This window comes from Abramis brama (assembly GCF_963993115.1).
Source record: "Abramis brama genome assembly, chromosome: 14".
NCBI classification, from domain to species: domain Eukaryota; kingdom Metazoa; phylum Chordata; class Actinopteri; order Cypriniformes; family Leuciscidae; genus Abramis; species Abramis brama.
In genome coordinates this window covers 13,757,532-14,000,533 of record NC_139976.1, presented here as the reverse complement: position 1 = coordinate 14,000,533, position 243,002 = coordinate 13,757,532, and the positions used below count along the sequence as shown (strand labels likewise).

The window sequence follows — 243,002 nt, the reverse complement described above, 5'->3', positions numbered from 1 at the left end:
GTCAAAATTAAATTGTTTGTGGTAAACTATCCCTTCAAATCAAATAGTATTAGCCTATTTACAGGGTTTCCATGGAAAGGAAACATCAGTAGGCTAGACTTTAAAATAATGCTTAGCTTTCCTGATATGGCAAATTAACATTTCAATAGTGAAAGGCTCAAAACTATTTAGTTGTCCTACAATTACAGTTTGTGAGCACAACATCTAAAATATAATATAGATTTATATTTTTTTAAATGTCAAAATATTTTATAACAGAATACATATTCAAAGTTTTAATGTAATTTTTTTTTACACAAAATGAGCATGCCACAAGTCTGAAACACAAATACATTTTACATTATTTTGCAATCTGTACATTGCAAGAAACTGCATCAGAAGACAAACTTCAAACTTAAAAAAAAAAAAAAAAAAAGAACATTGAAAAGTAGAGCCCGACCAATAAAGGATTTTTAAGGCCGATACCGATACAAATATTTGGTGATTTAAAAATCCGATATTCCGATATATCGGCCGATATATATATTTTTTAAAATCCAGAAACGCGTAACAAAACATGAACAGATTTCCCTAACATTAGTTATTTGTAGTTATTTAAGAGTCCTCAGCCTTACTAAAATAATATGATAATTAAACTTATTTTTTTTTTAAATTAACTTTATTGTCACAACAGAACAGAATATATTAAAGTTCTGATAAATATAATGTATATTAAAAATACAAACTTAAGATATGAAACTTAAAGTCCTTTGAACAAAAAAAAATCAACTATTATTATTAATATTGACAGTAATAATTTAAAAAAAATCAATGATGATGATATTATTATTATTATCATCATCATCATCATTTGTATTATTATTAAACAAGACAAAGGTCACTCCTAATTCTATCCATCTATTCCATCAAGCTACAACAAACCATTTTCAATCATCATTTGCTGCCTGCCTTCTAAAATCTACTAGCCTACTTAGTGATGCACTAAATACATTATGTGACTCGTTAATGCTGCGGCTAAACGAAGTCAGCAACGCACACTTGGATTTCACACACGTGTAAAAGAAAAGCTAACTTTTATGCACAGGCTATGTTTGATACTTTTTCTCTATGTCTAAATGTTCACTCCTCGCGTGCCTAACTTACGTTTTACAATGCAGGGACTGGAACTACAGATATGCTAGTTATAAATACAGTAATCATTACTTTATTTAGGCAGAATAAGTTTGTTGTGATTTCCAAGCTCATTGATGTTAGCAGTCTTCCTTGTAGAGTGCCCTCTGGTGGACAAACTATGCAGCGCCAACACTTTTTCATAACATGGTTGCAGGGTGTTTCGTCCGCTTTTATTTTATTTTTTAAATATTCATTTATCGGCCATTATAAATGCCGATACCGATAGTTTGGAAAATGCCTAATATCGGCCGATAATATTTATATATAATTGGATAAACACAACCACCAGGTGTGGAAGCACACATGTGCTAATTTGAAAACGCAGCACTCAGGTGTGCTATAAAAGGCAGCAGGTGAGTTCACCTGTCTTCAACAAAAATGGAAGGAGCTAGAAGAAAAAGAAGAAGAGTGAGAATGAGAGGGGGAGCTCAAAGAGGAGATGAAGGAGGTAGAGGAAGAGGAGAAGGAGGAGATAGAGGAAGAGGAGAAGAAGGAGATAGAGGAAGAGGCCTAGGTAGAGGAAGAGGAGAAGGAGGTAGAGGAAGAGGCCCAGGTAGAGGAAGAGGAGAAGAAGGAGATAGAGGAAGAGGCCTAGGTAGAGGAAGAGGAGAAGGAGGTAGAGGAAGAGGCCCAGGTAGAGGAAGAGGAGAAGAAGGAGATAGAGGAAGAGGCCTAGGTAGAGGAAGAGGAGAAGGAGGTAGAGGAAGAGGCCCAGGTAGAGGAAGAGGAGAAGAAGGAGATAGAGGAAGAGGCCTAGGTAGAGGAAGAGGAGAAGGAGGTAGAGGAAGAGGCCCAGGTAGAGGAAGAGGAGAAGAAGGAGATAGAGGAAGAGGAGACGAAGGAGATAGAGGAAGAGGCCTAGGTAGAGGAAGAGGAGAAGGAGGTAGAGGAAGAGGCCTAGGTAGAGGAAGAGGTAGGGAAGGACTTATGCCATTGAAGACAGCCTGTGATGTGGATGAAATCTTATGGCCTGATCCAGCCAGACGGAGAGATGATGAATAGTTACAGTATTCTTGTTGCTTTTACAGTAGTTTTTCTTCAGAGTCAAAGTGTATGTACTTCATGCAGTAATTTTTATTTGTCTACAGATTTTATTTGTTTCATTGATTTCATTGTTGGTTGATTACTGTAACTGATTATGGTAAGAAATACTGTGTAAGTATTGAAATAAATACTTGAAATATTCAGTCTGCAGCATCAGTGTTGTGCAGTGCTTTGTAAGTTTATAGTAGGCCTATTTGTGTACATTCTCCCTATATCTCAAACTAATCATGAAGAATGTTGTGGGTATGTCACTATTTTTTTTTTGTCATCTAAATGATCCCTTACATAACAATGTCTGGCCAAAAATCTAGCACATGCTATTTCCTAAAATTAGTTTTTTTTACAAATGTGTTTTATATTTATCACAGCTGTGTGTAACTGGCTGCAATAGTGTCTGATCATTGAGGACTGTGTTGGTTAAATGAAAACTAATAGCATTTTCACAAATATGTGTATATGTTTTGACTGAAGTGTGTCATTTTGCAAACAATCTAGGAATTATGCAAATTGAGTGTGGTGTTTGGATAATTGTGATTCTGTTTTGAAAAAAAGAACCCGGTTTTCAAAATTGCGTGTAAACAATTGAAAAAAACTGTAAAGCATGCAGGTGTTGTAGACTAACTATGGCAGAAAAAAGTTAAACACGGACCTTGTTTTTAACTTTTATCTGAAAATGTTATGACAGAGGACTGCACTTTTGGCCGGCTCAAAAACATTGATTGAAAGTAAAAAAAATCAAATAAGGGGGTGTTGCAAAAGTATATTTTGCCTCAGCAAGCAAGTTTTTCAAGTTTGATTTTAGTGATTTCAACAAAACAAACAAAATAGGGCCAGCTTTTCTACTTCTTAAGTGTTATTAATACCATCTGTCAACTGTCCATGCACCAATTCACCTTTACAATATGACCAGCATATAACATTACATACTCAACACATTGCATGCTTCCAAGTTGCCATTCCAAAACGTCAACCTCCTGGTTTTTCAGAATAGTATAAATATTTTCACAAAGAAAATATATTTTTATCTATATATCTTTTTGTGTGATCTTAAACAACATGTGGTACAAGACCTGGAGAATGGCAGATTTCTTTAAAGAATCAAGACAAAGAAGTCTAAAAGCCTCAAGTGCTGTAAAGCATCAGCAGTCAATGTGACATTCATATCAGTTTCCTGAACCGTCTTAAATAAAACTTGAGACTGCACATGACATTTTCTAATGCCTGACATGGGGTCCGATTCTAAAAATAGAACAAAATCTAAAAACAAAATGCTCACAGTGAGACCATTATAATGTATAGGTGCAAAATTAAAAGTGCATTGGGGCAGAAATGAAAAAGCTAAATATAGATGAACCACTGAAACAAGAACAATAACAAACTCAGGGGAAATGGGTACATTCAGTATCTGAGTCAAGGATGTAGCAAATTAGCTGTATGAAATATTAATAATCAATAATAACTGGTTTTCCTTTTTTTTTGTTTTTTTGATTGTGTTAATGTTTTCCCCCCATGTTTCCTAAATGATGGTAATCAAGTCACTGTTGTCTGGGTTTTTCCACCTGATCCGGGGGGCTTTGGGCTTTCAGCACCAGAAGAGCAGGGAAACACATTCTTGTATATTCTATATCACCAACACACAACAAAAAAATCTTATTGAACAAAGATCCATTTAAAACATTTTCCATACAAACAGAACAGAATTTTTAACATAGAGAAAAACAAAATATTAGGTGGAGCTACAAAAGTGAGTTCTATTATGAACTTGTCAAACTCCTCTTTGTTTACTTTTCAAGTTCAAGTGGACCAGAGGGGGAAGGGTTATTGGTCACATCCACCTTAGACATTTTTCAGTTTGTTTAATCTGTAGCCTAACTTAATATTAACCAATTGAACATTTGTCCAAAACCTACAACAAATCTGGATTAAGTCGTTTTTTGTTCTTCTCGTAATCTTTCAAGTCAGTGAATTGGTTTCTTTCTTCTGTTGAACGCAAAGGAAGACATTTTTAATAAGGTTGGTATGGTAAGCAGACAGTGACTTCCATAGTATTGTTTTTTCCTAGTATAAGTCAATGGTACCCAGTCAACTGTCTGTCAACACATTCTTTAAAATATACTGTATATTTTTTTGTGTTCAACAGAAGAAAGTACCTCATACAGGTTTGGAACAACCTGAGGGTGAGTATGTCTAGTAATGACAAACTTTTCATATAAAAAGACATTCATGTGGTGCGACCTGGTGTAACGATGTAATTTAGGGGTCACTGAACGAACAGATCAAAAGATTCGACTCGCTGGGATGAATTGAAATGCCCACCACTTGTATATTAGTTCACATTCTCCTCCTTTGTCTGGTGTTATTATGGCAATTACAATTACAGAATTGTAATGCAATTACAGAGCTCTCCAATTTATTTTTTACTAGTAAAAAAACAAATTAAAGATATGTATAATTACCCTACAGTGATAAAAACCCACTCACTCCTTTTTTTTTAATCCCCATAAATCATAAGCAGTCTCTCCAAACGACCTGTTTTCAGAATGTGGCTTTAGTGACATCACTAAAGCCACAGGCCCCGCCCACGAGTGTTGACCATAGACTGTAAGGTGTTGACTGACACTGCCGTTATACTTAGACCCGCCCTGATCAAGTTCACTGCGAGTTTACACATCAGCCATTGCTGCAGCAATGCACTCACGAGAAGCGTCGAAGCATCTCCCAAGCGTTGAAGGTGTTGTAGCTGGATGCATTCATTCACATAGCTCTCTCTATTTACTCTTGAAATCTGCCAGCCACTGAAGACGAGGTGGATTCATTTTGTTTTCAAAGAAAATGCTCCCTCAACTCTACAGAAATTTATGTAAGTTACTTATGCACTTCTTATACTGTTTACTCAGCTCTAACAGTGATTTTCTAAAGAAAAACTGATGCTCCATCTTTTGTGTGACATACAGTAAACTTTATTAAACTCATCAGTATATTTTGTGTCATCATTCAGACAATTCAGATCGTCAGACAGAGTCCTACAGCAGGCTTGCATTAATAGTGTATACAAGCAATGCCAAATAGGTTATAATCGTAATTAAACTAAACTATACCTGTTCCAACTCCATACAGCATATATTCTCTGACTCTGTAGGCATTTTTATGGTCAAAATGAACACCATTACTGTGACTGTCTGTTTTATTATCATCTTCCCTGTTCTGGCTCTGATCGCGGCTGCAGCTCATAGCATTAAAGGAGAAGCACTAAAACAGTGCGTTTTTCACAGACCCAAAAAATGATGATTTAAACGTGCTGTAAATAAAATTCTGTTGGGTATTTTGAGCTAAAACTTCACATACACACTCTGGGGACATCAGAGACTTATTTTACATCTTGTGAAAAAGGGCATAATAGGTCCCCTTTAATCTTTGCAAATTGCTTGCACGCTTCACGATGAATGTGGCTAAGGTTCACACTCAGGGTACACTACGGCATGTTTTCTATGTATGACGTTCTCAATATAATTCATAATCCCCTGTTTATAATGAACAACGTGTTATGGTTATTGTGTCATTACTGTCACGATACCACACACAGGAAACAGGGGATCCAATTGCAGTATTATTTTATTGGATAATCCGTATTCATAATCCAGTCCAGGCAAGGGTCAAAATCCATACAGGCAATCCAAAAACAAGAACAAAACAAGAAACAAGCAATAACAGACCTCAGAAAGTGGTGTGACATTAAACAAGGACTCCGTAACAAACACTGAAACAGACAGGGTATAAATAGACAGAAACTAACAAGGTGACGGGAAACAGCTGTGTGCAATGATCAATGAGTGACAGAACAGGATGATGGGAAATGTAGTATGAGTGAAAGACACCGTGGGGGAAGAGGACCTCTAGTGGTTACCCAGGGAAACACAAACCAGACAATGTGACAATTACAAACTGTGTACGCAGCTGTTAAAGTTAACATGGTAACACTACACTAAGCTTACTTTAATTGACGAACTTCTTCGTGGCCGTCATCTTGTTCTGGGTCCGACTCCGGTTCAAATTGATACGGTTGGTTGCACCAGAGCCCGTCTGGTTGCACAGATGTGTCCTCAGAGACTCCCGCTGCCATTCTTTCTCCAAAATATACCCTCAACTGTTGTCAAGGCAACACTTCACGTGTGTTGTGACAAAACGCCCCACAGAACAGAGGGGCGGGGTGAGCAAAGCTCATTATCATTTAAAGACACATGCACTTAAATGGCGTGCTGAAAACAGAGCTGTTTTTAACCAGGTAAAATGAGTGTTTTCTTACAATACTAATGATAATTTTTAATTTAAGTATATTACAAACTTTTCATTTAGACCCTAAAGAATCATATTAACTTGTACAAAAAATCCCTTAAAAAAGCCCTAAAGTAAGCTTCTCGAAAACAATTGAAATTGAAATTACCTGAAATTGGCCACATCACCAGGATTACACGAGTCAATCACAAAATTTCATCCTGTTCTTCAAGCCCGATACGAATGGGAAAAGGCACATTGCCATGCTCAAACACGGTGAAAATTCAAACCTTGAAAAGCTAAACAACAAACAAACCTTTTAGCGCATTTTCAGGCATCCACACCAGTGCCGTGTCTCTGTGCTGCTGTGGAGACTGTCATCAGCGGTAGGAAGGAGGAGATGCTATGTGGAAGCAGTAATAGCTGCTGCAGCCTGCAGCACGATGACGTAGCTGGATCAGATCCAACACATACTGGACGCTGGGTGTGTTTTGGTGAAGTCATATATGCATGCGCACTAGTAGACTGTGATTGCTGTTGTCAACTGGAGTGCATTCAATCGTAAAGTCATACGATAAAGTCATCTTTTCTCGAGATATGAAGCCAAAAATTTTCCTTAATTTTGTATTCATTGTCAACGCAGTGCAGCAGCTAGCAGACCTAGAGCAAGCTATCTACCGCACTCGTTGGCTGTCCTGCGGCAACTGCAGCAGCCTACCACTGAGCCCTGCGTGACGTCGCGTCACAGCCCGCCAGAATGGGGGTGGCTTAGCGTATAAAAGGAAGGGCTCGGGGGCTGCTTACCTGGTTTTCATCGACTGAAGCGAGATCAGCTCGTGGCGCGAGCACGGCAGGTTACGCAATACTCGTTCCCTCTTCTAGAGAGAACTGAGGTTACATTAGGTAACCGAGTACGTTCTCTTATGAGAGGTTCTCTCATATTGTGTAAGTTGCTTACACTACGGGAACCCCTTGTCAACGGCGTGCGCACCAAGCATCCACCACATAAGTCCCAGGGAAACGCCCGGGGGACACCGATAAGTGGGAATGAGGCGGCCAACAGAGTTGGCCAGCACATGTAAATAAGCACACAGTAGGGGATACAGAGCGGCGCAGCCGGTCCGTACTGAAAAATGATTAACCCTTATAGTGCAGCTCGACCAGGAGAGCTAAATCACGATTTAGGCTGACAGGAGTCTATCCTGCAAGGCGGGAACTTCCAGGTTATAGAACCTAACAAATGTAGAGGGGGAGGCCCAGCCTGCCGCCATACAAATGTCATGAATAGAAATCCCGCTGGACCAAGCCCACGATGAGGCCATGCCTCTGGTGGAATGAGCCCTGACGCCCAGAGGGCACTGCAGGTCTTTAGACGCATAAGCTGCCGCAATAGTGTCCACTATCCATCTGGACAGACTGTGTTTCGAGGCGGCGAGACCCTTGGTGCGCCCACCAAACGAAACAAAGAGCTGCTCCAAGCGCCTGAAGGCGGCGGAGCGCGTGATATAAACTCTCAGTGCCCTGACAGGGCAGAGGAGGGTACCGTCGACCTCACTACCGGATGCCGGTAAAGCCGAGAGAGAAATTACCTGCGCTCTGAAGGAAGTGCCAATCACCTTGGGGACATAACTCGAGACAAGCGGTTAACAGATAACGCGTGGTGTAAGTCACCCACGCATTTGACTGATGACAGGGCTATCAGAAAAACGGTTTTGAGCGTAAGGTATTTCAGATCCACGGTCTTTAAAGGTTCAAAGGGATGTGCTTTCAGGGCCTCCAGGACCAAAGAAAGATCCCAAACAGGAACCGATGGGGGCTGCGGGGGATTCATCCTCCTGGCTCCTCTAAGGAAGCGGATGATGAGCTCGTTCCTTCCTATTGACTGGCCGCGCGTCGACTCCACGAACGCTGCAATAGCCGCAACATACACTTTGAACGTGGAGGGGGACCTGCCCATATCCAGCAGCTCTTGAAGGAAGCAAAGCAGCCACGAGACCCCACAAGTTTGGGGGTCTAGACCTTTGTCGGCGCACCATTTGGTGAACACAGACCATTTAGACGCGTAGAGCCTTCTCGTGGAGGGAGCTCTAGACTGCGTGATCATGTTCACAACCCCTTCTGGCAAGGCAATGGGTATCTGTTGATTATCCCTGCATGCAGAGACCAGCGCTCTGATGAGATCTCTTCTCACCGGAATCGGCCATGGGGCTAAGTCTAACAGCCGCATCAGCTCTGGGAACCATATTTGGTTCTCCCATCGCGGGGCTATGAGGAGCACCAAGTGGCGTGCTTCCCTGATTCTCCTGATTACCTGTGGTAACAGTGAGATCCAAGGGAAAGCATACAGCGGGCAGCTGGGCCAAGCTTGGGCCAGCGCGTCCTCGCTCTTTGAAAAGAACCTTGGGCAATGATCAATGTCTTTTGACGCAAAAAGGTCGACTTTCACTTTGCCGAAAAGGCGCCACAGCAACTGGACTGTCTGAGGATGCAGGGACCATTCTCCCAGGGGAACGTTGTCCCTGGACAGTCTGTCTGGGGCCTTCGTTCAGGTGGCCAGGCACATGCGCGGCTCTCAGCGAACGCAGCGAGTGCTGAGCCCAGACGAGGAGGTGTTCCGCCAGATCGGTTCACGTATGACACCACAGACATGTTGTCCGTGCGGACCAGTACGTGGTGGCCCCGCAAATGTGGGAGGAAGCGCTTCAGTGCATTCTCGACCGCTATCATCTCCAGACAGTTTATGTGAAGGCGTTTCTCCCGGTCTGCCCTCGAAGAGATCGCCCCAACCTAGGTTGGAGGCGTCTGTCGAGATAACCTTTCGGTACGAGACAGCTCCCATTGTCACTCCCAGCTGGTACCATTCAGCCGCTATCTGAAACGCAGCCCTGAGTCGCTCTGATTCGCATGCCGCCGGAAGCCCAGGCTCGGTGAGGCACTCGAGCATTCAGCCAGCGTTGCAGCGGGCGCATACGCAGTAAGCCCAGCTGAAGCACTGCTGCAGCTGAAGCCATACAGCCCAACATTCTCTGAAATGTTTTCAGAGGAACAACGCTGCGCTTCTGGAAAGACGATGCCAGTTGTCGAACACGGCGCGCGCGCTGTGTTGACAAGCGGGTCGTCATAGCCACCGAGTCCAGCTCTATTCCCATAAAAGAGACTGTCTGACTGGGCAGTGATGAGCTCTTGGTCCAATTGACCGTGAGACCCAGGTTTTCCAGATGGCTGAGAAGCACTGTTCTGTGAGATATAAGTTCTATCTCCAACTGTGCCAGTATCAGCCAATCGTCCAAATAGTTCAAAATTTGCATTGTCAGTTCTTCACAATGGACGCAGCCTCCCGAAGACAGAGCGAGGGCTGCGTGGTCTCGACCCAGGCAGAGAGCGCAAATCACATGGCGGTCTCCGTCGCTGAGCGGGGCTCTGCAAGAGTCACAGGAACTGTGAGGCATTTTGCAACAAACGCCTCGCCCTCTTTTAGACAGAGAGTGTGTGTCGCAGCGGTGAACACACACAGCAGAAACATATAGTATCTGACATAAGGATCCTGTCGCCGGATAGCGCAGCAGGCACGGATGACTGAAGGCGGCGAAGACGACCGGCTTCCTCAGACGCTGTCCTTTTCTTGCTAGTCGCTTGCTTCAACGGCGGCGGCTTCTCTCAGGATCCAGCGATGCGAAGAGCTTCGCTGAAGAGATGAAAATCAGGTAAGCAGCCCCCGAGCCCTTCCTTTTATACGCTAAGCCACCCCCATTCTGGCGGGCTGTGACGCGTGACGCTCATTGGGCGCGACGTCACGCAGGGCTCAGTGGTAGGCTGCTGCAGTTGCCGCAGGGCAGCCAACGAGCGCGCTAGATAGCTTGCTCTAGGTCTGCTAGCTGCTGCACTGCGTTGAAAATAAATACAAAATTAAGGATAATTTTTGGCTTCATATCTCGAGGAAAGATGACTTTACCCGTAGCGTAAGCAACTTACGCAATACGAGAGAACCTCTCGTAAGAGAACAGCTTATTCTTACCCAAACCACACTTGAATATGTTACGTTAAATATGTTAATTGCATTTAATGTCAATTTAGATAACCTGAATTAAAGAACAGCCATCGAGTCAAGATAATTAAAGAAAAAAAAGTCTGAGGAACTTTCTTCAATGGAATACAAAAGATGTTGGAAAGAAAGTCTGTCACTATAAGCGAGGGGTGACTGAGACTGTCATTCTGCCCAACTTCTCCTTTTGTGTTCCATGGAAGAAACAAGACATATTTGGTCAAAATTTAATTGTTTGGGGTAAACTATCACTTCAAATCAAATAGTATTAGCCTATTTACAGGGTTTCCATGGAAATGAAACATCAGTTTTTAAAATAATGCTTTCCTGATATGGCAAATTAACATTTCAATAGAGAAAGGCTCAAAAATATTTAGTTGTCCTAAAATTACGGTTTGTGAGCACAACATCTAAAATATAATATAAATGTATATAATATAGATTTATATTTTTCTATATGTCAAAATATATTTTTAAACAGAATACATATTCAAAGTTTTAATGTAAAAAATGTACACAAAATGAGCATGCCACAAGTCTGAAACACAAACACATTTTATGATAAAAATTATCATTATCATTTTGCAATCTGTACATTGCAAGAAACTGCATCAGAAGACAAACTTCAAAAATGAAAAAAAAAAAAAAAGAACATTAAAAAGGACAGTCTGATCAAGACTATTCATTTCCAGAACACTTAGCTCCACAATCTCCATAGCTTAGTGACATATTTGACACTTTACATCAATACTATTGACAATGCAATACACCCAAAACATCTGATGAAAGAGCAGGTTTTCAGCACGTTTAAATGTGTGTGTACTGTATATTAAAGCATGCAGGTGTTGTAGACTAACTATCATGGCAGGGGGAAAAAAAAACCTCTTCAGTTAAACACGGATCTTGTTTTTAACTTTTATCTGAAAATGTTATGACAGAGGACTGCACTTTTTGCCGGCTTGAAAACATTGATTGAAAGTAAAAAAAATTAAATCAAATACGGGGGTGTTGCAAAAGTATATTTTGCCTCAGTAAGCAAGTTTTTCAAGTTTGATTTTAGTGATTTCAACAAAACAAACAAAATAGGGCCAGATTTTCCCCTTTTTAAGTGTTATTAAAGGGATAGTTCACCCAAAAATGAAAATTCTGTCATCATTTACTCACCCTCAAGTTGTTCCAAACCTGTATGAGTTTCTTTGTTCTGCTGAACACAAAGGAAGATATTTGGAAGAATGTTTGTAATCAAACAGATCTCGGTCCCCATTGACTACCATAGTATACATGTATATTTTTTCCTACTATGGAAGTCAATGGGGACCGAGATCTGTTTGATTACAAACATTCTTCCAAATATCTTCCTTTGTGTTCAGCAGAACAAATAAACTCATACAGGTTTGGAACAACTTGAGGGTGAGTAAACGATGATAGAATTTTCATTTTTGGGTGAACTATCCCTTTAATACCATCTGTCAACTGTCCATGCACCAATTCACCTTTACAATATGACAACATCCCAGCATATAACATTACATACTCAACACATTGCATGCTTCCAAGTTGCCATTCCAAAACGTCAACCTCCTGGTTTTTCAGAATGGCATAAATATTTTCACAAAGAAAATATCTTTTTATCTATATATCTTTTTGTTTGATCTTAAACAACATGTGGTACAAGACCTAAAAGAGAATGGCAGATTTCTTTAAGGAAACAAGACAAAGAAGTCTCAAAGTCTCAAGTGCTGTAAAGCATCAGCAGTCAATGTGACATTCATATCAGTTTCCTGAACCGTCTTAAATAAAACTTGAGACTGCACATGACATGGGGTCCGATTCTAAAAATAGAACAAAATCTAAAAACAAAATCCACACAGTGAGAACATTATAATGTAGGTAGGTGCAAAATTAAAAGTGCATTGGGGCAGAAATGAAAAAGCTAAATATAGATGAACCACTGAAACAAGAACAATAACAAACTCAGGGGAAACGGGTACATTCAGTATCTGAGTCAAGGAACAGAACTGACTTAGTCAAAACAAACATGAAATTTAAAGAATCTGCATTTTAAGAAGAGTAATCTAGGAGTGAAAAACACATAGGGCACGACAGGTCAAAGGCACAACACTAGACAAACAAGTGGGTCTTAAGTTAGAGAGACTTAAACAGTGCCCCCTAGATTTGAATCCAGGACTCTGCTTTGAAACCAGACCTGAAACCTATTTGAACAATGGGAATGTACAATAGGATCCTGTGAGAGAGCCGAGGTCCCGGTAATAATTGAGGCTGAACAAATAAACTCTCCTCAGGAGGGGGAAAACATTAACACAACCAAAAAAAAAAAAAAAACAGAAAACCAACAACCACAGAAACAAAGTATACTGTAGCTCACAAACTCAAGTACTATGCCTTCTTGATATGATAAACAAAAGGACATGAGTGTAAACTGTGATAAAGAGGTAAAATCCTTGATGCCATTTAGAGGAAGAGACAACACTTTAAAACACTGCAGACCATAAAAACGTCACCTAAAGTCCACGCACATGATGCCATCTTACACCAATTCCTAGATTCAATAGTTTATCAAAAGATATGAATAACCAAAAGTCAGTTTGGATACCGTTCAAATACTGATAATTTGTGATGTAGTCACAGTAGATTCAGAAAAACCACTACGCATTTATTAAAAAATAAAATAAAACAGGAGATCAAGATCTGACAAAGAGGGCAACTGGTTTCAAACACTGGGCTTCAATGTTAAAATGATTTACCTCAAGTGTGGGATTACAAATTTAAGAATCTGTTTAAGATCTGCTGATCTTATGTCCTTACATAACATAACATGAAAAACTAAGGTAGAGTACAATGAATTTAGCATTTAAGGACAGGTTATGATGATTATAATATCAGCTGTTAAGCAAAGTTTCCAGCAAGAGATTTGCAAGAGTCAGATTACTGAGAGACTCACCCTTTGTCTTTAATGGCTCTTGGAGCCCCTGTCCCAGTCTTTGAATAGTTATGCTGATTGGATTAGGATTGGTAAAACTCTAGAGTCTTGGGCAGGTTCCTAAAGCTGTATACTTCATTTGCATGCTTTGTTTAAGGTCATCACCCAGGTGCTTTGTCTCCATATCTAAGCATCGCCAAATCTATATAAACTACAGTGTACACTGCCTTAGTTAGACTTGATGACTGCAGCTACCGACAGCTTGTGTTCTCAATAAAGAATCCTGCTGAAGATGCAACAAAGTCTCCTGGTCTTTACTTCTGAGTTTCCTACAAAAGTTATAAACTAGATTTGCCCTTTACATTCAAAAACATTCCACTGACGTGATCAGACTTTGTTTGAACAAAAATGAGTTAAACAGTTAAATAGCCAAAATGTTATGGGGTCTGAATCTAAAATGTCATAAAAGTGTAAAAAATAAAATAAAATCAAAATGCAACAAAGAGCCACTAATGCAGTTTTGCCCTGACTCAAAACTTGTGGGCAATTTGTCTAACAACAGTCTCCTGAACCACCTGGACTATGTAGGCCTGATACCTCTATACAAGAAATCTCCTGTTTTTTTTTTTTTCCAGTCATTGACAAAAAGTTTGAAGGAACCTCACAACAAATTCACATCTCGGCGACCAGGTTTAAAAACAAAACAAAAAAAACATTAGGGGTCAATACAGAACCTCCCCCAATAAAATAGAGAAACTTATCTTGATAAACACCCACAAAAAACCCTGACCACTATGGTACAGATATTAACAATGACTTGCATTCTGCCTTTTCATAATACATATGTTTGTAATATACATAAGCCTCACATGCCCTACAACCACATATTTCTTTGTTTTGTTATTTATTTCCTGTTTTGATGCTTTGAAATATCCAGCGACAAGGCATAAAATAAAATAAAATCCAGGATGACAAAAATCAACCAGAGCGAACTGGAAATGTGAGACATCTTCACAGCGGTGCACACGCGATTTTGGGCATCTGACCGGACAATTTGGCAGTATGAGTTCTTCCTTCTCCTCTAGTCCTTTCCAGATGGGTAAATGGATGGTTAACGAAAGAAACATGCCACTCTTTAGAAGTTCAAAAGCCGCTGTCTTCTCTTTATCCATTGCGCCATCTGCTGTGCTCTTGGTCTGACCAGGCAATGGGAAGTGAATGCTGAAATGATGCGGATTTGGCTGATAATGATTAGATAATGCGCTTGTTAATAGAAGCTGTATTGACGGTAGATGGAGTCTATCTTGCACGCCGTTTGGAAGTCCTGAGGAGATTATGGTCAAGTGAATGCAGCCGAGCCAACAGGGGCAACTGAGCCCCCTTTAAACATTTAAAGCCAGCAGCTGTAAAGATTATGATGATAATGACTGGGATATGAGGAGGATGATGATGAAGTCAGCATAAATAAGCATTAGGATGAATGATGAATCCTTCCCTGTAATCCTCTCTCTGAGCAGTCTTGCATCAAATGTGAGGATACATTTTTCGATTAGTCGATAATAGCAGTGATAGTTAGTGGTGGTGCTGATTGGTTAATGTTGCAGCACTGCAGGGAGGAGGGGGACTGAAACCCCCACAGTGGAAAGGCACAAGGGAGGAGGGGCACGGTGAGGTGAGGGGTGGTGGGCTAATGAACTTGAAGTCAGCTGTATGGTGGAGGAGGATCTGGAGAAAGGAAGCGAGGGATGGGAGATCTGTCTGGGCTCCTCACATCCTGGACCCCCTCTCCTGAAGGATCTGTTGGGGAAACACGAGGACAACGATGAGCTCTACAATTTTGAAATAAAACAAATTCTCCTCAATCTGATATGGCAGTTAAGGACCATTAATAAACACTAAATAATACCACTTTTATTTATTTTTTAAACTTTATTGTATTATTTTATTTATTTGATTAATTACTTCTGTTATTATTACTAATAATAATAATAATAATAATAATAAGTATTATATTTTACTTTATTTAATAATTTAATAAAAAAAATGTAACAAAAAATAAGAATAAAAATAATAATAGGGCTGCACGATTTAGGGAAAAAAAATTGCTAAGATGTTTCTGATAAAAAAATTGCATTTGCGATTTAAAAAAATTCCACGTTTGCTGTGCTTTTTGAAGGGCTGCGCATTTATATTATTATTTCTTAATAATGTAACTTCATCTTACCTTATTCAGTTTAATAATTTATTTGAAATATTATATTTTGTTACAAAAAACGAGTTTTCAAAAAAGTATATTAAACTAAATAAGGTAATAAAAAAAGAGTAAAAAAAAAAATAAAAATAAAAAAAGAGTTAATCATACCTTAGCCTTCTCAGTGGGCTCGATAACAATTCCGTTAGTGGAGTTGTTGAGCTCCCGGGAAACGACGCACAGGAATTCGGCCTGGTCCTCGTTGCCATAGTTATAGGAGGAGCCGATGCTTATGAGCTTGAGATGGACAAGTTGAGTCAAGTTTTTACCATAGCAAACAGATAAGCAACAAAACAGCAAATTACATAAGTCCCAAAGAAAGGTGTAGACATAGCCTATCTCTAAAAAAACAATGTACAGCATCCACAATCTGTTGTTTGGAGGGACATGACTTATAAGAAACAACCTGATAAGACATCAAGGAGCTATCAAGAGATCTGCAGTATGTCTTCAAATACATAGTTCCTACATGACGTCACAACATACGGGCATTTGCCGACCCGGCGCCATTTCTGTGGGCAGAACATTAGAAGAAGAAGCTGAAACGAGTTAATTTCGTGATGAAAAGTGAAAATGTTCATCTCCTGCTGAGTCAATGGATGTTCAAATCGTGCCGGAGGTTCAGTTAAATTTGGATTTTACAGTATACCCGTCATTAGACTTCATGAATGTGAGAAGTCAGAACAACGACGGAGGTTATGGCTGGCGAGGATAAACAGGAAAGAAACTTGAATGATGTCACGTATTCAAAATGACGAGGTATTAAAAACATACAAAAACAACATTGTTTCCGCTGTTCGATCGCGCCCGCGCCTCTCTCTCTCTAACTCACACGCGCACACACACTCACACACACATTCCAGCATTGCAATCTCAGATTGTCCCTAAAGAACCCGCGTAAAAAGTAGTTCCGCATTACATTAATTAATTTGCACGCGTGCTTCCTTCGTTAACGCATAAATCCACACCATTTATGACTGAAATTTTCGCATTGTACCTCTCTCTGTCTTGTGTTAATAGTCTCTTTATAATCTTTGTCTCTTCATGATTTTCGTAACATTATAAACAGAAAGAAATATTAGAAATTTGCTTGTAAAACTTTGTAAACACAGCAGCTTATGCCATCAAAGATGGCGTCTCCGGTGAGGTCACGTGACATTAATTGGCCTGTGGGAACTATGTATATGCTACAGTACAATACTGCTACCTATACCAGTCAATAGCATCACATTATATGACGGGGTTGTGAAGAGAAAACAAAACCTACCTGTTCAAACTTCCATCCGTCTGACATGGTGGAAACCATTTGAGTGAGCTCCTCTTCTTGACATTGTAATACACGATACACATGCTTCACAGGGCCCTGTAAAAACAATCATATTCCATAATGAATTCACACAGAATTAATTCTGTGAAGATGCACAGGTTTTTAGAAACCCATTTTAGGATAGTTCACCCAAAAATGAAATTATTTACTCACCCTCATGTTGTTTCAAACCTGTGAGTTTAATTCTTCCATTGAACCACAAGTTATTAGAAAGAGCGTACTCTTTTTCCATACAATGGAAGCACAAAGTTCATTGTATGGAAAAGTGCAGCGTGAACATTATTCAAACCATCTTCTTTTGCATTTCACAGAAGAAAGAAAGAAATACAAGTTTGAAACGACATGAGGGTGAGTAAATGATCATGAGAGACTTTTCATTTCAGGGTAAACTATTCCTTAAAGCTAATTCTCTAATTATGTCAATGCTTGTCTATTTTATTATAGCTTTTTCAGATCCTAAATAGTTTCGAATGAGGAATTCACATTCCACAGACTGCTTAAAGTCGAAGAATGAAATACCTCCTTTAAGTAATGCCAGTGAACTAGCAAATTTGCTGATTGATTGTATTAAAAGAACCACAATGTCCTGTTCCTCCGGCTGTTGTTTTCCCACATACCTGAGACGTTCTGTTCTCATTGTCTCGTATTCTCTCCTTCACCAGCCTCACAAGTGACGCAATGTTGTAAAACTCAGCTTCCTCTAGAACACCTGCAGTAGCCAGAGAATCAGTAAAAATCTATCATGTGGTTACTGCTTTGTTATCAGAAATAAATATCTGGAAAAATATAGTCTTAAAAGAATGGTTCACACCAAAATGAAAATTCTGTCATTTACTCACCCTCATGTCCTACCAAACCTGTATAACTTTCTTTCTGCTGCGGTACGCAAAAGAAGATGTTTCAACTATTTTGTCCATACAATCAAAGTCAATGGGGTCCAAAATATCATTGGACTCCACTGACTTTCATTGTACGGACTTACTTTGTGTATAACAGAACAAAGAAGATTATACAGGTTTGGAACAACATGAGGGTGAGTGAAAGAAGTCAGAATTAAAAATTTTGGGTGAACTATCCCTTTAATGCTACATCCATGCCAATAAAAGAAGAAGATTAGAAATGATGCACTACAAGTAGACCAAATTGGTACCAAATCAAAAACATCATGCAATAACTGCCATTGTCACAATTTGGAGCAATGACTCACAAAAAAAAGACAATTATTGGACACATAGACTGTAAGCCTTTCAATATCTCACCAGTCCTGCAGGAAATTATCTCTTACGTGAGTACACTGTGGTCCCTTTCCACAAAAAAAAATTATGTTTCTAAACGAAACTAGGTCATTACTGTTCCATTAAGAAGTTTTTGAGGGCAGCATGCCCAGATCATCTCACCCTCCTCAGCGAGGTTCTTGTTGATGATCAACTTTCCATGCCTCAAGTAGTTCAAGATGGGTCCGAAATATGTGGGATCCCTGTCAATCAAATATGCTCCTGTCTCATCCTGTGAGAAAAGACAACTAACAGTGTGAATAGTGCTATTTGCAATTGCAATTCATAGTTTTCGATTTCCTGTACCATCACTGTTTTAGTCGCTGCAGTTAAAAGTGTTAAGTCATTTGTGAAAACCCCCCTTGACAAACCACTGAAACCATTAACGTCTGTTAACATCATTCAAGCAGCAGGTAAAGTAGCGACTGATTACCAAGTGATTGAAAATTTCTAGAACCCAGTTTGCGAGACCTTTCATTCTCCAGTATTAGGGCAAATTAGAGTAGCAACAACAGCTTTTTTCAAATGAGAATCTTCAGTGATTATTAAACTGCAAACTGTGATGGCTATTTTTACATGAATTGGCACCTTGGAGAGGAAATCCTCTGCTGCACTGTGAAACAATTGTACACCCTACTTTAAACAGTTCAAGTTAGTAGAAAACTTAACATGGTAGCTAGCTAGATGGTCTAAGATGGTGGAGCAAGCTAGTAAACTTTCTTGGACCAGCAAGAAATTCATGAAATGCTACCAGCTTAAAGTCACTATGATATCAAAATTGACAATTCTTATTTATGGAATATTGCAGTATTTAATTTATTAGTGTACAACAATTGTTTTTTTTAAATTCATGTTCCCTCATAATCTTTAATCAAAATAAGTTCCCCTCCCTCTTGCAATGACATTGACATCTCTTCTCTGATGATGTTTACCGGCTTGAGGACGGGACAACCTGTCACTCGCATGAGATCACAGCAATGGCAAACCACAAAGAACCAATGATACAACCAATTTCCGATGGAAAAAAAAGTCCCACCCTACATTTTTTTCTTTTACGAGAAACCGATTCACTCGGATATACTTCACAATAGGGAAGAAAAGGTGGCCATGCTGGTTCTTGAACATGTTAACCTGTTTCTAGCTGGTCTAAAATAGTCATTGCCAGGTCCAAACTGGTAGACCATCTTGGAACAACAACAAACCAGTTAGCAGGTGGTCATCTTAAGGTGGTCAAGTTGGTTTATGGAACATGGTGGTGAAAGTGAAACAGATAATGACCAACTTAGACCATGTAGAAACCAGTTGTATTATGTTTTTTTTATTAATTAACCTAAAATGAAAATTCTGTCATAATTTAATAACCCTCATTAACCACCACTTTATTTCTTCAATGGAACATAAAACAAGATGTTTTGAGAAATGTATTTTGTGGTCCACAGAATGGAAACCAATACTGTTTGGTTACCAACCGTCTTCAAAATATCGTCTTTTGTGTTCCACAGAGGAAAGTAAGTCATACAGGTTTGGAACGACATGAGTAAATGACAGAATTTTATTAATTTAAGCTGGATTTTACCAGCTGAGCTTCATGTATAAGTATGCATGTATAAGTACAAAATCAAATGCACACATACAACCCTTTATGTCCACAGTGTATTCATTCTCAATGTTAACGTAGCATTCAGATTTAAAATCACATGTAATGACGGGTTTTAATGATGTAAACAGTGCCTTACCTTATCCGAATCCAGATCTGGATCGTCCTGACATAATCGATACAAAAACGATTTAGGATCCCTGCACAGGGTCTGTTTCGTTGTAACAAAGTATGTTCCCCCGACATTCAATCGAACCCACCGAGATCCTGGCTTCTCTGTGGCTTCTGGTGATGGGGAAGTGGGGTTGCTCTTCATAGGAAACCCAAACACAGCTCTGGAGCTGGAGACCCCTGGACTGGACAAGCCAGTCCGGGGCGGAATCACCAGAGTAGGGGAGGGGAGTCTCACGTTCACTGAGCCTCTGATTTCACAATGCTCGGTCTGCTCGATGATGCCAGTCGCGTTGGGTTCAACGTGCAACTCTGCCATGTTTTCGCAGCACAAACAGTCAGTTCCGTCTTGATAAGACACTAAATGCCTTTATTTAGCGCTCCGCACGGCGCTGTTACGCTAAACGGGCCGGGTTTACACGCGCTGATAACGACGACGGCAAAATTGCTGCGGTGTGTTAGTAACGCTCACGCGAGGCGACATAGCTTACAATGCCGTAAAACGCTATACAGATCCGTTTTGTTTATCCAAACGACCCATGCAAGCTACAAATATTATGGGTGAGACTTAACATATCACTTCCCGGTCAAGTAAATCCATATGTGACAAAATAAAAGTCTGGAGAATGGTATTTTTGGCATTTCTTTATTTCAGACATAATGTTCGGGAAATTGTTGTTATAAAATTAGAAATGTTGCCTTTGGAACTAACCGAAATAAAAAAGTTTAAGTTAAAAAAAATATTAAAACTGAAATAAAAAATAATTAATGCTATATAGTAATTAATGATTAAAAATAATTAATGCTATATTAGTTTATATATATATATATATATAAACTAATAAAAATGACTAATTGACGAAGCTAATTTAAAATATCAATAAGTAGTATAATAATATACATACTAAAATAACACTTCTGTGGATGGATTAATTCAACAATCCCGCTGAAAAGAAAACAAGTTTAAAAGTTTAAAATGTATTTATTCTGCATGGAAATCAGAATGAGAGATTTTAATTTCATTCATGTACATACTGGTGATCATTTTAAATGAAACAAATATCATAGTAGTGTTATATTTTATTATATATTAAACCCCCCCCCCCCCAAAACAAATTTATTTTTGCAATTGTTTTTTAAAGAATACAATAGCTAGTCACAAACACAAGCCATCTCAATTGTTTGTGAATGTTCAGATGTTCAGTTGTTGTTCTATATGCTTTACATTGCACTGCAAGTGGAGTTTAAATAGAAAGGAACCAAAGAAAGTTTTCAAATGAAATTCATGCACCAAATTTAAGATTAAGACTGAGAGGTAGATTAAGTACAGAATCCCATTTCATTTAGAACACTTTCAGTGTCTCTCAGTAGGTTGCGCAGAGGCTCCAGCACTGGGGTGACGTGTTGGTCCATCCACTCCTGAACTGTAGAGACTGAGTACAGAAGACACATCTCTCCCCTCACCTCTTGCACCTGAATCTCCACATCATCAAGAATCCTGTTGGAGCAGACGAGAAGAAAAATAGGGATATATATTATCATATAAGGGACTTGTTTAAAATGCACATGCACTTGAATAAGAAACATGGTAAGAAAGAATGTTGTGAAAAAAGCTAACTATACATACACTACTGTATTCATAATAAAAGACTTACATTTTTGCTTGTGTTTTAATCTGTTGAGCAATAAGTGGGTTAACGGTCTTCCTTTGAATGTGATATGGCGTGAACCAGCCCCTCACAAACCTATTATGCAAAAATGAATACAACTGTTAGTGAGAACTTTGCAATAACTTCAAAGCATCTTTTAAAAGTGAAACCCTAATGGCCCTGAACTCACATATTGTTCTGAAATTGTCTCAGTTCTGCAGACTCCAGCAAAGACGTCAGCTTCACTATGAGTTCAGCTAGTTTCGCCCCAACAAAGGAGGAAGGCATCTTGGAAGACGATCTGGGACACAGAGGCCAAAGAATATGCTGTAAATGAGTCTATTTCAAAGTAACCCTTGAGGTTTCTTAGTGTTACACACTCACATGCTTTTTTCTTTCAGGACACGTGTATGAATTAAAGGTACCTCTCTAAGTCTCCTACTTCCACAGTGCCAAGTGTCTTAACCACCTTCTTTTGAACCTCTTCAGTAAAGCAACCTGAATCACAGTGAGCAGCTATAGTGAGTCTAGCATTCATAATATGCATTTACTCCAACCAATTTGCCACGCAAGCACTAAAGAAAAAGAAACTTAAAGGAGTAAAAATAAAAGAGACTGACCGTGCAGAAGAGTTTGCAAACAAGACGCCAGAGAGGGCAAACTCACGGGCATCAGTTCACACAAAACAGACAGGTGGTCATATCTTAAGGGAAAAAAAGAAACATATATGTCGTTGCCTTGGCCAATAAGAAGACTGATTCTAGTGATAGTGAGGATGTCATCTAACCTTTGCCATCCAGTTAGTGCAATTCCCTGTAGCTCAATGCCAGCTGACAGGCTGGATACCACTTTGAGCCATTGCAAATGGTTGTCCACATGCCTCTGAGTGCTGGTCACGCAGGTGTGCACGGTGGTCGAGCCTTTAAAAGAGCTGGCGACCCACTGCTGTGACATACCCGCAGACTTATATAGCTCCATTAGCTCAACTGGAGAGAGTGCATGTAAAATGATCAAGCATTATTATGAACAAATAATTCAAAGCATTTAACAGTAACTTAAACGTAATGTAAAATACTGAGCAACGTACCAGTGGTTTTGACATCCAGAGCAGGGCTGTAATCCCACAACATTGGTTGCACTAATCCAACAAGACCGCTCTCTAGAATAATATCACAAATTGGATAGGAATTACTGCTAAGTTTGATTTTGTCATATTATATTATTTATTTAATTTCTTTTATTTCACTTTGTGTAAGTGTGGAGCATTTAAGTACGATATTTGAACAGCAAGATGTGTCACATCAGTCAAAGACCAACAATTAAAAAAGTGCATCCTCCTCAGTGAACAGCCCTTTAGACCTTGTTTGAAGGTCCAAACCCCCTCCAAAAAAACTTTCTATTGTCTTTTTATGTATAATTGTATGATTTTTGCCAATTGGCTCACACAAAAATAAAAATTATGTCATTTAGAGGTTACATAAAAATTTAGGTTTGGAACAACATGAGGGTGAGAAAATTAAGACATTTTTCACATATGGCACTATTTATTGAATATATCCTTTCCTCTTGTACACAGCAAAATCATAATAATGAAATGCTCACCTTTAATGGTCTCAGGGGTCATGGACCTGAGCATATCATCCCACATGATCAACTTAAGGTTGGGCACACTTTTCTGAATTCCCTTCGCCACTTTAATGACATGACTGAGGAACAGCTTGTGAACGCTCCGACCTGGAGCACTTAACCACTGTTTGGACTCATCTCCGAGACCAAGCATGTACACCTATGAAAATTAAACAAATGTTATTTGATCAACAGACCAATATTAAACTAGCAACCTATGTCAGACATCTATTTTTTCAAGATCTGAACAGTTTTTCTTGCAGGAATCAGACATGTGACTCTTTTTATTGACAGAAGGTTGGGCTTGACCTCATCGGCTCCGATGTGCAGGTTGGTACTCTTAGGGTGGAGCTTCATGACTTGTTTTAGCATCTCTTGCACCAGCCTAACTCCTCGATCATGGTGTGGGTTCAGAGTTCCCAGACAGTAGTCCACCTCCCGCAGATCTCTAAACACCTTGTGCTTCAGGACAAACTGATTGAGAAAATTTTAAATATTAATGTTTGAATATGCATGATTTGATTTTGTTTATTTTGTTGATACAATTCTTTTAATGCGTAGTGTTTTGATATTAAACTTGCAAATCTTTGGCTCTTTCTTACTCTATGTAAATTACAAAAATCAGTTTCATAGTTACTTCCAAATGTCCAAACATCTGCACCAGGGGAATGATCTCCAGCCCTCTTTTACTGGCAGCATCCTGGATAGATGCAATCTCCTCACGGCTGTTTGAATATTAGACATTTTTCATCAGATAAATTATCCAAAAAATAAATAAATAAAATAAAATAAATTCTACATTTAAAATATATACCCTCACCTGTATGGAGGCTGAGTCGTAGACTGCAGAACTTTCAGCTCTCCTTCATATGGAAACATATCCTCATATTCAATGAGCAAGCCATTGGCACCAAGCTCAGCAAATAACTGGATCAACTGAGGAAACATAATCATGGTTAATTCCTTAATTCGTTTGTTTTATTTAGACAGTTAATATTAGAGTAAAAGGAGAGGTACCTGAATTAGGTAGTCAATTCTAGGAGGTGCCCCTTTCAGGTCCAAATGAACTAACTTTTTGCAACTGCGCAATGACAGGTCCATAGCAGGTGCTGCACAATAAAAAAGCTAACAGCGCCTTAAAAAGATTGTAACTCTTACACCATATTTGAAATACGAGACGGTATAATGTGCACAGATTCCCCTTTCATGTGTTTCTTATTCAGCTTTGTTCCTCTATCAAAAAATACGCAATTTCATTCAACCCAACGATGCTTAGCATGAGAAAGAACGGCTGTTTATTTATTTTTTTACTGTACACTCCTACAACCCTGTTAAAGCACGACGGGAATTGTAGTTTTTTTGTGCATTCTTAAACCCGCAGCAATACAGACGTAGGACTACAAGCGCTTTTTACGTCCGCTCAGAACCGGAAGACTTGAACTGGTTCTCTGCAGGGATGTTATTTTAGAATAAGAGTATATTAACACACACACACACACACACACACACACACACACACACACACACACAAATAAATAAATAAAAATAATTCCGATAATGCAAATTCTATGCAAAAGCCTAAAAAATATAGCCTACAATAATGCCATAAACAGGGCTGAGGCTGGGATTTAGTGAGTTTGAAATGAAAGTATTTGATGAGCGTATACTATGTGCGGAGAGCATTCACTCAATATTATTATCTCAGTTTTGACAGAGGTGGCTTTTAGAGGCTTTTGCATCGGGGGTTTTCATTTACACTTTGAAAGCATATTAATTTAAGATACTGGAATGTGTAGCAACAGAATTTGAGCATCTCATGTCGAACATGTCACACTCCCACACTCTAGTGGACAGTGGTTCAATGTACATTATTAGTGATATTGACATTAATAGTTCAATCAAATAAAATACAATGTAATTGGTGACAGCTAAATTGTTAAAATGGTTCTACTCCCGGAAGGTGATTCATGAACTGTGGCCAATTACTGTTACTAAATGTCACAATGTGTGTGGTAATAATTGCTTGTTGAATGAAACAGGAGAAATAAATAATAGTTGTCTCTGTACAAATGATCACATTTGCTTTTGAAAATAAAAATAGTTATGCAAAAAAAAAAGAAGCTTACCTAATAACACTGATTTTCAATTTGAATTTTCTTATAAAAAATTAGAAGACTATTGCAATGAACCCCTAAATAAATAATAAAAAGAAAAGAAATATGCTTGTTTCTATTAATGGTTTATATAAACACAAATCTTATAAAAGTCCCTGCAATCTGGGCAAATTTCACACAAAAATATAGAATACTAGAATGTAGAACAGGATAGAGAATAATAGAAAATAAACATTTTTTTAAAATGAATAATATATATAATAAAATATATAATGACAAATGCAAAAAAAAAAATGCAATAGAATAAATATAATAAAATAAACGTTCGTATTCTCGTGTGTAGCCTACAAAAAAAGTGTTGTGCATGCAGAACTACGCAAACGCTTCTGCGTACTTTCCATTGAACAGAAGGGGGATCAATGGGAGCCTTGCAGCACCACGAGGGGGCCTGATGCAGTAACACAGGAGCATCAGCAGTCCAAAAGAGCTTCACAGGACAGGCGGGAGTGCGCAGCGACGCGAACGCGAACGCGCATGCACTCACCCACAGAGAACTACTGCGATTGGAAGCGCGAGGCGGTCAGATCGTGTGTTTTGTGTTGCTGCCGCGCAGTATCTTTTCACGCAAGTGCCAAGGACCGCAAGGGAAAAGTTTATTTCAAAGACCCACCAACTAACGGGCATGACCGCTCCCAGATCCCCCTGAACGCCAGGTCAGTATGAGCAGATTTCTGCGTTCATTCCTATGCTTCAAAGGCGCATTGTTGCAAATATAAAGAGTTGCATTGTTGGGACCGCTGGGGACTGATTGTTGCGTAGCGGTTTGCTACCTTGCGGCCAACCACGACAGCCGCTTTAGTAATCCGTGGTTTGGGGAACCTGCTATCGTGCTGCGGCAAAATGCTCCCATCGGGTTTTTAAATTACAGCCATGTGTTTCCCTCGCATTTGACACCCCAGCTCATTTTTATTATCTAGTTATGAGGTGATTTAGAGGGTTTACTCAGACCTGTGTTTATAATATGTGGTTTGTTTTGATTGCCACTTGGCTTGCAAGTAATAAGCTGTCATCAGTCAAAAGGGCGCAAACCGTTCATCAAAGTTATGATGAGTATCCTAGTCGAGAATTAGTGTTGGCAGTTGGCATGTTTATTCTTGCTATTGGAAAAAATGTGTCATTATTGTGATGGCACATCATTTGTTTCAACGAGCTGTTATTTATAACAGTAAACATTTCTTGGGCAGAACTGTTGGTTTGTACTTCTGTATTTTGTTTCAAAGTGTATGGGCCGAACCGACCCTTCCCCCTTTCTCCCGCGGCCTCGCTGTCGCCTTCGTCCGGGGAGGGACTGCACTGGCGACCGTGATGAGTGACCAGCCGCTACACAAACAAAGGCGGGTTACCAGGGGAAACGGGGCTCTCTACTTACGGACTGGCTCGCTGGAGGAATAGTGACGGCTCACGTTTGGGCTCATCTGCATGCGTCTTGAATGAACCGCTGCAACAAAGACAAATAGTGTTTGACGTGTGAGAACCTGACGGCTGAAAATCACTTCACAAAGTGCTGTCGATAATGCGTGTCCCGCCTGCAAGGTCACTTTGTGTTCACGGCTGCTAAGTGGCTCAGTAGATTAGACAAACAAACCGGTTTTTTGCTGGCTGGGGTTGTCCAGCCTTAGTGTTTGTTTGTCGAAGGGAGACAAGAGTTTAATCGGTTTAAGACTCAGTTTGAAGTCAGTAAGATGAATGACAAAGAACCATTTCTGATTTTATTGAGTCAAATTAATTGCTTTTTAAATACTCATTTTAATGCCTATTCCTTGGAGCCTTTCTACAGGCAGGAAGACAAGTAAATACATTGAAAAAAATGTAATAGGCTAGCAAAATTGTAGCGCTGGCTGCATTTGTCAAGCTTAGCCATTCAACTCTTTTAACTATGTTTTTGAAAAGAAAAATTCACAGTGAAACATTTTTCCTTTTCAAGGTTTTGGTTTTCGATTAAATTTTTATTCGGCACTTCCTTTCACTGACTGTTGAAAAAGAAAACTCAATTTTTAGAGTTTCAGGGCCTTTTTTTAACTGAAAGTCACAAATTAATTTCAAACAGGCATTAATCTGTCAAAGGTCTTGTCACAATAGGCTACAGGGTGATTCTATCAATTCTGTGTTGATCACATGACTTGTTATATTTTCAAAAAATGTAGGCTACAGTCTTTTAGTTCAAATGTGGGTGAAAGTCATGAATGAGAGACTAAAGACTTATGTCTGATCTATTAGTGATGGACACTGTGGCATTCATGTTCTGGTAGTGATGTGGATTAATGGCCGGTTTCACAGACAAGGCTTAAGCCTAGTCCCAGACTAAAATACATGTTTAAGCTGTTTTAACTGAAAGCAACTTGCACTGACATATCTTAAAATATGTCAGTGCCATTGTTTTGTTTCAAGATGCACATCAGTAATGTTCTTTTCTAAGAAACGTTTATAAAAGCTAATTGTCCTAATTTAACTATAGGCCTACTCCTTGCTTAATCTAAGCCCTGTCTGTAAAACCACGCCTAAATGTATTGTTTCTACTGGGATCAAATACTACTTGTGTTATTAAGCAGAGAAGTAGTAGAGAGCTTCATCCATCTTGTTTACTCATCACTTCCGTTCTCCACACATTACATCGTTACACAAAATTTTATAAAAATTAGTTGTCAACACAATACAAGTCAATAATGAACAAAACACTACTTTTTCATTCACTTTCTCTTAAATAGCATGTAATAGTTTGCAAAACTTTTAAAGACTTTTTCTTCTTGTCTTTTGCTTATAAATCACTTGCAAACTAGGCTAATCAAACCAAAACACTTAATTTTGCGCAAAATAAAAACATTTTTGAAAGAAGATGACAGTGTTTGTGAGTGTAATCCTGGCTAATCTTTGGATCCTCCTTGCTCAGACTGTGGGATTCAAAATGTTTTCTGTTATCTGTCAGCCATATATAAACACTGCTTTAAAACTCAGGATTTTCCCAGGTTTCAAATTTAGACATACAGGTAGAAAGAAAGAAATCATATTGTGAACCTCTCGTCATGATGTTTGCCTTTAAATTTACAACGGGCTGATTTGATAGTAGGTTCATGTTGGCTTTTAGTGCTGCTAAATGTTATGTAATGTTGAAGACCACTGTGTAGTAATGCTTAATTTGATCATGCCCAGAGTGTAAATGTCACACTACAAGCCTTGTTTCCGTTTGGGGAAAGTGAGATTTAACAGAGACATGTATTTTCTCAAGTTCAAGGCATTTGTGTCTGTGACTCAACAATTGCCATGGCTTTCAAATTTGCTTTGATTTGTGTGGCTCATCCATATACACCCATCCTTCTCTGGGTTGAATCTGGTGGTTGTTATTTTTTTTTTTTTTCTTCGAGCAATAGCCTAGTATTGAAACCTAAAGCTGAAGAAAAATGAGTAGGGTTATATTGTTACATACATAGAGAACTGCTGTCAATTTATTTCTCCTTTCTGTAGTACGTTAGCATTTGAAATGGAGACATTTAGGGCTTGACATTAACTTTTTTGCTCATGTGGCTAGTGGTTTTTCAAAGTTACTAGCCTACTGAGTTACTAGCCCCTCAGCATTTTCACTGGCCATATAGATATTTTTAATATTATCTCATAATTTGTCAGCAGGTATATTAGGATCCATTATACTGTTACACATACGTTTTCTTTCTCAACTGTTTACGTTCACTTAACTGACTGTGTTTACGTGAATACTCAGCAAGACCAGCTTTTTGAGTATTTTGTGTGTTATTTAACGCAATAAGCAGCAAAAAAGAACTAAATTTTGTATTGAAAGGCAGCTTTATGTGTGCGCACATTGGGTGTGAGCACAAAACCTGCGAGAATGTGTAAAATTATGCGAAATACGTGCACTCCCACTCCGAAATTTAAGCCCTGTAACACCAACAATATTCATCCAGAGGAAAAGAAACGAGTGAGTGAGCGGAGGCTGGTTTGTGTGTCAACTCGCTGTCGGAGAGATGAGAGAAAGTGCATCTGGTATCGTGTATCTATTCTGCGGAAAATGAGAATTGGAAGCATTTCAGATACTTCAGTATCGATAAAAATCAATATTTGACAACACTACATTGCACTATTGACACCTTTTTAAAAGACTACTGTTGAAAAATGGATTAAATCAAATTCAACCTGCCAAAGTGGGTTGCATTTGGTGGGTGTTAATGTCAATCCCTGGATACAATGCTGCATATATATTGTATTTTACCTGTTTCTGAATGATTATTCACATTTGTAATGGGTGCTAATGTCTTGATAGTAAAGCTCTTTGGGACTGCTCTGGGTTTTACTGTAAGTTTGAAGCCCAGAAAGTGAAACTCAAAAAAAATAATCTTTTTCCCAGTATATAGAGGCACTATGTGAAATTCAGTCAAATTGAATAGTAATAACAAGATCCACCTGCAATGATGTGGGATTTCTGCTGGAGTGACAGTCTCACTTTTGCTGCAAAGTTGGTAGTAACTTCTTAACGCTTTGCGTTGGCCACATTGACACTTCACTCACACCCAGAGGAGACCTTCCATCTGCTCCTTGTTTATAGAAGCTCCACTTTGGTTAGCAGTCAAGTCCCCAAATGGGAGACACATGGTAGATTTGAAATTCTTGTGTGCTACTTTTTCGATTGAATTAGTCTATTTGCTCACTTTAATGAAAATCTGCTTTACTCTTTAACAAGTGTTGATAAGATTTGCCTCAAGCTGTTTTAATGTTGGTGGAAAACTGCCATCAGAGCTTTCACCTGTTTTTCTCCCCTCTGTGGTGTGTTAATAATGTTTCTTTTTAAATGTTGCCATGTCCCTTACTTATCAGAAATCACTGAAGGGCTTTATTCCTCAGACTTCCTTCAAGTGATAACAGTGTAACACAAGCTTTCAAACATGCTTGACTCCTGGGGATCCTGTGTGTAAATGTGGATGTTATTGGCAGAGGGAGAAGATGGACTATGTTTAGCTCAAGTTATGGTTCATGGTGTCAAGGGAGGATGGGGCGTTTTAGTGGACAGGCTTGTTATAAACTTTAGGTTGGGTTAGTATTAGAGAAAACAAAAATGGTCTGACAGTGACAGTAAAGACATTTGTAATATTACAAAAGATTACTATTTCAACTATTTCTGTTATTCTATTGAACTACTATTTCACTTTTTATTTATCAAAGAATCCTGAAAAAAATGCTTCACTTTTATTTTTGATCAAATAAATGCAACGTACCGACCCCAAATATTTGTATGCCTCAGTAGAGACTCAATTAAGAAGGCCAATCACTTGTCATTTATATAGTTTATTAATACAGAACCCATCTCTCTGTTCTCTCACAGAATAAGTTGTTCAGTGCTGGATGTTCTGAGTTCTCTTTGGCATGTGTCCCTACGGTATTAGTTCACACTAAGGGGCCATTGCATTTAAATACATGATGCAGGGCAGTGGAATAAAAAGAAAGGTCTAAAGATGTGTTCTTCTAAAAGTTCTTTAAACGTGAGCGCCACGTTTTTAGAACATTGTGTCATTGTGAAACTGCATGCAAAAGATGCGAGGCTCGAACGCAATGGTCAAACGTGTCTGTCTAGTGCATGTTTACATTTAAAAACTATTGAAAAGCAGTGCACTGAAATGCAAAAACAGATTCTGTGTGAACAGCCTCTTAAATTAAGGTGCAGTCGGCAGTGTTTGGCAGCTCTCCTTTACCAGTCATGCTCTTCATTAGTCTTTTGTTCTTTTTGTATATTATTTGGTGTTTTCTTTGAATCAGATTCTCTTGTCTTGTTGTTTGTACCTCCATATATTGGAGTGCCTGCGGTAGGGCTTGATGAAGTATGCAGGAAATGAAAGAATGTGAGAGATTGAAGTTGCTGCCAAGACTGGCACGAGTCTTTACTGCAAAATGTGAACACAGAGGGAGAGTAGATAGCCTTCAGCTCTATGCTGGTTAAATCAATGCTGGGTCAACCTTCTTGTATAGTGGAAGAGATGTGTGGTTGTTGAGAAGCTCATGTGAGAAATCGTTTTTGTTTCAGCAACAGGCTTCAGTTTTATGTGTCTTTCTCATGAGGTTCAGGACTCTAATGATGTTTTAGTACATATGTGTCGAATGGTTTATCATCATGACAAAGTCCCTTTGACTGTCTCAGTGTTAATGTTTAAAGGGATAGATCACCTAAAAAGGAAAATTCTGTCAATTAACTCACCCTCATTTCATTCCAAACCTGTAAGACATTCGTTCATCTTCGAAACACAAATGAAGATCTTTTTAATGAAATCTGAGAGCTTTCTGTCCCTCTATTGACAGCCTACGCAACTACTATTTTCAAGCCCCAGAAAGGTAAGACATCATTATAGTAATCCATGTGACTCCAGTGGTGTAACCTACATTTTCTGAAGCCACGCAAGTGTTTTCTTTGTGCAAAAAAAACATAATTTACCACTTTATTTACAAAATATTAATCTCCAACGCACGTTCACGCAACAACGTCTGCTCTCGCGTCAACACAACACGCATGTGTCATGGTGCTCTCGTGAACGCATTGGCTTGAAAGTGGTAGTTGCGTAGGCTGTCAATGGAGGGACAATGAAAGCTCTCAGATTTCATTCAAAAGATCTTCATTTGTGTTCCGAAGATGAACTAAAGTCTTACAGGTTTGGAACGACATGAGGGTGAGTATTAATTACAGAATTTTTGGGTGAACTATCACTTTAAAAGCTCGTTGAGTAACAGATGGAAAAAGAGGGGGGGAGCTGACCTCTTCGAAGATGAAAGTTCATCAATTTAAAGCTTGGTTGAAAATCAAAAGTTTTGTGAAGCTTTTGGATGAAAGGCTGCTGTGTCCTGCTGTATATGATCAGGAAGGTAGTAGCGATATTTTAGAAAAGACAGGCAAAACAATATAAAATATATTGTAATATAGCCAAGTTTGACTTTCAAGGAAAATACATTGGTTGAATATAATATAGCTAAGTTTGATTTTAAAGATAATTACTTTAGGTCAGTGTAATGGTCAGGTAAATCATATTGGTTCAATGCGATTGTGATAATTCCAATAGAAACAGTTTGGTTACATCCAACAAACATGATACAGCTTTATTAATGTAATTATTTGATGTGGAAATGTGCCACATGATTAAAATACATTCAACTGATTAGGTATTATTTTATGCGTAGTGAATTGTTTGTATGTGGCTCTGTGCTTGATTTAACAGTGCAAGGTTTTCTCAGTGGAGGGATCGGTGTAGTCTGTGTCTGGTTACAGTATTCAGTTTCATTCAGTCTTAGTAACCTCTATCAGTCCCTTTCCTCCATGGCTATTTTGAGAAGGTGCCTTATGTCACATCAAATCCACATCTTAAATTTGACAGCGCCGCATGGCTTCACACACACTGAGCAGGTTGTATAATATTTGTTGCTATTTTGAAATGTTTAGTAAACCCATCAGCTTCCATGACTGACCCTTTAAGGACAGATCATGTGGATTAACTATAAGTAGGGAAGGTTTCATGGCTTAGTTAAGAGAGTGCGTCTTTAAAATGTTAGTTTCCCTTAACCAAACTTTGCATTATTGGGATAAAGTCTAGCTCATAACTGTTTTCTTTTTGTTATGGACGATATTTAAAGTCTACTATTTTGACTAAATAAATTAAACATAAAACACTAATATCAAAATCAATTGTTTGAAATGCTCTACTGTTCAAAAGTTTGGGGTAAGTGCGTTTTTTATTATTATTATTTTTTATTAATAAGTCTCTTCTATGCTCCCTAAAGCCTCATTTTATTTGATAAAAAATACTCTAAAGGCCCTTTCACATTGGACGCGATTTTGACGCACGAATAATTCGCGCGATGGGTTTATTTTTTGATCAGCTGTTTGTGTAATGAGCGCTTCCACACCGAACGCGAATGTGCTGCGGCGAAAAAACGACTTTTATTTTTTTCGCTTCGATGTCGATTTTTTTTTTACTTTTGCGGCGACAGAATAGGCTTCAGCCAATCACACACTACAAGGACAACAATTTGAAAGACAATGTGTGGCGTAGCATTGCCAACCAACTCGGTTATCTTGACTGTGAGTATGTTGTGTGATAGTTTTAGTCGTTGTATAGTCCTGTGCTGTGTAGGCTAGCAGGCCAAACTACATTTGGGATAGAAAGCGAACACTATTATCGTCAAAGATAGAGACAGAGACCGTGTTTACTTTGAACACGTAACAAAATGTAGTGAGACTATTTAGGGCTGCTTTTAGTATACTATACATTCTTTCTGTGATATCTACAGTTTCTAGTCGAATGATTTTTAACTTACTTCGTGTGTTACATGTAATGTGTAGTGACATTACAAAACGCACTGTGTTTAGTTGAAGACGCAAAAAAACCTGTGCACATTAGCATACTCCCCTTAAGACTCTCTGTTCTGTAAGATTGGGTGCACCCAAAACCTTCTTTTCTGTCTTTTAAATAAAATGAAAAGCTCGTCTTCACTGGATGCTATGACTATGACTGGATGATGATGATGATGATGATGAAGTGTCCATGTTTTCTCAGCTGTCGGCGCGATTCGCGCGAAAGTTTTGGAATGTTGAAGCTCTCTGAACGTCACAGACGTCGCAAATTCGCGTCGCGGCTGATGTGAATGGTTTTGATGCGAACTATTCGCACACGAACTATTCGCTTTTTCGTTTCGCTTTTTCGTTACGCATCCGGTGTGAAAGGGCCTTAAGACAGTAATATTTTTTAATATTATAACAATTTAAAATCAACTTTTTCTATTTTAATACACTGTAAATAAGGCTGTGCGATAAAATGATAATTATTGCGATATTATTCTAATATGCTGATTTAGTGCTCAGTAGACATTTCTTAATATTATCAATGCTGAAAACACTTGTGCTGCTTAATATTTGTTTGGAAACTGTGATAATTTTTTTTTTCAGGATTCATAGTTTTTTTTTTTTAAACAATGTAAGTCTTTCCTGTCACGTTTAATTTAATGCATTCTTGTTCAATAAATTTATTTCTTAAAAAAAAATCGTACTAACCCCAAATTTCCGAACAGTAGTGTATTTAGTAGATTAAACGGCATGTTTCAAAGATCAGATCTATCAGAGGTTGCTTAAAAAGCCAGCCAATCAGATTAGAGCTGGCCAGATCAGAAAGTGCTTGCAGTTTTTGTGCCTAGTATGCATCAGAAAGTTACACCAAAAGAACAAAGGAGTCCGAGAAATAAAAGGAAGAGTGAATCCAGCCGCTCTTTATATCCGGCCCAAGGCTGTCACAATCCATCATCTGTAAGCACCATATGTGAAACATGACAGTGTATATTTAACCTCAGAATGCTTAAGGGGGATTGTGTACATGTGAGAGTGGGATATGGGGGCAAACAGATGCATGTTGACGGTAGAAAGGGATCTGCAGGCAATGCTCTGGAAAATATCACTCGGTTCACTCAGTGATCGGTGTGTGAGTGAGCACGGTTATGTTCCTTGAGACCTGTCATTGTAATTTGATCTTTGGATTACTGATATGTTAGTTGCCATGGCGTCCTCACGCATGATTAGGTTACCATGCGTCTGTCCTTGATACTGGAAAGTACAGTAGCATATATTTTGTGTAATGTGTGATCAGATCAAGTCTGTCACAATTGCTATTGATTAGCGGTACCACAGTTTTCAACATGTGTGTGTGTGTGTTTTCAATCCCTGTGTGCTAACAATCTCTCTTTTTCTCTCTTCTTGCAGCCGTGCGGACACAGCACGAGAGAGAGATGTGGATCCACTCACAGTCTGCCTTCTGAATAACGCACGGACAGATTGAGCCATGACGGAACGGGATGGCCGTTGTGATTTGTCCATCGCCCCGGGGCAGGTATATATCGAGGTGGAGTTTGATTATGAGTACAAGGCGAAAGACAAACTCATCTCCATACGGCAGGGCGAATGCTACCAGTTGGTTCGTAAAACCAACGAGGACTGGTGGCAAGTTCGGCGGGAGGAGGGCACCAAGGCTTTTTATGTCCCCGCTCAGTACGTCCGAGAGGTACGACGTGCCCTCATGCCACCGCCCAAACCTCGCGCAAAGCCCCCCAACGTCCTTGAAATCAGCCAGTGCCGATCGTCGAACGAAAATCTCAACCAACGCGCTCCTACGGAAAGGTCCAGCTTTGGCAGGCCACCTCCTTCAACGACGCCTTCCCCATTGCCAGGGCAACTGACCCCGCCTTTGTTGTTGCGGGACACCAATCAGAACCCAGGGATGAAGAGCGTTGTTGCCGAGCTGACTCTGCTCAACAACAACAACCATCATAACTATCACCATGGCAACCCCGCACTTCCACGAGGGCGGGCGGAATCCCCTCCACGAGAGCATGGTTGCCAGGGGAAACTCCCAGGTGTGTTGACGGTGGAGATGGAAGGGAGCATGTCACACGGAAATGGGTTGGAGAAAATTAGAAATGACTCTGAATCTGGAGATGAGCTCAGCAGCAGCTCTACCGAACACATGCAGGTAAGAACGAGTGACATTCGCCCTCCTCCTTCCTCTCCCACGCATTTGTTCTCTCTCCCTCCCAAACTTACTCATGTTCTGCCTTTATCTCTTTCAATGTCGTCTTTGGCTTTCATTCTCTACATTTCAAGCACTTATCTTTGCCAGAAATGCTCCTTTTCATCATTTGACTGTCATTATCTGCCGTTCCAACAATTACTACTAGACTAATCTAACATTTGCTCCTCACTTCTTCCCCTTTATCCCTCCTTCGGTTTTACCTCTGACATTTATGGTTGCACGTCTTCTTTTCTGTCAGATTAAATTGGTTTCAGCAGTGTTTTTCTCTCCTCTTCCTGCGTTCCTTCCTTTCCGCTGTTTTGAGACTTGTTCAGCAGGAGATGCAGTCTGTCCTCTGCTATGGTGATGGAAATTAATAATAGAGACTTAATTGAGATCACAAAATGCAACACTTGTTGGGCTTTTTACAGAGTCGTTTCTGAATTTAAAAAGTTGCTTGTATTAGTCTACAATCTCTAAATGCACGGTGCATTATGTGTGTATCATATTAGGCTATATATAATATGTGTGGGTGTGTATTTATGTAATATTTTATATTAAAATATGTGTATATGTAATATATATACAGTGAGGAAAATAAGTATTTGAACACCCTGCTATTTTGCAAGTTCTCCCACTTAGAAATCATGGAGGGGTCTGAAATTGTCATCGTAGGTGCATGTCCACTGTGAGAGACATAATCTAAAAAAAAAAAATCCAGAAATCACAATATATGATTTTTACCTATTTATTTGTATGATACAGCTGCAAATAAGTATTTGAACACCTGTCTATCAGCTAGAATTCTGACCCTCAAAGACCTGTTAGTCTGCCTTTAAAATGTCCACCTCCACTTCATTTATTATCCTAAATTAGATGCACCTGTTTGAGGTCGTTAGCTGCATAAAGACACCTGTCCACCCCATACAATCAGTAAGAATCCAACTACTAACATGGCCAAGACCAAAGAGCTGTCCAAAGACACTAGAGACAAAATTGTACACCTCCACAAGGCTGGAAAGGGCTACGGGGAAATTGCCAAGCAGCTTGGTGAAAAAAGGTCCACTGTTGGAGCAATCATTAGAAAATGGAAGAAGCTAAACATGACTGTCAATCTCCCTCGGACTGGGGCTCCATGCAAGATCTCACCTCGTGGGGTCTCAATGATCCTAAGAAAGGTGAGAAATCAGCCCAGAACTACACGGGAGGAGCTGGTCAATGACCTGAAAAGAGCTGGGACCACCGTTTCCAAGGTTACTGTTGGTAATACACTAAGACGTCATGGTTTGAAATCATGCATGGCACGGAAGGTTCCCCTGCTTAAACCAGCACATGTCAAGGCCCGTCTTAAGTTTGCCAATGACCATTTGGATGATCCAGAGGAGTCATGGGAGAAAGTCATGTGGTCAGATGAGACCAAAATAGAACTTTTTGGTCATAATTCCACTAAACGTGTTTGGAGGAAGAAGAATGATGAGTACCATCCCAAGAACACCATCCCTACTGTGAAGCATGGGGGTGGTAGCATCATGCTTTGGGGGTGTTTTTCTGCACATGGGACAGGGCGACTGCACTGTATTAAGGAGAGGATGACCGGGGCCATGTATTGCGAGATTTTGGGGAACAACCTCCTTCCCTCAGTTAGAGCATTGAAGATGGGTCGAGGCTGGGTCTTCCAACATGACAATGACCCGAAGCACACCGCCAGGATAACCAAGGAGTGGCTCTGTAAGAAGCATATCAAGGTTCTGGCGTGGCCTAGCCAGTCTCCAGACCTAAACCCAATAGAGAATCTTTGGAGGGAGCTCAAACTCCGTGTTTCTCAGCGACAGCCCAGAAACCTGACTGATCTAGAGAAGATCTATGTGAGGAGTGGGCCAAAATCCCTCCTGCAGTGTGTGCAAACCTGGTGAAAAACTACAGGAAACGTTTGACCTCTGTAATTGCAAACAAAGGCTACTGTACCAAATATTAACATTGATTTTCTCAGGTGTTCAAATACTTATTTGCAGCTGTGTCATACAAATAAATCGTTAAAAAATCATACATTGTGATTTCTGGATTTTATTTTTTCAAATGTGAAATTAGTGAATGAATAATTTAAAAAATATATTTATTTAAGTGTAATTGTAATAATAAATACTAATAATAATATAAAACAATTGTTCTATATTAACAATCATAAATATATTAAATATTTTTATATTGTGTTTTAGTATTTTACTTGTATTTATTAATAGTGAAGCATAGATTAAAAATAAAATATGACAAAGTTACAAGTAAAGTAAGGTCTAACTGTAGTATTCAGGTACAGAAATGAAATAATTTGGCCTAAATGTAAAATAATACTGTAGTGTTCACTATATAAATGAAATATAGATTAATATTTGTTAAAGCTATATATTAATTTTTGTTAAAGCTGTGCTTTGTTGTTTGATTATTAACATTAATGACACCGAGAGCAGCTGCTGTCACTTTAAGACCTGATGCACAGATACAATATAATGATACACATCCGATTCCGTTTACGTTCACTTAAGACATAATAACTGTGTTTACGAGAATACTTGCCAAGACGGGTATTTTGACACAATTTTGTGTGTATATGTTCGTTCAGGTACAAGGAGATGCGAAAGAGAATTGAATTCAGTGTTCAAGCGCTATCTGAAACGTGCCTCTCTGTGTGTGCACGCTTTCACTCCACGATATTAAAAATGAAAGCTATATTTTTTTAATGTAATGCACAAATAAGGAGATTTTGAAGACTTATTTTGAGCATATTGAAACATGAAACACATGCATTATGTTTAATCCACTACTTAGGTGTCAAGGGGCTCTGCAGTTTGGGGAGTCTACAGTAATATGTACTAAGTAGTTTCTGAGTGATTTAGCTTTTTGAGTGTCCCAGGGTGCATCATGTGGAGTTGGGTGTTTAGTCTTTGTTACTATCCTCCTCCCCCATTTCTTTCTCTCTCTCTATCTCTCTCTCTGAAACAGGGTGCTGCTGGGGGAACAAAGGGGATTGTGGGAGAATAGAAAGTAGGTCATATCTGACTAGATCATGCTGTTGCCCCCGTTTTGTATGTGTGAGTGAGATGGAAAGATGCGCATTGAGATTTTGGTATCCATAAGGATCATCATTGTGAACAATAAGGACAATAAGCATGAGTCTGTAAACCTGTAGCTTGTCATGTATATTGAGCTGATCTTCTGGGATGCCACGTTGAGTGGATCTATTATTACTGATCTTGGTTGACAACATCAAGAAGATTTCTAGCCACCATCCTCTTGCTGTCAAATAATGAGAACAATCATGATGCTCCTCAAAGTCAGGTTCTAGACAGTGGCTTAACCATGCGCACACATATATGGGCTTAAAAGAACATACAGTACTCTGGGCTTTTGAGGGATTTGCCCATGTCAGGCTTTGTCCATTAGGGTCAGCTGCTAATACTAAACCATGTGATTACTTAATCAGCCCTTTAACAACTATCCCTTACAAAGAATATTTGGCCTCCAAATTTCATTAATCTTCTGCTATGTATGATGTTTGGTTTAAAGAAGGAGTTCACTATCAATTACTGAGCCTCATGGTTCCAAACCCTTAAAAACACAAAATATCATAAGTATTGTGAAGCCATTACATAGCATTGTATTTTATTGTAAGGCATTGTTTTTTTCAGGTAATAACCAAGAAAATAATTATTTTGTAAACACAAAATAGCCTTTAAGACTAAAATGTTTGGATATTTTTTAATGGATTTTATAGACTTAACAATTAACAGCACTATGTGACTTAACTGAATGAGAAAGAGAAGTGTGAACAGTCTTATGTTCTTTGGAGTAAAATGTAGTTTAGCATTTATAAATATTTTGAATAAGCTTTTATTTTTATTCAGTTTTCATTTTAAGTTGATTTCTTTTAGTAATTATAGTTAGTATTTTTATATTTTTAGTTAGCTTTAATGCATTTTTATTTCAGTTTTAGTAATTTTAGTATTTCAACTTGAACTTATTTTATTTCAGTTAGTTGCTAAGCAACATTTCTGTTTTTCATTTCATATTTTATTTCAGGTTTATTTCAATATTCTATTCTATTCTGTTTTGTTCTTTTCTATTCTATATTTCTACTCTACTCTACTTTTAATAGTTTTAGTTACCAATAACAACGCTGGAATAAAGAATGCCATATATACGATCTTAGAAGGCTGAGTAAATAGCCGCTTTCTGACCGGAGGAACCTTTTCACAGTTCCTAGAACTATTGGCTAAAGTACCCGGATGTCAGCGTTTTCGCACCACAGGAACTAGGAACGATTTTAGTTCTAGGAACTCCATTTGGAGGAACTAATTTAGGTCCTACTTCAGAGTAGGGTCTAAACCAGGGCTGCGTTCAGCCCCGACAAAACGTTGCACAACATTTTTTAAACAGAAACGGTGATGCGTTGAACACACTGTTCTGATGACGCAAGAGTTGCAACTATGGCAGCTGAGAAGGCCATTCTTTGTGTTCTTTGTGAAGAATTTTCGGAGCCTGATGAAGTCGGTATAAATATGTGTTTAATACTACAAAATATGCCTGATGTTACAGTTACTGCACTTGCCGCCCAGAACAAAAGAGAACATCCCAATCGAGTGAAGGGATTGCTGAAACTGAAATGGAAGCACACATCTTACCTAATTCAGACTAAAACACATCTATTTAGCCTCACATACTGACTTTATTTGTAGTTCATACTGTTTTAATACCCTGTATTTTCTTTCTCATTTTTAGGAAAGCACTTAATTACCATTGTTTATTTCTATACCAAATGTCATACACTTGCAATGAAGCAAAAAATCTACATCATTATGTTGATATCCTATATTTTTACAATAAAACTTACGACAAACATGTCTTCTAATATCCTCAGTTGTTGCATATACCGAGCTGCATCGAACACATTTGTAAATTACTTTCCTTGAACCCATTGTGCGAGTTCACTTTAATACCGCGTGCTTTATATACATGTTGCTGCTGATTGGACTGCAGTTCTGACACACCCACCAAACAAGAGAAAACGTATCTCAAACCCCGTTGCACCCAGGTGCATGCCGTTTCCAGGAAACATGACGTTCAACCCGGAAACTGTAGCAAAACGTTGTGCACCGTTTTGAACTTGAACGTGCCCCAGCACTATAGGAACTACCCGTGACGTTAGTGTACGCTGATTGACCGAACGCACGCGGAACACCAGCACCCGCCATTTTTAAAACAGCTATAATGTAAACACACAGATTATAGCCTATATATTTACTCCAGAAACTAACTATACAAACATGGGAAACAGTGATAGATGGGTCTCTAAACCTTTATGCTGAAGAGAAAATCCAACGCAACTTTGAGGGGACCAAGTCAAACATCATGATTATGTTTATCTGCCCAGCTAGCAACACTGGACATCAACCACACGGCATAGGCTAATAACCTTTTTTTCATATACTGTCTACTTTCTATAACAGTTCTATCTAATAACATATTAAACAGTACTGTTAGACAGATCGCTAACTAATAAACACAGAGAATGCGAGCATTGTTTGCTCTGGCGTTGTCAGCGCCGTCAAAATAAAGGTCCGTCGCGCCGTCAAAATAAAAGTCACCGTGATTGCGTCACTCCCTTACCCCTCCTACCCGTTCCTATGGCCACTTGGCCAGTGTGAACGCAAACAGCAAAACCGAGTTTGGGGGAGAGTAGGCCCTAGTTCATAGAACTGTTTAGAAGTGGACAGTTCCTATAACTAAGTTCCTGTAACTACTTGGTCGGAAAGCGGCTTATGATGCATTTTCAGTTTGGAGGAACTATTTGTATAATTACTTTTAGCCCAAAGTCACATACTCTGCCCGCATCCCTCTTGACGTCGATCCCTCCCCTCCGCTTATGAACGGGCAGCTTCTGCGCTCTGAAAGAATTGAGGTCCAAATCTGTTTCCCTCAACACTCCACCAGACTGGCCCACAGAGGACGCATTTAGAACCCCAATTCTTCGCCTTTTTTCTATGCCTCGACTTTTTCACCCCCTGAAGCAGATTTGCAGGTGCACACACACACACTTTCCGGCTCTCATTCTTCACCTCCCCCACTCTTTCACTTTTATGGACTTTATATGTTAGAGTGTTTCCTTATTCTAAATTTTTTTTTAATCCTTTTTATGACAGACTCAAATAACTTGAAATAATAATAAGCCATCAGAAGACACACACAAACGCTTGACCAGGGGATTAGTAGCATGTCACCTCTCTAATAAAAGATTACGAATAGCTTTTGTAACAGAGAAAGGGCTTTTCTAATGGGCAGCTGCATGAAATTAAATTCAGCCTCCTCAGCTGGGTGTTTTCCTTTGTGTGAATGTGAACAGTTATTGTACTTCAGCTTCTTTAATGTTTTGGTCTATTTCTGCTGATTTTCCTTTGATTTGGCGTGTATGTACATTCATTGATATTTTCACAAGTATTGAATCATTGACGCTTTTGTTAAGCTCACATGTTACAGGCCCAAAAGAGTCTTAGAAGTGTGTGTGGGTTCGGCTTCAGTCCGAGTCCTGTAGCTCCTTCCCTGCATTGACAGTAAAGGAGGCCCAAGCATTCCTGTCATTCCTGTCCCAGCACACACACACCGACTTCAGTTGGATAACCCAATAAAGGCCCATCGATCCTAGTGGGCGGAAAACAGTACAGCTCACCCTAATCTAATATTTACTCATGTATCAAAGATCTCTCGCTCTCTTTCCTGTCTGTTGTTGTCTGTCTCTATTTTTGACTAAACATGGACTTTAGGCTGAGAGATGGCAGTGGATATCAAATGGATGTGTGTTTGGGGTGGTGTGGGGGTGGTTTGGTACCCTCATGCTGTCAGAGCATCTCTCTGTCTCGAACTCATTCTGTCTGTCTGCTGTCGATGAGCACAGCTGACATGTTGTCGGGGCAGAATGTGTCCAGAGGGTGAGGTAAGTTTAGCTTCACACTCTATTTAATCTAAATAGAGACGTACTATAGACTTCTGTTGGTTTTTTGCCTAAACCTAAAAGAAAACATTTTGCATTTTAATAAGTCCAAAAAAAAAAAAAAAGGTTTATTTAGGAATCAATTTTTCAATTGAGGGTGTCTTTAAGATCCAAAAGGGAGGTTTTGAAAAATCACTTCTGGGGACAATTTTGTACCCAAACCATAACATGTGCGGACACACACTCATAGAGGATATACACTACTGTTCAAAAGTTTGGGGTTAGTTTTTTTAAAAAAAATTATGTTTTTGAAAGTAGTCTCTTCTGCTCACCAAGGCTGCATTTATTTAATCAAACAGTATATTGTGACTTTTGTCTTTCTTTCTTTTTTTTTTCAGGATTCTTTAATGAATAGAAAGTTCAAAAGAACGGCATTTATTTAAAATACAATTTTTTAACATGATAAATATTGTTACTGTCACTTTTGATTAATTTAATGCACTACTGATAAATAAAAGTATTAATTAATAAAAAAATCATACATACCCTAAACTTTTGAATGGTATGTTCTCTGAAATAAAAAATTGTTATTTAGCATTTTATGTGTTATTTAGCATTTTAATCCAACGTCTTATTTAATTGGAATGGCAATTAGAGTCAAGTCAAAAATAGACAAAACATTGTGGTTGATATTGCTTTGTTTATTTGTTAGATGGGATTGGAAAGTCAGGTAGAGTGCATGCAGTGCAGTGCAAAGTGTAGTACTCTATTTTACTATTGTTATCTAAAAAGTGGATTGGAATGTATGTCTAGACTGCTGACCAAGTAATAAAGGCACTATCTTTCTATCTACAGCCTTGGCATAAAGCTTATTGTTTGCTTACAGCCATGTTTCTAGATTATTGTGTAGAGTGATCAGATGCATTTTAAATAATTACAAATAGACCTTATCACAAAAACCCACATTTTTGGCCCTGGCACAAAATGACCAGCTAACATAATTTTCACTAATCATATCATCAGCACATGGGAAAGTGTGAACAAGTTCTCACCAGGTGAAATCACTCAATCATTCTGATTGGATTATAAGAGCAGACTGATTGCTGTAAAAGGTGGGAAGAAGCACTGTGTTCTTTAGCAATGGTTACCTTTAAAAAAAAGCAAGATGTGTGTCCATCATCAATTTGCATCAAAATGGTTTCAGGAGAGAAACCTCAAGGAGAGAGATTCGACTGCAGTAAAGAAGACTTCAGGACGTCCCAGAGCGTCCAGCAACTGTCTCGTCCAGCAACTTGGATACGACAGCTATGTGTCACCACCAGTGCAGATCTTGCTCAGTATTGGCAGCAGGGGGGTGTGAGGGCATCTGCACCAAGACTTTTGGACAACGGCCTGGTGTCAAGAAGGGCAGCAAAAAAGCCACTTCTCTCCAAGAAAAACATCTAGGACAGACTGAAATTCTGCAGGAAGTGCAAGGATTGATGCATTAATTCTCTGATGAAGCCCCAAAGGGAAACTCTACTATGAGTCCTGTGTCATGCCAACAGTGAAGCATCCTGAGACCATCCATGTGTGGGGTTGCTTTTCATCCAGGGAAGTGGGCTCTCTCCAAAAACACTGCCTTGAATAAAGAATTGTATTGAAACATCCTGCAAGAGCTTCTCCCAACAACCCAGGAGTAATTTGGTGATGATCCATGCATTTTCCAGTAAGATGGAGCACCATGTCACAAGGCAAGAGTGGCTCAGTGATCATTACATGTAAATTTTGGATCCGTAGCCAGGCAGCCCCACTGATCTTAATCCCATAGAGAACCTTTAGTCAATCCTCAAATGGCGAATGGACAATCAGACTCTGAGCGCTATACGGCAAGAATTGATCTCTATCAGCCAGAAGCTAATATCCAGCATGCCAGGGCAAATTGCTGAGGTTATGAAGAAGGGTCAACACTGTAAAAATATTGACTCTTTGCATATATTAAAGGGTTTTTGCCAGTAAAAGCCTTTAAATCTTATGAAATGCTAATCATTGTTTTTCCAGTATACCATAGAAACATGTGAAAATTAATCTACAAATACAAAAGAAGCAAACTTTGCTAATCAATTTATGTCACTGCGAATACTTTTCTCCCCGTTTCACATTTTTCTGGTGTTTAAACCAATTCAGACCAGCCACAATACATCCAGGGACATTTAGCTGTGGGAAAGGCTAAAGTCAAACAGATGAGAGAGAGAGCGAAAACAACATTGTGCCACTGACTGAACTTAGGTAACCCGTCCCTCAACGGGGTTTATGACCTTTTGATTATGTTGGACATTATCTCAGCAGTGCATGAGTGCTTTTGTCAGAGGGAACGTTCTACATCTCGGTTTGCTGAGCTGAGGTGCATCAGTCACAATAGTGAACCAGTAGTGTAGAATGATCCGGAGTGATCTGCCCACTCACAAAGAATCAACCCACTCACATTTTAGAGAACTTTTTTTATGCAAACACTGCAGTCAGCAAACTTACTCATGGATTTTTATTTCCTATTTCCTATTTCCTATTTCCTGCCATGAATATTACTTGTGCTTAACTAGTCTAAACATATCAGTTTTCAACATCTGTGTGTGTAGAGGATAGGAAGTACAAGGCCACAGGCCTCTACTGTCCTCGCCTGTGATTGGCTGATGACCCTTCTCCTCTGTGTTTCTCCTCACGAGTTCATTAATGAAATGGATTTCACTGTGGAGATGGATGTCTCAGTGCTGTGTGTGTCCTGCCGTGTCTGAAAGGCCATAATATGTTTGATGTCTCTCTCCAGCATAGAAGATTGGCACCTGGTTAATGCCTTCAAAGCCAAAAGTTACTGTTTGTGGATGCTTGTGACAAACCATTGCAAAGGAATAGTCAGGTGAAGAACATGTCAAGGACAGATTGACCCAAAATCAAAAGAAAGATGTAAGAAATCATGCTTTACTTATAGAAAATGAAGCCTGTTTTTGGACTATATTTTCTTCATTGCCATTTTTACAGCGATTAAACATGCTTTACTCAAGTTCTCATTACTGCTGTGCAAAAACATTTCTGTCATTGCTGTAAGGAAAAACAAAACATCATTCAAATTTACTACACTACCATTCAAAAGTTTGGGTTCATTAAGAAATGTATACTTAATTCAGAAAGAATGCATTAATTTGATCAAAAGTCACAGTAAAGACTTTTACATTGTTACAAACAATTTCTATTTCAAATAAATTCTGTTCGTTTGAACTTTTCATCTAATAATCTTGAAAAAATGTATAAAGGTTTCCACAGCTCAACTGTTTCCAACATTGATAATAATAAGAAATGTTTCTTGAACACTAAATCACAGTTAGTATATTAGAAGGATTTCTGAAGGATCATTTGACTCTGAAGACTGCAGTAATGATGCTGAATATATATATAATAAAATAGTATTCACATTATTTATGTTTTTAATGCATTTTTTAATCGAATGCTTTGGTGAGCATAGGAGAGTTTTTTTTTTTAAATCTTTTTTTTAATGACCTTTTTAAAGACTTTTGAACAGTATGTATATGTTTCAAGGGAGTTTTTCCATGTACTATCTGTGTGAAATGAGACCCAGACATGTTTTTGTTTGATTATCAGTCACTTTGAGAATGTATGTGTTAGTATTTGCAAAGCTGTTAGTTTTAGCAAGCATGTCAAAACGAAGAGAAGATCCTCAGGGCGAAGAATTTCACTGCTTTCAGTACTTCACATTTGTGTGTGTACATTGAGTCGTCTGTACGCTCTCACTTTTTGCCAGCTTTTGTTACTGAGATTCATTTGTGGCTGAAGGACACAGGAAGTCATTACTAAAGAAGTTTCCTCGGTCCACTGTCTGTTTGCACTTTCGGTATTACTGTATGTGTATATTTGTGTGCCAGTTTGTGTCTGCAGTTTTTTTGTGCAAGACCTTATGATGCACTTCCTTTAACACTCAAATAACCCTGCCGGGGTGTTACCCTTTGCCCTTCTTGCACCAAATACCACTTGGATCACAAAGATTTTTTTTGAGCTGTAGATTATGCTTGTGCTAATCTCACTATTACATAAAGAGATGCTTTTGAAATATTAACTCTTTCCCCGGCATTGACAGAATTTTCTATTATTCATGACACAACGCTTCTCCGCCATTGATGGAAATTTCCGGCAATCCATGTTATACGGTAGAGGAAGCTATTACGCATCTTCTAAAAGAGTATGAATCTCCGGATAAAAACACAGATGAAGAAAAAGGAAACAAGTGATAGAAGCATGGCTTATGCACATGTAAAATAACAATCATCCAACATTAAACAGCATATAAATGCTAATGCTAACGCCTAATAGAGACAGAGCGTATTTAGGCCACGCCCACACCGGGGGGGGGGAAACAATCCAACTGTCTCCATTGACTTTGCATTGCGAGAGGCTGCCTCCTTGTCATTTCTTGCTTCTGACAAAAGACAGAAAAATGCCTAAAAGCTGTACAGCAAACAAGCTAAAAAAAAACAGAAATACGTTTTTATTAGCTCTCGACCCCAAAAAACGAGTGTTTAAGGACATAAATGTGGATACAGGCAGTTGAGACAGAGCGTCACGTGTCTCATTACTCTGAGAACTAACGTACGCCTGCTGGAGGAGACCGTAATCGGCAACACTGGATAGTTTATCTTACAGAAATATAATATATAAAACTGACATTTGGATATTTGACTCACCAGTGACCAAATGTGTAACTTACTGCACACGTAGTGTATTTTTAGTGCATACTGAGTGTCAGGATCCCACAATTTACCCATTCGTTCCAGCCTGTATCCACTTTTATGTCCTCAAACGCTCGTTTTTTGGGGTCGACAGCTTATGAAAACTTATTTCTGGGTTTCTTAACTTGTTTGCTGTACACCTTGTCACATAGCAGCTTTTAGGCATTATTCTGTCTTTTGTTAGAAGCAAGAAATGACAAGGAGGCAGCCTCTCGCAATGCAAAGTCAATGGAGACCGTTGGACTGTTTTCCCCCCGGGTGGGCGTGGTCTTCAGATTATGACGCGTTGCGCTCTGTCTCTATGTCGACCTAGGAAATGGTTTAGGACTGTGCAAGCTTAGGGGATGTTGATGGACTCGATCTACTCCATATATGGTTTGACCATCGTTCTGAATGCGATCCGGCCGTAGTCTTTTTTTCTCTATTTTCTCAGCTTTTTATTTAAAATGTTGTTTTTATGATACTTGCCCCCCCTTTCAAGTGTTGATAAAAAAAGAATGCATGAAGCTAGAATAAAAAGGTTTTTTTTGTTCTGTTTTTTAAAGCAGAGCATGTTCTTGTGTATATATTACATGTTCAGATATTCATACAACAAAATATTCAGGCGGCCATGAAAGTTTGTGAAAATGATCAGAAATGCTGGTGGGGAAAGAGTTAATAGCATACACTGACCTGAACAGTCAGGGTTCAATGTCAGTTCTTAAAGGGATAGTTCACCCAAAAATGAAAATTTACTCACCCTAATGTCATTCCAACTGAGACTTTTGTTCTATGTGTGGAACACAGAAGAAGATAATTTGAAGTGTTTTAACTCTTTTCAAGCTTTGGTCCATATAAGGAAAGTCAATGGGTTCAAAACAACATTGTGCCCTGCTGAAATTCATTGAATGGGCAAAAAGCACAAGACATTTTTCAAAATGTCTTGTTCCACAGAAGGGTTGTTAATCTCTGGTACATAGGGAGAAGCTTGTCAATGAGAGTGACAGTTTGTGATATCTTCCAACAAGACACTCCCCTCATGTAATCCTCATAAAATCAGCTTGGCTGATCCTGTGTTTTGACACACCGTCTAGTCAGATGGTTTGAAGACCCCAGTCAAAGACCACTCTCTCGCTATCCTTCTGTCACCCTCTGGCTCGCTGGCCACTGAGTGCTTCTAGCTCTCACGTTTCACTGTAACTTCTCTTTCAGTGCTGTTGGGGAAATTGCAGCTCAGCTATCAGTTCAGAGCCTGAAGTTAAAAACATCTCTCAAAATGCCAGCTTCTGGGTCAACCAACCTGGAAAGATTTGGAGTGTGTTTAAATTAGTATAAAAGCATGTTCCCCTTGTCTTCTTGCATCGAACACAACCCACCCCCATATAAAAGCCTCTTATGGTACCTCCATAAAGAAGAGGGGGTTGGGGGCAGATGGGAAAGAACTGGATTAAGGGGAATGTGACACACACTCTTAGCGTTTCATGTGCATACATTTGGTGAGGATTTTAAAACGACAATCTAATCTACGTCTACAATCTAATCTTTATTCTACAGTGGGTTTGGTGTTTATTGAGTTCCAGCCAATAATGTTATTTGTCTCTTAAGAGGGCAGTTTTTCTATCCCTCCTTTTACTCATCTTATACTCTTTTATGTCCTTTTTGGAGAGGTTAATAATATCTCTTTCTCTCTGTGTGCAGTGTGTGATGGATTGCTGTCTGCTTGTGCAATTGGAAAGAAAGACTTGGGTGGATGTTTGTGCCAGTAAGCACTGGGTGCCCCAAAATGGCCCTTTATACTGGCACAAAGAGAGCCTAAAGAACCAAAGCAAACACTCAAAGAGCCGCTTGTGTTATGGTGTTGTCCCCCTTACAAGATTCAAAAACATTTAGCTGATTTTTTCCCTTTGCGTTAATGTACCACTATTAAAAATCTAGCCGATAATTATTTTCATGTTCTGGTCAATAACAGATGCCGATATTTAAATCCAATACTGTTTTGTAAACTAAAATCAGTAAATTTAGGCATCACAACATTACAATGCACAGTATGAAAAATGGATATTCATTTGCTGCACTGTTATTAAATTAGTGTTTTTAAAGATTACTTATCTTACTTAATATAAATGTAAAAATCTGATGAATGAGCTCAAACAATTAAATCGACCAGTTGCGAATCACTGATATTTGCAGAAAACAGTGTTTCTGATATATTGTGCACCCCTAGTTATTGAAAATGTAAGTGTTTGTGAGTAAGCAATAGTGAAGTATATCTAAAAATGGTCAAATTGAAATTTGAATATTCAAGTCAGGAATATTATCTGGAAGTCATATGTCAGCCAGAAAAGACTCCCAAGTGTGAATAGTGTGTGAATAGTGTGTTCACACTGAAAATTCCAAAAAGAAAAGTGCACTTTAAATACACGGATGATGCACTTAATTAACTTCAACTCAACTGTCGCAACTTTAATTACGTAGCGGAGGGGGAGGGGCATCGGACTCCGATGTCGAATGACAAAATAACCATATAAAATTCATACATGGATGAATACATAGTGCATAAGTACGTACGTATATAAGTGCATAGTGTAGTGCATCATTTGGGACGCAACTTTAATTTTTCCCAAACAATAACTCGGAACAGCGGAACTGCCTTCAGATTCAGGTCTCTTAACTAGGCCTGTGTGTGTGTGCTCTAAATTTCATGCTGTGTCATTATAAGTATCAAGCCCCGGAGTAATAAAATTGAATCCCATAAACACATGCACAAAGTGGCCGAAAGCCCAATTATTGGCTTTGAAACCACAGCAGTCTATTCTGAATTAAATCTCTGCTTTTAGCTTCACCTCCTGGAGTTGCTTGCTGAATCTAAGGCAACTGCAGGGGAAGTGTTGTCATCACTGAACTAGACAGAGAATGAGACTCTAGAGGCCTCCAAAGGGCTGAATGACTGACAAAAGCCACATTATCAGACATCTAAGGGGGGTGAAGAGCCTCCATGTCTCTTTACCATTCCGTTTCAGCTAAAATACTCTCATCCAGTCAGTCAGCCAAAGGGCGAGAGAAAGATAATGTCACAGATGAATTTGAGTTGACAGATGTGAAATACTAGTTTTGATATCTGTTTGAGGCTAAATGTGTAGGAGGAACAAAGTGAAATAGAGCAAAATTATGTTTCAGATACTGGAAGAGACGCATACACAGGAACGACACATTTCTTGATTTATTAGAAAAATATTGGAGATAGCAGTCTTAATTTTGTGATATTTGATTTGATTTGTAAACATCTGAATATCCTGCACTTTACTGGCATGGGACACTGACTATTTATTTTATTTTATTCTATTTCTATCAAAGAATCCTGAAGAAAAAGTATCATGGTTTTGACAAAAATGTTAAGCAGCAAAACAGTTTTCAACACTGATAATAATAAATGTTTCTTGAGCAATATTAGAATGATTTCTGAAGTGTCACGTGACTGAATATTGTGGTAATTCAGCTTTACCATCACAGGACTAAATCACATTTTAAAATATATTCAAATAGAAGCCATATATTTCTGTATTCTTCTGTTCAAGCAAACATGGTTATTAACTAATTAAATTACCAAATATAAATATCTGCCTATTTATCAACCTGGCCGGTATATTGATTGATAACTAGATGGAAAGGTAAGAAATCTTGCATTTTGCTGCTTGTTTTTTTTGCTGAAAGCCGTACTCCAAGACAGGAAGAGACCGTCTTACTGACACTCAACAACAATTTGCTATTTACATAAACAATCAGGATTTTTTTGTGAAGACAGTCAAACTTGATTGTTCATGGCACCAAATGATGTCTGAGGAGTCTCATTTTCTTCTCTTCCTATAGTGATTCAAAACCCTGAGTCAGGAACAAACATTTCAAGATGAATAAGAACATGTCTTGATTTGTTGTGGTGGTTTGACATCTTAACAGGTCATTCCCCTCCGGGCAAAAAGGGTAAATCAGATTTTAAATCCATAATCCAGATGACAATGTTGTTGTCGTCTCCCTTGTTTATGTAACTCTGGCTTCCGGAGGAACTATTTTTGTTCTTATATTGCTATCGACTGTAACGTAAAAAGACTAAGAATGGTGACGAACAAGCTTGATCTTTAGGATTTGAACTTATGTATGCAGACTGGACATAACACAGAAGAGCAGAGTGCAATGTGCCAGTTAAAGGTGCTCTAAGCAATGTCACACGTTTTTTAGGCTGAAACATTTTTTGTCACATACAGCAAACATCTCCTCACTATCCGCTAGCTGTCTGTTCCCTGAACACACTGTTAAAAAAAGCGGTCTCTGTAGAGACCCCAGGCTCCACAAACGGCAACAAAAACAAACTGGCCCAGCCTGGACCATGAAACATAACAAACAGTGTTCCAGCCAATAACCGACAAGAATGATTTGGGGGTGGGGGTTGAGGGGTTAGTGCACGTGCACATGAAGGGGGGTGTGGGGAGTGGAGGAGAGAGAAGCATGAAGAGGGAAGTTAGCTAGAGGAGAGATGTCGTAGACAACGACTAACGTTAGAATTATATTCTCTTGAATTTTGATATGGCCGACACACGACCAAAGAGACGACGTTCCGATGAACAAATAGCAAAGAAGAGAGAAAAGGAACGCGCAAAGTCCCGAATTTACATCGGAAAAGCCTGTTTCAGGAAGCACGGAAGGGAGGAGGGAGGGTTGAGCTAGCCTCCGTTTCGTTTGACAATACTTAGAACGTCAACAAGAAGTGACGTCACCCAACATCGCTTAGAGCACCTTTAAGAGTTTATGGAAGTGCTGGGACATGGTGATGTTAGCTAATCATCAGTCTGAGTAACGTAAGCTGCATGACAGCTAATGCAGAAGTTTTTAGTGGGTACCTCTTTCTCTTCTGCTCATTCTTTCTGTTGAATTTTCAAGGTCTGGGTACTCTGCAAAAGATCTCCATGACCTGTCTGATCTATCTAAAATCATTCTGAAAACACTGCGGAATCCAGCTTCACATCAGCCACTGCAAAGCGACCAACCACCGTCAGAATATCTGTCTGTAAAATAAGTAGCCTACCTGTACTATTGTAGACTATTTCATAGACATAATAGAACAAAGCAGACTTAAGTGTTGATTGTGATTATCTAGGTAACTTGCTACTTGGTGCCTCAAACAAAACCTAAGGCTGAGAGTATGACGTAATTGCAAAGGATCATGGTTAAGTTTTCCCTTCTTGCTTGAATATTTATTTATAATTTGTACAGATGTGTTTATGATGGAGTTTGTCTTGTATCTGCTAAACGAATAAATGTAAATATTGAAACAAAGGTCATGTTTTATATGTTAGTTAGGCCTTTTGATCAACTTTGTTTACTTGAGCAGCCGTCTCTCACCTGTACCCCAGACAACACTTATGTCTGACTTCATTTCCTGTCTTTGTCTGGCTTTTTGTTCCTCACAGTGGTATTATTTCCTCTATGTCTGTGCCTGTCTCAGTCTTGTTGTTGTTGTTAACTAGATTGAGCTCTAAAATGATCACATGACTTTTGATTGACCTAAAGAATGTCAACGACGTCTCTGAAGCGCTCTTATGAATGTAGCACTGAAGGATAGTTGAAATAATAGAAATCCAGCCTACAAAATTCCCTGAGGCTAAATTGTATATGTAAGTGTCTGATTGGAGGTTTCTGTGACGGGTTTAATGCTGGATTAGCTCTGCACAGCAAAATCTATATGTTTGCACGTAGGGATGGTTCTATGTGGGTCACCTTGATGGAAGGTGAAAGTGCATAAAATAAAGAAGCAGAGAGGAAGAGAGCTCTTGAAATGTTGAGTGTTGAATTGGTGGACAAGTGTTGAGTTCTTATAATCACTATGACAGACTTGGTAATACTCACACCTCTGCAGAAGTGATAACACATGAACACATTCTTTTGTACAGTAGTCTTGTGCAGATTGCCGGTCACGCTTTAACCTTGCCCTTTTTCTTATCGTGTTGTTTAAAGCAGGAGAGGCTTGATAAAAGCATAAGCATTTAGAGTGTCTTAATTTTTAATTAACCTGATTCACCCTCTCATTCATATCTGTAATCTCCATAGTGACCATTTCTGCATGAGCATGTGAGAGAGATTTATTTAAAAACTTTATTTAAATAGTGCATCTAAAAATGAAAATTCTGTCCTCATTTACTCACCCTCATGTTAATCAAAACCTGTTTGACTTTTTGTTCTATGAAACACAATAGATTATATATTTTGTTTTGTCCATAAAATGAAATTTGACAATTTGACACAAACATTTTGATGGTATTATCTATAGTATTATTATTATTATTATTATTATTATTATTATTATAAATACTGCAAACCAAGTTGATGTCATCTTGATGAGGAATGATTTGACATATGTGTTATTAAAGCTGCGAAAATGGCTGCCGAGTCAACAGAGTTGCCTAAAGGGGACTTTGGTTGTATTTTAGAGAATTGTAAACACCAGTCTCTCTCAGGCTCAGCCACACACAGTAATCACTATATGCATTATTCAGTGAGTGGGGTTGTGAGTGGGTGTGATGTATTGGGCACGAGAGTCGACGTGACCGTGTGCAAATTATCAACAGAAGACTTATGGCGTAGAGCTTGACTAGGCACACAGGGCACTCACAAAATTGTTCTTTGTTCAAAGCCCTGCATGGCAACTGCCCAGCCAATGAAATGTCAAAACTGCTGACTCAAGGCAGGTCAAGCTTTGACTGTTTTTAAACAGGTTTCCCCAAACACTTTCCTCATCCGCCATTGGTTGAAGAACAAAATATCCCCGCCCCAAACTCACGCTATTGGTTCAGCCACTGTTGCTATGTCAGACTGGCTAGGGTGCTCAAACAAACAGAGCAATGTTTTGATAGCACTGTTGTGTTTTCACTTTTCAGAGTGCATCAACCTACACAGGGTGTACTTGTAGATATTATAATAAAATAGGACAAAAGTATTTATTTATCAAGCCTTTAGACCACAAGAAAGTCATTAATTGTCATCCAACAAAGTTTAGCAGAGTTAAATTCGTTAAGAAATATAAAATTGGCAACTACCAGTGGGAGTTTGGTCAGTGAAGTTCACGTGATTTGCCACCTGACACTGCAGTCGAGTTGAAACGTCCAAAAGCAACCAACAGCACAGTAACTTGGTGACCTCTAGTGATTTAATCACTGTCAGTGTGAATGGAGCTTCAAACTTGCACCCTGACAGACTCATGAACAGGAACCATGGCGATTGAAATCCCACCGTTTCTCTGTGGAGCGTGTGAACTGCATCTCCATTGATCTCTAGTGCTGTAACCTCTGACCTCTGTTGGAAGACCCTCAGCGTACAAGGCCACCCTGTCATGATTTCTCTTAGTGGTTGCTTTACTCTCTCTCTTTTACTCTACAATAGTCAAGACCGGTGTCCTAATGAGTGAACCTATTTAAAGAGAACGCTACTGCTTCTATATTTAACCTACTAAGATGCTCTCTTTAAGCACCTAGTGCCTGCCTCTTTGTGGCTTTGGGTTAGAGAGCCGTGACTGACTCTTGTCTCTGATTCCTTATTTTTCTCTTCCGCCTTCTCTGTATCGCTTGCTGTCCCTCTTGCTTCAAGAAGGACCTCTCTTTCTCAGCGGGGGCCGGTTTTGGCCCCAGATCCACAGGAGACATGTTCTCCTACCTTCGATCTCCACACTACCTGGTGAGTGTCCGAGCACTGAAGGGGGAAATTGAGAATGCTGTGATATACAGGAAGACGTTTAATGTAGGTTGGGTTCTCATTTAAGGGTGTGGATCCTTATGTATGATAAATGTTATCCATGGATAATTGTTATCCACGTGTACATTTTTAACATAATTGAAATTGAAATAAAAATGTTAATCAAATAATAATTATAAAAATGCAATAAATGTTGGATATATTGTTATTATTAACTGTTAATATTATTAATAATAATATACACTACCATTTAAAAGTTTAATGCTTTTATTCAGCAAGGATGCATTATATTGATCAAAAGTGAAAGCAAAGAGATCCATAAAGTTACAAAACATTTCTATTTCAAATAAATGCTGTTCTATTCTTCAAATAATCCTGAAAAAATTCACTGTTTTCACAAAAATATTAAGCCATGCCACTGCTTTCAACATTGATAATAAGAAATATTTCTTGAGCAGCAAATCAATCATATCAGAATGATTTCTAAAGGATCATGTGACATTGAAGACTGGAGTAATGATGCTGAAAATTCAGCTTTGCCATCACAGGAATAAATTACATTTTAAAAGCTATTTAAATTATTTTCATATTTCACAGTATTACTGTTTTTACTGTATTTTGTCATGTATGTATATGGTATGATTATTATTTTAATTTGCTGCAGTGTTCTGTCATGTCACTGTCATGCTGTCTAACGACTGGAATACTCTTGTGGTGAAATCTCACACATAACTTGACCTACAAGAAATGGACAGTGTGTAGGAGAGAGGGATGATGTCAGTTGTTTTTTTGAACGGAGAGCAGCACTGAGGCTTCCTTAGCAGAGAGGCAAGTACAGGTTGCGTCATTGCGGCCATTGACGTCTTTTTGCTGATTAACCCGTGTCATTCAGGCAAGCATCTTCAACACTTAAGCTTTGTTCCGTCAGTACGGTGGCTTTGTGGTCATCGTGATAAAGACACATTGTTCTGTGTCTATTTCTGCAGCTAAAGGTCTTGTCCAGGGCAGGCATGGGTGTCCTGCACCACTAACATATGTCCTCATATTGCTGCGTTGAGCGTTGGGAATGTCTTTCTCCTATAGTTTTGCATAATTAGAATTCCTTTCCCACAATCCCTCAAACATGCTCTTCAGTTCTGCCATAGAGAAAACTTTTTGGTTGTTTCCAATGCAGAGCCTCATATTTCCAGACTATTTCAGAAGCCTTTCTGAAATCATTGTCCTTTGCTCTTCCATGCCTCTGTGCTGAGAAAGTGACACTTTTGAAAATCTTTTTGGCTGTGTCTGTCACTCCCGAATCGCCTCGCTCTGTCTATTCATCTTTCTGTTCCTCTTTGTTGAGTCATTGTGAGTTGTTCTGAGGGCAGCTCTGCCTGAATAGCTATTGTGCTCTCTGTACCAAGAGCCGTCATCTCCTTTAGTCCATGTGGCAGACGTTCGACGAGAGTCTAAGACGTTTCGTTAACCCTGCTGTGCTTGTGTGTACAGGGGTGACGGACCAACACCGAGAACAACACTTGAGTAAATCAGCCATAGTGATCTAGCACAGCAAGTGCACCGCAATGACTCTGCACCTTTGTTAACAAGCCATGTGCTTAATTTAAGTCTAGGACACACAGTTGGGATTTCTTTTATTGGATACATCATTACAGTGATTGCGTCATTGCATCTAATGTGCATGTTGTCGGGTCGTTTGGCCGATTCTGATTTGATTCACCTTGACGAGATTATCTGTTTCAGTATCAGTTCAGATAAATCCACTCTGTCTGAATTATCAGTCTGTGATTGAGTAAGAGAGAAAGAGAAAAGTATCTCTCTAGAAGGCATTTCCTTTATGCTAAGATACGATCAAAAGACATTATGTGGTGTTGTTTAATATATTTCCTGTTATGCATGATGAACTGAAATATTGTCCATTGTTCTCTCTAAATAAGCAAAACTTTATTTATAAAGCACCTTTTAAAGTGCCTCAATGAAGAAAAACGAAAGTAGTAATTTGCGACAGACTGTTGAATTATTGATAATAAATGCATATCTGAAGTGGTAACAAGTACTTCAAAAATAAAACTTTATCAGAACATTTATCATATTATATTTGTAAAATGGTATCTTTGACAGTAAATTTTCACAATTTGAGACAACAGTGAATTTAAAGACTGATACTGTGTATCCGGCCATGTTTTATGTACAAGCAAGTGTAAAGGCCTGTTTACAACAAGACTAATGTTAAAGTCTGTTTAGGCCCACATGAACATTCGCATGCCATTAATGCAACTTTTATGGGTTTTTTTTGTTTGTTTTTCATTGCGAAGAAAACCAATAAGATTCAAACTTTTGGTCACATGCCTAGAGCTGTTACATAAAACTACAAATTAGTGGCACTTACGAATTAATATTCTTGTATTTGGTGGTGTTTGATAATCCATAGTCAATAAAAATCTGAAAGGCTGTTTGAAACATGTTTTATTTGCTTTCTTCTCTATAACAAGCAAGTTGGAAAGAAAGTTGGGCAGCGCTTTGTGTACTATAGTAGCCGGGGTAACCGCTGTATTCCTGCTTTTCAATAAGTGCTGCCTCTTGTCAGAGATTGAATTTGCATGTTCATTCAGCCCACCTGCTGTTTTTTACACATTGGTCTCAAGTGTTTCATTATCATATTGCTAAGGTAGTTTGGTGCAACACCGTGAAGACATTTAAAAATGGAGGATCCTGCGATCAGTTCTGGCAGCCAATGAGCCAAAGGATTGATTGATTCCTCAGTCTATATGAGTCAGCACAGCAGTCTTGCAGTCTGAACTCTTTTTAAGTGTTTGATAAAGGTCTTTGGTAAGTCAGCCAAAATACAATTGCAGTCTTGATGTAACAAATAAATGGGTTTTGGTGAGTTTCTCACTGCCCGTAAGGAAGTGAGAGAAAAAACACAGAAGAGACACCAGCAAGGTCACCAGCAAGTCTGGTTAAAAAAAACTATACGATTATGATTATAAACCGTTACTTTAGTACCTTTTAAAATGCGTTTTAGATCAGTTAGATTGGATGTTGTGTTTTGATAAAGATCTTTTGTTTGGATGAGTAAGCACTGACTTCAAATCAAGTCCATTAGTGTAATCTAGGAGTAAAGCCACACTGGGTAAACAGTGTTTTGGTATATCAGAGTATAGATCTCTATACTTGTGTTCTAGTGTAGTTGTTGTTGGGATGTTATAATTGTGTTTGTCCTGATTTTCTTAGATAATTACCGGTAGTTGATTGAAACTAATTAAATTGTTATAACAAAAATTATTTAAAGGCTCTTAGCTCTGGTTAAATCTGTATTTTGGAGAATCTTGTATCTTGTATCTTGCTGCTGTGAATCTACCTGTCCGTGTGTGTGCATGGCAGATGTGTTTTTTAGTTTGTACAGACCATAGTTAACCCCATAGTGTGTGTCAGGGAATCATGTCTATGATGCTCAGGACAGTGGACGGAACTGTCACTTGCCAGATCGGACCAGTGCTGCATCGTCACAAAAGTTGATCATTTGCACGTATTGTTAAGCCTTGCAAATTTTATGTTTAAGCTTAAGATGCAAAAGAGAATTCAATTCAGTAATCGTGCACTGTTTGAGAAGTTTGTGTGAGCAACACGCATCCAATGCACGCACCCAGAAAGCCGCATCTCAGTCAGCAGCTTTCATGTCTTCTTGCTCTTGAATGAGTTTCCTCGTAAACATAGGCTGCGTCCAAAATCACATAGTTTGAGTAGGTATTTTTTTGAATAAGTAATTTTTTTGACAACCAAAAAAAAAATGCTAGTATGTTTTATATAGTATCAATGTGTGCAGTATGAATGTAACTTGTACGTACTACATTCGCCATATTGTCGTTCCCATGTGACCTACCAGCGTCAGTTGCGTCACTTCACAGCCATTCACTAGTCCTCTCCTGTGGCCTCATGGGATAGTAAAGTGTTCAACGTATGCACACTTCAGAATTTCACCGGATAGGTCTGGGTCCTGGTACTGTTTTTATTTTATTATTATTACTTTATTTCATTTCTGTACCTGAAATCTACTGTTAGACCAACCTGGAAAGCATTGTTTATTTAATTTGTATGTTTGTTCTATTGTATTTGTATACTTTTGCTTGTAATTTGATTATTTGTTTTTATTGTATTACTTACTGTTAACAATATTGGAAATTTAATATTATATTTATATAGTTAGGCTATTAGTTTTTGGTGTCATAACCTTTTTATTAAGGTTAGATGGGTCAAAAACAATTACCAGACCTATTTTATTTTATTTATTGATTTCTTTTTTAGTGTTGGGGGCCAATTAAAATTTTGGCAGTGCAAGTAAAAATTTTAACCCAACCGGGCCAGTAGAAAAAATCATCCGCGTTGAGCCCTGGACACTAGTTATTGACTAGCATGGTTGTAATGCTCCATACACCATATATTGTGACAAATTCCCATTTCTTTGCTACTTTTTGGAACAAATAGCTTGTTAATAGAAAAATTAATACTATTTGAAAACAATACTCTACTTTCCAATGCTGGAGGTCAATGCATACCCCAATAGATGAATCAAAAGAAGAAAGAGTTTATCCCTGAAGGTCAACCCAAGATTTTACAGGTCAGGATTAGTAGTTTCCCCCCAGCTACAGTCTGCTTTGCTGTAGATACTGGAACTTGTAGGAAATGCATTATGTCGACAAAAATACAAACAGTGGAAAAGTTATACTTGTGTTGCAGAGCGTGTCAGTTCAATTAAGTTTTTCAGTAGTGCAGTTTTTTAAGCCATTGCATTCGTCAGCACATAGAGGCAACACAAAGAGAGAAAGAGGGATAAGGGGGATGGGAGAGAGAGAGATAAAGGACGAATCATCAATCCAGCCTTTCTGTCCAGGAGCATCCTCACCACAACTCACTTCAAGGTTTTAAGCTAATTTAGGTGACAACCCATTCCCATATTTTCAACTCCCCTTGTTCAACTCTCCCTCATCTTATATCTAGAATAATGATTAGTGTGAAATTTCCAGTTTTGTGTAGCATCAAGTTACACAGAAGTGTAGTTTTATGCTCGATGATGGACAATAAAGTATGTCTTTCCAAAAACTTTAATGTATGGAAAACTATGGAAAACATGGATTGGTATCAATGAAGACCAGTATGTGAGTTGTGTGTGTCTGTACAGACTGTAGGTTGAAGATATGGGACATTTACTCACAAGCAGTGGTTTGAGCACAGAGAACAGAGTGTTGCTCACTAGGAGTTCTCTCTAACATTTCTGAATAATTAATAGGGTTTTTTGGGGAGATGAAGGGAACCAATGAGAACACAGGAATTTGCATGGTTGCGGGATGCACCGTCTGCCGCTGTGGATTTGGGACTACCATCAAAGCACACCGCCTGCAGGTTTCACCATACACACACACACACACGCACACACTTCTACGCAATCACAGAAAAACATATATTAACTGCCACATTCACTGTTTACGACGGATGCAAATCTACACATATGGTTCACCCAAAAATAAGAAAAATTCATGTCATCATGTACTCTCCCTAAAGTTGTCACAAACCTGTATATTCTTTTTTTTTATTTTTTTTTATAATATTTCAGTGGTTTTTGTCCATTCAGTAAAAATCTGTGCTCTAGATTGATTGTTTGATTTGATTTGAATTTGATTTGATTTCTTTGTATCCTACTGACTTTTTATTTTATGGACCAAAGAAAACATCTGTCTAGCTCTATGTACATATTATATCTACATTATACATACATATGGATTGATGGATGGATGGATGGATATATGTGCTTCTTAGGCTGTGCATAACTAAAGCAAAGCAAAAATGTTAATAATTTTTGCCAGGTTTTCGTCTTTAATTTCCTCTGGCATTTGTACCCTTTCAACATCTGTTGCAGTGCTTCAGAGAAAAAACTGAGATTGCTCTGACTGAGATTTCATATTCTCATTGAGTCTCACAGAAGCCGCCAGCATTAGCGATGAGCACAGGTGGTCTGTTGGTGTGTGCATGTGCGTTATCACGCAGCATTGTGCCGAAGACCTAAAGGTTAATTGGTTGTCTCTCTGTCAGAGTTTGAGCATCTCTGAACTCACTGAGGTGTGAAACAGAGCTAAAATTCCCCGTAAAGTTTGCTGTCGACCAAATCAGCCTTCCTGGAGCCTCGCTTATTGATTGGAGTGCGTGTGGTTATGTCCTTCGTGACACTCTTGCAGTTGATTACTGTGGTCTCATACAGTTGATATAGACCTCATGTTCAGTTGAGCACACACACGTCCATGCGGCTCCAGGGGCTCTGGGGGAGGTGACTGGATGGCTGTGCATATGTCACAGATGTGCTAATGTGTGGCTGAGTGGATGCATCCTGACTGCAGGCAGTCAGATGGAAATGTAGGTTATACTGGTCATTCATACTTAGTCCAGGAGAAAGAGAGTGAGATGGGTCTTTCTTTGTGTAAGGGGGAGTTCTTGATGGAGGAAAAAAAACTGTGCCCTCTAAAAACAAAGGGAACGATAAGATAAATGGAAGATTGTTATTATTATTATTACTAATAGTCATTCCTTTCACTGTCATGAAGGCTGCAAGTATGAAGATGAAGCATTAATTTAACTGAGCTGAAACAACCCGATATCATGAGAACATTTTTTGGTGATTTTGAATATTATGGCAGTTTGTAACGGTTTTACATGTTGGCAAATTTGTATAAATTTGTATGATTGGAGGGTTTTAAAAAAAAAATTTTTTGGGGGAAAAAAAGCAAGCATGAAGGTCTACCCCTAACCCCACACCTAAATAACCACCAGCAAGGTACAAATGTATGAAAAGGTACAAATTTGCCACCAATTCGCCAAAATGTAAAATAGTTGACATTAGTGTTTCGCCAGTGACCAAAACTGCAAATCTGTATGAGTGAGTTATATTTTGTAATTAGCAGTTGTTATGAACGTGATGGGTCGGCATTAGTCCACAGAGGTAATCAGCCAATCACAGTCACTGCCTTCTCTCGTGTGGCTTTTACACTGTATTTTGTGTAGAAAACGCCCCTGTCCTGCACACAAGTCACAAGTGGTCAAATGGTCTTCTCACTTCTCTTTCTTACCACACATTCATTCTGTTATGCAACCATCTTAGAGTATGTCCCATCTTAGCACACAAAGGTCTTTAAGTAAATGCGTGCATGGAATGAATAACCTTAATGGAACCTCTCTGAAATGATTAGTCAGTAATGGGATTTTGCAGTCAGATGTTGTTCTATAATGATCTCTGAACTTTATAAATCGACAATTTCTCAGAGGATAATGCACAGTCACCATTAATCAAAGTACTTTACAAGACCAAGACCCTATAGAAATGCATATTGGGGACCTTTTGTCCTGTTTCTTTTTTCATTCTCAAACACACTACACACACACACTGGTGAGGTGCTTAGGAAGGAAAGGAATGCAGGTTACCATGTTTGCACATAATCCTTCTTTGGCACACATTTTAATGGTCTAATGTGGACCCCTAGTGGCCAATCACAAGAAGAGAACAGCAGTGGATCTGATAAAGTGTAAAAACATTATGACCAGTCATCAGGTGAAGCGAATATCATTGGTCATATCCTAACATTGCTACATATTATGGTCTGGGTAGATTAGATGGTAAGTAAACCATCAGTTTCTTGTAGTCAATGTGTTGGATGCAGGAGAAATGAGCAGGAATAAAGATCTGAGCGACTTTGACGATGAATAAATTATAGCGAGGCGACTGGGTCGGAGTATCTCTAAAACGGCAAGACTTGTGGGTTGCATAAGCATGATTAGAGTGGTTGGCACTTGGAGGATGATGGACAGATCCATGAATGGATGATGATTAATCGAAAGTTGAAAGAATATTTTCTTGCTTCAAGAAAATGTAACAAAAGCTTGCAGAATTTAGATTACAGTGACTGGTGCCGTTGCATCTATTGTACCTTTGTGCTGTCTGAACGAGAAGGCGTATGTGTGGAGTAGAAGCCGTCAGATTCCTGTGTGTGTGTGACTGGTAACCACAAAGGACTTCATTAGCATCCATATCTGAACATCTAATCTGAAAACATCTCTGGAACATCAGACTTATCATAACATGAAACCAATTGGCATTCATGTGTGCTAGTACTTCAGTTTGAACTCATATACATGCTGACAGACACACTTAAGTACCTGCAACCTGACTGCATTTATTAAAAGAGTCCATACTTAAATATCCTTTTGCTTATAGGGGTTTTAATTCATACACACTCACAGCTGTGACCACGTATATGTGCGTGCTGTGCATTTCCTCTTGGGTGTGCTCTACAGATTTCCATGTGGAGGCATGTGGTTGAATATGGATTTGAATACGTTCATCTTTATTTCTGTTTGTGCACGTACCATTGTACATACACTGAGTGACATGAACTTTGCTGTTTGAGCTATTTTTGGGTCAACTTATGAAAAGATCCAGTAGAGGCTGGTCTCTATTTGCAGATACAGTGTGCACGTGGCTGAAATCGAGCAAGAGACAGAGACAGATATGCAAACAAGGGTTAAGGTTTTGAATGCAGATATTTAGGTGGAGAGTTTCAGTATCTCCATTAGACTGAAGAGAAAAAGACCTTCAGCTCAAGAGACAAGCAGGAGTCAGAAGGTGAGATTTACCAATGTATTTTTTAATGTTTGATTTAATTTCAAGTGGTTATTATATTCAGAGGTGGGTAGAGTATCCAAAAACTGTACTCAAGTAAAAGTACAAGTACTTATAGAAATATTTACTCTAAGTAAAAGTAAAAGTAATAATCTTAATAGTTAGCCTACTTGAGTAAGAGTAAAAAGTAGGCCTATCCAATGAAAAAACTACTCAAGTAGCTAGTTACTAGTTACTCTGGATCATATATAAGCCTATGTATGTATGTTTGTATGTATGTATGTATGTATGTATGTATGTATAAAACATTATATTATTTAGATATTTTTAATTTAAATGACTATTATTATTATAATTAGGCTATCTTTGCAACAAAAACAGAAGAGACAAGCATTATTTCTGCCATCTGTTTCCCAAAAATCATTGCCTGTCCTTTGGTTTGTATAATAGTAACTTATACAACTACATTTGGATTATTAGACAATGTCGAAAAAAGTGAATCTGCAGAGTTCCCTTTCGAACGGTCACTTCGTATTGCGTAGCTATACGCAGTGGGGAAACTCCTTTTCCTCGATTTACTGAAGCTTTTATTTAAAACGCATTTGCAGCTGCACAGCTACATTGAGCGTCTGGCTCACTCATAGGCTGTGCTGCAGCAACTGCACAAACCAATGGCGCGGGCGCCTCTGACCTGTAACCAATGAGCATCACTACACGTCAGAGCTCCCCAAAGGGGCGTGGCCTAAGCCTATATCAGAGCCCTGAAAGCGCCATTATAGCAGATTTCACTCCTTCAGCGACAACTGCATGTCCCTGACCGAATACTGCAAGCTTCGTCGTAGAAAAGCCCTTCAGTTTGAGCGAGCATTCTTCAGCGGACTACGCCCTTCTGCCGTTTTCCCCTGACGCCGTCTCACCTGTGGCCATCCGGCGACGACGACGTTATATCCTTTACAAAATGTCTAGTTCATCCTGCGCCACGTGCGGACTCAAGCTGCACCAGGCCGATGGACACGCGAGTTGCATTTCTTGTCTGGGCACGGCCCACGCGGAAAATGCACTCTCGGCTGGCGGATGTGAGGCCTGCGAAAGCATGCCGATCTCCGTGCTGCGAGCGCGGCTAGCTCTCTTACGAGACGGCGATGCCGCGTCACCTGCGCTTCCCTTCCCGGCACTACTTCAGCCGCGGAAGAAGAAACGCCGCAGCCAAAGGCCCCCCGAGAACATGGAGGTAAGCGAACGCACGCCGGCTGTGTCCCCACGTGCTTCGCCTTCTCCGGAGACGACGCCATCTCCTGTTCTTTTTGACAGAGACCAGCGCCCCCCCAGCCACGTGGCGGGCCTGGTCTCATTCGGAGGATCGAGCGACCACGAGGACAGCCTGTCGATCGCTGCTTCCGAGGAGGAATGGCCGGGCTCTCTCGACCCCACCAGAACTTCTCAGTCTTCTGACATTTCAGCGACCAGGACCAACTCAGACGCCGAAATGCTTCGGATCCTGACGAAGGCCGTCGCGGACCTCGACCTCGAGTGGGCCTCGCCCGAGGAGCCGCCTCGTAGTCGGTTAGATGGCTGGTTTCTCTCGGGGCGCCAGCAGGCCCCTCGGCATAGACCAGCGCCATTTTTCCCCGAGGTCCACGAGGAGCTGACTAAGGCGTGGCGTGCACCTTACTCAGCGCGGGTGGGTTCATCTGTTTCCGCGACACTCTCTTCTGTAGACGGTGCAGCGGAAAAAGGCTATGAGTGTTTGCCGCCCCTCGAGGAGGCCGTGGCAGCTCATTTATGCCCGAACACGGCGGCTAGCTGGCGAGCTAGAGCTACCCACCCCAACAAACCCTGCAGAACCACTTCAGCCCTCACTGGACGCGCATACTCCGCCTCTGGCCAGGCTGCAGCGGCTCTACACAGCATGGCTGTGCTACAAGTCTACCAGGCAAAGCTCCTCCAGACAATGGACGAGGTTGGCCCGAACCCCGAGGCCTTCAGTGATTTGAGAAGCGCGACGGACCTAGCCTACAAAGAGCTACAAAGGCTACAGCACAGGCCATAGGTAAGAGCATGGCGAGCTTGGTTGTTTTAGAGCGCCATCTCTGGCTTAATCTGACCGAGATTAAGGAGACGGACAAGACGCGCTTTCTCGACGCCCCCGTTACCAGCGCTGGCCTCTTCGGCCCTGCGGTTAAGGGGTTTTCGGAGAGATTCACTGAGGCACAGAAGGCGTCCCAGGCCATGCGACACTTCTTGCCGAAGCGCTCCAGCTCAGCGTCCAGCAAGACCAAGCCAGCTTCTTCGCCGCATCCAGCCAGGCCGGCGAAGCAGGTATCTCAGCCCCGCCCTGCGGCGGATACCTTCCGCCAGCCGAGACCGGCTAAGCGCTACCCGATGCCCCGACGCCAAGGCCCGCGGCCCAGCGGAGTGAGCGACCCGGTTCCGCCGAAGGCGTCCTAGCAAGGAGAAAGAGAGAGGGTTCGTGTCTCGCGCTTCTATCCAAACAAACGCCGTTTTCACGGCGACCCAAATAAAGCACAAAAAGAGTATGTTTCACAATCACAACCCATGGTTTCACGGTCCCCCTACACTAGGTGGCCCCCTCCATGTTGTAACACTGTCTTCCCCACAGGCAAAAGCTTGTACAGTCAGTCAAACACTCAACATGTGCACAAATCACAATATAAGGGTACTGAGTCCCCTCACGGTAGGCGACTCATCCCAAACAGTGGTTCGATCCCTAGCTACAAGGATGCAGGCCTGGCAAGCCATCCCCGGTGTGTCGAGTTGGGTTATAAACATTATAAAGCAAGGTTACTCGCTCCAATTTGCTCGCAGACCCCCAAAATTTCAGGCAGTTGTCGAGTCTTCAGTAAGAAGCAGCATGGGTCACGTGCTTCGAGCCGAAGTACAGAATCTGTTAGCAAAAGGGGCGATAGAGTTAATCCCTCCCGCGCAAACACATTCGGGGTTTTACAGCCGTTATTTTCCGATCCAGTCACTAAGCAAAGATTGTCTAGATGGATTGTGGATGCTATCTCTATGGCTTATACCTCACTGGGTCAGGTTTGCCCTAGGTATTAGGGCCCATTCGACTAGAGCCATGGCTTCGTCGTGGGCGTGGTCATATGGGTTTCCCATTCAAGATATTTGTGATGCGGCCGGCTGGTCCTCGCCTTCCACATTTATGAAATTTTATAACATGGAAGTGCCTTCGTTGCAAGCGAAGGTATTGGCGATATGATGAAGGCCCGGCGGTTTGCCTGGTCTCATCTGTGTTGTACTGTGCATAATCATAAGCTCACACATATATAAAACCCGCTTGCTGGTTAAATTTTTTATTATGCTGATAGCCCCGACGGTGTCTGGGTTCATTTGGTATATTATATTAACACATATATTTTATAAGGCCCGACGGTGTCTGGTCTAATATATATATATACATATATAAATGGTTTCGGGCTTGTCCTGGACTCAGGGGTCCTGAGTTCAGTGGCGGCCGGTTATTTTGGTGCGGCGTTTTGCAGGGCGTCCCCACTGCGTATAGCTACGCAATACGAAGTGACCGTTCGAAAGGGAACTACTCGGTTACTATCGTAACCTCAGTTCCCTGAGATAGGGAACGAGTATTGCGTAGCCAGCCGCACGGTTATAACCGGGGGAGTTGTCGCTTCAGTCGTGAAACCTGCTATAATGCCGCTTTCATGGCTCTGATATAGGCTTAGGCCACGCCCCTTTGGGGAGCTCTGACGTGTAGTGATGCTCATTGGTTACAGGTCAGAGGCGCCCGCGCCATTGGTTTGTGCAGTTGCTGCAGCACAGCCTATGAGCGAGCCAGACGCTCAATGTGCTAGCTGTGCAGCTGCAAATGCGTTTTAAATAAAAGCTTCAGTAAATCGAGGAAAAGGAGTTTCCCCACTGCGTATAGCTACGCAATACTCGTTCCCTATCTCAGGGAACTGAGGTTACGATAGTAACCGAGTAGTTTTGCATTCAAAGGCAGGGAACCATTAACACAGAGAAGAAAGACTTAAAACTCTTAACATGTGCTCGCGCTCATGACCGCTACTGAACATCTGAACACAAACAACGATCAAATGCACATTGATTGATCTTCTTCTGTCTGTTCTCCAAAATGTAATCAAATGTATATTTCTGCAAGCATGTTTAAACTGGTTAACTGTGTCTAAGGCAGACAAAGGCATTCGTTTTCAAGACGATTTCGCACGCCACTGCGCAATACACACGAATTGCCGCGGGATGGCGGGTGTTCATTTCATAAACTGTGAACAATGGTAGCTTATTTAATGTTGAAATGAAGGGTATATGTCCAAAAAACTGGTAATGTCATACTTTGTAGTAGTGTTATCATGGCATAATAATCAGTTTGGTTGTCAAATGTATTACCTGAATGAAACGAAATCGAATGTATCGTCCTGTGGAATCATTCATTCACAGACAGCATACGAACTAATAAAGACTAATAAAGATCTTCGTCACTGTCAAACAATGATGCATTTGCTTTCACGTCCACTTCATCCAACGCTCTTGATGTTCTTAAATCTTCCAGTTACAAGTCCGAGTGTGAAACCGCTTCAGATTCAGTGCGTGAAGGAAACTGAACAAATCATTCAAACTGATTTGCGAATCAATTTAGATCTGCCAACTTGTTTGATGAAGTCTTTGAACAGAATCGACTCAAAAGAGTGATTCATTTGTGAATTGAGCATCGCTCATGCCCCAGAAAAAAAAGATAGAGCGCGCTTGGAACAAACTACGCATTTAACATGCAAGTTAGGCCTATTGCATTAAAATAAAGTAACGAGAGGAACGTCGCCCAACGTAACGAAGTAAAAGTACATTTTTTTCATTAGAAATGTACTTGAGTTAAAGTAAAAGTATCCACATTTAAATCTAGGCTAGGCTACTCTTAAAAGTACAATTTTTCCAAAAAAATACTCAAGTAAATGTAACGAAGTAAATGTACTTCGTTACTACCCACCTCATATCATATTATATTATATTATATTATATTATATTTTTATATATTTTTTAAAAATTTAGATTTTTAGATTATAATATTGTAATGCAGTTTATTTATTTCTTCACCCTGCGTATGTTTAAAAGTAGATTCAAATATAATCTTATTTGCTGCAGCTGCCGCCTTTAAAAATCGGCGGAGTTTATTTTCTTGGCTTTTTTGTTATTATTCTAACATTTAAAAGTTTGAACTATTCTTTTTTTATGTCATTTTTAATTAAAGAGTTCTGTAAGTCAGCTGGTCACGAATAAACCACAGCCACTTATCAAATAAATAAATATATGGACATAAAATCTCAATTTCAGTTGATATTATTTGATTATGTACGCTGAAAGAGAACTAGCACAGTGTAGTTTAGTGGCCATTATACACATAAATGAATATTTGACTGCCAGTCAAAAAGCATTTGGATGAATGTAATGTTGGGATTCTCTTTTGGAATGTTTTGCCCAACGCCACGCAGTCACACAGGACACTGGAAAATGTTAGAGCAGCTTTGAGTCTATTATCACGATAAACCTTATGACAGGAAGTCCCATATGTTTTCATGCATGGCAGGATGGATTAGCCAACAGGTCTATTTCCCTCTCTTCAAAATTCCCTGACTATTTGAGGTCTTTGCCAACTGGCCTTTCCATAAAAACAGGAATCGTGTCAGATTTTTTCAAAGGTTAGCAATCGGTCATTGCTTTGTTGGATTGGTCCTCCTCAGACATATGCCATGTCACCCAATTGTAGCGTATGCGTTCACAGATACTGTATATACCCTCTATCTTGCACATCACTAGTTGCAGTATTAGGGTTTCATTTCAAGTCACTGGTGACTTTGCTGTTCTGGGAGCAGTAATTTCTGTTACTCTCAGGTGAGAGACTGGCTTCTATTTCTGTTCTTCCTGTAAATGTGAATTCTCAGTTGCTAAATTTTCCTGTGGTTTGTATTGTGTGGTGTGTTTATTATGTTGAAGCTCACAATGGGTTGCACCAAAATAACAGCACCTTCAGCAGCGAGGACGTCGTCTCTTTTATGGTAATGAGGAAGAGACACTTTCTAAAATAACTTTCAAACAACCGAAAGAGTGGCTGACTTCTTAATTGACTGACTTCTATACTTTTCTGTGTACCAATGACTGTTTTACTGTCATTATATTTACAGTTGATTCATTTCTGAAACTTCGTACCAAAGCAACTTATTTATTATTTATTTATTTAACAAAATATATTAATTATGTGTTTGCCAGGACTGATTGATCAATTTCAAAATGAAGTACAGATGATCATTCTTTGATGTCTGGATCTTTTGAAACTGCTTTTTTAACTGGCTCCTCCTGTTGTTCTCTGTCTCTATCATGGTAAATCATATGCAAATATTTCCATGCTTAATGTCTAACTTTACTGAATTCTCCCCATGCTTTAAATGAACAGCGTGGAAGTCCAGCCAGTTGTCACTCAGCCATGAAAGCGTCAATAAAATAATTGGCAGATGTTTCTCTGGCAGAATCAATAACAGTTTTACTAGCCGCTTTTGTTTCTCTTGGCCTTCTTGCTTTGTCAGATGTGTGCACTGTGAATTTGAGACATTTACATTCAAGCTGCTAAACAAAATGTTGATGTTCATGCAGAACTGGAGAGACATTTTTATTTTATTTTTTGAAAAAGGACAATTTTCCTCTGACTTGCTGCTCTTTCTCTGTTTTGTCCACAGGGTATATCTCCCACCGGACAGGGTCGACCCGAGTCCCCCGTGTACACAAACCTCCAGGAGTTGAAGATCTCTCAGTCATCTCTCCCACCTGTTCCCGCTACCTCCCCTCTGCACATCCTGGGCGACTGGGAAACGCACAAAGATTCGAGTGGAAGAAGCTTCTACTACAACCGCACGACTCAAGAGAGGACCTGGAAACCACCCCGCTCACGAGACAACGGGGTCAGTCGCGGGGACACGTCCAACACTGGAGACATGGAGGTAACAAACAACTGGAAAAATGTACACTGAAAAATCCATGTCGGTCAACTGTGTAAATATATCTTGATTTCATATGTCTTTATGCTAATGTGAGTGTGACTGTGCCCACATGCTTGTGCATGTGAAAGTTTGAACTAGGCCAAAGTTGAAGTAGGTCTTCAGTCTATATTTAAGCCTTTGAAAAATGCTGTTCATATATTTAAGCTTGAACAGGCAGTTGACCCAGCTTCAGAGAGAACAGAGTGGAGCAACTCATTCTCAGCTGATATTAGGCTACTATTATTATGGATTATTATTTAAAATGACAAAAATAATGTTAGTTAAGTTGTTCTGGATACTGTAAGAGCTAACATGCATGTCTGTGTTTATGAGAGTAAATTGTTTGACCCGTTTCCTGAGCTCATTTAAGACAGCCTTATCTGAGGTTTCCATCTAAGTTTCACTCTTTCCATTGTCCATAGCTGCCATCTAGTGGTGAAAACTTAAATTTGGGTGTAATAAAAGTGGGGCATGGTATATTCTGTTTATCAGTTAAAATATTATCGGTTACAGATGCACTATATCGGTTTTAAAATGTATTATTATTTTCTAAATAATAATAATTATAACTATTATTGTGTTTGTATTTATTACATATAATAGTAAAATAGTAAAAAAAAAAAAAAAAAAGATTTAAATAGTAATAATGTATTATTTATTACTGTTAATAATGATAACAATGTTATGTATTACTATTTAAACATTATACTATTTTATAATTATAGTAATTTTTGCATTTATGTTTTTATTCAAAGTGACTTACATTGCATTCAAAGAATAGCCTACATTTTATTTGTTTATTTCATGGAAATAAAACGTTGCCAGTGTTGTTAGCACCATGCTATAGTGTCAAAGTTACTTAAATAAATGCTTTTATCTTTTTTTGATTCACTTTGTCCTTCTGCCATATTTGTTTTCTCATTCTCTTGTCCCACTGTCTTCTCTAGCATTTGTCCTCTGAGGAGAACTGTCCCAGTACACACTCCAGTCAGTCAGACAGTCAGTACGGATCACCCCCTAGAGGCTGGTCTGAGGAACTCGACGAACATGGCCACACACTCTATGTGTCTGAATACACCAATGAAAAGGTGCTGGAAAGAGCTGCTTACACACCAAAATCTCTTTTTTGTTATGAATGATACATAGTGTAACAGATATTTTTCTTTGTTTGGTAGTGGATTAAGCATGTGGATGAACAAGGACGGCCGTATTACTATAGTGCCGATGGATCCCGTTCAGAATGGGAGTTACCAAAAGTAAGTTAAACCTTTTCACAGGTACACCCAGACAGTCTTTTTCCTGTATTTACATCATGTGGTGTTTATTGCCTGCTTTAGCTCTAGTGTTAGCCAGGACAGTAGGAGGTTTACCAGGAAAATCTAAAAGTAACCCTGATTCCCTAATCGAGTTAGTCGAGATCAGTGTCTCTAGTGCCTCAGAGGCACTGTTTATCGGAGCACACTCTCTTCTTTTATTACACATAGTCTTACACTCATTCCATATAACATATACACACACATGCTGTGCTCTGGGGGGCTGTGTGGCTTGGGCGGGCTTATGTTCGGAGGAGGGGATCTGAGCGCACATGGTGCTGTGGACGGTGAGGGGAGAGGTACGACAGCGGCTGTTCTCTATTCTTTTCTGTGTTTTTTATCACTGTCTATACTTATTTCATATATAAATTAACCAACCTTTTTTGTTAGTTTCTTCAAAGCATTGTAGAATTGTGTATAAATAGATGCAGAAAATCCCACTATATTTATGAAATTTGCATAGTTTTTGGAGGCTATTAATGTGGATAAAATCCTCTACATTTTGAACTGGAACTCCGTCCCCTCGAGTCCCCCCCATTTCCAGTCAGATCTGGCTTTAATCTATGGTTTTAACACTTTCTCTCTCTCTTTTCCTTCCTGTCTGTTCCCAGTATAATCTCTCTCCTCCAATCTCTGAAGAAGCTCCTAAGAGTCACAGTTTGGAAAGGAAGCAGCAGGAACCCATTGTGCTGACCAAGTGGAGACACAGCACATATGTGCTGGACATCACTGATAAGGTACACGTCTATGTTGTTGGACACAAAGTGTTCTTCCTTAGCACAACCAAACAGTCTACAGCTCTCTTTTGTGTAATATATACATAATATATATATATATATATATATATATATATATATATATATATATATATATATATATTTGTTTGATATAAGTCTTTATAGAAGTGATAAAAGTAAAATATTGTGAAATATGATTAAAATGTAAAATAACTGTTTTCTGTTTGAAAATATTTTAAATGTAATTTATTCCTGTGATGGCAAAGCTGAATTTTCAACATCATTACTCCAGTCTTCAGTGTCACATGATCCTGCAGAAATCATTCTGATATGCTGATTTAGTGTTTAAAGGGCTACTCCACTTTTTTTGGAAATAGGCTCATTTTACAACTCCCCCAGAGTTAAACAGTTGAGTCTTACCGTTTTCGAATCCATTCAGCCGAACTCCGGGTCTGGCGGTACCACTTTTAGCATAGCTTAGCATAGATAATTTAATCGGACAGGACCATTAGCATCTCTCTCAAAAAAATGACCAAAGAGTTTCGATATTTTTCCTATTTAAAACTTGACTCTTCTGTAGTTACATCGTATACTAAGACCGACGGAAAATGTAAAGTTGCGATTTTCTAGGCTGATATGGCTAGGAACTATACTCTCATTCCTGCGTAATAATCAAGAAACTTTGCTGCCGTACCATGAGTGCAGCAGACGTAATGATATGAAGCAGCACCTGAAAATAGGTCTAATAGGTTAGACAAACTTAGTCCCGGTCACGTTGGAAGTTACCGAGCTGGCGACTATTTTCAGGTGCTGCGTCATATCATTACGCCTGCTGCACTCATGGTACGGCAGCAAAGTTTCTTGATTATTACGCAGGAATAAGAGTATAGTTCCTAGCCATATCAGCCTAGAAAATCACAACTTTACATTTTCCGGCGGCCTTAGTACACGATGTAACTACAGAAGAGTCAAGTTTTAAATAGGAAAAATATCTAAACTCTTTGGTCATTTTTTTGAGAGAGATGCTAATGGTCCTGTCCGATTCAATGATCTATGCTAAGCTATGCTAAAAGTGGTACCGCCAGACCCGGATATCGGCTGAATGGATTCGAAAATGATAAAACTCAACTGTTTAACTCTGGGGGAGTTGTAAAATGAGCCTATTTCCAAAAAAAGTGGAGTATCCCTTTAAGAAAAATTTCTTATTACGATTACAGCTGAAAATGGTTGTGCTTCATAATATTATTGGCTGTTCTTAGTATTTATTTACTCAATGTATGTGTGTGTGTGTGTGTGTGTGTGTGTACAGTATGTATAATGAAACAAACTACTCCAGTTAGACCAGCACTTAATGAAAGTAACATAACTGTTTTGATGTTCGTTGCCCTGGGTTATGACTTTTTGGGTGTTTATTGTTATTACTGACTCCCAATGTTTCCCATACATTGATTTATCTGTGGCGGCCCACCACAATATCAACAATGACCGCCACAAATAGATGTCGGTGCTTCTGCTTCCCATTCATTAAGAGACCGAGGTCCACCCACCACAGTTTTCCAAAATCCTGCGAGAAACACTGACTCCATTTATGTAACTCTCAGGACCTCTTTTACTATGAAAACCAGCATGTAGCCTAAAAGCCAATTAGGAGGCTGTCAAAGTCATTTTTCCCCCACACAGATGCCAGTGAAGATTAACACATACCAAATATATTTCCTATAGGAGAGCGTGCGTTCTTAACCTCAGTGCATGTGTTTTGTATTTTATTTTGTCACTCAATCATGCTGGTTCTATAAAGATGCTAAATGAAACAAGTCAGGCATTATGTTGCTCTTGTGTCACACAATGGTTTTCATTCCAGCTGCCATTCAAAAACAGATGGTTGAGCGTGAACCGCCTCACCGGGGGCTTCAGTCTGTCACTGTACAAAGTTAGTCACCTCATTATGCTGTAACCAATCAGATGTGATTACAGACTTCTTGATTTCTTCACTTCCCAAATTGAAGTGTTTCCATGCGAATCAAGGAAATAAATCAGTTGGGTTAATCAAAACCTGCTCAAAATGTGCACTTCATGATTTGTACATGATTTATGCTTATTTCGTGTATGCTTGCGTCTGCTGCCTTTATACTAACTTCTTTTATTACTAACATGTCAACAACATCTTGTCCAAGTTCTTACAAATAATTCAAGATTTGAGATAACCATGATTCTTACCATTAACTGTCATGTAAACACCAGCCCTTTTCTCTTAGGAAATTCTTAACTACCTTCAGAATGGATCTAACCTCTTTTTATATTCATCCTCTAACCCTGTTTAACACTGCACGTTTTCTGCTTTATGACTTACAGGAGTCTGTAAATGCCAAACACAGCTCTCTTGAATCAGACTCGTGCCCCTCTTCACCAAAACACCCCTCTACCGTTAGTATAACCCATAACCTGTGAATGTGCCTTTTCAGTGTAGTAACATTCAGTTCTCTTTTAAATGCATGCTGTCATCAGAATTAACAATGCAATTTAAATTGCCTAATTTAAATACTACTACTAATAATAATAATAATTTATACTCTATTGTATTATAATCATTATAATAATACAGTATTCTTATTTTATGTATTTATTTACTTTTTGTTTAATCGGTTTCCCTTTGATTTTTTTCTTTTCTTTTAATTTTTATTCATTTTTCTCCTCTCTGTAGCCCTCAGAAAAGTGTGGTGTTCTCAATGTCACCAAGATCACTGAACATGGCAAGAAAGTCAGGTAATTTACCTTTAATAGGTGTGGGGAAATAGATATACTTAAATAGTAATATTTATGCATTATGCCGTATTTAATTTTTTCGTGGCCTCTAATATTGGTTGATGCTACAAAGAATGAATTGTGCTAAATTGAAAAAATGGTCATTAAAGTGGTTAATTATGTTTTTTCAAATATTACCTTTAATGCAGCATGTAATACAGCTGTTTGTGAATATAAAAGGTCTGCAAAGTTTTAAAGGTCAAAGCAAACGACAAATAAAAGTTATTGTCTCCTAAAATAATCAATTCTGAACTGCTGAAACAAGTTTTCAGTAATTTCAGTCTCACTTCCTGTTACAAACCTACGCTGGTTTGTAACACATTTGCATAATGCCGACCTATGGTCCTCATTGGCTGTTCGCGAACAACAACTGCTTTGACCCGCCCTCAAACACTGTAGCTGTAGCTGAAACTGGAAGAGTTTGATTCGTGTTGTCAACATGTCAAGAAGACGCTGTTTTCTGCGCTGCAAAAGCAAATCCACTTTACTTGCTTTTTCTAAGCAAGGACTTGATACGCCATCATTACTGTGCCGATGTACAAGTGCCGATGAAGCTTCCAGAGCTGAAATTCAAACATGGTAATGGACGTTTTGTTTCCGACATTGTTTTCTGAACAGTCTGACCAATCAGAGCAGAGTAAAAAAAGGGGTTGATGCTTGATCAAACCGTCTCAGACACTGAGAGAAAAGAGGTGATACTGCAATATATATTATGAGAAAATTATTGTTTTTGACCTTGGATGCATGTAAACCTATTGTAGGAGACCTTCAAAACAAAATTAGGACTAGGAGCCTTTAAAATAGCATAATAGGAGCACTTAAAAAACATATTATGCAGTTCTTGGTGATTCTCTTTTCTAGTTTCTTATTTTATCTTTAGAATAGTGACACAGATGCTCTTATTGTTTTATTGTCCTGCAGGAAGAATTGGGCCTCCACCTGGACTGTCCTGCAGGGATCCTCTTTACTCTTTGCAAAGGGTCAGGGCAGCGCCACCAGCTGGGTATGTATTCATGCCAGGTTACAATGGCCTATTGCTCTGGGGCAAATGTGCAATTTTCCTCTTGAATAGATTGATAGATCAGTGTATTTGACCTTGGTAGTCTGTAGTAACAGTTGACAGCGTAACTTCAATCGACATGCTTTGAATACTGGCAGGCTCCTCCATAGTCTGCCGCAAATTTGCCTGCATTTATGCAGGAGTGTACTGAGCATTCAGCACTCAACATGTGTGAACGAAAAGACGCCTGGATGCTTTTACGTAATGAAGTAGTATTCAGATTTACTATAAATATTAGCTCTCTTGGCGATTTGTACCTCTCTCCTTCGTTTATATCTCCCATGTGTGTTGTGAGTGTGTTTTCATGCATCATCACTCTCTTTATGTTCTTTTCCTTTCTTTCATTTCTTCTCTGTCTCTTCAAAGTCGTACTGCCGCAACGGTTCCTTTCCTGAACTCCTCCTTTCATTGCTAAGTAACTGGAAGCGTTCGATTAAGCCCCGGCCTGCTGTGTCCTATACGCACTGTAGACGCGGCCGGGCTCCTTCTGTATGTGTCAGCCTCTCTGAACCGAATAATTGTGCCCTCTATGCTGATCTAGGAACAGTTTTGCTCAGATGACTGCAATTTGTAATGGTTTAAAATAGGATAGAAATGTATGGTATTTGATATAATTTAATTTCATTATGTAATTATAATTTAATTTAAGTTCTGTGATGCAGAGCTGTTCTGAGATCAGCTGAGCAGGGCAGCCTGTCCCCCATTTTATTTGTGCACGTTCTACTTTCTGCCTGTGCGTCTCACTTATCGCCCCCTGCTTTGTGCTTGAAGTCAGTTCCTCCTGCAAGAGAGGCTGAATTTAAAACTGATTTGAGTTAGTAAATAAAAATGGATGCACTAAGAACCTTATGTTTGCTGGCATGCATTTCTGCATAATCAGACTCATTTATTTTATGCTATTTGAATGTATTATCACAACATACAAAGTGGAGCTTAGCACTGCGCAAAGCAAAATATGAGAATGTTCTGTGCAAACCTGAGCCATGAATTATAAAACAGTGAAGCGTGTGCATTGTGAATTTAATATTCAAGTCTAACCTATTAGTGGACGTTCCCTGGCACCCATAACTAATTGACACTTAAAATGTAGCGTGCTCCGTAACTCGCTTTTTGAACAGGAACAACAATATAGCTCACGTTTAACAGCACTGGACTAAAGACAAATCCTAAATAACTCACAGATGATGATTAATTAATGGAGAGTGCCCTGGATTTAGACTGAGCTGTTTAATTTACCTTTGTTATTACAGTTTGGAGGCAACCAGTCCAAACCGGAATTCACAGTGGACCTCCGAGGAGGTTCGGTCGAGTGGGCATCCAAAGAAAAGTCCAGCAAGAAACATGTAATTGAGGTGAGAGTCAGCTGATTTCTCAATATCTTCAACATTGTTGTAAACATTAGTAGAAGATAAAGCAATAAGCCATGAGATACTGTTGCTTACAGTGATTTTATCACTTGCACAGGTTGTTTTTACATTGCCTAGAACTCTTAACCCTGGTCAAATTACTGTATTTCACAGTAATTCAACCATTACTGGCTTATTACTTTAATAATACATGTTTTTTTATTTATTTAACGGCAACAGCGATACTATAAGACAACAAATAGCTTAATTTTTATTTTATTAGTTATTTAGTATTTGTTAGATATTATGCGAGTTATTAGTAATGAAAATCCAAATACATTACATCAGGTAGCCTACTGTAATGCAGTTACATTAGCATAATTACAACATGTTTATGATTGCCAAGCAACATAGCAACTATATATTCATAATATTAGTTTTCCAAGATTAACTGTAATATTTCAGTAACACTTTGGTTTAGGGTCCAATTCTCACTAGTTGCTTATTAGCATGCATATTACTAGGATATTAACTGTTTATTAGTACTTATAAAGCACATATTAATGCCTTATTCTGCATGACCATATTCTACATCCCTTAATTCTACCCAATACCTAAACTTAACAAATACCTTACTAACTATTAATAAGCAGTAATTAGGAGTTTATTGAAGCAGAAGTCATAGTTAATAGTGAGAATTGGACCCTAATCTAAAGTGTGACCAATATTTCTTACTGTAATTGAATCTGTCCTGACACCTGCCTTTGCCTAATATGATCCCACTGACCTGAAATGAACTTTGACCCCCGCAGCTGAAGACACGAGTGGGCACAGAGCTGCTGATTCAGTCTGAGATTGACAGTGTTATTAATGACTGGTTCAGAGCGCTTTCTGAAACCATCAACACACATGTGAGTGATATACACAACACAGTGCAAAAATGATTAAATAAACTATTCAAAATCACATTGTAATGACGCTGCATGTGTTGTAGGCGTGGGAGTCTGATGAAGCCATCGAAGAGGACATGCCTGAGTCTCCTGGATCTGAGAAACACGACAAAGAGAAAGACCCCAGAGACTCAAAGAAAAGCAGAGGTACAAAGGACATAAATTTGTAAAATAAATCATAACTACATATAGGGTTTGTGCTGAGCCCTGAGTGTGTTTGCGCAGTAGTGAAGAACCCCAGCATGGAGTCGTCTGAACAGAAGAAGACCAGAGTGAAGCTGAAGAAGTTTCTCACACGGAGACCAACCTTACAGGCTGTCAGGGACAAGGGCTACATAAAAGGTAACAAACCCTGATATAAAGCAGCTAACAAGACTTTTTAAGCATTTGTGAATGATGTACATAGAGGAAGTGGCTCTGTTAGAAGTAACCCTCCTGTCTGTTCTCAGATCAAGTGTTCGGCTGCAGTTTGACTGCCTTGTGTCAGAGAGAGGGCACTTCTGTGCCTCATTTTGTCAAGACGTGCATTGAGCATGTGGAGAATACAGGTACTTATTTGTGTGTTTCATTGATTGTGATTGATTATTAATACACTTTTTGAGTTGTCATTCTCAGACTACATCCACTTCCCGTCTCATTTCTCTGCATCTTTTTCTCAGGCTTAAATGTTGATGGCTTGTACAGAGTCAGTGGAAATCTGGCCGTCATACAGAAATTGCGCTTTGCCGTCAATCATGGTAGGGATTTTTTTTTATTTGTTTGTTGTAAAATGATACAATCTCGCAAACAGGTCTCACAAATCATTGTTACTGTTAGCTAAAACTAAAATAAAATCTATTAAGAATTATTTCCAGTCATTTGAAATGTTGCCTTAACGTCTAACTAAAATAAAATAAGTACTAAAATTACTAAACTGAAATAAAAATAAATTTAAAAGGACAGAAAAAAGCCTATAACAAAATTACTAAAACTAAAATTAAAATGAAGACTCAAAATATCAAAATTAAAGCTAATTCAAAATATTAATACAGTCTGATATAGCATAATATAAATTATATATTAATATAAATTACACCAAAACAAACGGTTCCTACACTGAAAGCTAACAACAAACATTCAGACAGAAAATGACTCGTACTTTATCCAGTGGTTTATAAGTTTCTCCTTGTTATAAAGGGTGTGTTTATATGTCTGCAGATGAAAAGGTGAATCTGGAAGACAGTAAATGGGAGGATATCCACGTGACCACAGGTGCTCTGAAGATGTTTTTCCGGGAGCTTCCAGAGCCTCTGTTCACCTACACATCCTTTAATGACTTTGTCGAAGCCATTAGTGAGTTCTTTCATTTCTCTGTTTGGAAGTTTTTTGGAAGTGCTTGTTTGATTGATTCACAAACAGACGTAACTAGGTTTCATATGAGCTGGAAAAGTTTGAGCAGCTCAGAAATGATTACTTTTGTTTTGGTTTTCCTTGAACTTTTACAATTTCTTAATTCTTCTTTTCACTTTTTAATTTAAAATATACTGTGGGGTTCAGAGATCTGAAATCCTGGGATTAAACTCAAATTTAAACCTAAATAAAATGAAGATGAAATATGATTAACTATTTTTGCTTCTATTCAAGTACGATACTGTTCTAAAGTTTGGGGTCTTTTATGTTCACCAACGCTGCATTTATTTGATCACAAATACAGTGAAGAAATGTAAGAAATATTACACTTTGCATTGTGAAATATTGTAGTTTAAAATAACTTTTTTAAATGTATATTTAAAATGTAATTTATTCCTTTTCAGCATCATTACTCCAGTCTTCAGTGTCACATGATCCTTCAGAAATCATTCTAATATGCTGATTTGCTGCTCAAGAAACATTTCTTATTATTATCAATGTTGAAACAGTTGCTGTGAAATATTTTTGTGGAAACCCTGATACTTTTTTCAGTGCTGTCACTTTTTTGAACGCATCCTTGCTGAATAAAAGTATAATTTTCTTTAAAAATATATATCTTACTGATCCCAAACCTTTGAACAGTAGTGTAAAAATTGTTCTTTAGATGCTCTTATTAATAAGGGAACAGCGTTTATTATTATCCACCCAGAAGACTAATAAAGCATCCACCACAAGAGGGAGCAGTTTGACTTGGGAAATAGTTTTTCCAGTTCCCAGAGCTGGATTATCCAGAGCATCTCATTCTCAACAGTCCTAATCCTGCTCTTTTTCATTTTGCTTGTTTTTCAGAAAACTCAGATTACAAGCAGCGAGTCCAATCCATAAAAGACTTGATCAAACAGTTGCCAAAACCCAATCAGGAAACAATGAAAGTGTTATTTAAACACCTAAAAAGGTAAGGAACTGCACCTGACATTGTTTTTACTGGAACTTTTGTGTATTACACACTGGGCCATTTATTGCAAGGACTGATTTGTCGTTTTGAGTTAATAAGCCTTCCTTTCCAAGCCAACATCATTCATTATTGATTTGGGGCCATGCTGGTGTGTGTGATTGTTGGAGGTGAGGAGGGTGTGGTCGGTGCTCTGCACAGCAAGCCTCTATCGAGTTATCTCACTGTATCCATTACTGGGAGAGACCTGGAGACTAGCCAGCTACATCATTATGAGAGAGTGAGAGAGAGAGAGAGAGGAGAGTGGGACAGGAAGAGACTGGAGGGAGGGTCTACACCACATCCTACTGATGCATGGCCATTGGCACTGGGGTGTGTGTGTGATGCACGAGCCACAGAGAGAGAACACGAAGGGCTGTATGGAGGAAAGCGTGAGGTGCTGTGGTTAATCTAGGTCTGCGATTGTGATGCAGCAGGAATGTAATTCAATTAGTTAACGGCCTGTGTAAACAGCTCTTGACTGTGACATCAACCTTGGGAGCTTCACAGGAAACGGCAGATGTGGAGAACGCAACTGTTATGTTGCTGATGCTCTTTTAGTATACGTCATGTAGTGTTGAGTATTAGCATGAAGTGATGTCCTCTTTCTGGCATAGATCTGCCCATTTAGACATGAACAGACTGATTGATATTTAATATATATATATATATATATATATATATATATATATATATATATATATTAATATATATATATATATTAATATATATTGATATTTTCTTTCTTTGTTTGTTACTAGAAATGCGCTGATATTACAATTCTGGCTGATAATAAATGCATATACCATTTTGCCTGAATAAATAAAACACTAAAAACTAAAATCAACTGTTTTAAGTGAATTTAGTATGAAAAATTGATCATTTGAGATTTTATAAAGATTACATTTAACATTTTACATTTATTTTTATGTAATTATTATGTTTTTAAAGATTAAGTTTTAGATTTTGGCAAATATAACCTAAATGTAAAATTAGAGGATATGAGCATGCATGATTACATATCCAATATTGACCGTTAAATAAAAAATATAAATAAATCAATAACAGCTGCCTGAATATCTCATCAATTCATTATGTCTGCATAATTATTATATATATATATATATATATATATATATATATATATATATATATATATATATAAATGTTATTTATTCCTGTGAAAGCAAATTTTCAGCAGTCATTACCGCAGCCTTCAGTGTCACATGATTCTCATCTCATGTACTACTTAGTATTTTTTAAGAAAACTGTAACGAATACGACGTCTTCTATAGAAATAAACACTTTTGTAACATGCTAAATGTCTTTACTGTCACTTTTGGTCAATTTAATGCATCCTTACTGAATAAAATTATTAATAAAATTTTGACCAGTAGTGTACTGGTCTTTCCAGGCATCATGTTGTGCTTCAAGAGGCAACCCAGTCTTTAATCCATTACTAAAACTGCTCTTTTATCTTTCCTGTCGATTTAGGTTTATGAAGTAACTTTTTATAACTATAAATTGTTAACTCCACCTCTGTTATCACATCCATTCCAAACCTTAAAATAATCATGAGCTATAAAGCTGCTTCCTCCGTGGCAGGTGAGAGTCACATGAATCTTTAATCACTCTGGGCTTTCTTTAGGGAGTTGTCTCGTTTGGTCTAGTGAGGTCTGTTCTTTTCTACTGTATATTTCAACTTTAATTTTGCTCTCAGCCTTGTGAAGGACAGCGGTCAAAGTGTCCCTCGCTCCCTCTCTTAGAGATTCCCATAATCTCTTGTAAATCTGAAATGACAACACTATATTTAGTCGTGTCTGTTCATGCACATCATTTTAAAGTGATAGTTCACCCCAAAATGAAAGTTTTGTCATCACTTACTCACCCTCAAGTTCTTCCAAACCTGTGTGAGTTTCTTTCTTCCATTGAACACAAAAGAAGATATTTTGAAGAATGTTGGTGTCCTGAGAGTTGACGGCACCCAGTGACTTCCATAGTAGGGAAAAAGATACTATGGAAGTCAATGTCACCTGTCTGGTTGCTTACATTCTTCAAAGTATCTTATTTTGTGTTCAACAGAGGCAAGAAACTCGTACAGGTTTGGAACAACAAGATAATAGTTATTGATGACAATTTCATTTTTTTGTGGGGACATCACCTTCACACCTTTAGTATACTTACTTCAGGCTTCTCTCAAAGTTAAAATGAAGTGGGAAATAAACAAAGAAAACTCCATTTTCTCTGTACATATAGAGTGAATCATTTCCCCCATGTTGTTGTATGATGTGCCTTACTGTGTAATTCTGAATGTAATTTGAGACCGGCATTGAGTCTCAATCGTAATTGCTATATCAAACACGCACAATGACATTTGCCTTTGCTCCATTTGCATTTAAATGGCTCTCAGTCTACTGTAATTCAAAATGGAGGATGGAGGCATAGCGTTCCAGAAAAATTACGGTCTGACATTTTGCTGTTGCAGGGAAAAAGCATCTGTATTTATGTAATTTAAGCACAATACCCAAACATTTTTATTTAAAAGGGAAATCGCTGGAGTTGGAAGGATTTATCATTTTAATATGTTGTAGATCGTTTTGCAGGTGTGGTTAAGAAAACAAAAATGCATTAACCTGCTACAAATTCACCTTTCGTGATTTGTTTGTCAGCCAAACGAAAGCTCTTTAGTGGTAAAAAATGAAGCTCTTCTGTTGATGATGGTTACATTTTTAACCAATTTACAGGAAAGCAAGGGAAGACTCTCAGACTCTCTCTGTGTTTTTCAGAGTGATCGATCACGGCGAGGTGAACAGGATGACGACCCAGAGCGTGGCTATCGTGTTCGGCCCAACCCTGCTGAGGCCGGAGATTGAGACGGGCAATATGGCGGTTCATATGATCTATCAAAACCAGATTGTAGAACTCATCCTTCTGGAGTATGAGAACATTTTTGGGAGGTAGAACATCTCTAAGTGAGAATCAATCCAGAGAACACAATGCCAGAAGTTTAACATCTCATATCCATCGCACAAACACGCACCACTGCTGTGGACCAAGCCTAAAAGTGTATATAAACAAACATGAGTGGATTTACTGTGACTTATGACTGGATATAAGCAAAGAAAATGAATACAGGAAGGTTATTTATGCACTTAATATTTTTTTTTTTTTTAAATTGAGGATATACAAAATTTTCTCTTTTTTTCCATTTGGAGCGTCATTCCTTGGCATAGAATAAGCTGGATGGACTTTTGGACAATTATGGATGGTCATTAGTTTCCTTTATGCACTCTTTTTTGGGGGGAAATTTGAATATTTTCCTAAGTTGGGAACTGGAATGGACTTTATTTTAGCCAGTATTGACAACTAGAATGAAAACTGACCAGATGAAGACACCAGATTGAGTTTTTTTTTTTTTTTTTTTTTGCTGTGAAATGTTTAACTGATTTTGGGGTTTCATTCATTGAGACACGTGTCTGACTTGTATCTGGGCTCTCTCTGACTCAGAGTTTTTGTTTTCTTCATTTTTTTCCTGTGGAATAAGCTGAAAAGTGCACTGTATTAGGAGACAGTATTATTTGACAATGACTACTGACCGATGGATAATGGGGTCGATTAAAATGGACAATGATTAATAATCAGTATTAGGGAAAGGCTCTGAGAAAAATCTCTTTTTTCCCAGAGTGCTTTCTCCATATCCACCCATGTTTGCCCTCCATCTGCACTTCCCTAAAGTTTACCGGAAAGGCCATGTGCCTCTTGCTTCAGGACGTCACGCTACTGGATAACAGACATGCTCATCACACTGTGTCTTTTGTGTTATCCAACAGAGAAACTCCTTTTTAATTCAATGGCCCTCCCTTTAATGAAATATCAGGACTTTCACGTGCTTTAGGTCAAACCTGTGTTGTTCCTTGGAATAAATGGACTGTGTTGTGCCGAATTGTGAAACCGTATGCAGGAGAAACAGGTTGTTTTCCAGATGTAAACCTGATATGTGTTGTGTAGTTCAAAAGCAAGACCTCTCAAAAACAGTCAGAGAGCTCGTCTCTCGCCCTCATATCTCTCGGGCTTACTGGAAAAAGAAAGGTGAGATGCTTATATCGGCATTTAGGCCTTACACAGTTTCAAATCAATACCGAAAAATATTCATCTCCGGTTTCCTGCTCTGCCCCTGGATGGAAAGCTGCTTGATAACAAATTGACAGGATGGTACTGGAAATAGTACTGCAGTTAGTGTTAACTGAAGGTACGCATGGTAAACGCCGCCTTTGTCTTGTTTTTAACCAAATTCAGAAAGTATATGTACAGACTACTTCAACAAGAACTTGAACCCTGTTGTACAAACAAAGAAAAATACCAATAATAGTTGAAGTGTAATGGCTTGAAGTTGTGTGTCAATAACAAATGAAAAGATCTAATATTGTTGATGTATGGAAAAAAAGAAATGAGTGATAGGTGGGGCAAGGGAGGGGTGATGTCATCACACATTGTGAACTGCACATTTTGAATGTAATTTTCAGACTAACTGCTATTTCTGAAATTGATGTTTAATCCTAATTAAAAAGACAAAAACTCATGGATAATATTAAAGTGATAATGCCTGAGTTATTAGTCTAGTGTTTATTTTCATTGTTCATGTGTCATTCATCTCGATATTGCAGAAACTGGTAATATGAAATGACGCAGGGAACTATCAACCGTTTCCTTCCTTTTAATACAGTGATTTATAATACAAAAATAAATCCTGTTTATTTGAGCAGAGCGGATTGTGCAGAGCTTTTCTTTGTTTTTAAACACTTTCTTCAGTAGCTTCAGTAAAACACTGGCGTAATTAGTTTAATTTAAATCACACTTTAGCTAAATATTCATCTCATTAAAGCTTAAATTTATGTTTAGTTAAGTTACACTGAAAAAAATGTGTTATTTCAACTTAAAGTATTCGTGCTGCCTTAATATTTTAAGTTTAGTCAGCTTGAAATGTGAAATTGTACCAAGTGACAACTTGGATATTTGAGTTGACTACACTTAAAATTCAAGGCAGAACAAAAACTTGCTTTAAGTTAAAACAACTTTTTTTTTTTTTTTTACAGTGTAGCTATATATAACTCACTCTGTTTTTCTAGGCAGGACTACCTTTAATCAGTGAAAAAGTGACTTGGAAAATGACAGAATCGAGACTGGGTGGTGATCAAATCAAACACCTGCTAGAAACCATGAGCTATGCGACTTCAAAAGAGCAAGACTTTCCAAATGAGAAAACAATTAGCTCATATCCATAATTCATAGCTCTGACCACACTCTGCTGCAGCCTGGGCCCTAGAGGTGTCTGAATTGCACACCATATGCTGCTGCGTGTCTGCGGGGCAGAGGTGCCAGGAAAACCCCTGGTCTTGTGTGTCCGTGGAGGCCAAAGTGTGGTGAGGAAATATGAGAAAGCCATTATGACCCATAAAACATTCATGACTCTGACTCTTCTTTTTTTTTTTTTCTCTACATGTCTATCATTTTCTATGTTGCTGCATCTTGCCACCTGATCAGAATGAATGACAGACTCTGACCAAGAACATGTTTGTGTGCCTAAAGCATGTATATGACTGAAGACTTTCATAAACGATAATCGAGTCTTCTCTGAATTCGCTTCTACTGGGATTCATTTTCATATCTCTGTTTTGGAGCCCAAACTAAACTGAGTAATTGTGTTCATTAAAACACACATGGAACGATTTCATGCATTTGCTGCTTTGTGCAACTGCTCTGATGATAAATAAAAATTTGCTATTGTTAAAGCCGGCTGAATGAGCCTATCAGATCAAGAAAAAAGCCACATTTTCTAAAATCCAATCACATTCATCTCTGACAGCAACACAACTTGTAATTTGCATGTATGGGGAGGGCAGATGAACATTTTTATTTGACATGGTAACTACTATTATAGGGCCATATAAATGTACAAACTCTATTTGTGGGCTGTAAATCTTTATGCATGCAGCCTGAATGACATTTATAGAAATGTCCTAGTAGTTGATAAGCATCCGTCTGCTGTGTAACTTTAAGCACTAAATGTAGTAGAATGTGGTATTGTTCAAGATGTCTCCTGTGCGAAATTATTGACCATTAATGCAAATTTTGCACAGAGATGTAACCCAAGCCGAATACGGAACAAACATGATGCTGCAATCCATTTCCTATCCTTAATTGTCTTTTATAAGGCAATTGTGTAAATATTGATGGTACTTTCATGTAAAGTTGCGCTTATTCCTCACTTAAGACACTCCTGAGGCTACTGTGCTTAAATGCTCCATTTAGCAAGTCTTTGCAAATACCATCTCAAGTATCCTTAAAAAATAAAAATAAATGCACACGGGCATTGGCTAAAGTAATCATAGCAGTACTTCAAATGTTATCTGCCCATGCTTTGGTATTAATGAAGTTCGCATGGTTGGACTTGATGGTTTTGCATTGGGAAATTCAATGCATTTTAAATAGACGCCTGCATGCGGGATTTACATAAGGTAATTGCACAAAGCTGGAACTACTATGTCTGTGATAGAGCCATTCCCCCTCCATGTGCACTAATACAATCAACCCCATTAAGTAGGCCGTAAATATAGAGCTGCTGTATCATACGAGCCTGACAGATAATGGACCCATCTGCATGTCCATTTACTCATCCTGGGTGAAGCCTGATTGGTTTATCCGTACTCCATCATCTGACCCAGCATTAAGAGCTTGTAAATTCTGCAGAAGAGAACACCTGAAGAACCCTGGCCAGAGTTTTATAGAGTAGCTCCAGCATGAGGCTGCTGGAGAGTGTGCCAATATGCTGGTCATTTATAAGAAATGTGTGCCTCTACCAGAGTGCCAGACAAGTTGCTCCTTTTTAATTTTGGAAGATGTCAAACATTCTATCAGACACATAATATTAAAGTGTTCACATATGCACTGTGCCATTCCTAGATAAATGATTATTTTGAGATATGAGGCCTTAAGAAATGTAAAAGTGCTGACAATTAAACTCGACATCACAAGGCTTGAAAATGATGGGGTGCTTCTTAGGGTACGATGTAAACGGAAAAGTTTTTCTTTTGCGTACAGACGAAAACATTATCAAAACAATCCCGTTCACACGGATCCACGAAAACGCCTAAAAGCGCTGTATTGGGCATGCCAGGCCAGTAGTTGGCGATTGTCACTTTGTAAAGAAACACTAGGCGTCTATAAACTGATATGCATGTGCATAACATCGCCGGTTTCACAAATTCCCGCTTTTGAAGTTTACAGGGAGTTGATAACAGTATCATTTTCAAAAACTTGCACTTTGAAACCCGTTTTCAAAAGTTTGCGTTTTCAGGCCCCCCAAACCCTGCTGTCGTTTAAATGAACGGCCAAAACGCAGAAAATGTTTTCTGTTTTTAGTTGAAAACGGTGTTGTGTAAATGGCCCCTTAGAAAAATGGAACACTGATATTTCTGCAAATATCCATATTTCAGTTATCAATTGTTTACTAAAACAAAACAAAATATGGAATGGGTTTGGGTAAGGGTTAAATAAAAAATATAAAGTAAGTTTTGCTGATGTGTTTAGAAAAATTATGTTTTTTTTACACGTAAATGAAGGATACAAATGACACCCATTTTGTAAAATATCCCATAGGCTATGCCAGCTTTAAATAGGACAAAGAACTCTTTTCAAAGAAAATTCAAAGAAAAGTGTAGACAGAAGTTGGATTCGAAAGTTAAATGAGAAGCAAAGAGCACTAAAGCTTTAAAATTCCACATACATCAGCTTAAACATCCTGGGTATAGACAGTCTGAAACCCTTTAAGCTAGGCATCTTGTGAATAAGACTGACAGTAATTTAGAAGCAATGCCTCTCTTCACTAGTCTCTAGTGATTCGGTTTCTCTCTCCCCCTTTAATTAGTTTGTCTCCAACTGCTGATTTAGCCTCGGTGTCCTTGCAGGAAGCCGTGTGGTGGGTCTCTTTCACAGGCTGATTAATCCTGTTCAGACCCGTGGAGTGGTGTTAGACCCCGTCAGCAGCTTATTAGCATGTGTGCATGCTAGCAGAGCCCCTGCTTCTCCTAAGGCTTAATAATATGTGTTTCTTCAACTAACATCCTTATTAGTGCTACTAAGTGACGATCAGACTTATAAATAGTGCTGTGCGCCTTTTTAATTAAGGCCTATGAAATCATAGGCTTGATGCGCGAGCGTGTGCGTGTGTGTGATAAATGATTGGTGTTCGCGCTGTTATGACTGCTGCTCCCGTGAGTTTAGCTCACACACTTACCCTAACAAGAACACACACTCACACAATCTCTTCACACCCTACTTTTGATGATTTATGATCTGAGGTGCCGCAGTCTCTTTACAGTGCAGTTTTGCCGAGAAGATAGCAGCTCGGAGAGGAACAGAACAGGCGTGTAATGTTAAACATCAATTAGGTTGATGTCTACTCATGCTGCTTGTTCCCTTTGAAAATGTTATCCTTAAACAGGGCCGTAACCACCATTGACATTGAATAAGACGTGACTGTTTTATTAATATTTCTCCCATCTTTCATTGGTCTTTAATAGCTGTCTGAAACGCATGCAATTATTTAAAGGGATAGTTCACCCCAAAATTAAAATTGTATGTATCATTACTCACCCTTAAGTTGTTCCAAACCTGTAAGAGTTTCTTTATTCTGTTGGACACAAAATAAGATATTTTAAAGAATGTTGGTAACCAGACAGTTGACGGCACCCCTCCATAGTAGGGAAAAAAATACTATGGAAGTCAATGGGTGCTTAACTCACACTAAAACCAGCTTGATGTGTGTGGGCCAGATACAGCCCATATGACCTTTGCCACTGCCAGAACTGAGCCATATGTGCCATAGTTGGCCCAAATGAGGCCCGGATATGTATGCTATCTGTTCTGGGCTGTTTGGTTACCAACATTCTTCAAAAGATCTTCTTTTGTGTTTAAAGGCACACTATGCAGTTTACGTTTTTCTCAAACAGCGACCCCTAGAGTCGCTGTGGAGTACTTGTATTTAACGTTACTGCATTTCAGACGTGAATCATCGCACAGTCGACGAAGAAAGCGTTCTTCGTTTTCTTTGTCGACTCCATGATTCACGTCTGAAATGCGTGCTAGTGTCTTCCATAGAGGCTGCTTCATAATCATATGTTGTTGATGTATATGACGACGTGCCATAAAGCAAGTCGTGATTCTCGCGAGATTTTCGGGGTGCCACCTCTCAAACTTGCATTGCCCCCCCTGCTTTGCTATCAGGATGATTTGCCCTACTACGAGTTCGTTTACCATCGAAATTATTTCTAAGCTGTTTTATTAAGGTACAAATCTTGCATAGTGTGCCTTTAACAGAAGAAAGAAGCTCATACAGATTTGAAACAACATGAGGGTGAACAAATGATGACAAAATTTTCATTTTTGGGTGAACTATCCCTTTAATCACCATTCTTCCTTATTACTCATTATATTTTTTTTCGATTATTGCTCAGTTGTAGTGTCTAAGGACTTTTCACATGTTAGCCTGCAAAATTTTGTTAAAGTCTGAATTAAAAATAAATAAATAAAAACTTCTGTGGATCACAAAAACTGGGAATAATTTGGCGACTAATAATGAAAGCAAATGTGGATGTGTGTCAATTTCTGAAATCGATGTAATGTTGTAATATGAACACTAGGGTGTAATGAAGATCATGTTTTAAGCCCTTCCACAGTCTTAATTCTTGCTGTCAGCTTATTTCTTTTTATTGCACATTATCCTTCTCCCATAATCCACCTACACAGTCTCTTCCCTCCTTCTCTGCTCCTCTCCTCTAAAGCAGAGCTGGCAAGGGTTGACAATGAAAAGTAAATCCATTTTGATGTTCCTTACAGCTCTCTCTTCTTCTCTCTCCTGCTCTCAAGTATGCTCTCGCAATTCGGTTATGTTTAGAGGAGCTCTGGTGATTCATGCAGTTCAAGATATTCAGCGTGCCCTATTTCTCCCTCTCCCTCTCCCCCCGCTCGTCTAATGAAGTTAGTGTGTATATGCAGCGGAGAGAAGTAGATTAGAGCTGAGGTGATGAGGCAGAAGGGGAACCTCAGTCCTCCTGTACTCAGGCCCGAGGAGGGGCTGCTGGGGTCGGCCGGGATGAATTCCCTCTGCTCCTGAGGTGATCTAATTGATTTTTGTACCCTGAGCCATCTGGCGTGGCGTAAGTGTGTGTGTGTGTGTGTGTGTGTGTGTGGGAGAGCAAGACAACAGATCACCTCTTGAATTTGGTTCTGGGCTTACATTTGCCATTTAAAAGCATGCTACTCTTTCTGTGGGGGATTGTAATTAAATCACTATGTGCTTAGAGCATGCTAAAGGTCACCTGTGTTACCTATAGGACAGACGACATCATCAGTATCTTCATTTCACCTGAGAATATGTTCACCTAACACAATAACCAGGGAGTCTCATGCTTTCAAAATAATTTGTCTGACAAATAAAGATGAAAAAAAAAAAGTTGAGTTGAAACTAGTGAAATCTATAGTTTAAAATAAAAGTGAAAATTTGAAAATTTTCCACAAATATTTTTTTTTAGCTTGAATAGAAAGTGTTTTTAAATTTCAAATATTTTTTGCATTATAAACACTTAATTTGACCTGAACAAAATGTGCCTTTTAATAAATAATGGTTCAAGATATATGATTAAAAAATTAAATAATTTACTTTGTGTGGAGTCTGTGGACAAAATGTGTTAAAATATGAATATTTTAATGTATTTTTGTGAATTAAATAATAATAATAAAATCTTATTATTACTTTTAGCAACTTTTTGAAGCATTTTCGCCTTTTATTGAGCTTGATTTTTTTTTTTCTTGTTTTAAGGATGTGTACATATTTAGACATCTTAGGTGTTTTTTTTAGAAATTTAAAATAAGAAAATAAAAATTGCATTGAAGGGGCAGTTATCTGATGATGTTCAATGTGGACAAAAAGATCATGTAGCTTCTAAATGAATCAACGTAAACCTCCAATTTCTGTGCTCATGTTACAGCAGTGATGCTGTTTATGTCTTTTCTTACAGTCTCCAAGGGATGATATTATTACATATATATCAGCAACATTAATGACAGCTGTTTTTGTCTTAATAATAACATGTGTGTGTTTGCATGTGTGTTTATGTTTTTTAGCACATGTGGGGCAGTGTTAATATCCAGCCCTGTGGTACAGTCTCACTGTCAAGTATTCACAGATGGATCAGAATCAATAGAAAGATTTGGTTAGGTCATATAGGGTTGAGTACGGTTTTACAGTCATTAGTACTATTTAAATAAACAGAAATGCAATTTCCACATGCAGCAAATGCCTAAAATGAAAATCAGGTGCACTGTTGCACAGGTGCAAATGATTAGAAGCTCATTAGAGAGTAAATGGAGGGGCACTGCCTCATATAAACATCAGAAAGTTGTGGTCAGGTTTGGTCTTAGCAGCTGAGGAGTGTGGCTACATCACGCTGAGATCAAAAGAGTTCGCGGAGGCCCTCAGAAAAGAACACCGCTGATGTTTGCGAGTTTGAGCGGCTTTTTGAAATGATTGTCAAACAATTCGTTGTTAGTCTCTCCACTGTTAAAAAAAAAAAAAAAATTCAGCTGGATTTTTATCCAGCCTAGGTGGTCCAGCCAAACTGCACTGAAGTCACTAACATCATGTCTACATGTGATGTCAAGATGGAAAAAGTCACCATTCTTATTAGGGTATGGAAGACCCTGGCAGCATTGTAACATTTTGAGCGTTGCTATGCAGTTGGCTGGGTGTTTTTTAGGGTTTCTATGCGATTGCTATAAATTATGTATTACATATGAATTAAATTAAAATTAAATTATATATATATATGTATACACAGTACCTGTCAAAAGTTTGAAAACATAAAAAAATTACCTCCATCATCCTCACGAAGGCTGCATTTATTTAAAAATACATTAAAAACAGTAATATTGCAAAATATTGTTAAAAATAAAGGCACTGTTTTCTATTTTAATATGTTTTAAAATGTAATTTATTCCTGTGATGGCAAAGCTGAATTCTCAGCATCATTACTCCAGTCTTTAGTGTCACATGATCCTGTAGAAATCATTCTAATCTGCTGATTTGGTGCTCAGGTAAATTCTTCTATTATTATTATCAATGTTGAAAAAGGTTTGACAGGTACTATATACACATACATCCATACATACATGGTCAAAAGTATTGGGAAACTCTTGATTATTGAATTCAGTTGTTTCAATCACACCTTTTTAATTTACAAACGTTTGTGAAAAAGATGGGTCCTTCTGAAGAGCACAGTGATTTCAAGCGTGGTACTGTGATATGAAGACACCATTGCAATAAGTCAGTTTGTGAAATTTCAACACTGCTAGATATTCCATGGTCAACTGTAAGTGGTATTAGTGGAAAGCAAATGCGTTTAGGAACAGCAGCAACTCCGCCACAAACCAGAAGGCCATGTCACCGAGTGCTGAGATCAACAATCTGTTGATTTCATAACTGAAGACTTCCAAACTTCCACTGGCATTAATGTCAGCACAGAAACTGAGCGTCGGGAGCTTCATGGAATGGGTTTTCATGGTCTAGCAGCTGCATGCAAGCCTCACATCATCAAATACACCGCCACTGGACTCTAGAGCAGTGGAAACGTGTTCTGTGGAGTGACGAATCACGCTTGGGTTTGGAGGATGCCAGGAGAACTTACTTGCCTGACTGCATTGTGCCAAATGTAAAGTTTGGTGGAGGATGGATAATGGTATGGGTCTGTTTTTCAAGGGTTGGGCTTGGCCCCTTACTTCCAGTGAAAATCTTAATGCTTCAGAATACCAAGACATTTTGGACAATGCTATCCTTCCAACTTTGTGGGAACAGTTTGAGGAAGGCCCTTTTCTATCCCAGTAGCCTATGACTGTGCTCCAGTGCACAAAGCAAGGTTCATAAAGACATGGTTGGATGAGTTTGGAGTGGAGGAACTTATATAAAAAATATGTATAAGATGTAAAATATTTGATGACCAGTAATTTTCTTCTATTAAATTCAGATAAGACTGAGGTATTACTCATTGGACCAACAACCTGTACACAGAATCTCTTCGAATTCAATTTGCATTTAGAAGGATGTACTGTCACTTCATCCTCTACCTGGGTGTTATATTTGACAGCAACTTGTGTTTCACAGAAACAGCCGCCTTACACTTCAGAAACAAGCTATGGGACATGTTATCTGTTTCTGATGCAGAAAAGTTTATGTAATGCATTAGGTGGTTGTCCTGCAGCCTCAATAAACTAGCAACAATTAGTCCAAAATGCAACTCCATATTAATGTCTATATATTTAGAATGCAATGTCATTACAGTCCCTGTTGGTGTAATGGTCAGGTGTCGCAATACTTTTGTCCAGATACACAGTGTACACAGACACACACACACAAAACCGGCACTTCCCAATTCAGTATATGTAGTACAAATGGTGCATTTACCAAAGTTTAATACTGCAATTTCTTTTGCCACATTTAACTTCATATTGGATGATGTCCTAAAGATCATCATAAAACAACTTGCTGTCAAGCAGTGTTTATCATCCATTCTGCCGACAGAGGAAATGCAGAGAAAAGCAAGCTATTTAATTTAGTTTTGCATGATAACCACCTGCAGAAAATGTAGCAGAGCCTTATACATTAAACTTGAACTTCAACTGCGCTTCTTCCACCAATAAACCCGTTGATTGAAACCAAGTGTGCTGAAGCAATCCAAGTAAAATATTGATGGGAAAAACTCAGTGATTTTGTGAATGCAGCATTAATCCTCATGCCTACGCACAGTGAATAAACATGATTTTTAAGTAAAGGCTAATGTTTTGAGCACAGATGTGGGCTATTTCTATTTAATTGTGCTATCCACTAAATTTCCCAGGGGATGTTCTGTTCTCGGCATCCACTCTTGGCTTGTTCCTGTGCTGTTGTCCATCAGCTCTCAGCTACTGCTGAAACGGTGCGTTTTTCAGATCGTTGCCATGGCAGAAGGGTCATGAGAAATCTATTATGATTTTGAGAGTCTCATTTGATAGATGTTCAGAAGACCACTCGGTTCATAAAGCTTTCCAGAAGTAAAGATTGTTCTTCTAAAACTGAAACATCCAGTGCCACAGAGCTCAATAATATTCTGGCTTCTGTTTTAACCAAATTATTTATGGCAGTTTGACACACACAAACACAGCGAGTCTATTCTCCATATAGTAGAGGGTTGAGCATGCATCACATCATTTTCAGACTTTAGTCAGATCATAGATTTATGTTTTGCTGCATTAATAATTCATGCCCTCCATCCAAAATCCCACATGGCAACCTGATCCCAATCAATGATTTTTGTTGGTGCTATAGAGGATTTTATTCACAGTGAATGTCTAAAAATCACCTCATCTTTTGCAATGTATGCCTATAACTCTTCTGACTAATGAAGATTTACATCTCTCGTAATGGAAATATTCTAGAAAAGCTGTAAATGTTGAATTCTTGAAGTATTTTATTGTGAGATGGGGAGTCATTAAAAAACAAAATAAAACAATCAAACAAAAAGCTACCACTAAAAAGGTTAAAACAGGGACATATAAAAGACTTTGTTGCCTTGATGTAGACAAAGAGAGTTACAAATTGGCACAACCAAAAATAATAATAAAAAAACACATTGATGATGTTTTGGCTTCATTAAAAGGGCAGCACAGTTTCATGGTGAAGGACAATCTTTCGATACAACAGCAAAGACTCATGCGTGTATAGCATACAATTAGTTTTCAGACGTTCAGTAGCTTCAAAGTATAGTGGGGTAAGAGACAGTAACGTGAAAGTGACGTGTAAAAGGTAACAGTTCTGATATACTTTTAGGGGTGTTTTTTTCTTTTTTTTTCTTCTTCAAATAATGCATTTTGAAAATTTGAAAATAATACTTTTCTGTTTTAAAACACTTTGAAATGCTAGAGTTTCTCCCCCAGCTTTGTATTCATTTATCTTCGAAATTATTCTTCATACTAAAATATATTATTGTATTAATACAAACTACAGTATTGTACACTACATTGTGTAATAAATAACCATAAAGAAAATACAAAAATAAGACACATAAATATAAAAGGTCTCTAAAACTAAAAATGTAAAGTTATACTGGTGAGGGATGGGAGGGGTAATACTGCCTTTACTGAAAACAAAACAAAACAAACAAAAAAAAAAATTACACAATGTTCACTGAAACAAACAACGAAAAAACTTCAATACAAACAAGACAAAAATTAATACTGACAGGTAAAAAGGCTGACGAAAAAAAACACAAAAAACCCGAAAAACACTAAAAGTGAATTCTTCATTGATCATATCTGCCTACATTTGTTACCTGAAGAAAAAGTGTCGTGCTGCTAAAGATAACAAGAGAAACAAGTGCACCAAACGGGGAAAATACTTCAAGGCTGAAAAAAGAGATTCTTTTTTTTTTTTACTCCTTTTTGCTCATCGATCGTCTTTCCTGAATTCTTGATGCAATGTAGTCTTTATACTGGATTGATCAAAAAAAGAAAGAAAAAAAGAGGCAGTCTTGTCCTTTAGTCAGGACTAGTGGTTTAGGTGCAGGGGTCCAAAATTTTGCTACTAAAAACGAAGACAGCATGAGCCCCACGCGAGTGTGCTGCTTAGTGGAGGCGTCACAGCAACGGCACAGCACTGTTCAATGGCACTTCCAACATGCATGTTTTTGCATAAGGGTGGATGATGGGTAGGGACTTATGGCGATCACCTGAAACATGATGAAGACTACGTTTAAAACCAGCTGTCCGGGATTACTAAGGTTTTTCTTTGATGTCTTGGCTTTTTTTTTTGGAATTCATTAAAGCCCTCCCACCATAACCACATCAATCTTTTTTTACATTTAAGGCTCAGTGTCCTTGAAATGAGACGACAGACAAATGATGTGCTAGCGAGCACTAGCGTGGCTTCGGGAATAACGTCTGGGGCGCTAATACTGGAAGGTAGACATTAAACAACACAAGGCCCACATAGGTGTTCCATAGGTAAACTGGGAATATGGTAGTGCACAGGATACTTTTTCCTTCAAATGCAAGAAAATACTGAGTTTTGTTCATTGGCAATAAAAACGTATAGAAATCTCTCTCTCCCAACTGTACAGCTTTTCAGGGTAAACCGAGAGTGACAAAAATTAGTAATACTGATAAAAGAAATTGACCCAAGGCGTTTTAGTAATAAAACATTATTAGCCAAAACGTGTATAGCTTTCAGTCCGTATATGCGTCATTTTCTTTTTTGTTTTTGTTCGTTTTTTCGTTAAACTTTGCATTTATACAAACCATACTCAAACACTGAAAATCGTCTTTATGTGGAAAAAGTAACTATTTCGTATTTATCAGGCACACCTGGGGGTTTATACACAGTAGTGGGTTTAAATGCAGCGTAAGAGCAGTCACGCTCTCTTCCTCGCCTCATTCTCGTCTTAACACAGTCAGTTCTCAGGAAGAGAGAGAAACATCTGCAAAGAGAAAACGTCTTTTTTGTTCCTTCAAATTAGTAATTTTGTAAAACAACTTCATAAAGAATAAGGGTCTTAAAAACAGTTCTCTTCATTTCACGCTTCCATTCGTAGCGGCTGTGTTTTCTTCATTTTCACTGTTTTTCTCATTGTCCGCCGGGTTCTCTCTTTCCTCGTCTCTTTCTGTCGTGTCCTTCATGTGTTCAGGGGCTTCCTCCGCCGTTCGCTCCTCGTCCCCATTTTCTTCCTCTTCACATTCATCCTGCATCACTACAACTTTCAGCATCTGTCCGTCATTTTCCTCGCTCTCACCTTCTTCTTGTTCCGCCTCCTCCATCCTCTCTCCCTCCCCTTCCTGGTCTTCATCTGCTCCCTGGTCGTCTTCGTCTCCCTCTTCTCCAATCTTGACCACCTGAATCTCATCCTCATCCACTAAGCTCCCAGAGCCTATCTCATCCTCCTCCTCACTCTCATCCTCTCTGGTACTACTCCCCCGCTCGTCCGAGTCCAGGTGGGAAGGGGGTGAGGCCGCCGCGCTTCCCGTCGGAGGCTGCTCCTCGCCGTGGTTGTCCTCTTCCTCGACTCCTTGGCCTAGCCCTTGACCTTGAGCCTCTTTCTTACAGTAGGAGTATCTGTGGTTCATGTGTTGCGAGTAGGAGCCGGAGTGGGAGAAGCGTTTGCCGCACTTGTCACACTGGTACGGCTTTTCTCCGGAGTGCAGGCGCATGTGCTCTATTAGGTGGTGTTTGTGTTTGAAGGCCTTGCTGCAGATCCCACATTCATGAGGCCTCTTTCCTGCAGGAGATGAAGAAGTTGCACTCTATTAGTATTCATCTTGGAGTACTTATCCTGTTACCAGAATATACATGGTGAAATACAATCATTTCTGAGATTATTATAGACTTATAAGGGATGGAAGTACTGTCCATATTCTGTTAATCTATGTCTTAAGATACAGTCACATTTAACGTTGCTCTGCAAATTTTGTAGGAGAAATCCCATAATTTCAATAGGGAGAAAAAGTTCCCAATGCATATTTTGCATGTTCAAGTTGGCAAATGCACTGTGATGACCAATGGAACACTGCTCGTTTCAAAGTGATTTCTGTGTAAGTGTAGCATTGGGCAAATGTAAATGCACCTTTAAGGTGTTAAAAATCATGTCATGTACACTGGAAATTTATAATAATTGTTTTTTAGCTGATTGACACTGTTATGCAACAGTACAACATATTAAATTGACTAATTTTCGTCAATTATATCCACTGTCACACAGTTCAACTTATAAAGGGTCCCAGCTGGGAAAAAAAATCTTGTAATCTCCATATGTAGCACTTGAAAATCCACCCACACCCAGCCTTCAACTCTGGATCTTTAAAGCATTAAGAATTGCATTACATGTTGTTATGTAGCCATGGACAATAAGACCAAACAATGAATCAAAACAAGCTGTGGTGCACAAGACAGGCCAGTTCCACCAAGGCCTAGAAGTTTATAAACTGTGGCTTCAGAGAAAAAAGACAGCATAACTTGTGGTTCAAGGCGCTGTGATGTCATTTGGATGAGTGCTGCTCGCTTTTTGGCCAGGTATCTTAACAGTGAGAGGTGACCTGCTCTTGGCTTTGCTAACTTCTCATGTTTTTAGAGCAAAAGAGGGAGGAGGAGTGTAAATTACAAACAGAGAACTGATGTAACAGCCTGGGTTCGGTGTGAGAAGGTAATGTATTTGGCCAGAGGATGAGGGAAAATAAGTCACCGCACCCTCCAGCACGTGTAATTTAACAGTGGTTGGAACTTAAAATTCAGTTCTGCTCCCAGTGTAATAGGTAAAATTACTGCAATACAACGTATTCTGTAATAATTTCCCCTTCAATATCACTTCAAATCATATTTCTATGAATGCCCAACCATTTGTGTATGAAGGAACATCTAAAAACAGGCCTAACTGCTTTCTTAATGTCTACTTTTCTCCTTGGTGATATAGGTGTTTGAGAATCCTACCTGTGTGTTCGTATTTATGGCGGAGCAATGAGCTGCTCTTCTGGAAGATTTTGTCACAGAGGTCACAGGCGTACAGCCCACTCTCTGTCCTTTTCATCTTCTTCCTCGTCGGCCCTGAGTCTGAGTCTGTCTGTTCTTCCAATGTTGAGGTGACCTCTGACCCCATCTCCTGTTTCTCCTCCTACATCAAGAGAAAAAGCAGATCATTGTATTTGAAATAATATAACCAAGGATACATTTGTGGGCACATTTATGTATATACACTCGAATGTTAGTTTAGAGCAGAGAACGTCGGTCCTGAAGGGCACGCTATCCTGCAGAGTTTAGCTCCAACCCTGAAAAAAAAAAAAAAACTAAAAAAAACCTCAAAAGCCTGCCTGTAGCCTTAGTGATCCTGAAGACATTGTTTAGCTTGTTCAGGTGTGTTTGTTTTGGGTTTGAACTAAACTCAAGGACCGACGTTCCCCATCCCTGGTTTAGAGCTACCGTTGTGGACCCTTAAGCTAACATACAGTGAATGTGGGGTCCTCACCTTAATGCCATTGACGTGTATAATGTTCTTCTGTGGTGTGTCGGCCCCTGCTGGGCTGGAGGATGTAGTGGTGTAACTGTAAGTCAGCTGCGGGATCAAGATGGTCTGTTTAGTGGTGGCAAGTGCACGTAGACATTGTGCTTGTCCCTGGTCAGTGATAGCCACTAGGGTGGGCAGTTGAGTGGTCACAATGTTTATGGGATTGGCACTTGATTGGCTGGCAAATATGGCAGCATTGGTGCTTGCATTGCTGAGCAGTTCCTTCTTTGTGCAAGTCAAATTCAGCGGCTCCTCTTGAGCCGAGTAAACAGTGTTAACGTGACCGCTAGCCACAGGAGCTGTAGCAGCGGATTTTGGTAGCGACAGATCGAGAGGTCCTTCGCCTTCCTCAAGAGTCCTGACTGGGACAGGACCATCGGCCGATAGGTTTAGTGGTGAAGGGGATGTAGGGACACTCTCGATCCCATTCACCCCAGCTGCTATGCCCTCAACTGGACTACTGCATTCCCTCTCCCCTTGCTCCTCTGAGTTCATTTGATCATCCGGCTCTGTTCTGGGTGATCCACCTCTAGTCCCATCCAAATCCCCAGGGGTGGTCTGCTCGTCTTCAGCCAGGGGTGAGGAGGGGTCTATGGAGATCTGTCCCAGCTGCATCTTCTCAAACCACTTCTTTACCACCTCTGCTGGAAGACTGACAGACTCGGATATCTTTGCCAGCTCCTCCTTGGTGGGTTCATTGTTTAAGGCAAAGTAAGCCTTAAGCAAGGAGAGAAGGTTCTTCAGAGGAGGCTGACCAGGACACAGTCCTTCCTCCAAGTCCATCTTCCCATCAAGATTTTTCCCGTTTACCCTATGTCCATCTTTACCACAGTGCTTAAGTGTTGTGTCATTGTGTAACATACTCTTTTCATCCACAGTGATGGTGGTTTTGTCCCTATTTGTCTTCACAGTCAGGTCCTCTGGCAGCTTCTGAGCCTTGCAGACCTCTGTGTTCAACCCCAAAGGTTCCTTCTTCGGACTTTGAAGGAGTGCTTGGGCCTGTGACGGGTCTAGACTGTAGTTGATGATAATCTTAGCATTGCCATCCTGATCCAAGATGGGAAGACTAATGGCCTGGATGACTTGCTGGGATGCTTGGGCAATTCCCAACCCTCCTGCTCCAACGATTCCTGTCCCTGCTTGCTGCCCTTTAGCTTGCGTGCTTTCCAGCACTTGCCTGATGACGTTGCCATCCACTGCCACCTTCAGCACATTCTGTAAGTCCCCCAGGTTGATGCTGATTGGGGATACCAGACCCACTGTTGGGAGCACAACAGCCTGTACGGCACCCTGGAGAGGGGCTGCCGCCCCACCCTGGAACATGCCATTTACGCCTCTAGCAGATGGGGCCACCACCACAGGCTTGTACTCGTAGTCCAGTGGCTCAGATTTGATCTGCGTCAAGGGAAGCTGCTCCTGAAGGGGTTTGCTGTTGTCCAGTTTGTCTCTGACTTGGACACGTGCTGTAGGGGAAGAGGTTGGCAGGGATGGGGAAGAGCACTGCGGGGTCTTGGCAGCCCCGGTGGCGGGAGAAGGTCGTGGCCGCCCGTTTACTGAGATGAGGCCGATGCACTTCTTACTGCTGATGTGGGAACTGTAGGAGCCGGAATGAGAGAAACGCTTCTTGCAGTTGGAGCATTCATAAGGCTTTTCTCCTACAAAACACACATAATGAAGAAATGAAACAAGTGACACTTCACATATAACAAGGTCTTCAACTCTATTGCTTTTACTTTTGAGGACACCACTGTATGTTTCAGATTTGTGATGATCGAAAGAATGGAGGGGAAATTCAAGTACAATAAAAAAGTCACCTCAATGGTGGTCCTAAAAAGAAACTATTACAACTCAGAAAAAGCTTTTTTTGTTCAAACAGTAAAGGCTATAAAAACAGTGCGCAATGTTTAAAGGACAAACTCTCTTTGACAGAAAGTACTGAAAGTTCTTTGAAGTACTTGAATGCTGAATTGCCCTACAAATTTATACAAAGAAGTGAATGATTGCACACACATATGCATGCTTGCAAACACACACACAAATTACTCTAGCAGATTTTAGGCAGCCCTCACCACTGTGGATGCGCAGGTGTTCTTTCAGGTGGTGTTTGTACTTGAAGGCTTTGCCACATTCAGTGCATTTAAACTTTCGATTCCCTCCTCCACCTGACTGAGTAACATGCCGCTAAAGAATGTAAGAGAGAATGCGTTATACTTGGGTGAACAATACTGCTGTCATTTATCTGTAAGTGTAAAATCTCATGAAAAGCATGCCTTTATATGAAATATATGCTTGAATTGCTTAATGACAACATTAATGATTACATTTTACAGCTTTTAGTACTTTTCTATAGGTCTTGCATGAGTGATATAAGCCTTGTGAGTTACCCATGTGTTAAATCCAACCATTTTCAGTCTGGATTTCAATCTTTGGCTTTCACAACAATACACAATAGTCTAAAAACATTAAAGATTAACGACAGAATACCTGTTCTCGGCCAGCTTTGTGTGCGGTCATGTGTCTGTCCAGCTGTGTTCGGTAGGCAAAGGTGTAGCTACAGAGAGAGCAGCTGAAGTTGTCCTCGCTCTTCTCATGTCTGTATTTAATGTGCTCCTTCAGTGAGGTGTAACGCTTGTAGCCACGAGAGCAATACGGACAGGTGAGAAGCTGAGAAAATGAGTCTGGCGTGCCTGAAAGTGAGAGAGAGAAAAGAGAACATATTACAAATGAGTAAAGTTCATGTGTGTATTTATCATAATTTTCTATGCCTCCCTCTTTTATCTTTTTCTTCTTTTTGTTTCTTCAAAATTATACATTTGAAACATGGGGGAAAAATATGTTCTCTATCAGTAGCTGCAAATATCTGGAAATTTGCATACAATTATTTACTACGTTGTTCAAATATGTCTGAAGAGGTGTGCAAGTAAACTGATGTAATAGAAAGGAATCCAGTTGCATGGATTTCTGGCATAGATCATTTATCTGTGCAGTGTGTGTGTATAGACATGGATCAATGCACTGACGAATGAGCATATGAGAGTTAGAGAAGATCTTTAATGTGTGACACTTCCCATTCTGAAATATCTCCAGCATGAAGAGTTAAAGAACAGCAGCCAAAATGAAAAGAACAAGGAATGGCAGCTAGGTAAGGCAAATAATTACATGGATGAACAATGGATTCCATAAAAAAAGAAACAATATGCTGGTGAAGCCTGTTACATTTTAACAAAATAATAAAGCCACGGATGCCAAATCTTTGTCACTTGAGTGCAGGGCACTCTGGTAAATTAAACTAATATAGTATAATTTATTAAGACATTAATATGTTTAATTGCAATGCCATTATGCTGCATTCAAATTCGGATACACCATCGTCTTTATATTTCTCAAACCAAATGTCTAAATTTAAGGAAAGATTTTTATAGTTTTAACCATCATTAACATATCTTGGTCAAAATGATCAAATGTCAAATGGAAAAATTAGCAGAAAACACCTGGATGGGTTCCTGTCTAGCTCTCACACAGGTAACATATTACCTGTTAACAGGTCACCTATTAAACTTCTCCCTCCGGTCAGGTGAAACGTTTTCTCACACACAAACACAGCAACAGGGACGTGAGAAAGTAGCTCAGGTATGGGAGATTTGCACAGGTGTTGCAGGTGTAACAAAAATCGTTTCAGACTCATTAGTGGTCATGTGAAGTGTGGCTATTGTGTCTGTCTCCATGTATGAGATTTGAAAGACATTTGTGACATTTGTGTAGCCTTGAAAGAGGCTACAATACAGTTTAAGGAAAACGTATGTGAACCCTCAGGTTTAACAGGTTCCTGCATAAATTGGTTATACAATTTGATGGAACAACAATAGATCAACAAAAATAGATTGATTACACATAAGTAAAAAGAGATTTTGAATTTGCTATTCACAAGAAGCAATCTCTGTTGTCACACATGCTTTAAAAAAAATCTCACAAACCAATGGCAAATCTAAGTTAATATTACTTGAATTTCACACACTTGCTCCTGCATCTGTATTTGTGTTCATCATGAGTGATATTTACAACGTGTATGTCTACCATTTTCATCATGTCCACTGGTTTCTGGTGTGCCCTGACGCGGTTCGTCGTCTGGAGCCTCGGGGTAGATGACGGCCGTGTCTCCTTGCTGGAGCATCTCCTCAACCAAAGCATCTCTGCTCCTCTCATCCTCGTCTGACACGCACTCCTCTTTCACTGCAACACATGCAAATACACACTTACTCACTGCTGTGTCTGTGGACAGAGTAAACACTTGTATGATATGGCCCAGTGCACGATAAAAATATGAAGGATGAATAATTTGAATCAGAGCAACAGCCAAAATACTTAGTGGTGACTCACTATTAAACAGTACATTAGTTAAATACTTAGTGGAGTTTGAGTGGATATGAGCTTTAGATACATAAATTCATGTACATGGGTATGTACACCCACAAAAACACATATTAGTCCTCGAATGCACATTTACCTATTAAAAGCAAATGAAAAAGTAATGACTCTGGTGCAGCTAATTCAATTTTGGGCTTAATGCACAATCTGAGCTCAACGTCCCCATTAAATGAGCTTCTTTAATTTGAGAAATGTACTCTCATTCTCTTTTGCTCACAAACGAAAGATTGGTTCAACTAACGATTGCAAATGAACAAGCGAAGGCTTCGGGAGAAACTGAGCCCCCGGGCGGCACACTGTTCTGTGCCTTAGCTATGCGCTCTCTCATGCGTATACTGAAAATGAGTCCGCAATGTCAGCAATTACAACTAATGGCATTTGCTAGCGAGTCAAAACAACATTCGGAAACACCTGAGGACATTTGTGCATTTGTGTGTCGGAACGATTTAAGAGATCCTGCAATATGTGAGGGAGAAAAACTAAATGAAGAAGGCTTTTTTTTTTGTTTATGTCAGTGTTCTTTTGCTTGTTCTCACTCTGTTTTTCAGCAGCTCTTTCTGTAGTGCACTCTACCCTTGTCAGCACTGATGTCTCCATAAGGGACGCTGATTCACAAAGACACTGTTTATTTGTCTGACAAGTAGGATTTTCTCACCACGGTATAGAAGGACGTCCTTGGTTCTATACATAGAAGACATATCCTGTCATTATGTTATTTTTTATTTATTTATTTTACAGTTATTTATTATAATATAAATGTATATTAAATTGACAATATTTATTATTATTATCAGTTCATTTAATAATTTATTTTTAATTGTTAACATTTAAATGTTTATTATTTTAATAATATATATATATATATATATATATATATATATATATATATATATATATATATATATATATATATATATATATATATATATATATATATTTAATTATTCATTTTATTCCATTTTACTCTGACTGAAATGGCAAGAATTTAGTTAACGTTAATCTACAGAAGTAGAAACATTTATTCATTTATTGCATGTATCCAACATTTGTAAATCTATAAATAAATCTAAAAACATTTTAAATTGTTAATATCTTGCAGTGTTATTGTTTTCTCGTAATATTTTTGTTATTTTCGTCTCATCTTTGTTATCGTTGATAAAATCACACCCTAACTAACATATTTGTCAGTAATTTGCTGAGTAACACTGCCCATCATCATGTAAGTAGGCACTAGAATAAAAGAGTAACAGAACACTACGCAAATGTTATATATTCATTTGCATATTAATTTAAACTATGCTCTTGACATTTGCAGACAGAAAAACCATGGACACACTGAAAAAGATAAACTCTATCATGATCTCAAGTGATTTCAATGGCAAATGTTTCAGTAGGTCCCTCCCAAACGTTCCTGAGAGGTTTAAATCGTGTTGAAATCTGGGTGTGAGATGTTCTGCTAGTAAAAAACAGATGATTACAAGAGCTCTTGCTCCAAGCTTTGCCAGCCATTACAGCATGCCGTTGTCATGACATCACAACACTACTGTAGCTGTGACAATCTCACATTATAAGTGGGCCAGAGATAGACATGAATGTTAGTGAGGCTGGACGAGTGTCCTTCCACATTCTACACTCAGATCTTTCACATTACACCATTTCCAAGAAACGTTCACAATCTAGGTTATCACTTTATTACACCACATTAATAAAAGTCCTGTGACATTTTGTGAGGGACAATATCCCCTCAGGTCATACAATAATAAACTGTTCACAAAGGCAGACAGAGATTATCTTGTGATTGTACAACAAGCTAAAACTAAAACAGAAAAAAAAAAAGATATGTGCTAAGCTCAGTGAAGTAGCTAACACACGTACAGTACAATACATGCATTGTATATTGACAATATATTGTCAATATGAATATATATTGACATCCTGACCTTGTGAAACACATTAAGGGTGAAGGTCAGATAAAGTGCATGAGTGCTCTGTGATGGGCTTGGTTTGATTTGAGAATGATGCACTAGTCACATGAGTGTCAAAGCTCACCCAGTTCATAGATTTACTTTAACTTGGGACGGTTAACTTGAGAAACTAAAGGAAAATGTGCATAAAATCTTGTGAGGTACTGTGAACGTAGTTCCAATATCCATAAAACCCACTAAACAGTTACGGTTGGTTCTCACCGCAGCTGAATGTGAAGCAAATCTGATTTTCTGCTCAAATCTGATTTTTCTGTGAGGTTGTTCACATGACCCTTTTAATGAAGCCTGTATCAGATACTGGTTTGAACAGACAACACTCCTATGCACATAATACACTCTAACCTGGAATGTCCATCAGAAGTAAATAGGTGGAGGTTATGAATTGTAGGCTACATTGATTAATTATAAGGGCAAAGAGATCAAAATGACTCAGAATTGTAATAATGAATATTATATATTACAAAATAATGATAATACTGATACTGATAATAATGCTGATATATAATATATAATAATACTGATAATAATGTATATAGAGATAGTTCAAAAGTCAAAAGGACAGTAAGATTTTGTTTTAAAGAAATTATTCATAAGGATGCATTGAATTGATCAAAAAGTGACAGTAATTTTTTGTTTTATAATGTTACAAAAGGTTTATATTTCAAATAAATGCTGTTTGTTTTATCTGAGCTCTATTCATCAAAGAATCTTAAATATTAGGCGGCACACACACACACACACACACACACACACACATATATGAAGAGTTCAGATGCAAAAGCCTCTAAGTGCCATCTGAAAATTTCTTCTAGAATGATCATTTGTATCAAGCTCGTATATTTAAGTTCAGCAATTTCACTTAAATGACAATTAATAGGTAATTTTCATTGCCATTTAAGTGAAATTACTGAACTTAAATATACGAGCTTGATAAAAATGATCATTCTAGAAGAAAATTTCAGATGGCACTTAGAGGCATTTGCATCTGAACTCTTCATATATACATATATATACATATACATATACATATACATATACACATACATATATATATATATATATATATATATATATATATATATATATATATATATATATATATATATATATATATGTGACCCTGGATCTCACAAGTCGCCTTGGTCTATTTGTGGCTATAGCCAACAATACATTGTATTGGTCAAAATTATAGATTTTTCTTTTATGCCAAAAATCATTAGGCTGTTAAGTAAAGATCATGTTCCATGAAGATATTTAGTAAATTTCCTACCGTAAATATATAGAACATGTATTTTTGTGAGTGAATGCAGCACAATCGTGAACATAAATGGACAACTTTAAAGGCGATTTTCTCAATGTTTTGCTTTTTTTTGGACCCTCAGATTCCAGATTTTCAAATAGTTGTATCTCTGCCAAATATCACATATCAATATATCAAAATCATATCATAACAAACCATACATCAATGGAAAGTTTATTTATTCAGCTTTCATGTGGTGTATAAATCTAAAAACTTGACCCATGTGACTGGTTTTGTGGTCCAGGGTCATATATATATGTAAACATGAACAGGACACCAGATTCATGTGTGATTCTGATTCTTATTGTGTGCCTCTCAGCGCAGACGAGCAGCCAGAACTACATTTCCCAGAATTCACCAGCTTCACTTTTCCTGATTAAAGTTCTGGTGGGATTTCCATTATGAGTAAGGCACTTACAGCACATTCCCCAGTGACCAATTACTCCATCACCATATGCTCAGGCACTTTAAAACCTAGTCAAAAATGAGGTAAACCCATCCACCATGTTCCTTGTTCCATTATGCTAGGTGCCTATGCACACCACATTACGTAAATGGCTGATTCCTAATGCCTGTTCAAAAAATGTGTGGTTAAATAATATAGCGGTATGACATAAAAAATTGGATATGCAGCGTCACTATCCATGCGATAGTAATCATGTATTGGTTTACAGAGTATTTCTCCATAAATGACTGCGAGGGGAGCCTTTTCATCTCAGAGAACATGAGAGCTGACAGTGAGCGAGCGGCCAGTCATCTGATCGTGAAGAATGAAGTGCAGAGAAGTATAGCACGGACGGAGGGAAAGTAAAAGTGGAGGTTGAGGTAGAGGGGCGCACAAGAATTGCAGCCTTAAAACAAACACAGACAGAGAGACCACAGAGAGTCAGCCGTACTGTCTCTAAACTAGGTGGTACTCTAAAATAGAGATCGCTGCCAAGATAAAAAGAAAGAAAAAAGAAAATAATGAAAGGTGTAGGATAGCCTGGAATGGAGAGTGAGAGTTGGACTGATAGTCCTGAACCATTATGGCTAGTGGCTGTTTTATAGCCCGGAGCTCTATGAATGATGGGAAGCTTAGGCAGAGAAGTGTATATAACTCAAACACGACATCTGAGAAAAGAGAACAATGCACATTACATCTCGGCAGACCAATTTCTCTATGTGACACGCTTCCTAATGGCTCGTATATCTGGGCCTCTTTCTGCAGCTGAGCTATTGGCAATGGAGAGGCTAAAGCTATGAAATGAAGGAGAAAAGGTGCAACAGGTGCTTGGATCCTGTGCTGTAACATGTTAAAAGGAAGAACACGCAAAGAATTCTGGGAAAACATTACAGACTTACAACACCACTTTATTGAAAGAACACTCTACATACAACAAAGAAGCAACACACGGACACAGAAAGACTACAAAGAGATGAAGGTGGTATGGAGGTAAAAAGAAACATTCAAGAGAGAGAGAGAGAGCGAGAGTGTAGTCCCTTTCTCTTAACTCAGGTTTCTGTGAAGTGTTTAATGTTTGGAGAGCTCTGCCAAAAACAATGACTTTCTCCTTCACTGAAGCTTCATCCTGCAGAGAACTGACAGAGAAGCCGGGAGAGAGGAATGAATGAATGAATGGATACTGGCAGGAATTAAAATGACAGAGAACTATGAATTTCTGGAGCAAACCTACAAATACAGAGTGGAGAGAAAATGTACTTAATGAAAAAACTGAACGCGAGGCTGCTGTGCAAGCAGTTGCTGTGGTTATAGCAGCGGTATATTACCTGCCATGATTCCTGCGTCCCGCAACACTAAACTTAATGCACAATAGCATGCTGGTAGCTCACACACAACAGACTTTGTGTTCACCTTTTCCAGCATAAACAATCCCCACACTGCAGGCAATACACATTAACCCAAGAACAGGAGAAATGCCTTTCGTAAAAAGAGAAAAGAGCTCTATTGTATCCCAGTCACCTTCTATCAAGACAGATCATTATCCAGATAGAGCCAAGATTTCAGCATCACAATAAAAACTAGGTCTACATTTTCTAAAGAAAATACCTGTGCTTGAAAGGCAGCAAAAGAATGGTTTTGAATTTTCTCTCTAAAGGAGATTACAGTTCACGTACCCTTAAAATAACGTTTGTGTAAGTGTAATAATGTTGATGATGACCGTCTAGAGGCTGTTGTTAACTGACCAGTCAATTTGAAAAGTCAACTAGTTTATCTACAGGATTTCCATAATTTCTGACTAATGAATTCCCATGTTTTTTTTCCTAATGTTTTCCCCATGATTTTTTTTATTATTCTAGTCTTAGATTGCGGAGACATTAGCAAAATTTCACTTACAAAAACTTTGTCCATTGCCAGTAATAGTGAGGCAGAAGTCACCAAATCAAGCTGCTTTCGGTTAGACGATGCAGCAAGTTAAATCCGTTGCCAAATCTGTGTAGGAAAATCTTTTGCCTTCACATTAAATTCCAGATGCATGGATTCCTACTGAAATGACTGGATTTTGCCTCCGAAAATTAGCTGAACAACGGTAAATGTGACCGCACCTTAAGAGAGATTAGAGTTCATGTCTCTTTAATAAACCATAAAACCTGGAAGTGTGATGATGCTGATGACAGTTAACTATTTGCGAAACAACTCACTAGTCAATTTGTAGTCAACTAATTTATCTATAGGGTTCCCACATTCTTTGACCAACGAATTCCCATTTTTTTATATTTTTTTTTAGTCTTTCTTATGTGATAATAAGATGAATATTTTACCAAAGTCCCTTTCAAGGAAAGTCTGTTCACTCAGAGGCCATATTTGCAATGCCAAGTCCTATCTATTTGAATGGGGGAATACTGAAATCTCAAAAACTGATTGGCGAACTCACATTTAAATAACATATTTTAAATCAAAAACAAAATCTGACATGAATTGTCTCTTAATTGTCGCTTCTTACGTTCAAATAATGTTTTTTAAAGCTTATTTTTCAGGCTAAACCAGGCAATGTGCATGTGCAGTCCTAAGCGAGCGTCTCAGGTTTACATGGGTAGTGATTGGCTCTTTTATTTAGAAGGTAGGACGTATTCCGCCATATAGATAAGTGATCGTCTTTGCATATCTATAGTCTTTGATTTTATTCCCCCGTTAGATTTTCTCAGTATTTATCATATTTTTTATATATGCTTTAATTAGTGTGATGACAGGAAGCTTTTAGACAGTTTACATAGCAAACCCTCATGGAAAAGCACTGCAGCTACAGCCATACACATTCAGACAGACGTCTTTGGCTGTTGCGTCACGTCTAGCACTGTTTTTGGAGCATCCTGTCACAAGCGTTGCCATTTTGAAATAGCATGTCAATTTAAAAATAGTCTAACTTTTAAAATATGCATCTTGAAACACCTGCGTTCTGTTACATCTAGCTGTTTTTGAACATGTCCTATGTAAACACTCCTTGAGAAACTTGGCTGATCAGGATCAGATGAACCCAAAATGAGACTCAATATACAGAGAGTTCTTGATAACGATATGTCTCAATGAGGCGGGCTTACCATCATCCCATCTGCCGTCCGGGTCGGCGGCCCCATTGGGGTCATCGTCAGGGGCCACGCTGTCACAGTCAGCCCCGTCCAGGAGACTCCCTTCCTCCTCCACAATGTGAAGCTTATCTTCATCATCTGAGTCTGACTGGCCCTCCAGCACATGACTGTAGTTACTCACTGCAGAGACAGAGAAAACACAACACTTAAAGTGAATGCTAACACATGGAGCCTGCAAATGCTTGCAAACCACAAAAGGGTTGATGAAACCCTCAAGATTTGGAAAGACGCTGTTGGTATAAATGACTACAAGATAGAGCCAGACAATATTAAAGAGAGACACAGCAGCTCAGATGAAGCCCATTGTTGAAGCGGGAGAGATGACTGAAGAGATGTAGAGAGATGAAGTGTACTTAAGGGAATAATTCAATTAAATACCAAATAGTAGTGGAGCAGTTCCTGTGTCTTTCAGTGAGCCAATGAAACAAGACAAAGAATCACTCGAGATTGAATCAATAAATCAGAATGGCTTGTGTTAAAACCATTTGTGGCCAAACGGTTCAGTGTGGACATGGCCAGACACTGTAATCATATCATCTCAAACGTGAAATGACGATCAAGGTGCTATAATAGTGAGGTCATTTACCATACAACACAAGAAACATGTTTTTTTATTGGTGTGCAATCGGAAAATAAGGCCTTTTGTAACGTTTAAATGCCTGTTTACTTTTTTGACAAAGAGGAGGGACTGGTTGACCTCCATTTCAGCAGCACAGGAAAAAGAAAGAGAGATCGAGCTAAAACACCATTGATTTTCTGTAACAGGCCAGACGACCTTAATTAGTAATGTATGTGTTTGCATGCTAGGCTAAGTGTGATTTGACATTCTATTAAAACAGCGGATGACGGAGTGGTAAGCTCGCCCAACAAGTTCTCATTCGTTAAAGGTAAGTGCTGGCAGGACAAGGCCTCTAATGGAGCATGCATAAATCAAGAGGAGGTTAGATGCTCAGATTTATAAATTCAGCTAAAAGAAAGTGACTGGAAACATCCAGCACTTCTACGTGTTTCGGATGAAGACTTTGTGGTCACCTGAGGAATCTGTATTACTGTTATTCTGAAAATTGTCATCATTTACTAACCCTTATGTCAGTCTTTCTCTTGAGGAACAAAAGAAGATATTTTGAAAATAAAATAAAATAAAAAATTGTGTCCATGGTCAATGGAGTCCAAACAGTTGAAGCATTCTTCAAGATATCTTCTTTTATATTCCACAGAAGAAAGTCTTTGGAGTAACATGAAGGTAAGTCAATTATGCACAAATTTTTGGGTGATCTATCTCTTTGATTGGTAAAAAAAAAGCAAATTTTCCAATACAGATATTTACGCATTCAATGTACATGACACAAAAGACGGGGAGTAATTATCAAGGTAATATATGTGAATCATTGTTGACCATGCACAGCAGGTGTGTACTTTTTGCAGGGAAAGAAATAGGTGTATAGAAGAGCCTTCCTCTCCATCCTCCTCCTCTCTCTCTCTCCATTTCTCTCGCCCTGTCATTCTTCTTTTCCACTCATCTAAGTACCTCTCTCTGGCCAAATCAATTTTCCTTTGAGAGGAGCAAAGTCAGCAGAGGGGCTGGCCGTAGATTCTCTCTACACACACACACACACACACACACACACACACACACACACACACACAATATCTCTTCTACCGGGCTTATCTGGCACATTTACATTCAGCTGATTTTGTGCTTTTTGTTGCACTCTTTAACCAACTCTCTCTCTCTCTCTCTCTCTCTCTCTCTCTCTCTCTCTCTCTCTCTCTCTCTCTTCCTCTCACACTCTCAATCTTCTTTTATTTCTCTGGCCTGTACTTTCATTCTCCACCTGTTCTGGGCATGTACAAACCTCTTAACCTCTTTCTTTCTCTCTATCTCACACTCCATCTTTGGTTTTAAGGTCATGGATCACAGCAAAGACCTGTGGCATGTCTATGTATGTAACTGAAAGTAGAGTCTCGACATGTGCCGTGATTGAAAACTGCTGTCTATAGCGAAATGAAAAGAAAAAAATTCACAATCATAAAGATAGTCCCATCGCTCACTAACCACAAGTTCTGTCAAACCTATCCGAGTGATGCACGGATCACCACAACAGTCAATTCGGTGTACTGTGAAGGAGATGCTACCAATCCCATCAGGCTGTTCAGCCAAGGGAGGCAAACGGTGTGGCTAGTCAGCAGAAGACAGAAGTAAAGGGACAGCAGAAAGTGTGTGAGCTCACTGTGAATGATCCGTGACAAACAGCCACGAGCCTTGTTCCGCCGTTCCACATGAGAGATTTCATTACAGCCTTCAGGAGGTACACACAGGAAAAGTGACTAAACAAACGGTTTACCGAGAAAGGAATAGCTCACATTATGCTGGAGCTGTAAACTAAAACGGTGTGAAGGCACGGGAAGAACAAACTGTCCCAAATAAAAAAAACACATAAAAGACAGCATAAAACATTCAACATCTGTACCTTAAGTAGAGAGGTTAGAGGTCAGTGTCCCCTGTATTTTTGATCAAATAAATGCAGCCTTGGTGAGCATAAGAGACTTATTTCAAAACTTGTAGTGTACATGGATTGTACACATTAAAATATACAACTGCCATAATATTTTGGGAAGAAGGTTCCTCACAAGGTGATATACATATTTTTCAAAACCCTGTAATAGGGAAAAAACAGGAAATTCATTGTATTTTTAACATGTGCGCTAACCACCAGGCCAAGGCTCTACTATTACTCAGTTATATAAATGCTTGCTAAATGTACTTCCTACAGTATTTCTCAAAATATCACAAACACTTGTCCAAATACAAACATTGACATTCCACCGAAACATTCATTGGTCTTTGCATGTGTTGCCGGCATGCACAGCACTATGAATATGTCAAGTCAGCCTATGAAACCATTAGCCTAATGAGTCTACATTCCTACAGGTCAATCAGTTTTCCAGCTAGGCCTCAACTATGGATTTTACAATCAACCTAGTGAGGTGATATGTTGACTGGGCAAAAACTGGACTCCAATCTGCTACTCTGTAGGCTACCTGCATGATAAAGCCTGTATTCCCAGAACTCCAGGTGATTCTCCGAAGCAAACATGTTCGAGACCACTTAATAGGGCACTGCAGTGATATCTGTCAAGGCACACAGATAAATGCCCATTAAAGAGTTCCCTAAATGAGTACACATACACAACCTGACTCACCTGGGTAGAGGTCAACTGCTTGTTAGCAGTACATTACATCAAAAATAGAGACTTTAAATAATGAATTGAACTTTCTTCTTTCTAAACTTCAGCTCAGATAAAAGACAGATGAGACTTTGAGGCAGACAAGAGTTATTGATTTGTCATTTAGGAAGGTGAGCTGCAGGTTTCCCATGAGTCTTTGCCACTTACAACATTCTCATCTGCTACTTGCCCACTCAATCTCTATGTAGAGGTTATTCAAGCACAAGCATGGCGTGATTTAGACAAGTAAGACGAGTTGCTGGTTCAAAATTAACAAATCTAGCAATACACCGATATTAATATTAATATCTAAAAACAAAAATCTGTCATTTTAAATGATACAAGTGCATTTAGGCATCAAAATATTATAATGTATGGATATACATTTTTTATATTTGCAAATTATTACATTTTACAGTGTTACTAAATTCAAATGGTTTTAAAGATTAACTTTAAGGTAGCATAAGATGAGTGCAAAGGTAATCTAAATGTAAAAACGGGATTATATATATATATATATATATGTGTGTGTGTGTGTGTGTGTGTGTGTGTATATATATATATATATATATATATATATATATATATATATAAATCTTACCAACCTTACATTTAGGATGGTATTTATACTACAACAACCGACACCGATCTCTAAAATCTAACAACAATATGGTACATGAATGAAAACATAAATTATCTGACCTTTGTATAGTTTGCCACTCTGAGAAGATACATAGAATTAGCCAGTAAGAATCAAATGTGCTAAGAGAACAAACAGTGTGTTAAATCTTTCAGGAGTGTCTCTCTCCTGGAACACTCTCTGCAGAGCATATTAATCATTGTGGCCTGTGGTGTAAGAAAATAATCACTGGGGCACACTGATACCTCGGTCAGGATTCTGTTCATGGGATTTATCACCAATGAAGGGATCTTGAGGGGGGCACCATAGCAGTAATTTACAGCATGCTTTCCTCTTCACAGCAACAGCCACGTTTACCTCCCAAAGTCCTGAGCTTTGTATGGAAAGTAACTTGTTGTATACCTGTAAGTCTGCCCGAACCAACATATGACAACACGAGCTGGATGATCTCTACAAAAAAAAAAAACTTAATGGCCTATAATTGAGTTTCCATTGCAAACACAGTTGCCTTTAGGGCTTATGAACGTGTTTTTTTTTCCAAAGCTATCTTTGCGGCGAGAGAATGGCTGTTTGTTTTAGAAGGAGGCTACAGTAAGAATGGATAGCTGGGTTTTTTCACTCGTTTGTTCGTCCAGGAGTGAGAGAGCTTCTAGTTCGCTCCTCCAACCCCGGTGAGAGAAGCTATGCATGGAATGTCCAATCATAACACTCTCCCTCAGTGGCTGGACCATAACGACAGATCGCTGTGTCGGCTTTTTTTTTTTTTAAACCTTCATTACAACAGGAACATACTGCACTGTTGCTTTTCAACTGCAAAGACTAATTAGTGGTGCATGTTACTGTTGCTCACATAGCTTTAGCGATTTAAACAGACCTATAAGTATTAAACTTTGGTGCGCAACTAGATAAGGACTTGAATGATTCCTCAAATCATCATTTTGATGAGGATAGGTGTGCTGTTACTTTATTTGATTTGACAAACAATAGCTGGGATTCCACCCAAACATGAGGCGAATATTTTCAAAGTTTGGAGAAGAAGAAAAAAACAGAAAAAAAAGCAAATTAGGTGAATTTCCATCAAGTTGTTCGAGCGGATGACTGTGGTATTGGTAACCTAGAAACCAACAGTAAATAAAACACCATAAGCGGAAACAGCCGGTTAGTCACATGGGTTTAATGTTTGCTACATCAGAATTTATTTGACAAATGCATTTCCATCTCCCATTATTTGCAACTCTTTTTCTCACAAGTCAAAAACCACATCAAGCGAGCGTAAACACTTTTTTGCGAATTAAGGGATTTTTTTTTTTTTAATTGGTGTTTCCATCAATCTTTTCTGATGCGATACTTCAAAATGTGCATAAAAACAGGGTGATGGAAAAAAATCCCATTCATGTACTGAGATCTGATTTGGGGCAAAAAGCAACCCACTAGAACCCACCCAGAACACCCTTGCAACACTTTAGCACCCAACCAAGAACACTCTAGCAACCTCATGCTACCACAGAGAACACATTTGCAATGCCTGAGCAGTGAGCCCCAACCAAGAACACCCTAGCAACTGCATAGCAATGCCTTAGGAACCACCTAGAACATCCTAGCAACCCCATAGCACCTTAGGAACGCCGTAGCACCCACCAAGAACAGTCAAATTAGTTCATTTCATCTATGAAGCAGTTCTGTAGAAAACAGTTATGTCATCGTCCAGCTCATTTCAGTTCAGTAAAGTCAGATCAATAATATTGCTGAATATTAAGTGTCCATGTCCCCAACTAAGCAAGCTAGAGGCAACAGTGGCAAGGAACCCAAACTTTATCATGTGACAGAATGGAGAAAAAAAACGTAGGAGAAACCAGGCTCAGTCGGGGGGGGCAGTTCTCCTCTGGCCAACGAATGAACACAGTGTCATTATGATTCAGACAGCATCACAAATCAGAGTTCAGATCGAGATCACAACCACCTAGCAATGCCTGAGCTCCCACTGAATAGACTCTATCAACTGCATAGGAACGTCTTAACTGCATAACATCTTAACTGCATAGTAACATCTTAGCACCCACCAAAACACACTAGTGAATGCATAGCAACCCCATAGCAAACAACCTAGAGCACCCTAGAATCCACACTGAAAAACTTTAGAAACCTCACTGCGACTGCGCATAGCAACACCTTAGCAACCACTCAGAACTCTTTAAGAACCCCATAGCGAAAATCTAGTTAGCCCTGTACAAGCCATTTTGTAATACAAGTGCCTGTGAAGAGGATGATGGGAAATCAAACTTGCTGAGTGAATGGATCCCGATGGATGTTCCTGTCATTAACTGTAACATTTGTAAAGCAGCTCTAATAACTGTACAACGCATAGCTGGATTTGTCATAGTGTGAAGAATGTATCCATACAGCAGCGTTGGAGGAATGAAGACAAACCCTGCGCTACAGCTGACCTATATATAAACCAAAGCTTCAATACACACAAACACACACTTTTCTGTTTTTCTTTTTGAAAACTGAAAAATAACAAAGCAGAACTAGAAAAGTGCAGTAAACCCTTCTGGACTATGCATGTTCTGACTGAATGGCAATCCTTTATTACACACAAACTCTTCTTTCTTTTTTTTCACTGGCAAACACACACAGTGTGTCACAGGCTTCAAACCACATCCCCACCCAGCATTCTTTTCTCTCGCACACACTTTAACCACAACAAGACAGAGCCATTACATCAAACAAAAGCCTGTCACCGCACACATCTCTGTGCGTCTGGGGAGTGTGCAAACCCACTCCTGAGAAAGACTCGGATTCCACATGCGGCCTGTATCATTATGTTTCTGTTCTCTGTTTTCAGAGGCTGGGCTTTGGGCTGCACACTCTGCTCTGGGCTGTAGGGGGCGACCTGTTCCCTAGGAGATGTCATCGAGGCAAAAGAAGCAGATGGAACACAGCATGGCCCCATTTGTAAAGCATTTAGAATTCATGTGATGTGCGTCTCCGTTCCTGATGTCAGAGAGGAAGAGAGATGGGAAAAATATGGATGCACCGATATAAAAATTCTGGCTGAGATCAATAAGCTGATAATTAATTTCATGTCACAGCCTGATAAATTTCTAAAATATCTAAAAATAAAAAATGTAAGAAAAATTACTAATATTTTGGCTATAAATAAATTTAAATCAGTAATGTGAAGGATCACCTACTTAATTCAGTATGGAAAAATATGAAAAATTGTTTGCTTTCTGAAATGAAAAACAAAAAAGTGGAAAGTAGAGTTCAAGGAGTTACAGGCTAAAATACTTTTTTTTGGTCAGTCAAATATTTGTCAGAAATATATTACTGTTGCAAATTATAGTTGCACTCTAAAATATAAAAATTGATATTTAGAAAATATTTTAATATTATAATAATATTTATATAAATATGATATATTATAAATATATAATAAATAAATAATATATAATAAATACACTAAGTTACAAGACTATTTATGTCTATCTTATGTTTATGTGGTATATGTGCTCTTAACTGGGCAGCGTACTTAAACCATCCTTCAAGTTAGAACTTCAAGACAGAAAAAGTCATCAAAAACAGGTTGAAACAAGTCTAAAATTAAATCTCCAATACTGACTACAAGCTGACTACCAATAGGGTGCATCCCTATGGAAAGAAGATCAAGTCAAAGTGGTATATATTCAAACCTGTTTCCTGCAAGAGCACCATGGCACAACCTAGGCTACAGATGCATTGCAACTTAACTGAAAATACATAATATTCACACTCCTACATCTCATTCTCCTTGCTTTCCCATTCTTTCCTTCCCACTTCCTGCCCTCTGGGAGTCAGCACACACATGTCATGAATGGTGGTGGCGCCACTTGTCCTGCCACTTGTCCCATCGCACTTCACAAGTGCATCATTATCCAGCCAATGCTAAAAAGCTAATTAGCCGCAGCAGGCTATTCATCAAAGAAGAGTACATGTCAAACACAAACACATTGCTAATGTACACTTCGCTTGACTGCAGGTTCATACGAGTGATAAAAGTGTTAACATTGATATGCTAAGAGAAGGAATGCATAGCGAGGAATACACGCATGTTAGTGTGTGTGTGCTTGAGCAAGGGCGACTTTGAGAATTCATGAGGTGTGTCTGGCCTTCACATGAGAGTATGTGAGTGTATTTTGAGCTAATCTTGCTCAGCGCAACTGGGTTCTTCTAAATAAGGTCAGAGAGCGCGGTCATACCTGCACTATGATAACAGACCGCACAGCTTCAGTTCGTCAGCTCTTACTTTAGCATGTTTACGTTTGAGGTAAGGCCGATTCCATTCACAGGCATAATACATGTGGTGGACTAATTTAAACTCTAAACTTAGTGTCCGACAGAAAGTTATACCGGTAAGTGTGAGTTTCATGGCAGCGCATTACCTGTTAGTGAAAGCATGGGCGGTATGTTGTGGCACTTGTGCATTATCAGAGCCTGCTCTGTGTCTGTGTCTGTGCAGTGCTAGACTTTGTGTCTGTTCGTGTGTGTGTGTGTGTGTTTGTGCTTCACCGGTCTGTAGATATAAAGAGGAAACATCTGTTGTGCCTGCTGGGTAGTCAGTCAGTCTTGTACCTGCAGATATGGTTCACTAACCTAAACCTTCCTTCGTATATTTTCACAACCTTCTCTCTCTCTCCTCCCACTCGTCCCTCCATCAGATCTGCCTCCCTCTATCTTCACACTCGTCTTCACAAGCAGATCAGACAGAGGTTCAGTGCCGCCCATGGTCAGTGCTAGATTTAGACGCTAACATAACACTTTGTTTAGAGTGGGAAAGTCCCATCGCCAAGGTAACCCTACCAAAATTAACACAAGAAAGCACCAAACTGTTGTATGAGAACACAGAGACATTACCACACACCTGTGTCAACAGGAAATGGGGATTTCTCTCTCTCCCACTCAAATGCTACAGATGAGATATATACGTTAAATATATATTTATTCTTTCAGTCATCAATCCACAGGCATTTTCTGCATTTGTTTTGGGGGGAAAGTGTGAAGAATTCTGTGAAATGGATTTAAATGGTAACATGTGATTTAAATGGTTTAAATATGGTTAAATGGGTTACAGACACTACTAAAGATAAGCACAATAAATCACAAATGATAAGCTTTAAGTGTCTTTACTGTTTAGCGGTGAGATTAAATAGAAAGCTAATGGAAACTTGACTTTCATGTCTTTCTCTTACTGTGCTTTGATTTGCCAACATTTTCAACCAAATGTTATAGGCCTATAGATTTCAATATAAACATTTCTCATCCAATTCTTTCCAAAACCAAATGATCCGAGTCACAATACTTAAAAAAAAGAAAAAATCGTATTTATATAATTTTTATTTCTCTTAAGCATTAGAATTTTAGGGGGAGAAAACTCTGAAACTAAGTTGATATTTCAATGAAACATAACTGCAAATACATAAACCCCCTGAGCTATAAAATGTTCCTCTGTGTACAAGTTTCCCTGTTTGGTGGTTTTTCCAGAGATGTAATTGTGTCTGCTCACTCTCTTGGACACAAACACTGTCAAAAAGTTTTAATCTATGAAATAATCAATAAAAAAACAAGTGAATGAGACAGTGGTGTCTAGACGAAACATTGAACAGTCTGCCTGACTGACTAACTCAACCAAACTGAACAGAACACATAGATGCACTTATTTATGCACACATCCAAACCAACACACGCACACACAGAGAGAGAGAAATATATTCAGATGCTCTTAAAATGACTAATCGTGTCTGAGTCAGACTGTGTGTGTGTGTGTATGCAGGGCATTTCCCAGACAGCACATAAGTTTAGTCAGACAAAAGGACAGAATATTTTGTTATGAAGACAACATAATCATGTTAAAAAAATATTTTAAAAGATAGAGTTCTGATCCTGGATACTGTTTGGCCGAGCTGTTTGTTTCCAGCCATGATGCAGTCTCATTTCATTATTTATATATATATATTTATTTTTATTTTTTTTTGAATTAGCTTTTATTTTTATATTTTTGGTTTTCATTTTAATTTTAGTTAAATTTTTAGTAAGTTTATTCTGTGCTTTTGTCATTTATATATTTTTTTATTATATTTATCTAAAATGTTTTTTTTAGTTTTAAATGTAATAATTTTACTACTTCAATTTAAACTCATTTCCATTAGTTGCCAAGTTAACATTTCCAATATTCATTTACATTTTTTAAGTTTAATATTTATATTTAATTTTATTTCAGCTTTATTTCAATGACCAAAAAACTATTTTTAGTGGTTTTAGTTTTAGTAAACGATAACAACACTGTTGTGATAGGCTACAGCACAAAATATAATAATGATGACATCAGTCAAATACAGCATTTTGATTGGCTGGTGCTTTTCTCTCTCAATTGTTGATTCTAATGCAGCACATCTAGGCTGAAAACACCTTAAACCGGATTAAACTGGTCTGTGGTCCAGACAGACAGGAGGCCCAGTCACAGTCTCAGCTGTTGGATTGTGGGAACAGGTGAAGTCTGCAGCAAGGATGACTATTCTTGTTAATGGGGCGCTGGGGGTGGGGGAGGGGAAACAGATAAACGGTCCCTCTTTTTCTGACCTAAAATATTCAAAATGACATTATTCAGCGGCATTTGATCTGCGAGAGATTGGGCTGTGAGTAGATACAGCGGTTAAGAAAAAACTGTTAACGACTTGAAAAGACAACGCATCGCTGTCAAAGTCCATATTCATCTGGACGGAGAGTTTGCCCGAGGCAGATCCTGTCACACATGGTCAGAGAAAAGAAGACTGAGAGAGAGGGGGCAGCTCAGACGCTTGTATTTAAAGGTCAGGTCTCATAAAGCTGATCATTCAGACAGCCTGACACTTTCAGAGGTGAAGAGATGCCACAGGCGTACACACACACATATTCACAACACTCTCACTGGAGGCAGAGGGATGAGTCAACAAAACAACCCGAGAAACTCTCCCACGTCACACTCAGAAAAAGCACAGATCTGCAAATTTAACTCTCAGTTTGCTTCACAAACCCGTGCAACTCGATCTCTGGTGACTGTAAAGACACAACAATTATTTACACTATAGTGGTCGACAGATATGGGTTTTCATCAACAGCCCAAATCAGATCTTAATAGATTAATCTCAATTTGCTTACTATTAAATTTACACTCCTGAGAAGACTAACTAAGAAATTAATACTTTTATTCAGCAAGAATGCATTGATCAAAAGTGACCAACATAAAACCTTCATTACAGACGTAATCTAAAAGATTCTTTAAGCTCTGCTATTGTCTGGCCGAGCCCCAGAAGGGTGTCTTGTTCCCTGGCAGTGAGGTGGGGTTGAGGCCCCGTCTCCTGGAGCTCACTGATCCATCCAGTGCTGCTCCATTACACACTACTAAACAGGCAGGACAGCAATCACTTACACAATCACGGGCAGCCGAGATATATCTAACCTAACCAGCCATGAGAGAGTGTGAGTGTGTGTGTGTGCTGAGACTCACAGGGAAAAGAGAAAAAAAGTGCCTGGATGGCGGTGTAGTCACTAATTACAAGAAGTGACAAGGATCAGTTGTCCTGTTTTTACTTTGATCGCCGATCACAAGATTTTAACGGCTTCCTTGCAGATACACACACAGAGCGCTATTTACAGTCAACATGGAAAAACATCCTCAAGCCATTTTATTTCACTAATGTGACATACTGTACTGTATTCCGAAGTGAAACATGATATTCAACAAGAAAAATATGTGGTGCGGGTCTGGCTTTATTCCATCAGCTATAGATTGGATTGGATGAAGCCAGGTGGTTGGGGGCGGAGCAATGTGCATGAAAGATTACAAACACAAACATTTTTCTCTTTGGAATAGCTTTGACCGATGAATAGTGAATAATAAGATCAGGAATGTGTGCAAAGAAAGTAAAGGGTCTTTTACGGTAAAAGAGATCAAATGGCTGACCGGATAGATAGATGATGTCACCAGGGACAGATATATTGACATACTGAAGCTTCTCTTTGTCTGTGACTTGTGTGCGCGTGTGTGTCAGAGAGAAAGAGAAAGATGTACACTGACAGAAATCAATGTGCACACTGACAAATCGCTCAATGTAAAACAACACAGATCTCTAATTTCCTCTCACCTTTATAATGGGATCTCTGACCTAGACAAGTGCACACACACAAAACGTTCATTATTTGCTTTAATACGACACAGAGCTTAAATGTTGTTCTATATAAATATATAATTGCATTTGAGAGGAGCATTTGTATTGAACTATCTGCACTGACCTAATTCTATTAGTCAATGTGACCCCGAACACAACCTTTCCTGTGATAGTTCCCAACAAACACATGCACGCAAGACACTTTAAAAAGATAGTGTAGTAAATTTTTAAGACAAGTTAAACATTTGTGAGCGTTTGTCCTTTAAACTTTGCGAATCCTTTGACACTTCAGGAAACTCACATATGCAGCTTTTAATAAACACAATGGGAGGGTGTGACGCAATTCTGTGCAGAGACGTGTGTGTGTGTGTTTAGTGATAGACGGTTTTGTCCCTGATTCCCACTTAAGTGCAACTTTAGGGGGAAAAGCAAAAGAAAGGAGAGGAAAGGAAAGGAGAGGACTGTATGCTTTGAAGCAGACCCAAGGGCAGTTTTGGTTTTGTTGGCACAGTTTAAAGATAAAACAAACAGGAACATCTGTAAACCCTTTTTAGTCTTGTTTTCTATTATACAACACTTAGTTTCGGTCCTCTAATCTGATTGGCTGAGAGGTGATCCAAAAGTGATGATATTTAGTACAACAGCACGTTTCACTGCAGGATTTGTCAGCAATACAAAACTGTTAATCTCGTTTTGACTTCGTTCTGAACTATTTTTGTTGGCGGAGCGAAAATGCTCACAATAACTCTACATATTGGGTCTTTTCTGATCTTCTAGTTAAATACCTAAACTATAGCCTTGGAAAACCCAGACAACTTCCGGCAAATTTAGATTTGCTCTGCAAGTAGTCTGGCAAAGAGCTCATTCAAGCCCATTTCTAATCCGTCAAAATCGCGGCACCAATCAGAAACGTTGGGGCGGGCTTTACACAATGACGATCGCTCTGATTGGTTTTAGTTCTATCCAATTGCACCAGAGGCATTTGAGAGACGTTTTAAATGCATTATTAAATTCAAAATTGCAAACACATGAGGACAGTCTCTATGAAAGACCCACTGGCAGATGAACGTGCTACTACATTTCTCTCCGAAACGGTAGGAAATTAAATTAGATTTAATAGAGGATTTTAACTGTGACAAGATGATTGACAGGGCAGTTTACGTGACAGGATGCACGCGACAGACAAAGATGACGAAGTAGTATGTCCCAAAGCTTGCCTACTTTTTTGCTACACATTCAAAGGTAAATACCTTTTCTTCACAAAAAGAGTACATACTTTTATGGCGTAGTGTAACTTATAGGCGAATTGGGACGCAGCATATGGCTTTACACGATGACGATCGCTCTGATTGGTTTTAGGCCTATCCAATTGCGCCCAGAGGCATTTGACGCCCCTTTGGAAATGAGTTAATAATAGAGATGCACCGATTGATCGGCTGGTGACCGGAATTGGCCGATTTTCACGTGATCGGCCGTGACCGGCGACCGGTCGGTCAGTCTGACAAATGCCGATTTTATGCCGGTCAAATGCACGGGCACCGCATGATTAACATCGCGCAACATCAGCATCACATCAGCATCACACGTGAACACCGTACACACATGTAGAAAACCTCGTGAATTACGTCCGTTCAGACCGCAAACGCGTATTTTTTTTCGGCGTGCATGTTAATCAATGAGTGCATTCACAACGTGAGCAGGAGCAGCGCGTGAGCGTCAAGCAGGAGCGTCGCGAGCAGTGAAGCGCGTGTTTCGGCGCCGAGTCCATTTGCTGCACTGCTCATGCTCAATTAAAGGGAAAGCACACTTTTGATGGACAAAATAGCCTAAATAGGGTTTCACCAAAAAAGTGCCCAAAATGCACATACTTTGCGTGTTTTAACAAGAACTAGAGTAGGCTATGTCAGAAAAGAAAACGAAGACTAATATTTATAGAAAAAGTACCCATTTAAACTTGTTTTATTATTCAGTTTGTACAAGTGATTGCAATAGGCCTGTGTGTGTGTGCTTTGAGAAATATCTTTATACTGCAAGGCTATATTATTTAATTTTTTATTTATATATTATTTTATTGCCATTCCCTGTTTTCATACAGATGTTTAGTTTGTTAAATACATATATAAAAAAATATTGGTTATTGAATGTGAAAAGGAAATGGTTCTTCCATAACACTGCACTTTAGATGTGTGTGAACTATGCAAATTGTAAAATGTTCTATTACAGAAAAGATATAAAATAAATATTTGTGTGTGCTGTAAAGTGGTTAGAAAAAATGAAATCGGAATCGGCTAAAATCGGTATCGGCAGGTCAAACTTAATGAAAAATCGGAAATCGGAATCGGCCCAGAAAATTGTAATCGGTGCATCTCTAGTTAATAATGAAGCTTTGCCAGTTATAAATGAAGATTTGCCAATGGTCTGGTTTTAACCAGGCTACCTAAACTATAGACAATCACTGCTTTATATTTAGAAAACAGGAACTCAAGGCACTACGTAATAATGGTGATACATTTTGGTAGAGTTTTTCAAGTTGTAAAACTCGTTCACTTCTTTTTGCGAAATTCGTAATTAAAAGTTGAAATTTACAGGAACTCACTTGACCGTTGTGACTGTCATCAGCAACTTCTACAAATCATATATCATATATGATGAGAAAAAAAGGTCTAGAGACATGTTTTTTTTTTTTAAAGTTGAGCTTCTTTTTTCGAGACGCTACAAAAGACGCAAGAAGTATAATTAACACTTAGCCTATAGTTCCTCAATATTTTTATAGAGGTGCATTAATATTGTCAATTCATTTTAGTGTTGTGAAAACTGCAACCAAAAATAAATAAATGATTTTAAGGATGTGAACAGCTTAGAGAAAATTCTCTAAGTCATCATTTCATAATTACAGTAATTCCAATGAGACGTGAATGCAGCACAAATCTATAAACACTGTCTAAAACCAGAGTCAGAAACAGTGTAACAAAGCTTGAGTTCTTCATCAGCACCTGGAACATCATCAATAAAGAGTTCAAAGAGACGCATCGTTTGCTTTTTAATTATTTGATGAAATGAAAAGGAAACAGGAAGCGTGTGTATATGCAGATGAGTGGCGTGGTGTTGTGGACATGTTATTTGTCAGGAATGTGAAGCACACTCTTACTCTCATTGGGCTAATGGTATTTGATTTTTGTAGCTAGGCAACACTCCCATGCGTGACATTTACCTGCCAGACCAAATAACCAAATACAAAACATTCACATACACACCCATTAACACATGCAGATGTGCACAAAAGCAAGAGGAAAACATGCAGAATGGTCTTTGTTCATTCAAGACATTGTTGATCTGCATGATAGTCTTCGTTATCGGTGTAGCAAAGAGACCACAGTGTACGAAAACACACGATCATCTGCTGATCTTCATTGCACGCCTCCACACACACACCCACACACTAATGACACCACATACACAACAACCAGTGGTCAAATAGGCTAATCGCTCTCTCAAACGATCACATTCGTTAATGCTTTCACTCTCTCACACAATTAGAGTGGAATAATAGTACCAAAAACACCGGAGCTCTAAACATCCTCTTAATCTGAGACAAACAAACAGCACGTCAGATAAACAACAGAGATTAGAGATTACAATCATCTGATTGCCGTCCCCCCCACCCCACCCCCACTCACCTGTGGGTTTGCAGCAACAATCAGGCACAGTCTGTGAGTGTAATGATTATTACTCTAAGACATGATCTCTGGACTATAGGCCGGCATTATAAGCATGTGCTCTAAGCCATAACGAGTGTGTGTGTGTGTGTGTGAAAGAGAGAGAGAGAGAGAGAGAGAGAGAGAGCTTTACGACAAGGCTTAAATGCTCTACTGCACAGGGCTTGGGGGAAAAGTTGCCCCTCCTGGCACCCTCTTTTGACCCCTAATTCTCTTTTTAGACACAAAGTGAGCATAATCAACCCAGGCATTCAGTTAACACAGTATTTCTCTCTGATTTTCCCATAAACATATTAGTGGCCCCAAACACTTACATCTATACAGGAGCGATGCAACACATTTCTCTGTCCACGCCGAATGTGACTCGATGTGACAATAACAGCCAATTCGAAAATATTTAATGTTTAATGGATAGTTGGAGTGGACTTGTGGAGTGGGCCGGGCTACTGACAAATTGTTCTGTTGCCTGTCGCTTATTACGGCTAGGTAAGACAAAAAAACATGGTGCTATGCCACACTTTCAAATATGTCATTGCATTACAAAGAAAACATCAAACCAGCATGTATTTTAATGAAAAAACAACTCATGTGCACTTTAGTGGAACATATTGAATGATTCACTGAACTTAACAAAATGTTTATTCCGTTAAGATACCTGAGTGAACTTGAGGCGAACTCGCAATCACTAGAAAACACCAGCTGGTTAAAAGTGGTTTAGAAAAGTGAAGTTAATTCTCTGGAAAGTTCTAGCATTACTTATTTGCACAACCCACTTAGGTTATATATTTGTTACGAAATGCGATGAAATTCATACATTTTTAAATGCAGGTAAAAACTATTGAGGCCACTGTATAGACTCAAACATGTACCAAAACACAAAAACAGAAGTTTAGACATACTAAAAAAAAACGCGTTCTGGACAGCATTAACTCGACAGGTGTGTGTGTTCTTGTATGTGTGTGATTTGTTCATTCAGCTGAATCTGTTCCCCAATGAGTCTCCACTGCCAGGGCCACGTCACACTAGAACTGTTGCTTTGACGCCTTTTCCTGTGCCATTTTAAAGTCCTTCCCCCTTCCTTTTTCTATCTTTAACAACGTCTTTTCCTTACTTAAAAAGAAATCAAACAGAAACTGAACGGATGGAAGTTATCAGAACGCACACTAGAGCGCTACAGTATGTGTGTGTAAACCAGGTGTGCTCCAGACCTCTCCTCAATCCTCCCTGCGTCTGGATCTCATCCTCCTCTTATATCTCCAGACAGCTTTATTAAGTCAGCACAGAATCCACGATAAAGAAAAACTGTGATGTCTCTGAGCTTGCAGGAATATCTGGTGCTACTAGATGATTTATAATGAGTCAGTACCCGTAAATCCCCCTGACTTCTAATTATGGCTTTGTCTCAAAACCTGCTGCGCTGCCTATCTAGGCAGAATGGGTATGTTTTCAGAGACAGCCTGTACATCATCTTAAGCTGTTGGTATCATGAGAAGTTTCAGTGATTTGTCCCCGTAACGGCGAGTTTGAATTTGAGTTCAACTGGCGCTAATGAACCCGATTCAATCCTTCAGCTGCGATTTCCCATGACATGGTGACAAGAAAACGACATATTTCCCCTAAGTGAAAAGACTGAAAGGGATGTTTTACTGGGAAGAATGCATAGTGTTTGTGCTGGAGGGCATATCCTCCAGGTTTAGGAAGAGGAATAAAAAGAAAAGGAGAAGTGAAAAAAGTAGAGAGCTTGTTGACATTGGGCCCATATTTAACCGCCTACACACCAGCCTGTGCTTTGATGTAGCAGGAGAAATTAAAAAAGGGTGGAAAAGAGAACTGAAAGAGAGCAAAAGAAAGGAGCAAGAAAAAGAACAGAGAGACAAGGAAAGAAAAACACACCAAAGTCAACGTCTCAGTTTCAAAGTGAGAGAGAGAGAGAGAGAGAGAGAGAGAGAGAGAGGGGAGAGAGAGCAAGGTCAGGCTACCATATTAGTAACTAGGCTAAGCATCCTGCAAGAAGATATCTTAGGCTTTTAGCATTGTGAGATGTGGTGTTTGCTAACTGAGGTCTTTTTCCAACAAAAATAAAAATAAATTTCCAAACAAACTGTTTAAGAACAAAAATCGTATGTCCGTCTTTTTGGACTGGAGGGGGAAAAAACGAGGAAATGAAAAACCATTAAAATCTTTGTTTTTATAATAAGCTGATTTTTTATCACAATCATTAATACCTCAAATCATGCAGCTTGATGAAAAGTGCTCTATTACATTTTTTAAGCGATCAGACTTGCGTAGTGGATGATAAAACAGGTCAAAAACTTAATATAATACTAGAACGACAGAGACATTAGCGGCAGCCTAACAACTATAAATATTACCTTACAAATGTCCTAGCCATTTTTCATCATACAATTATATGCCTCTTTCAGGGTGCCTGTGATTTTATGTTCGCACACAACAAATTCAACTACCTTAATAAAAGCCACTACAAAAACAACTGCATTATACTATAGTTGCATACACTACCATTCAAAAGTACTTTTCAGCATCTATAGTAATAAGTAACTTTCTTCAGCAAATTAGAATGATTTCTGAAGGATCATGTGACACTGGAGACTGGAGTAATGGCTGCTGAAAATTCAGCTTGGCCATCAAATAATTAAATTACTTTTTTAAATAGGAGTGATTTTAAATTGTAATAATATTTATTTCACAACATTACTGTTTTTACTATATTTTTTATTAATAAATGCAGTCTTGGTGAGCATAAGAGACTTTTCTTTTTAAAAACTTACTGACCCCAAACTTTTGAACAATATTGTAAAGTGTCACACATTCATTAGAGAAATGCTATTCTAACTTGTAAAATCACATTATCTGTTTTCTAAGCAAAGAATTTGCCTCAGGTTGAGACTAGCATGAAATGTTGTTCCAAGCAGTGAACACGTGTTATTTTTCTGAGCACCAGATATAGAGGAAGAGAACAGAGAATCCAATGTCTGACTTTATTTAGCTTAACTTTCCTTCACACCGTCCCTCTCACACACACGCAGTTCATACTATCCACATCCTCTCTTCTCGTGACACTGCCACAATGGCCAAATTCCCACCAGCCCTTATCAGAGGTAATGTACTTCCTGGGTCGTGACCTTGGCAGGAAAAACCTCAACTTCCTGTTGAACTCGCCGCGACCCGATACGCTCTTTCTTGAGTTTTCCATGACGTGATGTTCTCCAGCCGTTCAAAAGAGTGGCGCACTTTCACTCCCCAAACGCTCTCACGATTTACTACTAAACGGCAGCTTAAATTTGAAGCAAGATTAATCAGGAAAAGGTCCACACTCTCAATCTAAATCTGATAACCAAGCATTTTTAGAAAAATTTGAGTATTTCAAAAAGCTCCATCAGATTATTTTGCAATAATTGAGTCATTCAAGGTTGATCTGTGCAAGTGCTGCAAAAATGTTACATGGCACATACTCTCTTAAGAGCAACTCACTTGTGCAGCTGACAGTTATTCATTTTTAATGAGAGTTAGCGATTTGAGGTGACATGAGTGACAGGAAGGTTCAACTTTGTGCAAATGTGACGACTACCAATGGGAGTTCAGACAGTGAGGCCTGTGATTTCCAAGCTGATACATTTAGATATAGTATTTAAACAGGAACACTACTAACGGCGACTTGGCGACTTCCAGCATCTCTTTACTCACATCCATTTACTAACACACCGGCTACTTTCGATAATAGCAGTTTATTTTGCTTGAGTGTTTACATTCCACAGTGTCTCAAGTACTTCGAAACATCAGAAGAAGAGATAGATAATGGACTATTACAACCAGACATACGCACACACACACACACACTCAGTGACTGTTCAGTGAGGTTACATCTATGCAACTGTCAAAGCTACACATGACATTCAGACTTCAAAGATGTCGATACACACCTGAAGGGATGACAGAATTATGATTGTTGGGTGAACTATCCCTTTAAATTTCTTACACGCAAAGCTTTCAATCCACTTCTATTGTTTTAGACCGTTCTATTGCTTTTTTGAACTGAGCTAATGATATTTTCTATCCCCTAACCTTTCCATAAACCTCAGATTTTCATTAAGACATGTTTGTTTGTTTGTTTGTTTATTAAGCTTGGCTGGTCTTCACAAGGCACACACACATGGCCTGAAGCTAGATTCATATAAACCATAAAAGCTCTTTCAGGATCTAAATGACCTCAGGACCATGACTTAATCTGTCTAAACTCAAAATATCTCACTGCCAGCCAACGACAAAAAAACGGCCTGATTTCCTTTTGTAAATCCCAATGCTAGCATGCCAAAATTATGCTAGCACTGCTCCACGACAGAGATCAAAACATCTGACATATGACAGTCAAACTCAGCATCAGTACGAGCCAGAGGGAGTGAACACAAGCACATGACAATTGCAAAAAGAGAGATAAATGTCAAAAAAGGAACTGTAGAATCATGTCATCAAAAGGAGTGTGTGTGTGTGAGACAAATATGCTAACTCTAGTTTTGAAACAAAACAAAAAAAGAGAAACCACTGTTTGTCATTTTACACTCATATGGGTAACACTTTATTTCAGGGTCCAATTCTCACTATTAACTAGTTGCTTATTAGCACACTGAAAAAAACGATTTGTTGAATTTACTAAAAAAAATGATGGTAAGTGGTTCCACACAATTGATTTAAGCTACATTTAAACAAATGCATTAAGTTGAACTAAAATTTATTAAGTTCAACTTAATCCATTTCTTTAAATGTAGCTAAAATCAATTGTGTGGAACCACTTACCATAAACATTTTTAGTAAATTCAACGAATCATTTTTTTCAGTGCATGATTTACTATGATATTGGCTGTTTATTAGTACTTATAAAGCAAATATTAATGCCTTATTCTGAATGACCATATTCTACATTCCTTAATCCCAATACATAAATTTAACAACTACCTTACTATAAATAAGCAGTAATTAGGAGTTTATTGAGGCAAACGTTGTAGTTAATAGTGAGAATTAGACCCTGATCTAAAGTGTGAATTTTTTATGAGTCATTCTCAAGGTTTGAATACTTAGTTTTTGTCTAATTTAGATTCATTTTTCACAAGTCTATCTATGATTATGTTTGTTCGTAAAAAAGTAAAATAAACCGAAACAATCATAAATTGAAAGCTACAGTATGAAAAACTAAACTAAATTGGAATAGAAACTAGTTTCAGAATAGAAACTAAACAACAAAAAAGCTCAACTGAAACTGATAAATGTCAAATGTTTTTAATCTATATAATTAGTTTCAGTTTTAGGTTTGTAAGAATATTTTCATTTTTTATACAGTTTTATAACAAAAAAATCTAAACTATTTAAATCTCATGATTCTATTTTTAGTTCTTGAGGCATGAACATGTTTTTAAGTTTAGTGTCAGTTTAGTTTTTCTTTATTTGAGTTCACAATAATATCCTATGCATCCAGTAAATACTATATGGCTATGATACACAAAATCATAAAGACAAAAACATAAAACATAAATATCAAAATTACCCGTGTGGGAGTGACAAACACCTGGTGGGGATTTGGATGAGGAAGACAATGGAAAAGAAACATGAACGCAGAACAAAAGAGGAGAGAGAGTTGGAAAACCCTGTCCACCTCTGAGCCACATGTGCTGAGCGATGATGACCACTTAATCAATAAGGCCCCGTTTCCAAGACAACCCTGATTTCCTGTGCCATGTCCTCAGACACGATGATTGTCTATGATGCCGCCCTGAGTGTGTGGGAGTGCGAGTGAGAGTGTGAATGAAAAAAGAGATGAGTACATTTTGAGTAGATGGAAACACACACACACACAGTCTGAAGAGCGTTTGTTTAATTGGCGCAGCGTCTCTCTTTCATTTCCTGTGTCCTCTCCCAGGATGACACACCCTGTGATGATAGGGTGGATGAATGCGTTAGCAGTTAGTCTGCGTTATTTCATACAACGACCTCATTAATCGTGCATGATAACAACCCGGAGAATGCGACAGAAAGGCGATAAAACCCCACAGGTACACAAATGCAGCTACGCACATCTATGAAGGTGCTCTCGTGAATGAGGGAACAGCGAAAGGAAGCACAGCGAGAGGAAGGAAAGACAGGAGAGAGAGAGATTAGGAGAGATAGACGCTAAAGGAAGAGGGATTTATAAATAGGGTTTATCGCTATACTTTTACCTGTTCTTCTCCTCTCTTACAAATCTCTCCCACACACACACATAAAGGCTTAACCTTTGAAACATGCGCTCTCTTTCTCCTGGGCGAACACACACACACACAGCTGGTCTCTTAAGCCCCTCATTTTTGGGTCAGGAGGTTGTGCTTACTACTTCATGTGGAGCTATTTCAGCCATAACGTAGATGGATTGAGCTGCACTAATCGCAAGGCCGACCCACGGCAGCGGAGCCACGGCAGGGTTACGCAAGGACCCTGTGAGTCTGTTACCATGAAAAAAGACTGAAATGGTCCACACTGAACATTCACTAGTTGACAATTAAGCAGTTTTGTTCATTACTACATAGCTCTCTGAAATACTTGATTCTGATAGGTCAATTGCAGTCAAATGTTTTTGTATAATGGCTGCTAAACTGACCATTGTCCCAGGACACCGATTTCCTATAGCTGTTCTAGTTTTATGTCTCTCTTAATCCATGATGTCTTTCTTATAATGAAATCATTTCAGCTTATATTAACGAATCTGATTTGCATAAGGGTTCTGAATACACTATTGGGTATCTAGTTTGTGAAAATGACCAACTGTACATTATCCATTACGCACTGTACACGAATACCCACTTTAACAACGGCATTCGCAGTGCGCTTAACATACATAATGTGCCCTATTCCCAAGTGAAACAATGTTCAATAGGAAGTAATGCAGTATAGGTGGGATAAATGGATTTTATGAATCATTATTTGACTGGATAATTTGGTCAGATGGGTTGATAATATAGAAAAATACATATTCGCCTTTTTTATATTTTTTATTTTAAATATTTTAAACAAACAGACAAGAAAGTTTAAGCCGAACTGCCGAAGCCGAATTTGCTACCAAAAATGTATATTTCAAAATAAACATTCTATTAATCTAAAAAATCCTGGGAAAAAAGTATCAGTTTCCACAGAAGTATTACTAAGCACAACTGGTTTTAACATTTCTTAAGGATCATCTGACACTGAAGACTAGAGTAACGGCTGCTAAAAATTCATCTTTGCCATCACGTGATGCTGATGGTATAAAACATCTGCCCAAACTGAACCCTTCCAAGCCTAAAAAGGTAACAAAATATGCTTTAATTTATCCTTCTGTAATTGTTACTCTAATATCAAGAGAGTTTTATATTATCGCGACAGGTGGAGATCCATCCGTGTTAGATATATATGCAGGTCGCTAAAGACCCGAATATGTAATAATGATTGGCGAAACATTCCTGCATTTAAGGGTTAAAATAGAAAAAAAAAAAGTTGAAATATGCATATAAAATTTCACAATATTACAGATTTTACTGTTTTACAGAAAAACATGCACACTGATGAATCGTGCACAATCAAACGACTGTTAGCGTAGGCATTTATTTGACAACTTAATATTGATTTCATGTTGTCTTTAAAAAGAACACCTAAAAAAACACAGAACGATTTTGCTGAACCCCATTGCTGTTCCCTAACGTTTCTTGTACATTAGTCTAGACCTTCAGATTTTAGTTTTCTGTGGTTTTTGCAGAGTTGTGAGTGTATGTAGTCAACAAGGAACTATTTAGCTCCAGAATGCTCGAGGAGAAGCCCTGATTGAATCAGCATGATTGGAGCTATTATCATGTTTCCTGTGCAGACCATGTGACGGGAGAGACGTGGCTTTTGATGTGAGCCAGTTTGGAAGCCTATGGCTGATGCGAACAAGCATACAGTTATCAAAGCAAGACAAATTAATGCAGATTCCCTCCTGTGTCCTCCGTTCCATCTGCTGTTGTTCAGTGTATATGAATCTATGTGTAATGCAGGGCCTAAAAAAAAGTCCAGTGGACAGTGTTTGATGTAAAGGCTTAGCATAAAAGCGTGTTTATGGATGTGAGCGTCTGACCCGGACGTTATCTGGCGAGCCGTACTTGAGTGTAATTGGGGGAGGGGTGGCGTCAGACATACAGAGATCAACCTCAATAGAAAAGATTAACCATGAACTAATCATCCTCTCTCTGTGTGCTTCAGGTGGTCTGTGTATTTGCGTGCACATGTGCGTGTGTATGAGGGGAGCGGCATGCAGCAAAACTCCTGCACTTTTTCCGTAATCCTGGTCTCCAAGCGTGAGCCTGCGAGCAGACTAATCCGCCGTATTTACGTATTAATAACCAGCCAGGCCACAAGATCATCATTACACATGGTGTTGTTGTAAGTTAATCTCTCTAAATGGGATGCTTCAGTGCTACATGACTCCATGGGACAACCTGGTGCATGGTTGAAATGCAGAGAGAGGGCCATAAACAAAACATTTTAAAAAAACAGGAAACTCGTCAGCAAGTCAATAACTGTCAAATTTATACATATATTATCATTAAAAACATTATAAATTTCATAAAAAAAATTAAATAATAATAATTAAAAAAAAAAATATATATATATATATATATATTATTATTTTTATTATTATTTTATTATAATATATTATTATAATATATTATTATATTTTTTTAATTATTTTATATATATATATATATATATATATATATATATATATACACACACACACATATATACATACACTATACATATATGAAGATGTATGTATATGTATATATATATATAATCATTTATAATATATGTATATATCTTAATTCAAATAAACACAAATTTGCATTAAAATGAATAAATTATGAGAAAATAAAGATAATGTGACACTAATCAATGACCACTTCTGTTAATCAGCAATCAAGCTAAGTTATCGGCCAATGTCATCTCACAAAACGACCCAAATATCGGCTTGCAACTTCACATCTAGCAGGAGACGAGAATGGATGGCTGTGAATTCCAAAGGTCCAGCATGGCACACTAGCCATAAACGTCTAGACATCCCCAGCGTCTTTAGGGCTAAAGAGATTCTCCTTGATTTAATAGATTTATTAGGCTTTGATTCGATTAGGACAGAGAGAGGGCTCAGCTCTAAATGACAGCTCAGGCAGAGGGCACATTGGCTGCACAGAAGCTAAATTAAAGGGTAAGTATAGTCTGCCTCGGCTGCTTACCACAAACCCAGACCCCTCTACCACTCTTCAGAGATTTGACTTCAGCTAACGGCATCCCTAATCGCTCTCATTATCCGAGAAGTATCAGGTTTTTAGGCTGGTGAAACTTAATTGTCAACAGTTAAATTTTCCGCTTGTGTTGTGCTTTCTGACAGTGCTCTTTGGTGGTAAATAGAGTCATGACTAGACTGAAAATGTGGGTGGAAAAAGGTCAGAAAATGGGAGCCTCAGAAGAAACGATGCCACAAAAATGACAAGTGGAGTTGAAGAGAAAACAGCAATTCTCTCCAGCGTCCGGTCTCAGACAAACCTGCCCTCCATCGTGCACTTTTCCTGTTGTTCCTGCTGTCATAGCAGAGCCAGAATTTTTTATCTTATCACCCTTTCCGAGTGCATCTCAGCCAGAAATGTGGAGAAATGTTCATAGCTATGAAGAAATGTGCTTAGTGGGTTGGGAGTGTAGGGTAAACAGGGTTTTTGATGAGAAAAAAAGAAGATGCACGTCCAGTTCAGAGTAAGGTCAGCATTCAGGTGGAGGTTAGGAATGCATGCACAAACCAAATCATCCACCCACACACAGACACACACACAACCCAACCATGTGAGTCTCACACGCTTATCTAATGGGTGCATTCCCATTCTCAACCATTACTGCTGCCCTCTTCTTTTCATTCCTCCTCTTATTCTGGTGTCTTTCTTACTGTCCTCAACCTGTCAAATGATTGCTTAATAGTGTTTCTTTTTCCCTTTTTCACATAACACACATTAAACTCTGGAAGACTTCCTTGTCAAATGAAATATATAAACAAGTCTTCTAAATCAGTGACAGAGAGACCCAAAGTCATTCAATTTCAGAGAATTCAGGCACCATGAGCAACTATGAGACAAAGCTGAGCAGAACTCAACTTTATGCAAATATGCAGTGACAAAACTACCAATGAGAATGCAGACAGTGATTCTGTCATCATTTACTCAACATCATGTTGTTCCAAACTTTTGCATGTCATCACGTCAGGGTTTTTGGCTACCGGATTGGCTTACGCTGGGTAAACTTATTTCCGGTAACAACGATGTCTCAGCCTAACAAGAACCAGTTCGCCAATCAAAGTCTTTGTACAAATGAAATATCATTAAAAAGTTTGGACTCTCTTAAGAGCTGAATTTAAGAACTAAATCAAAATGACGGCACTTAACTTGGTAATATCATTCTTAGTGTCTGTTTGGTGTGTCTGTGCATTATCACGCTCCATGTAAAAACTTCAACGCTTTTTACAATGCGCTGGGGAAATCATCGGCTGGCAGCTCCCTTCTCACACAAACCTGATCCGCTGATTCATAATGAGAAGACAGACCGTTCACACCCTGGACGCGTATCTGGACAGCAACACTTCTGTCATCCCTCAATAATATTCAATCTCATTCCCTCACATATGCTCCTGTTATCAACATCTTAAAATCTCTAAATGTGCACAGTATTAACAACACCATTGCTGTTGCACATTTCATAGTTGCACTGCTTACAATAGATTAAAGGCCTGTTCACACCAAGGATGAAAACTACGATAACAGCACAGATAAATGATATTGTTGGAATCAATCTCAGAACGATTTTTTTTTTTCTGATGAGGAAAGATCAAAACATTGACAGCCAATCACAATCCATCCTGCTTTAAAGAACTTGAGCATTTAAAGCGACAGACGACAAAACTGCAGCATGCTTAGAATGAACAGAACAATATAATTCACTTGTTTGGACGCAAATATAGTTATCATTATAGATCTTTGTTGGTGGCAACAGGCCTTAGTGCAAAGGCTGTGATTAATGTATGTTGTATACAATGTGATCTTGGAAATAAATTATGGGTAACAATATAGTTTAGGGTCCAATTCTCACTATTAACTAGTTGCTTATTAGCATGCATATTACTAGGATATTGGCTGTTTATTAGTATTTATAAAGCACATATTAATGCCTTATTCTGCATGACCATATTCTACATCCCTTAATCCTATTCCTACCCAATACCTAAATTTAACAAATACCTTACTAACTATTAATAAGCAGTAATTAGGAGTTCATTGAGGCAAAAGTTGTTAATAGTTAGTTAATAGTGATAATCTGACCCTAATCTAAAGTGTGACCAAATTAAGTCTTAGTTTTATAATTTTAATCTGTCAGGATCAGTTATAATAGGCTATATGCTTGGATGCGGGATTTAATGTTGTGATATTAATACATGATGCTATATATTGATATATATATTTCAAGCATGTATATAGTATATACCTGTATATAACTGCATATGAACTGGGAATTTACTTTTTATATGAATACATGCTCAACATACAAGCAAGGGAATTACTGAATGAGTACAAATTTCTGTGATTATATAACAGCAACTTGGAATACAGACTAAACAGAAAATGTAAGAAGCAATATTTAAGAAAAGAGACCAGCAGACCTATTTCCATATGTTCTTTCTTCTATGGAGCATGTGAATATATATTGAAATATATATATTTTTTATAATATTTTGTTTGTTGGACCCCATTGACTTTTATTATACGGAAAAAACAGTTGAAAAACATCATTGTAAGTGCATATAGATTTGGAAACGACATGAGGGTGAGTAAATGACAGAATTTTCATTTTTGGGTGAACAATCCCTTTAATAGCCTACATTACAATTATATTTCTAGAATTTTGGTTTTAAAAATGAGTTGAGGTGAGCATTGATGACTCCATAAAAGCTTGATTACTTGCTTACTGATAGTCTTATAGCACAATCAGAATGGCAGGGCGGTGAGGCGGGCTGGCAGTGCCCTCTCAGGAGAGCGGATGCCAGGCAGGAACATGCGGAGGGGCTGTCTGTGCCAGCGAGGGCAGACTCAGGCTTTCAGCGGTCATGAATGAGGCTTATTTATCCCAGCGCGTGAATAAGGCCAGTCAGTGAAAACAGCACAAAGGAAGACAGAGGCTCGTTGGCATGCACACAGTGTTGCCTCCAAAGCAGTGTTGCAAGACTTTGGTATTAGTGAGAGGAATTGGATGAAACAGAGATCCAGTGTGTGACGGGATCATTTCAAAACACTTTGTGAGAGAGACCGTCTGATTCTATTAATATTGTAATCATAATTTAACTCTGCAGTGTTAAAAGTCTGATTCCATTGTCATGTCAGCAACAATCACACACTTATCCTAAAGTTACATGCACTTCCTTGTTTGTTTTGTTTAGTTTTTTGTTGCTTTGTTTTTGTGTGTATGCGTGTGTGTGTGTGTGTGTGTGTGTGAGGGGGCAGGGCCTTGGGACTGTGCATCCTGGGTAAGTAATCTGTCTTTGTCTCTTCCTGGTTTTGTTTGCATTGGCCTGGATGGGGGTCACTGAAAGTAGGCACAGACTCATCGTCAGGGTATGTTTGGGTCCTGGGCCATTCAACATATATTTAAAATATATGAAACATTATTTTAGCTAACAAGTCAGGGCTCTTTAAATAGCGTCCCAGATTTAAATCTTATTAAAATGCTGATGTATCCGAATTAAAAACTTTCTATAAAATAAAATGTAAAAGTAAATAAGTTTAAAAACTTTTTTGAAAACATGAATTGAGTAGAAAACATTTTATTGTATTATATGTCTTGTGTTTAACAAAAATCAACATTTTAAGTCATTTCAGACTCATTTCAGACTGAATACATAAATATCAAGATGCACTAGAGTCCAAAAGTTTTGGTTCAGTATGATTTTCCAAAAAAAAAAAAAACTTTTATTCAGCAAGGATGCAATAAATTAATTTAAAGTGCACAGTAAAGACTTAAAAAATATCTGCATTTCAAATGCTGTTCATTTGTTCTATTCAAGAATCCTGAATAAAACGCATCAGTTTCCACAAAAATATTAAGGAGCACAACATTTTTCAACACTGATAATAAAAAATGTTTATTGAGCTCCAAATCAGCATTTTAGAATGATTTCTGAAAGATCATGTGACTGAAGACTGGAGTAATGATGCTGAAAAATGCTGAAAAATCAGAAAACAGTTATTTTAAATTGTAATTGTATTTTTAAACAAATAAATTCAGCTTTGGTAAGCATAAAATACTTCTTTACATTACCTCCAGACATTTAAAAAAAATCAAGAGCCAAAACTTTTGAACATTTGTATATCTTGAAAATCTTCCAAAGGCTGAAACTTTTTTTTTTTTTACTTTATTGACCATCCCTCCTGGATCCCCAAATGGATTTCACAAAATAGCAGTGTTTAGCATTGTTCTCAGGTCTATGTGCACGGGTGATTCTTCTTTCTATTGGAGAAACAATCACTATCACTAGCTTTCACGTTCAAACAGAAATTAAAATTCCCATCAGAGTGTGATACCAGCTGGTACCATCAGCGAAGGACAAGATTACAGACAGATTGATGAAATGATTCATTTAGCAAAAAATATGCCATGTCCAAGCATCAGTAACTTCAGCCTTTTGTAAATAACCTCTGAAAAAAAGCAAAACAGGGGTAGGGGACCACAGTAATGATTCAATTAATCACTTTACACGTCTATTCATGCCCAATCTAACCTGATTAATGTGCACTTCTTAATTATTATCCCGCCACTTTTTGAGACACTCATTCAATGTCATTCCCGATGACGTTAACGGCTTTTAACAGCGAAATTAACACAGTCGCCTGGTTTTCTTTTATGGAATTAGAAACTCCCAGAGAACAGAACAATGCCCTCCCCGCTTTTTGATTTGAATTCACAAGCACTCTTTCATGTTCTCATCTGCATCCATTAACCAAACACATCCATTTGCCTTTTATTTAAAAAAAAAAAAAAATCCTTTTTGTGACCTCCAAGTTTTCAGTTAATACCAAGCCTAAAAGCTTGATTTAAGGGAGCGAGAAAAATGGACAAATGATAAAATACAAAATTGGCAGACAATGTTTTTTTCAATTGTTGTATGCAGTCTAAATATGTCCTTCACTGCCTATGAAATCCCACAATCACGTGAAAAAAGCAAAAATAAACTTCTGATTAAATTTCTTCTGAGAAATATGTAGTGCTTGGTTTTCTCTATCTCTATCATTTGACATGATGCTATGACTTGGAAGATCTTGCAAAAGCAGTTTACTTAGAAGGTGCATTCACACAAAGGCGCAGCCAGTGAAGTTATTGGCTAACTGGACAGCTGGTTTTGGATGGAGCCAATGTCCTGCATTGACTTCCACCCCCTCTCTATGCTGACACACCCTCATGCATCATTCCTTTTGGTGCATTTTTAACAGTCTCTTTCCTTTCCTCTGCCTGTTTCTTTGCCCTGTATTTTAAAAGCAAAGTAATTCACAATCCATGTCTGACGAAGTCTTTCAGTCTAAGTCATCAAAGGTACCATGTCTCCTCTCTCTCTCTGTCTTTTGTCAGGTGTTATTTATGAGAAGCGTAGCGGAATTCCTGTGAGCCTGCAGCACCTGCTGTAGTTGGACGGGAAGTCGAGCGGCAGCTGCCGTACTCTGTAAGAGCAGAGAAAATGTTGTGAAAGCACTGTGATTATGTTATTTAAGTGTTAAGGGAGGCCGGGAACATTAAAGGACATTGAAAAAGTGTTGTGGATTTGTTCGGGGAAGCTGGGAGCTGCAAAAGAACTGTGGAAGCTTTGTGAGAACAGAAAGGTCTAACAACGTTTCTAAACACATTATGAAAGTGTGCCAAAAATGTTAAGTGTACCCTGGGAGTTTTTAAGAAAAAAAACATGTAGCTGAGCTAAAGAATAACGAAAGGCAATTCAATTAAGATAATACTTTACTATTAAATTTCTCAACATTGTTTAATGAAGTAGGTATGATGAACAAACAATAAACAACATTGTTTACAAAATGTATTAATCTTAGTTAATTTTTTTTTTACAAAAAATACTATTGATTGTTCATTTGTGTTTGTTCATTAAACATTCAATAATGTTAATTCATACAACTTGAAATGTTAAAATGTATATGTAGAAATTAACCTTGATTAATAAATGCTGAAAATGTACTATTCATAATTGAACAATTATGAATTGTGAACGTGCACTTCATGTGAAGAGCAACTATCAGGGAAAAACGTTCCTATTTGCAACAAATAGGAAAGTTACAATGTTTGGACTCGAGTTCAGTCATCGCTTCTTGTCAGTGTTGTAACCAGGTAAACACAGCGCACAGGTGAACATGGCAAGGTCAGCGTTTGTTTTGACTGCAAACACCTGAATCAGGACGGGTGGACTTTAATCTGCCAGTTTGGACAGAGAGCATCATTGCCAGCACAGCTAATGCACACAACAGACAAAAAATAAAACACATTAACACCTGAATGCTGTAGCATCTGCTGGGTGAAATCAGTTCCACTAAAAGTGACTAAAAACACAAGATTCCCCTTAAAATCAAAATTAAACTTATTTACTATGGTTTTCCTGAATTTTCTGGTCTTATAATGCACATTGTTGCAAGCCATTCCAAATAAAAATGCAATAAATTGCTCAGCCTCAATCAATTCCTGATAAATAAATTCAAGTTTTTGTTATTAAATATTCTATTCCAGAAGTAAAATAGGTTACGAACGTCATTTAAGTCGACGTCAAGATATTAACCACCAATCGGATCAAGGCACAGAACGAAATTATTACACAAGATTTATTTGCTCTTGATGTCTAACCCCAGTTCAGTATCAGGTAACTATCAGGTAAACTTGGCAAGGCCAAATACTGTGTACTGCAAACACAGGAGGGATACCACTCCTTGCACTGTGATTGGCTGAAATATGGAGTGGGAAGCTCTGATACCATCAGGTACCAGGTGCAGACGGACAGAGGAGGGGTGGGGGAGTCTGACAGCACCAGCAGAGGCGAACGCTCACAGCTTAAAAAATGTCCAGATCACGTACAGAGAGAGCGTTGAACCAAATCTGGTTCACATTAAGGGAATGTTGCAATGACATCCCCCCAACCTCGCACGGGACCCCAGGATAATTATTACTAGCAGAGGTGAGAAATTCCCGGGATGCCATTTAACACATGGACAGATGACATCAGAGGAAACCTGTGGGGACCTGAGGCAAACATATGGAGCTGGAGAGCAGAAACAAACAGTTTACTAAACACCGCTTAAACATATTCATTATCACATGTCAAGCCAACACACACAGGCATGTTTAAAGCTTACGGATCGCATAGACCCTTAAGAAACATTTTAATTGGGGTGACAGCATCTTGTTTTATATTTTGTGTACGAGAGGCTGTAATACGTAAAAGTGGCTGTAAAAGTGTAAAAGTGATGCATTCGTTATACATTTCATATGGCCAATCATCACATCTTTCTAGATGTTTCCCAGTGTTGACGGTCGCTGAGGCAGAAAGCCTTTCACAATCTGACTAATACACACACTCTTAGTATGAGCTAACCTACTACTTCTCCAGGGAGTTCAGATGGACAAGGACACACACACACACACACACACACACACACACACACACACACACACACACACACACACACACACACACACACACATCTCCAGGGAGCCGTGGATAGAGACGCATTACGAGAACCCCCTCAAATCATAACGCATCAAACCCTGCAGAGCTCCTCAGAACCTCAGAAAACAGAGATCTCACGCTGCCTCCCAGCATCCCTGACATTTCATACATCACTTTGATAGATCACCTTATCAGTGCAGCCGCTCGCCGGCATAAGAGCTGTATTCATAAGGCCACGAGAGCCCACGAGCTGATAGAAGTATACAGCATATTCATCATTATCTTCTTAGCATTGTTTTGATGTGATAAGGGCTGAAAGCATTAAATGAGGATGCATTATTTCTAGCTGTAATTTCACTTTCTGATGCAACAGGGCTGCAAATGTTGAAAACGGAACGGTGATGGCTGAAGGTGTGTTGATATTCTGTCATGCCTTGTGGATCAGTCAGGAGATGTTGCCTATTATGGATGCAATATGAGGATGATGGGATTGATTGCGAGCGTGAAGCTGGTAAGATTAAAGCAATGAAAAATATAGCTTTTCGTTTTTAGCAGAGGCTCTTTATACACAGGGGTGAAGATTAGAAAACACTCTGGGTGGTGATAAGACTTCCATTGCTCATCCTTTGCTATGTCCATATTACGCACAGAACAGAACAGAACAGAACATGTTAAAGGTAGTTTCAGGGTTTTTTTCTGCAAAGTTTTCCCTATTAAGGGGGGCATGGAAAGGCTAAGGGATAGTGCACAGTCAGCAGATTAAACCCCTTCAGGGTGATACAAGACCCTACTGCAAAATCATCCTGCTTATTATGTGGCTATTTTCCACATAAGTAAATAATTAAACACATATTTTATTTCCTCAAGATGACTCGCAGTACCTGCTCGAGCGGTCTGTTATCAGTTGTAGCGGTTGTTGTTGTAGAATAACAGACCACTAGATGGCACGATTGAAGAATCAGAATTGAGTATTGCAGGGTAAAATAATGAATGAATGAATGAAATAAATGAATGATGCATGATTCTGCACTAAGAATGGACAAGTTTAAAAGGACTGCCAGTGCCAGGTAAACTTAAACCAGACGGTGAATCTACTTCACAAACTACCAAAACAACGTGTCTACACCAGACGCAAGTGTCACGACACAAGAATTTTAAAGAATGTTAATAGTCAGACAGTTAACGGCACCCACTGACTTCCATAGTAGGAAAGAAATACAATGGAAGTCAATGGGTGTCTGGTTACCAACATTCTTCAAAACATATTATTTTGTGTTCAACAGAAGAAAGAAACTCATAGATGTTTGGAACAATATAAGAGTGAGTAAATAATGACAAAACTATTCCTTTAACATCACCTACTGCATGGGTTCCAATTTTTAAAAGCAAATAATATGTGCCTATATTTTTTAGCAAAGCAATCCCTCACAAGGGAATCATCATATTCAGGGGTCCTCCTTGACATCAAAATCCCTTGGCTAACTGCACCTTCAGTTACAGGAACAACCCTCCTGGAGCAACCTAAGGTTAAGTGGCTCGCTCCAGAGCACAATGGTGTTCGTTCATGGATCGTTCCTCTGGGATTTGAGCTGGCAACCTTTTGGTTACCAGCCCAGATCTTTAACTACTAGATTACACCACAATCTACTGAAAACAGTTGAGGAAAAGTCCACTATATGCCTATATTGTGTAAACAGTTAAACACAAACTTTGGGTTTGAGGCCAGTTATGGAGATGCATGAAAGAGAGAGAGTGAGAGACTGAGAGAGACTACCCTATAGCCCTTAAGAGTAGTCCCAAGACATATTATTAAAAACAATAAATGTATCAGCACAACTGACACACAAAATTACCCCCCACACAAGCCAATTACAAGCACTCATATTCTCAGGTGGACTGAAAAAACCCTAACAGGTGTACACGCTCATACACACATACACGTAGGCTTATCCCTGAAGAACACGCCACTTAAGTTGTCAGACTCCGACCGGAGTCTTTTGGACAGGTGTACACACAAACATAATATCCCCAAAGAGTGAAGTAGTGGAGAAAGGGGGGAAGGAGGGCGAAGTCTTAATTTCCTGTGTGATGTGGCAGCGACCTTCCCACCATGCACACACACACACACACGCACGCACACGGACACACACTTGTTGGGATAGATGATTGTATTAGATGAGGTCATACACCTCACACACCTGTTCATATGACTCACACTGACAAGAGATCTGCGGGGAAGTGTTTATATCCAGAGAAACTATTTCATACACACTCTATTAGATGAGATCAACACAACACAGTGACATAGAGCAGAAAAATAAGACTGATAGGAAACACACACACACACACACACACACTGTGGAATGTGTGCTGCTGAGTCCAGACAGCACAATACTTGTGAATGATCCTAACTGGCTGTTGCTATTGCATCAGGGAGGTAGGGTTTGCTGAGCTGTAAGTGTGTTAGTTTGCAGGTTTACTTAACTATACTTTAAAGACAAAATTGTCAGGAGAAATCATTGTCGGTCTTCCTTTGAGAACATCCTGATTAACAAATAATATATATAAATAGATGATGTAGCCTAAAAAAATCCACAGATTCAAATTTTGGTTGATACGAATAAGTATATTATATTAATGTCATGGCCGCTAAATTATTCAATTAAAATGATTTATATTTAAATATCATATAAAATATTACACATTTTCTAATAAATAAAAAATAAAACTCTATAAACTTTTAAAGTTTTAAACGTGAATTAAAGCATCAAAACTTTATAATATCGAGTATTAAAAAATAATATATTTAATTTTAGATTAGCTTTTTTTAAATGGCATTAAAACAGTGCCATTACTAAATTATTAGGTTATTTAAAGATTAATGTTAAGTGAGAATTAGAATACTAATTATAAAAATGTAATAAATGAGCATGCACAATTCAATATCCACTATCAATATGATAATCTAAATAAGTACAGATGTATTGTGCATTCCTGAATTTTTTTTTTATTCTAAAAAAAAGTTTACTTTTAGGTGTAGGGTTAAGGTTAGTCTTTATTAATAATAATTAGCTTTACATATATTAAAAAAGTCTCTGACATGAATTTAGATAGATGTGTGTATCTGGGTATCACACATCACTCAGTCTTTAAGTGTTACTGAGATGTGTGTGTACGTGCCTCTCCCCTCCAACATCCAGACACCTTTAGGATATTTTAGTCCTGGGACCAGCACTGTTGACACCCATTCGCTGTAACACTTGTTCCTCCATCTCAAGCAGACAAACGCTTCACCTACACACTGACACGCAGAGAGACAAGGATTCCTCCACATCTCGTCTTCCTCTCGAAGGAGAATGGGTCATATGCAAATGCATGTCTCCGCATGGGCAGTAGTTTCCCACAGGCAGCAGGAGAAAGAGTGTTCCCTCCCTCTCTGCACTCTTTCAATAGTCCTTTTCTTCTGCCGCTAAGCCCCTCTATGCCCGATAGTGGCCCGCTGCATAGGTAGCAAAACCCCTTTTCTCCCCCTCACAAGCTTTAAAACACAATAGCTCACTTAAGCGCGCACACACACACACAAATACACACACAAACCAACCAATAAAGTACAACCGTGCACAACTAAAAAGGGGGTTCATGAAACCTGGGCTCTTCTGGGGAGAGTGAAAATGAGGGAGAGATGAAGGAGAGGGAAATAAAAAGGAGGTTTTTTGTTTAGGAGTAATGCTTCCTCTCCTTCCGTGGGACCAATGACCAGGCTGATCATTAATCCCCGTTTGTAAAAGCATAGAGATGTTTGGAGCGCTTTTTGCTGAGAGACAAATTTGGACAGGGCCGGAGGAATTAAGCAGCACCTGAAATGAACCGTGTACGGATCTTGGTTCTTTACAGGCCAGAGGATGATTAGGAAAACAATCCTATTTAAGACCAAATAAAGCTAAAATTGACACTATTTACTATAAATTTCCTTGGTGATTTAATCAAAAGAAAAAAAATTATTTCACTCCAACTCTGAAACAATATTTCTGCTAGCATAATCAAGGCCGTATATGTAGGGAAAAATAATATTAGTCAATAAACAGAGCATTTCCAAGAATAACAATGTCAATCCAATAAACTATACAATCTAATTATATCTTAATTTAGGAATTTAAGTCCCGCCCTACATATTGAAAATGTTGTTTAATTTACAAATACACTACCATTCAAAAGTTTGGGGTCAGAAAGATTTTCTTTTGAACAAAATTATTATACTTTTATTCAAAAGGACAATAAAGACAATTATTAATGTTTTCATTTATTTCAAATAAATGTTGTTCTTTTGAACTTTCTATTCATTAAAGAATCCTAAGAAAAAGAAAAATATTAAGAAGTACAACTGTTTTCAACATTGATAATAATAAGAAATATTTATTGAGCGGCAAATCAGCATATTAGCATATTATTATTTCTGCAGGATCATGTGACACTGAAGACTGGAGTCATGATGCTAAAAAATTCAGCTTTGCCATCACAGGAATAAATTACATTTCAAAATATATAAAAATACAAGCAGTTACTTATTTTAAATTGTAATAATATTTAACAATATTACTGAATTTGTTTTCAAAAACATTTAGTGTAAGTCACATTACAAAAGTTGTGTTTGCTGTCTCATGTTGTGTGTATTGTCATGTCATATGTAGCACTAAGGCCTGAGTGGCTATCACTTTAGCCAATAATGGAGTCCTATTTCCTTTTCTTTTCTTTTCATTCACCTAATCAACAAAACAAAAGGGCTAATTTCCTTTTCTGAACCTTCTAAAGAAAGCGAACAAATGCGTACAATGCAAGAAAAACCACAAACTGGACCTCAATCAAATAGAAATGCACCACCACGCTCTGTCTACAAAGTTCTCACTCACATACAGTGTTTTTCACGTGCTTAAACACACGTTCACACACCGGCCCTTCACAAGAAGGAAGCCATGTTTGTTATGCAAAGCACAGGAAGGGAGAGAAGAGGAGCTATCTTGCCAGTTTACAACAGTCCTTCACTGTCACCTCAGCAGGCCTCCAAAACACTGACCCCCATCTTCAACAAATCCCTCCCCCATGTGACCTCCACACGGGGGGGGGCGAACTGAAAGGGAATGGGGGGTAAGACGAAAAAAACAAGGGCTGCTTCTGAGCTTTGTTACCTAGAGATCTATTCACAGAGTGTGTATTTGTGTGTTGGGGGCTTTAACACACAGCCAATTTGTTACGCTGGACGCCTCACAATGGCACAGGGGGGGAAAGTGAAGTCATACTTGAGGCAATGCATGGGCGCCCATGGCAGAGGTCACTAAACATCACCCTGCTACTGTGTCTTACAGAAAGAGTCAAAAGAGGAGAGGAGAAGAAGAGAGGAGTGGAGAGCGCATTTCAGATGGACTTTTGGAGGAAGTCAACGAAAGGATGATGGATAAATGAAAATTTCCTCCTCGGCTAAACCTCACGCACCAGGGAGAGACCCTAAATGTTAGCAGATGGCATTTAAAATGCCCTAGCAGCATGTCCCGAAGAAAAAGGGTTCCTCCTCACTCACATATACCTAGAAAAACAAATGCATGCAAATTTCCTAAGCTATAAAGCGTCAACTTGATGTGCACAAGTAAGAGAAAAAACAAGCATGTGTGTTTATTGAGTTAAACCCTAGAAAGTCTGGTACGGGGTGTGGAAATAGCCCAGCGCAGTAATTAAAGTTTTATCAGCCAAATAAATTCCGCTACACCCATTTTATCACAGAGCTGGCAGTGGCCTGACGTTGGCCATAGCTCTCCGAAGGTAATGACAGTAAACAAGCTAAACATTTCTCATCATTCGCTGGGTGTTCCACTGTGAGTGTTTGTAAAAACGCAGTCGAGTAAAACTTTGCGGGTTCTGCTCATTTCAGAGGTGTAAATCCTTCTCCTAAAATGTCTCAGTATAAAAATACAGCCTTGCTAAAGTTCTTTTGAAACGTAAGAGAAAGCCACTACAAAGCACAGCACGCTCACCAGCCGCTGCCATGTTTATTTTCTTAGCCATGCTAATACCGGTCAGCCACATTCCTCTATTCCCAAACTGAGAGGTTTCAAATTGCCCTGACGTACTCTTGGAGAGAGCCAAAGGAGGAAGGGACAGAAGGAAAGTCGCCCTGTGAACAACACCTGTCGTCTTCCGGACTATTAGCACCTTCACGTTTACAGCTCAAGGTCCTGATCGCCTTCATGTTACGCGCCGCGAGAACCCCAAGCGGCCGGGAATGTTGTTAGAATGGGTCCCACATGGAAAGGTGAAAAAAAAGACACACTGGCACACAGTTTAAGCATCTTCTAAACAGAACCGAACCCTATCGTTATAAGGATTCCAAGAATCGTACTGTTTCGGGAATCTGCATGTTCAGAAGTTCTGAGTGACATACTTGAGATACTCTCAGTCGGCTTTCCAAGCAGTTGGTGATATAAGCAGTGTGCTTTTAAATAAGATTGATTAAGGCTGCACTGCACAGACACGCAGCTTTCAAGATGTTTAGACACCGTTCACCTTCCTCACATTCTACAGATAACTTCACCTGAAACTGCTTTAAATACTCTGAGAAACTGTTGACTATTTAGCATTCCACTCTACAGAGAGTCAAAATCTGCAGGCTGTACCCTGGGCCTCAAGTTTACTGAGTTCACTAGAGACTTGCCTGATACAATAAGGTATATGATGAAAATATATATATATATATATATCGCTATAGGGTTTAGCATATTTTGTTTTCAGGGTAGGCCATTCAGGCAAGGTAGGCCAAAAGTCAAAGAGAGCTAATGAATTCTCTACCTTGTAAAACATTCTTCACCTTCCCAGAAGCTCATCTCAGCGTTAACACCCTGCCTTTAGCCAAAGCAACAGGCACATCACAGATTTTTCACCTGATGGTGAAGTGCTGCTGTCACATGCTCACCGTGTAAAGGATTCAGCACTGAAAAAACGTTCCCTTCCCCCTCAGCCACTGTGTAGAAACCACTGTAACTTTTACAAACACTCCAAATGAAGGCATATTACTGCAGTCTGACTCATGAGAGTCAATAACATTTTATTGATGGCCAAAAAAAAGTAGGATGAGTACCCGAGTTACCCAGTTGGGATGATCCATAACATTTCAACACGACAGAGGAAAGGAAAGTTTGGTAATTATTCAGCAACTTTGTTTGCCTTTGTGGTCACACTTTAGTTTAGGGTCCAATTCTCACTATTAACTAACTATTAACTAGAACTTTTGCCTCAATAAACTCCCAATTACTGCTTATTAATAGTTAGTAAGGTAGTTGTTAAGTTTAGATATTGAGATTAAGGGATGTAAAATATGGTCATGCAGAATAAGGCATTAATATTTGCTTTATAAGTACAAATAAACAGTGAATATCCGAATGCATGCTAATAAGCAACTAGTTGATAGTGAGAATTGGACCCTAAACTAAAGTGTTACCATATAACCGTAAGACTCATTAGTGCAACATGTCCCATCAGTGACTTATGAGGACAGCAATGGTGCCAACAATTAGGCCTTCTGATAAGAGCCACAATCAAGCAACTTCATACAGAAGACCTAAGGGAGGCATTTTAATTATGTGGGATTGTTAAGTTGGTGAAGGTTAGGCTATGTGAATTATAATTAGAGCTGAAGATGTTATGAACAGGCGCGTCAGTTTAGTACAATATATTTTCTTGTGTAGATTTTAAACATTACAAGAATTCATAGTGTTCAATTCAAGCCTTCTCTGGCTGATTTAAAACAGTCCTAAAGCAAGTGAGTTGAAATAAAAACATTCCATTCCATTCATCTTGATTATGGTAATTAAAGTGAAAGTAAGTCTGGTAAACACAAGGTGAATCCATCTAGAAGACAGTTTGCCTCCAGTGAACATTTACTGTTGGCCTTTACAAGAAACGGTGAAGCACTCAGGCGGGCCACATTCCAATTATACACGGTCTGATCAACACTCCTTACGGGGGCGCGGAGGGGGAGGGGCGTATGCTAATGACGCAGGGACGCGCACAGTCAGGGAGCGTTCATCACGCACCGGGAGCGGGTGCGCTCTGAGGTCAAACCGTGACTTCAAATAATTAACGGTCAGGACGCATAAAGCGCCTGCGTGCATTTAAAGGAGAACAAACTTAAATTAATTGGGCCAAAAACAGTTATATATGATTGAGATCAAAATGATAAAACAAGCTTTATTTAACACAGAAGAATTAAGCTTGAAATATAATGACATAATATGTCATCAAAAGCTATCTGAAGGTGTTTATAAGATAAAATAGGTAGAAGCAGGTGCTATTGCACGGCTCAGGTGCGTCTCCGCGTTTAGATACCTGCAGTGCGGTGAGCAGTGCCAAACGCTCTATGACAAAGCACTTATATCAACCCAACACCGCAGAAAAGCACTGCAAAATGACTCTCAAGCCTCACGGTGTAAAATCATTCTAGGTTTCGAAACAATTTCAGAACACGCCTATGCTTTTACCGCATGGAAAAAAGATCATGAGCGATGCTTCAGCACCTACAAGTATCGAGGATGCTCTTTGCACTATATAGCGATGCTTTTAAGAGCGCTACAGAACGCCGAAAGATAACAGGCACCCATCCGTTCTGCAGTTAAAAACAAACGACAACAGCAGCTGAGTGAGAAGGCATGCGAGAAACACTGCACATACATCTTTTTTTTATACCTGCACAAGTTGACATTTGCTGCAACGCACGAGAAACGCCTCCCGTCTGCTTTCAAAATGAGCCAATGTATCTCAGAAAGACTCCTTCTCTGTCAAGCAAGTTCAGGTAGCAAAAAAACAAACAATAGCGAGATGGTCAAATGGCATCTATGAAAAACCTAAGTGACATTTTTGTCTTTCCTTCCGATCAGGTAAGCACATATATTTACAGGTCGCTCTAACGCGCGCACGCTGAGAGAACCGCTACATGGCGCGCGCATGGCGTCAGCCAGAGGAAAAGTGTCTTTCTTCACTCATCTCTTTATCAAAAACCACTTAACTCTGCAGATAAATCGTCAGAATGTTGAACGGTGCACTTTAATCTACAAAAGACGGAGTGTGGATGAAAAAAAATGATTTTAAAAGTGTTTTCGAGTTTATATTCCCCATCACACGCGCGCGCAAGCGAGAAGTAAAGCACGCCCTCACATTTCTCATTATCGATTTCCTTAGTGAAATTACTAAGGCTCACGGTCTATACCGCTCTGGACACAGCTTACCAGATCAATCCTTATAATTCAAGAGAGCAAATACGAGTTTAGGTTATTTACCACACATCAACCTGAAACCTACACGTGCATTACAAAGCGGATGCATAAAGTCCCCAAAACAAATAAACTGTCAGTGCAGTAAGTCCAGCTGCAGCAGCGCGATTTATCAGGATTCTCTGCGCTGCTCGGGATGTATACGCATTCCTTATATAGGCTGCAGCAGTTGTTCTAGCAGCAGACAGCCCTTCAGATTCCTTTCCTTTTCTCTTCAGCGTTACCACCCAACTAGAAATGTGGCAGGCTGGCTGCAACAAACAGGTTGCTTTAACTGGCATCGTGCTCCAGAGCTCTCTGAGCCCCGGTCCCTGAGGGACGCCTAGACTGGCAGGACTGTTACATAAACACACCCTTATTTTTTGCTTTGTAAACTTCAATCGGAGTTCAAGAAGAAACTTTCCTGTCAAACATCACCGCGAACTTCATACATGCCCCTTTTTCCCAATGCAGCAGCAACACAGAGAAGCGTGCTGCTGTTATAAGGCAGTTTCTTATGAGCTACATTACAAAAGTGGGACTCGTAGCTGTACCATAGCAAGTGAAACCAACCAAACTGTCACATCGGCGATGTAAACCCATGTATTCATAAACACCACGCTAAAATGTTTACATACACACTATTAGAGGTTATTCTTAGAATTCTGCTAGCTCGCTAGCTACCTGCTACCACGCAGACAGCGGAACAGCCCATTGCAGATATATCAAAGTTGGTTGTTAACGAAAATAAAACAAAATCCACCCAAGCACCCGCTCTATTCACAAACACCTATTTATGAAAGCATTTCCACCACTTCAATCGCTCAAACTGGTTCATGCGAAACCAAATCACCCGCATCGGACCAAACAGGTACATTTTGAGCGAGAAAATAAGTTTCATTTCGTTCGAATCTAAAGAGGAAAATCCAACAATAACGTCCAATGGGAGTAACAGATTCGAATCGAATTAATTTGTTTAATTATAAAGCTTTATAAAGTGAACTCAGGGCGGAGAGAAATAAAAGGGGAAACAAAAGCGAGGTTCACTTGTATGGGACTGGCTGCGTATAACGGTCCGCGCTCGCGCTGTGTACCACTAGGCGGTGAGAGAGTCGCGAGCGCGGCAGGTATAACGGTACACCAGATAGGGGCTATAACACAGCGCTACTTTCCAGCACTTTTTGGGGCTCGAGAAGTTCTGCCAGCGGCCCGGAGTCCAGAGTTGAATGAAATCAGCCGTCGCCAAGCAAAGCGAAGGGTTTTTACTCACCGTTTGTCCTCCTCGGGTTCGCCTGCTTTCTGCGCTTACACCTGGGGCCATCCGCCATGATCCTTTCGCTGTGTCTAAATGCTGCTGGAGAGTCACCTCCTCTCGCCCCCACACCTCCCCTCCCTCCCTTCTACTCCACCTCCCCTCCCTGCACCTGGTTTACGACACTCGGCTTTACGACATTACCTTCTGGCTCCTATACCTCTCTCTCTGGCGCTCAGACCCCCGTCTCTGGCCAACTCCCGCCCCTCACACCACGCGCTCCCTGTGGCGCTGCTGCCTGTCCGAAACGGTCATCAACCTGTCCATGTACACGTAGAAGACTTCAAAATCTATGTTGATTGATATTTCAAAGGAAGCATTACTGTCTGGACAAAACAAACATTTCCAAGCTTGTACTACAACCGAAAAGCGCAATGGTAAACATTCAACCTGAATCAAGCGTCATGTTAAAAAAAAAAATTACAGTCAGAGTGGGGGCGGGGAAAGTTTGACGCGTGCACCTGTTTATGGTGCGCGCGCGCAAGCACTAGCACACATCAACACAATCTGCAACTTTTTCTTATTCATGATGAGGCAGAAATCTGCATGTCATAAAACTAGTCTCAGCAAGAAGTAAACAGCAACATTTTATATAGGGGACACTGGGGCTAGTTGTCACACTTTTTACTCCAAAAAGTATTTAATCCAATCTAGGCTACAATGTTAAGTATATAACTATTTTTTTTTTTAACATTTCCATTAATCAGGCATTAATTACATTAATCTTTTTTGCATTAATCTTTTGTGACAACATGCAGTAGTACCAGGTATGGGGTAAGTTGTCACAATCTAAACCAGCAGCTTTTTGTGATAAATAATTAATAAATAATGCAATAAATAAATGAACAAAGTGCAAAACATTCACAAAATATATATATAAAAAAATGTCAAAGGTAAAATAGGCTACAAATTATAACGACTTTTTAGTGTACTGTAATTAGTAAATAATATGCTATAAAATTACAATATTTAAAACATGTGACAACCTGCTTTGACTTGACATATAAAAACAGTGTCCTGAGAAAACTAACCATATAGTTGACCCTTGGCCTTTATGTATTTTATTGTGGGTTTTTTTCCCAAAAGCTTTTTGTAAAATATGATGACATTGGAATATTACTTTGAAGGATAAAATTCACAAAACTTACACTAGTTTAATATGATTTTTAACAAGGTTTTGGACTCCGCTTTTGATTCAGAACATCACAGTTCTGACATACAATCCTTGTGACAACTAGATCCAGTATCTCTTGTATATTTTATAATTATATTACTTCAGATAGAATTTCCAAAAATTTCAAATGGTTGTATCTGACAAGATCATTCAGACAGTTTTAAATCTTTTATATGCTAGTCAGTTTTCCCTATAAGTTTTGAATTATATATAACTGTTTTTATTTAGTCCATATTGAATTCAAAGGAACATGGTTGGAACTTCAAAGTAGTGCCATTCATTTATTAATTATTAATTGTCATGCCACATGACTGATGCTATCAGTGAGTTTTTTTAAAGAGTGCACATCTAATCGTAACGTAATATTTGACAAACACATCAGTGAAATAAGCATATCTAATGCACTTGACAGTTTTTCAGGTTGGCAAAAGCTTTCTAAATAACTGTGACATAAGGTCTAATGCTATTTGCCTTCTGCCATCTCTTTACTGGCATAAATATATAGATGTGTATTGTAGTAGGAGAGACTGTGTATTCGTATTCAAGAATGAAGAAAATATGTGTTTGAGTATGTGTACGTGTGTGTGATTGAGTAGGAAGGAGGAGGAATGCAGTGTGTGTCCCAAGGCACAGGGAGGATCATGGGACCCTCACTGCAATGATTCAGTCCTCCACCCAAAGAAAGAGCTCGCTGTTCCCCAGGGATGTTTACTCCTCTGACTCTGACCAGGGAGAGAGCGCGTGAGAGGCAGAGAGAAAGACAGACAGAGAGAGGGAGAGAGAGAGAGAGAGAGAGAGAGAGAGAGAACTGACACCAATTAAAAAGAAATTGAAGGCCAGAGAAAAGTTTGACATAGAGAAATGTTTAAGAGAATACTGGATGAGTTAAGATGCAATCTCAACAAAGCTTTGTGCCATCCAATGCCAAATATCAATAATGGCCAATGAAAAAGATTATCTGCTTAAGTGCATTTCTTTAGAAATATGAATGCAGCAGCCAAAATAGGAGCTAGCACATTCATACTTTGAACACATGGACCGAAGGACCAACACACTACTATCTGAAGGTCTGCCGTTCTCTGTCACAGGTCACAAAAGCGAGTGCTGCAGCAATGGCTGGATAGGGCTATTCTTGTACCTGATGACTATCAGGTTTCTGTCAGACCTCAACTGGGTGTGGTGTACTTAGCATGGGACTGCAGTGTACAGTCCGTATTGATTGAGTGAAGACACTATATAATCTCACAATGATATGCTGTGAATCAAAGTGAGTTGCACAAGGCTATAAGAAAAATACTCAACAAAATAATCACTGTAAAATTAAATAATAATTCCCATTTATTTACTGTTAAATTCCACCTATTGGAAAAGATAAAATGAAAATTTTGTTATTATTTATATACTGACCCTCATGTTGTTCCGAATCCGTATTATTAAATAAAAGGAGAAATTTTAAATCATGTACCTGTCACTCTTTTCCATGCAGTTACAATGTATTTGAACTACAGCTTTAAAAAGGATGTAAAAGAACCATAAAAGTATCATAAAAGTGGTCAATGTGATTCATTTGCTGTAAGTTTTCTAATGTTTTATCTCTAATAATCTTCATCAAGAATCATGATCTGCTGAGTCAGTGAGTTGAACAGATCAGTCTGAATCATTCAGATATTTTTTTAAATTCAGTGAATCAGATCAATTAAGTGAAATGATCCAACTCAAATGAGGAATTAGTTTAATAATTCACTTCTCTCATGAACTCTATCATGTGTAGTAGCGTTGCAAGTGTTTGATGCTGTCTACACTGGACAATATGTCCAAGGATTGTCCAAAGCAAACGTTTCAAATTAATTTGTCCTTTGTGTCAGAAGTAGCTCAAGCGAACGGGCAATCCATTTACTGGTGACGCTTCGCATGGCTTTTGACACATGTAATGAGTAGCTGTAATAGAAAATAATGAGTAAATTATTACTTAGTTACATGTTACTACATGTGCTTCCTATAGTAATAACAGTAAATTATGCAGAACTACAAGTAACTAACCCTAAAACAAACCCTAACCCTGACTCTATAGTAAGCACATGTAGTACATGTGGAACATAACAAGTAATTTATTCAGAATCGGTCTTAAATTTTTTGTTCCTTATTACAAAACAGTCCAAAAGTTGAAACAACATGAGGGTTGTATAATGACATTTTTAAGTTTTAACTAATCCCTTTAACATCCTGTGATGTTTTCATTTTGCATGTCAACTACAGTATGATCACACTAGGAAAACTATTTCCATAAATGTACCCAGATAATAAGGTCTGAAAGGAACTATGACCTTCTTAAACATTCCAAAGCTGTCTATGTTTAATCAAATCTGCAAACGCTCTACAGGTGAGCTATGGTCATGAGAACAGGAAGTGGAAAGGGAAATGAAACAATGGTTAGGATACAAATGACAGGGCAATTTCGTTTTAAATGTTTAGAGAGAATACAAGCTCTGTGTTGAAAGCAATATCCTCTTAAGTACATAGCGGAATCTTTGGAGAGAAAAACCCAACATTAGTTTAGAGATACCCCTGGTAGAAGCCTCAAATACCCTCCCTGTCATCTGTCTAACCCTCTCCAACCCATGTCCTCTTTCACTTCATCAAACAGACAACAGACAGAGCTGAGTAAGGTGCCTGTCCCTTCATCATTAAGCCAGTTTGCTCTGCCTATGGCTGCTGACAGTGAATTATTCAACAGGACAAAGTGCTCTGTGGCTGTGCAGAGGCTTTACAGAGTAACAGATAATAATAGCATTAATGTCCATAGAATCTCATTAAGAGAGTTAGTACTCGGTTTTCTGCCTTCCTATATATATATTTATTCACACACCGCATGTGCATATAATGGAAAAGAGCGATGTGGAAAAGGGTGGACAGGTTTGACGGTCCATAATGAAAGGGTTTGAGCTACAGTATGTTCCCCTACTGGCCATAACCATCACAATAATTGGGAGCTGAGGTAGAGGACAGTTGCTGTAGGAATTTCTTGGAAGAAGTGAGGTAAGCGGCTTCTGGTGGGATTAAATGAACATCATCCTTCTGAACTTTCCTTGGGAATTTCATTGGTACATGATGCTGTGCTAAAAGAAATCTCCAAAATTGTGCTGACTTGGTGAGGATTTGGAATGGCAAAATGGTAAAATGTAATTTCATGGTTTAGCTTGTCATTGACCAGGCACCAGTTAAATTCTCCCCATGTGCCAGCGACTAGAGCAGCTGCCCAGCTGAGTTGGCTCCAGGTGCCACTATGGTCCAGCAGGCGGGCCTGCGGGTGAGCTCAGAGACAGAGTGAAGGTGAAAAACAGACGTTCTAGAGGGAAAAGAAAAAGAAGAAAAGCATTGCAGTGAAGGGCAGGCTTCATCAGAGATCAATGATGAGGCATTTTGAAAACCACACACGCGCTCTCTCTCTGCTGGTGCTAACCGACTGGAAAAAGACGGTACATTATTCTGTGGAAAGTCCGGTCTATTCCCATTTTCCTTGGATGCTGCCATTTCGACATGAAGTCATATTTCTCGCAACGACGGAAAACAAAGAGTAAAAATAATGCTACTGCAAATATTAAAACGGTATAATAGCACTCACTATGCTATTAAAATAGCAGTCTGAATGCCAGTAGCCTCTATTCCCGGTTACTGGTGACAGGACCACCCAGCTGGACCAAATTAAAACCCAACAATATCTGCCATCCAAGAGCTGCTGGTTTTAATCCACTGGGCATCCACTGGCAGTTTAACGGAAGCAGAGTGGTGACTTCATCAAAGAAGGTTTAAAGTAACTGACCTCATACTTCAAGCAATTTATCCAGTAATATTTCCACTGTACATCAATTTCTTCACCTGTTACCTATTCAAGTCTCATTTACCTTTTCTTTTTACTGGGCTAAACAGAAAGAGAATGAATGGAGCATGAAGACAGGAAAAAAGAGTGCAAAAGAAGAGACAAGATAGAAGAGACAGCAACATGGGGGGGGGGGGGGGGGGGGGTTAGAAAGCTATCCTTACTGCTCTACATTAAGGGATCAGGCCGCGTCTCTGTAAATGAGTATTGATCCTCCTCCTGGCGGGATCATTTAGGAGATTAATGCTGGCAGTGCTGTTGGGGGGGGGGGGGGGGTCCAGTTGGTCCAGGGGGGAGCTGACTCAGAGCTGCCCAGGACAGAGAGCCTGCTGTGGGGCTACATGGAGAACAAGCCCCTGCCTCCCCTCCTAACCATCTGGACTAACAGCTCAGGGCGCCAGCTGTGTGGGGGAAGGGAGAAGATGGTGTGTGTATATGTGTGTTGGGGGGGGTAAAGGATTGAGAGAAAGAAAAAGGAAGGAAGAGAAATGGAAATGCAAAGGACTGCTAAAGAAACAGGAAAACGTACATAAAAAGAAAGAGGGAGGTTAAATCTAAAAGTTATTTGTGTAAGGCTCATTTGACACACAGACACGTTGAAGAAATGGATGATATAAAGTGCCGAAAACAGAGGAGAGGAACAGAAAGCGTGAGAAACGAAAGAGAAACACAGGTGGCAAGTACAACTACAGAAAAAGAAATAGAGAGTGAAAAACAAACAGAGGATTATGGCAGAAACTGACAGGTACACGACTAAGGTGGAGAAAGAAAGAAAGAAAGAAAGAAAGAAAGAAAGAAAGAAAGAAAGAAAGAAAGAAAGAAAGAAAGAAAGAAAGAAAGAAAGAAAGAAAGAAAGAAAGAAAGAAGAGTGTGGTGATCATGATGGATGGAGATAAAAAAAAATGGTGAAACTAAAGCAACCCTTGGGACTGCGTTCAGCATGAGGCATTAGCCATCTTCCATTACAGAATGACAGTAAACAAAAATGTAATAATCTTAAACTAGGGACAGACCATCAAAGATCAAGGTAACTCTAATGGGCATTTGCCAGAAACTGATTTGAAGACCCCATGAAATGGCTTGGTGTGCATTGTGTTGTGTTGACATTAAACAGGAAGTTTAGGTTGTTTAAAAATATAGTCAATAGGTTTTTAATTATGTTACAGAAGCACAATTAGCTATTTGCTATTGCTAGCCAGTTAAGTGGTATTAAGGCGGAGTCACATTTACGATTGTTTAGCAAATTTTCACAGCAAAATCCAGTCCTTTCAACATGGAACCCATGCAATTAAGAATTTTTGCGTGAGGGCGAAATATTTGTCCACTCAGAGGGTTAAGCTGGTCATGTGGCTTTACCGTGTTCACCAAAAAAAAGTGCTTGGTTAAAAGTAAATTTTGTGTGAGCTGTGCGTCATACTGTACATCACTACACTATTGACAGTAGACAATGGACCTTCTACCTTTACACCGTGTCCTAACTACACTGCGCAGTGACGCGCGATACAATTATTTGGACAGACAAATGATTTGTCGTTGGAATCTTATCGCATCAAGTCTGGTGAGGACACGGTGTTAGACTGAGGGACATTGTCTTTCTCCAGAGCATTTTATTACATGCAAATGAGTGCAAATTGCACTTATGAGTGCAAGATGAGTTATCAATATTTTTGGTCTATTTTCCAGAACAAATAGTTTAGTCAACTTTTAGAAGTACACTTATAACCTCAACACTTATTGACATGGACTAATGTCCACAAACCAATTCAAACAATTTTGATTTCATATGGTTCTATAAACTTTGGACATAAAGTTCATACAAATGAAAGCTGTCTTCCCCTGTGCTGCGAGCCAAGTATGGCGGAAACATCTGTGCAAAAAATTTTGAAAGTCAAAAGTGATTTCTGAGTCCTACAGTTCCATGGCCAGAAAACAAGTTGATTGTTTGAGACAAGAACCAGAAAAATCCAAAGCAAAAAAAAAAAAATTCTGTGTCTACATGTTTCATAAGTTCTAGTATTATGCTGAAGTTACTGCTGCTCATGGAAAATGCAAACACTAATGCCATGGCGAGATTGGCGACAAAACTATTCAAGAGCCCAGAAAAACTCAAGGGCCCTACAATGGAATGTTTTGAAGGCAAGATTGAGATGTCAATCGCACTACGCACCCCCTTCCCAAGAACAAGGTCATTATGATCTCACTTCCTCTCCTCTGGAGTGTCCCTGGACAGGACTGACGCTCAGGAGAATTTGGCCACTCCCAAAACAAAACATCCAGTGAGCCAGCAGATTCTTCTAGAACTCAATTTTGTAATCAAATCCTTCATGCAGCCTAATGTAGAATAAGTTATCTATAGATAAATACAATTGAAAGTGTACTAACTAAATCTTACCAAATTACCAAACTGTAAGCATATTCTTTAAAGTCTGTATTTCAAAACTGGTATACAACTTTCACTGCTTAACTGAAAATGACAAAGATGTGTAAACAGATATTGTTTCATGTACTTAAAAATATTTTGTTCATTGTAAAATATGTGTGACTCAAAATTACTAAGTAAAAGCAAACATCTGTGTGCCCAGTAGTTTTTTTTATGGGAAAAAATGAGTGTGTGGGAAGAAGAAGCATAGCTGATGTGCTTGTGTGTGTGAGACGGGATTTTTTCTGGATCATCCAGGTTGTACGGGTGAGCTAAGTCTGTCACGCAGATTAGCTGAGATCCATTCCAAATGTTCCGTCAAAAATCCACCTCACAACCACAGCTAAAATTTATTTTGTGTATGTTGGAACACCAAGATCTTTCTTCTGCTCATTTTGCTGGCATGTCTGAGAATCATGTGCTTCCCACACTCATACACACACCTCAGGCTCTGCATATCAAAGAATCCTCCACATTTAGGTGCAGATGTGAACACACCTGAGAGAAAAGGAGAAATAAAAAGAGAAACCAATCGAGACAAACGGTTGTTATCCAGGTGCTTTCATCAAAGGGACTTTTTCCACAGAAGGCATTTGGACATCCTCCTCATTACTTTCCTAAGTTTTGTTTTCCACTGATTCAGTCTGTTCCTTTCGCATTAACGGTTAGATATTTCCATGTTTAGTATGCAGGTATTTAGTCATTCAGAATTCCTGCCATTTTGTGGATAGATTTGGCGTATTAGCATGAAGCTAATTTCTTTTCATTATTTTTTTTGTGATGCACTCTGTGTATATTTCCTCATTAAAAACTTTTACACATTTTCTTTTTGTTCAAAAGTAAAAAAAAAAAGATGTACGCTCACATTAGAGTAAGACTCCAGTCATATTATAGCCTCTAAACCGTTTTACTTAACATGGAGTGGGTCACCTCATGGTGGCCACCATGTTGAGATCACATGACCTATTGAATACTACTCACATTATCTCAGTAAACATAATTATAAATAAATGAATCACTGCTGACTGCAAATAGCACTGGCATTGGTTATCATGTTTGCTTTTGTTTTAAGCTTTGCTTTTGCTTGCTTGTCAGAATTAATCTAAGACGACTGCCGTATCTGTCAGCATTACATAAGCACAAAAAATACTGAGTGCACCTTTAAGAAGAAGAAACCTGTCACATGTCTCACCTGTTCTTTTACGCTGACCCCCCAAAAAAGAACCCTGTCCAATGGTAGGTGAATTATTGCCTATATTCTTCAGACAATACATTCTGAGATGTTCAGTAAACTTGAACAGGGCACAGGATAAAAATGGGCTACTTACACAGACTTGACCAAAGGTTAAAGCTGCATTCCGTAACTTTTTTGGGTTAAAAATTATCCAAAATAATTTTTTGAGCAAGTACATAACCAGCCAGTGTTCAAAATCTGCTTGTCTTAGCTCGATTCAAAACGGTAATTTTGTAATACTGTTTTTAATTCCAATGGTACTGGTGAATTTCAGCGGGTAATTCGAGCATGTCTTTGCGTCATTACGTCACATCTGTACACATAAAGAAGGTGTCTCGGCTAGTAGGCTATATTGTGTGTGAGGATGATGGAGGTGGAGATTTATAGCCTTTTCTCACAGCACTTGATATAATTAAACTTATCAATTTGATGGCGGATACAGAAAGGTTCAAACGACAATCACCAGTGACAACTGGAGATTCACCCGTTGTAAAACACGAAAGACTTCAGAGTGGCTACAGAAAAAAGAGACTGCAACCGGCCCATGCGAAAACAAGGACAAATATCGGAAGGGCATTAAATGTAGTCACGCAATGCTGATGTTGTTAACATTAACAATCTGAGAACAAAGTATAATTTGCACAGTTTGACGTGATATGATAAGCGATTGTTAGATTTAATAAGCGCGATTTACTGCAATGCTTTTTTTCCCTTAGTTGGTCAGAACAAAAGTGAATGTTACTTGTTCAATGACATTTTCCGTTGAAAATTCTTATGTTGGTCATACTTCCAAAAAGTAGAATATGTGATTCTGAATGACAGTATCCACACCGGCGCGGTGACTGACAGACACACATTCTCCTCAAAACATTGGATTCAACCACACTGTGCCGTGCCGAGGCACAACCCACGTAAAGTTGATAATTCCTGAATAACTGCAATTGCAGATTTCGAACATAGATGGCAACAACAAGGAAAAACTACAGACTGCAGCTTTAATATTAGTGGACGATAAGAAAAGGAGTAGGAATTAACAGGTGGGATTACTTAAAGGAAATGTCTTTTGAGAAAGATATTTTAGAGCAGCTAGAAGAGGCACAGAGCCTCTGTTCGAGCAATATCATCCATCCATTCACACACACAAACACACGATAGGTCCAGCAGTCATGAAAGCTGCAACAAGCTACAGATTTAGCCTCTCAACCCATAATAATTTAAAATGTGTTCAGAGAAAAGGAAAAGAAATGAAGGACAGCATGTCAAATCAATAAAATCACTCTCCTTGCCTTTTTCACTACATTTGACTATAGCCCATGTCATAGACCCAATATCACCTCTGTGGGTGAGAAGGACAAACGTCAAACTATATGTCCAAACGAGAAAAAAAAAACCTGGTTGATGATACAACTGAAAAGCTATGTCAGGTGTACTTCTGATACTGAAGAGGGCAAAAAAACTATTTGAGGAAGCTCTCCACTACCACTTTCAATATGCCATTTAGAAATTCTCAGTAGAAGCCAAAACACAAGTTTCTTTGAAATCGAGCAGAGTGAAAAATAATCCCGTAAGCTTTCGGTTTTATGCTAGACGGCTGATGAACAGCTGGGTCATCGCACTTACTGGCCCCAGTGGAACAATTCATTGACTCGCCTTTTCTCTGCTATTCTAATGACCATGACAGATTTAACAGAAAAAAAAACATTCAAATGGCTCCTGTTACAGAACAGACAACCATAAACCATTACAAATATGCCTGACACAAGTGAGGGAAGAGGGGAAAGAGACTGTAAACAAACTAACTTAAGGCAACCTTTTCTTTTCATCTGACTTCTTACTGGCACTCTTTCTTTTTGTAAACAGAATGAACAAGTGCTGAAATTTGCTATTTAATAAATATCTTGAAAAGGAGAAAGATATAAAAGAGAATAAATGAGGGAGGGGAGTCCATTTCATTGTTTAGAACATAATGTGTTGTCATTGATTCTCTCAGGCCCGGTTTCACAGACAGGGCTAAGATTAAGCCAGGATTAGGCCTTAGTTCAAGGGCATTTATGCAGCTTTTATAAATGCGTCTTAGAAAAAAACATTTCTGGTGTGCATCTTGAGACAAAACAATGGGAGTGACATTTTAAGATATGTCAGTGCAAGTTGCTTTCAGTTAAAACAGCTCAAACATGCATTTTGGGACCTAGTCTGCATGGGACTAGGCTTATGCCTCGTCTGTGAAACCAGGGGTCAATGTTTATAGTCCAGCCTAAGCCTTGAACCACATAACTCAGGTTCCCTCACACTGATGTTAAGTATGATGAAGGTAACTGTTGAAAATACAGTTATGTAGTACAGGATTGTATGAAGTTTATTCAATGAGAGTACAGAAAATTATCGTAATTTTAACGGTAAAAATGCTACAGTGAAAAACTGTTAATTGGTTAGATCTAATGGTACATTTAATGTAATTTTACTGTAAAATACCGTTAAATTTACAGTTTTTGAAAACCGTAAATTGACATTCCCACAATTCCCTGCGTGACACTTCACATTTGATGTATTTTTGTTGAAAAAACTGTTTCTTCATAGTTTTCTTCGTTTTTTCTAATCAGTTATGTACATTAGGGTTTTATGTTACATTTAATGTTGTTAAATTAATGTTTATTGCATTTTTAAAATTTCATGTGTGTTACCGTGATGGTGTTTAATGTTTGTGTGAATGACACTGTGCAACTTCTATATATTAGTATTAACTTTCTTGTGGAAGAGCTGCTTGTGATGAGCTTTGATTGATCATGTGACTCTCATCACTGCTGTGATTGGTGGTTATCAGTGTATTACAATGGTACAAAGCAGATATTAATACTTCAATAGGACGGTAAATTCACATTATATCAGATAATAAAATACGGTTTATTACTGTAAATTTTAAGTTAAGTCTGTAAAACCAATAACGTTGCTACCGTATTTTTGACGGTAAAGTTCTGGCAACCACAGCTGCCGGTTTTTTACCGTAAAAATCACGGTTTAAATGCACAAGGCAAGAGTTCCTGTTGGTCATGTAGCCTAATTGTTTGGGCTACGCGTCTATTTACTAGACATAAAGAGGTTCATTAAAAACACTGGGTTAACGCTAATTTGAAGAAACTGGAGAGGTCTTTCTCTGAATGTGCTTTGCCAGGCCACATTTGGTACGCACATAAGTGAACCAACCTCCTACTGTATATAAAAAAAGGGTCCTATTTGGGCCTATTAACTTGATCATGATTCATGTGCAGAAATCTTTGTGAAAGTAATGTTTGGGAAAGAGAAAAACAAAGAGAGCATACAGTGGGGGCAACAGCACATTGAAAACTTGGATCAAAATGTGATTTAAAATCTGGAAATGTTAAGTATTAGTGTTTTAAAATAAGGATACAATGGTGTAAAATGAATAAAAAAATATGAAAAATTCTGCACTATTTCTAGGTCATTAATCAAATTTGTGATACTGACCATGTAAACTTCTTTGAGTGATGCTGTGATTAACAGAGTTGAAAGTTACTTTTAATAGTAATGCATTACAATATTGCGCAACTCTCTAAAAAAGTAAGCAATTGTGTTACTTAGTAACTATTTATGGAAAATAATGGGGATGCACTGAAATGAAAATCTGGGCCGAAACCGAAAATTTAGGATGCACTTGGCCTAAATTTGAAACGAAATAATCAAGTAATTAATCAAACTTATTTAATAATCAACACTCAAATAGCTAAAACTGGGTTGTACGAACATTTAACTTGCACATAAGGCAGTTTTTTATCAACGTTTTTTTTAATAACAGAATTGTTTCTGCTCCAGTTTTTTGGTGAAATATAAACATTTAAATGGCAGTAAACTGTAATAACTTGTCTTCACGACAGATTTATTCAAACATTAAATAGCCTAATAGTAATAAGTAAAAATATAATTAATTTTTAACAAGCTCGTATATATTTGGTGTCAGTAATTTCACTTAAATAGCAATGAAAATGACCTATTAATTGTCATTTAAGTGAAACTACTGAACTTAAATATACGAGTTTGATAAAAATGATCATTCTAGAAGAAAATTTCAGATGGCACTTAGAGGCTTTTGCATCTGAACTCTTCATTTAATACAGTGCATATATTTACCAAAATGCTCTTCTCAGTTTTTTTTTTCTATGAATGAGTTTATGGACATTGAATAGCTTTTTTGAGAAAACAGACTAAAAGATTTTAGATTTAAGAAACCATATCATATTACTGATTAAAAGTAAACATTATCAATCCAGAGTGTCCACACAGCTGACATGTTTAACTGTGCAGTAGTTGACACTGAACAGTCAAAACGTGCCATCAGAGAAGTGCTAATTAAACGTTTGTTTCAGTCACTGATTTAGGCCCTCCAAAACCATTTCGGCCCAAAACTTCGGTATAGCCGAAATGTCTGTGCATCCCGAGAAAATAATGCGTCACGTTATTTTTACGTTATTTTTTCTCATCTGGGCTGGCTTGTTTGATTTTAATTACAAAAAAATCCCAAAAGTTCTATTTTTGGCAAATGTAAAGACCCTTTTACACAAAAAGTGAAATGAATAAGCCTCAGGCTGAAGGAAATGCAATCCAGATTGTTTCAAAGCAGCTTTACAGTGATGACAGGAAAATGATTCAATGATAGATTCTTTTCAACTCTAAAAGAAAATAGTGTCATTGTTCAGCTGAAGTCAGTTCAGTGTTGATTCAGTTATGTTGTAAAGGTCATCAATTATTAAATTAGTTCATTTCATCTATAAAGCAGTTCTGCAGAAAAACAGTGATGTTATCGTCCATCTCAGTTCAGTTCTCACCCAATAGTGTCAGTGAGGTCAAATCAATAATGTTGTTGAATATTAAATGTCCCCAACTAAGCAAGCCAGAGGCGAAAGTGGCAAGGAACCCAAACTCCATCAGGTGACATCAGAAAAAAAACCTTGGCTGAAAAAACCAGAAAGAAACCAGGCTCAGTCGGGTGACCAGTCCTTCTCTGGCCAATGAACGAACAATGTATGATTAGGATTCAGGTCACATCACAATTCAGAAATCAGATTGTGGATTGGCAGGATTCCAATTTTTCATTCAGTCCCTTTTGCTTGAAGATCTGATTCATTACTGTATGGAGAGGAAGCTGGTCATAAGTCTGTGTAAAATATTTAATTTGGTGCATTATGCATTTTATGCCATATGCAATAATATTGAATAATTGCAGGTTTGCATAATATTCTGAGTTGGCATTTTACTGTTTTTATTAATTTTGAGGAATACTGAATCTGTTTTTGTGGCAGTGAGGAAATGCCTGCTCATATTTAGTCTAGAACTACAACAAAAATCATGTTTACACAGCGCACACAACGCCTGCACCTCACTCCCGATTTCTCTTAACGTGGGGACAGGAGAGGTGTCAGTCAATACTTGGGAGAACAACGTGCGTTACTTATTTGAAAAAGTAACTCAAGTTACTTGAAAAGTAATCTGAAGTACTTGCACTACAAGTAATGCGTTACCCCCAACACTGGTTATTAAAGTAAAAGGGAACAAAATAGGCCTACTAAAAAAATCCAAATTCATCTTAATTTAGGATTTGTTTTCTTTTTTTATTGCTAAAGAAAATTTTAAATAAAATATAATTACTTGAAAAAAGGCAAACGATGTCCCCGAAACCCCTTTACGTTACAATAAGTGGAATGGCAACAGATGGCATTTTTGAGTCATTATTACAATAATACTGCAGTGTCTGCATACACAGAAAAAACAGTAATACATACAGTTTACAGTCTCCACACACCACAGTGAGAGGAGAGCCGATGAGTGAGACTGCCATTCGTCGTTTGTTTACCTGTAACGTTAGCCTTTTTCTGTGCATGTCTTCACTTTCACTCTCTCAGGAGCTTCAACCTCCTTTTATCCACTTTCTAGTTTAATTGGAGTGGTTAAATATGTAAGCAACGTTGTCTGTCGCCTTGAAAACCTATTGCACTAGTCTTACTGAATTAGTGTGGTTTGGGTACCTACTACCCTTTTACATGTATGAAGAATATTACAGCAAGCATAAGCCCTGTTCAACTGGCTACGACGTCTGATCTGTCTGCCTCGGTTTCCCGCAGTTCCTTGAATCTGATAAAAAAAACTGTACGCACGTCATAGTTGCTCTGATTGGCGAGGGACATTTTCGTCGTCTCTGATTGGCTGCATTCACAGAAGCAAACCGGTGTTGTATGAGCTGTACCATTTTTTCTTAAAAGGGGTGGATGTGGAACTTTATTATGGATGGTGAGAAAATATATATGGTCTTTTGCTTAAAAATTACGCTTTACAACAAAAACATTTTTTATTGTTGATTAAAAAGTATAATATCGGGAGTACTGTATTGTGTTTAACATAAATATCCCTCACTTCCACTTTGTAACACCCACCGTTCAGGATTCGAGGTCTCGCCCAAAAATGGCTGTGGAGAAACAGTTATGAAGATGTGTCGATCTACTCACCTAATTAATGTGGCGCATGCCCCAAATTAACCAAGAGTCCTCTGATCGAGCCGGAGGACATTCCTGGAAGGTGAGGCACAAGATGTTCCGTTATTTCCGTTATTTCGTGCAGAAAAGAGGAGCCCAATGGGCTCACTGTGCAGTCTTGTTACGACTTTATTTTCAGCCAATAGGAATCACAGTGCGATCACAGGCCAGGGCCTTCAAAGAAGTGTTTATGCTGAATAAAACACAACACTGAACATAATACTGCATAGAGACAAGTCTTTAGCACAGAAACGGCAACAAAACGTTCCTAAAAGCATTGCAAAGTTCATATTCACACGGAGGTATTCATATTTCTGTGCACAGTGAATACAGTTCGCATGTCATACCGGTTTTAAAAGTGACATATTGTATTAATAGAACGTTAATTGCTTCGCTACATCCATATATAAGTTCAATAAATAAGTTGCTTGTTTGCGTACCGTGTGATTGCATAGACATTGTGTATCTCTTTAATTCCACTGCGATATGTTTTCTTTGTTGATTAATTATCTTGTGACATAAAGTTGTATAAATTACTTTTAATCTTTTAAGTGTGTACATGGGACTCAAATTTCCCAGAATATCAATTTTTGCGCAGACTTTGTGATAGTTCACACATTCATGGCTGTCAACAGGTGCTATCACTGTTGACATGTACCTGTATTGTTATTCTATTTTCCTTGTAAGCATGTTAGTGATAATGGTTTGGAAGAAGTAGAAATGGTAATAGCAGGGATTGGAAAATGTTAGACATTTCTTACAATAGCTTGTTCTCTATAAACTTTGTTGTGGATGAAGTATAATGGTAAGATTTGTGTGCTGATGATGTAACTGCATGTTATTGTGATTGTTTACATTATGTGTTACACCCACTTTTTGCATAGTTTTTAGAAGGTACAAGTTTTAATATTTGCTTTGGGTGTGTGAGTTACTTACCTAATGCATTATGAGACTTTGGGGAATGTAATATCTTGTTGTTTAAGTGTATGATCTCAGCTAGCAGTTTGTAAATATCATAGGCCAACCTGTTAAATGAGGTGCTATAATCCTGTTTATCCATATTGTGGTTATTTACATTGCTTGCCCTGAAATTAATTTGAAAGTAAGGCCTGTTTACACTGCATGCTCAAGGTAATGTGAAGCAACACCGTCACTGCATCAGCTTTCACACCGACAGTATATACTGTATGTAAGAAAGTGCTGTTTGTGCCTGTTACTGTATGTAAACTGCATTGACCCAGATGTTTTTTTTACATTTTGCTCATTGTGAATATTATGTTGCTTCATAAGCCTATATTGCAGTGCTGCGTTGATGTATAGCGTCAGTACATTTTGGAAGCATCTTTTTTAAAAATTAAGTTTAGTGTGCTACAAGTCAAATATATAGGCTCAGAGTTGAAACACAACTCGCACACTTCTGATATACAAGTATCACTGTGCTTGGACAGGCAATGTGAAATTTGTAACCTGTTGATATTGTTGCTGAACTTTTTGCTGCTTTCACATGGAGTGTGAAACAGGCCTTATTAATCTAGAAACAACAATGTAGTTGGACAATAATAAGTTCACTCTAGACATAAGATTGGAAATTTGCCTCAGGTTTTACACTGGAACTGGAAGGTTTGCTAAATTAAAAGCAGTGTCAGGAAAATTGTCTTGAGAAATTTGTTAAATTCATAAACAGTAGCCGTTTTTGGTGTTGAGAATTGGCACTGGGGATGAATTGAAACAGCAAAAGCTTTACAGTAAGATTCCATCAGATGTTTTGGAAATCATATGTAACATAGCCTATATAATCAAGTCCATTTTCAAGTGATTATATTACTTGGCTTAAAGCTTACCTTACATGAAACATTTGACACACTGTATGTGTTTTCATGCAGTATTTAGAGTACATGGTTGTTTACCGGGCCTGAGTTTTAACATTTGCATAAAGAGGCTTATCTGTTTCTATTTCTATTCTATTGTTGCTAAATTAGAGATTTGTAACAGACCTTCAAAGAAAGTGTGTTAAGCATGTTTTCGAAAGACACATAATGTGGCCTAATTGACGGCAGGTACATTTCACTCTATTCATCACAAAAAGTTGATGTATGGCTTAAGACTTGGAATATAGGCTATGCCCGGTTTCACAGACAAGGCTTAAGCTAGTCCCAGACTAAAATCCATGTTTGAGCTGTCTTAACTGAAAGCAACTTGCACTTAAAATATGTCAGTGCCATTGTTTTGTCTCAAGATGCACACCGGTAATGTTTTTAAGGCACGTTTATAAAAGCTATTTAAATGTCCTAATTTAACTAATGCCTAGTCCTGGCTTGATCTAAGCCCTGTCTGTGAAACCAGGCCATAGTGTGTTACTTTTATGGTGTTTTGCATCCTATTTGGTGCCTGACACGCCAGTACTCACATCAGCTACAGAGTTAAACATTTAGGGTTAACGTAAAAACAGGAGTTGAGAAAAGCCTTTTTCAGCTCAAGTAACATTTTTTCCTCATCAAAATATTTGACTTTAAACTTAAAACTTCTTGAGAGAAATTTAGAGGATCGCTGAGAATCTTCGGATGGTTATGGTGTAGCTATTGGCAGTCGAAATTCATTTCTGCGGTGTCACTGAACACATTCTTTCAGAGATTTGCAAAAGGTTATTAAATACGGCGCTGCATGGCCGTGTTGCACGGCAGGGAAGCGCACACACGCACTCTCCATTTGGAGGATGCTGAGGTTTATTTTGGCAGTTGTCATGACGTTGTGTGGTTTCACATGTGGTGAGAGAGAGGGGGGGAGGGAGACCCTTTTCATAGCAGAGATGCTTATTTAACATTTCCGGTCAATCAGAACCATGTCAACATCACCACACACACACACACACACACACTTAGCCCATGCACACACACCTATAGCTAGAAAAAGATTGCTATCTTAAACTCTCCTTCAACTTCTTGGTCTGTGACTTTGTAGTGATTACTCGCAGGAGACCGTTCACCTATCTGCACAGTGCTCGAGAATGATGTGTGTGGTCAGAAATACATGGCTTTCCACAATTAGGGATCAAAACGGTGGAGGAAACTGCACTGTAATTACTGGGATTGTTCTGAGCAGATGCAGAACAAATGTCTTTGTTGTAACAGCGCAGAGCTTCACAGCAAGGTGTGACGTGGGGCCAAAGTAAACACACGAACATGGAGTTGTGCATATTTTATGAGCAATTCATCTCTTTGTTCAAGGGTACCAGGTTTGCCGTGATCAAGATTCAGAATTTCCACCATTATCTGATGCAGATTTCAAAGAGGTCATATGGCAATGTGTGGCGAAATCTCAAGCTTTCCTGTTTATTTTACAGGCTGTGGAGTGCATACAGATCCACTTTTTTCAGATACATGCACAATCTTCACCCCTTTCTCTACACCTGAACAAGCTAAATGTACTCAGTTTACTGCTTTTACAGATAGATAGAATTCTAAGCACATGTCGCTCGCTATACTGTTCAAAAGTTTATATATTTAGCAAGGATGCATTCAATTGATCAAAAGTGACTTTTTTTGAAAAAATGTATAACAGTTTCCACAAACAGATTAAGCAGCACAACTGTTTTCAAGATTGATAATAATAAGAAATGTTTTTTGAGCACCAAATCAGCATATTAGAATAATTTCTGAAGGATCACGTGACACTGAAGAGTGAAGACTAGAGTAATGATGCTGAAAATATAGGTTTGGGGTGACAGGAGTTTGAGTAAATAATGACAGAATTTTCATTTTTTACTGAACTGTCCCCGTAAGTCACACTTGTGAAGACATCATGTGTGCAGTTTAATGTAATGCCGGTGTCTGTATTTGTGCTGTTTGTCAAAATGGTCTTGCGACATTTGCATCTTTAGATCATCACATCATTATTGTTTTTTTCTGCTGCAGAAAAGCATTTATCCTTAAGAAAGGATTCACACAGTATTTAAAGGCAGGCCCTCTTGAATTAATCATGTCTGTACTTACTCAAACTAGTGGCACATTTACATTGAATAGTTTTTCTCTGTGTCATCATCATCATCATCATCATCATCATCATCATCATCATTCTCATTATCCGTAAAGGGAAGCACCTCGCCAATCATGGTAGTTGAGATAGTTATAAGAGTACATTGATTAAAGGTAGGGTAGGATTTTTCTAAAAAAAAAACATTCCAAATTTGTTTAAACTGTCTTTATATACCAATACATAATTAAAATATAAGTACTCTGAAAAAGAGAGTATAAAAATCGAGTGTCTGTAGACCTCTCACGACTGTTGTAAACACAGCTAATTATTTCCATTCACTCCACCCCCTCCCTTCTGGGCTCCTTCCAAAGCCACGCCCCCAAAACACATGAACGCGCGACGCCAAATGCTCAGGCTCAGGAAGACGCATTTATTTACCTGAGACGAGTGCAGAGGAAGGAGCGCAGATGCAGTGACATCATGTCAGAATCACATGTAATAAAATACCTAACTTTATCACTATAAATATAAACAAATAAGATAGCTTTTAGTACTCACTATCAAGCTAGCATATCGATACTGGTAAAGTTTAAAATATATTTTGTTTGATTTGGTAACGAGCTATATTTAGGCTATAGGTAACGAGCTATATTCATAAGGCAAAGCTAAAAACCGGTTGCATTGATACACGTTTTTCCATTACCATCAGTTAAACTGTGATGAAGGTGAATTTCGTGTAAGAGTCATAACATATACGGTGTTTTGCATGTAAGAGTTTACATGATGAAAGCATTGTTCACTCTGATGAGGACTAACGTTACACTCCGGTGACAAGTACCGCATCGTCGGTTCGAGGACAGGTCCGGGGTCGAGGGCGAAGCAGAGGAGGTCGTTCAAGAGTGCGGGCAACCAGGGTCCGAGGAAGTAGTTTTTGCCTTGTTTGCCTTCGCTGACTGCATATGCAGGTGCTTTGAATTTTGAATGCTCATTCTCTGCCATAATTTTACTCTTCGTAGGTTCCGCGCCTCTCTTGCACTCCCCTCAAATCAAACGGGTGCGCGCATATGGGCAGATCTAGCAACAGTGGTTGTAGCCATGGTTGCGAGAGTGAGTGACAGTCGCCCAAACCAATCAATTGTTTCGTCCCGGATGGAAATAATGAGCTGTGTTTATTGCAGATTAAAAGGTCTACAGTCACTCGATTTTTAAACTCTCTTTTTCAGAGCACTTACATTTTAATTATGTATTGGTATATAAAGACAGTTTAAACAAATTTGAAAAAAAGTTTTTTATAAAAATCCTACCTACCCTACCTTTAAGCAGTGTCAAGGCTGAAGTTTACACTAAAATGTCTGTGCAGCAGAAGCTCACCTTAGTACTTCAAAAAATCAACACCTTGTACAAGAAAAATGCATAAAAGTGTGAATTATGAATGTGGTGGTATTGGACTGAGGGCAGAGTGCTGGTAATGGACTGGTGAATGTTTCATTTGCTGCTGTATTACATCTTGCAGCAGCATGTAGGAAACTTTAAGAAATTCTTTTGTTGTCAGGATGCTAATCAGGTCATTGATTTTAAGGAGCTTTTCACAGGAGATTTGGGGGCAGATCCGTTTGAATTCCATTTGTTTGGTTTGAACCACACTTGAGTCTGCTTGAACACCAGCTTTGAGTTTATGTGTCATAGCTTTCGATCTGCTTTGCACATCTGGTCAATTTCCCCAATTCTTCTTTTTAAAACTACTCCGGCTCTGTCGGGTTGCATGGAGATCATGAGCTTTTTCAAGCCCACTCATAAATTCTTAGTTGGCTTGAGATCTGGACTGTGGATTTGGCCACTGCAGGATATTAACATTGTTGTTTTTAAGCCATCCATGTGTAGCATTGGCTTTATGCTTTGGGTCATTGTCTTGCTGGAAAACAAATCTTCTTCCAAGTTGCAGGTGTCTTGCAGATTCCATCAGGTTCTCCTCCAGGATTTCCCCTGTGTTTTTGTTGCATTTATTTTACCCATCAAACTCTCGACTCCGGGGCCTGATGCAGAGAAGCATCCCCACAGCATGATGCTGCCGTCACCATGCTTCACAGTGGGGATGGTGTCTTTCCAATTAACTTTCATTTGCATGCTCCCGATCAGACATATATAGTCTACTATATATTATGGTTTATTGCATTTCTTATAGCTGCTGTCTTCGAGGGAATACTTCAGAGAGAAGGTTTCATTTTAGCATCTCTTATGGTGCATCTGTGGCAGAGAAATGTCATTCCGTGTGTGTGTGTGAGATATTCTATGTGTATATTATGGGAAATCCACAAAGGGACAAATACTTAAAGGGATAGTTCACCCATAAATGAAAATTCTGTCATCTTTTACTCAGCCTCAAGATTTTTTCTGTAACCAAACAGTTGATGGGCCCCATTGAATATCTTGCATACTATGAAAGTCAATGGGGCCCATCAACTGTTTGGTCCATCAAAAGATCTTCTTTTGTGTTCATCAGAAGAAAGAAATTCATACAGATCTGGAACAACATGAGGGTGAGTAAATGATGACAGAATTTTCATTTTTGGGTGAACTATCCCTTTAAGTGAGTGTCAATCACCCCCTAAACCCTCAATCACTATTCCATGTTAATCCACTAATACAGTTCACTTGAAGAAATAAATGAAAACGAGTGAGCGAATTTGGACAGCCGTTGAGTGTACATCGGCTATACTCTCATTATTGCGATGCAATGTGGGATAGAATGAGTGCACTCAATAACGTCCTCTATGGTTTCGGACACCACTACAAATGACTGTCCCCTCAAATAATGCCGGCGATTTCGGATTCAGCCTCAGGTTTGGTCCAAGCAGTCAAATCAAGTTAGGAACTGTTTTTATTCTGATTTTAGGGATTGGATCAGCAATTAAAGGTTGTATCAGCGATTTCAGGCCCAAACATAAATGATCACATTCATCTAATCTTTCCTAACGATCCACTAGCTGCCCGCCCCATAAGCATGCCGTCAAAAAACCGCATCTCTGTAGGCAGCCTAGGCTCTGAGATCTGCACACAAAAACAGTTGGTTTCACCACCACTCAAAACCAAAATAAATAGTGTTCTAACCAATCACGGACAGGGGTGGGTGCTGTGAGGTTTTCGCGTGCAGCCGTCATAGGCAGCCGTGCACGAGCGCAAAACCTCACAGCACCCACCCCTGTCCGTGATTGGTTAGAACACTATTTATTTTGGTTTTGAGTGGTGGTGAAACCAACTGTTTTTGTGTGCAGATCTCAGAGCCTAGGCTGCCTACAGAGATGCGGTTTTTTGACGGCATGCTTATGGGGCGGGCAGCTAGTGGATCGTTAGGAAAGATTAGATGAATGTGATCATTTATGTTTGGGCCTGAAATCGCTGATACAACCTTTAATGTCAGCATGGATATATATATATATATATATATATATATATATATATATATATATATATATATATATATATATATATATATATATATATATATATATATATATATATATATATATAATCATACAGAGCAAGTGACATGCATGGAGCCTGACTTTTAATGTTAAAACAGCAGAATTCCCACAAACCAAGGAAGTGCTCTTTTCAGTCAGTCACAAGCCATATGTCTCCACTCTCTTTCAGAAGTGAATGATTTGTTACATTTGAACTTGATCAGATAAATCAATCCCTTTTGTTGATTACACACATCTGGGCCCACCTTCCCAGCTAGTGTACAAGTATCTTGCACAATGATGTTTTCCAGAGATGACTGTAATTTAACATGCAGGTAAACAGCCAAGATTTTGTTGGGAAAAAGTCAAAATGTCTTTTTAAGGTTCATTTGAGAATCCTTGTTGCTCAACCCTTATAGGAAATTGGCTGTGTAGCTCCAATACTAAATAAAAGACACAATTATTTGTTTTATATTACACAATTGTTACGACATTGTGACCTCCCTCCAGTGAAAATCAGCCCTAGCCGTTTAGGATGACAAACATTTGCCAGAAAGGAAGTGCTGTTTAGTTTATAGGTGCTTTCAGTGTTACTCAAGTGAATGAAAGGAAACAGTGAAACACCATAATGACAGATCCCTCTGGTATTCTTTGTCCATGTCAGGATCTATTCTGCATGATTTAAATCTGTAATTAATTTGATGTGGCATGTCCTTGTTTTTCAAACACTCCAGAATTGCGTAGACACGCACAGCTCTGTTTCTAACATTTCTCTTGTTTGTACTATTCAACGTGATGTTTTTCTTTTGTAGTCATCGTCTGTCCCCGTCTCTCCTTCTCACTCATTCCTTCCCCATGTCCACCTGAGGAGGTGACTGTAGAGTGACTCACTTGTTCCGAGTGTGGTTTTGTGGTGGAGCGAGTACCGTCTCGAGCCTTCTCTGACTTCAGAAGACTTGAGCCCAAACCACATAAACTGTTACTGCCACTAACCCACGCGAACCCATACACACACATGCCGGCCATGGGGTTTTGAAACTTGTAGATGTGTGGATGGAAGAAGAGATTAAAGAGAGGAAATGGTTATGTTTTTTGGATCCCTAGCCTAGGTGGTATTTAATCTGAGAACTTGCCTTTTATAATCCTCTTTCAAATGTGAGAATTGTGGTTAAGAACTAGGGGAGAGCCGGGACAGTTGAAACACTTTTCAGATAAATGTCGTTTTCTAAGATAAGGTTACAGATAGATTTTTTTATTTTTTTTGTGATTAACATCTCACATATGTGTTCTCTTAGAATCATGTGTTATTCGGTACAAATATAGAATGATTTAAGTAAAATTTGACTTTGAACGGGAGTTGTGCTTTGTTTCAATCGTCCTGCCCCTGAAACACAGGGGTGGGACGGATGAAACATAACAGTTTAAACGGCAACTATTCATCTAATGCTTATTTTTGTGAACAATACCTGACAAGTAACTTATGTACATATTGTTACAAACATATTTTGTAATTTATTTTAATTTAAAGGTTCATATAACCATTTTTGTTCTGTCACCCAATAAACAATCGGCGATAAGCCTATGTGCATTTTGTTATCTTTCTAATAGGCTATTTTGACGAAGATAGGCAAATCCGTTTACAATTAATTTTCTTACATTTCTTCCTTGAGTCATATTGAGTGTTTGCTAGTTGAATAGCCTATTATTATGAAGAAAACGAGGTCAACCAGAAGACCATAAATTAAATTTATTGAAGATTGAAGATTGGACAATTGATGATTATTACAGAGATAGCATGTGTTTTGTAATTGAAAATGAATTTGCATTCAAAGAAACACAAGTCTAGAAACAGTATATGAATCTATGAACAGTATAGGCTATGACCAGGTTTAACGTGCAGGACGCGCTGTCGGGACGGTTTAAACACTTGTTTCAACCGTCCCGACAGCGCCTCCTGTCATTTAAACCTCTTTTGCCCTTAAACTAAAAAAACTAGTTGCACACTTAAGGGTGTGTTGCAGTACTAATACACCTGCCGTATTATCATTACAATTGCACATGAAACAATAAATCCAACTTGTCAGTCAAAAAAAAGTACCGCACGAAAGAATTCACTTACAGCACTCAAAAACAGCTTTGCGGCTTTAACTCTATTTTTTACAGTCTATGCTTTAACTCCAAAACGGCACGAGTACGACGTAAACAAGAAATGTTTTCGCGGGTATGGTAGGCTTTGCGTTCTGTAGCCTACGTGCTGACGAAATTTGACGTACAGTGGTTTTCAAGGAAATCTCAGTGTTTCATCCGTCCCGCGTTTCAATCGTCCCGCCTCTCCCCTACTTTCTTACAGAATAATATCATTATTAAAGGGTTAGTTCACCCAAAAATGAAAATTCTGTCAGTAATTACTCACCCTCATGTTGTTCCAACCGCGTAAGACCTTCGTTCATCTTCGGAACACAAATTAAGATATTTTTGATGAAATCTGAGTGCTGGATCACTTCTCCATAGGCTGCTAGGTGACCGAAACTTGCTGGCCCAGAAAAGTTATTAAAGAGATCGTTAATATAGTCCAAGTGACTACAGTGGCTCAATCTTAAGTATGTCCAGCGACGAAAATACTTTTTGTGCGCAAAAACAAACAAAAATAACGACTTTATTTCACTATTCATTTCCTTCTCTCTGGGCCTCTAGTTGGTTCACGTAGTGTTTTTGCGCTGCGCGTCTGTGTTACACGTCACCACGTAGGCTCACTATTGGCCGACGCTGGTCATGTGTGTGATGCGTGATGACGTGTAACACAGACGCGCTGCGCAAAAACACTACTAGGCCCAGAGAGAAGGAAATGAATAGTGGAATAAAGTTGTTATTTTTGTTTGTTTGTGCGCACAAAAAGTATTCTCGTCGCTTGATATACTTAAGATTAAGCCACTGTAGTCACTTGGACTATATTAACGATCTCTTTAATAACTTTTCTGGGCCAGCAAGTTTCGGTCACCTAGCAGCCTATGGACAAGTGATCCAGCACTCAGATTTCATCAAAAATATCTTAATTTATGTTCCGAAGATGAACGAAGGTCTTACGCGGTTGGAACAACATGAGGGTGAGTAATTACTGACAGAATTTTCATTTTTGGGTGAACTAACCCTTTAAGAAACTCAGTTTTGAAATAAATTGTTAGCCTACTTCTAGATGTTACTTATAATTTCTTAAGATGCACAAAATATCTTTACTATATCAGTTATTGGGACGAATTTGAGATGTTTTTATTTATTAATAAAATGATAATTTATTTTTTTCATATTGTACTTTTATAATGTTGTGATGCTTAAATTCACTTTTAGTTCTTAAAATGATTGTTAGTTTTTAGTGTTTTATTTTTAAATTATTTACAGAAATATATATATATTATCACTTGCAGCATTTAAAATTACAATGAATTAAACAATTTAATTTGTTACTTATTTGCAGAAAATAATACTTAATTTTATTATCTGCAATATACCGTTTATCTGCCATAACATGAAAAATATTTTAATAGAAATTGTTATAATAAATTATTTTAGAAACATTTTATTATTTTATCATCAAATCAACTTATAAATGACTTTCATACAGTCTTTCGTCATTAAAGGCACACTATGTAAGATTTTTAGATCAAAATATCCAAAAATCACTTGAACAATGTTATAGCCTATTTTGTTGATTTGTGTACTTACATTATCCCAAATGTTTCTAAGAATGTTTAAATCCAGAGAAATAAGCAGTTTTAACCAGGCCTTGCGTCGCCTATCAATGACATCATATGCGCGTTACTCTCGATTTTTTTAGCGAACCATGCAACACCAAAGACGCTTTAATATATTATGTGTTTTATTAGACAGGTTAGCAGCTGTTTGGATGCATTCATCGACAGAAATCATTGTTATATAGCTCAACACAGTCTTTTTGTTTAAATCTTGTTTTTTTTTATTTACCGTGTTTACCATATTTACCATGCCTAATATGACACCTCCACCATCATAGTAAAAGCTCCTCTGCTTTCGAGGTTGTGTGTCGGGCTTGTCTCTCATTAGCAATCACTGCAGCGGCCTCGTTACGTTAATAAATCTTTAATACATAACTATAGTTATGTCATCCATGAATATGATTTCTGCCTGAGTCCCGTTGTATTCTCCACCGGCTGTTGAAGACAACGACTCCCATGATTCCGCGAAATCAAGGCGTCATCAAGCTACGCGTCTGTTTTGAATAAACTACCTTTAGTGGCGAAAAATTACATAGTTTAAGCAAAGACAGGAGACAGTTTTTTAACATTGAATAAAAAAAAATAAAAATTGTAGCTCATGCCTGTGTTTTTCTTATTAAATAGTAATAAGCTCACCTTGGCAGTTAATTGTATAGTTCCCCAAACTTTCTACACCTAACTTCTGCTGTTCCTTCAGCCACCTCTCAGTCCACTAATGGTTTATGGGTATGAAATGCTGTCCCTCTCCCCAATTACAGATCTCTTTGACTCATGCTCCTCCCTCTCCACATTAAATTGAATGAAAGTTATCATTGTGTGTGTAGGGGAGGTTTTTCCAATGGCCTATAGGACAAGGGTGTGGCCTGAAGAGAGACAGTGGATGGTGTGGGATGCAATACTGTTTTTTTTTTTTTGTAATATGAAGCTTGTCTTGACATAAATGCATGTTATGGCCTCAGAACCCAGTAGGGGAATGTGTGTGCATGTATGTCAAGGAGAAAGACAATATGGGCTATAGAGTTCCAGAGTGTATGAAGAGCATGTGATGAAAGTTTTACATATTTCCCTGGTGCATTTGTTTATTAAATATTGTGGCTAATTTTATCATGCTTTTTGCTACCAATAGGGATCTCCCAGTCACGTGACCCCTAGCCGCGTGTCAGCCATTTTGACGGAATACTTCAGCGCACCTACATACATGAGAATGCGGATTATCACGTTTTATGGCTGCGAATTGATTAAAATAATGAATAATGGTCACTGTATTAATTATCTTGAGCCTGCTGAAATGTTCCTATAAATATATTTTCTTTCCAACTGTGCAATCTGAATTAAAATAGGCTAAATATATTTATCCACTAAGCTGCAGCTCGTCTTCCCATTAACAGTTTTTTTTTTCTCTTTCTGACATTTCATACCTGTTGGGTTTACATTTTTTAATTAAATTGACTAAAAAAAGATTGCTTGTGTGTGCTGGTGTTTATTCCAGTCTTTTAAAATAGTTGAATGAATGAATGCTCGCGAGGTGCCTGTAACGATGTTAAATAAGCTAGGCTTATAATGTACACGGTAGAGGAGAATTACAGTCAACTACTTTGAATAGTATAGCATTTTGGGCATAAACATGTAAACAGTGAAAAGATTGACATTGAAAAATGACACAGTATGATAAATTTAATATTTAAATATTTAATCCAAATAAATAAATGTTCGTGGTTAGCACTGATGTTATTCATTTGTTCTCACACACTTCAGCGTCGCGGTCACTGGTTTAGACGAACACTAACACTATTATTAGCGCACCGTCAGCTAACTCTTCACGTCATGTCATCACAAAAAGAAATATACAAGAGGAAGATAAAGGAATTATGAATCATAGATCCATATGAAGCACCACAAGTTCTTTTTACAGGCATTTAATGTGTAGAAAAGCTTCCTGATATTGAGTTCGGTGATATTTACAGCTACCTTATTCACTTCTCATCACGTTACACCGGAGCTTCATTAAAAGCATACAAAAGCTTAGCAGGCTATCGGTATCACAGCATCGCTCGGGCATGATAGAGATGAATATTTCGCGACGAGCTGTATTATCACCAGCGGTTTAGCATTTTCTATTCCGTCAAGATGGCTGCTCCAAATGGCGTGACGTCACGCGGGACGTCCCTTATGTGTGCAATCTTAGTTTATCACATTATCATATCGCATTCTGCAGATTTTTCCCCGACACATAAAAGCAAAAAAGGTTGCAGATTCCTTTGCTTGCTTATTTATTTGCTTATTCATTTTTTACTTATAAATGTCATTAAAATATGTAATTCATTAGCTTCTATTTTTATTTGTTTTATTTAAATATTATTTATTATATTCATTTCAGCAGCCATGATCTGAACAATGCTATAGACAACGTCTATTTCTTAGGCTGGGATTTACTCATCTTGATATATTGAGTATATCTTGAGTTATATAGACGCATTCTTTTACCCATGCAACGTTGCTTGAAACCACACATACTGAAACACTGCTGAACTGTCCTTTTTGATTCAGAAATGTTTTATCATCTAAACATTAGAGCCTTTCATACCAAAAAGACAATGTAGGTGTAAGGTTATGTTGTGACAGCCCATGCAGAATAAATGCATGCATGTACAGCTCTAATTGTGTCTTAAGATGAGGTTTCTGAGCTTGAGGGAGTAGTCTGTTACAGACCAAACAATATGGAGGCCGATTTTGTTTATTTTTGTTCGGTTTGCAGATAGACCTGTCTCTTGCTCTCCAGTGAAATACAGTTTACAGTGCTGAATTCAGCATGTCTGAGGAATTGTTGCAGTATGCGGTATACCTGAAGTGCTGACTAGAACTACTTTCTAATCGGAGCGATTTGCCAAGCTGGGGGTCTGTAGCACATTAAGAGCACTTATTTAATTGCATTTCATTTGTACTTGGCCTTTCTCTTATATATAAATATTTTACTATTAAAGTTATACTGAAAGCATCTAAATTAAACTAGATAAAGCAATTCTGTCTTCTATAAGCCTGTCTATGACAGTGAACCAGTTACTGTTCATAATGTCCATTTCTAATGGCGCATGTAATGTAAAGCAAACTAATGCAGTTAAAACCTATGATATTGACTACAGCCAGATCTTGTTTATAGGGTTTTCGGCAGCATGTGAATGGATCTAAAATTGATCATCCATGAGACCGTAAAGGCATTCTGTGCAAAACTCGGATGAATGAATGTAGAATTCTTCCAGCACCAAACGCATCTTTCCTATTTCCTATGAAGTTCAGTCTGCACAGGCTGTTTAGAGGCAACCTGGCTGTTGTAATGAGGACATTTATGTCGCTCTGCATCAGGAGCATGCATGAATAAGCGACAGGCTGCTTTTCTGTCTGAATGCTCTCTGCCAGCTACATTATTAAAATGTGTTTGTGTGGGTCTTATTTAACTTTTTTGTTGCAGCCTGTTCTTGATTGTTCATCATGTCAGGGTGCTATTGGAAACGCTGTACGGTTGTAAGCTTTTAAGCTGTTTTCAGTGAAGCCCGGCTTGTTCGTCAGTTGTGTGTAAAGTCATTGATTCCAGACCTGGCATAGTCGACTGTGGGACTTGGACCTTATCGCCATCCCGCAAAAACGCAAAACAACGAACTTTCCGCTGGTGTTATGGTTCTCAAATTGTGGCACGCTTTAAGGGATCATTAAATTGATCAAAAGTGATCTTGTTTGTGCACTCCTAAAAAATAGGCCTAGGTGCTAGGATTTTTTATAGTGAGTTTTTTTTTAACAGACAGCCAATTAGAAAATGAATAGTGCTTTATTTTATAAACATTCATGAACTTGGTCACAAGAAACTTTCACACATTATTTATTTTCAGCATGTGATAGAAAACTGATAATGTACAAAGGTGACAACAAATGTATTTGTGACAAAGAATGTTGAAAGAAATGATTTTTTTTCAAACTACATGGCGACATTTTCAGAGATGGACAGTTAACAGGTCACATGCCTGACACAAGCTGTGTTTGTCCAATCAATGTTATTGACCTCATGAATATGCAAACAAGACAGTTAACCCAGGGTGTACAAATGTACATCCCAAAACCTAGCCTAACTAACCATGAATTGAGTTACAAGGCTAGAAAGGCCCTGAGTTAACATTTCTCAAGTGTTGAAAGGCCCAAAAGTGCCAACTTGTATTTCATTGTTGTGACTGGATGGCACTTGGATGTTCTGATCTGATTGAAGATTGTTTGTGGGCTGGAAAGTTTGGGCACCACTCAACTTGTGGATTTTCAATCATTTCTCTCCAGTCTTAGGGCGTTTTCACACCTGAAAGTCCGCACCCAGGTCCGACCCAAAGTTCATGTTTTGATACATTGTATACATTCGGTCAGTTTTGGTTTGGTTTCACATTGCAATTATGCGAGTGCACTAAAGAACTTTACGTGACGTACTTGCGTCCTGTCGTCATCATCTATATGGGCTGCATCTTGACTTTGATTGATTTGTAAACGGACGTGCGTCTGACGTCAGCGTGTTGTCAATTCGGCTGGTAACTTTGACAAGAATGAATGAAGATGCATATCGTTGCCACTATACTTTTATTATTATGACATTACTCCCTGCAGCACCAACTATACTCGAGGCTAGTTCAAATTCGCCAAATGAACGTCCTCGTTGTGCGAACATTTTATCGTCGCCGGCAGGACGCAGGACAAGTGCGTGCGTGTGCGTTTGTGAATCAGCTGGAAGAAACGCTGTGGGCAGGACTGACAGATCTGCACATAAAGATTCTTCTTCAGTTGTTTAGGCTACGCTGGAACCACCGGAACGTCCTGTAAATGGTCTGAAAGTCCAAACCAAACAGAAAATGCTTTCACACTAGAAACGAACCAAACCTTTGTTCAGTTTGATCCGGACCGAGACTACCTCTTTTCGCCGGACCAAATTTCGTATGTTTGGTCCGGACCATGGTCCGGGGGAGGTTTCACACCTGTAATTTTGATTCGGACCAAACTGAAAAGTCTGAAAATCCGGACCAAACAAGGTAGGTGTGAAAGGGCCCTTACTCTGTTAAACACAAGAAATAATCGCACGTACTTGATCCAGGCAGACACCGGCGTGTGGTGGTCTGTAGGGTTAATGTTGGCCGGCTGTGGTGGAGTATTCTCAGGGTTTTAGGGGAGAGATGCCGTGGTTCGGCGTGTACCTGTCACTACTAAATGATTGCTCATTTCCTGCCGCGGGAGGAGGGGTGGGGGGAGAGCAGTAATAGCACACAGCTGCCCGAGCTGGACGCTACCTTTCCTCTCCTCTCCTCCTCTGTCTTGTTCTCTCATATCTTCCTTTCCTCCTGTCCTGTTTGTGTTGTTTATAATGTAAGATTCACTCTGGAATGTCAAAGGTGGACACACACCCATGGTGCCTCAGTGGGCATGTTCTCCACCTATAGCGTCTCTGGCTTTATTTGCGTGTCTGTGTGGGTTTGTGTTTGTGCGTACACATGCTTCTGTCAAAGTGTGTGTATGTTAGGGGGAGGAGTGGATTAAGGAGGGGTCAGTAACAAATTCCATCCCGATTCCAAACTAGGTCACATGACCCAGAATGGAAGTTTAGCAATGACCAGCTGTAGTCCACATTACGTAGCAGGAGAAACCGCAAAAGTCAGTTAACTGTAGACAGGAAAGATGTGGCTAGCTGAGCAAATTATGAATTAATCAAAGTCATCTGGGTTGTTCAGTAGTCAGTTGTAGAGCTTAATACTGCAACTGATATGGAGGATAGTCAGTGATGTAAATTATAATGGCATGCTAGGCATTTTAGAGAGGTTCAGGCCAGTTGACAGAACTTTTACTTGCACAGTTGGATCAATGGCGCATTTATTCCTTCAGTCTTTGTTGTTTTCATATTGTTTGTGTTTTTCAGATAGTTACGATACATATATATTTTTTTTCAAATATAGGTGCCGTAGAATGGATTATTTTATTATTTTATAATGTTTCCTGGGGTGCCCTTATAATGTTAGTATGTTTTTTAGATCAAAATTTGTTATAATTTAGAAATAAAAGGCATATTTCCTAGCCTGATTTCATCACCTGGTTTGAACACTCTGTTTGAAGGGGCGTGTCTGCTGTGAGACTTCAGTGTTGTTGCCCACTGCTGTGATTGGCTGACATGCTTGCATATGAAATATCTGGCATTACATGTGGAACTATCTGGAAAACTTTTACTATTACAGCTATTATACGTTTTTACTATTACAGCTATCGGGATTAACGAATCATGAGAAGTTTTTTAAGTATTTAGATCTATTCCAGCATTGAGCAGATGACAGCCTGTTGATCGCGTGAATGAAGATCTTATCACTGCAATGCGATTTACTGATGCATAAACAGTGTTGAACGACTTTGAGAGAAAGATTATCTGTCTGAACTTGAACAATTACACATCAGAAATTCACATAACCCACTGGTTCTTCAGAGGCTCGGATGAAGGAGCAAAAAATATTTTTGTGTTCATTTGTAGTTACATCCAAACTGAGCAACTGCCATGCTTCGTTCGCTCGTTTGCAAGCCACGATGTCTCTCGAGGAAAAAAAAAAATATCGCGCTGGATCTAGATAACACAGTGTAAATTATCGTTAATAAAATCACTTCTTACCGCTTGCGGGAATATAACGTTAGTTGAAATTGCCCCCTTCGTCCGTTTGAGACGCCGAGAGAAGCCTGCCTGCTTGATATTGTTCCAGGTTAGAAAAACAGTCCGTGGTGAAATGGGCAGAGCAACTTTCTTCGAATTAAACTGTAGCGGTATCCGATTATAGATAGATTATAGATAGATCTGCCATTTTCCCTATGATCCTCGCTTGTTTCTTCACCTGCAGAACTTCTGATGATTTGGCTGCGCAGTTCCGCCTGGCACTGAGCATGGGCTGGCATATGCAAATTTTTAGAGGCGTACATATTAATGATCCCAACTGTTGCGTCACAGTTGGTGTTATGTGGAGATTCGCCCGTTTTTCAGGGGTGTTTTTCAAAAACGAGATTTAAAGGCAGGGTAGGTAGGAATGGTCTAAAAAACTTCTTTTTCAAATTTGTTTAAAATTTATGTACATATCAATACATAATTAAAATGTAAGTACTCTGAAAAAGAAAGTATAAAAATCGAGTGTCTGTAGACCTCTCAGGACTGTTTTAAAGACAGTTCATTATTTCCATTCACTCCCACCCCCTCCCTTCTGGGCTCCTTCCAAAGCCACGCCCCCAAAACACATGAACGCGCGACTCCAACCGCTGAGCTGAAGACGCATTATTTACCTGAGACAAGCAGAGAGGAAGGAGCACAGTGCATGTAGTGACATCATGTCAGAATCACATGTAATAAAAAAACTAACGCTAATTGCTTATGAATATAAACAAATAAGATGTATTTTAGTACTCACTATCAAGCTAGCATATTGATATTGGTAAATTTAAAATATATATTTTTTGATTCGCTAACGAGCTAGTTATATAAGCTAAAAACAGGTTGCATTGATACACTTTTTTACATTACCATCAGTTATATTGTGATGAAGATGAATTTCGTGTAAGATTCATAACATATATGGTGTTCTGCATGTAGGGGTGGGAGATATTGACAAAAATGAATATCTCGATATTTTTTTCCAATATCTAGATATAGATATTCAGGCGATATTTTTGCCATCCTTCAAAGAAATGTGAGCAAACTGGCAAAGAAGGTCCAGTTGGTCTTTTGACTTGCTGCATTTGACCTATATTATTCTAGGCTATAGAAAAAACAATAAAGGAGCTAACTAAACAGAATCTGTGGCACCCCCTACTTTTTCCACTTACAAAAAAAAAAAAAAAAAAAAAAAACTTAACTAGGCACTTCTTGCAACAGTGATTATTAAATCAAACAACAATATTGTTGATGATCAATTCAAAGTAAAAAAAAATTAACATTTTCAAAACGGTATAAATCCATTCATTTTTCCCCCAAAACGCTATAAATCCATCTTTTTTTTTTTTTTTTCTAAATTTATGGTTTGTCTTTTTAAAAAAGTTTTTGTCTTTTATTTTTCGTGTTTGCATTTATGAGGAAAAAACAATATTACTTGACAGTTCTCCATTATGGACGCGAGCGCTCTGAAAGCTGCACTGAGACTTTCAAACTTTAACAGAGACCTCAAAACAGAAAGCACAAAGCCTTTCTTTAAAACGAATTTCGTTTTGTATTAATTGTATCTTAATTTTAATATATTTTTTTTTCATTAATTCATTAATATTTTCATTCCTGCATTAAATACATAAAGTAAATATAGGCTATCAATCACAACATAAGGTGCTTGAACTGGAGATTATATCATCGTGAACCGAACCGTAGCCTCGCCTCACAGGCCTAAAAAATGTGGAATATATTTACAGAAATCTGGTTCTAAACAAAACCATCCAAAACAAAATAAAACTATGTAGCCTAAATGTGCATTTCTCCGGTGCATGCGTTCACTAGCCTACTGCGAAGATCGCGAGTCAAATATCGTCAACTTCATCTTTGCAGCCGACACAGAAATTAATAAACAATTAAAATGTCTTATTGCAATATTTTACACATTCATAATCATTACTTTTGCTGGTTCTTTGAGGCAGCTTTTTAGGTTTATGGCGTTTTGGAAAAGAGCTCTTCACGTACAAACACCGTTTCACCAAGGCACAGCAGCCCTTCAGCACATAAGAACAAAAAGAGAAAAAGCACGGACTTACTAATTACGAAACTTTGATGTGGTTGAACAGCTGAAACAGTCACAAATTCCTCTGCAACTCAAACATTCGAAGGAAGAGAACAGCATTACAGTTTTCAGCGCGTCCTCCTTTGATTGCTGTGTTGTGACTGGAAAAGTGCATGCAGGAGCACATGCGCAAAATGTAGGTTTGTAAAATGTCCTTTTGTAAAATAAAAATAATTTTAGGGCGAAGCAGAGGAGGTCGTGCAAGAGGCCGTGGCGTGCAACTAGGGTCCGAGGAAGTAGAGGCTGAGGACGGGGTGGTCGCTGGAAAGCTACGCCGATATTGACACGCGTTTTATTTCTTTGTTTATCCAAAGACTTTTTGTTCATTACCTTTTCTTGTACTGTCTTCTTTTTTTTGCCTTGTTTGCCTTCACTAACTGCATGCTGGTAATGTGAATTTTGATTGCTCTTTCTCTGCCATTGTTTTGCTATTCCTAGGTTCAGTGCCTCTCGAATGCCTCAAATCAAACGTGCGCGCGTCCGCGCGCAAGTGGGCAGATCCCGTGGCAAAAGGGTTGTTGCCATGGTTGCGAGAGAGAGTGACAGTCGCCTAAGCCAATCCTTTGATTCGTCCCGAATCGAAATAATGAGCTGTGTTTAATACAGATTAAACGGTCTAGAGTCACTTGCTTTTTATACTCTTTTTTTCAGAGTACTTACATTTTAATTATGTATTGATATATATAGAAAGTTTTAACAAATTTGGATCTTTTTTTTTTTTTATAGTCCTACCTACCCTGCCTTTAAATAAGAAAGAGAAAACTATGGTGTTTGAGACTCACTGTATGTCATGTCCATGTACTGAACTCTTGTTATTTGACTATGCCAAGATAAATTCAATTTCACATTCTAGGGCACCTTTAAGTGATGTGGTGACCAATATTCAGAACAGATTTTTTTTAAACTCTTTAAAAAAAACGTAAATCAATGAGTCAATGATTATGGTCTTCCACGGGCATCAGATGATTGTTCTGTTTTGGATATCGGTTCATGTCATGTGTTTATGAATTTATTCATGTCAGATGTCTTGTATTTAGTTGCATTCTAGCGGTGTACAATTCTCATTGAAAATTAAAAAATATGTTTTAATGTTTAATAATACAAAAAATACTTCTGACATATATTTTTTTATTGCCTAAAATTTTTCCATTTTTTGCCTTGGGTTCAGTGAAAATGTCAAATATTGGCCTGACCGGGCAAGCAGAATATATATCATCCTTATTGTTGAGCCCTGAATGCTCATATGAGCACTAGCTTAAAAAAAAAAAGATATTGTATCCACAGCTTGACTCATATCACTGGAAAATGATAAAACATAAATCTTCAGAACATCTCCCTCTTTCTTGGACGTCGAAAAGAGTGCATGTCAGAATTTCCATGGGCCATTGAAATGCACAAACTGAAGGTGCTGTATGTAATTTTTTGTCTGTACTAAAGCATAAAAATACCATAATATGTTGGCAGATATTTAGGAATCATGCTAAGTTCACGTACTCGTTTCTCTGAAAAACAATGCTACAGCCAGTTATTCTACTTTGAAATATTTGCGGAAAACATGGAAGCCAGCAAACGAACTGGGTCAGAGAGGAACCACAATCCTCTTCAACAGCAAAGCCGGTGATAGCAAGCCATCACAGTTGTTTTGTTTCAAGCTGCCCATTGCAAAATATTATACTCGTATTTGATACATTGAGTGACACAAAACGGCACGAATCATCTCTTATCACAGCCGCTTTATTTCTCAGTCAGTCGGGACATCGGGAAAAGAGCGCCAAAGTCACGCTACATATAATACCCAATGTACTCTCAGTAAGCCCTACTCATGATGTGTTTGTTATACATATTTAAAGTCATCTGAATTTTATTTCAATAAATGATGTCACCCCAAGGATATGCTTGAATCGGTTTCCCATACACAGAACGGCGTAAAGCAGGGCAGACTGTTATTTCATTTCGCTCGAGCTGACTGATAAATAACAAACATTTTTTATATGCTGTCCATCGAGCATGTCTGCTGTTTTATCACCTGGTCAGATTGCCAAAGTAACCTCCAAAGTAACCTCTTCTCTTTTCTTCTCTCATTCCTTCAGTCACTTAATCTCTCTCTCTGTCCTCCTACACACGTTGTTTCCTCTTTGGATATTTCATGGGGATTTCTCCAGAGAAAATTATTCTCTGCTACATGCCAATTTTGGATTCTCAATGTTATTTTGAGGAAGAATGTTATCTTTGTGATTAAGTCATAAAGCTCTGTAATTCTAGATGGGTTTCAGGATTTGTTTGAGTGGGACGTGGGAGATTGCATTTAAAGGGATTGTTCAGTCAAAAATGAAAATTTTGCCATTGTGTTCTCACCCTTATGTTGTTCCAAATCTGTTTGCTGTTCTACATGGAAAACAAAAGGTTAATTTTTAAACAATCTTCACACAGCTGTGTAGTGTTAGTGTGTGCAGGATTGTGATCATTGCCTTAACTGCTTTATGAAGCCGAGCCGTTTCCTGAGCTGTCATGGGTAATGTTTGTCACGTTCAATATCATGCAGAAATGTCCCCTGGCCGTAGAGTTAAAGAAAAGAAATGCTCTGGGCAGTGCAGACATGAATTGATTTGAAATATTTATAAAAATCGATAAGAACACACTGCAACGCTTAACTTGTCTTCTTATCTCCCCTGTGACCGTTCTCTTTCACTAGTTCTCTGCCTCTAAATAACTCTCAGGAACAGCGCTGCACTGCTTTGACTGTTATTTCATTGAAGTGCAAGTTGCTGATAATATGGTTTGATTACTGATGGACTGGACCACATGGCATCTGTGCCCGCAGAGATCTGCAGAATTTGAACGCTTGTCAGTCACAAAGTTAAGCTGTTGTATGTTGGCTAATTTGATTGTGCATTTAGCTATAAGACTGTAGTACGTTCAGCTTTATTTAACACATTTTTCAATGTTGAAATCCAGATTTTCACCCGAAATCAGCACAAAAAAAAATCTTCATTTCCTTAGATTGGAATAAATCGCTATGCTTTTAAATTGAGTAAACATTAACTGGTTTAGTGTCATGTACGGTGTGGAAAATGAAACGGTCACAGTGGAGTCTTTTGCCTGTTTCCATGTTTTTCATCAAATCAGCATTTATTCTTTCCCGGCTTCTGCCGTACCTATGCTGACAGGCCTCCAACCCTGCATTAGTGTGGAAATAAGTCAAATCCTTAATGCCTTGTTTTTCTTGCGTTTTTTCCCCCCTTCTCTCTCACCCTCTTAAGACAGGAAAGGGTTACTTTCCATGTTTCCTGTCCAATTCCCCCAGCTCCAGCTCCTTTCGGATCACTTTCTTCATACTAAACATTCCCAGGCTCCCATAACCTCCTGGCTTCCTTACACTGGCCAAGAGAGATCCCAGGTGAGCGTGTGGGCGAACCTCCTGTTTTTAAGGATAGAAATCTCTTGCGTTTTGCCTCCTGACAGCGGTGGTGGTGAAACGTGGTTTCTTTTTTAACTTTCCTTGATCGCAGGCATGGGAAAACGGTTATTTGAGAAATCTATACCAGTCATTTGGCACAGAGTAAGGCCAAGCTGATTGGTGAAACTGAAGTTTTAGTGCTCAAGTGAGCAATGTTAAGTCTTCTCAAATACCTCACGCAATAACTCAGAGTCAGGCTATCATGAGGCAATTCTCGTGAATTTCATCTTCGAAATGTTCCAGAATTTGAAGGCATGTCATTGTATTTTTGGAGCTGTCACTCCAGATACCATGACAATAGATGAAAGGCTCTGATACAGCAGAGGTGGCCTGTGATCAATTTTAGCGATAAAGACTGTTTAGCTCAACATGACACTCGATACATCCTGTTAAGGCTTTCGCTTTGAATGTTCAGATGAGTCTAGGGGAAACCTCTTACAGAAAAAAAAAAAAAAAATCTGCTAGGTAGTTCATAATGCCTCTCTCTTTCCCACCAGTAAAATCCTTGTAGGGTCAGAAAATTATAACCCCTGTAGGGTCAGTCTTATCAGTAGGTTTTGACTGCACACTTCCAATAAAATACACTTACTATGGTCAGGCAACTGGTTTGTGTTTTATAATCCTGTTTTTCATCCCTCCTTTTTGTCCTGTTCACTATCTTTTCCCACAGATTCTCTTCCAACTCTCTCTCTCAGAGCACCTGACAGATGGATTGAGAGAGAGGGAGAGAGGTTTGGATGTGCGATCACCCCCGCTTTGCCCAAAAAAAACACTAGTCTTTGTAAATAGAATCCCGGGACAGAACGGAACAAACAGAGCAATGTTATTTGGGCTTGACCCAGTGATAGACCTGCTGAGATGGTCTAAATATAGTCCCGTGGTGTACTGACTAATTGCCCCATGAGCAGTAATCATTCCCAGCCTCTGAAACCTCTTAAACAGCAAAGAGAGTCAAGTCACTGCTGCCCCCCTGCTGTGCCGGAGCCAAATACCAGAACGAGCAGAACTGACTGAGCAGATCCGTACAGAGATGAACCCAGCGCTTCTCTGTTTTTAGGTGCCTGTCTGCACAGGTGGGGTTAATTTGAACAGGATATGAAAGATAGTGTTTTTTTTATGTTTCATTGCATTTTAACTTTAGCTAATAGAGTGATGCAGGGATAACGTCAAATCCCGGAAGACTAATTCGCCGCTGGTTCCCTTGAGATATTCCTATGGGGTTTTACAATGGGTTTTTTTCACCCTTTTTTAAATTTATGGGTAAAATAAGGTCTGTGGTAAATATAACTTGACAGTACTTGAATGTTTTGCTCTACAACGTGAACCATACACCCATATGGAAAACGCAAATTTTGAAGCAGTTATGTTCATTTAAAAAAAAAACTTTCTAATTAACTAGATAAGAATGTTTGGAGTGTGATTGTGTGCAGTTTACATTGTAGAACTTAGGGCCCTATCTTGCACCCAGTGCAATTGACCCTTCGCAGAGAGCTTGATTGACAGGCGATCTAACCAATCATAATCCGCCATCCACCATTTTGTCCGACAAAGCAGTCAGGAGAGATAGCAGATTAACATGGGAGGATTTGAACTTGAAAAACGGAATGTACTGACACCTTTCCGCGGTTTAAAACAACATTCCTTCTTATGTTCATTCATGTTTATTTGATGCTATAAATGAACTAGAAGGAAGAGATGATCGGTTCACGAGCAGCTTTAACTGATGCTCTACGACGATCTGTCAGACACATTTAAGAGCCACAAAACGGTATGTATCGTTTAAATTTCTTTTAAAAAATGAACAAATTTGAAAGGTGAGACTTTGTTTAATATGTTTAATATCAAAAGTAACTGAAAAGTAACCTGGTCTGTCCTGTCTGTCAGTGTGTTGTCAGTCTCCTCTCTGCTCCGCGATGTATTTTTCACTGTGTGAGAACATGGTGTGGCGTGAGAGCAGCGTACTGTAGCTTGTCGGACATAGCGACAGTAACTAAGGGGGGCGGGTCTTTGCGAAGGGTCAATTGACTTTGTACATCGACGCATGTATCATTACTATTTTGCACCCGACGCACAGCAGACTTTTCCCTCCACAGACACACGTCGGTAAATTAGGGAATGAACTTGTGCTCCCGGGGGCGGTTTAGCGAAAAGAGGAGGCGTGTTCCGGCGCAAACATTCCCTGGTGCTATTTTGCAGTGGCGCATTATTCGGATGCTATTTTAAGGGCGCATGCTTGGCCATAATGTAGTGTGTGCACAACGCGCTCTCATCTACACAGATGCAGCAGTTCCCATTTTTGCAAACCATACATAATTACAAGGAAAAATATTACCACACGAGGGAAATCATTGTGGTGTCCATGAATATGTGAAAAAATAGGCATAAATCTAGCTTACACATTTACCCAAATTATTATACGCCTGTTTATCCGAAACTAATTTGGGTGGGTTTCTCCCATCCCCATACAATGTCACTTCTCTCTCTTTTACGGCCCTGGTGAGAACGTCAATCTCCTCGGCTGTGAACCGCTCCTGGCGTGCGCCTGGCAAATCCGCCGTTATAATAGCAATCCACCATGGAACAAGCGCGCCTGCTCTTAAAGGGGACATATCATGCCAAATGCACTTTTTTAGCCCTTAAATGCATTTTGTTGTATATTTGGAGTGTTTAGAAGTACAGAAAATATGAAATTATTCTCTTCAGGTGCTTCGTTGATATCTTTATATTCTGTTTTGGTCATATTTTTCAACCTGTTCCGAATTTTCTGTTATCTATGACGTTTTTTGAACTATTACGTCACAGTATTTGCAGCTGAACTGCCAAATAAGGACATTGACTTCCGGCCCAACACTTCGAGCAATCCGCCATTTTTATTTCTCGCTGCAATTTTGTAGTCCAAGCTAAAGGATGCAGAAGTTACGAGAGGGTAAATTAAAATGTTCGGTTGTTGGATGTAGTAACCCACACGCTTCATTACACCGTCTAATGTAGATGAACTGAAAGAACGAGCAGAGAGAGAGACCCGGTCGCGCGCGCGCTCACTCTCTCTCTTCAGAGCCAGGCGAAAGTGTAAACAAGACATCACCGTCTCCAAACTTGCTCTCTCTCCCTCGCACATATTAATCAAAATAAATCGACACGGTGGTAAAAGGTCGGAAGACCAAAGTTTCATGTGTAAATACAGTAACACACCATTGCGATACATCCATATGAAGACGTTGTTCTACAGGTTCGTCGTCTTCATTTTCATCTCGCTCCGGCTCCGACTCTGGCTTGAACATGTAAGGCTGGCTGGACAAGTCTTCCGTTGTTGACATTTTGTTAATAACGTGTGAATAAAAAGTTTCTGTGCCGCTAGATAATCGTATCTCTGCTATCAAACTACAAAAATGGCCGAACGGGGTGGAGTTGAACCGCTGCAACATGGAGAGGGGGCGGGGTATGAAGTGTCTCAATTGTATTTAAAGAGACCGCACCAAAACGAGTTGCTCTCAGACGCACATCAGAAAAGGGGTAGAAAAGGGGCCTGTGGAGCTATAATAATGAGGAATTCAGACCCAAGCATTGCAGTTCCGCTTTATATAGACTACAAATGTATGATTTATATGTAAAAAGGAACAATTTAAAAGCATGATATGTCTCCTTTAAAGGGAATGTGAGATGACGCTCTGATTGGTTTATTGCACGTTACGCCCAAACCACACCTATGAGTAATGTAGCTACTTCAGACCAACCCATTTTAGATTTGCATCGGGCGCAAGAGTAATTTATCCCACCGGTATAATAGCAACAGCGCCCGAGATCCGCCCAAAAAGTTACTTGCGTTTGATACTTGTGTTTCAGATCGTTAAAATAGGGCCCTAAATGTTCAAGTATCAGCATCAAGTTATGTTTACCACAGACCTTATTTTACTCATCAATTTGAAAAATCCCATTATAAAACACCATAGGGAAATCTTGAGGGAACAAGGGGCGAATTAGTCTTCCGGGTTTTGACATCATCCCTGCACCACTCTATAACCTTGCATCACAAATAAGCAACTACATTTTAAATAGTGTTTGGAGAAATCATAACATTTTGGCCAAGGAAATAGTTTTTGGACCCAGTCTCTACCTGGTTATCTAATGGTTATACCTGGTCTCTAATGGTTATCTTAAGGAATTTAACTGGCTCTGAATCCTGAAAGACTAGTAGTTAGTCACCATGAAATCAAAATTAATTTTTTTTTTACAGAATGTTTATTATAAATGAATTACCCATGCACAATTATTTTTTTTTTTTAATTGTGCACTCGTAATCTTTAATCAAAAATGTTAACCTCCCCTCCCTCTCAAAATGACATCTGCTTCCTTCATGACGTATGTCTCGTGGAGGTAGGACTAAATATCCTCTCCACAACTGATTGCAAACTGGCATTCAGATCTGCCTCTATTTAGTTAGCAACGGCCAACTTTCTAAGATCCAATCAATTCCAGAGGACATAATCATTCTAATAAGAACTGTTATTTGGTTCCCAACTCTATATATTTGCTGAGTAAATCAGTAATGCATTGTAAAAAGATTTCTCAAACCGCCAGCATTAAAACGCTGTGGCTGTCTTGCTTTTTGCAATCAGTATACAGCACTCTGCCTGCCAAGTAACATGAGACACTGTGTATGCTACCTGCTTCCGAGTAGAGCTACACAAACCTGTGACCAAAGCTTAACCTGCGGTCACACATAGGAAGTGGCCGCCACCCACCGGATATCCTCCTAACTCCCACGGCTAAATAAAGCCGTAGAGCAGAGCAGCTGATAGCGAGTGAGATGTTCGCCCTCTGCTGCTTCAGCATGTGTGATTATGACACTGCAGCTTGATCTGAGAGTCTCTTCCTTTCTCATTCAAGCGCACATTCTGCATTGTAGTTAGGAACTTCATGTCCTTTTACATACTATTGTGAAGGAGAGCATATGTTGTCTGTGGAGCCAATGCTGTTTTTATATTAAACAAAGAGAAAAGGCAGTCACAGAAGAGGACAAGAGATTCCTTCCTAATGCTTATTTATATTTAGACATTACATTCTTACAAGGACAAGAATGAGGTCTATCTTGACGACAGTGAATTGTACTCCTCCGGACAGCAATCTGAGTTACAGGGCCTTCTTTTATTTCATCTGCCAAAGCTTGACTATATTTGGCCTAACCCAGAAGGCTTAAAAAAGAGCCAAATTAAAAATAAATTATGATACATAATACACTTCAATTGAAGCATAGACAATTAATAAGTTAATTGAGTTAAATTGGTTTTAATTTTCCCATGAAATAGTTCACACTCACTGAGTCTTTCATATCCACTCTGGCTGCTTTAACACATTCAGGAAGTTGCAGTAAAACAGTGACAAAACAAGGAAGCATGTACGAAAGCGGAAGTCATGAGTCAGCATTAGTCCTTAGACTGCTGTATCCCACCAGCTTTTTTACAGAGGAAGTGATTATCATTACATTGAGCTTTCGGTTTCTCATTAACACAGGGGTGAATGCTGTTTTTTTTAATCTACTCGCTGGTCAGTGAGCAGAGAGCTGGCTAATGTCAATATAAAGAGCAGGGGGTGTCCCAGACATCAAGACGAGGACCTTCTAACACGGAACTGAGTTTAGATGTTTACTGTTCCCGAGCAATTTGTTGCATTAGTATAGAATTTAATTTATGTGTGGTCACAGAAGTGTGTATATTGGCTATTTAACAACAGCTCATTCAGTCAGAATTTAAAATCGAACTCTCCGATTTGTAATAGCTTTGCTGTTTTGTACTTAAATGTTACATAATGTGAAGCTGTATTTGTACCGATCCTTGATTTGTCCATTTGTTTTGTATTATTTTATTTTTTGAGTCTATCAGTTTCCAAATAAAATTAATCAAATTAGTGTACATGGATTTACAAATCATATACATTGGTCCCACATAAATCAATGAAGTTAAACAAGCATAGTTTGTTGCTTATTAATTTCAACATCACGGAATTAAGTCATTTTTTTAAGTGAGCCAATTAAGTAGCGTCAAAGTTATCTTACTACCAAACTTTTGAACAGTAGTGTATGTTTACAGTGAGGAAAATAAGTATTTGAACACCCTGCTATTTTGCAAGTTCTCCCACTTAGAAATCATGGAGGGGTCTGAAATTGTCATCGTAGGTGCATGTCCACTGTGAGAGACATAATCTAAAAAAAAAAATCCAGAAATCACAATTTATGATTTTTTAACTATTTATTTGTATGATACAGCTGCAAATAAGTATTTGAACACCTGAGAAAATCAATGTTAATATTTGGTACAGTAGCCTTTGTTTGCAATTACAGAGGTCAAACGTTTCCTGTAGTTCTTCACCAGGTTTGCACACACTGCAGGAGGGATTTTGGCCCACTTCTCCACACAGATCTTCTCTAGATCAGTCAGGTTTCTGGGCTGTCGCTGAGAAACACAGAGTTTGAGCTCCCTCCAAAGATTCTCTATTGGGTTTAGGTCTGGAGACTGGCTAGGCCACGCCAGAACCTTGATATGCTTCTTACAGAGCCACTCCTTGGTTATCCTGGCTGTGTGCTTCGGGTCATTGTCATGTTGGAAGACCCAGCCTCGACCCATCTTCAATGCTCTAACTGAGGGAAGGAGGTTGTTCCCCAAAATCTCGCAATACATGGCCCCGGTCATCCTCTCCTTAATACAGTGCAGTCGCCCTGTCCCATGTGCAGAAAAACACCCCCAAAGCATGATGCTACCACCCCCATGCTTCACAGTAGGGATGGTGTTCTTGGGATGGTACTCATCATTCTTCTTCCTCCAAACACGTTTAGTGGAATTATGACCAAAAAGTTCTATTTTGGTCTCATCTGACCACATGACTTTCTCCCATGACTCCTCTGGATCATCCAAATGGTCATTGGCAAACTTAAGACGGGCCTTGACATGTGCTGGTTTAAGCAGGGGAACCTTCCGTGCCATGCATGATTTCAAACCATGACGTCTTAGTGTATTACCAACAGTAACCTTGGAAACGGTGGTCCCAGCTCTTTTCAGGTCATTGACCAGCTCCTCCCGTGTAGTTCTGGGCTGATTTCTCATCTTTCTTAGGATCATTGAGACCCCACGAGGTGAGATCTTGCATGGAGCCCCAGTCCGAGGGAGATTGACAGTCATGTTTAGCTTCTTCCATTTTCGAATGATTTCTCCAACAGTGGACCTTTTTTCACCAAGCTGCTTGGCAATTTCCCCGTAGCCCTTTCCAGCCTTGTGGAGGTGTACAATTTTGTCTCTAGTGTCTTTGGACAGCTCTTTGGTCTTGGCCATGTTAGTAGTTGGATTCTTACTGATTGTATGGGGTGGACAGGTGTTTTTATGCAGCTAACGACCTCAAACAGGTGCATCTAATTTAGGATAATAAATGGAGTGGAGGTGGACATTTTAAAGGCAGACTAACAGGTCTTTGAGGGTCAGAATTCTAGCTGATAGACAGGTGTTCAAATACTTATTTGCAGCTGTATCATACAAATAAATAGTTAAAAAATCATATATTGTGATTTCTGGATTTTTTTTTTTTAGATTATGTCTCTCACAGTGGACATGCACCTACGATGACAATTTCAGACCCCTCCATGATTTCCAAGTGGGAGAACTTGAAAAATAGCAGGGTGTTCAAATACTTATTTTCCTCACTGTATGTTAATATGAGATACATTTATTCATACTGTGAAATTTGAGCTTTATCTTTTAATGTGTATATGGGTCTTTCTACAGAAGTGGTGCAAAATGTATATTATATACGTTTATTTAAAAAGACAAATTACATATTTAGTTTACAAAAATCAAGTGCATTTCTATAAGAGGCAATATAAAGAATTTATGTAACAACTAATACATATCTTTAAATATAGTGGTTTATATATTCTTCTCTATTGAGTGGCATATGTCCCCCAGTCTAACCCTCAATACTGAAACAAATCATAATTTTCTTCTAGACTGATGAAATACTTGTCCAAACCATGTGACCAAGAAGACAAATTAAGCTGTCTTCCCACCCTGGATCACATGGTGCGTAGATGATATTTAACATTAAAAAAAAAATGCTGTAAAATCAGAAAACCTGCATGTGTTTTTAAAACCTGTCATTACCAAACTTGATATACTTACAAAAAACTAAATGTAATGTTGACATTCATTTCATAACTTTCATTTTGTGACTTTCAATGTTCAAGTCATTGATGTATGCATTTCACTGTTCTCACATTTTAAGATAAGGGCAAAATAAGGTTGAATTGTCAATACCAAAACAGCCAATACCGAAACAACCATAACTGTTTCAGTAGTTACATATTCGTTTCGGTTGTAATATTCAATTGTTTATTTTATGTATAATAATTCATAACATTCACATTTTTTATATATATATATATATATATATATATATATATATATATATATATATATATATATATATAAAAATAAATATAAATTAATTATATAAATCTGCTTAGCCTATATTGTGATTTCATTTTTTACATTCTGCACCTCTTCACTGAGAATTAGGTATAATGTGGCTTCTCTGGGGACAATCAATTTACTACGCTTAGCGTGCGACATCTCTCTGCTTCACAGTGAGGTCACCTGTAGCTTTTACTAATGGCGAATGCCTTTCACATCGTTTCCCCTGTTGTTTTCCATGCATTTGATTTTAGTATGTGGAATCCTATTCCAATAGTCGTAATTAAATGCTCAGGATACTAAAGCACAATACAGACATCAGCAGAAAAGCTTAGGCAGCCGGATAAGTGGGTGGGTTGTTGGCAGAGTGTGAGGGTGGGTGTAATGATATTAGTAGTGATTGGCTAATTTATGGCTGTTTAGTTATTCATGTTGAGTGTCGGCCATCCATCATAGCAGTGCTGAAGGAAGTCAAACTGCAGCATTTATCTGCCAGACCAGAGAACCACGTCATGCTGTGGAAACCACCACTGCTCAATAACTAGACATGCAGAACATGACATAGTTTCATAGTTGCAGGCTTTTAAGGGTTTTGCCCAGGAACTGTAGGTGGGCAAACAAACAAATTTAGACCGAAAATCCCCCAGCATCATGAGGAGTTTGTGTTGTGAAGCTCCACCAACAGGAACTCCATCAGAGTGTTACGGCTCTCGAGGGACAGCAGCATTTATTTTCCCCCCTCTTGCTCATGTTTTTCACACAGTCTCCAATGTTCCTCATCCTTCAGGTGCATGTGTTTTTACTTACATTTTGTGTTTCAAGCAGAGCATCTCATGTCCAAACTGCAGCCATTTGAATGCTCTGAAAACATCAGACTCTTTCTCAGTTCAGCGACTGTGTGATGCATATTTCTCACAGTATGGTGAGATTTGGCTGAAATCTCGAGGTCCAATCTGATTGGCTGACTTCTACACTTTACTGGAGTGCCATCTGGAAACAAAGATGTTGACAAGTTCTGAGGAACCCTAGTTTTTTTTCCCAGATGTATCTGGAACATCAAAAGTCTCCTAAAACTATAATTGGATGGAGAAGATTATGAGTTACTCATAAATATGTGTGGTCTTTTATATCTTGTTCTATGACAAAATCCCTCTAGAAATTCAATACTCTGCTCTGGTCTGTATTGTCATGACAGTGGCTTCTGGTTCATGTACATATGGCACTTGTTTTAATCAAATGCATTTGAAAAAAGATACTCTTTAAATATTAATTTTCTGGACTTTGCAGTGGAGTTTCTGCATAACGCTTTAAGCCATTATATTATCCTGAAAACTTTTCAAAGCGTTGGATTATTTTCAACATTGATGAAGTTGTAACCTAGTTTCTATCACTGGGATGGTGTTCCATCAGCAGTGGGGTTTTCCATGTGAGCCAGAGGATATATTATCTCTCATTCACATCCCCCATATTTCTCTCTCTCTCTCTCTCTCTTACCTCACATCCTGTGATTTGTTGGAGGGCTTAATCCAGGTTCTTAAATGAAACCTTGAGGGTCTCTATGGGATCAATTTGCAGGGATTTCTCCTCCCTGTTCTCCTCTGTTATTCCATCTTCCTCTTTCTTCCTTGATTTCTCCTATTCTGTCTTCGTTTTCTCTGTTGGCTGAATGCAGCATGTTTAGAGCCAGATGCATTCGGGCGTCAGTTTGATCTGTTGATGACCCAATCTTGTCTTTAATCGGCCAATCAGTAGGGGGCCTTTGTTCTTAGGTCCAGTCTGCCACTTCCTGGCACCAGTGAAAGAGTAAATGTTCCTGTAAGTGAAAAAATATATAATCAAGATAGCTTCGAAAACTGGATTTTTATTGAGGTTTTTATATCAACTCCCTGAGGGATGTGATGTTTGATTTTGCACTCTGTTAGACCTTGTCTTGATCTGAAAAGGGAAATAATTTTTTTGCCTTTTAATGTGGTGCTTGAGAACAAGTGAGAGGGAGAGAGACAGACAGGAGGGTAATAGATGTCTCCGTAGGCTACTCTCACTTAAACAGGCAGAGCTCGCTGAAGGGAACCCGCGGGCCTGAATCTATTATTCACATACAGCTCTGCAGATCTTCTCTTTCAAACACATGCACACACTCACACAAGAGTGAGGAAATGAAAGCTGTCGGCTGTTAGCGCTCACAGTGCAAATGGACAGAGCAAAGGCCTTTTTGTAAAGACATGAATCTCCAGTGACTCTACAAAGACCTACTAGTAGACCCATTATGTGAGAAACAAGGGCAGATACAGTATCTGTATTGAGGTGAATGAGCTTAATGGGTAGAGTTGACTCTTGAACTGATAATGGTCTTGCTGAGTCCTGGGACTCTTAACAGCGTTTTTTAACTGAGGTTTTTTTAAACTGCTGGATGTTGGCATCGAGAACCTGAACCTAAATCAGTATTCATTGGGATGTTTTTTCTACTTTTTATGCTCTAACCACTTGTGGTCCCTTTGGATTTCTATTCTTAAAACTTTTTATTAAATTTAAGTTTTAATATATTGAATAAATATTATATTTTAATATACCATAAAATATGTAATTAATATACCCCCCATTAATATACCCCCCATTAATATGTAATTTATAAATTAATATACCCCCCCCCCCCCCCCCCCCATTCAACAGAAATTGCCACACTATAGTCAGTATTAATATGATGGGGTGAAACAGATTACGCTACTCTGACAAATGATCTTCAGATTCATTTTCAGAAGCGACACACTCTTGCTTAAAAACACAGGAGCAAATTTAGCTCAACAAGTTCAGGCAGAGTTTTACAGGAAATGCTAAATATAAAATGGTTGGTTTGAAATGACATCAAAACATTGTGTCTATACACATACAGCCTAGTGGCAGTCCTGACTTTCTTTCCTTTATTCTTCTGTCATTTTCTGTCATTTAAATTTATTTGTGAAGTAAACATATATTTTTTTTCATTCTTAATGCATATTTTGTTTGTCTTATTTTAAACTTCATTCGTGAACATTATTTTATTTAAAGTGTCTTCATTTAAGACGCGTTACAAATACACTTCTTTTTATTATATATATATATTTTTTTACTTTAACTATTATTTTTATTAATTGTTTTATTATTTTTATATATCGTTTTATATATCATTTCACATTATGAGAGTAAAATTGTGAACATGAATTCACAATAAGGTGTACTGTAGTGTGGAATTTTTACACTCATTTTTACACCACTGTCGACACAAATCAGAATTGTTTACGAACAGGTTTCCATAGCACTCATTGGGAAGTCAACCTATGCATATTTTAAAAATGCAAATAATTTTTACAAAAATAATACTATTTTAGGCAAGTATTTCAAACATTTAAAAATAATACACACTTCTCCTTTGGAAATGGCCACAACCGACCAAATGATAAGCTCATTTAACCCTAAAAATATCCATATTTTAATCCCATGATAATACATTTGCTTTAAAAAAAAAGACTTTTCATTAGACATCATTGGTGTAGTCGGGGCCTCTTCCGTTTTGGTCACATGGCTGGTAATAATGACATCATTGAAGCTCTCCAATTGAAGTTTAATACCAGAGTCCAGGGTTGAAGGCTATAATTTTGCTTCTCTTTTTGACATGCAGTCAGTCCGGTCTAATTTAGGCCTGGGTACAGCTGTGTGCACTTCTAACCATACCCTGTTAAATCTGTTTGTGTCTGTCGCTAAACTAGTGTTTTTAAACGACAACAAAAACACCTGCTGCTGTTTTATTCAGTGATGTGCTGACAGCCATTACAGTGAGAGACTATGAAAAGGCCGCAGCATTTTACTGTAATGTTAAAAGACTATAAATGTGTTTTATGTCATGTTAAATATTAATTAGACTATTTTGCTTTCAATATCAGAGTGATTTTTGTCTGCTGTTAAAACTTTACCATGATCAAGCTTTCAGTGTAACAAATGGCAGATTTACATGAAGGACTTAAAAAGACAAGTCAAGCTGAGCAACTTTTTTTGCTAGTGAGTGCATAATCAGAATTGGACAAGAGTGTTGTTAGTCACACTTAAGGGTTGGAGTTGGACAAAAAGAAAAAAAGCCTGCGTCTGTATCAGGAAGCCACACTGAGCAATGATGCTGTATGGAGTCACACACAGCACACTGTTCAGCTTTTACAGACTCCAGGTCACATCACAGGACTGCTTATAAAGAGTTGTGTGTGTGTGTGTGTACCGGAGATAAATGTGTTCACTGAAAACCATTTCGGTGGACAAACACAAATACATGCACAGACTTGGCCGTCTGCTGATATTTTATCGGCAGCTCTATTGGGGTAAACACTACGCAATGTTTGAAGAGGAAATCTTTAATCAAAGAGTAATTGTTTGCATTTGGAGGTGGCTTGGCCTTGTGCCATTGGGTACGTGTGAATGATTGGTAATTTACTGTATGTGTGAGAGTGGATATAGTTGTTGAAGGAATAGTAGGCCCAAAAATGAAAATTGATTATTTACTGACCAACAGGACCCGACAACATGAGGGTGTGTGTCGGCGCCGATGGCCTCGTGGTCAGCGCGCCGTCGTGTAGCGCTCGGGCGGCCTGAGTTCGAGTCCCGGCTCGTGGACCTTTCCCAATCCCGTCCCCCGTCTCTCCCCCACCTCGCTTCCTGTCAACTCTATACTGTCCTGTCACAATAAAAGGCAAAAATCACCAAAAAAACAATATACAATAAAATAAAAACACGAGGGTGTGTAAAATGATGACAGAGTTTTAAGTTTTAGACCATTTGTGCTCCAAACATGAATAGAGGATGTGCTTTTACTTTTGTATGGGAGCTGAGTGGCAGATATGATTGTGATTGACAGTGGAGATGAATGGTGAGAGTGTCATACTGTGGTGAAACACTAAACTACATCATCCATAAGAGTAAAAAAACAAAAAACAGATGACCACTAGTTCCTTTAAGATAAAGACTAAGTTGTCACTTGTCATGTTTTTTAAATGCAATTGTGACTGAGTCTTAAATTGACACGATATGTATACTTCAGGCATCCAGAATTTTTTTTTTCTAACTGTAATTATGAGTATAAACACTGCAGTTCAAACGTTAGGGGCAGAATTAAAAAAAAATAATAATACTTTTATTCAGTAAGGACACATTTAACTTTTCTAATTTAAAACATAATCAAAACAGTAATCTATTTTAATGCTAAAAGTTATATCGGTATTGGAATCGGCCAATAGTTGTTTTTTAGTATTAGTATCGGCCCAAAAAAATTCTAGCGATGCATCTCTAGTTTCCACAAAAATATTAAGCAACAACTGTTTTCAACTGTGATGATAATAAGAATGTTTCTTGAGCACCAAATAAGCATAGTGGTATCTGAAAGATCATGTGACACTGAAGACTGAAGTAATGACTGCAGATAATTCAAATTACATTGTAAAATAGAAAATGTTATTTTAAATTGTAATATTTCACAATATTACTGTTTTTTTTCTGTATTTCTGAATAAATGTAGTCTTGGTGAGCATAAATAACTCATTTCTAAATCATTAAAAAATATTACCAACCACAAACTTTTGAACGGTAGCATATATGATGACTTTATTTTCCTTGTATGGAAAGCAATCATAGACTTTGCTGAAGACAACCACCCTTGCAAACGCAGCGGACTTATTCTGGCAAGAATTGAGCGGACTTCGCCTGGTGAACAATAAAACAGGCGAGAAAATCTCATAGACTTGCATTACACCATACATGACAAGCACTGCTGACATTTTCTTCAGAAAATAAAAATCCGGTATGTTTTCACCATAAATTCTTGTTATAGAAGCACAGTTCATGCACTGTATGTGAAATCCATTTGCAGAGTTCTTGTTGTTTTGTTATTTATAGCGGCTGCCAGCACTGCACGGTAGATATTTGGCCTCATCTCATTTGGCACATGAACTTCAGTTTAAGCTCTTTTTAAATGCTCTTATTATCACTTAGATGAACGATCAATGCAAGCCAATTTAATATGATTAATGAATTCGCACTGACACACCAACATCGTACTCTCACATTGCTCATTATACTAATCATTACAAAAACACAGGATGTCCCACTTTCTAAAACTTCACAAATAAAAGCCCTAAAGTTGATTTGTTTTATTTTAATTCCATGTATTTGAGTCTCTTATACATTATTCAGAGACATAGAGAGCCACTTTGTGAAGCATTATGAATAATCAATAAGCAAACCTCACTAATACATCATATAAAGAGATCATTTCTCCCTTGACTGTACAGCAGATTATAGTCATACAGACGGTAAAGAGCGATTTCATACGGACCTCCCGGTGAGGTCAACGGTGTCTGGGGGCTAAACGTTATTGACTGAGTGCTTCAGCATCTGCTTGTGTCCTTGTGTGGTGCTGACTCTATTTGACCCCTACACACACACACACACACACACACATACACACATCCAAGGTGAGGGATGTAAGCTTTGTGTTTTACCCTGATGGGACTCCAGGGCTCTTGTCTATCACACTGTTACACTCAGAACATTCATAATTTACAGCTGAAGATTTAAAGAGGCAGCGTGTTTACAGTGAAGGCTTGTTCCAAGTGTTTGTGGACTTTTCAGACCATGGTGTGCGAGAGCATGTTTGTGTACTTGCGTACATTAGGAAGCCCTGCTTCGAAATCAAAAGAAGGTGTTGGAACTGATTATCTCTGCTGTCTTAGATGCTCACAGAGGCTGAAGACATAGTTGTGCTGAATTAGCGTACAGGTGAATAAACTTTTCTCTTTCCACATCCCTTTTTTCCCCCCGTTTCACGAGGGAGTGTCTAACAATGGTAGTCAGTGTGGATCAAGGATGTCAAGTGAATAATTTATTTCTTATTATTTATTTAGTCTCAAACAATCTTTTCTGTGTGCTGGACACATTATGTGGTTGAAAGGTCCTTTGCGGGGGTGTTCATTTAATCCTTTTTCATAATTGGATAATTACAGGATCATGAAAAGACCAAATGTAAATGCCTCTGGTTGTTTAGGTCGCACATGTAAAGTTTACTCCTAACAAGTCTGTGACAGCATACGGAAGTCACACAGTCATGGATGAGATGCATAGAAAGAGTGGCCGCAAATCTCAAATACTAATTCCATATGATGTGGAAAATTTCACCGGCTGGCTTTAGCATCATCACAGAAGTGAACTATGTTTGCATATAGCATGGGAGTAGTAGATGAGATTTATATCTGGTTTGTGGAGACACATTTATGTAGCTGAGTGTAAATGGATTGTGCATATCCAATTGGACAGCTATCCGATCGATCCGAAGTGTAAATGGGCTTTAACTGTTTGTTTTGTGGTTGTTTCAGGTGAGCAGAGGGCTGTGGAAGGAGAAGAGGAGGATTGTGGCCCGTCTTGGGACAGAGACGCTGAAGATTCTTTGGGTATTTTTCTGAACATCATACAGAAGTCCATTGTGCTATTAGTACGCTCCATGAAAGTCCCCATGAAATCAAAGTTGATAATTTGTATAATATAATGTTTTATAGATTATTGCAGTGTTTATTATAAATAATTTAATTTTTTTTTTTAAATTGATTTGCCCTCTCATTCTTTAATCAAAAACATTACCTCCCCCTCCCCCTCACAACAACATCTCTTCTCTGATGACGTATTTGGCAGAAAGTCCGAAATATTTCGTTTTTTGGCAGAAAGTCAGAAAATATGAGCCTAAAATATATGCCGCCCCTCAGTGTTCAGCACTTGGATTTTACTCTTGCTCTAGCCATTATCAGTGCGCGGTATGGCGCTCTACTCAATATTCTGCTCGCATGCGTTTTTTGGATTAATTGCTAAGTTTCACCATTATTTCAGTACTCGTGCGCACAGCACAGCCACACAACTCGAAGGGCACACTCACAGAGAGGTGCATTTTAGATTCCTCTTTTGCAGCTTTGTGTGCTTGAACGGACACACACACACAATTATATCAAAATACCAGTCTCTGCAAGTATTCTCGTTAACACAGTCGGTTATGTCTTAAGTGAACATAAAGAGTTGAGAAAGAAATCAGATGTGTATCATTATATTGGATCTGTGCATTCGGGCTTAAAGTGACAGCAGCCTATAAATACCTGCTGCTGAGTCATTAATATTAATCAAACAACAAAACACAGCTTTAACAAAGATTATTATATCTATATTTAATTTATACAGTGAACACTTAAAGGCAGGATTTTTCTAAAAAAAACTTTTTCCCAAATTTGTTTAAACTGTCTTTATATACCAATACATAATTAAGATGTAAGTACTCTGAAAAAGAGAGTATAAAAATCGAGTGTCTCTGTAGTCCTCTCAGGGCTGCAATAAACAGCTACTTATTTCCATTCACTCCCACCCCCTCCCTTCTGGGCTCCTTCCAAAGCCACGCCCCCAAAACACATGAACGCGCGATGCCGACCGCTCAGCTGGAGGACGCGTTTGCCAGCGCCGAGCGGAGAGGAGCGCAGTGCATGTAGTGACATCATGTCAGAATCACATGTAATAAAATACCTAACTTTATCATTATGAATATAAACAACTAACATGGCTGTTAGTACTCACTATCAAGCTAGCATATCAATACTGGTAAAGTTTAAAATATATTGAGTTTGATTCGGTAACGAGCTAGTAATATAAGGCAAAGCTAAAAACAGGTTGCATTGATACACATTTTCCCATTACCATCAGTTACACTGTGATGAAGGTGAATTTCATGTAAGATTCATAAGATATACGGTGTTTTGCATGTAAGAGCTTCCACGATGAAAGCACTGCTGGCTCTGATGAGGACTAACGTTACACCCCGGAGACAAGTAGCCTACCTTTCTACCTTACTAGTTCCTTTTTTTTGCCTTGTTTGCCTCACTGACTGTATATGCAGGTACTGGGAATTTTGACTGCTCTTTCTCTGCCATAATTGTGATTCTTCCTAGCTTCCGTGCCTCTCTCCGTTCCTCTTCGCCTCCTCGAGTCAAACGGGTGCGCGCATGTGGGCAGCTCCTGTAGCAGCAGGGGTGGTAGCCATGGTAGCGAGGGAGAGTGACAGTCGCCCAGCCAATCATTTCATTCGTTCCGAATGGAAATAAGTAGCTGTGTTTATTGCAGCCCTGAGAGGACTACAGACACTCAATTTTTATACTCTCTTTTTCAGAGTACTTACATTTTAATTATGTATTGGTATATAAAGACAGTTTAAACAAATTTGGGAAAAAGTTTTTTAGAAAAATCCTGCCTACCCTGCCTTTTAAGTGTTATTTTATTTAAATAAATGTTTAAATTCAGTATCATTAAAATGATTGAATTTAATTAAAAAGTATCATATTATACAAAAATAAGCTAATTTGAAATAAGAAAAAAATATTTTTTTCAAAGCATTTTTTCAAAGCATCCAGAATTTTCAGTTTCTGCCCAGAATTTTCATTTCAGTGCTTTCCTACTGTATATACGTCACAGTAGAGAAGAAAAGAGTATTGCAATTTCTGTTTCTTGCCAACTTTAAGGTGCAGTCACATTTTAACAGGTGAAATAGTCATTTCAATAGGAATCCATGTGCATTCCCACACAGATTTTGCAATGTGTTTAAGATGGTCATTCAAGTTGCTGGCGAAATGTCACCAAAATTTCACTGTGATCGCACCTTTTAAACTTGGGTGTGATTTACTGACCATACGACTGGAAAAAGCTCACACTAGGGGTGTCTAAACTCGGTCCTGGAGGGCCACTGTCCTACAGAGTTTAGCTCCAACTTACCTCAACACACCTGCCTGGAAGTTTTTAGGATGCCTAGTAAGACCTTTATTAGCTGGTTCAGGTGTTTAATCTAGGTTGGAGCAGGATTGGAAACCCCTGGCTCACACAGTTAAAATGTCATTGCCATTGCAGTTGTTGCTCTTCAGCTGCCAGATCGGTTTTATATTCCATTGTATAAAACAATCACTTGACCTTGTTTCCTAGAGTATTCTTATTCTCTCGTGGCACAGTGACACAGTTGATCTTTATTTAAGCTGATATAGTTGAGGTCAGATTTGCAGGGACTGCTGTTACCACAGTCCTGCACTGCAGCCCACTGCAATAATGCTAAGCTGTTATTGATAGGTCATGGTGCTTCATTACCAGTCATTATAAAGTCTCAATGGGGAGCTGTTGTAGTCTTTACTTGGCATACAGTCTCATTCTTTGTGCATCATTGATGCTTGTCGCTCACTTTCGAGGCAACATAGTGGAATGTTTTGCATTTAGGTCTAGTCATGTTTTTTTTTGTTTTTTTTTTGGGTGATATAGTGTATAGTACATAGTCTACAGTATTAAGTTCTGGATCCAGCTGTACATTTCCTATGTTTACAGTCAATGAGCGACCAAGGCCTTCACAAATCCCTTTTGGAGCGTCTCAGGAGATCCGAGAACTCCCTTTGCTACCATCGACCTCGTTATAAAATAGACAGCTGTTTCAGTCCCATTTTCAAAACAAAAAATGGAAATTTGATATTTAATAACATATTAAAAACTTTGTGCTCTTTCAAAGCTTTAGGTCTTTTGGTAGTGTTTTAAAGCTGTGTATTGGTAATTGTGACAGCTGTCAAATAGGGATGTGCGCAATGCATCACTAATTTGAAAGTCGTTTAAACAGAAGTTTTGTTACAGACTAGTCTAAAAGTAAGAAACCCTCTAAAGACTTGTGTGTGTATATATGATCCATTTGAGCACTTAATCTGTGAATCAAACAGTCAAATCATGTAATAAATGCCGCTGAATGCTGCACACGCGAATAAAGCTCATTCTAATTCTGATTCTGAAGCTCGGTTATTTATTCGGAATTGAAGTGAATATGCAATGGGCATTTGCTTGCTTCGACTATCACACCTACGTGCATGTCCTGAATATGGTTATGCATGGCTCTAGTGGAATTATGCCAGTTTGAAATGGCACAGCTTACATAAAACTTTTCTGTTTTATCTCTAATTCAAAATACTCCCGCACCGTGTTTGTATTTTGAGCGGTCATTTCTGCGCTCTCCGTGACTGACAGGAAGAAAACGCATCTGAGGTCAAATAAAAAGATTAGGCCCTACCTCTTGAGGTAGCCTATTATTTTACCAAGTGTTTTATTTTAATGTGCTATTTAAAATGCTTTTAAATATAAATGTATCAAAGTTATTTCCGCTAACGGTAAACGGAAGTTTTAAAATAAATAAAACGAAAGTAAACGGCAAGTGCAAGTTCATAGCCGACTGCTGCCATACAGACAAAACACAACTTAAACGCCTAGGCCTGGCCTTCTCTCCTCTTCCACTGTCGTCACTCCTCCTCTTATCCTTCAGAGCTGGGACTCCAGACTGGTGCAGCGCGCAGTGACGTTCATTAACACTCACGCCATCGGCCTCTCTCTGTTTTCATGGCTCGCGCCCTGATTCTTCACAGTAACATTAAAATGACAGTAATTTGAACGATTCAATCTTGTGTATTTTTTTCTGTATAATAGACTATTGTTTTCAGTGTTGACTAGTAGCAGCTGTCCAACAGACTTCACTAGAGAACCTTGTGTCTGAGTAGTTTTTCCATTTTCTCAGGCACATTGGACCTTGGGAAGTTTTCTCTGAAGGGATTTTGAATGTTCTTTCTTTTGTTTTGATTAATTGAATCTGGCTTTAGTGTAGTCTTGTATGTAGAGTAGCTCTGACCTGATTAGTTCCGTTGTAACTGCGTAACACTTTATTTACTGAATGTTTAGGTATGATAAATGCCTTCAATCAATAAATAACTCTCCAGACCCCAGTGTGCGGTTTTGTCTCGCCTCATAAATGCCTTCTCTAATGAGTGGAGAGCAATTTCTCATTAACAGACTGAAGGTTGAGCCTGCTTAATTTAACAGCTTTACTGTTGGTTACCGTGGTAATTACAGCTCCGCTTCACTTTGATCTCGCCAGACAATGTTTCCCAGATTCTCCAACTCATCAGAGAAACAGCTGCTATATCAGAGAGACCCTCTCTATGGCAGGGAAATGAGAGACAGCTCCTCCATCACATGACACACGCTCTGAAGTCTAGATTTACAACTGGTGCCTTTGTTGAACACAATGTGCATGATTCCTGCGAGATTTCAGAGGGACAGAGGGTAAAACTGCATGCCGAAGCTTAAAGAGATACTTCACCCGAAATAAAAATTGCCATCATTTACTCACCAGATTGTTCATGCTGCTTTTATACAATGTAGGTTAATGTTGCCAAGGGGCTGTCAAGCGGCAGAAATGATATCTCATAGCTCATGTTGGCTGTGTACTATGTTCAACTTTGTGTGGTTGTGTAAAAGGCTACTTTTATGATGCTTTTGGTATTTTCTTATATTTGGAAAAGAGTAATGTGAAGAAAGTAAGTCATATAAGGAACGTCATGAGTAAATGGTGACTGAATTTTCATTTTTATGTGATCTATCCCTTTAACCCTGAGAGCAGAGAGTGAGAATACACTTGTCTGTGGATATAAAAGCAATGTTGGCCACTGATCGCATGCAAACACAACCGTGTTTATGTGCAAACAGACTTTCTTTTTGGTTCTACCCTATCTAGATAACCGTTGCTCGTCTTATTACTTCTTTAAAGCTACCCGAGTTCACTCTCAACTCCCTGGGGTCTCCAGACCTGAACAAGTACTGAGGCAGGAGTATCTGCATAAGCTTTGATGCTCAGTTTCATATTCTCTAACATTAAAAATGTGCATATTATAACAGGCTTCTTTTCCCTGGCCTCTCTGTTCTGATATTATACACAGTTGAAGACAGAGATCTTTAACCACACCCTCCATCACTCAGGAAAACTTGATGCAGATCTTTGTCTTTCTTTCTATGGTCCTGTAAAGTTGGCCTTCCTTGCTTTGGTTTTCTCACTTTTGGTCTTGGTACCTTTTAAGTGTTTTTTTTTTTAAGGGCCATTCGCACCAAGAAAGATAACTATAATAATAAAAATAACTATAAAGTTTTAATAATCGTTCTTATTCTTTGAGAATAGGTAAAGTCCACACCACAGCTATAATGATAACGACAGAAGAATGATAACTTTTTTTTTTCTTTTGCTTTTTTCTCAGTTGATGAACAATAAAAACATCGATTGACAGCCAATCTGAATCTTAGACGACTTTAAGAGTCAGTTGGTGTGGATGCTAATATAGTTATGATATAGTTATCTTTATAGTTATTGTTCTTTGTGGGCAACTGATAAAATAATAAATGTAGGGCTTTTTTTTTTCTGTCTAAAAATAACATTTTTGTCATAATTTACTCACCCTGAAGTTGTTCCAAACCTGTATGAATTTCTTTCTTCTGCTGAACACAAAAGAAGATATTTTGAAGAATGTCGGTAACCAAACAGTTGATGGACCCCGTTGACTTCCTTAGTATTTTTTTCCTTACTATAGAAGTCAATGGGGCCCATAAACTGTTTGGTTACCGACATTCTTCAAAATATCTTCTTTTGTGTTCAGCAGAAGAAAGAAATTCATTCAGGGTGAGTAAAATGATGACAGAATTTTTATTTTTGGGTGAAGTATCACTTTTAAGATAGCATTAGCAAGCATTAGTACCACTTATACTATGCAACCCTATACTGAAAGGCAAAAAGAGAGAAATGTAGGGAAATTTGGAAATGAGAGCATGATGAAAATGATGAATGATGATGAAACAAGGAAAAGATGTTATGGGAGTTGGTTGAAGGTGGAGTGTGAGGTTTTATGCAGTCTTTTCTACTGTGTGACCTACTTAAGGAATACAAATGTCACACCAAACAGCAAAAGGTCTTTTAAAGGTTCTTTAAGGTGACTCACATAGACTTAGCCTCTGGCCACAGTCTTTCACACTTTCATTATGGTTTCTTGGCCTTCCTCATACACCCCCTGATCATTTCATCTGGGTGAATTCTATTATCAAAAACAAATCCTGTGCTATCTGTCTTCTCACTTCTTTATTCTAGAATCTAAAATTGAGCTAAAATTACCCATCTAAATTCAAAATTGTAGCACTTGGCTCCCTGCTACTGTGAACATTCATGCAACATCAACCCAATTGCTGAGAATCTTTTTGGCTGTCGCAGTCACTTCATATCCAACACTTCACCGTGGAGGTGACACACACTAAGTTGCCCTTGGCGACTGCATTCCATGGGTCAAAGTTCAATACCTTGATTTACAGCATCCTGTCTGGTCGGCTCTGCGGAAATGAGGCTCCTCACCACAGCGTCTTCAAGAAAAAAAAACATCACTGCCAAGAGAAATTGACACACGGTTATCTTTTGGCTCCTGCAACCATACTTTCCTGCAGAATCCAGATATTTTTACTGCTAATATTATTTATTGAAAATATGGCTCAAGTATGATTTGGATAAACAAATTATATTCATATAAAATCATGTAACAACATGTAATTTTTATTTTATAATTACAATTTTTTTTGCTTATTTAGTGTAACATTGTTTTTCCATAAAATTTCCAAGCTCCGAAAATAAAATAAAAAACTCAAAAGTGACATAAAACGGATTAATTTGCAGTTGTCTACAGTAGTATTCAGAAGGTCTACAGGTTTGACATCAGTCAAGTCAAACATCACTGGTCTTCTTTGATATCAAACCTGGTGTGATGCATTTTGACACTATATTTAGATGCACACAGAAGCGATTGAGATTGGCAAGCTGCTATGATTTTCACTGAATAACGAATTTCATTCTATTCCTCACAAAAAAAGTTTCAGAAACGTTGGAACGCACTGCATTAATCATACTATCCAATACTTTTGTGTTGTTTTTCAAGAGTCCTCATTCCCATTCACTTCCATCATTTAAAAAAGAACAGCCAGGATATTCTATAAAATGTATTTGTTTTCAGCAGCATTTATGGGTGAGATTTATCCAGTGATTTACATTTGAAATGGTTCAGTCATTGAGAATATTTTGGTTCTGTATTCTATAGTCTTTCTGATTCGGGATGCTTTCCTTATTGATTAGTCCGCATCTGCGTGTACAGGCAAGCCTGTAGTTTTGAAATTGGAATAGATTTTTTCCCTTCCCCATTGATTGGCTTAGGTGACAGCTAATTACTCAAGAGTGTGTTTGTGCGTGTGTTATGCACAGTTGATATTATTTCATGTGGTTCTTTTGTTAGGTCGCTCTAGTTGACTGACATGTTTTAACATCTGTTGTATTGTTCCTGCAGAGCGCAGTCTTTTTGCAGGCGCATGTACGTAGCATGTTACGGTGTACTGGCATGTTTGTGTTTTCATTTCCTCTGGTTAATATTTTGTTGCTGTGGCTGTCACAAGATAAGATACTGCAGGTGTTGTTTGTGTGTGTGTCACGTTCCTGCAAAAACTGTGTGTCCATAAGTCTGCTGTGGAGAAGCAGTGTCTTTCAAACAAGGAATTAAAAAGCAGATTAGGAAACAGTGGTGTTTTCTATGAAAATGTCTCATCTCCTGAGAGAAACAACTGACCTTTCACTCAAACACACACAAATGCACTTGTACTCGTACACATCCAAACAACAATGCTATAAGATAATCTAACCTCTTCATATGCATTTAAGGATGATGTCACAGTTACAGTAGCCTCAGAAAGCATTTGGACAGTATTTATTCAGTATTTCTAAACTACTTTCTAAATGAATTTTATTGATCTTATTTTGAATAATTCATCCATGCATATATAAATATTTTTTTGTGCATTTTTTGAGCTTTTATTTTTTTAATCAGATCTCATAACTGACATGATTTCTCTGGTGACATTCTCTCTGGACTTCTCCAATCATTTAGTTTGCTTAAACTCCACTTCACTCCAATGTACGTCACAATAAGGAAGGAAATATCCTAAATAAAGGAGTTTAAACGTGTACATTTCATCACATTAGATGCAAAAATTAACGTAGTGGCATTTGGAATACAAGTTGGCTTATAAGTCTATGACTTAAGTGTCCAAATACTTTTTAGGGCCACTTTTAGGGCCAGTCAAAAGTATTGACACAACTGACAAAAAAATAAAATAATTATGCCTACATATAAATTTTTTAAACTACATAATTCTCATACTTCCATTTTGTGTTATTTTATAGTTTTGAAGACTTTACTATTATTCTAAAGTGTGGAAAATTGTAATAAATAAAGAATGCGCAAGTGTGTCCAAACCTTCAACTGGTCATGTACTTAAATTAAGGAAATCTTAAAAAACTAAATTATCAGATAATGCTTTCTCTGGGTAAATTTGTGAAATAATAACACTCTTTTTGTTTTCATATCAAACAGATCAGTGGAGCCTCTCTTTGAGCTGGGATATTATCGTTAAATTCTCTGAAGAAACTTGGCTTAGAATGTTCAGCATGTGCAGTTTATTGTCTCTTCATCTTTTTCCTATTTTGTTTATTTTCACACGTGTTAACGACTTCACAGCTTGCCCAGAACAACAGGAGAATTAGCCAACACAGGCTTGATTAAACAAGCGAAAATATGGTACGACAGACCTGTGTTGTGTTTAGAGATCGGGAAGTTTGTAGAGGCGTAGAGATATGACAGATGTGCTGTGCATGTAAGTGTGTGTATCTGTGGCAGTCAGAGCTCATGGCCGCTGGATATGGATGTTCTAGCCAGAACGACCGTGTGTGTCCACCTCTCTTATCTCCTGCAGATCCCTTCCTTTCATCTCTTTTCAGACCTACAGGGTACTGGACAAACCCCCTCCCTAAAATACAGTCCCCCTCAACACTCACACACGCACATCAAGGCTGCTATCTCACTGCCACAGATGAGGACCTTCATGTACAGGCCAAATGACATCCCCCCCGTCCCGATCCTCGTCCCACTACCACACGCACATTAGGGTTGGTTCCCATCTCACCTGGCTCATGCAGGCGGACACATCTAAACACTGTAATTTAAAGAATCTATTGTGTTAATTACACAGCAGAGGTTCAGTTCTGTTCTCTGTATTTGTTTTTTTTGTTCAGGATCTTCAGTGACAGTGTGGCAGACATGAAAACCCAAGAGCACCGTTCCAGCCCTCTGAAATCACACACACAGAGTGAGTATAGAGATAATAATATGCAGTCTTATGAAGCACATCTTTTAGGGTCAAATGATAATACTGTTGCAGTTGTAGTCACGAAAATGTTGTCTGCTTTTGTGGTATATAGATTAATCAGCAGATTACTTTTTAATTGTTTAAATGTACATCATACAGACATTTTTTTTTATCCATTCAGCTCACTGTATCCATTAAAAGAAAGAATGCTTTCTGTGTGAACGTCCTTTAATCCTGCCACTTATTTTCTAATTGTTCTCTGATGAATCTGACCACAAAGAACCATCATTAATAACTCTGTATCTGATCACAAAATTGGTTAAAAGCCCCTTTTTATGTTTGTGCATAACAGCTACTGAATTTCAGAAATTCACTTCAAAAGTCAAGTCTCTTGTACCTGTCTATCCCTAGAAGTCATAAAGAATTATACTACAAAATTAGGCAATTTTGTAATGTTAGCCCATCAGGTAAGTCCCCATGATACACATTGGTGAGGTGTAAACACACACGTATGCACACTGAATTCATTCTCACAAACACATTCTGGTTTTTACAACAAAAAAAACAGACCTACACACAGATATATGTGGTGGCCGGAGCGTAACCTTTAACATAAACACCAGATCTCACCTTTGAACTCTTCACCTTTCATTCTGCTAATTGGTCCGTGATGCTCTTCGTTTTCTTCATGAACATTACTGTGTCTAAAAATAAGTCCCTATTTCTTTCACCTAAAATAGAGTACTCTCCACTCCTTCTGCTGTTCTCATCTTCCCCTTTTAGGCCTGGTGAAAGCCAGCTCTGTATGATGTTTCTTTTTTTAACCTAATTAATTCTATAGTTGCCTAAATGGAATTAGGAATGACCCTGCTTTGCACATACAGTACGGACTTCTGAAAAAACGTGGAAACATCCTTTCAATTTTTTCCATCTTCATTAGAAATCTGATGATCTGATGCATTTAAACTGATAAATGCATATTTTAAATGCACTGTAAGCCACTTTGGATAAATGTGTCTGCCAAATGAAGAAATGTAAATGTACTTTTTTTTTTTTTTTTTTTATCACTGCTGAGCTTTTTCATATATTTCTCATTAGTTATTTTTCATGTCAGCCGTTATATTAGACAGAAGTCCGCAAGGTTCACAGTCATGATGTGTTTTGAATATAGTTTAACGGTTATTCCTGTTCATGTATTAAAGCTTCCTCTGCTGGGCCATTTTTATGCTTTAAAGTAGGGTAATTTCTTCTGCGTTTGTGTGTGTGTGTGTGTGTGTGTGTCAGCGTGAATTAGAAAGCATGAGAAGTTATAAGACTTTGTGAACTGCAGCATGAACAAGAGCAATACGCTGAGCTTGAATCAAACTCTTTGCCCCAGGGCGAATTGGTGTATGTGTGTAAGAAACAATGTAAAAGGAGAACAGGGTTAGACCCTTTTTTTATTCGCTTTAGTTCTGTACATCTTATTTCTTAAATGACAAAGTTGAAGGTGTTATCTTATCTTGTTTTGACAGGTGATGCACGACCCCACTCCCAAATTAAGGGTCTCCAGTTTCGCAGCATTGCACCCAAAGCCCCAGCAGTGGTTCCATCATCTGCAGTTCTGTCCTGCCAACCTCCCTCAGCCCTTCCAGAAGCATCCACGGCTGTCAGCCCTAAATCCATCCTGGTCCCTGCCCAGAACTATGCACTCATGCAGGTGGCTGGACAAGAGGGAACCTTCTCATTGGTGGCCTTACCTCAGACACAACAGCAACAGCCAATCCAGAAGAACCTTAAGCTGCCTATTCCTAGATACCAACCGGTGAGAAGCAAGAGCGCTTCAGAAAAAGGCAGTAGCAAGTTGCCGAGTCCAGCCAAGGTTTCTACAACCACACAAGCTCAATCATCTGCTGTGAAATCAGAACAGAGTTCAGACCCAGTATCTGAGCAGCTTATAATAGACACTCCTACTTCGTCTGAAATCAACATTGCACCATTGTTCCCAGGTGCACAGACGGATCGAAAAATGGAACAAAAGAGCGATACCCGTCCACTCAAAAACCAGCAGTACCCTTCTGGAACCTCCCTTGTTTCCCCTGTCAAGAAAATCTCACCAGTTAAAACCCAAATAGAGGGTCCAGCCTCGACTGGCAGTGCCATCACAGTTCTCTCTCCCACTATCTTTAGCAAAGCTGTTCAGATCATTCCATCTCCACCCAAGGGCAAGCTGCCCATCCTGCCCTATGCCAAGGTGAAGAACTCCCTCCTGGTACCAACCAGCCTTGCCAGCACCCCATTCTCAGACAAGCAGACTGTGAGTGGAGTCAAAAGCAGCCTGAAAAGCCCTCCAGACAACAACATCAAGTCCGTAGACAGCCAAGTTAAAAGTGAAAGCCTGAGCCAAGACCACAACAACACCCAATTCAAGAAAACTCCAGGCAAGAAACGTGGGAGGAAGAGGAAAACCATGGAGGATATTCTGGCCTTTGAGGCCCGAAAGAAGAGATCCTTGTCATTTTTCAGTAGAAGGGTACCTGAGAAACCTCCAGTTGGTGTTCCAAATTCTGCCTCTCAAGAGAAGTTGCTGGACATATCCAAAAAGTATCGTAGTATTCGTCCCAAGCCGGTACTGGTAATGGAAACCGCTATTCCACAACTTGTACCGCTTCCTCCTTTGTCAACACCAGACAACCCTGATCAGGAGCTATTATTAGGACAGCAGATATCTGGAAAAATATTGAGTGCTCCCCAGTCTTCACAAGCTACTGATCAGCAGCCTATGGCAGATTGTAAAGGTGGTGGAGGTGTGTTTTACACAAGTCGTCCACTGTACCGATGTCCTACCTGCAGCAGGTGTTTCCAGTTCAAGCATCACTTGCAGAGCCACATGAATAGCCACAGTAACCTGCGGCCCTATGTCTGCCCGGTATGCAGGAAGGCCTATGCTCACTCGGGCAGTCTTAGCACTCATATGAAACTGCACCATGCGGAAAGCAGGCCCCGGAAGAGCCTTTGCTGTGAATTCTGCGATAAGTCATTTGGCTATGTGGGTGTCTACTTCAGCCATTTGAGAGAGGTGCACCGGGTAATACTCACTGTTGAGCCATCCATCAGTCAACATGAAGAAAACATGTCTGTAGAAGAGTAAGTAACAAACATTGACTCTTGAGCGTTGACTCTTGCTAAAGCCTTCTTGTTGTTGACATAGATGTTCCTTGTCTTGCAGGTCTTCAGATGCTGATGAACAGGCCTCAGAACAGCGTGTTGACCCAGTCGAGCTACAAATTAAGTGTGGACGCTGCCAGGCCATCACACCTACCTTTGCTGACATGAAGCTGCATTTGTTGTACGTGCACGGAGAGGAGGTCCAGGTCCGACCGAGGGATGGGGCCATGCGCGGGGGCCGTGAAGCAGAGGATGAGCTGGTCAAACATGCAGCACATTACTGGAGGCAACTCAATGAGAAACGCAACCTAGTGCATTGCGGCACCTGCAATGAGGAGTTCTTCTCTTTTTCCAAGTCCAAATGCCACCTCCATTCTCACCATCAAGGAGCTAGAGAGAGTCGAGAAGAAGAGGAGGAGGAGGAGGAAGAAGAGGAAATGTTAGGTAAGGAGGGCCATGTATTAAGGGGCCTCAATAAAGGTATATCCCTGAGGGTGGGATCTCAATTTAACTGCATCCTTTGCAGTAAGGTGTTTAATAAGAGACCAGAAGTTATTGAGCATTGGAAGGCACAGCACAATTGTGAAAATCCCACCCTTCTTTGGGATGTCCTGGACTTCAAAGGGGAGAACAAGCCTACTGATGGGCCAAATTAACTGCAAATGGGTAATTTATTATTTGCTTCATGTGTCGATTGTGTGGTTTATTCAGAAAAAAATCCACTAATAGACTTTAATGTTGTTGTTGATGTTTTGTTTTGCACTGTTTTTAATATCACAAATGTTGTTTTGTAATGCTTGAATTTTGTTATGTTTGTTTTATTTTTGGTCTTTTTTCTTTAACGTTTTAATGTTTTACGCATTATAAAATAATCCATAACATTCAAATCACAAACCTCAAATTCTATCAAAAACATTACCATGGCCCAACTGTAGATGTAATTTAACTGCTAGCAAATGAAAGACCCAAGGATGGTAATCATAATTTTTAAGGTTTGTGGAGACATAGTGTGCTAATAACTGCTTCAGCTAAAGTGAATCAGGTGAAACCAACTAACAAAGGCTCATCAAAAACACATTGGCACTCAGACAAATTGAAAATTTGCAGTGGACTGAATACAAATGGGTCATGATTAGCATGCTTGAAATAACATGTCAAAGAACATTCAAAGTAATACGAATTATCAGTGACATTCCACAAACACATAACCATAATCACACAGTTTCAGTCCTCATTCCACCAATAAAATAAATACTGCCGGAAAACCTCTGCTGACAGTTACTTTTCAGTCTACGACAAACAAGTCCACTAATAAATATTTAAAATATCCCTGAGAATATAAAACTCAATTTGGCCAATCTTCAACTGCTAGGTTTAGTATGAATGTGTGTGTGTGTGTGTGTGTGTGTGTCATAAATATTCTGTGTTGTATTTTTGGATGGAAATGTTATATATTTAAAAGAATTCTCCATGGTGAAATGTGTGGTGCTTAATTTATATTATCAGTCTAACATATTTGTTTTTCCGTTCAAAAAAAATATTTCAGGGTAAAGGAATGTTAAAAACCCTCTCAATTGTTATATATGTATACTTGTATAGATAGATTACAAATATATATATAAAAAATACTATATACAAGCTGTATATTGAAAATATATATTTACACAAAGACTTCCCCTCCTGTTTTCTCCTAAAAAAACAAAACAATAATTAAATATATTTATTTGTTAAAATGTCTTAAAGGGTTTTTTCACCCAAAAATGAAATTTCTGTCATTAATTACTAACCCATATATCGTTCCAAACCTGTAAAACCTTCCCTCATCTTCTGAACACAAATGAAATCCGAGAGCTTTCTGACCCCCACATAGACTGCCACATTATCACCAATTTCAAGGCCCAGAAAGGTCATAAAGACATCGTTAAAATGGTCCATGTGACTACAGTGGTTTAACCTTAAAGGTATAGCGGAGGATTTTTTTACTTCCGGGTGGAATGCCTATACTATTGGTCCTCCTAATTGTCAATCATTCTGGTGAATCAATCAAACTTTTCAAAAAGTGGAGAGGGCGGGTCTTATCTAAAATTCGGAAAGATCCTCCGCTATACCTTTAATGTTATGAAGCGACGAGAATACTTTTTGTGCGAAAAACCACGAAAATAACGACTTTATTCAACAATTTCTTCTCTTCTGTGTCAGTCTCCGACGCTGTTCACATGACCACCCCGACGCAGGAGCCGGCCAATTGTGTCACATGGACTATTTTAACGATGTCTTTACGACCTTTCTGGGCCTTGAAATTGGTGATAACGTTGCAGTCTATGTGGGGGTCAGAAAGCTCTCGGATTTCATCAAAAAGATCTTAATTTGTGTTCTGAAGATGAACGAAGGTCTTACAGGTTTGGAACGACATGAGGATGAGTAATTAATGAAAGAAATTTAATTTTGTGGTGAACTAACCCTTTAAACGTTTTTAAAAAACCTGCAGCTTCACCTAGGCTACACTACCAGTCAAATGTTTGAGCAGACTTGACAAGAGTTCTCAATGTTTTAAAATACATTTTATAAACGGTATGTAAAGATCACCTAGGTATGAATTATTATTATTATTATTATTATTAACTTTTAATTAAAATGCAAAGTAATGGATGATGCGGCCTATTAGTAAAGAATAAGCCACTAACAAGTGTCCAGCAGACATGGCATCTCCTTCAGAACTGTTTAAAAAACATCCCAGGTGGATACTTCATGAAGTTTGTGGAGAGAATGAGTGCAGAGCTGGAATCTAGGCAAAGATTGGCTACTTAAAAGCTAAAATACACTGCACGATTTTTACCCTGATTTGCAGTCTGGAGTCGTCGACTCAAGTTGCTGAATGTTATGGGCAAGATGGAGATTTTGGGCAGTCAGAGTTGACAAATTTGACAGAAAACCACATATTGTATAATGCGCACAGACTCAAATTCCATTCGATATTTTGAGTTGATTTTAAAAAAGTTTGTTGTGTTCGTAACAACTTGAAAGTCTGGTAGTGTGTATAGTATATGATGCCCAATTTTTGTCTGTAACCATTTACAAGTGTATAGTCAGCAAGTATATGATGCCTAGTTTGTAGTGTATTCCAGCCTTAACATAATTCTGTTTGTTATTTCATAGTTGACTTCACTATTATAAAAATATGGACTTTAGAAATGATAAAGAATGAGTAAGTGTGTTCAAACCTTAGACTGGTGTACGTTCTGTAAACGGTTATCTACTTGAACGGGTGCTATGTAAAGTGAACTGATAAAGTTCACTAACATTACTTTCTTGGCAACAAAACAAGCCGTAAATCCCAAAGCACCAATTGAATTCATATTTTAGATAACCTAAAGTCAACAATTTTATCAGTCATCAAACAGACAACCGCTGCTTGTCTTGTTGAATTACCCCTGAAATGTTTTCATTGTGGAACTCTTAAGAGAATGAAAAGAGGGGTTTTGTTTAAAATGTGGTCTTATTACATTTAAAGTGATTGATTGTTTTATGATGGGTAAAATACTTTTCAGGCTCTACGCCTTAATCGACACTTTCTTTGTGGTTCAAAGCCATTAATGACAAGTGTATGGTAGCTTTTCCAGTTCTGAAGATTTCCCTGCCACTGTGATAGTTAAACTTCTCTGTTTGTGGCTTAAACCAAGCTCTGAATAGCAAGAGAGAGCGTCGTCCCTGCATTATTGATTATTGGTGCCTAAATAAATATATCTTAACTACAATAATATGCTGTGTGTTTTTTGTATGCCGAAACCTCCTTCAGAATCTCTCTAATGAACACATAAGCTGCTGCATCTTAAGGCTTACCTTATTCCATACAAAGACATTTACCGCAAGACTTCATTTGTAGGTTGCACAGAACAATGAGCAGTGTAAGGCAAGAATTAAATCAATTTCAGCTGGACACATGATGGATTCATATTAGTCTGTGTATTTTATGCAACAACCAATATTCACTGAAGAAGTGCTAATGCTTCTATAATGTCTGCTTGAATGTCTTACATCATTAAATTATCACTATGTCATCATTATATTGTAATATTAATATACACATTTTGAACAACATTAGAAAGAACGGCTTTCCTCAGTGTGATTTTAATCACAAATGCAACATCTGGTATTTTACAAGTATATCGCTTATGATTGTGAATTAAGGTTTTTCCTATCACATTTTTATATTGTATTCCTCAGTGCTTCCTGAGCAGCTCAGCCTCTGATTTATAGCCTACATTAAATGATCATAACTTCTCCGTCCCAATAGTGCAGTCACTTCAGATGCAAGTAGTGAAGGAACGTCAACACCGATGCATATTCCTCTTTAATCTGTGTGGCACTCTTTCTCACTTCTACTTTCTCTCCCTTCGCTCCAGAAACATGATCACTCGCAGGAGATCAAAGCCCATCCTTCTAACAGGATTAGAGGATGGAGCTTTAGAAGGAGAGTGTCTGTTTTAAAGTAAATTAAGGATGTAGGGTTGTAGAAAAGAAAGGCAGAAAGGAGGTTGCAGGGAGAAAGAAAGGAAGTAGGAGGAGATGGCAGAGACAAGATAGTGCTGGGGGGAAAAAACATAAGAAACGGCAGAAGAAAATGGGAGAAATCATTTGCAGAGATGACCATGATGAGGAGGATGAGGATTAATTCTTCATGAACTATGATGAATGGATACTGGTAAAAGAATGATAGCCAGTGACAGAGAAAGTTCTCACACCCCAAAAAAAGAAGCAGCCATTTTAATACAGCATTAACCTGCATGGAGACTAATGGGAGCAAGAAGCTGTATCGATCTGGTTTGTTTGGAGGAGGAGGAATAGAGAGATTATGTTGAGCTGAAGATGAATGAATAAAGTAATGGGTGTGTCTAAAGTAGATAACAATCACCTGCATTTACAGACCCGGAGTGTGATGTGAACTGAGTGAACGCGTGCACTGGAATGAGAAGTTTTAGCAACATTGAAAGCTGTTAGATGACCAGCACTTTATGTGCATCTCACATGTTGTTCTTAATATGATCCATTCGATGTTATAGAGGATATTCAATCATAAAAATGTAGGATAAGACTTTAATTGATCCACAAGGAATTAAAACATTATCTTAACATCTTAAAAACAACATACATTTATTTTTTGCAAAAAAAAAATTGGCAAATAGGTTTTTCTTGTTTCATGTGTAAACCTGACTAAATATACATACAGTTTGAAGTCTTAAAATTAATAATAATTTTATTAAGGATGCATTAAATTGATCAAAAGTGACAGTAATGTTACAAAAGATTAACATTTCAAATAAATGCTGATCTTTTGAACTTTCTTTTCATCAAAAATAAATCACGGTTTCCGCAAAAATGTTAAGCATTTAACACGCAACTGTTTTCAACACTGATAATAATAAGAAATATTTCTTGAGCATATTAGAATGATTTCTGAAGGATCATGTGACACTGAAAGAGTAATGGCTTCCAAAAAGTCAGCTTTTCCATCTGGAAAAAATTACATTTTATTAAAATAGAAAAGTTATTTAAACTGTAATAATATTTCACAATGTTCTTGTTTTTACTGTATCCTTGAACAAATAAACACAGCCTTGGTGAGCATATAAGAGACTTAATTTCTCTTAATAAAAAAATCTTTCCGACCCCAACCGTTCTGACAAATTTGCCAGTGGTGTAAAAAAAAATTATATATATATTCAAAGTAATCTTTAAAAAATATTGGTAATAAACACATTGCAATGAGCAAGACGTTTATATCTATTCACTTCCTACTTGTTTTTATTGGGTCAGAGACCATCATGGTAACATGATATTATGCAATGTGGTCCATTTAAGCTTATGAAAAGATATGTGGGGTCTGAATATGAATGTTTCTTTATATTATTTTTTATTTTTATATTTATCCTTATATTGCAATATATTTGTACTACACCTGGAGACACTTGTAAGTACGAAGCCCATGTCAGTGACATTGCTGCTTTTTGGTCTCTCTTGTGTGCTGTGTGGTCCAGATGGTACAGAATCAGTCTGTTCCACTGGGTCTCTAGTAGACCGCCCAGGGGGACAGTAGCCATCTGCCCAGGACATCTCACTACCCACACACAACTCTGATCTGGAACACACACATGACTACACACAGAAACAAAAGAGCCACTAAACTGCTCATCTAGAACATTTCCTGATTTCTTCAACAACGGTCAGAGTGTTGCCACCCCAACATAGTGGCCCAGACTCCACCAAGGGCCAATAGGACCTTTTAGACTAGCAAGTAATGATGTAAACACCAATCTTGTTTGCAAATACATATTTGTTTGGTTCATTTTTAGGGGCCGTTTTTACACAACACTGTTTTCAATTACACATCAGAAAACTTTGTATGTCTTTTGGCCGTTCATTTACACGACAAGGGCGGGGCATCACCCTCGCCCAGGGTGTAATTCAATGTAGAACCGCCACTGGAAATGAGACGCATGCTGCGTCCGAAATTTAATACTTCCCTACTATATAGTATGCGAAAAACAGTAGGTGAAAAGACCTACTACTTCCAGGGAGATTCTGAAGTGTGCATTCGATGGACACTTTACTATCCCATGAGGCCACGAGAGAGGATTTATGAATGGAAGTGAAGCGACGCAACTGACGCTGGTAGGTCACATGATAATGACAACATGACCGATGTGGTACGTCTGGATTACATTCATGTTACACACACTCAAATTCAAATGTAGAACCTACTCAGTGCGCATTTTGGGACGCACCGACAGTGACTGTCTCCGTGTAAACTACAAAAATGCAAATGTGTGAAAACAGTGATTTCATGCGCATGCATATTACATGTTCAGTCTACGGGCGCGTAGATTGTTTTCTTTACAAAGTGACGTCGCCAACTACTGGTCTGGCATGCATAATACAGTGTTTTAATCATTTTTGAAGATCCGTGTGAAGTGAGAACGTGAGAACGCATAGGGAAAACTTCCATTTTTAGTACATCGTTGTCGTCTAAACACACCATTAGTTAGATATTTCCTTGTTGATTAAACACACTACTATTTTCATTCTCACCCAATCAGTGCTCAATCATTCACTGGAATAGATTAGTGATAATGAGAGCAGTATTTACTAATCTAGAAAGGGGAGTGAGAAAGTACTCCAAGTTTGACTGCTTTTAATGAGACCCAGGTAGGCTAACTGGAGCAGTCTGGAGTAATTAGGAAAGGATGTAGAGCATTTTCTCTCACCCCGTCCCGCCCCCCACTATCTTCCAGTGTCTTCCCATAGGGAGGATCCTGACAGTGGAAAGCTAAGGGGGGGCTCTGGGGAATTAGGTCTGCCTGAGTGATAACCTACATTCACCCAATCCGACGTCTTTCTGCTCTCCGCTCACAAATAAAACTAATGACATACCGCAGGCCTACAGACATGCATGAATATTATGTTGATGTTATGTGCATGTGAGCGCTACATTAACTAATGTTCAAAAACTGGCTACCTACACACGTTAAGACATCAATGCACAATGCATCATTTTCTTCTTCCATACGCTTCCCTACAAAATGCATGGAAGAACTTGGAATTGTTCACACACACATAACCTTTGATGATGCTCCTCTGCTCCTTTGATGGCAATTACCCGCGGCATGCTCTGAAATTCTCTTAACCTTATCTGATAGGTTAATTAGCTAATGCATATTCGTCGCACTGGATGCTGGGAAAATGTCAGAAGCGATATGGAGAAGTGCTTTACGTTTACCTAGCCGACATTACAGCTACAGCTACAAGTATTTTTAAGACACTCCCCCTTTTTATACTCTTTCTTTCACGGTTCATCAATAGCCGCATATAATACAGTTTATCATTTATCACTACGGTCGTCCTTTCCTCTGTTTTCACTTTCACGCCCCTTTGCAGGACTAATGAGTTCTTGCAATTTGCAATTAAGAAAAGCATTTTATCATTATCACCTCCAGCTATATTCCATCTCTCCTTCTTTCCTCCCTCACATCCCCTTCCCCAGTGTGGCCTCTCGTTGTGATGATCCCCCTCGGGAAACCTGGATCCCACCTCAGCGGTCAGAATCAATTACATTCATATCTTTCTCTTCTTCTCTCTCTCTCTCTCTCTCGCTCTCTCTCTCTGCTGTTTCCATGAGTCACATTTTGCAGGCACAGCATAGACTCCCCTGTCAGGTCCTGAGAAAATGCTCCTCCTTTCAGTGCGTTTAACAGGTTTAGAGGGGGCACTGGAGAGGTGATAAATTCACTCAGAGCGAGAGGAAAATGGAGAGAGGGGAAAGGTGTATGTATGGGCTGGGGAAGCAGATGACAGGTAGGAATAATAACCAGACAGATGAGGGAGGAAAAACAGGGACAGAGAAAGGAGAGAGTGTGCATGTTACAGTGAGAAGAAGTTTAGAAATCTATCTATCTATCTATCTATCTATCTATCTATCTATCTATCTATCTATCTATCTATCTATCTATCTATCTATCTATCTATCTATCTATCTATCTATCTATCTATTATAGATGGATGGATGGATGGATGGATGGATGGATATTGATAGATTTGTCTCAGCTTTAAGTTTGAAGGTTATTGTTTGATAACAGGCTTTAAAGAGAGTTCACCCATACATGTTATATGTTGTTTCATCTCATATACATCTCATATATATTTCAGAAGAAAGCAACGACATGAGGATGATCATTATTTGGGTGATCACTTTAAGGCCTGTATAATCTTAACACAATAACCTTCAAACTTTAAGCTGAAACTATTTTAAACTACATTTCCAGCTAGATTTTGTCAAGCCAGCATGAGGTCTGTGTAGTTTGGTGCCTAATCATGGAGCTAAACCAAAAATGTTTAGATCCGTATCCTTTAGTTACTTGCAATGTTGAAATATTTGGCATGCAGGTTTAAAAGATCTCTTGAGTAACCTCTCGTATTCATTTTCCTTTGGAGAGGGCTGTCTTGGTAACAGAGAAACTGTAAAATAAACATAAAAGAAAAATAAACAGGCAGAAACGGCACACAAACATTGGCAGGGTCAAACCAAACTGTGTAAATCTGTCATTCTTTCTCTTCTGTTCAACTACCTAAAACACTCCAAACGGTCATACAAAATTTCTCTCTGGCATGAAACACGCATTGTGGAGATTTCACATTACATTGCTGTTAGGTTTTTTGCATTCAATCTCAAAAAGGGCAAAATGCCAAGCACAATGAAACCCATCAGTCTCACTATGTTACCAGATTGTGGATATGAACATTAAATTCTTTACATATTATTTGTGCGAGGGCTCTGAACAGCACTGTCAATGCAATGCCTACCTCTCATATATCTCTATAATCAATACCATGTTATGCAGCCACTGGAGGGAGAAAGAGAGAGTGAAAATAAAAAAGAGAAAGAAAGAAAGAAATAGAGAGAGCAGTTCTGAGCTTTCCTGTATTAAACGGCTGAGTGAATTTACAAGCGTTTTCAGCACGTTAATGCATTGGCTGTGCCTTTACCAGCTGACAGTTGAGTTCTGCATACAGCTCATTGACCTCACACATGTACCTGGGCCGCACGTGTCACTCGTCGCATCCAAGTTCTATTACGGGACTGGTAGAATCAATATATCAAACATCCTACTGAACGCAGTAACATATAGGGGCTCTGCTTCAAAACTGCACACTTTAATAATGTTTCTTTAAACATTTATCACTGAGATCTTGTGGTTTTCAATACTGCCATGCCTCCAGGGCTCTGATATCTGAGGATTGATATTTTCTTCTAGGCTTTCCACCTGCTGTTCACTTGGACAATGGCAAGAGAAATCACACATCAATATTACTGACTCAACAGAGCACAGAAAGCCAAGAGCTCAAGCTTAGTACAGTTTACACCCTTTGCGCTGCTTTTAAAGGGCCAATTAGGAGAGGTTAAAACTGTGTGCCAGAACAGTGTGGCAATACTCTGTATAAAAGATTGAGGTAAGTACTGGCTCGCCACTTGCTCATAATCTCATATGTTCTGTTATAAAGAGGTTTATTTTGGAGCAAGTAGCTCTAACTTATTAAGCATAAAAAAGAAATTCAAATGTATTTTGTATATATCTGTATTTACATTTTTATTATTATCAGCTGTAAAATACATTTTATTTATGCATTTATTAGTAGTCCATTACACATTAGACATGAACATGAACATTTTAATCAGGATATACCAGAACAACTTCTAGAGCTTTGCTTGGACTCAGTGTGAGAGTGTGTTGTCGTGTGTTGGGGAATAAAACTTGCAGGATATGGCTTATTGTTCTGAGATAATGTGCGATGTAATGTTCTCCAGCTCTCTTGGACAGAGCACGGTCAACTGAAAAAGTCCCATCGCCGCAGGCTGCAAGGAGCGCCAAGAAACCGCACCTGCCAAAGACAGACTCCATCACGAGAGCCATATCAGGTTTTACTGCAGGGGTGTGTGTGTGTGTGTGTGTGTGCGTGCCTCCGAGGAAACAAAGCCTTTTAAACACCTTTTCGTCTGCACATCATCCAAAGGTACAAGCACAACCTCCGAGCAATGCCTTTAACTCTGGGAAAACATTAAATACGCAACACACGTTCGGCTTCAGGACAATGGAGAATTGTCCTGAAAAAAAAAAAGAAGGTATAAAGGACTAGCAGAAAGAAATGTAGAGGAAGAAACGTCAGTCATGTAACATAAGTAACAAGCCACCCCCTAACAAGCCATATGCATAAGTAACAAGTAAGCGTAAGTAATGTATGCATAAGTATGCATTAGCATTAATAACATATGCATAAGTAATAAACCACAAGTCATCCCCTTTACCTAACTCTTGGTATGCCATTTTCCCCCTGTGAGCTCTGCTATAGGCCTGGTTCAGCACTTTAAAGTCAGACAGAAAGTTCCATCTGATAAGTCTATGTGGTAAAAAAAAATAAAAATAAACAGTTGGAAACTTTATACAAACACATCATCATAACCAGTTGCTTTGCTCTTCACTAATTAGTCGATGCAGAACTTCGCAGTAATTTTGATACTCACAATTAAAGACATTAAATCCATTGCTGATCTTATCCAGCTTTTTCATGGATTTTCACACGATTCATTCATAGTCACAATTTTAGTGTGACTACTCTTTTGTCACTAGTGTTTGTGGCACAAACTGTTAAAGTTTGTCTTGCGCTAATGAATTGTCTTTTGGCACTAGCACCCAAATGCCAATTACCTTAAAGACTTAGTTCACCCAAAAATGCCATCAATTACATGACTTTCGTTCATGTTCGAAACACAAATGAAGAAATTTTAAATGAAATTGGAGAGATTTCTGTCCTTCCATTGACAGTCCATGACGTAACTACCACTTTTACGCTTCAAAAAGGTCATAAAGAGATTGTAAAACTAATTTCTCAACTACTCTGGCTCAAAGGTGCTACGTGACACACGAGAATGAACCTCATTGGTTCTCGCATATCAAGCAAACATGCTTGAGCTTCTGTTTCCCACAACTGATGTGTGCGTTGATGAATGTTTATATGTGAATAAAAGCCTAAATTCAATCTGTTCATCATATAAAGCGATTGATTCTCTTCAGATAATGTGGACTAAACCGCTCAATTCATATGGATTAGTCTTACGATCTCTTTATGAACTTTTTGAGGCGTCAAAGTGGTAGTTGCGTATCTGTTAATGGAGACACAAAAAGTTCTCAGATTTCTTTAAAATATCTTCATTTGGGTTTCAAAGATGAACAAAAGTCTTACGGGTTTGGAACGACATGAGGGTGAGTAATTAATGACAGAATTTTCATGTTTGGGTAAACTAACCATTTAAAGACTCATTCTGTCTGATTCAGATTTCAACGGAAAGCGCTCTAGCAACCTATTGCTATGGTTACTTCTGCAGGAGAACAAGAATTCTATTGAAATGCTGAATAACTTAATATAACTGTGGGTGCTAACAGGTTTAAAAAACACTGTTGAAACATTTTTATGCTTGTAAAAAACATCACAAACTTTTAATATCCCCTCAGTCTTTTGTTTTGACTTATTTTGGAGAAGCCTTTATCACCCCCATAATTATATGTATGAAAGAACACACATACACCATTTTAATTTAAAATCTTCAAGCCCACTTTTTTCTTTTCCTCCTCTTTCGCCATGAAATTCTTTTCTAATCTGTTTGTGTTCCAAACAAATATTTCATAGAACATCTTATTTTTGTGGTAACCAACAACAGCACACATCAAACCTGAGCTCATAGCTTTATCTGACAGGTTTGTAGCGTGTATGCGGGTAGCTTCTACAATGATTTTTAATGAGACCAGTGGAAAACAAGATAACAGAAACAGGGAGTCATCATGGTTGTATCCATTAGTTCAGGAAACTCTGGGATATCAGCAACTCAGAACAGAATTATTTTTGGGCTCAATAGAATAGTGTTGCATGACATAATTTAGTATGTTTTGTAGCAAAACAATTTTTTTTGCCATTCTTCAAATATCAGCTGTACAGTATGCACAGTACAGTATATCCCCTTTGATAAATGTGTGTCCTAATGATTATTTAAGTGTTTTGTCACACACACACACACGCACGCACGCACACACGCACGCACACACACACACACACACACACACACACACTATTTATAGGGACATTCCATCAATTATTTTTATACTGTACAAACTGTATATTCTATCCACTAACCCTACCCCTAAACCTAACCACCACATAAAACATTCTACATTTTTATAATTTTATAATTTTTACATTTTCAAAAAACCTTACTTATTATGATTTATAAGCTGTTTACCTCATGGGGACCAAAAAATGTAACCACAAGGACAAGGATTTCAGATATTGCCATCTTTGTGGGGACATTTTGTCCCTATAACGTAGAGTATACCTGAACCACACACACAAACACACACATATATACTGTATATACTAAGAAATGTATAATTATGTTAAGAAAGCTTATATAAACATCCACATTATCAGCATCAAAACAGATGTCTAAGAAATTCATGCCTGTGTGCATAATTGCATTCAGAATGAGTGTAATCTCTCCCTCCCTCCATCTTTCTCTTTCTCTCTCTGCTGCTTTTGCACTCTCTATCCTGCATCAAAGAAAGAGAAAGGAAACATGCAGGCATTGTGGGAGGATTACGAAACGGGAAAAAGGTGTGTGTGTGTGTGTGTGTGTGTGTGTGTCAGAAGGAGCAAGGAGAACACAGTGTGGGAGACTGGGATGGTACACATGAATTACAGGGTTTAGTGTGCTCATATTTCAAACACACACACAGACACACACACACTTGTATGGTTAACTGCAGTGTAATTACAGAGTGTTATCTATGATTACAGCGGTGGCTTACACCTGATGCCAGAGAAAGTGCTGCACACTTTAAATATTTAATCAAATCCTTCAGAATGAACCTAATGAGGCAGAGGGTGGGGGTGGAATTACGCTTGCTTACAAACATGGAAACATACCTGCACACTCACATGCACGTACACAGCAAAGGAGATCATTCTGTGTGAGGAGGAAATAAAGAGGAGATAAGAAGAAAGTAACCCTTTTAAAGGCAAATGGAAATGAGAGCAGAGGGAAAGGAAAGATTAAAACAACCAGCTGAGAAGGAACAGAGAGAACAGAGTGATTATTCTGCATTTGACAGTATACCTTTAGACCAAGTCTTTAGTTCTTTTGTAGAGTTTAATAATTAAAACACGCCACAGTCTTTTATATTTTCGTTCCTTTCCTTCTGTCCTCCCTTGAAAAACTGTTGGCTCTCCCACTGCCCATCTCCATCACTCAAATCTTAGAGTTGAGTTCTGTTTAGACAGACAGACAGACAGACAGACAGACAGACAGATAGACAGATAGACAGATAGATAGATAGATAGATAGATAGATAGATAGATAGATAGATAGATAGATAGATAGATAGATAGATAGATAGATAGATAGATAGATAGATAGATAGATAGATAGATTCAATTTTGGGTGGGGCAATTTTGGAGAGGCTAGCTTTGAAATCATAAGATCCCACCCTCCCTTCAAAACGTTTCCAAAGCCACGTGTCCTCGAAAAAACACAAACGAGCACAGCCAGAGCAGAGTCTGCAAAGCGTCACGAGACGAGAGTCGGCGTTAAATGACCTCATGTCTCAAAGCGCATAACATAATGAACGTAAACAATTTACAGAGCTCGGACTTGTACCACCTGACTGCTGCAGATTCATTTCAACATTGATAGTGTTGCCAGAGAAACACATCCGAGTCTGAGAACGTCACGAGTTGCCATCTTGCAATTACGGTTACGACATGGCGTAAACGCAGCATAAGCTCATTGTTTTGGTTTCGGAGGAACTGTAAAAGGCGGCTGCAGTTTGTTTGCGGCACTCTTTGATTGTCTAAAACTTGGCATAGCCTTACAGAAAGCGCTGAAGATGTGTAATGTTTGTGCGCGCAGGGTATTTCCAACAGGTATGGAAATACATGTTGACAGGCAGGTTATTGCATTTGGACTGAATGCAATGATTGGACGAACATTTTTTGGTCCTGAGACTTCCACAGAATATATATGTAACTTTTTTTTATATTTAAACCACTTCTATTATTGATTGCTATCAGGATGTGAAGAGATTTGTAACCAGTATAACAAAAAGTGTTTATGAAAAAAACTGCCAATACATTTCAGTTGAAAAAATATGAGTATACTATCTACTATTTCCACACACACACCAGACCGCGTTCAGGCACACACACCTTCACTCTGTCACCCTTCCATCTGCCCAATGTCTCACCTTACGTCCCTAGCGGGGCTCTCCTTTACTCAAGGCGGTGTAGGGTTTACGTAAAGGGTGCGATCCAGAACGCACCCCCCCCTTGTCCCTACACACTCCATTATTTTCCAAAAAAACATTGATTTTTCTGTTCCCCAGTAATGCTATCATCTTCTGGAAACAAACCCAACAAGGAGTTCAGTTTGATCAATTCATATCCCAATGCACCTCTCTCTCTCTCTCTCTTTCAGAGGTCACGTAGTGGTGGTACACATGCACCAGTATGCAGGTGGCTTTATGAAGATCATCTCCCTCCCGTTTCCCAGTGGAAATGGATGTCCATTAAAGATGACATCACACAGGCACTACAACAGCCATGAGCAGCTGTGGCCCATAAGAGAGGCTCAGCTATCCTGTAATGTCTCATATGAGTCTAGCAGACTCATGCACACACACACACACACACACACACACAGAGAGCAACGTCATGGCTTTGGGGAAAACTAATGGCACAGCTCACCTAACACATAGAGAGAAGTGACTTAAACAGCACACACACAAACCCATAGGATAGAAAATCCCATCTCTTTGCTATCTTGGAGAAACAAATGAGATTAAATTGAGACTTTTGCTTTATTCTTGTTTTTTTGAGATGAGAATTTCATCTTTCGTCGTCTCAAGAGTTTTGACGAAGATGCAGATAGTGCTGGCTGAACACCAAAGTCTGCGATCAGATTTAAATTTGAACTCAAACTTTTCTTATAATTTTTTTTCAATGAAAAAAATGATACACAACTGAGAACTAGAGATACAGTGATTTTAAAATTCTGCCCAATACAGATAAGCCTAATTATTTTTATGTTATGCCCAATAACTGATAAATGATAATAATATTACTGTAGTTGCAAATATACTTATAGTCAGTATAATTTCTGTTGGAGGAGCATCACAATAAAGAGTTAACAGACAGTCTACTAATATTATTATAAAACACAAAACTAAAAATCTACTTTTTAAATGCTACAAGTGAATAGACATCACAACATTAAAATATATAGTATGAAAAAATTATATTAATTTTGAGATTTGCTAAAGATTACATTTAACTAGGTTAGTAAACTATTAGAGTTTTTAAAGATTAACTAGAAGTAATGGCACAGATAAACTAAAAATAAAAATGGATTAGCATGCACATATAAAATTCCAATAGCGACCAATAAATTATATTTAAAAAAAAAACTATATTAATGGGTATCAACGCATCCCTACTAAGAAATCTCTGCTGACAATAAGTTTGCATCACATGTCAACTAACTCTCATTAGAGTATTAGTAGACTGTCTGTTAACTCTTTATTGTGATGCTCCTCCAACAGACATTATACTGACTATAAGTATATTTGCAACTACATGTGAAGACTTCAGATGCAAAAGCCTCTAAGTCCGTCTAATGTTTTCATTTAATATTAACATTTTTATCAGGCTCCTATGTATAGGTTTCAAGTACCGGCATTTCTGAATGGGCTGAGATTTAGTGAGTTTGAAGTGAAAATATTTGATGAGCGTATACTATGTACAGAGAGCATTGACTCAATATTATTATCTCATTTTTGACAGAGGTGGCTTTTAGAGGCTTTTGCATCGGAGGTCTTCTAACCCTAACCCTACCAGTCTACTAATACTCTTCTAACACTCTAATGAGAGTTAGTAGACAAGTAGGTGCAATGTAACAGTCAACAGAATGTGTTAAAGGGACCATCAAAATAAAGTGAAACCAAAATCTATAAATCTATAATCTGCTGAGTTACAAAAGAGCAATATCTGAGCAATACAATTGTCATTTAAAAAGTTAGGAGAGGTAAAACATTTCAGCCCAAAACTGTGTACTTGACACATAGATCTAATCATTCACACAAAAGTGCGCCGACATAGGTAATTTAAGCAGGAATAATGAAATCGTATTCATCATTATACGTCTCATACTGACTCCTTCTCTCTTTCTCCTCATGAAGTTACATATCTGACAGGTGCTCTGCTTTCGGCCAGATTGCTCTGAGGGACAACAGCAACTGTTGCGTCCACCTGTCTTTCCTCTTTTCTTTTCTTTTTTTTTTCTTTTCTTTTTAGTCTCTGTGAAAACAGCTTCACACTGAACACATTGTGCTTATTGGTCACTGAGGGTTTGATGTCATGTTAGAGTGTCAGGATTTTAACAGAAGATGAACTCTCAAGTCAATGTCACTGGCAAGGCTGATATTAAATCTGTCACGGTAGGGTCCATAGAAACACACACAGACACACACACACACAGACACACACACACACACACACACACACACACACACACACACACACTTACACAAACCATACAGTCACACTAAACGCAGCCCTGCAGGGCCCCCTAGTGCTGCTGAATAGAATGAAATGAACACACACACACACACACACACACACACACACACACACGCTAACACACATATGCATGCACATGCATACACTTCTTTGATATTTGACAGGTTGTGTTTTCCTTTACTCTTTGCTGAATGCCTTCAAACACATTTGCTGACAGAGAATTTTCAAGCTTATATACAAGAATATGAACATCAATGCAATTTGACTTTCAAGACCACATATGGAAAGGTGATGCTAGAGAGGTAAAAAAAAACGAAACGAAATGAAACAAAAAATAAGATTCAAATATTTTTTTTAAAAATTATGAACAGAACATTTTGAGAGATTGTCTAAGGTGGTCATTTTAGCTGGTCCATGTGCTTGTTCGCTTGTTCTATAGCTGGTTATTGGCTGGTTGACCACCATGTTCCCAAAACCACCTTTTACTTTTAGCTAGTAGCTGGTTTGTTGCTAATCTGAGATGGTCTATCTGGCTTGGACCAGGTAATGACCAGCTTGCGCAAACTAATGACCAGTCTGGTCCATTTAATAACCAACTTGGACCAGCTAAACTTAGACTGGCAAAAAAGAGTTCTGTCTTTTAGTTTATCTTTAGCTTTGATGCTATCAATATGCATACAAAAATAAAATAAAAACCTTTAGCTGATATACACATTTAATATTTATATTCTTTCTCCGAGAAAACATATACATGTTGCATACAGATTTGCAGATGCAACCTTCAACTGAAGTGCATGCAGCAAATCATATGCACTGCCTACATTTGTTTTATAGGAAATACATCAACAGGAAGGATAACTGAGCTTGTCAAGCAATTTCACCATATCCAGCTCAATAAATTATGCACAGTCCTGAAATATTTCCAAAGGTGCTAAATGGTTTAACTAAGCTGGTTTGTTAAACTGTGACTCAAGGCATTGATCTCACTGGGCTGCTTACTGGCGTGGAGCTATAAGGTTATGGCTATAGCAGTGTTCTGTGCTGAGTTAGCAATATTACTATGATGTACGTCGCTCTCCTGAGGGATGCAGAACACATGCTGTTGCATGAACAAGCAGTCTGAAACATGACAGGGAGGCATTTGGCCTCTAGTTTCTCTCCAATACTGAGGGGGAAAAAGGGAGGACAGTGAGAAATGTAAAATGCTCACCAAGGAAAAGGGCCTATATGACATCATTTGACATTTTGTTTAAAAACAAGCATGCACACAGGAACTTCATAACTCAAGATGTTCCTGCTCCTAAGGAGGGACACCCTTAATCCTGCTCCGTTATTCCTACAGACATGAATGATATCTCAAATCATATGGCTTTTTGAGGAGAGGTGTGCTATTGTTTTTTAAGCGATGAGACTTGCAATTTCCACCCGATGAAGGATAAAAGAGGGACCATATAAGGACCATATACGAAACTAAAAAACAATTAATATTGTATAGTTTTGCTTGAGACAAAAATCTAGCTTCTTTAGCATCTATTGCTTCAGAAGGGTGAAATTGAAAGCATATTTCTGTAATTTGGCATGATCTACCTTGGATGGCATTACTCCACCGTTCTGTTTTTCTTCAAAAGGGGAGGAGGCCACAATCAGTGTTCAAGGTTTGAGATTAAATGAGGAATCTTTTAGGTGAAATTTTTCAAGAGTTGGGTTTTCATGCTTTATGGGGACATTCCATAGACATAACTCTAAACTTACTCATCACAGAAAGCTTTCTGCATGTTTATTCCCCATTTAATCCCCATAACGTAGGGTATACATACCTAACCACACACACACACACACACACACACACACACGGGCTAGATATAATTCAAAAAGCAGATTGCTTATTTCCCTGCAAAGAAAGCTAACATTTTCTCAGAAAATTAATTCTTTCTTATTTGAGATTTACTCGACACTCACATTTGTGATCAAAAGCACCGCAACCTAATGTTTGTCAAATGCGTAAGTGATATTTTCCTTTCCCATTTTCTGAGTGCTTTGCTCTGTGAGGTCCCATACCTTTTGATAGAGCATACTGAGAAAGAGCATGACATTTACCAGCATGTGAACACACACACAAACATTCACATCCTCATTTCAGACTCTCATATGCGGGACATAGGTAAATCTTGTCACGCTGACTGGTATCTGTTTTATATATTCAGGAACATCAACATAAAATACATATACCTGCATGAAATAATGTCTTAACAAATGTTTTAGAATCATCTTGGAAATGGGAGAAAACGCTTCACTCTTGCTTTCCACCTTTAACAGGAAACATACAAGCACGAAAGAAAATCTCTTGCCTCTCTCAACACATCAGTTTTATATTTTATACATCAATCACATGCCTGGCATTGGCACAACACTAAACCTGGACCACAGGCTGCATAAACCACAGCTCATTGATATAGACTCTGGCATGAGCACATTCATCTTCTTCCCAGTTCACATATGTTACCGATCACAGTAGAACCAATCTGATTTACACACCCTCATCCTTCGTGATCGAAAGGGTCAAAAGCCAAGATTCTAATTAGGTTAATTCGAAGTGCTTGTGAAATTGGGCTTCTGAGATGGTGACGACATGTTGGGGATATAACGGTGGGAAACAAACACTGCAGAGCTGAAATATAGCCAATGGTGGTTTCAGGTTTCATCTGCCTTCATCCTTTATCTGGACATAATATTTCTCTCACCTAGCCTGAGGCGGTCAAGTACAAACAATATTGCCATAACGCCAGCTGTCACTGTAAAAGGGAGAGCGGGGCTGGTTGTCACCCTTTTTTTTTTCCAATGAATATTTTTCAAGATAGGCGCATCAGATCAAGTCTTGAAAATCCTGGCTACAAAAACTATATGTGACATTTTCACTATTTGGCCAGGAAAAATCGTTCTCTATAGGTACACCTTGCTAGTGCTGGGTTGGACCCACTTTTGCCTACAGAACTGCCTTACTTCTTCATGGCATAGATTCGACAAGGTACTGGAAACATTCC

General features: G+C 38.6%; 5 protein-coding genes across 16 annotated transcripts; 2 read left to right on the top strand and 3 right to left on the bottom strand.

Annotated features, from left to right (window-relative positions):
* Nucleotides 1-11,070: 11,070 nt before the first annotated feature.
* Nucleotides 11,071-20,697, bottom strand: kctd2 (potassium channel tetramerization domain containing 2). The gene is made up of 6 exons (XM_084134673.1): nucleotides 20,061-20,697; nucleotides 18,448-18,556; nucleotides 17,668-17,759; nucleotides 16,991-17,086; nucleotides 15,835-15,960; nucleotides 11,071-15,269 (listed from the first exon to the last, which is right to left on the bottom strand). Exons 1-6 carry the CDS (start codon nucleotides 20,409-20,411, stop codon nucleotides 15,240-15,242), a joined length of 804 nt encoding a protein of 267 aa, XP_083990799.1. The 5' UTR covers nucleotides 20,412-20,697; the 3' UTR covers nucleotides 11,071-15,239.
* Nucleotides 20,698-21,054: 357 nt separating this feature from the next.
* Nucleotides 21,055-24,707, bottom strand: hexd (hexosaminidase d). The gene is made up of 12 exons (XM_084134508.1): nucleotides 24,385-24,707; nucleotides 24,188-24,303; nucleotides 24,005-24,092; nucleotides 23,677-23,841; nucleotides 23,344-23,527; nucleotides 22,829-22,900; nucleotides 22,529-22,727; nucleotides 22,362-22,444; nucleotides 22,167-22,239; nucleotides 21,932-22,042; nucleotides 21,748-21,837; nucleotides 21,055-21,590 (listed from the first exon to the last, which is right to left on the bottom strand). The coding sequence occupies exons 1-12, from the start codon at nucleotides 24,466-24,468 to the stop codon at nucleotides 21,413-21,415; spliced, it is 1,443 nt and encodes a 480-aa protein (XP_083990634.1). The 5' UTR covers nucleotides 24,469-24,707; the 3' UTR covers nucleotides 21,055-21,412.
* Nucleotides 24,708-25,956: 1,249 nt separating this feature from the next.
* On the top strand, nucleotides 25,957-86,410 carry arhgap12b (Rho GTPase activating protein 12b). Of its 10 annotated transcripts, XM_084134254.1 has the most exons (20): nucleotides 26,028-26,194; nucleotides 35,272-36,037; nucleotides 55,442-55,528; nucleotides 70,937-71,197; nucleotides 72,184-72,324; nucleotides 72,412-72,492; nucleotides 73,161-73,286; nucleotides 75,639-75,710; nucleotides 75,988-76,049; nucleotides 77,010-77,091; nucleotides 77,515-77,637; nucleotides 78,399-78,500; nucleotides 79,307-79,405; nucleotides 79,489-79,591; nucleotides 79,670-79,786; nucleotides 79,894-79,992; nucleotides 80,104-80,181; nucleotides 80,642-80,776; nucleotides 81,683-81,788; nucleotides 84,611-86,410. In XM_084134254.1, exons 2-20 carry the CDS (start codon nucleotides 35,351-35,353, stop codon nucleotides 84,783-84,785), a joined length of 2,736 nt encoding a protein of 911 aa, XP_083990380.1. In that variant the 5' UTR covers nucleotides 26,028-26,194; nucleotides 35,272-35,350; the 3' UTR covers nucleotides 84,786-86,410. The 10 variants fall into 10 exon arrangements, with proteins under 10 accessions (XP_083990381.1, XP_083990389.1, XP_083990388.1 ...); XM_084134256.1 differs by lacking the exon at nucleotides 75,639-75,710 and having other exon boundaries at nucleotides 26,024-26,194; XM_084134257.1 differs by lacking the exon at nucleotides 55,442-55,528.
* A 9,951-nt stretch (nucleotides 86,411-96,361) lies between these two features.
* zeb1b (zinc finger E-box binding homeobox 1b) lies at nucleotides 96,362-155,582 on the bottom strand. Of its 2 annotated transcripts, none has more exons than XM_084134252.1 (8): nucleotides 155,371-155,582; nucleotides 112,205-112,372; nucleotides 105,029-105,184; nucleotides 103,439-103,641; nucleotides 103,024-103,135; nucleotides 100,916-102,609; nucleotides 100,384-100,564; nucleotides 96,362-99,178 (listed from the first exon to the last, which is right to left on the bottom strand). In XM_084134252.1, the coding sequence occupies exons 1-8, from the start codon at nucleotides 155,426-155,428 to the stop codon at nucleotides 98,475-98,477; spliced, it is 3,276 nt and encodes a 1,091-aa protein (XP_083990378.1). In that variant the 5' UTR covers nucleotides 155,429-155,582; the 3' UTR covers nucleotides 96,362-98,474. The 2 variants fall into 2 exon arrangements, with proteins under 2 accessions (XP_083990378.1, XP_083990379.1); XM_084134253.1 differs by lacking the exon at nucleotides 155,371-155,582 and adding an exon at nucleotides 153,538-154,353.
* A 14,988-nt stretch (nucleotides 155,583-170,570) lies between these two features.
* Nucleotides 170,571-224,322, top strand: znf438 (zinc finger protein 438). 2 transcript variants are annotated; one of them, XM_084134266.1, is made up of 5 exons: nucleotides 170,571-170,698; nucleotides 209,931-210,005; nucleotides 219,572-219,645; nucleotides 221,160-222,771; nucleotides 222,854-224,322. In XM_084134266.1, exons 3-5 carry the CDS (start codon nucleotides 219,597-219,599, stop codon nucleotides 223,446-223,448), a joined length of 2,256 nt encoding a protein of 751 aa, XP_083990392.1. In that variant the 5' UTR covers nucleotides 170,571-170,698; nucleotides 209,931-210,005; nucleotides 219,572-219,596; the 3' UTR covers nucleotides 223,449-224,322. The 2 variants fall into 2 exon arrangements, with proteins under 2 accessions (XP_083990392.1, XP_083990393.1); XM_084134267.1 differs by lacking the exon at nucleotides 209,931-210,005 and having other exon boundaries at nucleotides 170,576-170,698.
* Nucleotides 224,323-243,002: the final 18,680 nt, after the last annotated feature.

Coding starts and splice junctions, on each gene's coding strand:
- kctd2 (XM_084134673.1), bottom strand. CDS start 20,411: ATGGCAGAGTTGCACGTTGAACCCAACGCGACTGGCATCATCGAGCAG. Junction 17,087..17,667: donor ATGAGAACAGAACGTCTCAG/GTATGTGGGAAA, acceptor TTGTTTTTACAG/GGCCCTGTGAAGCATGTGTA. Junction 15,961..16,990: donor ACGGATGGAAGTTTGAACAG/GTAGGTTTTGTT, acceptor GTCCATCTCAAG/CTCATAAGCATCGGCTCCTC.
- hexd (XM_084134508.1), bottom strand. CDS start 24,468: ATGGACCTGTCATTGCGCAGTTGCAAAAAGTTAGTTCATTTGGACCTG. Junction 24,304..24,384: donor GAATTGACTACCTAATTCAG/GTACCTCTCCTT, acceptor ATGTTTCCTCAG/TTGATCCAGTTATTTGCTGA. Junction 22,240..22,361: donor TTTGCAAACTCTTCTGCACG/GTCAGTCTCTTT, acceptor ACTGTGATTCAG/GTTGCTTTACTGAAGAGGTT.
- arhgap12b (XM_084134254.1), top strand. CDS start 35,351: ATGACGGAACGGGATGGCCGTTGTGATTTGTCCATCGCCCCGGGGCAG. Junction 72,493..73,160: donor CAGAATGGGAGTTACCAAAA/GTAAGTTAAACC, acceptor GTCTGTTCCCAG/TATAATCTCTCTCCTCCAAT. Junction 76,050..77,009: donor GAACATGGCAAGAAAGTCAG/GTAATTTACCTT, acceptor ATTGTCCTGCAG/GAAGAATTGGGCCTCCACCT.
- zeb1b (XM_084134252.1), bottom strand. CDS start 155,428: ATGGCGGATGGCCCCAGGTGTAAGCGCAGAAAGCAGGCGAACCCGAGG. Junction 103,642..105,028: donor CAGTGGACATGATGAAAATG/GTAGACATACAC, acceptor TCTCACTTTCAG/GCACGCCAGACTCATTTTCT. Junction 100,565..100,915: donor TACACGTCAATGGCATTAAG/GTGAGGACCCCA, acceptor CTCTTGATGTAG/GAGGAGAAACAGGAGATGGG.
- znf438 (XM_084134266.1), top strand. CDS start 219,597: ATGAAAACCCAAGAGCACCGTTCCAGCCCTCTGAAATCACACACACAG. Junction 219,646..221,159: donor TCTGAAATCACACACACAGA/GTGAGTATAGAG, acceptor TTGTTTTGACAG/GTGATGCACGACCCCACTCC. Junction 222,772..222,853: donor GAAAACATGTCTGTAGAAGA/GTAAGTAACAAA, acceptor CTTGTCTTGCAG/GTCTTCAGATGCTGATGAAC.